General features: G+C 43.4%; 2 protein-coding genes across 3 annotated transcripts; both read left to right on the top strand.

Moving 5' to 3' along the window:
- The first annotated feature begins 73,102 nt into the window (after positions 1-73,102).
- ACTN2 (actinin alpha 2) lies at positions 73,103-144,141 on the top strand. The gene is made up of 21 exons (XM_047760020.1): positions 73,103-73,387; positions 99,411-99,525; positions 100,396-100,515; positions 101,275-101,361; positions 106,242-106,329; positions 108,121-108,199; positions 111,425-111,506; positions 115,614-115,699; positions 117,205-117,297; positions 118,901-119,131; positions 122,031-122,178; positions 123,708-123,858; positions 127,563-127,671; positions 129,480-129,620; positions 131,452-131,634; positions 134,732-134,866; positions 135,776-135,955; positions 136,588-136,734; positions 139,813-139,878; positions 140,793-140,951; positions 142,659-144,141. Exons 1-21 carry the CDS (start codon positions 73,262-73,264, stop codon positions 142,815-142,817), a joined length of 2,685 nt encoding a protein of 894 aa, XP_047615976.1. The 5' UTR covers positions 73,103-73,261; the 3' UTR covers positions 142,818-144,141.
- An 18,603-nt stretch (positions 144,142-162,744) lies between these two features.
- MTR (5-methyltetrahydrofolate-homocysteine methyltransferase) lies at positions 162,745-268,279 on the top strand. Of its 2 annotated transcripts, none has more exons than XM_047759699.1 (33): positions 162,745-163,209; positions 171,028-171,239; positions 177,213-177,302; positions 179,886-179,955; positions 182,498-182,590; positions 184,660-184,766; positions 186,547-186,606; positions 187,335-187,429; positions 191,554-191,654; positions 193,748-193,809; positions 194,970-195,037; positions 195,862-195,941; positions 199,538-199,650; positions 203,045-203,185; positions 204,307-204,492; positions 218,758-218,937; positions 221,466-221,582; positions 221,890-222,030; positions 227,573-227,662; positions 228,914-229,066; positions 232,167-232,274; positions 233,357-233,457; positions 244,134-244,201; positions 244,781-244,901; positions 250,838-250,919; positions 252,405-252,503; positions 253,532-253,607; positions 256,417-256,572; positions 257,906-258,102; positions 261,028-261,228; positions 261,867-262,059; positions 263,122-263,234; positions 263,655-268,279. In XM_047759699.1, exons 1-33 carry the CDS (start codon positions 163,176-163,178, stop codon positions 263,739-263,741), a joined length of 3,795 nt encoding a protein of 1,264 aa, XP_047615655.1. In that variant the 5' UTR covers positions 162,745-163,175; the 3' UTR covers positions 263,742-268,279. The 2 variants fall into 2 exon arrangements, with proteins under 2 accessions (XP_047615655.1, XP_047615654.1); XM_047759698.1 differs by having other exon boundaries at positions 171,025-171,239.
- Positions 268,280-270,351: the final 2,072 nt, after the last annotated feature.

Below are 270,351 nucleotides of genomic sequence, written 5' to 3'. Positions count from 1 at the left end.
TCAAAAATATTAAAAAGTAAAAATAAAATTTAGCTACATTCAAAGTATATACAATTTGAATATATTTTCAGGAAAATATATATTAGGTAAAAATCAATACATTATATTATTTTTTCATTTGTTTACAATGTTTTCAAAAGAATTATCTTCAAGAAGGAAAAATACAGATTACAATGACAACATTTTAAATACAATTAAATAAGGTTTTTTATTTCTCGAAAAATATTACCTTATTTTATTTTATTTTATTGTCATTTGTCTATTTAGGGCCATACCCAGGGCATATGGAGTTTCCCAGGCTGGGGGTCAAGTTGTAGCTGTAGCTGCTGGCCTACACCACAGCCATAGCTACTCTGGATCTGAGCCACATCTGCGAACTACACCACAGGTCATGGCAAGGCCAGATCTTTAACCCACTGATAGAGGCCAGGGATCCAGCCCGCGTGATCATGGATGCTAGTCAGGTTTGTTAACCATTGAGCCATGATGGAAACTCCCAATATTACCTTATTTTAATAAAATATCTCCATAAGCAATTATTCACAGTTTATTGCTAGTTGCCAATGTAAAGAGTCAGTATCACCCTTCATTCATGTTTTATCTGTATCTACCTATTTTCAAATTTAAGAATCATATGAATTGGTTAATAGCCAGCACATCCAATTTTTGAGAATATGTAATAGAGTAATTCATGAGTACTTCCAGAACCATAAATTGGAAAACAAAAGGAAATGAGGGAGTTCCCATCATGGCACAGAGGAGATGAATCCAACTAGTACCCATGAGGTTGCAGGTTCAATCCCTGACCTTGCTCTGTGGGTCAGGGATCTGGCGTTGCCATGAGCTGTGGTGTAGGTCAAAGACATGGTTTGGATTCTGCATTGATGTGGCTGTGGCTGTGGCTAGGCCAGCAGCTGCAGCTCTAATTCAACCCCTAGCCTGGGAACTTACACATGCCATGGGTGTGGCCCTAAAAAAGCAAAAAACAAAACAAAACAAAAAACAAAAGGAAACAAAAAATTACATTTGGAACTACTTAGAAATAATATTTTCCTATGCAAAAATCTAGTATGTACATGCAACCTAAAAGGAAGAGTGTGACAAGTTCCTCAATTTGTCTTTTCTCTAAGCACTTCCAAATTCAAACCACCCCTCCACTGTGAGGCAGTGTCTGTAAACAGTACAATCCACAAATCTTCAGAACATTCTAACAGTTATCCTGTACTTGAGGACACAGGGCAAGAGACCTGTTTCCCTGAAGTTTAAACACGTAAATCAAAGACTTGAGATTCTGAGTTACAGGGTACACTATAGCAGTAATAAATAGCTCTTTTTGTTTTTGTTTTGCCTTTTCTAGGGGTGCTCCCTTGGCATATGGAGGTTCCCAGGCTAGGGGTTGAATCGGAGCTGTAGCTGCTGGCTTATGCCACAGCCACAACAACGCCAGATCCAAGCCACGTCTGCAACCTACACCACAGCTCACAGCAATGCCAGATCCTTAACCCACTGAGTGAGGCCAGGGACTGAACCTGCAACCTCATGGTTCCTAGTTGGATTTGTTAACCACTGAGCCACGACCGGAACTCCCCTAAATGGCTCTTTTTGAGGGACAGTCTTCTTCTTTTTTTTAATGGCAGCACCAGCGGCATATGGAATTTGCTGGGCCAGGGATTGAATCTGAACCACATCTGCAACCTACGCCACAATTGCAGCAGTGCCAGATCCTTTAACCTACTGTGCCGGGCACTGAACCCGCATGTCTGCAGTGACCAAATCCGCTGCAGTCAGATATTTAACCCAAGGTGTCATAGTGGGAACTTCCAGGCTTCCCTATTTTAAAACAAATTCATTTTTTATGTATTTGTGATATCCATGTGCAAACCTTACCCTGGTCCAAGGGTGGTGTTGAAAACAGGGCTTTCTCACATTTATTGATGAGTCTCTGCTACAAAGTAAAGTGCCTGGGATAAAGTTGACAATAAATATTTACTAGCTGAACAAAGGAATGAATGAGTGTAAATGTGTGTAAGCTCCATCTGTATCTCCTTCTTGTTCAAGAAATGTGAATCAGAATGCAAGTGAATGAGTAGCGTTGTTTCAGGAATAACTTAGAATTTTCCAACTATAATAAAAGCAAATTATTCAGAAAATTCAGAATTGCTTTATTAGCAGATTATTTGCATCATATATTACAACCAATCACATACTGTCTCCTTGAAGACATATATATGGGTGAGAAATAGGTACATAATTAGCACTATAAATGCAGCATGCGAAATCTACATTTTAGTCAAGTGCCAACAAATCCTTAGCTGGTTGAATGACTGAGAAGTTAAGAATTTGTTTCTTTATGTTGTGTCCCAAACAAAGTCATCTATGTTATTTTGAGTTTGGGCATTTGTGGTCTTGTTACCCAAAATTGCAATTATTTTTCTGGTTATCTTGAGATGCACTGGTAGAGAGCTGGGTATTGCAGGAAAAAAAAAATGGAAATCAACCAGAGCAGTGCCTGGTATATCTTTAGAACCCAGCAGATGGCACAGCAGCATTTTCCTGACCCCAGAGTGCACCTTAGCTGAGGCCGCAATTTTCAAACATTTTAAATTCGAAAATTATGTTCAATCATATAAAATTTGGTTATTTAAATTTTGCATGTATTATAAAATGCAATAAAAATAATGTTTTTAAACCTTATTTAGAGAACCATAGGACTTAAAAATGTTTAGCTTTGTATAGCCCAGGGAACTATATTCAATCTCTTGGGATAGAACATGATGGAAGATAATATGAGAAGAAGAAAAATATGACTGGGTCACTTTGCTGAACAGCAGAAGTTGCCACAACATTGTAAATCAACGATACTTTAATAAAAAATTTATTTAAAATAAAATAGGGGAGGAGGGGGGATTAAGATGGCAGAATAGAAGGACTGGAGCTCAACTTCTCTCCTAAAAATAACAAAATACACAACTAAAGACTGAGCACTCTTCACCCAAATGGACCGGAAACCTTAAAAAAGATACCCTACTCCAGAAGAAAAAGAGGAGGCCACATCAAGAGGTAGGAGGGGCAATTTCACGATATAAACAACCCCATACCTCCTGGGTGGGATGCTCCACAGAATGGAAACTAAGTGGTTCACAGAGACTCACCTACAGGAGTGAGAGTTCTTAGTCACACATCAAACTCTCATGTGTGCAGATCTGGCACAGGGAGAAAGAGCCCTTGGAGCATCTGGCATTGAAGGCCAGTGGGGCTTGTGTGAAGGAGCTCCACAGGACTGGGGGAATTGGAGACCCCATTCTTAAAAGCCGCACACAGACTTTCATGTGCACTGAGTCCCAGGGCAAAGCAAAGTCTCCAAGGATATCTGGGTCAAATGTTACCACAGTTCTTGGAGGACCTCCTGGGAAAACAGGGGTGAATGTGGCTTGTTGTGAGGGAAGGACATTGAAAGCAAAGTGCTCGGGAATATTCAGCAGCAGTGCCTTTCTTGGGAAGTGGCCATTTTGGGAAAATCTGGCCCCACCTGTCAGTCAGCTGCTGAGAAGCCCCAGGGCAAACAACAACCCAGGTGGGATCACAGCCCTGTCCCTCAGTAAACAGGCTACATAAAGACCCCTCAGGCACACAGCTGCCTCTAATCCCATCCAGAAACTAAGCCCCACCCACCAGAGGGATTAGAATCGGCTCCTCCTACCAGGGGGCAGGCATCCCATACTGACCTCAGCCACAGGGGGGCAGACATCAGGAGTAAGAGAGGCTACAACTCAATTATCTGTAAGAAGGTCACCACACCAAAAACCTATAAAAATGAAAAGACAGAGGACTATAACTCAGATGAGGGACAAAGAAAAAACCCCAGAAAAACAGCTAAGCCATGAGGAGATTCTCAGCCTCCAGGAAAAAGATTTTAGACTGTTGATGCTGAAGATGATGAAAGACATTGGAAATAAACTGGAGGCAAAGATGGATAACTTACAGGAAACACCAAGCAAAAAGATACAAGATATAAAACTTAAACAAGAAGAGATGCAAAATACAATAACTGAAATAAAAAATTCACTAGAAGCAGCTAATAGCAGAATATAGGAGGCAGAAGAACGAATAAGTGAGGTGGAAGACAGATAAGTAGAAATTACGGATACAGAACAGAAAAGAGAAAAAAGATTGAAAACAAATGAAGAGAGTCTCAGAGAACTCTGGGACAACGTGAAACGCACCAACATCCATATTATAGGGGTGCCAGAAGGAGAAGAGAGAGAGAAGGAGACAGAAAAAATATTCCAAGAGATAATAGCCGAAAACTTCCCTAACATGGGGAAGGAATCAGTCACTCAAATCCAGGAAGCACAATGAGTACCATATAAAATAAACCCAAGGAGGATCACCCTGAGACACATACTAATCAAACTGACCAAAATTAAAGACAAAGAGAAAATCTTGAAAGCAGCTAGGGAAAATAAACAAATAACATACAAGGGAACCCCGATAAGGCTATCGGCAGATTTTTCAACAGAAACTCTGCGGGTAAGAAGGGAGTGGCATGATATACTTAACGTGATGAAAGGAAAAAACCTCCAACCAAGATTACTCTACCAAGCAAGGCTCTCGTTCAGATTTGAAGGAGAAATCAAAACCTTCACAGATAAGCAAAAGCTGAGAGAATTCAGCAACACTAAACCAGCCTTACAACACATACTAAAGGAACTTCTATAGGCAGAAAAGAACAAGAGAAGAAGGAAAGGAAAAAGAGTAGCAAAAACGAATCCAAAGTAATTAATAAAATGGCAATAAGAACATACATATCAATAATTACCTTAAATGTGAATGGACTAAACACCCCAGCCAAAAGACATAGACTGGCTGAATGGATACAAAAACAAGACCCATATATATGCTGTCTTCAAGAGACCCACTTCACTTCTAGGAATGCATACAAATTGAAAGTGGGAGGATGGAAGAAAATATTTCATGCAAACGGGGATCAAAAGAAAGCTGGAGTAGCAACACTCATATCAGACAAAGTAGACTTTAAAATGAAGAATATTTTCAGGGACAAAGAAGGACATTACATAATGATCAAAGGATCAATCCAAGAAGATGATACAACAGTTTTAAATATCTACGCACCCAACACAGGTTCACCACAATATATAAGGCAACTGCTAACAACCTTAAAAGGAGAAATCAACAATAACACAATCATAGTGGGGGACTTTAACACCCCACTTACAGCAATGGACAGATCATCCAGACAGAAAATCAATACGGAAACACAGGCCCTGAATGCAGCATTAAACCAGATGGACTTAATAGATATTTATAGGACATTCCATCCAAAAGCAACAGAGTACACATTCTTCTCAAGTGCACATGGAACATTCTCTAAGATTGATCACATCCTGGGCTACAAATCCAACCTCAGTAACTTTAAGAAAATTAAAATCATATCAAGCATCTTTTCCGACCACAATGCTGTACGACTGGAAATCAACAACAAGAAAAAAAACCTCAAAAAACACAAACACGTGGAGACTCAACAACCTGCTGCTAAATTACCAATGGATCACTGAAGAAATCAAAGAGGAAATTAAAAAATACCTGGCAGCAAATGACAACGAAGATACGACACTCCAAAACCTATGGGATGCAGCAAAAGCCGTTCTAAGAGGAAAGTTTATAGCAATACAAGCCCACCTCAGGAAACAAGAAAAAGCCCAAATAAACAAGCTAACGTTACATCTAAAGCAGCTTGAGAGAGAAGAACAGACAAGACCTAAAGTTAGTAGAAGGAAAGAAATCATAAAGATCAGAGCAGAAATCAATGAAATAGAAACAAAGAAAACCATAGAAAAGATCAATGAAATGAAAAGCTGGTTCTTTGAAAAAATAAACAAAATTGATAAACCCCTAGCCAGACTTATCAAGAAAAAAGGAGAGAGGACTCAAATCAATCAAATTAGAAATGAAAAAGGAGAAGTAACAACGGACATCACAGAAATACAAAGGATCATAAGAGACTACTATATGCAACTATATGCCAATAAAACGGAAAACCTAGAAGAAATGGACAAATTCTTAGAAAAGTACAATCTTCCAAGACTAAACCAAGATGAAATAGAAAAGATGAATGGACCCATCACAAGAACTGAAATTGAAACTCTGATTTAAAAACTTCCAACAAACAAAAGTCCAGGACCAGATGGCTTCACAGGCGAATTCTATCAAACATTTAGAGAAGAGCTAACACCTATCCTTCTGAAACTATTTCAAAAAATTGCAGAGGAAGGGATACTCCCAAACTCATTCTATGAGGCCACCGTCACCCTGGTACCAAAACCAGACAAAGACTCCACAAAAAAAGAAAACTACAGGCCAATTTCACTGATGAACATTGGTGCAAAAATCCTCAACAAAATACTAGCAAACCGCATCCAACAATTCATTAAAAGGATTGTACATCATGATCAAGTGAAATTTATCCCAGGGATGCAAGGATTCTTCAATATCCGCAAATCCATCAGTGTGATACACCACATTAACAAACTGAAGAATAAAAACCATATGATCCTCTCAATAGATGCAGAAAAATCCTTTGACAAAATCCAACATCCATTTCTGATAAAAACTCTTCAGGGAACCTACCTCAACATGATAAAGGCCATATATGACAAAACCACAGCAAACATCATTCTCAGTGGTGAAAAGCTGAAAGAATTCCCGCTGACATCAGGAACAAGACAAGGATGTCCACTCTCACGACTCTTCAACATAGTTCTGGAAGTCCTAGCCACAGCAATCAGAGAAGTAAAAGAAATAAAAGGAATCCAAATTGGAAAGGAAGAAGTAAAACTATCGCTATTTGCAGATGACATGACACTAGACCTAGAGAATCCTAAAGACTCTACCAGAAAACTGTTAGAGCTCATCCACAAATTTGGCAAAGTCGCAGGATACAAAATCAATACACAGAAATCAACGGCATTTCTATACACTAACAACGAAAGAGCAGAAAAGGAAATTAGAGAAGCAATCTCGTTTACCATCACATCCAAAAGAATAAAATACCTAGGAATAAACCTACCTAAAGAGACAAAAGACCTGTACTCTGAAAACTACAAGCTGCTGATAAAAGAAATCAAAGATGACACAAATAGATGGAAAGATATACCATGCTCATGGATTGGAAGAGTTAATATTATCAAAATGACTATACTACCTAAGGCAATCTACAGATTCAATGCAATCCCTATCAAACTACCAAGGACATTTTTCACAGAACTCGAACAAAATATTTCAAAGTTTGTTTGGAAGCACAAAAGACCCAGAATAGCCAAAGACATCCTGAAAAAGAAAAATGGAGCTGGAGGAATCAGACTCCTGGACTTTAGACTATACTACAAAGCAACAGTCATCAAAACTGCATGGTACTGGCACAAAGACAGACATATAGATCAGTGGAACAGGATAGAAAACCCAGAATTAAACCCACGCACCTACAGCTAAGTAATCTATGACAAAGGAGGCAAGAATATACAATGGAGAAAGGACAGCTTGTTCAACAAGTGGTGCTGGGAAAACCGGACAGCCACATGGAAAAGAATGAAATTAGAACACTCCCTAACACCATACACAAAAAGAAACTCCAAATGGATTAAAGGCCTGGATATAAAACCAGACACTATCAAACTGTTAGAGGAAAACATAGGCCAAACACTCTCTGACATAAACGACAGCAACATCTTCTCAGATCCACCTATCAGAGTATTGACAATAAAAAGAAAAATAAACAAATGGGACCTAATCAAACTTCAAAGTTTCTGTACAGCAAAGGAAACCCTAAACAACACAAAAAGACAACCCACAGAATGGGAGAAAATATTTGCAAATGAAGCAACTGACAAGGGATTAATCTGCAAAATTTATAAACAACTTCTGCAGCTCCATACCAAAAAAACAAACAAGCCTATCAAAAAATGGGCAGAAGATCTAAACAGACAGTTCTCCAAAGAAGACAGACAGATGGCCAAGAAACACATGAAAAGATGTTCAACATCACTCATTATTAGAGAGATGCAAATCAAAACCACTCTGAGGTACCACCTTACACCAGCCAGAATGGCCATCATCCAAAAGTCTACAAACAATAAGTGCTGGAGAGGGTGTGGAGAAAAAGGAACCCTAGTACACTGTTGGTAGGAATGTACATTGGCACAACCACTGTGGGAAGCAGTATTTAGATTTGTCAGAAAACTAAACATAAAACTACCATTTAATCTAGCAATCCCACTCCTGGGCATCTATCCAGGGAAAACCACGACTCACAAAGATACATGTACTCCAATGTTCACTGCAACACTATTTACAATAGCCAAGACATGGAAACAACCTAAATGTCCATCGACAGAAGAATGGATCAAGAAGAGGTGGTACACATACACAATGGATTATTACTCAGCCATTAAAAAGAACGAAATACCAGCATTTTTTGCAACATGGATGGACCTAGAAACTATCATGCTAAGTGAAGTCAGCCATACAATGAGACACAAACATCAAATGCTTTCACTGACATGTGGAATCTGAAAAAAGGACAGACTGAACTTCTTTGCAGAATAGATGCTGACTCACAGACTTTGAAAAACTTATGGTCTCCGGAGGAGACAGTTTGGGGGGTGGGGGGATGTGCCTGGGCTGTGGGATGGAAATCCTGTGAAATTGGATTGTGCTGATCATTGTACAACTACAGATGTGATAAATTCATTTGAGTAAAAAAAAAAATAAATGGAAAAAAAATAAAAAATAAAATAAAATAAAATAGGGGGTTCCCTGGTGATTTAGTTCTTAGCACTTGGCACTTTCACTGCTGTGGCCAGGGTTCAATTCCTGGTCTGGGGACTGAGATTGTACATCAAGTTGCTTCCTGCTGTGGCCAAAAAATAAAATAAAGTTAAATTGCAAAACAGGAAAAAAAAATTCACATTCTTAGCTAACGAGAAGCAAAGTCACCTATTCAATAAGTACACTAAATGGTGGGTGTGGAATTTCCTCCCCCTACCCCATCCTAAGTTAATTTCCATTGAATGTTTGCCACTGGAGAGATTTTTCATTGAATAATGGTGCAGTAGAGAACTGAGAAAGCCACAAAGTAAAGTCAATAGAGTTATCAAAAAATCCAGGAAACTTTGGGTGAAGGACTTAGGACTTTGTGAGTTGGATTTGAAGATGAACTTAGGGCAGACAGAGGAGTTTTGAGGATAAATGGAAGAGAAGATCAGTTGCCTGTGTGAGATGATTAATTGGATAGGTAAGAGGTATATAGCAAACACAATTTGTTTGCTTTGTGTTACATTTGGATTCTCCTTTTGGTATTTTAAAAGGCTTCTGGGAAGATTTCAGTTTATTTTTAGTTCTATTTGGGATCCAGACTAATATTTCTTTAGCGTAACTCTATGCTGTAGCTAGTTTTAAGAGCCAGTGAGTCAGTCTACTTTTATGAGAATTATTTAAGTATTGTAAATAAAGTGACAAGAACACCATTATTTCCTAGTGACATGCTTATGTACCTAGAAAAGCCAAGGGTTCAGTTCTATAAACAACTGGATAGTGTGGAATATAGGAAACTATATTAGTGCAAGTATATTCACACAGACACACATATATTCATGTGGTGTCGAAAACATTTTATCTGTAACTGTAGGAAAACTAATTGACAAAATAAGGGCCAATTTCCTGAGTTCCTGTCATGGCACAGCGGAAATGAATCCAACTAGGAACCATGATGTTACAGGTTCAATCCCTGACCTTGCTCAGTGGGTTAAAGATCCGGCATTGCCATGAGCTGTGGTGTAGGTTCCAGACATGGCTCGGATCCTACGTTGCTGTGGCTGTGGTGTAGGCCAACGGTTACAGTTCTGATTAGACCCCTAGGCTGGGAACCTCCATATGCTGCAGGTGCTGTCCTGAAAAGACCAAAAAAAAAAAAAAAGGCCAATTTCCAATAGCAAGACACGTGTGTGCTCACACACACACACAAACATGCACATATACACTCACAAGTAGCTGAGAGAAAAAAATTTTTAAGATCTTTGTGAAGAGACTATAAAAACTTTCAGAAAATTAAAATGAAAGATTTGAATGAGTGGAGAAGATTGATAGTTATAGTATGTTCCTGGAGAGGAAGACAAATATTATAGAAAATGTCTTTGTGTCTTCCCCAAGTTAATTTACGTATTTAATTCAGTCTTCAGAAAAATCCCAGAACAGTTTTTTAAACTTGACAAAATGTTTCTTAAATGGATATAAAGGAATAAGTAAAACAGAATACATTTAGAAAATTCTCAGAGGAACACTTAATGGAAAAATATAATAGGAGAGATTAGCATTATCAGATATTAAAATTATATGACAAAGCAGCTGCAGGTAAAAGAGTAGCGCTCTGGGGCAAAAATAGACAAATAGATCATCAGTACTAAAAAGCTAATCCTGAAATAGACCCCAATTTAAGTGAATATTTAAAATAGTATGATGTAAATATCAAAAATAAATCAGGAAGAAAAATTTGCACTCTTTGATGTTGGGGTGATTAATTTAGGTGGAGTTAAAACAATCAAAATAGATATTCATTTCAATCCATATGCAAGAAAGGATTTCAGATAGTTTTAAACCAAAACAAAACACATGAAACAATGGTTTTCAAGACACTGTACATCAGGCAACAAAGTGATCCTAGAAGTACATGAAATAAATGAGTCTTATGGTTTACTGACTTTGCAGAGTCTCCTGGCTGCAGCCCAAGGAGAGGAAACCCAGGCAGAACACAAGAGAATCCTGAGTTGAAGAAGTGAAACTAAGACTCCAGGGAGGGGAAGGCAGCTGGAGTTTGCGGGACAGAGCACTGAAGAAGAGAGGAACTCAGAGAGGGCTATGGGGATCTGCAGAGGGTCCCCCTAGAGTACTGGTCAGTGCTTGCTTGTGAGGAACTTAACTCAAGCTGAGGAAAGAACCCCTTGAAAGTATTAGAGGGAACAATATCTGCATTCACACACAGCCAGGAATGAAATTCTATCCTAGCATGAGACTTTGTCCCACTTCTTTCACCAGTGAGAGGAAAGCCTCATGGCTGGCTAGAATTCACAGAAAGGTCTTGCCTTGGAAGTGGGGCAGAATTGCCCCTGACTGAGCACTGCTGCAGTCCCCTCTAACATCTCAGTAGCAAGACATGGAAGATAAAGCTAGTTCCTAGCAACCAAATCCAACTCCAGAAAAAAACTCCAGAACATCTGATGGAATACAAAAACAGCCATTACCCAATAAGGTAAATTTTACAATGTTTGGCATGCAATAAAAACACACACACACACACACACACACACACATATATGAGGATGCAAAAGAGGAAGAAAATCCAAAATATAGTGAAGAGAAGCATTGAAACAGACCCAGATCTAACACAGGTGTTAGAATTAGCATTATCTGCTAACAATAAGCAATTTTTATAACTACAAGCAATTTTTATAACTATATTCCAAATGTTCAATAAGTTAAAAAAGACATGGGATATTTTTAAAAAGACCTGCATTGAACTACAAGAGAAGAAAAGCAAAATGAGTGACATGAAAAATATACTACATGGAAATAATGGCAAAGTAGATACCATAGAAGAGAAGATTAGTTAACTTGAAAGCAAAGCAATAGAAACTATTCAAAATGAAACACCCAGAGAAAAGATAATTTTTTCTTAATGAACAAAACATTTCTAAACTATGAGACTCCCTTCACAACTTTCCTGCATGATTTACCATCCAGCAGCGTTAGCCGTAGTCCTCCTGCTGCACATTACATCCCAGTACTTAGCTCATAACCGGAAGTTTGTACCTTTTGACTTGGATTATGCTATTTTAAAGGCTTTTCCTCAGACTAGGAATAAGGAGCAGGCTTTGAAGAAGACCTTCAGTTCTGGAATCAGTTTTCTATAACAGAAGGATTAATGGAATGAATTCACTCCACTTAAAACATTTACAAGGACACTGGGCAATTTCTCAGTATGTATCTCAGAGGACCATTCTGCGAAAGCCATTATAAAGACTTTTAAGCTATAAGCATAATTGCAGACACTAAGGAATTTAGAGCCTAAGAGTACTGGTGTTATACTTAGTTATAGGCAATTATTATTTTGGACTGTCAGGTAAAAAGGGAATCCACTCCATTAAAATCGCCAAAATTGTTCATGTCAAAATTTTTTGAACATTTTCAAGGTGGAAAGGATGATGGTATACCCTTAGGAAATTAACTGGGTGAATAGTAGCAAAGAGAGTTCTATTTTACTTCATACATGTTATTAGTCTTGTGTTTTCATTAAATCAGCTTTCAAACATTTCAGAAGAATCTGTAGGGAATCATGGCTATTGTACAAGAAGTACATCAAAGATGTCTATAAAAATAACAGAATGAAATCTTTCTCATACCTCCTTCTTCTAATAATAAGGAGTTTGGGATCACTATGCCAGAGATGTGATTTTTTTTTCCTGTAATTTGCATGATCTGTAAGGGTAGTATATCAGACAATGATTTCTAGGAACTTATGCCAAGATCACCAAAAAAATGAGTTTCTAAGTACACTCAGATTTGCCACTATGTCATTCAATTTAAGTCAATTCAATGAACATTAACTACATCTCGACAGTATGCCTGGCACTTTGATAAATGATGGAAAGATAACTGATACGCAGAGCCTATATTTACCCAGAAAGAGACATTAGCAGAATCTAGTACAGAAAGCGGCCAGTTAAAATAACCTCTGCCATCTGTCTAACAGGCACAGAACCAGAGATTGAGGGTACAAAAGGGGTCAGCTTTCCCTGGAAGCTCATCTTCCCAGAAAAGGTGACACTGGAGTGGCGTCTTGAAATGTTGAATAGAAACAAACAAGGGGGAGTTCCCTGGTGGTTCAGTGGGTAAAGGATCTGACAGTTGTCACTCAGGTTCGATTCCTGGCCAGGAACTTCTACCAGCTGCAGGAATGCTCCCACCTGAGAGAGAGAGAGAGAGAGAGAAAGAGAGAGAGAGAGAGAACAAGGGGGTGACATGCTGGTGGACAAGCCATTGTGGGCTGTGGGTCCACCTGTGAAAAGGCACAAAGATTCAGAGCAGAGGGTTTGTCGAACTGTCAGGCTGATAGGACTGGAACGCGGGGTGTGTTGGTAGGAAAGAGTGAGGGAGGAGATGAGATCAGGAGATGGAAGTCAGATGTAGAAGATGCTCTAACCCAAATCTTCTATAAGGCAGGAAAATTGTAGGTCAAAAGCATGAAGGCAGCCAGCTGGTGGAGAGAACAGGAGGTGAATGTAAAATTCAGTCCTGGGGTTATGTTAACATCTTAATAGATTTCCTTACAGGTGCCATTTAGAAATTATTACCTCCATTTTTATAGTATGATTGATTGAAAATTAAAGAGCCAAAGGTTTTAAAGAGCCAAATCCTGCACAAGGATTTTATGAAATAAAAAGAGCTCCCAGAAAAGGAGGCATCAAACAAAAGCTAACAGAAATGAGGACGTAAGACTTTTACTTCCATTTGGAGCTGGGGGACACACACACACACACACACACACACACACACACACACACACACACACACACACACACTGCGTTATATCTAGGCCATGGCTTCCAAACTGCTACTTAAAAGACACAGAAACTCTTAATGGAACAACTAATCGCTACAGCCAGAAGGGCACATCAATCAAAGTAATTTTCCCCGGTAGATTTTTCCATTGCTCTGTCATAGCCTTTTTTTTCACCCGAGGACTAACTGAAAGTTTTATTAGCATTAGCATAATATCTGAATACCTGAAATTTAGCTGGAAAGACATTAACTGAGACAGTTTCGTCAGCATGATGATTACCAGTGTTTATGGAGTCAAACACTAGATCTTAAACACTGAACTTTTGTCCTTGGTTACAATACATTCAGTACCGTAGGAAAAGATGATATAGTTGTGGCTATTTTTGTTCTTTTTTGAGGGTACTATTTTCTCCCTTTCAGTTAACAGTTGTTGAAAATAGCAATGTTTGTCTTCCTTCACTTCAGATGAAGGGTCCATATCTCTAATTGGATGCCCGGCCTCCTCTGGAACCCTCAGCAGAAACTCTCAGGACCATGCACTGAAGGGTTTTGTTTTGTTTTGTTTTGTTTTGTTTTTCTTTTTAGGGCTGTGTGTGCAGCATATGGAGGTTCCCAGGCTAGGGGTTGAATCAGAGCTTAGCCACTGTTCTAGACCACAGCCACAGCAACACCAGTTCCAAGCTACATCTGCAACCTACACCACAGCTCATGGCAAGGCTGGATCCTTAACACACTGAGCAAGGCCAGGGACAGAACCTGCGTCCTCATCGATATTAGTTGGGTTCGTTTCCTCTGAGCCACAACAGAACTCCCAAGGCTCCCAACCATGCATTGTAGTTTTGTGGACGGATCAGAAAGTGCCCAGAAGAGTCCATTATGATGCCAGACATTTATGTCTTTAGGGAAAGCAGTTGTATTTTCCATGTAATTCCACGTGTAGCACTTTAGAGCCAAGATGTCCTGAGGGATCATGCATTCCAACTCTTCATTTTGTAGATTAAGAACATTTCAATAAGGAGTTCTTGTTGTGGCTCAGCTGGTTATGAACCCAACTAATATCCATGAGGATGCGGGTTTGATCCCTGCCCTCGCTCGGTGGGTTAAGGATCTGGCCTTGCTAGGAGCTGTGGTGTAGGTTGCAGACATGGCTTGGATACCTTGTTGCTGTGGGTGTGGCAGCTGCCGCTCCCGTTGGACCCCAAGCCTGGGAACTTCTTTGGCACTAAAAAGAAAAAAAAAATGTTTCAGTTAGATTCCATTTTCTCTGATCAGCCTGGCAGAATATAAGAAGATATATGATATTCGATGTTGGTTAAGGGGTGCAGGAGAATCAGTCTCATACTTGATTAGGGGAAACATTAAATGGTGTGTTTTTGGAGCAGTTTGGCACTACATATACAAATTGAAAATTTACATAACTTTTTGGCTTATTTTTTAAAAGATAGCCTAAAGGAACTTAGTACACACACTTGAAAATACATGTACCAATGTGCTGGTTCTCGGATTTTTTTTTTTTTTTTGTCTTTTTAGGGCTACACCCACAGCATATGAAAGTTCCTAGGCCAAGGGCTGAATCAGAGCTACAGTTGCTGGCCTACATCACAGCCATGGTGATGCTGGATCCAAGCTGTGTGTTCAACCAAACCACAGCTCATTGGAAGGCCAGATCCTCAACCCAAGAGTGAGACCAGGAATCGAACCTGCATCTCATGGATATAGGTCAGATTTGTTATTGCTGAGCCACAACAGGAACTCCTGGTTTCAGGATTTTTAGATGGTGAAAAGTTGGAGTCCATATAAATGTCTGTCAATAATAGATATTGCTTCATTAATTAAGGTATTTCTGTACCACAGAATATAAGACTGCATTTGGAAAGAATGTTCACAACACAGCGTTAAGAGGAAAATGAAAATTATAAGATAATATACAGAGTTGTTCCCATTTTTATTTAAAATATGTATTTAACTGTTTTAAAAAAATAAAATATATATTTAACTGTTTATAGAAAAAATTATAGGAGTTCCCTGGTAGCTCAGCGAGTTAAGGTGCCAGCATTGTCATTGCAGCGGTTGGTGGGGGTTGAGGGGGTGCCATGTCATAGGTTTGATCTCTGGCTTGGGAACTTCTGCATGCTGCAGGTGTGGCCGAAAATTTTTAAAAACAAAAATGTATAGAGTGAGGTACACCAAATTTTTTTAACAGTGGTTATACCATGGAGTAGCTTCAGAAAGTGAGACAAAGTATATTTTTACTTTATGTATGTAAATATTGCTTAAAAGTTTTATGATAAGCATATATTACTTTTGTTCTTTTTTTTTTTTTTGAAAGAAAAGTCTGAGCCTCACATAAGTGAATAACTTGTTCAAATCACTCAAATAGTTAGCAGAAATGATAGGACGAGAACCTAGATTTTCTTATCCCAATGTGATGCTTTTTCTCCCACAGCAAGGCCTTGAGAGTCTTTTACCTGAACATCCAGTTTCCTGAGGATCTAGTCAGGTCTTCTATTTCCTTAAGAAAATAAGTAAAATGTATGGTTTCTTGCTTTTATGAAGACAAATGCACTTCTGAGCTTCTGTATCAATAATACAGCCTTCTCAAAAAATGTTTCCTTATGTACTCTTGTAATCACAAAAATATTCATTTATAGTTACTATGTTTTATTTTTGTAACTAGTTCTGACCATTACCCTAACCACTAGCCCACAAAGACAGAACTGAAATTCACTTGGATATTAATTCAGAGTTGAATAGAAGATCCAGACTTTCCAACAGAGCACACAAGTCTATTCGCAAACTACAGAGGAATTTGCTATCATGTTTCCTCATCTGTTCTTAGAATATCTTCTGCAGTCTTACTCAACGATAGTTGTTATTTTTAGCTGCATTTTGGTATTCATGGTGGACAGCACCACTGCTGTCCATTAAATAAAATAAAATATATGAATTTTTTTGCCTTAAAATCTATGGCCATAGTAGTGTTTCCCATATGTTTAATTTTTAAGTTTAATTTTAGGGATTAAAAATCCCAGTGTAGAGTTAGAATTTTCAAACTTTAGGAATGGCTATAATTATGGGGTTAATCTTTTTTCCCAATTAATAAATGAAGGAAAACAACTGAAAGTAATTCGAGGGTAATTGTATGTTTAGAATATTTAATTACGTTGGAAAATGTCACTATGCCAAATAAAAAGAGATACCAAAAAATGTGTATTTCAAATTATCCCTATAAAGTAAGCATATATTTATATGCAAGCAGATATGCATAGAATAAAATCTTGAAAGAAATGTATGCCAGCATTATCATTAACTCTGGCTGATGAGACAGAAATTAGAATTTCTTTCTTCTCTGTATTTTCTCATTTTGTTAAAAGAATGTTTTCTTTTCTTTTCTTTTTGCTTTTTAGGGCCACAAATGCAGCATATGGAAGTTCCCAAGCCAGGGGTTGAATCAGAGATTCAGCTGCCAGCCACAGCCACAGTCGCAGCTACAGCCATTTCAGGTACAAGCCACATCTGTGACCTACTCCACAGCTCGTGACAATGCTGGATCCTTAACCCACTGAGTGAGGCCTGGGATCAAACCCATATCATCATGGATACTAGTTGGGTTAATTTCTGCTGAGCCACAGGGGGAACTCTGAAAGAATGCTTACTTTTGACATCAGAAAAAAATATTTTTCGAGATCTGGAAGCCAATATAACGTAAAACAGTACTTCCCAGATGTCATTTTCTGAGAACAATGTCAACTTCATGTACCATTAGAGAAGAGTGACGTAAGCTCATGACAATTTGTGAATATTCTTGCTGATGGAGAAGTCTAATTGAAGTTTAACCTTTTTAAAGAAAACATGGACCTCGGTAAAGAGAGAAAAGGAGACCAAAAGGCAAGAGAGAGAAAAGAGGTGAGTTGACTGACTGCTGATTTGCCTGAGTGGAGCTTAGATTGCAGACATACAGTGTACAAAGCCAGGGGACCTCCTAGCAGGGTGTTGATGGGAGAGAGTAGAGAAAGGAAGTGTGTTATAGAGTGAAAGGGAAATGAAAACATTCCTCTGGGCACAGGAGAACTGGAGCCCTAAATGGGTTGCCTCTACTCACTTTTGCTTTTCTCATGTCCATTGTCCAGCCAGGGCTTAACTCTGTGTCCAGCACATGGCAGGTGGCAGGCGGCAGGCTTTTTTTTCAGGTTGATAAATGAGGAAAGTGCAGCAGCTGTTAGAGCCTGGATGGGAATGAGGCTGAAGCTACAATTATGGGGAAAACCCAACACGATGCAATGCACCAGCGCATTTTTGCTGGGATCATGACATTGGTGGACAGCTTTGCTTCTTAGCTGAGGCCAAAAAAGTCTGTAACTGAAAGAACTGTCTTGCATTCTGACATATGTGTTAGGCAAAGAGTAGACTAAAAAGGGAAAACTGAGGGAGTTCCCTTCACAGCTCAGCTGTTAATGAACCCAAATAGGATCCATGAGGATATGTGTTAGATCCCTGGCCCTGCTCAGTGGGTTGGGGACCCAGTGTTGCTGTGACTGTGGCTGTGGCTGGCAGCTGTAACTCCGATTCGACCCCTAGCCTGGGGACTTCCATGTGTAGTGGGTGCGGCTGTAAAAAGCAAAAAATAAGGGGGGGAGGTGGGGAACTGAGCTGATCATCATAAATATTAGACTTGTAGAAGGAGAAAGAAAAGCCCAATGACCTAATTAGCTATTTGTTTTATTAGGAATGAAGAAAATGTTGAGTAGGAAGTGAAAAGGTCTTAGTCACACAAAGATGGATCGATCAATGATATGATAAGCTATATTTTGATGGGCTGCTGATTTTCAAAGTAAAAATACTAATATCTATTATTTGATAGGCCACTGACTTTTCCATCTTGTAAAATTTCTTTAGCCTCTTTCTGTGTTTCAATATTGCCCTCTGTAAAATAGGATTCAAATTATACTTGCCCATATTCATTAAGATAGGGTAAGCATTAAAATGCAGTCCTGAAATAACCACTTATAATCACATTGTGATAGTTACTCTCTAGTATTCTTGGGGGAAAAAATCTCTAAACCCCTCCTGGTGAGTAATAGTTAGTTTGGGGTGAAGGAAGAAATAGCAAGGAATTATTTATAATAAATTCCCAGTAGTACAAGGATTATTTACTTAGTTCCTTATTTTTCCTCCTCATTCCTCCTAAAGTTCAAAATCAATTGAATACTCATTATCAACTCCTAGAGTGGTGGTCCAAAATAGGAAATGAAATGACCGTTCCTTAAATTTTTCTTCTTACCAGTACGCATTTCAACCATCATATCAAGCATGACAGTTGAAACTCAGATTAAAAGAAGAAATACTAGATTAGCTGTGAATTTCACTTGTCTAAACCATCCTAAACCGAAACTATGCCATTTGCCACCTTTACCTCCTCAAACAGTTGACAACATTTTGGCAGGTGGGGTGCGGTTGGTTCCTTAGAAGAAGTAAAGTGCAAGTTTGAGTGATTTTGGTTTGGTTTTGTTTGTAATCATCCATCTAAATTAGTATTTTTGCATACCTATGCAGAATATCTGGCTATTCATTTTAAATTTTCTGAAACCCGTATGTTGGTTGAAAAACATTTATTCAGAGCCTCATATGTCCAAGGGAGTTATGCTAGGGAGCAAGAAATTCAGAGAAAAACAACACAGTCTTCAGTCTCAAATAGATTACACTCTCAAGTTAAAATGAGCAAAAACTTCTAAAGCCTGGACATTTAATACAAAAGGAACAAACTTCACTATATCTTCACTATATTTTTGATATAGCTAAGCTAACCAAAGAAATATAAAATCACCTATTAGCCTTAGAGATAGCCATGTTTAACATTTAAACACACATACACACATATATTTATTTATTTTAATTATTTTGGCTGCACTAGTGGCATGCAGAAGTTCCTGGGCCAGGGATCAAACCCACAGCCACAGCAGTGATCCGCACCAAAACAGTTGCAATGCTGGATCCTTAACCAGCTGAGCCACAAGGGAACTCCCATACATGTATTTAAAAGGAATCACATTTGGAACATCCACTGTTTTTCAAACTGCTCACCTTTCTCCAAAAACATTTCTTCATGCTACAATCTCTGTTAATAGTTGTATAATTTGAGGGTACTATAATTTATGGGTGTCAGAATTTATTTAAATATTTTCCCAAAAATTTAGGCTGTGGAAAATACTGCATGTTATAAAAATATATATTCAAGAAGGGTTTCTGGGTATGCAGCACCAAAATGAAGCTTGCTTGTAACTTTACTTTCTGTGCTTCATCTGGACCAGAGAGCAGCTTTTCTGTGTGTGAGGTTGAGCTGCTCCCTAGGTGCCAGTGAAGATCATGGAGGCTTATACCATCAGAAAACTCTTGCATGAAGACCATAAAAGAGAGGTTCACAGGTAGAACATGTACTGCTAAAATCTAGGCTCCTTCCTATGGTAGGTTGACTCTGAATGCATGAGTGTGTCTTGTCTTCCTGGCCCAAAGATGCCAAAAAGAAACTCATGGTAGGGAGTTCCCATTGTGGCTCAGCAGTAACGAACCTGACTAGTATCCATAAGGATGTGTGTTTGATCCCTGGCCTCCATCAGTGGGTTAAGGGTCCAATGCTGCTGTGAGCTGTAATGTAGGTCACAGACACAGCTCAGATCTGGTGTTACTGTGCCTGTGATGTACGCTGGCGGCTGCAGCTCCAATTTGACCCCAAGCCTGGGAAATTCCATATGCTGTGGGTGTGGCCCTAAAAAAGGAAGAAAGGGAGAAACTGGTTGCAGACAGATCTTAAAGTGGTCACCACAGCCCCTATACTGGTCTTCTTGCCTTTATAATATTCTTCCTTCGAGTGAAGATGGGACCTGTGACTTGCTTCTAACCAAGAGAATATGGCAATGGTGACTAGATATGTGTGATGACATTGCCTACCATTGTAACAGTCATCTTGCCAGGACACGCCCTTCCTTGTCGGCTTTGAGGAGACAAGGGACTGTTGGAAAGACCCACGTGGCAAGGAACTTAGGACGGCCTCCAGCTGACAGCCAGAGAGAAATGGAGGCCTCCAGTCCAACAGCCCACAAAGAACCGAATGCTGCCAACAACCATGTGAGCATGGATGCAGATCCTTCCCTGCTGGAGCCTTAGATGAGCCCACAGCCCCTGCTGATAGTTTAACTGCAGTTTTGTGAGATGTGGAAGCAGATAACCCAGCTGCCTGTGCCTAGATTCCTGACCCACAGAAAGTATGAGATAACAGACGTGGTGTTTCAATCACTATAGCAGTGATTACTAATCAAAACATGATAATGTCCTGAGTTGTCACTGATCCTGAGGCTAGGAAAATAAGAAACTTAGAGCAGAAAGACTTCGTCTGTTCCTCAGAGGATTGTTTGCCTTCCTGCTTCTACTTTGTCAAGCCATAGGAGGAGAGACAGCTTCTATTACATGAAGGGAGCTCTCAATGTGGGCAATCCAATATCAGACCAGCGCCCAATGAGCCAACAAAGGAAAATATATCTTATTTCAGAAGACCCACTAGCCAAAAAGAGGAGTGTAAGTCAGAACTAACAAAACACATGCTGTGGAAGATGACAGCCAACGTCTTGAATTTAAAAAAATAATAGTGGTGAGTTCCTCCAGTGGCACAATGGATTAAGAATCCAACTGCAGTAGCTTGGGTCACTGCAGAGGTGCAGGTTCAATCCCTGGTCTGGCCCAGTGGGTTGAAAGATCTGGTCTTGCCTCCGTTGTGGCAGAGGTCGCAGCTGCAGCTCGGATCAAATCCCTGGTCCGAGAACTTCCACATCCCGGATGTGTGGGCAAAATAAATAAATAAAAATAGAAAACAATAAAAGCAGTCTCACTTCTAGTACTGATATAATAGCTAAGATGCACTGATTTTCTTGCAGATAAAAATCATTAAATCATCACAAAAATTTTTTCTTTATACAGCTGCACCTGTGGCATATGGATGTTCTCAGGTTAGGGGTCAAATAGACCAGATCCAAACTGCATCTGCAACCTATGCCGCAGCTCGTGGCAACGCCAGATTCTTAACCCACTGAGTGAGGCCAGGGAGCGAACCTGAAGCCTCATGGAGACTATGTTGGATTCATAACCCACTGAGCCACCATGGGAACTCCCACAAAATATTTTTTAAAAACCCGATATCTTAGAGAATGGCTCATAGAAGCAGAGAATTTGATGCTTGAATAGTGAGCTGTGTACCAGTAAGCTCTCTTAATGTGATCTCAACCCTTTTTCTCATTTATTAATGCTCTTCAAGAAGCCGGCCGAACTTTTTGGAACCTCTGTTTCTGGGGCTTGTTAACCCCCTCCTACCATCCTGGTGTTTCCTTGAATCTTCTTGTCTCTGTGGACTCAGGGTGGCAGGGTTCTGCACTTACTACCAGCCACACTTCTGATTCAGCGGCATGGCCTCTGGCCCTTCCTTTTTCACAGATGTTTTCCTTTTCTTCTCAGGGCTGCAGCATGCTTTTCCTAATAACTCCCACATTACAACCATTCTGCTTATCTACACACAAGGCGAAGTTGGCCTCTGAGGTTAAGGATCTGGTGTTGCCAGTGAGCTGTGTTATAGGTCGCAGATGCAGCTCAGATACCAGCTACTGCTCTGATTCAACTTCTAGCCTGGGAACCTCCATGAGCCGTGGGTGTAGCCCTGAAAAAAAAAAAACAAACTACAATTCCAAAAGATACATGTATCTCTATGTTCATAGCAGCACTATTCACAATAGCTAAGACCTGGAAGCAACCTGAATGTCCATTGACAGATGGATGGATTAAGAAGACGTGGTACATATACACTGTAAAATGAACAAAATAAGGCCATTTGCAGCAACATGGATGGAACTAGAGCATCTCATACTAAGTGAAGTAAATCAGAAAGAAAAACACAAGTACCATATGATATACTTATATGTGGAATCTTAAAAAAAAATCCTTTTTTAAAAATCCTAAACAAACTTATTTTGCAGAACAGAAACAGACTTTGAAAAACTTAATGGTTAGCAAAGGGGACAGGTGGTGGTGAAGGGTGGACAGAGAATTTGGGATGGAAATGTTCTAAACTTAGATTGTGATGATGGTTGTACAACTATAAATATAATAAAGTTCACTGAATCATTACCAAATAAAACAAAAATAAAATAAAATATGGCACAAATGAACCTATCTAAAACACAGAAACAGACCCACAGACATAGAGAACAGATTTGTGGTTGCCAAGCCGGAAGGGGAGGGAGAAAGATGCACGGGGAGTTTGAGGTTAATAGACGAAAACTATTACATTTAGAATGGATAAGCAATGAGGTCCTACTGCATAGCACAGGGAACGATATCTAATCTCTTGGGATAGAACATGATTAAAGATAATATAAAAATATATATATGTATAGGTATGACTTGGTCACTTTGCTGCTGTACAGCAGAATTTTGGCACAACATTGTAAATCAAATGTACTTTAAAAAAAGAAAAACAAAACAAATATGTTAGATGTCTTATTTAGCTTATTTGCTACCTATCGCTTTGTCTAAAATGTAAGTGCTGTGTATTCACGTATTGGTGTCTGCTACTTTTTTCTTTTGTTACTTCTGTGGTGTTTGGAACCATAATTGCCACATGTCAATCATTATCTGTTGAATAGCTCGACTTGGCTTGAAAGTTTAATTTTTTTAAAAATTTATTTTGCTGAAGTAGAGCTGATTTACAATGTGGTGTTAATTTCTACTGTACAAAAAGTGATTCAGTAATATACATATATATTATTTTTTACATTATTTCCCACTCATTTCATAGGATAATTTCTCCTATAGATTGGTAGGCTGGTGCTAACTGGCAGAGGTGTTTTGATGATCCACAAGTATGGCTTTACTGTTTCAGTTCCTTTTGGCTAGAAGTAATCAATCCTCAGTGATGGAAATAGAATAAAATAGAACAGCTAGGACTTCCCCAGTGGGCAAAGGGTTCCAAAGTTCATCCATAAAGTCAATTGTTTGGATATCCTGAACTTATTTTCAGAACATGGTTGAGCACAACTAGTTAGCTGCAGGGAGTGTGAAAAGACTGGAAAATGCCAGAACTCGGAACCAGATCTGCCCACTGGGATGGGGTAAGCCCTGAAAGGACAGGAACAGGTGTATCGAACTCCAAGGGTGTTTAACGCAGCCAGCAGGAGACATTGTCCTGAAGGCCGGGGCATAGGCAGCAGTTCACATTAGAGACGGCCCAGAGTAATGGGGTGAGCACATTGGCAAGTAGAGTTTAGTAACTGGCTATCTAGGAGCAGTGATGCTTAAAAGACAGGTTTATCGAAAACACCACCTAAGTCAGTGCAAAGACAAGCCAAAGAATAAGAGAGATGGATCATATTGAGAATATTTAGGGAAGTTCTTCAAATCAAAAAGAAAAACTAGAAAAACCTAATAGAAAAATGGGCAAAAGTATATAACTGTCATTTCAAAAAAAGACAATATCTGGAGTTCCCTGGTGGCTCAGCAGTTTACGGATCCAGCAATGTTACTGCTGTGTCTCAGGTTGCTGCTGTGGTGCAAGTTTGATCTCTGGCCCAGGAAATTTTCGCATGATGCAGGTGTGGCAAACAAACAAACAAACAAAACTACATGTCTAGTAAACTTAGGTATCTGTTCTCAGAATCAATTATAAGCAAACTAAAGCCACAATGAGATTTTACTGCACACCCACTAGAATGGCTAATACTGGGAAGAGTAGAAATAGAAAGCTATTGGCATAAAAACAGACATATTAGTGAAACCCAATTGAAAGCTCAGAAATAAATCTATACATATATGGTCAGTTAACTTACGGCAAAAGAGCCAAGAATATGCAGTGGAAAGGCACGGTCTCTTCAACAAACAGCACTGAGAAAACTGGAGAGCCGCATGCAAAAGAATGAAATTGGACGACTCATTTACACATACATGAAAATAACTCGAAATGGTTTAAAGACTTGGACATACAACCTGAAACTATAAAATTCCTAGAAGAGCACATAGTCAGTAAGCTTCTTGACATCCGTCTTGCCAATGACTTTTTGGATTTGATACCAAAAGCAAAGGCAGCAAAAGCAAAAATAAGCAAGTGGGACTACATCAAACTAAAAACCTTCTGCACAGCAAAGGAAACAGCAAAATGAAAAACCAACCTACTGAATGGGAGAGAATATTTGCAAATTGTATATTTGATAAGGGGTTGATATCCAAAATATATAAAACTCACACAACTTAATAGCAAAGAAAAAACAGTCCAATTTAAAAATGGGCAGGGGATCTGAACAGACATTTCCCAAATAAGACATACAAATGGCCAACAGGTACACGAAAAGGTGCTCAGCATCACTGGCCATCAGGAAAATGAAAATTGAAACCACAATCTCCTCACATCTGTTAGAATTGGCTATTATCAAAAAGATAAGAGATAGCAAGTGGAGTACCCATTGTGGCTGAGCAGAAACAAATCCAACTAGTATCCATGAGGATGCTGCTTTGATCCCTGGCCTCACTCAGTGGGCTGGGGGTCTGGTGTTGTTGCTGTGAGCTGCAGTGTAGGTTGCAGACATGGCTCGGAAATCTGGCATTTCTAAAGCTGTGGTGTTGGCCAGCAGATGTAGCTCTGATTCGACCCCTAGCCTGGCAACTTCCATATGCTGCAGGTGAAGCCCTAAAGAGGAAAAAAAAAAAAAAAGGAAAAAAGCAATATCAAGTGATGATGAGGATGTGGAGAAAAGAACACCCTTGTGTACTGTTGGTGGGAATGTAAATTGGTAGAGCCACTATGGAAAACGCTATGGAGGTTCCTCAAAAAATTAAAAATACAACTCACATGATCTAGCAAATCCACTTTCGGGTAATCAATCAAAGAAAACAAAAACATTAACTTGAAAAGATATACGCACCCCCACGTTCATTGCAGCATAGTTGATAATAGGTAAGATATGGAAACAAACTAAATGTCCAATAATGGATGAATGGATAAAGAAAATGTGATGTATTTTATGATATAAAGTATATTTTATATATTTGTGTTTTATTATTCATAATAATATTATGGAATATTCATCCACGAAAAGAAGGACATCTTACCTTTTGTAACAACATGGATGAAACTTGAGGGTGTTTTGCTAAGTGAAATAAGTCAGACAAAGGCAAATGCTGTATGATCTCACATGTGAAATAAAAAAAAACAAAGCAAAACAAAACTCACTTTTATACAGAGAACAGAATGGAGATTGCCAGAGGTGGGAGCAGGCTGGGGTAATGGGCAAAATGGGTGCAGGGAATCAAACTGGAGTTCCCATTGCAGCTCAGTGGGTTAAGGACCCAACATCAGCTCTGTGAAGATGCAGGTTTGATCTCTGGCTTTGCTCAAGTGGTTAAGGATCCGGTGTTGCTGTGAGCTGCAGTGTATGTCACAGATGTGGCTCGGATCTGGTGTTGCTGTGGCTGTGGCGTAGGCCAGTAGCTGCAACTCTAATTTGCCCCCTAGCCTGCTAACTCCCATATGCCACAAGTGCAGCCCTGAAAAAACACAAGAAACAAAAACAAAACACCCCCAAAGGTACAAACCTTCAGTCATAAAATAAACAAGTCCCTGGGATGTAATGTACAGCAGGGTGATTGTAGTTAATGATACACTATTGTGTGTTTAGTTTTTATTTTTTTTCTTTTTTGGATGCCCCTCAGCATATGGAGTTCCCAGGCCAGGGATCAGATCTGGGCCACAGTTGTGGCCCAAGAAGCCGCTGCAGCAATGCCAGATCCTTAACCTGCTGTGTCAGGCCAGGGATCAAACCTGCATCCCAGCATTCCAAAGGCAACACCATTGCGCCATGGGCGGGGGGAGGGGAGGATCTCCTATTGCATGTTTAAAAGTTGCCAAGAGAATAGAACTTAAAAGTTTTCATCATAAGAAAAAAAATTTGTAACTAGATGTTAACTTGACTTATTGTGGGGAACATTTCATAATGTATACAAGTATGAAATAATTATGTTGTACATATGAAACTAATATAAAGTTATGTCAATTATACCTCCATCAAATAAAATTAAAAATAAATAAGTAAAAAGACTGGCAAATGCCTTTGTTGGTAAGGACTGGAACATCTAAAATTCTCTTACACTGATAGTGGAAGTGAAAATTGGTAAAAATTCTTTGTCAGATTGGTGTTTCACAATTGTTCAACCTGCCAGGTATGAAATCAACAGAAATGTGGAGTTCCCATCCTGGCTCAGTGGTGAATGAACCCGACTACTATCCACAAGGTTTCGGGTTCAATCCCTGGCCTCGATCATTGGGTTAAGGATCTGGCGTTGCTGTGAGCTGTGGTGTAGGTGGCAGCTGTAGGTCTAATTCAACCCCTAGCCTGGGAACCTCCATACTCTGTGGGTGCAGCCCTGAAAAGACAAAAGACAAATAAAATAAAATAAACAGAAATGTCTGCATCTATGAACCCAAAGTTATGTCCAAGGTTGTCCATTGCAGAATAAGAGAAGAACCCCCTGGGGATTTGTGATTTCGAAGATGCCTTTTCCAGCTACTGTTGCTAGAAACAAATCATTAAGAACAAATGAACTGATTAAGAAGATGTGGTACATATACACAGTGGAATACTACTCAGCCACAAAAAGGACAAAATAATGCCATTTGCAGCACCATGGATGGAACTAGGAGATTCTTGTACTAAGTGAAATAAGTCAGAAAGAGAAAGAAAAATACCATATGATATCACTTATATCTGAAATCTAAAAATATGGCACAGATGAACCTATATATAGAATAGAAACAGACTCATGGACATGGAGAATAGACTTGTGGTTGCCAAGAGGGAGGGGGAGGGCGTGGGATGGACAAGGAGTTTGGGATTAGTAGATGCAAACTATTGCATTTGGAGTGGATAGGCAATGAGGTTCTGCTGTATAGTATAGCACAGGGAACTATATCTGGTCACTTGTGATAAAACATGATGGACGATAATATAAGAAAAATAATGTGTATATATATACACATATATATGTATAACTGGGTCATTTTGCTGTATGGCAGAAATTGACAGAACATTATAAATCAACTAAAATCAAATTTTAAAAAAAAAAAAGTTCTCTGAAGGGATTGTATTTGTTTATTTGTTTGCCCATCCCCCCACCCTGTGATGTCCACAAGGTCAGGCACCTTACCTGTCACTTTTACAGCTATATCTCTGATGTCTGGGATAGTTTCCAGCATGTGATAGGGGTAAGTTTTTTAAAAAATGACTAATCTGCACTACATCTACATTGCAGACCTATTAATGAATGTATCGTACACTTGACACCATTCATCAAACACACTTGTTTTTCACACACTAGTTCATTGGGAGCATAAGATGGATCAGGTATGTTCCTTGACCTTCCAAACACTACCCTGGATGCGGGGGGGGGGGGGTGGAGGGTACAGAACATCAACAAAAACTTTAACACAGAGTGATAAACAGGCCAAGTGAAGCATGAAAAGAAGGATGGGAATCCAGGTTAGGGAGCAAAGACTTCTGCCTGTAGGAGCAGGTCCTGGAGAACAACAGACAGGACATTTTGGTTACTTCTTGGAGAAGGGGTTGCAAATGGTAAGGAGGCCAAGGGCAACCATTCCATACAAAAGATAGAGCCTGAAGGGAAGTAAAAGTGTTGTGGTGGCTTGATGTGGGGAGGGGGAAGGAAGCAGGGAGGGTACCAGGTGAGGCTGGAGCAAAGGGAGAAACTAGGTTAAAAAAGGCCAGGGTATCACAGTAAAATCTTTATTTTGTCCTATAGGCATCGGGGAGGTTTGAGGAAACTCCACTTTGACAGAGTCCTCATTCTGAATTTCAGAATTTCCAACATCGCTGCTGCAGTCCTAGAAATGTATTAAGAGCCTCCCAGGTCTACACCACTAGCAAGGATTCTGTGGCTCAAGGTGGAGTTTACTGAGACTTGGAGGCTGCAGAGAAGCGGGGAACAAGGATCAGAGATCCTAAAGAGGAAGGGATTTTGGCAGGAGATTTTGAGGGTGGAGAAGGGCTGGGGACAGACAGGGCAGGGGTGGTGGGTGGAGGCCTCCCTGGGTGGTGAGTGACAGTGTGGTCTGGGGGTCAGGAGCAGCGAGGGGCAGCATCGGACCCCAATCTCTCTGGGTCAATCGTTTCCCTTCTTCCTCTCATGCTTCTCACCATGGAAATATGGAGGGAGGGAGGGAGGCAGGAGGGCCGGATGCAGGTGATGAGATGTAAGTCTTTCCTTTCCATATTTAATACCAGGGACTAGTGTTGGGGAGGGGGGAACAGAGGGGACAGGGTGAGAAGGAGGAGGTGGAAAGGGAATCTCCCGTCAACCCCTATCTCCTCCACCGAAGGTCCTATTTGCAACAGATACTCATACTAGAACCAGGAGAGGAAGTAGGAGGGGGGATGTCATGTGGTAGACAGGACTGGCTGAACTTGGATGTGGTAGGATGCAGCGATGATTCTCCAGTGGCAAAGAACAGGGCAAAGAGAGGCAAAATGTGTGTGTGGGTGGGTGGGTGTGCACGTGGGTGTGTGGGTGTGTGTACACTCCAGTGTTATGAAGTGAGAGAAAGGGAATCTGGAATTGCCCAGTTGGGGGTGAGGGTGGGGCAGGTGCAAGTGGCCCATGTAGATCTATGCACTGCCGTCAGGACAGGCAGCCCAGGACATGAACCTCCTAGCAAACAGGAAGGCAGATGGCCTGGCTTTGTGGTTCCACTGCTGAGGTTTTTGCCAAGAATGGCGTGATGGACTCCCACGGGAGCGGTATCGGCCTTCAGTGGAAAGAATGGCTCCCTTAGGGCAGGAACAAGAGGGTGTAAATTAGAGAAAAGAATCCTAGTCATTTGCTGTTAAGATTTTTTTTTTTTTAATTAAGAAGCTTAGAGGACGTATTTCAAATTTGCTTTTAAGTCTTTTCACTAAACTTCTGGAATACTGCTTCTATGCACTGTTTTTCTAAAAACTAGAGATTTTTGGATTGCAAAACTTCCCTTCTCTACCAAAACCTCATTCCATTACTATTAGAAGTAACCGTTGGACTTATTGTGGCTCATCAGAAACAAACCCGGCTAATACCAATGAGGATGGCATGTTCGATCCATAGCCTTGCTCAGTGGGTTAAGGATCTGGCATTGCCACAAGCTGTGGTGTAGGTTGCAGACAAAGCTTGGATCTGGCGTTGCTGTGGCTGTGGCATAGGCCCCATGGCACATGGAAGTTCCCAGGCTAGGGGTTGAATCAGAGCTGCAGCTGCTGGCCTACACCACAGCCACAGCAATGCCAGATCCTTAACCCACTGAAAGAGACCAGGGATTGAACCCATATCCTCTTGGATACTAGTCAGGATCAGGCTCCTAACCCCTGAACCACAAAGGGAACTCCAGAAGTAATTGTTTAAATTTAAATTTTAATGGAGTCAGTTTAATCATTGAAACCTTACAAATGAATATTATTTAGATAAAAATACTACTTGTGTATATTTTTAAAAGTTCAAAATATAAGAACTTTGGTTCTAGAACATCAGTTCTTCTTGGAATTGAAACATGAAAGCACTGCTTTGGAGAAACCTTGGCCATGTTCTCATCATAATCCAAATGTTCTTGTTCTCACTTGATTGACAGAGTCTGCAGCAAAGAAAATCCCTTCATGTTTCCTTGACTCAGTGAATTTTACATTATATCCTCCTTCCTCAGGCCCAGGATGAGTTGCAGGGGAAGGTGTGGAAAACTAACCTTTAGGTGACAGAGAGCTCCAGATAGCTAGGCAGCGAACTGCAGCTTCCTCCCCTATGCCATCCAGTGAATTGACTGTGGAATAAGAGGGGATTGCGCGCTTAACTTACAAAACCATCTGACGAAGATATCATTCATTCAAACAAATTTATGGTTACCAAAGAGGAGAGTGGGGGCCAGGGGGAGAGATAAATTAGGAGGTTGAGATTAACATGTAGACACAATTATACATAAAAGAGATAAACAACAAGGACCTACTGTGTAGCCCTGGGAACTCTAGTTAATATCTTATAATAATCTATAAGGGAAAAAAAAATCTGAAAAAGAACATATATATATGTATAACTGAATCACTGTGCTGTACACTTGAAACTAACACAACATTGTAAATCAACTATACCTCGATTTTTAAAAAATGGTTAAAAAAATGAGAAAAGAGAAAAAACCCATAAAAAGATACCATTCATTCAATTATGATAGGAATACACATAAACTTATAAACAGAATTATTAATTTTTTGAGCATTATATTTCACTGTTAGTTTTGTTAGACCAGCCACTAATAGCTATTAAAAGGAAGGTTCTGGAATCTTTCCCTGGCTTCCAAACGTGGGGGAAAATTTTTCTAGAAGCGTATTTCTATGCATCCTCCATTACATGGCCCTGCCCATATGTACATAATTCATCCCTTTGTGTAAAACCTACATGGTGGGAGGAACTGCAGCCACCATGCTGAGACATCAACTGTATAATATACATTTATAGGTGTTCATGTAGAATAATGCTTTATGCCTGTGTCCTCTCCTGCTAGCTTGTGGTCCTTTTTAGGGCAAGTTCCATGTCTGTTTTATCTTTGTATATTTGTGTAATTTTAGCCCAGTGTCTTCACCATAGGAAGGACTAATTAGATATTTGCTGCCCGCTCTACAGCCTGCTGGGCAAAAATGACCACAGAAGAGATAGGTTTGGAGCAGTCTGGCTAAAACGTCTCCTTTGACGTGCATAACCTCACTCCTCTTCCAGAGGACATTTCCCATATCACACCAATGGAGTCGACAAGCTTTATTTTATTTTCTCCTTAACAAGTAGGCTCACTAGATGGGACGCTTCATGTGATGTTATTACATTCTCTGTCCATGATGTCATAAAAGGCACTTAGCTCCGGTCCCTTCAGCTTCTACAGCACTGGCTGTGAATGTCCTCTGAGGTCACGATACCATTCAGGTGCCTGCGTCATCCCTTTCCACTACCTCCGGCATCCGGAATCTCATTTTAGCTGTGGGGATCACGAGGCGTGTCCATGACGTCACTGGTAGAGATACTCGGACTGTTTTGCCTCTACTGTCCAGTGTCCCCACCCTAGTGTCCCCTCCGTGCGTGTGATTTAGAAAAGGGGGTCTAAGCAGCAGGCTTTGCCAGCAGTAAATGTTTGACAAAGAAAATGTGAGCAGAGCAATTTCTCCGTATTTGAAGACAAGGTCCTAGGTAGCTGAAACCGGCATCACCTTTTCCCTAGATTAAGTGATTAAGTGACAATAGAATAAAAATCCCCCCTCTGAATCGCAAGGGCTCCAATGGTCCCTCCCATCTGTGGCCGAAGAGAGTCACCCGTTTTCCCATCCAGGGATTATCTCTGTAGGACAGTCACTTTTATTCCATTGCTATTCAGTTCCAGACCCAGAAACCGTAAAGGGGGAAATCCAGAAATAGAAGCCGAGGGACAAAGAAGGTAAGCAGTGGAAACAAAATACTTTCTGAGAGTTACATGGACTTTATGGAATTTCCTTTCTTCGTAATCCTCAGGATCATCAGAAATAGGTCTGTCCTAGGTCCTGGAGAGGTCTCATCGGTGTAGCCCTCCTGACTTGAACACCAGGGTTGGCAGGTGGGAGCTCAGGGCTCAGGGCAGGGGTCCCTTACGCAGCAGCAGCAGCTGCACGTAAGCCGTGTGAGCTCAGGTTTAGAGGCCCTCCTGCAGCCAGTTGCCAGGTTTCTGGAGTGTTAGAATAGTAAACAGTTGTTTCTCAGAAACAGAGATAGGGTTATCCACAGCCTCACAGGCTAAATTTAAATTTAATGAAGCTCTTTCCTAACAACCCAGATCAGTGATTTTCAACGGTGTTGGGGGGGCCAGGAGTGGTGAGGAGAGAGTTCTAGGGGGATGAGGAAAGCACCCACATATGCAGCTTGAAAAGTTCCCCTGGGGATTCTGCGGCCCCCGCTGCAAACTCCAATGCCTCTTTGGAAGACCATGGGCACAGATCTTGGATACTGACAGGGGAGCCTCGATAACTTTTTCTGCAGTTTGCTCACAGTGCTCCTGACATTTCAGAATGAACTTCTGAGGCACTCAGGGAAAATGACGTAGGCCTGCCTCCTTAGTGCCACCCTGTAAACTTTCTCATACTTAGAGGAATGCAGGGGAGTTTCCTGGTGGCTCAGTGGGTTAAGGATCTGGTGGTGTCACTGAAGCAGCTTAGGTCATTACTATGTGGGTTTGATCCCTGCCAGGGAAATTCCACATGCTGTGGGCATGGCCAAAAAAAAAAAAAAAAAGTAGACAGAAGGTAAGGAGGCTGAGTAGGGTAACAAGAAGAAAATAGGGATAATTAAATGCTGATGACAGTTGACTGTCTTAGGTTTGATCCTTGGAGTTGCCAAAGATTTCAGGTGTAAATTTGGATGTCATCCATCACATCTTTCATAATCCCTGTAGAACAAGGACGGTTGCACAGCTTGGAGCAAGCGGGTGGCAACAAGCGGAAGTAGATGCATCCTTGCCCTGCCCAGCCTCAGATGCATCTTTCTTCATCTTTCTGCTCCACATCCTACTTCCCTGCCTTGAACTTGAGAGGGAAGCTTTCTTCCTGCAGAGCTGCCTGTGAAGATGAGAAGCTCAGAAATCATTTATTTGAGCCATGACTGAAAAGACCTTCTGCCTTTTGAAATGCAATTGCATATCTGGAAACCAAAATGAGCCTGTGTTTTCAAAACTGTGGGGCGTTTTTCTGTTTGGAGAATTGCACAGCATTGTGGGGAAGACTGTTTCTTGCTTCTAAGACTAACCCTTGATTTGGCCACTTAGTTATACAAATAAAAGACAAAGCCCAAAAATGGGAAAATGAGACCATGGCAGACACTCCTTGATGGTTAATTCAGGGTTTCCCAACTAATGGTCCCATTTCTGCTGCATTGATTCTCAAAGTGGTCCTGAGATCTTTTTCAGGAGGTCCTGGAGGTCAGAACATAGGGGCCTGTAAGGTTGGAACTATTTTTCCAACACTAAGACAGTACCTGCCTTTGCCACCCTCATCCTCCCTCAAGTGTACAGTCAAGGTTTTCTGATGCCATTCAACATGTGATAATGAAACAGAGTGCAAGAGCAGATATGAGAACCCAACCAGCTCCTTGTAAGATACATCCTAAGGAGATATGCAAAAAACAAACAAACAAACAAACAAACAAACAAAACCAATGCTACTGTACCCACTAATTTTGTTTGGAAAAGATAGTTGTATTTCATAAAAATATATTCTTTGTATGAAACCTATATTTGCATGTCATGGGTTTGTTACTGTCATTCTAAAATGAATTAATAGTCTTAAAATTTCTCAGGAGTTCTCTGGTAGCTCATCAGGTAAAGGATCCAGCGTTGTTCAGAGTTCCCCTGTTGTGGTGAAGTGAAAACAAATCCGACTAGCAACCATGAGGATGCGGGTTCGATCCCTGGCCTTGCTCAGTGGGTTAAGGATCCGGTGTGGCAGTGAGCTGTGGTGTAGGTCTCGGACACAGCTCGTATCCCATGTTGCTATGGTTGTGGTGTAGGCCAGCAGCTGTAGCTCTGATTCTACCCCTAGCCTGGGAACTTCCATATGCTATGAGTGCAGCCACTGCTGTGGCTTGGGTTCAATCCCTGGCCCAGGAACTTCCATATGCCATGGGTACGACCAAAAAAATTTTCTTGGTTTTCATATCTACTATGGTAAATATTGAGAGATATAAGCCAGATAAATAAAAGCTCCTGATGGTTCCACTTTAGAAACAGGGGAAACAAACAAACAGGAAACACATATTTGCTTTCCTGGCCTTACTTGCAGACAGCACAGCCAAGTGTCTGTGTTCTCTCCAGTGAGACCTAAAAGGAAGCAGGTGGGAGTGGTTTCTGAGAAATCTTCCGCATCCTCACAAAAGGTCCAGGTAGGAGACCAGAACATGCTCCCAGGACCCCATCCTCTCTCTCTTGCCTGAAATGCCTGGGCTGAGGCAGCCGTGCTACAGCTGTGAGGAGCCACACAAGGTGATGGTGTGGGGAAACTAGCCTAGACGGCATCCTTATGCAGCCTCCTTATTCCTTCTGTTACATCAGAAAAAGAAAATTTGTTTAAGCTCCTGTTAGTATGATTGTCTGTTCTGCATCCAAAGTGTGGCTAATGGCCACAGTTGCCTAAGAAGCTGGAAACATTCTGTGGCAGGTGGTGCTGCTGAATTTGGTTGCCTTGAAAAAATGTTTTATTCATCTTTTCCCTTACATATACTTAGAGGTTACCCTGTTTCTAAAATAAAACCCAAAGAACAACACACAGAGAGAAAACATGGGCTATGACAGGAGTGTGCCTGTGTTTTGAGAGGCACTGACAGATCAGTAGCTGGGTGGACATTGGAGGAGCTGTTCCCTGTTTCTGGCAAGGGCAGAGCTGCTTGAGTTCCAGAGACAGCCTGCCAGGGGAGGCAGGGCAAAGGCTCTAGGGCTGTCCTCCCCTGCCCCAGCACCCAGCAAAGCCCAGCACCTGGAATGGTGCTCTTCCCACATATGGCTCCCCAGAGACCCTTGGCTGGAGGCAATTGCGCAGCCCAGCTGCTCCCTGGTGAGCCTTAGCTGCTTTTTTAGGGCTCTGGTCCCCACACTGAACCCTCTGTCTCTGATTCTGGCTTCTCACGTGTGGAATTCAGGTCCTTCTACCACTCCTTCCACCCCTCCATCCGCTGCATTTCCCATCAGTCTAGGTGAAAGCCTCCTGCTGTGATCCTGGCCCTGAGACCCTAATAACCCCCACCCCTACCCCACCCGCAGCAAGATCTACTCAGTGGGGGTCTGGCCAAACCAGCTGAGGAGGAGGAGGAAGACAAGAAAAAGAGTAAGAAGAACAAGGAGAAGAAAAGGGTAAGAGGAAGCAACAATCAGAGGCAGAAATGATGCATCTAATGTGTAGGAAAATTATATTTAAAATAAAAAAAAGAGAAGGAGTCCCTGTTGTGGCTCAGTGGTAATGAACCCGACTAGTATCCATGAGGACGCAGGTTCGATTCCTGGCCTCATTGAGTGGGTTAAGGATAGGCATTGCTGTGAGCTGTGGTGTAGGTTGGCAGCTGCAGCTCCAATTTGACCCCTAGCACGGGAACCTCCATATGCCATGGGTGCAGCCCTAAAAAGAAAAATACTAATAAATAAAATATGACTAGTGATATATGGTAATATGCTATATATACATTCACAATCAGTATGTAATTATAATTTCCTAGATCATTTAGTGTCTAGGTTTAACTTGAAACTATTTATATAATTGTATATTAATGTGCATAAAATTAATAATAGCTTTTCTGTGTTCATGGAATTAGTAATAATCCTACTATACAGAGATATCACTTTAGCATACTATTGGAATATATTCAAATGTGTGATGAAGCAAATGGAATATTTTCTCTTTCCAACCTGCTCTTCATCATGTGATTCAATAAGGTGATGTAAGCAGAGCACTACTGCTTTGTGTTGGTACGTAATATCTGCTTCATCAACATGAGCTATTTATGTTCTAGTCTTGGGATTACCAATCAATATGCTTTCTCCTAAACAGCTCCACTATTTTTTTTTTTTTGTCTTTTTGCCATTTCTTGGGCCGCTCTCGCGGCACATGGAGGTTCCCAGGCTAGGGGTCTAATCGGAGCTGTAGCCGCTGGCCTATGCCAGAGCCACTGCAACATGGGATCCGAGCCGCGTCTGCAACCCACACCACAGCTCACGGCAACGCCAGATCCTTAACCCACTGAGCAAGGCCAGGGATCGAACCCACATCCTCATGGTTCCTAGTCAGATTTGTTAACCACTGCGCCACGACTGGAACTCCAGAGCTCGACTATTATATCTAGTTCCTATTTGGAGGACAAAAAGGCCCAATTCCTAATCTACGAGCTTATTTACAATCTACCTTCTGCATTTAGAATCAATCTCTTTATCTTCAGTGTTCTAACATTTCGCTTATACATCTAGTGTGGTTTTTCCTTCTTATTTGTGCTATGGGGTTTCTTTGCATGTGTATCTCCTCAATTTGACTCTAAGTACTTGAAGTCAGGCCTACAGAACCATTACCTATGGAACATAGAAATTACTCATTTTTTTTTTAATGGCCACACCTGTGGCATATAGAAGTTCCTACGCCAGGGGTGGAATTGGAGCTGCACCTGGAGCCTATGCCACAGCCACAGCAACACCAGATCTAAGCCACATCTGCGACCTGCAACAACAGATCCTTAACCCACTGAGCAAGGCCAGGGATCAAATTCACATCCTCTCAGAGACAATACCAGGTCCGTAACCCAGTGATCCACAATAGGAATGCCCTCAATACATTTTTTGTTGTGTCTTTTTAGGGCTTTTTAGAGCTTCCCACAGCATATGGAGGTTCCCAAGCTAGGGGTCGAATCAGAGCTATGGCCACTGGCCAATGCCACAGCCACAGCAATGCCAGATGGAAGCTGAGTCCATGACCTACACCACAGCTCACTGTAATGCCGGATCCTTAACCAACTGAGCAAGGCCAGGGATCAAACCTGTGTCCTCATGGATGCTAGTCAGATTTGTTTCCACTGAGCCACAACCAGAACTCCACAATAAATGTTTTTTGAAGATACAAATTTGATTTACTGAGTCAAATTTTATAGATGCCTTTTGATTGCTTATTTTTATGCTAAATATACAGTGTTCTAAAAAAATGTAGTTACCAAATTACATGTTTTCTTCTGATATTTATTTTATAAAGTGAGGATGCATAAGTACAAGATTTTCATTTAGAGTTGAAAGTGTAAAGCTTGACAAAAGGGTGAGATCAAGATTGAATTAAGTTAAAAAAAAATCTTAGAGCAGGAAAGGATAAATTAGGAGTTTGAGATTAACAGATACACACTATTATATGTAAAATAAACAACAAGGACCTACTGTATAACACAGGGAACTATACTCAATCTCTTGTAATAACCTATAAAGGAAAAAATCTGAAAAAGAATACATATATTCGAATATATAATGTACATATTATATTTCTGAATTGCTGTGCTATATAGCTAAAACTAACATTGTAAATCAACTATACTTCAAATAAAAAAAAAAACACTTTGGGAGTTGTCGTTGTGGTGCAGTGGGTAAAGGATCCATTGTTGTCTCTGCAGCAGGTCAAGTGTGGGGTTTGATCCCCAGCCTGGCACAGAGGGTTAAGTGTCTGGCATTGCTGCATCTGTGGCATAGAGTACAGCTGCAGCTTGCATTTGATCCCTGGCCAGGAACTTCCATATGCTTTGGATGCAGCTGATAAAGGAATACACATGCACACACACACACACACACACACACACACACACACACACACACACACACAATTTTGGTACATTTATTTTATGGAATACAATGCAGCAATGAAAAAAGAATGCAGGCTATCTATATGTCCTGGTGAAAAAGACCTTTAAGAACTCTCCTTCTATATGTCCCTATTTAACTGTTGTCCATCTTCTAGTGACACAGGCTCACCTCTCCTTGTCTCTTTACATCAAGTGAGTCTTGTAACCCTTTCTTCAATATATGCCATCTTTTTTTTTTATGTTTGGCCACACCTGCAGCATCCAGTAGCTCCTGGGCCAGAGCTAGAACCTGCACCACAGCAGCAACCTGAGCTGCTGCAGTGACAACACTAGATCCTTAACCTGCTGTGCTGCCAGAGACAATCACAGCATTCATGTTGAAGTACTGCTGTCTGTCTGTTGGTTTCTTGTGTCTTCTTGCCCTGCTAGCCCATGGTGGATCTTCCTAAGATATGACTTTATATCCCTCACCTCCTTGGCCCACCCACATTTTGCAGGAGCCTGAATTTAACAGTTTTAGCTAGCAGTCAAGACTACATAATCTCACCCCTACCTAAACTGGGGTTTTAATATTATCTTCCACTATCTACTTGTTTTCTAGCCAAATTCAATTAGGTTTTGTTCCCCATTGTCTACTCTTGTTCTCAGAATTCTGGGGGCCTCATTGCCCTCCCCCATGCTGAGTGCTGTGATAGAGGGCCCTGGGCCCCAACTCAGAGCAGCTTGTCTCTGTTCCCCACTTTGCCCTTTCCGGGCAGGAATGCTGGCTGGCAAGTCCATCTCCTTGGAGTCAACTGCTTCACCCGTAAAATAGATGGTTTTCACCTGGCTAACTTCTCCAGGTCGAGCTGTGTCTGCAGGGATTTTTAAAAATATAAAAAAATATATAATTGCCTTGGAGGCCTAGTGGTTAAGGATCTGGCATTGTCATTGCTGTGGCTTGGGTTTGATCCCTGGCCTGGGAAGTCCCACATGCCTCGGGCACAGCCAAAAAAAAATTTTTTTTTTAATTTTTAAAAAGTGTAAAAGAAAATATAATCATAAGTTTTTTGGTTTTTTTTTGTTTTTGTTTTTTGCCTTTTTCTAGGGCCGCTCCCACAGCATATGGAGTTCCCAGGCTAGGGGTTGAATCGGAGCTGTAGCCACCGGCCTATGCCAGAGCCACTGCAATGCAGGATCCGAGCCGTGTCTGCAACCTACACCACAGCTCATGGCAACGCCGAATCCTTAACCCACTGAGCGAGGGCAGGGAACGAACCCACAACCTCATGGTTCCTAGTCGGATTCGTTAACCACTGCGCCACAACAGGAACTCCAAGATTTAATACCTAATAAAAATGTCTTCAAAAAAAAAATCTTTCTCAGGAGCTCCCATTGCAGCTCAGTAGGTTACGAACCCGACTAGTATCCATGAGGATGCGGGTTCAATCCCTGGCCTTGTTCAGTGGGTTAAGGATCCGGCATTGCTGTGAGCTGTGGTATAGTCGCAGATGCAGCTTGGATCCAGCATTGCTGTGGCTGTGGCATAGGCCAGCAGCTACAGCTTTGATTTGACCTCTAGCCTGGGAAATTCCAAATGCCACAGGTGCAGCCCTAAAAGAAAAAAAAAATCCTTCCTCAGCTTTGAATAATCACCTTCTTATGGTCAATGCACTTGATTTAGCTGCCTCATGATGTGATTCATTTTTTGTAAATATCTTCTCTCCCCAACTACATTTTAGCCTTGTATGGAAGAAATTACAATATTGGCCTCTTTGTCATCCTAACCTGTAACACAATCCCTATGTGCAAGGAACACTCAAGCAACAGGGTAGTTGTCCCCAACACAGCTAGTAACAGCCTCCTGTTTCACTTCCAGATGTACCCCAGTTTGGACAACACATTTTCTGTTTGCCACGTGAATAAATGACTGTGGATGCTGGTTACGGTGGGAAAGCATCCTTCAGGCTGAATTTTATCTGCCTTTCCCCCATTCTCCTTTCCTTTCTCTGTGTTACAGCCAGATTTTTGATGTCTACATCTGAAAACAAAACCAAACCATTCGTTAGCAGTTCTTTCACCTGGAAATACTGAATTGTAATTTTCATTTCATGTCCAGCAGTATGTTAGGATAAGCTCCTCATCTCTTGAAAAGAAAGTTGTGTGCAAAATATTGTTCTCCTCCTTTTTGGCTGAGCTGATAGAAACAGAGGCAGAAGGGGGTTGGCACAGAGGTGATGTGAAACAAACTTGATATTCTTCAAGTAGCCCGAGCTAACCCTTTGGGTCCAAAAGTCAGCGGCATACAAAATCAACAGGTGACACAATGAGACAGCAGTTTAGTTCCCTGATATCTTAAAACAACATTATCATGAGTGGCATCAGGAAGACGTGTTTTTGGATGTCAGTTAGCATTGGTATCAAAGGGATTAAGAAATTAAAATTTTATTTCGTCCCTAAAAAGTCAATTAAGATGTGATCCACCAAAGCAGTGTGATTTGAAGTTTAGATTCTGGTTTCAATTCCTCTGAAAATAGCAGATATCACCTCGATCTGAATTTAGCACGGCCTTTTTGGTAATAGGCACAATTTGGGAGCATTCGCTATTTGGCAGAGGCAGAGACCAGGTCATCCTCTCTGTGAAAGGGCTGCCTTTGAGTTGGGCACCTGTTTGAGCATAAGAACCCTTAATGGGAGAAATGCACCCAGTTCAGACTTGGAGGAAACAAAACTTTATAGGACAGGAGGATTCAGGATTTCCCCTTCTAGAGTACGTGGATTTTTGGTACAGGCAATGTTATGTGTTCAGTATATGTAGACACTTTTTTCCCTCTTTTTTTTTTTTTTGCCACACCTGGATGTTCCCAGGCCAGTTATTGCACTAGCGCCACAGTAGAGACCAGAGCTGCCACAGTGACAATGTTGGATCCTTAACCCACTGAGCCACCAGGGAACTCCTGCTTAGACATTTTTGAAAAACACAAAGTTTCAGAGGTGAGTGGAATGCTCAGTTAACCCTGCACTGCAGAATAAAAGCCAACTCTTTGGTAGACACTAAGTAATATCTTATTGGGTTGGGTGATACATCTTATCCCTGGTGATACAAATCTTAATGACTCAGTTTGATTGAATCTTGATGCTAGCTTCTATTTTTGGTCACCTTCTTCTGGAAAAATGTCTTATGTTCCCCAAGAAACATCATGTAGGACCCTCATTCTAACCATTATGCAATCATGGCATGCCATTTCTGAGACAGCCGTACCCACATTCTGAGGTGGACCTTAATCTATGCTCCTGCAAAAACTCTGCTGCTCCAAAGCCGAACTCAAGTGATCTGCTGGTAACTTCAAAGAGATGTACCTTTCTTAACTTTCAGCAAGAAAATGATCATTTAACGGATAGGATTTTCTCAACTTCAAATTATTCTTTCCACACATTTCTTTCCCTTAAGAACTTGGGTCGTCCAAAGACAAAAATGAATAAAAATTTAGCAAGTAAATAAGAACTCGTGCATTGATAGGTTTCCTGTTTTCCTTTTTTCCTTTTGGTATTGATCGTTGCAATGTTCTATGCATCTACTAAATAGAGTCATCCTTTATTTTAGTCAAATTATCTTGGTTTTGATGAGGGATTTGAGTAGGCATCAGAGCCTCGCAGAGTGCAGGCACACTCCATAAAGGGATGTTGACGGTCTGATTATTAGACGAATACAACATGGTCTTCCAGGAGGGCAACATGGGATCCTGCAAAGAGTATCCTGTCTCCAGAAGAAGTTGGCGAATCACCGACCAACCCAAGGCAAGACACTATTCTAGACCCCCTGGGAAGACAAAGAAGAGCTAGAGAGTTTCCACCCTTCAGAGCTGATACTCTTTGGCAAAGCATAATTGGTATAATATGGGAAGAACACAGATGTCTGCACTCCCAAATAAAGAAAGATGGGTGTCTTGGATGGAACTAGAGATTATTGTACTAAGTACATCAGACAGAGAAAGACAAAGACCATGTGACATTACTTATATGATATCACTTATCATGATACATGGTATCTAAAATAGGACACAACTGAACTTATCTATGAAAAAGAAACAGACTCATGACCACAGAGAACAGACTTGTAGTTGCCAAGAGGGAGGGAGTTTGGGCTTAGCAGATGCAAACTATTATATATAGGATGGATAAGCAGCAGGGTCCTATTATAGAATACAGGGAACTAAATTCAATATTCTATGAGAAGCCATAATGGAAAATAATAGGAACAAAAAGATTTGTTTGTAAACCATAAAATGGAATCTAAAAAGGATATTTAAATGTTACTATGCATATGTCTGGTCTGTAAAAATTTCTTAACTGTGGAAAATTATGGTATTTCTCCTTCAAAATGAAAAACAAACAAACAAAAAAGTGTCAGAAGAGAGGAATTTCTCAATGACAGGATGAATAATAAGTCTTATTTGAGGTGATCAATTTCATGGTGGTTCTAGTACTAAATCTGGGCCCTGAAGGACAAACTGGATACTACTGAGTGCACTTAGGATGTTTGGGATGGGAGTTCTCTGGTGGGTTAAGGATCCAGCATTGTCACTGCTGTGGCTCTGGTTATAGCTGTGGCACAGGCTCAGTCCTTGGCCTGGGAACTTCCACATGCGATAGGTGAGGGCCCCCCAAAAATAAAATAAAATAAATAATTTTAAAAAGATGTGTGGGATGAAGTGTAGGGGCAAAAGCAAAAAGTGAGGAAGCATCAGGGCAGAACCAGCAAAGCTGGAGTTTGTGTGTGTGTGTGTGTGTGTGTGTGTTAAAATGAATAGGGCCCATCTGTGTGGAAAGTCCCATAGGCCCAGGGAAGGGTTATGGTTAATTAGGTGGTTGGTGGAAACCACAGGAAGGTTTTGAATGGGGAAGGTGACATGACCAGAGCTGTTCTTTTGGAAGGTCTGTGGGTATGGGACAGATTATTTCCCCCCAGGAAGTGGGTCAGATCCTACAACCATTCAGGGAAGAACTGATGGATAACAGTAGGGCTATGTTCCTTTGCATCCTGATTGCATCGCCGTACTGAGGTCAGTATGCAATAATTACTAATTCTTGGCAATGACCTGTACTGTTACCCCCAAGGACGTAATAGCTAATATCCCATGACCTTGGATCCTTAGAGAGGGCATTTTATTTATTTACTTTCTTTTTAGAGCTGCATCTGTGGCATATGGAAATTCCCAGGCTAGGGGTTGAACAGAAGTGGCAGTTGCTGGCCTACGCCACAGCCACAGTAACTAGGGACCTGAGCCACATCTGTGAACTATGTTGCAGCTTGCGGCAATTCCAGATCCTTAACCTATTGAGTGAGGCCATGGATCGAACCTGCATCCTCATGGATACTAGTTGGGTTTTTAATGCTGAGCCGCAACAGGAACTCCCTGTCTAAAGGCTGGTTAAGTTGTGTTTGCCCCATTGAAAGGAGTGCAGTCACCTCAGAGTTCAGTGGTAACCAACCCAACTAGTACCCATGAGGACATGGGTTCGATCCCTGGCCTTGCTCAGTGGGTTAAGGATCCTGTGTTGCTGTGAGCTGTGGTGTAAGCCAGCAGCTGTAACTCCGATTTGACCCCTTGCCTGGGAATTTACATATGCCACAGGTGTGGCCCTAAAAAGGCAAAAAAAAAAAAAAAGAATCTCTCTCCCCTTAGGGGTAAGAGCATATGGCAGCCCAATCTAAGAGACCAGCTGGGTAGACAGTGCTTGTATGTTACAATTCAAAAGATGAAGTCCTCCACTCTCAAAAAAGATGCATATTTATATAATAATATTGCTTTCCTCTGTAAATACAGGTGACCTTAAACAGGTAGTTAGGGGCACCCATCCTACAGTTGAAAATCTGATATGGTCCCCAGCTCTTAATCAGTGAAAAGTGATGAGGCCAGACAGGGGTAGAGGGTGAGCTGGTTCCTTATATGGGGCAAGGGTAAGAGTGGGTCCAGGGGTCTGGCCAGAGGGGGTGACTTAAGTGGTCCGCCCACCCCTTAGGGGTGTGGTGTGCAGGGGGCATGTGAAATATCCTGCTTTTCCTCCTGATACCCTGCTTTTGCTCTAGGCTCTTCAGAAGGGGCAGTTGGGTTTTTAGGTTTTTTGTATCTTCTTGCCCATAATTTGCCCCAACCACACATGTCCACAGTTATTTTTAGTCCTTTATAGTTTCTTTGTATTTTGTTGCTCAAGCTGTTTCTCCAGGTGCAAGCCCTACAGCCACTGCAGCAACAAGTCCCAGGCCTTCCCTATCTCAAATCCATGTATAATACATAGCTGGCCCTCCATATAGGCAGTCCCTCTGTATCCCTGGTACCTCTGTATCATTGGTTCTGCATCCTTGGATTTAGCCAACTGTGGATCTGGGCCATGTAACACGTAGTATTTACTACCGAAAACAATCCATGTGTGAGCGACCCACACACTTCAAACCCATGCTGTTCACCAATTGTGTTCACCTTCTGAAATGCAGTCACTCCTGCTGCATCTTGTTAAGTCTTTTTTGCCTGGGGCAGTGAGGAAAGCCCAGCCCACCTGGCTGCTGAGGAAAGGAAGCGGCAAAAGAAGGGGGAGGATGAGGCTGGACCTCACCCCGCCCCATTTTGGCCAAGGGCTGGACCACCTACTCACATTAGCCTCTGCTGGATAGATGAGCAGACTGGAAAATGCCTGTAGCTAAAAGAACAATTTCTAAATCAGCCTGTTTCTTGGGGTATAGAAGCAACTGAAAGGTTCTTAGTGGTTTTTAAGGTGCCTTTCCCAAATGGCATTTTGTTTGTTAACCAAAGTTTATTCGTAAAAATCAAAACTATGAAGAGGGCTGGCTACATAATTTATGGGGCTCAACGCAAAATGAACATGCAAAGCCTCTTGTTCAAAAATTTAAAATTCCCAGTGGTTGGTGACAGCAAAACATTAAAGGAAGCACAGGAGCCTTCTGACGGGAGGTAGGGAGCCCTACACAGGTGTCGTGCCCACAAAGAGCCTTTATTTACCAACTCTCCTTGGACCAGTTTTCTCACAAGCTAGTGTTCTCAGGGGTGAGGTCCCTAGAAAGCGACATCTGGGGACTTGTCGGAAATGCCCATTGCGGGCTCCTGTCTGTTTTCACTAGCCTTCCAGGTGATTCTGACTCATGCTAAAGTTTGAGAACCACCTTTCTAGGATGGATTTCCATGACAAGGATGATGGATTTCGGAATGGAAGTGATCTCAGAGACCATGTGGCCTGTCTTGTATGGGGGAAAATTCAGGGCAGGGTGAGACCTAGAGGTCACAGTTAACTCTTTACTCATCCACCAGGTATTTTTTAGAGCACCAAAAGGTCTGCGGTTAGTTACCCATAGTCACTTTCCCAGTTAGGCCAGCTCATATTCCAATTCTATTTATTTATTTTTATTTTTTTAAGGGCCACACCTGAAGCATATGGAAATTCCCAGGCTAGGGGTAGAATCTGGAGCTGCAGCTGCCAGCCTATGCCACAGCCACAGCAACACCAGGTCCATTACCCACTGAGCAAGGCCAGGGATCAAACCCACAGCCTCATGGATACTAGCCAGGTTCTTCACCCACTAAGCCACAATGGGAACTCTGTCTTATCATAATTTTAAAGATGAGGAAATCAAAATACCAGAAGTGCTCACTGAGTCCAGGAATAAAGTTGGGATTAAGCCCAGAGCTCCTCAATTCCCTGCCCTCTTCTCGTCTTCAGGTAAGGTCATACAGCTGACAGGTGAGCTAAGTGGCTAGCCATATTCCACCAGCATCAAGACCCAGCACAGGCACACAGAGTCCCATCACCCCAAGAAATACGCAGCTCAAGGTGGTGCCTAAATCTGATGTCATGACAAAGACTGATGGGAGACCTTGGCTGTACGTGAAGCTAGAATTTGAGATTCAAGCTCTACAGACTGGCGCATCCCAGCACCACCATGGAAGTGAGTGCTGCCATTTACTATCCCAGGAGGGCAGCCAGCCTGAGAGGGATTCAGACTAAACCCTCTGCACTTGAAGGTTCTTTGGGATGCCTGTAATACTCTCTTCTGTATCCTTGGGTCTGCCCATTGCATTCCTGTCATTAAGTCACTTTGAAAGCCTTGGCCCTGGCTTATCATTTTTTCCATTCTTAGGCCAAGGCTATTTGTAGTTTCTCCACCTGTCACCATATGTGTTAGGCTGCAAAGGACGAGCATGGCCTCATTAATAGCATGATCCAAGCTCAAGCTTGCTTAGAACACCACACTTTCTTTGAATGTTCCATCTGAGGGGCCCTTAATGAATCTTCACAGCTTTTCAGCTGTGCTGTTTTAATTGGGCTGGGTGATACATATTGTTATATATATGAAGTTGGTTTCATTTAGGGTCTGAATTATTTCTCAGTGGTCAATGAGGAATGTTTGACAACTGACTTTTTGCATAGTATGCTCATGACTAAAGTTTTTGCCTGAGTCCAAATCATACAGATGTTAAAAAAAGGATTATTATAGAAGAAATACCAGCGGAAAGGAAGGAGGAAAATACAGTAGAATAGCAAGAGGAAAGCTTGGAGTTTCTGGTGTGGCTCAGCAGATTAAGAACCTGACTGATATCCATGAGGATGCAAGTTCAATCCCTGGCCTCACTCAGTGGGTTAGGCATCTGGAATTGCCGAAAGCTGCAGTGCTGGTTGTGGCCGATGGCTCCAATTTGACGCCTACCCTGGGAAGAACTTTTATTTTCTGCAGGTGTGGCCCTAAAAAGACAAAAAAAAAAAAAAAAAGAAAAGAAAAGAAAAAAGAAAGAAAGGAAAACTTACAATTTACAGTGAAACTGGAGAATAGTCACCAATGCAATAATTAAAATGGAAAACTGTGGAGAACGTTACTCAATAAAGAAAATAGAATGTATCATAGGCCTAAATATAAAACTCCTGGAAGATAACAGAGAAAACCGAGGTGACCTTGGGTTTGATAATGAGTTTTTACATACAACACCAAAAGTACTGATCATGAAAGAAATAAATGATAAATTGGACTTCATTAAAAATTTTTTTAAAAAAAGTAACTTCTGCTCTGTGGAAGTTATTATTAAAAGAATGAAAAGACAAGCCATACCAACATTGGGAGAAAATATTTGCAGAAGACATCTGTGATAAAGGGCCATTATTCAAAATATACAAAGAACTCTTCAAACTCAACAAAAAGGCCTGAGCAGATACCTTAAGAGAGAAGATACACAGATGGCAAATAGACATAAGAAAAGATCATACGTCATTAGGGAATTGCAAATTAAAACAGCAATGAGATACCAGAACACATGTGTTAATATAGTTAACATCCAAAGCACTGACAACACCAATTACGGGTGAGGATATTAGAGCAGGAGGAACTCTCAATCCTTGCTGGTAGGAATGCAAAATGGTGCAGCCACTTTGGAAGCCACTTGGATTTTCTTACAAAACGAACATATTTTTCTGATCCAGCACCAGTGTTTACTATTTATCCAAATAACTTAAGAACTTATGTCTATGCGAAGACCTGCGTGTGAGTTTTATTCATAATTGCCCAGATTTGGAAGCAACCGAGATATGCCTCAGTAGGTCAATGAATACACAAATTACGGTACATTCAGACGGTGGAATATTATTCGAAGAAATGAGCTATCAAGACATAAAAAGGCATCAAGAAAGCGTAAATGCATGTTACTAAGTGAAAAGCCAGTCTGAAAAGACTCCATACTGTATGACTCTGTATGCCATTTTGGAAAAGGCAGAACTACTGAGACAGTAAAAAGATCAGTGGTTGATGGGGGTTGTTGGGGGAGGAGGCAATGAACAGGTGGAGTTCAGGGCATTTTTAGGTCAATCAAACTATTCCGTATGACACTGGAACAATGCACTCACGTCATTAAACATGTTGGTCAAAATCCAAAGACTGTGCAGTACCAAGTGTGAACACTAATGTAAACGGGTAGGCATTAGTCACTAATTACGGATTAATGTTGATGCATCAACTGTAACAACTCTACTGCACCAATGGCAAGATGTTAGTAATAGGAAAACATTCTTTTTGCTTTTTAGGGCTGCACCTAGGGCATATGGAAGTTCCCAGGCTTGCGGTTGAATCAGAGCTGCAGCTGGAGGCCTGAGCCACAGGCATAGTAACGTGAGATCCAAGCTGCATCTTCCACCTATGTCAAAACCCTGATCCTTAACCCAGAGCAAGGACAGGGATCCAGGGATTGATCCTGCATCCTCATGAATTCTAGTCGGGCTTGTAACCTATTGAGCCACAAGGGGAACTCCTTTCCCGAGAACTCCTGAGAAACTATTTTTAGTAGGTGAAATTGGTGAGGAAGTAGATGAGAACCCTCTGAACTTTCAGCTCAATTTTCTTGTAAACTTAAAGCTTCTTTAAAAATCTATTAATTAAATGATTATATAAACTTACAGGAGAATAAAGGATTAATCTAGCCTGAATCGCCTACCTCTGGATTTCTTGCTATGTAGGGCTACACATATTCCTTGTTTAATGGACTTCTAGTCAAATTTTTTATTACTTGTAGCCTAAAGTGGCACAATATAAAGTTTTTCTGTATGTTTTTGTGGTGTTTTTAGAATTATGTCTTTTATGTTATTCTGTATTTCTTTACCACATGCATTCTCAGCAAAGAGGTGAAAAAACTTACTTGTTTTATGTATCAAGCACAGATACACATACAATATCTAAACAGATTTCAGATTCTCTCTGTATTTCAATTTCATGGGGGAGGGGCAGGTTTATGGGGGGGAAAGATTAAAAAAGACTCCTGGGAGTGGAATAATGAAAAACACATGGTTGAGAAACGCTGCTTTCACACACATATACACACACACACACAAATCCTTGAAATTTAGATATCAGCATGATACACTGAAAAAAAACATTTAATTTGGGGTCAAGAGACTAGCTATGTGACCTTCGCAAAGTCACCTAGATCACGTGGTCGCATTTTCTCTGTCTATAAAACATGGGGATTGCACTGGTGATCTCTAAGGGTGTATTCAAGTTCTGATGGTCTATAATTTTGTTTTCTATTTTTACAAATTTGACGCTTTCACATTTTTCCAGCAATAGAATACAGTGTTATTGAAAGCAATCACATTGTCAAGAGCATCATGTAACCTTGCAGGGAAGGAAAACAATAGAAAAATAAAATCATGTTGTTCATCTTGGAATTGCTGTTTAGCTTTCTGTGTACCAGAAGCACTTCAAGAACATGGGCTAGAAAACTTAACTTTATGTTACTGATGGAGATAGGATTCTAAGAGCTAAATGCAACTGGGCCAAGGGTGATGGATGTGCAATAGGGCTGTTGCCAAGGTCTGTGACAACGTGCCTCTCTCCCCACTTCCATCCTCCCCTCACACCAAACACACACACACAGCACATCCAGTTGCCTCAACTGATACACAATTAGAGAGTGTGCTTGTAACGAAGGTAGAATCAAGAGGTTGTGGTTGGAGAGGGAGCATGAATCACAAAGAGGACCCGCTGCTGTTTATGTACTCAAGCCTATGATGGAGGTTGGAGGCGCTCTGGATGGGAGAAGGAAGCCTGGAAGTGGAAAGAACCCTTCCTGAACAGAGGCCCTGGATTCAAGTAGGGTGACTTGGTGTTCTGGATGACAAGGATGGAATGAAAGTCCATCTCCTGGCCTTTGCACAGAAGCCAACAGTACTCTGACATTCAATCTGGGAAGCACTGGAGCTCAGAGATTGGTGCTCTACTGACAGGCAGTCACTGAAAGTGGCTTTCAGGGCCATCCTACCAGACAAGTGGCCGAGCAAAGGCAGGCCTGGCCCTGGGAGGAAGTGAAGCCAACAAATTGCTATGTGAACACTTGATATTCATCCTTTAAATTCTCCAAAAACAACTGGGGGATGCACTGGGGGGGAGGGGGGCTTCGACCCCATTGATATGCATATGAATGCTGTTGAGTCAGTCTGTGTGTGGGTCAGGAATGAGATCCCTGGAAGTCCTTGGAGGCTTGGTGGTTTAAGGATCAGGTGTTGTCACTACTGTAACTCAGGTTCGATTCCTGGCCTGGGAACTTCCACCTGCCCAGGGTGTGTTGCAAGGAAAGGGGGAAGGGGGAAGAGGAAAAGGGGGGAAAGGAAGGGAAAAGGAAAGAGGAAAAGGAAGAAAAGAAAGATATCCTGTTTAATCCTATTTAATGGGTCCAGAGCTTTGATTTGGGAAGATGAAAAGCTTCTGGAGCTGGTTAGTGGTGATGGGTACACAACACAAGTGAATGTACCTGGTGCCACTGAGAAGTACACTAAAAATAGTTCAAAGAGCAGAGTTTAAGTTTTAATACCACCTTTAAAATCCCACAGAAATGCTAACTGCCAATCATCTTATATTAGCAGAGTCTTTTTTTCTGATTTTAATTTATTTTTGGCCACACCTGCAGCATGTAGAAGTTCCCAGGCTAGGATCTAACCCTCGCACTGGAGCCATTGCAGTGACAAGGCCGGATCCTTAACCTACTGCACCACAAGGGAACCCCCAGAACCTTCCTTTTAAATAAGATTAATAAAACATGTATAACTGAATCAGTCTTCTTTATACCTGAAACACAGTAAATCATCTGTAATTCAATAAAAAAATTAATAAAACAGAGGTCTGGGAGAGGAAAATTGGATTAGGATTTCTGGGACTATCTCGTCTGTAAAAAAGACCTCCAATTTCCCCCAAGCTCTAAGAAACCAAGTTTCATAATTCTGTGACTTAATTTGACAGAGATATTTGCAAAATGGGAAGGTTGGACGGATAATGAAGCCAAAATGAAATGAGAGGTTTCATTTTCCATTTTATCATTTCAAGTTGGGTTCCGCTACAGTTCTACATGTCTCTACCATCTACAAGCCATCTTCCAGGAGAGCCGGCACAGCTGTGAAGGCGTGCATTTATGTGCCTTTCTGTTTGTGGTACTTTCTGCCTTTTCTGGGCAGAATTCAAGTCTCTCATACCCCTAGCTCCTTCACCATCACTTTCAGCAGAGGTCCTTGCTGACTACACTGCATTCATAACTCTAAAAGCCATCAGACAGGGGTGCCTCGTCTTCCTGGGACCAAGCTCACAGCCACCCTGCCCCTGTGCACATCTTTACTCCATCCTTCCTCCTTAGTGGAGGCTTTTCCCCTCCTCATAGATTCTAATCCCATTTCCTTCCTTTCTACAGAGACCTTGCTCCATATTTCCCACTTCTCCCTTGATCCATCACTCTCCAGCTCTCTGCTGTATTCTTTCCCTCAAGATTCACATTAGCTCTAGTATGTTCTGCGTTTCTGTGTACCTTTCTTTTTTTTTTTGGCCTTTTTGTGAATAGTTTTTTCTTTTTTCTCAGTCCAGTTTTTCCCTTTTATTACCTTCAAAGTTATACACTGGACTTCTCTTCCATTAGTACTTAGATGACAATTACAACAAGATATGTAAGTCAACTTCTCAAGTTATATAACATCTTTATCTGCCTCTTGGATGGTGCAAGGACCTTAGACCACTGTAATGCTAAGCACCTGTTCTTGATTTATACACTATTGCTGTCATGCCTTTAAACATACATGACATAAAGTTTACCATTTTAACCTCTTTATACGGTTTAGTGGCATTAAGTACATTCACATTGTTGTGCAACCATCATCACCAGCATCTACATCCAGAAACTTTTCATCTTGTAAAAAGGCAACTCTGCTCCCATTAAATAATACCTCCCCATTCCTCCCCCCAGCCTCTAACAACCATCGTTCTACTTTCTATCTCTATGAATTTGACACCTCAAGGGACCTCATAAGTGAATCATATTTGCTACAGTATTTGCCCTTTTGTGTCTAGCTTGCTTCACTTTGCATAACGTCTCAAGGTCATCTGTGTTATAGCCTATGTCAGAATTTCCTTCCTTTCCAAGGATGAGCTATATATTTCACATTTTGCTTATTCATTCATCTGTCAATAGATGTTTGAGTTGCTTCCACCTCTTGGCTGTTGTGAATAATGCTGATATAAACATGGGTGTGCACAGACCTCTTTGTATCCCTGAGTTCAAATTTTGGGGGGGGGGGCAAATATTGGGTCAAAGGTAATTCTGTATTGCTGGATCAGATGGTAATGCTAGATTTACCTTTTTTTTTTTTTTTTTGGTCTTTTTAGGGCTGCAACCTCGGCATATGGAGGTTCCCAGGCTAGGGGTCAAATTGGAGCTGTAGTCACCGGCATACACCACAGCCACAGCAACACAGGATCTAAGCCTCGTCTGCAACCTACACCATAGCTCAGAGCAGTTCCAGATCCTTATCCCACTGAGCAAGGTCAGGGATGGAACCTGCATCCTCGTGGATACTGGTCAGATTTGTTACTGCTGAGCCACAGTGGGAATTCCCTAGATTTACTTTTTTTGAGGAGCCTTCATACTGTTTGGCACAGAGGCTGCACCCCTTTACCTTCCCATGAACAATGCACAAAGGTTCCAATTTCTCCACATTCTCACCAATACTTGTTACTTTCTGGGTGTGGGGTGGCAGATTTGGTTTCCTTTTAAGCAGTATGATGCCTCCATATTCAAATTTTGTAAAATGTTCATGATAGGAAAACCTGGTAGATGATGAAGTCCTTATTTCTGGGTTTATTTGAATTCCTCCAGAACACGCCTCTGTGATGATGCATGTAGTCCTGAGTGCTCTGACACTGGTTTCCTTCATGACGTCGGGGCTTTGTGAGGTCAAGTGACCTTTGGACTAAAAAAGGAAAAATTGTGTTCCAGTTACCTTGACGTTTTTTAGGACAGGAGTTGGCTAACTTTGTAAAGAGCTGGATAGTAAATATTTTAGGCTTTGTTGGCTACATATGGTCCCCATTGCAACCATTCAACTTCGTGTACTTATAGTAATTATTTCACTTACACTTTGTGCTTAGAATAATATTCCATGGTATAGATATTCTATCTCAATTTTTCAACCATTAGGACATTACTATTTTTGTTTCATACAGTTATTTTTAAAGATTAGCTATGCAGGAGTTCCTGTCGTGGAGCAGTGGTTAACGAATCCGACTAGGAACCATGAGGTTGCGGGTTCGGTCCCTGCCCTTGCTCAGTGGGTTAACAATCTGGCGTTGCCGTGAGCTGTGGTGTAGGTTGCAGACGCGGCTCGGATCCTGCGTTGCTGTGGCTCTGGCATAGGCCAGTGGCTACAGCTCGGATTAGACCCCTAGCCTGGGAACCTCCATATGCCGTGGGAGCGGCCCAAAGAAATAGCAAAAAGACAAAAAAAAAAAAAAAAAAGATTAGCTATGCATTTGCCACTTTTTGTGTGTGTGCTTTCTTACTTAGATTTTCTGATTGGGTTACATTCCTTTATTCTGCAGTACATTCTTTAGAATTTCCTTTAGTGAATGCTTAGTGACACAGATTCTCTTAGATTTTGCTTTTTCCTGAAAATGACTTTAATTTACTCTCACTCTTGAAAGTGTCATAGGTTTACCATACTTTTCTACTGGCTTCTGGCTTCCATTGTTGATCTGGAGTAGCTGTGAATCTAGTTGTTGTTTCTTTGTGGTCAACTATCTGAGTTTTGTCATTGACTAAGAGCTCTTTCTCTTTGGTGCTCTGTGGTTTCACTTTGATGTGTCTAGGGATGGATTTCTTTTCATTTATCCTGCCTGAAATCCAATACATTTCCAGAATCCGAGGATTAGATCAGTTGGGACAATCTTATGTTATTACTTCTTTGAATATTGCCTTCTCTCGTTCCCTATTTTATCCTCTTGCAACTCCTACTGATAATACATTAGACTGCCTCACACTCTCCAAATTTTTAAAACTGTCTTCCTTACTTCATTTTCCCTATGGTGCATTCTGTTTTTCCCCCCTCTCTGCATCCATCTCTAGGGTATTTATTTTCTCTTCTGAATATTTGTTTTCTATGCTGCCATAACAAACTACTATACACTTAGTGGCTCTAAGCAACACAATTTTATCATCTCACCAATCAGGAGGTCAGAAATCCATTGACCTTGGCTGGTTTGTCTCTGCCCAGCTCTCACAAGACTGAAATCAGGGCCTTGGCAGGACTGGCTTCCTATCTCGAGGCTCTAGAGCAGAATCTGTTTCCAGCTCGTTCAGATTGTTGGTAGGACTGAGTTCCACGTGCCTGCAGGCCTGAAGTCCCTGTTCTCGGACTGGCTGGCACTCAGGGATTTTTCTCAGCTTCCAGAGGCTGCTCTCTGCCCTTGGCTCATAGCCCCCTTCTGTCCTCCAAGCCCACAACAATAAGCTGAGTCTTTCTGACACTTCTGATCGCTCTCTAACCTCAGCTGGGAAATGTTCTCCACTACAAATGGCTTGTTAACATAAAAAAGAATGAAATTCACCACTTGCAGCATATGGTTGGATCTAGAGATTATCCTACTAAGTCAGAGAAAGACAAGTATTATACGATGTCACTTACGTGTAGAATCTAACAAATGAATCTATTTACAAAACAGAAACAAACTCACAGACATAGAAAATAAACTTAGGTTACCAAGGGGAAAAGAGAGGTGGGAAAGGATAAATTAGGAGTATGGGAGCGACAGATACTAACTATTACATACACTTTGCTGTACACTGAAACTAACACAATATTGTAAATTGATCACACTTCGATTTAATATAAATAAGTTAAATAAAATAAATGGCTTGTTATGAAGCTAAATTTACTTACCCAGTGCACAGCAAGGCAAACGCTGAGATGCCAAGGTTTGCAGCACCAAAAAGGTTTATTCGTGAGGCAGGTAAGGGAGGAGTGAAGTGACCGAAGAGCTAACCTCAAACCCACCTCCCCAAGTTGCCAGGCTGGGGATATTTATGGGATAAGGAAGAGGATGGCTTGAGTCGTGGGTTGGGGGTGGGGTGGTTAAAGGTGATTGTAACTAAGAAAAAGCTGCACTACTCACGGTTTTGCACAGGTGCAACTAAGCTGCAGGCCTCTTGGTAGGACTCGTTCAGTGATCTCGTCATTAGAGTGATTTGAGCATGGATTTTTTTGCCCTTTGCCCTTGAAAGGTCACTGAGTGGCCATTCTCCTACACCTGGTTGGAGGGTTGTGGTTCTAATCAGTATTACTCTCTGGAGCTCCAGCTGGACACAGCTGACCCCAAGGTCATGATAATCAACTTGGGCAAGCATTGTCTGGGCCACATGATGCTTGGAGGACATAACATCTTTTTTTTTTCCTAAGGGCCTCACCTGCAGCATATGGAAGTTCCCAGGATAGGAGTGGAAGCACTGAATTGGAGCCACAGCCATTGGCCTATGCCACAGTTAGAGCAACGCTGGATCCAAGCCACATCTGTGACCTACAGTACAGCTTGTGACAATGCTGGATCCTTAACTTACAGAGTAAGGCCAGGGATTGAACCCACATCCTCATGGATACCATCTCAGAACATTTTGCTCTGGAATCCATCTTGGCCAAAAGATGCACATGCAGATTGGGGAAGACCCTGGCTCTGGTCAGCTGTGAAAGATAAAATAACTGGCCAAAGGAAAAAAAGACCCAGAAGAACTGTCCTGCATAAGTGATTTAATTCACCTCTCTGGTGCTCTCCTCATTCAGTAGGACGCCCACACCCACACTCCTCTTTTGGGTGTGTATTCTTACCTTGCTTCTGTCCTAAATAAACTACTTCTCTGCGTGCCCTCCCACATGTTCTATTGTGTTTCTAACAATAAACTTTATACCTGTTTTCACAGTCTTTGCCTCCATGAAACATTCTTGCTTTCAACAGGGCGCACGAATCAGGGCAATGCTTATTTTTTGTTTTTTTTTCTAGGGCTGCACCTCAGCATATGAAGTTTCCCAGGCTCGGGGTCAAATTGGAGCTGTAGTTGCCAGCCTACGCCAAAGTCACAGCAGTGCCAGATCCAAGCTGTGTCTGCAACCTACACCACAGCTCATGGCAATGCCGGATCCTTAACCAGGGCAAGGTCAGGGACTGAATCTGTGTCCTCATGGATGCTGGTCAGATTCGTTTCTGCTGAGCCATCCAAGAATCAGGGCAATTCTGATTTTAGCCTCTAGTTGGTCTAGTGGCTAGGATTCCTGGATTTCACCTAGGCTGCCCTGAGCAGGGAGTTAAGATCTCTGTAAAGCTCTAAAGACTCACTGCTGTCTTTCTGAGATCAAGTGGAGGCAGGTCACACTGGATTTAATTGATGATTGCCTTCAGTTTCAGGCTCCCCTTTTACCTTGGGCTCATCCAGATAATCCAGAACCTCCTCTTCTCAAGATCCGTAACCTTAATTACATCTGCAAGATCCCCTTTGCCATGTAACATACATATTCACAGGTTCTAAGGATTGAGGCATAGACACTGAGGGGAAAGGATACTATTTGGCTTATCACAGAATATTTTCAGTTGTATCTAATAACCTGCTGTTGAATTCTTCTGGGTTTTAATTTTCAATTATTGCAGGCTTATTTTTTTAAGGGTTTATTTCATTATTTTAAAATATCTTCTTTTTAATTCTCTTTCATTTCTTTAAATATATGTAGCATATTTTATTTGATATTTGGATTCTGATATTCTTATATCTGAAAGGCGAGTCTGATTACGATATATATTTTTTTCCTGCAAGCTCTTTTTTCTGCCTAACTTCCTTCTGTGTTTTTTGTGAGTTTTGAACATGAGCTCACATTCTTTTGAAGTTGATTGATGGGAATTTTGCAACCCCAGTGTTTAAGGTGTCTGATCCCCCAGACAGCATTTAGATTTGCTTCTACCAGGTGGTTGTGAGGACCAGCAATCGATGGCCCTTTTGTTTTGTTTAAAACTGTATTAAGGTATCTTTAACATATAATAACGTACACACATTTAAAATGTGTAATTTGATAAAGTTGACCTATGCATACACCTGGAAAACCATCACCACCGTCAAGATAATGAACATATCTTGAACCCCAAAAGTTTTCTCTAGCCCTTTGGTTTTTTTTTTTTTAAGTTTTTTTTTTTTAATTCTTAAAATATTTTAATTTTTTAAAAATTATAGTTGATTTATAATGTGCCAGTTTCTGCTGTTCAGCGAAGTGACCCAGTCTCTCTCACAAACACACACACACACATATATACACACATTCCCTTATATTATCTTTCATCATGGTCTCAAGCCCTTCGTAATATCTGATGTCTGCGCTTCCCCACCCCAGGCAAACATGGATCTGCTTTGTCTCAATACTTTGCATTTTCTAGAGTTTCCTCCAAGAGGAAGAATCATGCAATATGGTTTTTTTTTTTTTTTTTTTTGGTCTGGCTTGTTTCACTTGGCATAGCTATTTTGAGATTTAGTCATGTTGTTATTATGTGGATGAGTGTTCTTTTCATTTTATTCCTGAGCTATATTTTCTTGTGCATATATTAGTTTCCTGGGGCTTCTGCAACAAATGACCATAAACTGAATGGCTTAAAACAACAGAAATTTATTCTGTCCACAATTCTGGAGGCTAAACGTCTGAGATCCAGGAAGACTGCCCTTGTTCCTGGGGCTGTAGAAGAGAAGCTATTCCTGGCCTTTTCCAGCTCCTGGGGAAAGACTGCATTCCTTTCCTTGTGACTGCATCACAGTCCCTACCTCTGTGGTCACAGTGACGCCTTTCCTTCCATATGTCACGCTTATCAGACTACTTTCAGAAGTATTTTAGGCTCATCTTGGATGAAGCAGGCTTAACTTTCTTCGCTAGATCTTTCACTGAATCTTTTTTTTTTTTTAATTTTACAGAACTTTTTATGTTTTTCACGACAGTTGATTTACAATGTTTCTTCAATTTCTGTTGTACAGCAAAGTGATGCAATCACACACAGTTCCCTGTGCTGTAGGGTAGGACCCCATTGCCTATCCATTCCAAATGCTGCAGTTTGCATCCACTAAGCCCAAACTCTCCACCCATCCCACAAAGACACTTTTCCCAGATAAAGCCACATTCAGAAGTTTCAGGCATTTGACTTGGATGTTTTAGGGGGGCAATTTTTCAGCCTGCCACTGAATGGATATAACCACAATTTTTTATCCATTCACCTGTTGATGGACATTTAGTTTATTGTCAGTTTTTGCCTGCTACAAATAAGGGCACTCATGTAAAAGTCTTTGTATGTGCATATAGTTTCATATATTTTAGGTAGATATCTGGGAGTGGATTGGTTGGAGCACATGGTAGGCATATATTTAACTTAATTTTTCCCCCTTTTTTCCTTTATTTTATTTTTATTATTATTATTATTATTATTTTTGAGGTGAGGATGCCTCATGTGGAAGTTCTGGAACCAGGTATCAAATTCAAGCCAAAGCAGAAACAACACTGGATCTTTAACCACTGGGCCTCAGGGAACTCCAACTCTTAAAAGAAATTGTCAAACCATTTTTTCATCAGCAGTGTATGAGGGTTCGATTTCTTCTACATCCTGGCAAATATTTAATGTCTTTTTAATTTTAGCCTTTCTAACATGCGTGTGTTCTTTCATTATGCTTTTAGTGTGTATTTCCACAATAACAATTGATGTGCATCTTTTATGATGCTTATTTGCCATCCCTATATTTTTATTGATGAAGTGTCTGTTTAAATATTTTGCCCATTTTTAAAATTGAATTGGTGGTTTTCTCATTATTGAGTTTTAAAACATCTCTACACATTCTAAATATGGGTATTTTACAAGATGGGATATGTAAATATCTTTTCTCCTTTGTTATTGATCTTTTCTTTCTCTTACCAGTGTCTTCTGAAAAACAGAATTTTCTAATTTTGATGAAGCCCAGTTTATCAATGCTTTTCCTTCCATGGATAATGCTTTTGGTGTCATATTTAATAGAATGTCTAAAATAATAATATTTGTCTAACCAAAGGGCAAACAGATTTTCTCCAAGGTTTTCTTCCAGGAATTTCATAGTTTTATATTTAATGTTTAGGTCTGTGAGCCATTATGAGTTATTTTTTGTGTATTGTACAAGGTATAAATCGAAGTTTATTTTTTCATATAGCTATTCAGTTCTAGCATTTGTTGAAAAGACTAGCCATTCTCCAATAAATACCTTTTCAGCTTTGTCAAAATTCAGTTGTTCTGAATTTCCCTGCTAACCTAGAGAATAAAGATCCAGCATTGTCACTGCTGTAGAGCAGGTTTGATCCCTGGCCTAGGAACTTCTAAATGCTGTGGAGGTGATTAAAAAAAAAATCAGGAGTTCCCATCGTGGCACAGCAGAAGCAAATCTGACTAGGAACCATGAGGTTTTGGGTTCAATCCCTGGCCTTGCTCAGTGGGTTAAGGATCTGGCATTGCCATGAGCTCTGGTGTAGGTTGCAGGCATGGCTCAGATGTGATGTTGCTGTGGCTGTGGTGTTGGCCAGCAGCTATAGCTCCAACTGGACCCCTAGACTGGGAACCTCCATATACTTCGGGTGCAGCCCTAAAAAGCAAAATAGGTGAGTAAATAAATAAATAAATAAATAAAACAACTGATCTATTTTGGGGTTTTCTACTCTCTCCCATTGATCTATTTGTCTATCATTATGCCAATACTATATTGTTTTATTTACCTTAGTTTTATAAAAATTCTGGTAATTAGATTAGTGTTGACTCTTTAAATTGTCATTCTTTTTCAAATTCGTTTTGGCTACTGTAGATCTTTTGCATTTCCATATGCCTTTTGGAATTCTGTTTTTCAGTTTTTACAAAAAACCTGCTAGGATTTTGATTAGGATCATATTCAATCCATAGAGTAATATGACTAGAAAGTACATCTTAACAATATTGAGTTTTCTTACACATGAGCATGACATATCATTCCTTTTATTTAGGTCTTCCTTGATAAACTTTTGTAGTTTTCAGTGTGTAGGTTTTGCCCATCTTTTGTTAGATTTACCCCCAAGTAGTTCATATTTTTGATGCTATTAGTAAATGCCATTATTTTAAAATAACCTTTTCTGATTGTTCGTTGATAGAATAGGGAACTGCAATATATATATATATATATATATATGTATTTTTTTTTTTTCTTTTTACAGCCGTACCTTCAGCATATGGAAGTTCCTGGGCTAGGGTCAAATTGGAGCTGCAGCTGGGGTCTATACCATAGCCACAGTGCTACCAGATCCTTAACTCACTGAGCAAGGCCAGGGATCAAACTCGAATCCTCACAGAGAAGACTTTAGGTCCTTAACTCGCCAAGCCACAATGGAAATTCCTAGAAATACAGTTGAATTTCTTTCTCTTTTTTTTTTAGGGCTTAAAGGTGTGGCATAAGTGTCGAGCTAAGGGTTGAACCAGAGCTGTAACTGCCAGCCTACACCACAGCCATAGCAATGCCAGATCTGAGCCACATCTGCAGCTTGCGGCAATTTTGGATCCTTAACCCTCTGAGTGGGGCCAGGGATCGAACCCATATCCTCATGGAGAATAGTTGGTTTTATTTCTGCTGAGTCATGATGGGAATTCCTACAGTTGATTTTAGTACATCAGTTTTGCATCCTGCAACCTTATAAATCTCATTAGTTAAGCTATCTGGGGGTGGAGTTTTCTTTATGGAAACATTTTTATCTATAATTTCAACTTCCTCAGTCAGACTGTTGAGGCACCTTTTTTTTTTTTTTTTTTGAGTGAGATTTAGGAAGTTATGTCTCTCAAGGAATCTATCCATTTTATCTAAGTTATTGTGGGGTTTTTTTTGGCATATAGTTGTTCATAACTTTGCTTTATTATTGTGAGATAATGGAAAAAATATATACTGGTCTCTGCCCTCAGTTCCTGGTACAGAGTTCCTAAACCCTTATAATTTCTTAAGTAGTAAGAGCACTAGGAACATCTCTTGTTCTAATATTTGTCTTTAATTTGACCCCATCTCTGGCACAGAGCTCTTAAAACACATGTAAGTTCCTAAGTGATAAAAGCACTAGGTCTTTTGGGAGTTCCTGTCGTGGCGCAGTGGTTAACGAATCTGACTAGGAACCATGAGGTTGCGGGTTCGGTCCCTGCCCTTGCTCAGTGGGTTAACAATCCAGCATTGCCGTGAGCTGTGGTGTAGGTTGCAGACGCGGCTCGGATCCTGCGTTACTGTGGCTCTGGCGTAGGCCAGTGGCTACAGCTCCGATTCAATCCCTATCCTGGGAACCTCCATATGCCGTGGGAGCAGCCCAAAGAAATAGCAAAAAGACAAAAAAAAAAAAAAAAGCACTAGGTCTTTTGTCCTAATAAGGTGACTCTGGGTGGGTTTCTGGGAAGGGGTTGGTCACCAGCAAGACCAAGCCAGGATTAGAAGCTAGGAATTTTCAGCCCCACCCTCCATCCTCTAGATAGGTGAGAGGGGCTAAAAATGGAGTTGATTATGCCCAAGTGAGGAAGAGCCCCTACAATCCCAATAGCAGGGGTGGGAAAACTTCCAGGATGGGGAACATATCCACACTGGGAGGGTGACATCCCCCAACTTCCAAGGAACAGAAGCTCCTGAGCTCAGGACCCTCCCAAATCTTACTCCACGTATCTCTTCATCTAGCTCTTCATCTGTGCCCTTTATCATATCCTTAAATAAAATGGTAAAAGTACTTGTTTCTCTGAGTTCTGTGAGTTGCTAGCAAACTCAAGGAGGTGGGGTTATTGGAAACTGATTCAAGTCAGCTGATCAGAAGCACAGGTGACAGCCTGGGCTTGTGATTGGCATCTGAAGTGGGGTGGGGATGGGGCACAGTCTTATGGGATCACTGTGGGATTTAACTCTCTCTCCTGGTAGATGGCATCAGAATTGAGTCTGATTGAAGGACGTCCAGCTGGTATTGAAGACTTGTTGTTGTGCTGGAAAACCCCATGCACTGGTGACCAGAAGTGTCAGAAGTGAAATGTTTTATGTGAGTACCAATGAAACACACAGGGAAGAAAGACACAGTAGGGAGAATTGGGTTTTACCCTATACAGAAGGAGGAAAACTAGGTTTTATCCTTTCTTTTTGGTCTTTTTGTCTTTTTAGGGATGCACCTGTGGTATATGGAGGTTCCCAGGCTAGGGGTCCAATTTGGAGCTGTAGCCACCAGCCTAGGCCAGAGCCACAGCAATGCAGGTTCAGAGCTGCGTCTGTGACCTACACCACAGCTCATGGCAACGCCAGATCTTTAACCCCCTGATCGAGGCCAAGGATTGAACCCGAATCCTCAAGGATGCTAGTCAGGTTTGCTAACCGCTGAGCCATGATGGGAACTCTGGTTTTTATCCTTTTAAGTGATCTTCTAATATTTGTAAAATCTGATATTTTAGGCTCAGGAAACTTGTGTCAGTGCTGGAGCTTGTTAAAGGGCAGATTCTGTTTAACAAGGTCTAGTCTAGGGTTTGGCCTCCATGCTCTACTGAATAATTAACCCCCTAGGTGTAGCTGCAGGTCCACAGACTGACTGCTCTTTGAGTAGCAAGAATTCCACAGTTGTTGCAAATGAGGAAGAATTTATTATGTGAGAGGCAGTAAAGGGTGGTTAAAACGTCCTGGACTAGGGACCAGGCAATGTTGGCTATGAACTTCAAAAAGCCACCTGGGGAGTTCCTGTCGTGGCGCAGTGGTTAACGAATCCGACTAGGAACCATGAGGTTGCGGGTTCGGTCCCTGCCCTTGCTCAGTGGGTTAAGGTTCCGGCGTTGCCGTGAGCTGTGGTGTAGGTTGCAGATGCGGCTCAGATCCTGCGTTGCTGTGGCTCTGGCGTAGGCCGGTGGCTACAGCTCCGATTCGACCCCTAGCCTGGGAACCTCCATATGTCACGGGAGCGGCCCAAGAAATAGCAAAAAAAAGACAAAAAAAAAAAGCCACCTGGCTGTTCTCCACAAGTGGCCCCCATCCCAGTGTGTCCTGCCCCAGCCAGAGACCTTGTTGGCTAAGGGATCCAGGCAGTGGCTCCCAACAAATCCACATGGTGGTGCAGCAGCCGAGCATGAAAACACAATTAAAACAAGTAAGCAACAACAAAAAGCCCAGCCAGCCAGCCAAACAACCAACCAACAAACCCACCCACCCAATCAACAAAGCACTGGCAGGATGCCATCACTTGAAGTGACAGTGGAGACTTTATAGCTCAGGTTTTTCATTTTTACGTGTACGGTAATCCAGCTCAGAGATGTAACTAAAGCTGCCTGAGGTCTCACAGCAGGACCAGAAATTGGGGTCAGTCTGGCCCCAGCACCAGTTCCTTTCTGCCACTGCATACTGACTTTCCAGATATTAGTGATGATTAGTGCCTGGGCAGATCCCGTAATCCCTCGGCCTCAGCAAGCGTCTCATCTGTAAGATGATCGCCGAGGTTCCACCATCTCCAACACTCTCTGGAAGTTGTATCTCCTTAATTTCTCATTTGGGGAAAGAATAGGACAAAGATGGGTCCCTCTCCTTCTGCAGAACTCTAGACCCAAGGCAGTTAACCCAAACACAAAGTGTTGCTTAAAGCAAAATTGCAAGTATGGATGTCCTCTTTCCACTGTTAGAAGAAAGTTCTCTGATTCTCAGTTTCTGTCAAGTGAGAACATTGTTTTGCCTTTTACCTCACAGCATTTGATTTATTTTCAGCTGAGTTGCCTTAAGGACTAAATTATAGGGGGGACCAGGAACTTGGCTGACTTTCTATGACTAAGAGATAACAAGAAAACCTCATCTTCCTCTCCTTTTATCATTGCCAAAGCTCCCAGGAGGGACCTTTAATAGCCCTTGAGTTGTGGCCTTCCTACACTGCCTCACTGCTTGAGCTTTTAGTTTGTGTAGAGTGTCTGGGTCCATTACCAGGGGTTGGAAAAGAGACCCTCAGAGTGAAATTGGTCTTTAGAAGATGTAGTTGAAGTTTTCTCTTTGATAAAGGAAATCGAAACTCCTAAGGATTTTTATAATTTCTTCTAGAAAACAAGCATATTTATGTGAACATTCAGAAAGAAGAAACCCTATGACTCAATCCCACATACAAAATAGAGAAAAACAGACTAAAATAGAATAGAAAATGTCCTGGCTTGCTGCCAAAGAAAAACAACTAGCCTTTTGGTCTATTCAGTAGATCCATAGATCCTGATTAAATTCAAACTAACTATAGCTCTTTTGAATCTCTACTAATGAAAGGAGTAGGCTTTTAAAAAAAACCCTGATTTTTGGAGTTCCCGTCGTGGCTCAGTGGTTAACAAATCCGACTAGGAACCATGAGGTTGTGGGTTCAATCCCTGGCGTTGCTCAGTGGGTTAAGGATCCAGTGTTGCCGTGAGCTGTGGTGTAGGTTGCAGATGAGGCTCGGATCCCTCGTTGCTGTGGCCCTAGTGTAGGCTGGTGGCTACAGCTCCAATTAGACCCCTAGCCTGGGAACCTCCATATGCCGCAGAAGCAGCCCTAGAAATGGCAAAGAGACAAAAAAAAAAAAAATCAATTTTCAAATCAATGAGCAAACCCACCCAGGACTAGTAAATGCTGCAGTCAGGATTCAAACACGGATCTGATTTAAAGCTCCTTAGCTGCTCTGTTAGATTGCTTTTCTCAAAGGCAGTAATATCCATCTATCTCAGTTTAACTTCTGTCCCAAGCTAGTCTAATATCCTCCAATGCAATTTTTTTTTGTCTTTTTGCCTTTTTGCCATTTCTTGGGCCGCTCCTGCGGCATATGGAGGTTCCCAGGCTAGGGGTCAAATCGGAGCTGTAGCCACCCGCCTACGCCAGAGCCACAGTAACGCAGAATCCGAGCCGCGTCTGCGACCTACACCACAGCTCACGGCAACGCCGGAACCTTAACCCACTGAGCAAGGCCAGGGATCGAACCCGCAACCTCCTGGTTCCTAGTCGGGTTTATTAACCACTGACCAAGCCGGGAACTCCCCAATGCAATTTTGAATTTAGTCCAGTGATTCTCCCAAGAGGGCAGAAGGCAACGCAAGGCAAAAGTATCTGCCAAACATGTGCTTGGGGATACAGTAGGTTCGACTCTTATTCTTGAATGACCTACATCCCTGGGCCATTCCAGTTTAGGATACTCCCATAAAACAAGAGAGGAACATCCAGACATTGCTCTGAATCAGCCCGCCTCAGCCAAACAATTTGGACGAGGCAGGTCTAAGAGGTCTCTTCTTCATTAAGCCAGTATTTTTGGACCAAGTTCTAAGTACCAAGGACTAAGGTAGGTGTGCTGGTACCAAGAAAGCAAATTGCTCTCACCTTCAAAGAGCTCATGGACTGAAGGGGAGAGAATCACACAAATGAAGGGATAAACAATAGATCATTTAGTAGCGCTAATGGAAGCATGCATGAATGAGTGGATATATAGGAAGACAGGACCCAGGTCTGATTAGATGAGACAAGGCAAAGTTTACAGAAGAAGTGGGGGTGGAGCTGAAATGTGAAAGATGAGCAGGAACTTTCCAGGTACATAATCTGGAGCTGGTTTTCAGGAAGAGGGAAAAGCATATGCAAAGGCTTGGATATCTGTTTTCCTTTTTTTTTTTTTTTTTTTGGTCTTTTTAGGGCCACACTCGTGGCATATGGAAGTTCCCAGGCTAGGGGTCAAATCGGAGCTGCAGCTGCCAGCCTATGCCGCAGCCACAGCAATGCTGATCCAAGCCATGTCTACAACCTACATCACAGCTCATGGCAATGCCAGATCTTTAAGCCACTGAGCGTAGCCAGGGATCGAACTCAAGTCTTCATGGATACTAGTTGGGTTTGTAACAACTGAATGACAATGGGAACTCCTCAGATGCCTGTTAAGCCTTGAGGGCAAGAATCTAATGTAAGGCGACAGGGTGGAACACAGCAGGAAATAGGAGCAGACGTGGGAGCTGGTGCAGAACATAAGGAGCAGCCTCTTGGACCATGCTGGGCAGTGCATATTTGTCCTCTAAGACACAGGAAGCTCCTGGAGAATTTACAAAGGGCTCATGGTTGCATTATCATGTTAGAGCCAAAATCCAGGCATGACACATTACAGAAACCAAAATATGCCAATGGCTTTAAAGAGCACTTAATGAATTATTCCAGCCACTACCCAAGCCTATCAAAATCACCAAGCATGTAAAAGTCTTCGCCTGTGTTTCTCACTTTCTCCTGCTTCTCTTCCAGCTAAATGTGTTCTGTCCTTTACCATCTAACCCACCCAAACGTTCCTGTGTTTCAGAAGTCCAAATGAAGCCTCACTACCTAGAACCTCAACTCAAATTCACAAGACCATCTCAGATATCACCTGAATAAAACAGTTGGCACAAATGAACATATATGAATAGGTAGGCTTAACACTGTGTCCTCCAGCTGTCCAGCCCCCACATAGGTAGGAGAATGCTCTCCTGGAATGAACTGGGCTTGAATGAATCCAGAAGGGCAATTCTGGCCAAGTGAAGGTCTCATTCCTGTAGGTTCAAGTTTGCAGAAATAGGCAATAGGGTAAGTAGAGACATATGGAAGGGACAGAATCCATAGGCATTCTCTGAGCAAGAGCAAAGGACTGAGGCAGTTGCTAAAAGATGGAATGCAAAGCTGGGGCATGGAGGAGCCAGGGACATGAGACCAGAACCTGGGTGGGATGAGCACCTGGGATGTGAACTCCAGGAGTGCCTGAGATGGTGCTGCCACCACCAAGGTGTTCGCTGGGCTGTGGTGCAAAAGGAACCTGCAAAAACATCTATATCCTAAACGAGTTCTCTATCCATCTTGCTGGCTCACCAGTTAGTGGACCATACACAGTTTTTCAGCAGATAGTCTTCTGATATTCCTTGCTTTCTGAAATTTCAAAAATTTATAAAATTGCTACCCTGTCTTTGGCCCTTTCTCCCCAGCTCCTCCCACCTACATGTAAAGATTGATAGTCAGCAACAGATAAATGGATAAAGAAGATGTGATAATGGAATACTAGTCAGTTATAAAAAAGAATGAAATAATACCATTCGATAATATCACACTAAGTGAATTAAATCACAGAGAAAGACAAATATCATATATCACTTATGTGGGCTCTAAAATATGACACAAATGAACTTATTTATAAAACAGACTTATGATTACCAAAGGGGGAAGTGGGGAGGGACAAATTAGGAGTTTGGGATTAATATATACATACTACTATATATAAAATAGGTAAACAATAAGGACCTGCTACATAGCATGGGGAACTATATTCAATATTTTGTAATAACTGTAATGGAAAAGAATCTGAAAAAGTGAATATATGTGTGTGTATGTATAAATCTAATTACTTTGCTGTACACCAGAAGCTAACATAGCATTGAAAACCAACTATGCTTCACTTTTTAAAAATCAAGAAGTTAAATCAACATTACCGAGACAATGCTTCCTGTAGGAAGAATGATCAGCATGCAGTGATATAAAAGGTATCCAAGATACAGTGTTACATTTAAAAAAAGAAGTTTTGGCGTTCCCGTCATGGTGCAGTGGAAATGAATCCAACTAGAAACCATGAGGTTGCAGGTTCCTCCCTGGCCTTGCTCAGTGGGTTAAGGATCTAGTGTTGCTGTGGCTGTGGTGTAGGCCGGCAGCTGAAGCTCTGATTCGACACCTAGCCTGGGAACCTGCATATGCCGTGGGTGTGGCCCTAAAAAAAAAGCAAAAATAAAATAAAAAATAAAAAAATTTCACAAGAGTTCATCTAGTTCAATCTTATTTAAATTAAAAATGCTTATAGAAAAGCATTCCATTTATGAATGTACACTTTAAAAAGACAAATTGAAATACTCCCGAGTAGTGTTTTTTCTTTTTTAAATTTTGCATTACCCAAGTACTATTGAATAGCCCTATCTGCACACACCACCCACCTGTCCTTTTCACTCTCTTAAGGGATTCTGAACCTTGTGGTAACTCAAGAAAACTGTAAACATCATCAATAGGAAAGAGAATGTGGGTTGCTGCATGAATAAATGTTGAAAAGGCCAAGGATTTCATGTTGTTTCAAGTCTGTTCTTAACAATAAATAACAATCATTAGATTGAATTTTATCTCTTGTTATTTTACCCACTCTGCTTTCTGGTTTTATGAAAAAGACCTAGGTGTCTTAACTGACAGTAAGTTCAATAGAAGCCAACTGTAGGCGGACCAAAAAATCTAACGCAAAGTTAAACTGGATTAATAGATGTGATGTTCGGTTCTAGATGATATATTGTTCTCTGAGCTGGCGAGAACACAGCTGGAGTAATAAAGGCTATCATTTATTATAAATGTGACATGTTCGCCTTGTAAAAAACAAATAGCACAAAACTGTATGAAATAAATTGTTGAAATCCCTGCATCTTTCCACCCCCTACCCATTCACCATGGTTTGCTGATTTGAACAGTTCGCAATGTTTTCTTCTAAATACAAACATTTTATAGACATATATAATTTTCTTCCACCAAAGAAATCACTTTGGCAACTTGCTTTTCATTCCAAAATCACCGACATCAAATATACAAATATAGAGATGTTCCATAATTTCCTTAATCAACCCCTACACACAGACATTTGTCTGTATCTGCAGGGTAGGTTCATAAAAATGGAATTTCTGGGTCAAAGGGTACATTCACAATTTTTGACAGGTAGTAACAAATCCTTTCCAAAAAGGTTGCATGGAAATCACATTTGAGAAACAGCATATGTATACACATGCACACACACACACACACACACACACACACACACACAGGAGTGTGTCCAGAAAAAAAATAATTAAGGTAGTAATATGACATGAATGTTGGATGTATGGGTTTTTAATAATTCACTTCATATTTGAATTGTATGACCTTGGACATGTTATATAACCTCTTCAAGTGTCAGTTTCCTCATTTGTAAAATGGGAATCATAGCTCCTCCCTCCTCTGTGGTTGGGTCGCTTTAATGAGATAATCTGTGGAAGATGATTACCATGGTGTTTATCACACACGAAGCATTAAGAGATGCTGTTAGGGTGAAGAATCTGGAAAGCAAGGGTCAGGAGACAATGGAAAGGAATTTTCTGTGTGCTGCTGATTGTCTCAAAGGGTTTGAAAGGCAATCATGGGGTCCTTTCCCTCCCTCCCCCACTTTTTAGGGCCACACTCACAGCGTATGGAAGTTCCCAGGCTAGGGGTCAAATTGGAGCTACGGCTGCTGGCCAGAGCCACAGCAATGTGGGGTCTGAGCTGTGCCTGCAACCTACAACACAGCTCATGGCAACGCCAGATCCTTAAGCCACTGAGGAGAGCCAGGGATTGAACCTGCATCCTCTTGGATCCTAGTCAGGTTCGTTAACCACTGAGCCACTAAGGGAACTCCCGAGATTGCTGTTCTTGAGCAGAGGAATTTTTCATTAGCTTGAGGGGAGACAATGGCTGGATGAGAGTATACCCTGTTGACCCAAACGAAGACCTGAGGTGGAGCCAGTGGAAAGGGAGATAGGACCTCTAAGTGTGGCTCTGTCACTAATTAGTTCCTCTCAGCCAGGCCTCCTAATCCCCTGGCAGTGGTTAACAACCATCCTGGATTCAAGTTCTGGTTTTACCAACTATTAGTCATAGGATCCTGGGCAAATCACTTAATGTCTCTAAGCCAAGGTTTCCTCCTGTGTGAATAGAGATGACTGTACTTTTTAGGCATAAGATTTTGTGAGATTAAATTAGGTAGCCTTCAAAACACTCTGTGTAGCACCTGGCCATATGCTCAATTAGTTACATTTATTAGCTTTTTAAAAATTATGGATACCTACCAGATACTGTGTCACAGGTGTAGTGACTATTCCAAACTGTACAAGATTCTTGCCTTCCAGGGGTGTGTAATCAGTAAGTGAAATGATATAAAATTATTTCGGATTCAAGGCAGTATTTCCTAGCCACATATAAGTGCTATGCAGATCAACTATAACTATAATAATCAGGAAAAAGTTTGAAATATTGAGAGAATTACCAAAATGTGACACAAAGACACAAATGAGCAAATGCTGCTGGAAAAAATGGCCCTAATAGACTTACTCAATGCAGCATCGCCACAAACCTTCAATTTGTGGGAAAAAAAATGCGAACTCTGCAAGGAATAATCATATGCAGTAAGATGAGGTAGGTATAATGCTGTGCCAATTTCTGCTATAGAGCAAAGTGATCCAGTCATACGTATATATACATTCCTTTTGTTGTATTATCTTCTATCGCATCCCAGAAGATTGACTACAGTTCCCTGTGCTACACAGTAGGACCTCTTCAGTGTCTCTACATACCACGTTCAATCTTTCCTCTAGCTTCTTGAATACATGGAATACGGTAATAATTACTTTTACTTATTTTATTTTTTGTTTTTTAGTGCCGTGTCAGCAGCATATGGAGTTACCCAGGCTAGGGGTCAAATCAGAGCCATAGCTGCCGACCTACACCACAGCTCACTGAAATGCCAGATCCTTAACCCACTGAGCCAGGCCAGGGATCGAACCTGTGTCCTCATGGATACCAGTCAGATTTGTTTCCGCTGAGCCACAACAGGAACTCTGGTAATAGTTACTTTTAATGTTCTTTTCTACTAACTCTACCATGTGTCAACTTTGGATCAGTGTGATTAATTTTTCTGCTGATTACGGATCATACTTTCCTTTGCACACCTGGTAATATTTGACAGGAGCCAGAAACTGCCAATTTTACCTTGTTAAATGTTGAATGTTTTTGTTTTCCTATGAGTTTTTTTAAGCTTTGTTCTGGGACATGTTTATGTGACTTGGAAACAGTTTGATCCTTTCAGGTCTTGCTTTTGAGCCTTTTTAGGTAGGACTAGTGCACCATTAGTTTAGGGCTAACCCCTCTTCCTCACTTCTGACTATTTATCTGGTCCTCTGTGAATTATGAGATTTTCCATTCTGCTTCTTTGCAGCTCTCCCCTCTTCTGCAATTGGCCTTGCAAACTCTAGCCACCTTGGTCTCTCGGAACTCACGGTTTTAGGAAACCATTGAGCTATGCCTGGGTTCCCCTAATGCCCTTGCATCTTGGAAACATTCTCCAGGAAATAAGCTGGGGCAATCATACTGCTCATGTCACTTGTTTCCTGCCTCTCAGGGATCATCATCCTTCTTTGCCTGATGGTCAATGTCTTTAAAAGCTGTTCCACAGATTTTGGTTATTTCAGGAAGGATTGTAAATCTGATGTCTTTTAATACATCTCATCTGGAACTTGAAGTCCCCACAATTTTTGAAGCCTAACATTAACAGTCTTTGTAATTGTGGGTCTCATGTCTAATAGTTAAAATGTACTCATAAACTTGCTCAGAGATTATGATTTTTAAATTTTTTATTTATTTATTTTTTGCTTTTCAGGGCCGCAGGTGTGGCATATGGAAGTTTCCAGGCTAGGGGTTTAATCAGAGCTGCAGCTGCTGGCCTATACTATTGCCACAGCAACACCAAATCTGAGCCACGTCTGCAACCTATACCACAGCCCATGGCAACACTAGATCCTTAATCCACTGAGTGAGGCCAGGGATCCACCCCACATCCTCATGGATTCTAGTCGGGTTCGTAACCTGCTGAACCACAACAGGAACTCCTCGGAGATTATGATTTTAACTTTAAAATTTTAATTTACATCTAAGCAAGTTAGCTCAGTCACTGTTTCTAAGGATAATTATTTCATCAGCAAATATTTGAGCACCCAGTAGGCTCATTTCTAGTTGTTGGGGATTATAGCTGTGAATAAGACAAAACCTTGGCCTCATGGAATTCATATTCTAGTAGGCATATTTTTGTTCCTGTTTCTTTTTTTTTCTTTTTCTTTTTATGGCTGCACCTGCAGCATATGGAAGTTCCTCAGCTAGGGGTCCAATCTGAGCTGCAGCTGCAGGCCTAGGCCACAGCTACAGCAATGCCAGATCTGAGCCTCATCTGTGACCCACGCCACAGATTGTGGCAACACCAGATCCTTAATCCACTGAGCAAGGCCAGGGATCGAACCCACATCCTCATGGACACTCTGTTGGGTTTTTAACCCATTGAGCCACAACGGAAAGTCCATGGGCATTTTTTTTTTTTTTTAAGAAGCTAGTGTGATGTTTGCTAATTGGTTAAATTCTTTCTGCAGGAAACTCAAAATAAAACTAAGTGACATAAAAATTCTAAGGACCAATGATAAAGTCAGGCATACTTTCAGCTTGAAACGTCTGCAAATTAGTAGCCCTGAACCACAGTTGTGTAGCATCTGTGGGCAAATTTTACTGTTTGAACATAAGCTGCAGGATTCAATGCCCTGCCTGTCAGCTAGCCTCTGGATTCCCAGCGCGGAACACAGTGTCTAATTCAGAGTGGGTGCTTGATAAATATGCGGTGAAACCATTTCAATCTCGTCTTCACGGGACTGCATCTGGGTTCCTACAGCGACATAACTGACAGGAAACAGCTAGCAGCACCATGGGGATGAAAATGCTTAAGTGCAACAGTGGGAGATGGACATGTAACATGAAGCTGCCTGCTTGTCCTCTATTGACAGTTCTTTTAAATTTATAACTGGCAGGTGAGAGCTGACACTTCCTGCCTTTCGTTTGGTTCCATAGCTTTTTCATATGGCTGGTCTAAACCCCTTGCCTTGATTCCCCCAGGTGAGGGAGAGGAGAGGAAGAAGAAAGGGGATTCTGTAGCTTCTAAACTTTACTTTCCAGTGTTGTATGTGTGTGGTATCTATGAATACCTGTGGACATATACGGAAAACGTGAATACGGGGAACAACTTGAACTGGCTGGGGGTGGTCAGGGACCCAGGCCATGTGTGTCCTTCCTCTGACCCGTGTACACCTGGCCGCCCAGGTAACCCAGTCAGTCCAGCGGCGCCGCAAGCCAGACCGTGGGTAGGAAGCGTGGGCGTGGGCTGATGCTGGCCTCCGCACACAGCGCTGGAGGTTCGGAGGCTGCGTTGGGAACCTTCGCGGGAGCTGGGGTGCCCCCACTGCCTTCCCGCACCTGCTCACGGTGGCCAGGGTGGGGGCGGGCGCGGGCGGAGGCCCGGGCGGGGCGGGGCGGGGCGGGGCGGGGTCAGACACCCACGTGACGGGCGGCGCGGGTATTAAGCGGCTCGGCTGCTTCCTGCAGCCCGAGCTGGTGTTTCGCCCGCGACCCAGCGCCCAGTCGACCCGCCCCGAGAGGACCGCGTGAAGGTCGCCCCGCGCCCGCCCGTCCGCCCGTCCGCCTCCCGCGCCCCGCCGCGTCTCCGCCCGTCTGCCTGTCCGCCGCAGCCCAGGCCACCGAGCGCCATGAACCAAGTCGAGCCCGGCGTGCAGTACAACTATGTCTACGAAGACGATGAGTATATGATCCAGGAAGAGGAGTGGGACCGCGACCTGCTCCTGGACCCGGCCTGGGAGAAGCAGCAGAGGAAGGTCAGCTAGGGACTCGTGCCCGTGTGTCCCCCTCCCCGAGCGTCGCCGACGGGGGAGCGCCGCCGACCGTGCGGACTAGCGGGTGGGAGCTGGCTGGAGGGGTCGTGTCGTCCCGTGACCTTGTGACCCGGGTGCCCCCGTAGAAAAGGGAAAACGTGCAGGGAACGGCTAGGCAACCGGCGTCGTGGGTGAGCGCGCGAGTGCGTGGGTGCGCGCGCGGGTGTCACATCAGAGTTCCAAAACGAAAAATGTTACAGGGATAACAGTGCTGGGGGCAGGGGAGGTTCCGGTTTAACTTGCGATAGAACAGAATCTGAGGCTCAGGTCTGCTTCCGACCCCTAGAGTCTGTGACCTTGTCCCCAAAGTTGTGTCTCCTGGTCCCTTTGTGTCCTTTTCCCCCTAACTGATGACTTCCCAAATAAAAGAGGTCAGAGGAACATCTTGTCCATCCCAGTTTTCATGGGGCTGCCCCCAAGAGTAATTGAAAATCGTTTATTCAGTGTCTTAGGGCTCCTTGGAGAGGGGCGCTGTATGAACAGTAGACATTCACCCATAAAGTAATAGTTATTTCACACTCTATTTTTGGTTCATTGAAGTAAGCACACAGGGATGAGGGAGTCAGCCAGCTCGAAAAGTTTCCTGCCCATGTTGGTTGGCGCTCTCTGGGGGCCCAATGGAACATTCCACTATTTCAAGGTTTCTTCTTGATCCCCTTGGCTGGAACAAGTGGGACATGCTCACCAGGAGGCTAAATGCTGCCTCCTGTTTGACCAGGCACAGAGTCTGGCCGAGTCAGGCGTGCCAGCCCAGACCTGCTCATCCAACCTTATGATGACAGTGTCCTGGCAAAAGCAAGGTGCCCTATGCTTTTTCCCCCTGATATTTCCGGGGGTGGGGCATCGTGGCTTTCCCTTCTAAGGGCCTACTTTGAAGTGGATAACCTCTGTTGACCATATGTGTGCATGAGAATGCTCTGTGTAGCTGCCTGCATGGGTAACTATTATCTAATAGAAGCCAGTGAATAAATATATGGCTGGAAAACACATACACTCCATACTCCCAACAGTGCTAGCTGAAGGCGAGAGGTCTAGTATTTGGATAGTTATTAAATAACCATTTTGGGGTTTTGTGGTTGTTATTTGTAAAATAACCATATATTATCAAATTGGGATTTCTCTTTCCTTGTCTTTTTTTCTCTCTTAAAAAAAAAAAAAAAAAAAAAACCCTGACCTACTGTTAGTATTTTAAAGCTCTAATTTAGCTACATTTCATTCCCCACCTTAGTTTCCTAAGACTTCCATCATCCCTAGCATCTTGGAAACAACAGAATAGGAGTAATAAGGAGAAGTTGAGTCTATAAAAGGGAATAAAATTTCAAAACATCCACATGTTTTAAATGAGTTATTAAAACTCATGAGGGAAACGTCCACATGTTTTAAATGAGTTATTAAAACTCGTGAGGGAAACGCATGGCCTAGGGATTATTAGTGTGTCATCTGGGCAAGTTGACGCATCATCAGAAAGAAGTTTAAAAGCTGCTTTCGTTTTTAGCATGTTCCTTATTAAAAAATTTTTCCCACAATTTTGATGATTACATTTTTTTCATGGTTTTTTTTTTTTTTTTAAGTCTTAAGTCTTTGTTTACATGATTGCTTTTTTTCCCCCCATGAGAAAGAGCAAAGTAGCTGAGCAATTGGACAGGTAGTCTGCCCATCATTTTTGAAAGTAATAGTCTAGTCACAATTGTGTCTGTTGACTTTGTTAGAGTACAGTACAGGATAGAGTTAATTTTAGCTTCCAAAGGCCACACTGACATATGCTTTTTGTCATATATATATGCTATATATTCACAATATTTTTGGATATAATTTCATTGTAATATTTTAAAATTTGAGGTTCTTGTGTGCATGTATTATTATAATTGTATAGCACTTGAAGTACATAACTAAAAAAACAGAACACTCCTAATCCCAGTACAAAACAATGTTAAAAAGTTTAAAGTGAGAATTCATTTGTTTTTATCCCCTTAGATAAAGAGGTTAGGTTTGTAGATGTTGGAGAAAAACAAAACAGAACAAAACATGACATTAAGACACAGAGCTGAACAGATCCAGAAGATTCTCGATTTCTACTTTTGGTATAGAACCCACTCAAGTCAATAGAATAATACTGAGCTGTGAGCTCAGGGCAGCCAGAGCAGGGGCCTCTATTTATGTCCTATGAGCCAAACTGCTGGAACAGGATGAGGATAAAATGCCATTGTTTCTATTGTGGGTACCTGCTCTACACTTGCCATTTCAGTGATATGCTGGGTATGAGATCTGTCAACAGATGCTGGTAACACATGATGACGTCTATGGCGTTATAATGGATGTGGGGGCTAATTATATCCACAGTTCACAGAGTCTCAGGGGCTGTGGTAATCCTTGCTCTCTGGTGTGGAATTCCTGGCCACAGAAGGACTTAGGAAAAGCATAGTGTGCTCTGTGTGTGTGTATGTGTGTGTGTGTGTGTGTGTGTGCGCGTGTGTGAGTGAGAGAGAGAAATACCAGAGAATTCGTCACATAAAATTTACCACCTTAACCGTTTTAAAGCCTTCAGTTCATGCATATAAGTACATTCACATTGTTCTGTAACCATTTTCCAGAACTCTTTTCATCTTGGCCAAACTAAACTCTGTATCCATTCAACAGTAAGTTTCTATTCCTCTCACCCCGCCCCCTGCCCCAGCCTCTGGCAACCTTCTGATTTCTATCTCTATATGAATTTGACTATCCTAGGGACCTCGTATAAGTGGAGTTGTGCACTGTTTGTCCTTTTGTGATCTCTTAGTTCACTTCGCATAATGTCCTCAAGGTTCATCCCTGTTTTGTCATGTGTCAGAACTTGCTTCCTTTTAAAGGCTGAGTAATATTCCACTGCATATTTATCCATTCATCCATTGACCCCACATGGGTTGCTTCTACCTTTTGGTTGTGAATAATGCTGCTGGGAACATGAGTGTACAGATATCTTCATGACCCCATTTTCAGTTTTTTTGTTCGTTTGTTTGTTACATCCCCAGAAGTGGAACTTCTGAATCTTGAAGCAATAATTGGTTTTCAGTTTTGGGAGGACCTGTGGTTCTTTTTCCAAAAGGAGGCAATTTAGAAGATGTTGAATCGAGCATGAGTAGGTATCAGCATTTCAAATTGCCTCCGCCTTTTCTTTTGGGGGCGTTTAAGAATACTTATATTCCCAGAAATTTGGTTCTCTTTAGTGGACTTGTGAAACTTCTAGAGCTTTGGTGTTTAGAAGCAAGCTTCTCCTGGAACCAAGAAGCTCGATCAGCTTTTAGCTCAACTGCGGCCTAATCGGGAGGTTACTGGTCGGGGCAGCAATGCTGAATATGTGTGCTATCTCCGTGGGCGCAGGCGCTGTCTGTCACCACACTCTGGGAGGCTAGCACAGACCTTTTAAGGAAATGACTTGTGTGTTTCCATACATAAAGGGTCCTCCCATCCTTAGTCTCTATCAGTTGTCAAGAGCATAGATAGCCAAATAGAATCCTTTATTCCACCCTCAGAATTCTGAGTAGTTTTCCTTGCTCCTCAAGAAAGCTCAGTTCTTCTGCACACTCCCAGTTGAGCTGGACCGACTCACCATTCACCTGGGGGCACCGGCTGTTGGTCCTGTCACGCTAAAATGTTGTCACACGGGGTCAGGCTGCGTGGAAGGACACTTGTGTGGGAGCAGCTGCCTGTAGGTCCGGAATAAACAGGGAGCCCAGAACCTCCAGTTGTCTCCTTCGGTGTTCTGAGGAGCAGCTGCTGGTGAAAGGCCAGTGGGGAGGGCTTTTTTCCCCTGCATGGTGGGGCACGCTCTGGCAGGAATTTTTTTCATGGGAGTAAAAAAGGCCCTGATTGTTCCAACGAGGTGAGCGATTAACGAAAAGCCGGTAAAATGTCTCAGATTCATGATGCACAGCTGAATCTCAGCTCTTCCCAGTACTCTGTTTGGCTGAAGTCTAGTTGCTGAACCTTTTGAGCTCCATCTCTTCATCTAGAAAATAAAGGGATACCTGTCTCTCTTGCCTCATAGAGTTCTTCAGAAGCAAATGGTTAAACTGGTCTATGTGGAGGGGGTTCTCTGCTGTGCAGTGATCTGTAAATGGGCCAACATTATTCCTGCGCTTGTGCAGCCAGCACTTGTTAATTTCATCGGGGGGGTGCGGTGCTGTTGTAATTAATCAGGGCTGTGACTGGACTTGTGCTGGGAGGTGAAGCCCGTGATATTTGTTCCTAGAGACTTGAATGTACTTTTTATTGTGATGAAATATACGTAACATAAAATTTACCATTTTAACTATTTTCAGGCGTGTGGTTCAGTGACATTATTAGGTTCACATCATTGTGCAGCCATCACTACCACCCACCTCCTGGATGTATCCATCATCCCCAAGTTAAACTCTATGTCTGCTAAACAGTACCTTTTCACTACCCACCTCCCCTGGTGTACCTTTAAAGATAGGACTTAGACACTTGAACACTTAGAAGATAAGAAACTGTTTACTGTTAAAAGCCAGGTGTTTGTTGTAAAATGAGCAAAAAGTATAGGAGGTCAAATAAGGAAAACCATTGTGGATAAGAATAATGGGGAAACAGTTTTATGAGAGAGTAGAACTTGGGGTGGGCCTTAATTTGAGTAATAAATGCTAGCTGAGTAGAGAGGAGAGAGAAACGGCATTTCTGGCTGGAGAAAGAGAGTGAATAGTCTACTATGGGGTTTTTGGAGGGTGGGGAGGTGATAAGTGTGATGTCATCATAATAATGTGTTTGTGCGACCTTTTGACACCATCAAAGTATCCTCACACCCATTTCAAGCGACCCTCTTACCCACCATCTGATAAAGAGATGGGGGGAGGCTCCGAGAGGTTAAGGGTGGAGGAGAAAATAACCAAGGTGGCCAGACCAGCATTTGGGTCTTCCTCCTGCAATCCAGCTCCGTATTCTTGGAGGAGGCTGCTGTTTATGATGTGTTTGAGGACGTGTGTGAAGAAGAGAGAGAGGGGCTTCAATGAAGCTGAATATGCAGGTGCACATTTAGGGAGAAAATGGCACAGGGAGACCAGGGCCAGGTAATAGAGGGCCTGGGATACCAGCATGAGCATGGACTTGGTGTGCCAAGCATGCAGAGCTCTGGGCATGTTTGAGCCAGCCAGAGCCACGCTAAAAGTCATACATTGCTTACAGAATAAACTGGAGTGGAGAAGGGCCTGGTGGGGGCGCCCAGGCAGAAGCGCCATTACAGGACTATACATTTAAAGTCGTGAGGATTAGGAGTTCCTGTTGTGGCTCGGTGGTTAACGAATCCGACTAGGAACCACGGGGTTGTGGGTTCGATCCCTGGTCTTGCTTAGTGGGTTAAGGATCCAGCATTGCCACATTGCCGTGAGCTGTAGTGTGGGTTACAGATGCGGCTCGGATCCTGCATTGCTGTGGCTCTGGCATAAGCCAGCGGCTACAGCTCCCGATTCAACCCCTAGCCTGGGAACCTCCATGTGCCGCTCAAGAAATGGCCAAAAAGACAAATAAATAAATAAATAATAAAGTCGTGAGGATTAGAAGCAGTGGTGAGGAAGGCATCAATGCTAGAGGGATTTTAAAAAGCATTAAATAACCCCATGTTGTTCCACGGCAGGCCAATGTATAAATGCAGTTAGGCAGGCAGGATCACACCATTAGTGCTCCTGGGCCTAAAACTCAAGAGAGTGATTATCCACAGGTAACACAGGGATGGGGAAGGGCTGCTTCTCCACCTGGAGATGTGTCTGGCTGGAAAGCCAAACATTGACAGAATGGGGCCTTCAGTGCAGGGGGCTGGGTTCTCGGGGCGAGTTGTGTGTCCAGGTAGCCATGGCTTAGGGGGAGGGCTGGAGTTCCTGGCAGCGTTGGCTGTCCAGAGAGAGTTGCTTATGGGCAGGCTGGTAAAGGCAGAATCTTCTAGCAGCCCTAAGAAACTTCTGCCCCCAGAGGGACCATTGTTCTTGAGATGCCCTTGGCTTGCTGTGGACAACCGCAGGTGCGGGTGTGGTAAGATGCAGGAATCACCCTCTGTCTCTGCCCCCTCTCTTAGGCACTGTGATGTGTCCTGGGGCCTGACCCAGCCCTTCAGCCAAATTCACCGAGGAAGCAACTTGAACCCCAAGTAAGATCTTCCCAGAGCGTGGGAGGAGGAAGAGAGCACTCTTAGCTGGGAAACTTAATTAACGCAGCTTCAGAAAACTGTCAGAAAGCTCTGCGGTCGGCTGCTGCTGCAGCTGGGAGACACCTACAGAAAAGGCGCTGCTCTGGGGTGGGCGGGGGCCCAGCCATGACGAGCAGAGGAGTTGATACGGAATACGTTGGAGGACAGTCAGAATTGTGCTGTGGTTTCCCTGGGAACGGTACTCGTTCTTCCAGAAAGAACAGAAAGCAAAGATGAGGGGGAATGCTTGCTAACTGCTGTGCTAGACAAATTTCAGAGGAAGGAAAACCTTGAGGGCAAGAAATGGGTCTTTCTAAAGGAGTCCGAGGAACCCGGTTTCTACAGACATCTCCCTGCTGTGCACACACAGCACCCCTCCCACAGTTCTCTGGCTCAGAAACTAGAAGTTGTTTGAGTTCCCATCGTGGCTCAATGGGTTAAGAATCCGACTTATCCATGAGAGTGTGGGTTTGATCCCTGGCCTTGCCCAGTGGGTTAAGAATCTGGAGTTGCTGTGAGCTGTGGTTTAGGTTGCAGACATGGCTTGGATCTGGTGTTGCTGAGGCTGTGGTGTAGGCTGGCAGCTGCAGCTCTGATTTGACCCCGAGCCTGGGAACTTCCATATGCCACAGGTGTGGCCCAAAAAAGAAGAAAACAAACAAAAACCTCCTAGAAGATGTTTTCTGCTGTCACTCACATGGCAGAGCAGAATAGAAGTGGAGCACAAGTGTGGCTGTTAATTCATTCATTCATTCTGTTATGGTTAGATCATGGAGTTGACACCACCCTAGGCCTTCAGGAGCTTCCAGCTTAGTTCAGAGGAAAGAAAGGGGAGGGAGAAGCACAAAGGAGGGGCCCCCAGTTACCCCAGGCCAGTGGAAGGTGGTGGAGAGGATTTCCAAAGCCCCTTCTGCACAGTTCCCTGCAGCAGTGCATGGGAGTATCTTCCTCCCTGGGACCCTGGGACCCAGGGTTACCATCAGTGCCTCCCTCTCTCCCAGCTCTGCTGGAGCCCCCTGGCCCTTCCTGCAGTCCGGGCTCTAAGGTCTTGAGGGTCTCTGTGTTTCCTGCCTGAGGGGGTGGTGGCCCCTGCTTCATCAGCCTCCCATGAAAGCTTTTCTCCCTGATGCTACAGGAATGATCTTTAAAGAACACAAGGCTGGGTCCTGGTGTTTTCACTTCAAGCCCCTCTGCACTGCTTTTCTTATCTTCAGGATAGCATTCGGGCCTCCCACAGGGGTTTGGGGGGGCAGGGCCGAGCAAGCCTGTCTGCTGCCTCTCTGCCCTCGGGGTTCCTGAAGAGTCACCATGTTAGACTTACCCCTTTGCTTTGTACCTGAGTCCTGCCTCCTCCACCCATCCTGAGACTTGTTTCTCCTCTGGGTCACTTGGTGCTGTCTCTCTCTCTCTCTTTTTTTTTTTTTTTTTTTTTTATGGCTGCACCTTCAGTGTGTGGAAGTTTCCGGGCCAGGGGTTGAATCAGAGCTGCAGCTGCTGGCCTGTACCACAGCCACAGCAACACTGGATCCTTAGCCCATTGAGCGAGGCCAGGGTTCGAACCTGTATCCTCAAGGAGACAATGTTGGGTCCTTAACCTGCTGAGCCACAATGGGAACTCCAATTGGTGCTGTCTTGGTCTCCCCTATAAGCAGATGCTCCTCTTCGGCCCCCTGACCCTGCACCAGGTCTGCTCAGAGTCAGCACTCACATTTGTGAAATGCAGGAATTAGAAGTCCTATTTCAGAAAAGAATTTAGCACAATTAAACTTTTTTTTTTTTGCAATCTTTAAAACTCCTTGAGCTACAAATGTGTTAACTCCAACTCATACTTGTTTAGTGCTTCTTCAAAGATGTTTCCTCAAAGCGTTTTCTCAAGTTCTCCAAATGATGGATTTCTCTTAGTTCTTATTCTAAGACTGAACCCACAAAGATAAGCTGCTTAATTTAAAAAACATTTTTTTTTTGCAATTTAGAGATTTGGGGAATTAAAAAAAATCATTCACGTAGATTTATTTAAATGATAATAAAATGTGTCACCATATTAATGGATAGATTTCAGGTAGCCTGAATTTGATTTGAAATGACTATTTTGTCCAGATTGAAAACCCTTTACCCACCTAATAAAGAAAATTACAAATTTCTTTATGATTCATAGAAGTATAAATTTAAACGTGTGCTTCTGTAGGTAAAGCGTGGTAAATGCCAGATCCAAGCCGTTTCTATGACCTACACTGAAGCTTGCAGCAACACCTGATTCTTAACCCACTGAGCAAGGCCAGGGATCTAACCTGCATCCTTACCAACACTATTTCAAGTTCTTAACCTTCTGAGCCTAAGTGGGAACTCCCCATATGAAATTTTTGATATGGACTATTTTGATCTGCAAAACTTGCAGTTTCTTATGGTTCAACCCAGTAAAAGCACTTTACTCTGTCTCACTATATTCAAGGTTCTTGACCAAGGTGTCACAGTAGCCAAGTCATGAAACTGAATTCATATCATTTCTAGTCTTATCTCTAATGCCTTTGGTATCGTTTGGGGAAATAAAGAGATTGTTACGCTTTTGTAGTAGTTAAAAAGGTGCAGCTTGGATTGGGGACTTGACAGCAAGCCAATGGAAATACTGAAGCGGAGGGTCAACCTAGAGATTCAAGTGTAGAGATAAACTCCCAAGTTAATCTGTTCAGAGGCAGTGAGTGGTTGAAGCTGTGAGGTGGGGAAGTGGAAGATCTACCTGTAAGGCACGGAGGTGAGCTAGGCAGTGATTACCTGAATGAGCCAACATTGCTTCTCTGGATGAAAACATACACTTATTGGATGCCTTGGAACCACTTGAACTGTTGAAATGTCTGATTTTCTTCCTGGAGAAATCTCCCCTTGGCATCTCGTTAGAACTTCCCCAGTCAGTGTGAATCTGGCATTTGAATTGGTTTAATCGCTAGAACAGGAACCCAGGGACTTGGCACCACAGCATGGGATACCTTGTAGCGCATGAGCTAGGTTCTGCTTTCAAAGGAAGTGAAACATTCTTCAGAAACTATTTATGGTGGTGTGCTCAAGTCTGTGACACCAAATCCTCCTGCCATTGGAATGGCCAAGGAGGGCCATTTTACTGAGGAAGACTTGATTGCACGTTGTTAAGGATTACTGAGCAAAGTGGTTTTATTACCGAAAAAGAAAATTGTTTCATCCTAACATACCAAATGTAGAATTTGGACTGCTGGTCTGTCTGACGCAGTTGCACAAGAAGCCAGAGGTGGGATGCTGAAGTATTTGAGTCGGCTTCCTTTCAGGATTAGAAAGGAGCCTTCGAGAGGCAGGAGTGTAGGTTAGAGCCATTCTGCAGACTTGACGTCTAGGTGGACAGGAGCGCTCTCCAACATGCAGGCTCTGCAGAGATTTGGCCAGTGGACCAAGTCAAGGACCCCCTTCCCTTTGCATTGAAAACAATATCACCTTTCTTTTATTTATTTAACTTATTATTGTGGAAGATTTCAAGCCTACATAAAAGTAAAGAGAATCCAAACTCTAGTGAATCCTTCTCAACCCACTGGCCAGGGAAAACCCAGGTTTGACAAATAGGGGCTATCCAGTTCTTTTTTTCCTCAGCTTTATTGAGATGTCATTGACAAAAAAATTGTGTATGCTTAAAGGATGCTACATTTGGAAAAATTTTATTGGCATGTAGTGGACTTACAATTGTATTCATTTCAAGTGTACAGCCAAGTGGCTCAGATATATATATATATATATATATATATATATATATATATATTCTTTTGCAGATTCTTTTCCCACATAGGTTATTAAGAATATTGAGTAGGAGTTCCCATTGAGGCTCAGCGGAAGTGAACCCAACTAGCATCCATGAGGATGTGGGTTCAATCCCTGGCTTTGCTCAGGATCCAGCCTTGCCATGAGCTGTGGTATAGGTCACAGACATGGCTTGGATCTGGTGTTGCTGTGGCTGTAGTAGTGGCCAGCAGCTGCAGTTCTGATTTGACTCCTAGCCTGGGAACTGCTATATGCCACAGGTGCAACCTAAAAAACAATAACAACAACAAAAAACTGAGTAGATTTCCCGGTGCTATATTAGGTCCTTGTTAGTTATCTTTTTTTTTTTTTTTTTTGGTCTTTCTTTTTTAGGGCCGCACCTGCAGCATATGGAGGTTCCCAGGCTAGGGGTCAAATCGGAGCTGCAGTTGCCAGCCTACACCACAGCTCACAGCAACCCCAGATCCCTAACCCACTGAGCAAGGCCGGGTATCCAACCCACAACCTCATGGTTCCCAGTCAGATTCATTTTGCTGCACCATGATGGGAACTCCTATTTATCTAATTTTTTTTTTGTCTTTTTGCTATTTCTTGGGCCGCTCCCACGGCATATGGAGGTTCCCAGGCTAGGGGTCGAATCGGAGCTGTAGCCACCGGCCTACGCCAGAGCCACAGCAATGCGGGATCCGAGCCGCATCTGCAACCTACACCACAGCTCACGGCAACGCCGGATCGTTAACCCACTGAGCAAGGGCAGGGACCGAACCCGCAACCTCATGGTTCCTAGTCGGATTCGTTAACCACTGCGCCACGACGGGAACTCCCTATTTATCTAATTTTTATATAGCAGTGTGTATCTGCTAATCCCAAACTTCTAATTTACCCTCCCCCCACGTTCCCCCTTTGATAACCATAAGTTTGATAAATATACACATTGTAAAATAATTACTAGGCATGTCTTAATTCTAAAAGGAAAAGAAATTTATGTTCAGCAGTTTATTTTCTAAACAAAATTTGGAAGCAAAACTGCCAAGTAGGCTGATAGACCCCTTTCCTGCTTGGGAATTCCCATCTCCTCTCCTCAGACCTGCCCTTCCCGCCACCCAGGTTTGGCTGTCCAGGCCTCCTCCCTGTTAGACACCTCTCCCGACCCCCAGTCTCCTAGTAATTTCTCCTGCCGTTAGTGTTATAACTGTGCCTAAAAACTAAAGACCACCAAGACCTGCCTTTCCATGAGAATTCCCTTGTGGCTTAGTGGGTTAAGGACCTAGTATTTTCACACTGCAGCAGCCCTGGCCTGGGAACTTCCACATCCCATGGGCACAGCCAAAAAAAAAAAAAAAAAAAAATTAAGACCTGCCTTTCTAGAGGTCACCAGTATTTTAAAGGTGACCTTTTGTCTGCTGATGGAGGTGACGCCTTTTAACAGCCTGTAGGTGACATGGATGGCGAAGCGCTGTTTGTGGCTGGGCGCAAAGGCAGGACTGAGGCTGCATGTTGTGGGTAAGGAGGATCTCTCCTGCTGCAGGCGGACCTGATGCACTGACCCTTCAGCCTCCTTCAGGTGTATGGTCCAGTCCTCTCAGCATCTGCTGCCATGGCTTTTACTGCCCTGAGTGATGAGCTCGAATTTGAGACAAGAGGTGGGAGCCATGTCTGAAGATGCTGCATTTGATACTTCTGCTTCTATCTCCGCCACCCCCAGAGTACAGCCGGAGGAAGGAGCAGAACAGACATCCTGAAGGGTTCTTGGAGAAAGGTTATTTTTAGGGGTAGCCTTGCCAAGGCTGTTTCCGGAGCTTTTATTTAGACACAGATCAAGCCCTCACCTGCTTAAGTAGGTGAATTTCTAGGGGATGGGGGCTGCCTGTAGGCTACAGTTCTTGAACCTCCTTACAAAAATTGCTTTTATTTGTTTCCCAGCTTTATAATTGATGTGTCACATTGTGTGAGTTTAAGGGGTACATCTCTCAGGGCCTCTGTTCTTTAGGAAAGGAAATGAGAGAGGGGGTGGGTTGATTACAGAGCTAGGGCAACCCTACATCCAGGTTTGCCCAGGACAGTCCCATGTGTGACTGTTCTCCCAGGGTAACTATAAATAGCATCATCTTTGACTCTGAAAAGTAGTCCAGTTTAGACTCCAGACTCTAGGGCCCCCTGGTTTGGAGGGCAGCACCATATCCTTAACCCACTAAGTGAGGCCGGGGATCAAACCCATGTTCTCATGGATACTAGTTGGGTTTGTTACCTCTGAGCCACGAGAGGAACTCCCCTGTATGACTTTCTAAATAGTACACATGCTCATACTTCAGACAGTTTGATATTAATATGTGCCAGGCTTTAAGGATGCTTATTTTGCTGAAAAACTAAGGGTATATACCTTATTGAAATACCTGAACCAGTTACCAAGATCAGATTTCTCGCTTTGTTCTTAGGACAGCTTAAGTCTTTCCCTAAAAAAATTATATATATATATATATATATCTTTAGACACTTGAAAGTCTGGGAGAGAAGTGGTGATGAATATATTTACTGTGTGAAAGAAATCATGTTTAATGTAAAATTTTCCATTCTACACTGAGACGCAGGTGGAACTGTCACCATTAGGGTCCTTTAAGGACTTGGGGAAGCAGGGAGAATGCTGTCAGAAATACCGGGGGTGGGGGTGTGTGTGGGGGGGTGAGGGTTCCATTTCTGTCACTGGGACCTGGGAAATGGGATATCCAGGACTCCAAAGCATCTCTATCCTGCAGCCCTCGGACTCAGACTTGGACAGTGTGTACCTTCTCCATGAGCATTTTAAAATGCGATGTTGGAATAGGGATTTCAGTGTTGAACTTAACGAAAATCTCAAAGCAGCACATCATTGAGAGATTAACTTTACAAATGGAGTATGGACATACTTGCTGGCATATGTCCAATGGAAGTAGTTTTTCAGATAGGACTGTGGAGGCAGAGTGAAGTAAAGCTTGCTAACATAATTCCAGATAACCAGGGAAGGGTGAAGTAGCAAGCCTAAGAAATAGTATAAACTTTCCCGAACTACCTTTTTTTTTTTGCTGCACCCCCAGCATGTGGAAGTTCCTGGGCCACAGATCAAACCCACGCCATAGAAGTGACCTGAGCCGCTACAGTGACAATACCGGATCCTTAACCCCCTGCGCCACAAGAGATCTCCCCAAACGACTTTTTAAAGATACACTTTAAAATAAATGTCTAAAGCATATGTCATCACTACAGAAAATATGGACACAAAATCTTAAAAAGTCGCAATGTGGAGAAGTTCCCAGTGTGGCTCAGTGGGTTAAGAACCCGATGTAGTATCCATGAGGATGTGGGTTCCAACCCTGGCTTTGCTCAGTGGGTGAAGGATCTGGTGTGGCTGCAAGCTATAACGTAGGTTGCAAATGTGGCTTGGATCTGGCGTTACTCTGGCTGTGATGAAGTCTGGCAGCTGCAGCTCCAACTTGACCCCTAGCCTGGGAACTTCCATATGCCACAGGTTTGGTCCTAAAAAGAGGAAGAAAAAGAGAAAAAAAAAAGTGCTGAAAAAATCACAACATGGAGAAAACCAGTATTAACATTTTGCTGTATTGCCTGCTAGAGGACCTGATGCTATAGTAGAGAAGTATCTTTTATACTATAATATAAAATTGTCTGAAATGGCTCAGAATACAAAGACCTTAGTATCTACTATTATTTTTGCTGCACCTGCAGCATACGGAAGTTCCCGGGCCAGGGCTCAAATCCACACCACAGAAGTGACCCAAGCCACAGCAGTGACAGCTGCCATAGGCTTTAACTGCTAGGCCACCAGGGAACTCCAGACTTAATATTTATCTTTATGCAGTTTCCACACAGCATGAGTCCTAGGGAAGGGTGTGATGATGGAGGAAATCCCAGACCGTTCCCCCTAGTGTGGAGTGGGCAGAAACTTTGAAAATACCCAACTTCCCTGCTTTTAGCCGTTCTGTTTTCTGGAGCTTTTCCTGTACATAGAACAGACCTGCTAATGTACCTGCTGGGGGCTGTTGCCTGCTTAGAACTGGGCTGTGGTCCAAAACACCAGTGTAGGAATATGGCGTGTTTCAGAGAGCTGTTCCATTCGGAATGAACTCTTTATTTTCTCTGTGTAGGCAGCCATTTATTTTGGTCCCTGAAAATAGCAACAGTATGGTGAACTTGAATTAAAGAATATTTATTTTGCTGTCTGTATAGTACAAGCTGCTCCCCCAGTTGCCGGGATGGGCTGAGGGGTTGGGGGGCAGGGGGAGGCACATCAGTGTGCTTTTCTTTAAGCTCAGATTCGTCCTCAGGAAGAGTGGAGTTTCAATACGTGTTGCTCTTGCCTAAAACCAAGCGCCAGTTGGGTCTGCCCTGTCCCAGAGTCACGTCTGGTACAGAATCACTAAAGGAACAAGTTATTTTGGGAAGCACAGCTCAGGATCAATCATATATAAGGCTGTTTGTTGGGAGTCTTACATGCTTGCTTACCAGAAAGTCCTCAAAGGAATTCTCCACATGGGCTGTGCCAGCCTGGGGGAGGCAGGTGTGACCCCACAGAACTCCCAGCCGTGGCTAAGTCGGGCTCTTGGCCTCGGGAAATCTTTAAGCTCAGATAACCAGGCACCAATAGCTTTCATGTGGTTCTTTGAGCTTGCCATTTTTTTTTTTAATACTTTAGAGCAAAAAATGACTTAAACTTTGATTCTGTAAGTACTTGATTTGGTTAGTTTAACATATGCTTTCAGTCCTAAAATACTTTGGGAAGTATCTGCATATTTCTCATCTTCATTCTTTTTTTCCATTTAACCAAAAAAACAGGGAGTTTCATCAAGATCATGTGTTAACTGTCCTTTAGAAGACAGAAGACTCTAACTTTTAATAATTAATTTTTTTTCAGAGTTCCCTCTGTGGTGCAGTGGGATTGGTGGCATCTTGGGAGCACTGGGACACAGGTTTGCTCCCCAGCCCCGTACAATGGGTTAAGCATCCCGCGGGGCTGCAGCTGTGGCTTAGGTTGCAACTGTGGCTTGAATCTGATCCCTGGCCTGAGAATTCTATATGCCTTGGTGCAGTAAAAAAAAAATTATTAAAAAAAAAGAATTTTGCTTCAAGAATTTTAAAACATCCCTTGGAATTAAAGTAGAGGTAGCTTGGCTTGCAGACTAGTACCAGGAGTCATTGGCTCAGACAAATGTCTGATGTCTTTGCTGTGTTGCTCACCTCTGCCTTGAGGGGTATAGAGATATAGTGATGAGTAATTGCAGCTGACAACTAAGAGTTAGGAGAATGAGTAATAAAGACTCCTGGAGGTGGTAATAAAATGTAGGAAATTTTCTTGATTTTTCTTGATCTGGGAGGAAATTAACAGATGGAAATCCTTGAGCTTCTAGATAAACAGAAAAGTGCTAAATAATTCTACCAAAATCCAACATTATTTATGGTGATATGTAGAAGAGGGAACATGGGGACACACATTGGATTTTAAATGGAGAGTTTGACATGGAAAAGGAATGCAGTAAGCTGAGACGTCAGACAGTTGTCATTTTCACAGGGCATGGGAAACAAGTGTCCTGTCATTGAACATAGCAGGTGACAGACTTCAGTTAGTCTGTGCATCATTTTTTTTTTTTTTTTGCTCATGTTCTTTTTTATTTTCATTTATTATGTTTTGGCCATGCTGTGGCATGTGAATGTTCCTTAGCCAAGGATCGAACCCCTGCCACAGCAGCAACCAGAGTTACATTAGTGACAGTGCCAGATCCTTAACCTGCTGGGCCAGCAAGGAACCGCATAGTTTTAATTTTGAATTGAAGTATAGTTGATGTACAATGTTGTATCTCTGGTGTACAGCAAAGTGATACTCTTTTTCATATTATTTTCATTATGGTTTATTACAGGATATTGAATATAGTTCCCTGTGGTATAAAGTATGGTTGTTGTGTATCTATTTGTATATATATTAGTTTGTATCTATTAATCCTAAACTCCTAATTTATACATCCCCAACCCCTTTTTCCCTTTGGTAACCATAAGTTTGTTTTCTGTGTGTATCATTCTTGTGCATTAGTTGCTGTTTGTCTCCATCAAAATCAGTAAAATTTAGATCCAAAGAGTGAATGTTTTACCACATTTGAATGTTGACCTCTTTTTAGAAGAAAGACTCTAGGAGCTCCTGTGGTGGCACAGCAGAAACAAATCCGACTAGGAACCATGGGGTTGTGGGTTTGACCCCTGGCCTTTCTCAGTGGGTTAAGGATCTGGTGTTGCCATGAGCTGTGGCGTAGGTCGAAGATGTGACTTGTATCTGGCGTTGCTGTGGCTGTGGCGTAGACTGGTAGCTACAGCTCCGATTAGACCCCTAGCCTGGGAACCTCCATATGCCGTGGGTGTGGCCCTAAAAAGACAAAAAAAAAAAGAAAAAAAGACTCTAAAACTATGAAAAGACAGTTCTTAAGTAGAGGTAAAAATCACAGCTCTCATACCACTAAAAAAATAAACACATGTTAAAAATGTTCTTTGAGAAAACTGAACAGGTGTGACAACTAACTAGTTCAAAGGGGAATCTGAGGCACAGTCACATTCATGAATCAGGAGTACTGAAATCAATGCAGCACTTTTCTGTGGGAGGGAGGAGGGTTGTCCCTGAACTGAGCTGAATGTCAGTCCCTTGTGTGCAGACAAGAGTGAGTTTGCTCCAATGGCTGAGATGGACGAGTGGTAGAGAAGAGTAGAATGGGCGCTGTAGACAAGGCACAACCTTCCGCTCCAAGCTCAGGTGTTTCCTGACATCACGTACCTCCTTATTTAGCTGTTTCCTCTTTCCAAATCTCATCACTTTAATCTGTCCCGTCCTTTCCAGAAGCAACGGAGGAGACACCATGTATCAGATCATTTCATTAAACCAAAATTCATCTGGGCTAGACTAGGTTTTAGGAAAAAAAGTGAAAAGGCATTTTTCCCCCCATTAGGCAGCTTCAAGAGTTTTTAGCACATTTGTTTCTTTTTTAAATGGCTGCACACTGGACATGTGGAAGTTCCCGGGCTGTGGATTGAATCAGAGCCGCAGCTTACCGGACTACACTTGAGCCAGGGAAACACTGGATCTGAGCAGCATCAGTGACCTACGCTGCAGCTTTTGGCAATGCCTGATCCTTAACCCAGTGAGCAAGGCCAGGAATCGAACCTGCATCCTCATGGATACTAGTCAGGTTCTTAACTCGCTGAGCTGCAACAGGAACCCCTTAGCTTGGTTCTTTATTCTGAACATCCGGGGACTAAATGGAAGTCTGTCTTAATGAGCCTGCTGATTGAATCCTAAAATTCATGATTAAAACTAGACCCAATTATTAAGGCTCTTTCAAATGCTGGGAAAGGACCACCCTCCCCCCCCCCCCACCAATCCCTGCTTCTAATGTCAACCATTACCTGATTCTATTTTCAGGTACCCTCAGCAATGAGGTTGCCTTTTATTTTTTATAAGGTATTTTTGGGGGAGGCAAGATTACAGTCTTTTTTTTTTTTTTTTAACATTTTAGGATTCTCTAGTTGAGTTTGACATGATAATTATAATTTTCAAAAGCCTGGAACTTGAGCAGATTCAGATTTTTAGCTCCATAGTGGTTTTTAAAAAATTTGTTTCAACTTTAAAAATCTGATTGCTATTATCATCTTTGCTCTGTCCCAGAAAGTCTGTCACATAAAATGTTATTCCAACAAATAGTTCCTGAGTGCCAGCCACTGTCTAGAACACAAAACGAAGATCCCTGCTTCTCTATGTGTCACTTTCCTAAGTTTTTTTTAGAATGTTCCATGTGGTGGTGTCATCCACCAGGTATTTCTGAGAGGATTTTTTCCTGCTTCCCTACCAAGTCCTTAAAAGGTTCTAAAGGACACAGCCCCGCTTGAGTTGCTTGTAAGCTCTGATAACCCTTGATTAGAGATTGTTAGGTAATCTAACATTGATTGACTAGAAAGAGATCTGGAAGCCTGCTTGTGGGAAGTATTTGTTGAAGTTGAATCAGTGGGAAAAGTTTGCCTCTTTTTTTTTTTTTCTCTCTGTCTTTCAGTAATTCAGTTTGTGTTTATGAGCATTCTTGGTACTCAGTTGAAAAGCAGTGTTTTGGTACTCTTGAAGTTCCAATTTAGTTATGAACGAAATGGTCGCAGTTGAAGCTTGAAGTACTAAAAATTTGAATGGCTGCTAGCTCTGTCTGTGAATATGGTCACCTGCTAGGTGCTGCGTTCCTTAGGTGATACAAAGGTGACAGAACCAGGACTAGAGGCTACTGTGTTTATTTTTCGTTTCTTTGATTCGTAATGTAATGCTTGCAGGCATGTAAAAACCTGAGAAACCAGTTGTGAGCCTTCCATTTGCAATGGTATGAAGTGGAATTTGCCTCCACCACACCCACCCCCCCACCCCCCACCCCCCCGCCTTTTTTTTTCTTTTTTTGCTGCACCCATGGCATACAAAAGTTCCTGGGCTAGGGATCGAATTTGAGCCATAGCAGTGACACCACCAGATCCTTAACCCACTACACTACCAGGGGATTCCTGGAATTTGCCTTTTTATATGAATTAATTTTAAAGCTCTTTGCATCTGGTCTATTATGAACCAAGTCCTGGTTCCTAGCTCTTTATATTAACTCTCCCTTAGGAATAAGTGGTGTTTTTTTGTTTGTTGTTTTTTTTTTTTTTTTTTAAATGCGTGGACCAAATATTTTTACCCCCATCAGCAAAAAACTAGTGTTCTGAGCATCTTGTACCTTGAGGAACTTAAGCTATGCCAGGGGTGTCCTTTGCTCTCTGAACGGTGGGGTGAGCCCTGTGGTAAGCTAGGAGAAGATGGAGTGGCTCTGAGTTCTTGGATCAGAGACCTTCTTGCATCCTTTCCTGTTTGTGTCCGAGATGTGCAGAGTGACAGTATGTGTGTGGTGCTCAGTTACTGGAGCTGGACTATCACCTATGCTCCAGTCAATGGAAATCGTGACCGTGGGCTGTCTTTAGTTTTCTCGGCAATGACTTACTTCCCTTTCCATCAGAATCCCAGAGCACCTCAGGCTTCTTTGAATTGCCACCACAGACTGCTGTTCTTTTGTGTTCCTATAACCTTTATACTTGCAGAAGATTCTCCAGTCCCTAAAGTCATCCTGCTTCCCCCGCTAGCTCGTCAAATTAGGCTCATGACGCGTTGCTTGGAGGAAGAAATGAGCCCCAGGAAGGATGAGCATTCTTACCCACATCTGACCCTGAGCTGGTGACAGAGCCAGGCTTCAGATTTTAGGGCCAGTGTCTTTCAGGGCCTCCCAAACTGAGCTGTCACATGTCACGTGATATAGTGGGATTTCGGAGATGAAGCAGAGATTTGTGGGTGGAAAATAAAAGGACTGCCTGCTGTGTCATTGGCTGCCTGGTTGTGCAAGTTATGAGAACATTAGGGCCCTAAATGGACTTGCAAGACATCTGGCCTTGGATGGTAGCACATGCGGCCTCCTTGGAATGAACACACTCTTCAACTTCTGTGCTTCTCACTTGGATTCAGTTTTTTTTTTTTTTAAATGTGGTATGTAGTTGAAAAGTGCCCTTGGGTGCTTGGCAACCTTGAAAGTCTGGAATCTTTTCGAGATCAGTTGATTATTCAACGTTCACTGTGCCAAACAGAGCCAGTCATGGTTGTGAGTGCTGGGTCCAGAGAACTGGCCCGATGTTAGCACAGACTCCAGCAGAAGCACTCTAAATGCTTCTAAAGATGACGGCTGAGTGTCTGAATCTTTACATTTAAGGTCACTCTGCTGATTTTGGATGTGATTCTTGAATGGCCTGTTTTTCTGGGCACTGTGGCCTTTGCAAGGCTCACCCTGTGTAGCTCTCCCTGTGAGGTCCCAGTGTCAGGGGCTGTGGGGCTGAGGGATGGGCAAACTTTGTGGTGAACCAGCACATCCGCTTCCACCAGCCACAGGGATTGCAGGCATCTCTGCCTTCTCAGAGCAGCGGCTCCCTGCCCTTAGGGAGGCAGTGTCTTCTTTCTTAAATGCTGGAGCCACCCCTCTTCTCCCCTCCTTAACTGGAGATTTTATAAAATGTGTGCATCTTTCTAGATATCCCCCCCCCACAACTTTTCAAATATTTAAAAAGAACTGGGAAGGCAATTAGAAGGAATCCTGGCAGATTGAGAATTTGTGAAGTGGAAAAGAAAATGCTGTTATAATTATGATTGTAAGTAGAAAAAAAAATGGAGCATATTTAGAAGAACAACTTAAAGGAGTTGTGTTTTTCAGTAGTTGTTGGTGGGAGGCTGTTCGGAACCTTTGTGGTAATAGGCTGTGTTGGCCAGCTGGCCTTTAAATTTCTTCTCCCTCTGATAACCTTTTGAATTGTTTCATAAAGTCAATCGTGACAATTTTCTTTTCTTTTTTGGTGGCAGGGAAAGTGTCAGGACATAAAGGACAAATAAGTGCGTGGTGTCAGAGTCAGAAATAGAATCTGAGTTCTGAGCCATGGCTGTGGGCTGGGCTGGTCTCCGCCTGCCCTCCCTGCTCCCTCTTGGGGACCCTGCCCTTGCTTACCTAGGGCTCAGTTGTCCCGCCATAGGATGCAGGCCAGAAGCCTCGTGCTCAGCCTTTAATGTCTTTACTCACCGAGGACAGTAAATGATAAGAAAACTCAAAATCGTAGAGCCCTCTAACAGTGCCCCCAAACTGGTTTCAACCTGATAGACAATGCTACTTTATAATTAGTGGATTTAAAAACTAAAAGTTGGGAGTTCCCTAATGGCTTAGTGGTTAAGGATCTGGTGTTGTCATTGCTGTGCCTTGGATTACTGCTGTGGCAGGTGTTCAGTCCCTGGCCCAGGGACTTCCACATGCCTCGAATGTGGCCAAGAAAAGAAATAAATAAAATAAAAGCTAAAAGGTATTCAAGCTTCTCTACCCCAAGCTTCATGCTGCAGGCTCTGCACGAATGGCACGAATGGCCCAGTGCAGCCCTCAGTAGACCTTGTTCTGTTTCATTCAGAAACACTCTGTGGCTGGAGTTCCCGTCGTGGCTCAGTGGTTAACGAACCCGACTAAGAACCATGAGGTTGCGGGTTAGATCCCTGGCCTTGCTCAGTGGGTTAAGGATCTGGCATTGCCGTGATCTGTGGTGTAGGTTGCAGACACGGTTCAGATCCCGAGTTGCTGTGGCTCTGGTGTAGGCCAGTGGCTACAGCTCCAATTCGACCTCTAGCCTGGGAACCTCCATATGGCAAAAAGACAAAAAAAAAAAAAAAACACCCCGTGGCTGTAATGAATCCTCATGTTAGGAAATGTGATCTCAGATCAGAACTTGCTATAGTTATTATGAAAGTAAAAGCTGATTAATGAAGCATGAATGAAATTGACAGTTGTCAATGTTGTCACATTTTTATTTGGAGAAAATGGAACAGTAAATTGAACAGGGTAGTCTTTAAAGGAGCCAGCCCGGCCCTAGATCCTTCTACTGCCAGAAGAATTAATACTTAAGGCATGAAATGAACGTGTACTCAGAGAACCGTGTCAGATTCAAGATTTTTTTTCATCTTTATTTGTGTTTCCAAGTGATCATCCCTTCTGGGTAGAGATGCAAACTTGCGTTATTTGAACAATATAAATAACACAGATGTTGCTCATTTTGATTAAAAGACCTTGTGCTCCTTTCTCTCTTTGGAATGGACTACCACGTACGTTCTTATGTCTTAGGTTTACTTAACTTAAAAAGAAACCAAATGCATAGTGTTCAGTAACATAAGCCTCAAGTACCCCAACGTCTCACAAGGACATCAGTGCTTCTTTGCCATTGAGCGTGCAATGTTGTGTAATTTGGCTTTAAGAAAGGCAGTTGTCTTATATTTCCTGTGGATCTGGGACTTTGCTAGTAAGTTCTTCAGGGAACAGAGAATGAGGCGAACAGATATTCCTGGGAAAGTCCTCCCACTGACAGTTCTCCCAAGCACCATGCTTCGGGGTTAAGGACCCTTTTCTGGATCTCTAGATGAAGTCCAGGAATGTCCCAGGCAGCAACTGGCAATCCTTTGGGAAGCCTTCAGACTTTTCCACACAAAGACATAATACGCCAAGGCACGGACACATGACCTTAACCCCAAGGCCTTCTTCCTTCCTCTGCTCCCTGTGGTGGAGAGTTTCAGTACCATGGCCAGGGAAAGCCCCGTATCTATGGGCAGGGGCACCAGTCTGCACCCACAGTACTGTCCACGCCACCCATGACTCACGAGTTGTGATTCTGTGTATTTCAGGAAGAAATTCTCAGATTTTCTCCCACTGCCTAAGAAATACATGTAGTGAGGCAGTGACTCCCAGACCTTTCTATCTTCTTCCCTCTGTGACTTGAATGTTTGTGCCCTTAGCTTTGGAGGGTGGTAAGGGCTAGAAACATCAGCCCTTCTTGTCTGCAGGTAGTGGTTCTGTGCTTCCCCATCGTGGCTGTCTGTGTGTGGTTCTGAAAGGTCTTTTTAGGTGCTTAGCTTCAGGATGCAAAAAGGGTATGTAGTGGGGTTCCTGTTGTGGCTCAGTGGTAACGAACCCCGACTAGTATCCATGAGATCATGGGTTCAATCCCTGGCCTTGCTCAGTGGGTTAAGGATCCAGCGTTGCTGTGAGCTATGGTATAGGTCAAAGACGTGGCTCAGACCCTGTGTTGCTGTGACTATGGTGTAGGCCAGCAGTGGTAGCTCCAATTTGACCCCTAGTCTGAGAACTTCCATATGCCACAGGTGCGGCCCTAAAAAGAAAAAAAAAAAAAAAAAAAAGGGGACAGCTGCCTTGCTAAGCTTATTGGAACCAAAGAGTCTCCCTCCAGAGCCTTATGGACCTTCTTTGGTCCCATTCTGCTTCTCCCAGATTTAGTTCCCAGGGGCCTTAAGGATGCGTGTTGCCATCCAACTGCAAGAAGATCCACCAAGAAGCCTTTAGGTAAAATGTGTGGGATTTCGTTGCTGCAGTTGCGTCTTTTGTTTTTATTCCCTCCATGGTGAGCAGGCTTTTCATAGAAGCAGAGGGCAATGGGGAATGCACAAGAACAGTCTCTGTAGGCCAGGGTATTTAAAACTGTAAATAGAAGGAAAATTAAACATTCTAATAAAGCTTAAAACTCCTTTTTGGAATGCACCGGCCTCTTTGCAAACTATTATCACAGAGCTGTTGGGGTCCCTTTTCGAGTTTCAGTTGGTTAGTCACCACCTTTATTGGCTCTTTGGAATGCTCATTAAAGAGCAGGAAACTTCATTAGGCTTAACTGAGTAAATTGACCTTGTAGATTAAGTTCATTCTTTGGATTTGTACAACTGAATAATTACCTATGGTAGGTTACCTTCATTGTATGTGTGCCTATAAAAAGGCGGTATCCAGCAGACTTTCACAATGTTCCATCGTGGGGGTCAGGAAACCTGGATTGATTTCATGAACCGCTTTGGGGTTCAATCCAAAAGTGCTTCTGATATTTATATTTGAAGGGACTCCAATAACAGGGTAACAAGGTAAGGTAATTTACACCAGCATTATTTTGCCCATTTTCAAATATAATCTAAAGACAACTCTACAAATATTTTATGTCATTATATTTTAACTCTGTCAGTTCTGTGTTTAAAAATCACAACCTACTATTCTCTTGTGCCTTTCCCCAAAGGTTGGATGTATGATTAGTCTCTGTATTGTCAGAAAAACAAACGAACCTTTAAGGTAGTTTTGCTTGCTAAGAATGGGGCCTGGGATGTTTTTTGTGGTATGAATTCAGTTGTCTGGAAACAACCTAAATGCCCATCCATAAGAAGCTAGATACATAAAGCATGGTATATTCATGACAGTGGAATACTATACAGCCATAAAAGAGATGGTCTTTGCTATATTGAATGATCCCTAGGTTATCTTTTTCTTAAAAAATATTTTAAAAAGCCAGGTGCAGAACATTGTGTAAAATGGGATTTGTCTTCAAGTGATAGGGAAAAGATGTATGTATCTGTGTGTTTATATACTTGTAGAATATCATTGAAGAGAAACACAAGAAATGGAAACTATTTGTTGTTCCTTCTGGGGAAGGGAGCTGGGTGGCTGGGAACAAGAGTGCCAGGGAGGCTTTTCACTTTTATACCTTTTTGTGCCACTTGAATTTTGAATCGAGGTAATAATAGACTCATTAATAATCTTATTTTCATAAAACAAAATTGGGTTATCCAGAGAAGCACTATCCAATAGCACTTTCTATGATCCCTGCAGTGTTTCCTATCTGTGCCATCTAAAGTAGCCGCTAGACAGATGTGGCTTTTGAGCCCTTGAAAGGTGCCTTGTACAGCTGGGGAACTAAAATTTTAATTTCCTTTCATTTCAATTAATTACATTTAAATAGTCATGTATGGTTAGCGGCTACCATATTGAGTGGGTGCAGACCTGGAATGTGACTTAAAGTGTCTGTTCTGTTTAGACCTGACTAAAGTTTAGATGTGTTTTAGGAGAAAATATTGTTAGTTGAGGCACTCACGGTAATATTTATTAGCAAATCCAAGAAAATGCCTACACTTTCTTTTTGCCCTAGAATTTAGTGCCACTGCATATTTCTTGAAATGAGTGATGATTCGTCAGATCTGAAAGTCTTTATTACCCAGGAAAATCATTTTTATGGCAACTGTGTCTTTTTGGAGTCTTACTTGGAAGAAGTCCGTGTTTCAGAAGTGCATTTTCGCATCTCTAGCTCAAGCCCTCTTTGTGTGTCTCCCCGCTCCCCTGTATAATGTGCTGGGCACTTTGTTGTTGAGCCCAGCAGTTGTTGTGAGACAAGGGGACAGTGTGCATTCTTAGCCAGCAGCTGCCAGGAGCATTTCTAATCTGGTTTTGGCAGGAAATAGAGCACAAGTGGAAGCCAAGCTAAAAGAAGCTTGAAAAATAAATGACTTTGGATGCCACTTCGTATATAGTTCAGTTTTCTGCTTAGTATTGCCCTGGTAATTTGTTAACATGATAGATGGTGAGCCCTTCCAGGGCAGGCCTGTGTCTAATTGTCATTGAAATCCAGGGTCTAGCCCAGGGCCTGGAATGTGCCTGTGGAAGGTCATTACTACTATTACTGTTGTTGTTATTATTTAATGAGTGACTATACTGCAAATTTGTTGAATTGATTTAGTTATTAGCTTCAAACTATTGTTCACCCAGGATAAACAAGTTGAGATAATTAGTGGTTCTGCCCCCCGCCCCACTTCCCCTTTCTACCAGACAATGCCGCCCACCCTCTGTTCTAAAGGATGAAATCTTGAACATTCTTTAAGCATTATTTATTCATCCATTCTGCAGGCAAGCTGATTTTTGTTGTGGGCAGGGAATAAGCACATCAGAATTTTGTCTTTCCTACAAGTAAGAGGTCTTCAGAAGGCAAAGGCCTAGCTAGGTGTAATTATAACACCTTTATTTTTAAAATTTTTATTGAAGTATAGTTGATTTATAATGTTGTGTTAGTTTCAGATATACAGCAAAGTGATTCAGTTTTATACACACACACACACACATCCATTTTTTTTTTCAGATTCTTCTCCCTTATAGGTTATTGCAAAATATTGAGCACAGTTCCCAGTGCTGTACAGTAGGTCCTTGTTGGTAATCTATTATATATATATAGTAGGGTATATACGTTAATCCCAAACATGGTGCCTTTTCAAATGATTTTTTGGTGTCCAAAGAGGAAAAATTGAGAGTTCTCCAGTGGCTCAGCTAGTTAAGGATCAAGCATTTGTCACTGTTGCGGTGTAGGGTTGATTCCTGCCCTGAGAGCTTCCACATGCCAGAGGCCCAGGCAAAAATAAAGAGGAAATTTTACTGCAGCCTTACCTTTGGGCCCCCAGTCACTCTTTGCACCCAGTTCCACCTGCTTTCTCCAGGAGGTCAGAGAAGCCGCTGCCTCCCAGCCTCCCCAGAACGTGTAAGATGTTGGGTGTGGTGCGTGTGGAGGGGCCCGTGGGCTGGTGGGGCCACGCTCAGCAGTGTTGGCTTCTTGTTGCAGACCTTCACCGCCTGGTGTAACTCCCACCTCAGGAAAGCTGGCACTCAGATCGAGAACATTGAGGAAGACTTCCGAAATGGCCTTAAGCTCATGCTGCTTTTGGAAGTCATCTCAGGTGAGTCTTGTGTAGGTGTTGTACCAACCTTATGCATCCTTCTATGTGTGAGCAGTAGATACACATCTGTTTAAAAAAAGAAGCAGCTCCCTTTGAACCTTGCTGGGCAAGAACATAGCCTTACTGGCAAAGAAAAACCTTTCCAAAGAACAATCTGCCTGGAGTGATTTTTCTGTTATAAAAAAGTGGTGAATTCTGTTTCAAACTGATTTATTAAAATAATGTTTCTGCCGCCCACCTCAAAACAGACTAAGAGAAGAGCAAATGACATTTCTGTGACCACCCACCATGATGCCCTTTCCACTGGGTCCAGCTAGCGTGTATTCCAGAAATTATCTTTCACTCCAGGAGTCAGTGTCCCTGTTGGCTTAGCTTTGAACACAGGAGTTCAAGTCCCTGAGGGGTTATACTTGGCCCTGAATTTCAGCTGGCTGGTTTGGAATTTGGGCCAGAGAATGGGTCAGCCTTGATGAGGTGTGAATGGGAAGGATGATGCAGGCCTGCCCTGATCCAGTACCATCCTGATTCGGTGTCTGAGATGAGCCCTGACAGCCCCTTCTGTGATTTGAACTTGGCTCCCTGTCACAGCCAGACTACAGCTCTGAGTGCTGCACAGGCACCAGCCAGCTTCCTCTCTTACTGGTTTGTACTTTGGCTTATAGGTCAAATCAGACTCTCTGGGCAGATCTGAAAAGCACCTCTGGTCCCTTTGATCTTGAAAATGTTTTGATTTACAGAGAGGGCATATAAGGGACAGTCAGATACCAATTTCCGGTGAAGGAGAGCATAGACTCTGAGTTTTGGCATCTTGACTCTGCATCCAAGGGACCGCTTTCTCTGTGTCTGCATGGTTCTCTCTTTATCCGACAGGGGAAAGGTTGCCCAAACCCGACCGAGGGAAAATGCGATTCCACAAAATCGCTAACGTCAACAAAGCCTTGGACTACATAGCCAGCAAAGGCGTGAAACTGGTGTCCATCGGGGCTGAAGGTAACGGAGGCAGGAGGTGGGAAGGGAATGTCCCCACCTCTCCGTGGGCCAGGGGGCTGGCAGCTGGATGCTTCCTTCCCCACCCCCACCCCCAATCTCCTGTGTCAGCCTTTCCGCCAGGCTCTGGGTACCAAGAACAGGAGCCCACGTTCTAGGAGCCTTTGTAAAGATCCGAGGCAAATAGGATGTGGTGTCCTTGAAACCTATTATCCGAGCGAGAAAGAACTTGCAAGTCCCAGTGACTCTCAGTAGGAACTCACTGTCTGGAGGGGTCTCCCGTGCTGTGTGTGAGGTTGGGAGGCCTGGGAATCAGGCGGGAGCTGACACTACCCTGCCTCTCCTTTGTCCACCTGAGCCTGAGAACTGCCACCTGGGGTGCCCAGGAAGAAGGGTCGAGGTAAAGACAGCCTGCATTCCCTCATTTGTTCTCTATGTCTGATTTTTTAGACCGTTAGCTCATCTGGTCTTTAAACCTTGGAGGCCCTGGGTTGTTTTCAGTAACTTTGCATATGCAAGATTTGTGCTGTTATCAACTCAGAATTCATTTACACTGGAGATGTTTGGTTATGAATACTGCAGATATAACTAGACCCACCACAACACTTTAAAAAAACAGAAACTGGTCTTTCCATATGTGTATTTATTTTTCTGAAGCTCTGAAGTCAGAACTTGTGGCGAACTTGCAACTTCCAGGAAAGGTTTATACTGAGTGTGTTGTCTTTACCCTCATTTGTTATTGTTGTTGTTTTTTACCTAAAGAGATTGTTGATGGCAACGTGAAAATGACGCTGGGCATGATCTGGACCATTATCCTGCGCTTTGCTATTCAAGACATTTCAGTCGAAGGTAAAAGATGTGGTTAAAAACCTGATTGCGTTAAGATCCAGAGAGTAATTTGAGTAAATTGAGCTGATAAAGGGTTTTGTCAAATTGAACATTTACATGATTGAAAGGTATGTGAGTTGGGTTTTCACGGGTTTTCTATTTGTGTGAAAAAGGACCCCAGCAATTCTGTTTCATTCTTGGGGGTGGAATCATTTTGGAAAAGATGAGCACATGTTCAGAACAGAAGTCCCTTTTTAAAATGAGCATTTTTTGAGCTTCTTTATTGCTTCTTATACTATAATAGTTCTTTAGACTTCACAGCTTAAAAGTCTTTTTTTTTTCAAAGTGCAAAAAGTAATCAATCGAAGCCTATGTTTGTTCATGTGTTAGTTCTTTTTCTTCTCCCCCCACCACCTCTTCTCTCCCTCCCTCCCTCTCTCTCTCTTTTTTTAAACAAAATCTCTGTTGTCATCCTATCTTTTGGCCCAGCAACTGTTCCATCACTGTAATATAATTCTAATCCTTGGCACTGCTGCTGAAGACGAAAATCTTTAGTTCTTTATGTCCACCGCACTCCAGAAAATTTTTTATGAATTCAGCACTGTCGAAAAGTGTCAAATTGGAGTTCCTGTCTTGGCTCAATGGTTAATTAGCCCAACTAGCATCCATGAGGACGTGGGTTCGATTCCTGGCCTCGCTCAGTTGGTTAAGGATCCGGTGTTGCTGTGAGCTGTGGTGTAGGTCACAGACGCAGCTCGGATCTGCCATTGCTATGGCTGTGGCGTAGGCCAGTGGCTACAGCTCTGATTCCACCCCTAGCCTGGGAACCTCCGTATGCTGCGAGTGTGGCCCTAAAGAGACAAAAAGACCCCTCCCCCCCCAAAAAAAAGTGTCAAATTGACACTCTTAAAATTAAAAAAATAAAACTTTGCCTATTTAGTACTCGAATAATAAATTGTATAGGCGTAGAACAGATTCAGGGGCCGTCTGACTTGTCCAACTGGTCAACTTCCTCTAACTTGGTCACCTGAGAAGTAACCAGGCACCTGAATGGTACGTGCTGGGAATGTGGTTGACACTTCTGCCCAGGATGGGTACCCTCGGTCAGTGGTCTCTAGAAGTGATTTTATATAAGTGGGGCTTTGGTGCTAGAAGGGAATAATCTAAGTGGGTCAGAAAGTCTTTAAGAAGTAGGCCTCATGTCATTCAGTACAGACAGGAGGTTTTGATGCTGTTGATTAGTGACTAAAATCACTTGGATCCTGCACTGCTGTGGCTGTGGTATAGGCTGGCAGCTGTAGCTCTGATTTGACCCCCTAGCCCGGGAACTTCCATATGCAGTGGGTGTGGCCCTAAAAAGCAAAAAAAAAAGTAGCTATAAACAGTATTATCCGTTAGAGATTCTACCCAATTAATATTAATGGCCCCAAGTAAGATAAACGAATTGTAGTACTTTATAAAACATCATGATAGAAAGATACACTAACCTGCTTTTCAAAAGACTGAGAAATTAAACATTTAAAAGTGTGATTTCAGAGTTCCCATTGTGGCTCAGTAGGTTAAGAATGCGACTAGTATCTATGAGGTCGTGGGTTCAATCCCTGGCCTCTTTCAGTGGGTTAAGAATCCAACATTGCCATGAGCTGTGGCCCAAGTCATGGATGTGGCTCAGATCTGGCCTTTCTATGGCTGGCAGCTATAGCTCTGACTTGACCCCTAGTCTGGGAACTTCCATATGCCACTGGTGTGGCCCTAAAAAGCCAAAAAACAAAAAACAAAACAAAAAACCCCAAAACTGTGATTCTATTGGCAATGTGTTTAAATCTCTGGGTTCTACGCAGTAGATGAGGTTAGATTGCTAACTTATATTTTTGTTTCACTTCCATGGAATCATTTCTTTATGATATCACTTAATTTCTATAAGTCCACAGGAAATTTGTCTTAATTTTTAAATGATGTATAATTATGGAGAAAATACATTGTTATTAAACTGAATTATTTGAGGAGTTCAGTCTCCTTTAAGAGCAGGATGAGCCTCTTCTAAGAAGACATGAGGAGTTTCCTTGTGGCACAGCAGGTTAAGGACCCAGTGTTGTTACTGCTCTAGCTCTGGTCATGGCTGTGGCATGGGTTTGATCCCTGTCCTGGGAACTTTCAGAATAATAAAAAAAAAAAGAAAAAGAAGAAGGAAAATGAGAGGTTGACATCTCTATTCATGAGAGCAGTGCAGAGATGCCCGAGGAGCTGGACTTTCTCCGTGTGTCCTATGGTTTTTCATGGCGGAATAACGGATGATGCTATCTATTTTTTTTTTTAATTTTTTTGTCTTTTTGCCTTTTCTAAGGTCACTTCCCAAGGCATATGGAGGTTCCCAGGCTAGGGGTCGAATCAGAGCTGTAGCCGCTGACCTACCCCAGAGCCACAGCAATACCAGATCCTTAACCCACTGAGCAAGGCCAGGGATCGAACCTGCAACCTCATGGTTCCTAGTTGGATTCGTTAACCGCTGAGCCGCAACGGGAACTCTGATGCTATCTGTTTATAATGTACTTTTTATACCCACCATCTGGGCTTTGTGTGTAGACTTTTCAGATTTAACCCCGAACCGTCAAGGGTAGGGTGTACCACGTAGGGTGTACCGCACTTGTGTAGCTAATTGGCACAAGCTTGTTAACCTTTCCCCAAATGCCTCAAAATGGACTTGGGGTGAGAGAGTCAGCTTTGTTAAAGAGTAGCCAATTCAGTAAGGGAAAGACTTTGTTCGACATTCATAGTCTGTGTGCAGAAACATTCAGACAGAAATTAGGTGAAACTCAATGACTTATAAATGGAAACTTGAGTGGCAGTTATAAGATTGTATTGATCTACTTTACCTCTGTTTACTTTTCTAAATTAAGTTTCCTTTAAACTTTATAAAGTTTGGGTTATTTCCCCCTGATGTACATTACATTGGCCAGAACCCCAAAGGCAGGCAGTTCTGTGTAAAGCAGAACAAGTAGGTATGGAGTTGCATATTGCAATATCTATACCAGTTAATATTTTAGTAACATCTTAGAACTTGCCATCTTTCTCCTTAATAGGAATGTGCTAGGTAAGAGACATGATCAGGAATCATTTAAATTATTCTCATCACATATGGAATGTGGGGATTGTGTTTATTTCATCTGGCTTATGGGTCAAAGAAATGGACCAATTTAGATAAACAATTACAGGACACTTATTTTGACTTGAAAAAACCCACTTTAATTTCTTACTGAGATGGAAGGCCACGGCCCTATTTTGGTTAGGAGTCCACATGTTTACAGGGGCTTTCTAATTTTTTTTTTTTTGTCTTTTTAAGACTGCACATGCAGCATATGGAGGTTCCCAGGCTAGGGGCCCAATTGGAGCTACAGCTGCCGGCCTACACCACAGCCACAGCAACTCAGGATCTGGGCCGCCTCTTCAACCTACACCACAGCTCACAGCAGTGCTTGGATCCTTAACCCTCTGAGCGAGGCCAGAGATTGAACCTGCATCCTCATGGATGCTAGTCAAATTCATGTCCACTGAACCACAACGGGAACTCCAGGGGCTATCAATCAGAATCCCAGGTTATGTAAGTGACTTTGAGGAAATGTTAGGGTGTATGAAACTTTGGATCCCCTAAGAAGCAAGTGCCAAGGTGGTGTTAGAAGTTGTCCCAGTCAGCTCAGGTCACCATTCACAATACCATAAACTGGGGGGCTTCAACAATAGAAATGTATCTTCTTACAGTTCTGGAGACTGGAAGTCCAAGATCAGGATGCCAATGTAGTTAGTGTCTGGTGAGGGCTCTCAGCTTGTAGATGGCCACCTTTGGTCTGTGTCCTTAGAGGGCAGAGAAGGGTAGTAGGGGGGAGAGAGAGACAGATAGGGAGAGAGGAGAGACTGAGCAAGCAGTGTCTGCTGTGTCTCGTCATGAGGGCACAAATCCCATCACGAGGGCCCCATGATCATGACCTCATTTAACCCTAGTTACCTCCCCAAAGCTCCATCTCCAAATACTATCATATAGGGAGTTAGGGTTTCAACCCATGAATTTGAGGGGGCCACAAACATTCAGTCCAGAGCAAAAATTCAGGAGGTTTGTTGGGGAAAAGGCTCGGGAGCAGAAGGCCAGGAGCTGGCCACAGTGTCCAGCTGACCCCCGAGCTGGAGAAGGGGAGGGAGGGGCTTGGGGAAGAGGAATCTCTTCTGCCATGCAGGCAGGCTGATGAGGCGTCCCTCCCACCCCCACCCCACTGCTCTTTGAAGAGGTCCCACAAGGGGCAGGGCTGGCCCAGCCCTGGGGCCCATCTCACTCAGGCTGGAGTTGCCCTGAAGAAGTGTGGCTTCTGGGGTCTGCAAGGGCGGATTCAGAGTGTGGCAGCTGGGAACTCAGTTCTGTCCCGTGCTCCCAGCAGCAGAACATCTGAGCAGCATGTCTTCCTGGCTGTCACAGGGGGTAGGGGCAGGAGTTGGTTTTGTTAACTTGGTCAGAACCCCAGGGACCAAACTTGGAATTTGCCAGCACAAGCTTTGGGGAGGAAATTCTATTTAACCTAAGAATATCAATTATGAATGAGATGATGAATCATGGGTTAACGAAGTCATAAATTATACACGTTTAAAAATTTTTTCACCAGAAAGGTAAGTTGCCAGTAACCCTGAAATCTGGTTTTCTAGTCATTATGTCATAACTTGCCGTTGCTCCCGCATGGGTCTTTTTAAAGTCCCTTCAAGTGGCGCCAAAGGCCAGTCCCTGGGGGCAGAGACTTGCGAGGTCTCAAGAAGAGGGGTTAGCCCCCCAGGAGGTCTGTTGAGCAGATGACTCGAGGTTGGGTGAGTGACGATGTGCTAAGGACTCCCCCGTGGACCCTCATTCTGGGCTGTCATTACAGAAACCTCTGCCAAAGAAGGTCTGCTGCTTTGGTGTCAAAGGAAAACGGCTCCTTATAGAAATGTGAACATTCAGAACTTCCACACCAGGTGAGCAGCCAGGGCCCTGGGGGCCTTCTCCTCCCTCCAGAATCTGGGTCCGGGGGGAGAACAGGTTTCCTCCTCCTGCCTGTGCGAAGCAGAGCTAAGGCCCCAGAATGATGCTTAGCGTCTCCTCCAGGGGAAGGTTGGATTAAGGTTTGGGAGGTTGGCACTGATTGTAAGTGAGTGTCGCGCAGGGATGGCCTCTCAGTGACAGGCAGGGTCTGCATGTTCCCATGTTGGAGCTCCACCTTGATGCCCCCACGCCCCCTGCCCTGTAGTGCCCGAAAGGTGCTCATCAGTCATCTTACACTGTGATTGGAGAGAAGGAGGGAAAATCATGTTTGAAAAATTATACAGGGAGTTCCCATTGTGGCTCAGTGGGTTAAGAACTGGAGTTCTCATAGTGTCCAGGAGGCTGTGGGTTTGATCCCTGGCCTCACTCAGTGGGTTAGGGATCTGGCATTGCCATGAGCTATGGTGTAGGTTGCAGGTGCGGCTTGGATCTGGCTTGGCTGTGGCTGTGGTGTAGGCCAGCAGCTGCAGCTCTGATTTGACCTCTGGCCTGGGAACTTCCAAATGCTGCAGGTGCAGCCCTAAAAAGAAAAGAAAAGAAAAGAAAAAAAACTGTAGGGAACTGGATGAAGGAAACTCAGAGTGCATAATTTTGTCACTTGTTTCAGTCTTTTTCTTCTTGAGGATCTTTTGTCAGGTGTTTTTGTTTTGTGTGGTGTGTTACCCAAGACTATAAATGGGTCCCCAGCCCCCTCAGGTGATCAGAGAAATGAAGGGTACAGATGAGCACAGCCCAGATTGGGGGGAGGGGTTGTCTAGTGGGTAAACAGGATTGAGCACTGAGCCAGGCCCTGGGTGTAGGGAGGTGAGAGGAGCTGGAAGAGACCTGCCAGGTGGACCTCAGGAGCCCAGGCTTGCCTCCCACTCACCTTCTTGCTTTGCTTCCTCTGGCCCAAGATGGGTCCGAACACATTAGCCGTGTAGCTCCTGGGGTTTCCTTCTTCCTCCAGCCTCTGAGGCACAGAACCCCCCCTCCTGGTTCCTAACCCGCTGCTCATCACTGGGGGCATTGGCCCCTGGGCAGGGTGGGGGGGGGGGTGGAGGGGGTGGGGGGTGGGCTGGGTACGGTCATTGCTGATGTCTCTGAAGCAGATGGGAAAGCCAGGTCCCCCTGCTGAGTCCCTCAGGTGCTGTATGTCTTTGCTTCTTAAAACAACCACAACAACCCCACAAAGAATCTTAAGAAGAAAGTCAGATGAGTTGGGAGCCAAGAGTGGCTTTTTAATTGTACTTGGGGGTGGACCCTTGGAGGAAAATGGGCATTTCAGGGTGGACGTCCTCCTGTCTGTCAGGCAGACTGTGGGATGACATCCAGATTGCATATTTGGAGGCGAGGGAGCAGGGAAGCTGGGCCTGCAGGGCCTGAGGGAGGAGGGGCAGTGGCGGGGGTGGGGGGGGGCTCCCTCCTCCAATCACCTGGGTCCTCCCAGCACAGAGCTGATGGGTCAGGATGCGGCAGGTATCCCAGGCAAGGCTGGGCCCAAAGCTTCAGATGGAAAGGAGGCTAGGAAGGGGGCAGCGGCCCTTGGTGGACCCTGCGAGGTAGATGAGTGTTGGGGAAGGGGCCACAGTGGCACTGGGTGGGGTGGGGAGGGACGGACCTGAGGCAGGGAGTCTCAGATGTCAGGCCATCCCCTCGCTGTCTGACCAAGGGCAGTCCCTTGCTGCCGCTTCCTCCTCTCTTTTAACCCGTGTTCCTGTTTTTCTGCCTGGGACCCGGTGCAGCTGGAAAGATGGCCTTGGACTCTGTGCGCTCATCCACAGACACCGGCCCGACCTCATTGACTACTCAAAGCTCAACAAGGTCACTGCCGGCGTGGCATGCGTGCCTCCTGCCCCCCAAGCATGTCGTCCTGAAAGTCAGCGCATGGGCCCTGAGCTCACACCAACACCCAGGCTGCCACCAGCCTGCCCCCCTGGAAGCTGGCCTGGCATCAGGGAGACAGGGAGGAGACCGGGGAACACCCATCTGTTGTAATGAGGGCAGGATGAGGCTCAAAGCTAAGTCAGCTTGTGACCCAAAGGAAGATATGTCGATTTGGCTTGATTGACCTCGAAAGCTTTATATAGGTTTCTTTAGAGCTTTTTTACATTCCCAGGTTGTAAATATGAAAAGTGAAGTATCTGGTTTGGAGGGGGGACACAAAAAGTTCAAATACCCCAAACCTTAAAAAATTCCTTTTACCTCTTCTGAAGGATTTAGTTGCTGACGTATTTACTCAGAGTTGAGTTAAAACCCAAGGGACATTTGCTTCCTAACTATCTTGCTATTGATACATTAGTTGCACCCTCAGAAAAGAAGTTTGGGGGATTTTTTTTTCCTCTTTTCAGAATATTCAATTTAGGAAACTTCATTTTTTCTAACTTAGGAAAATTTCCTTCTCCCTTTAGGCTTAAGCTTTATTGTGCTTAAGTTTCAAAGAGTCTTCAACTTCTATCTTTAAAAGCAGTTGAAGAGTTCCCTGATGGCATAGTGGGTTAAGGATCTGGTGGTGTCACTGCTGTGGCACGGGTGCCATCCCTGGCCCTGGGAACTTCCACATGCCATGGTTGTGGCCAGAAAAAAGAGCAGTCGACACATGTAATCGCTGATGGAAAAAAGAAATCCTTGCCCCTTCTAAATTTTGTGTTGGACAGTCCACCTGCCCTAGAAATAATACTGAGTACAGACATAAAGCGGAAAGCACTGCCTGCCCCGTGGCCATTCTTGCCAGTGGGGGTTGGGCGCACGTCCTCTGGTTGCTGGTGTGCTTTGCTGGCCACGCACCTTGTGTCGCTGTGTTTGGTATGGAGTCAGTCCTGCTGCATGCTGCCCTCACCCTGTGGCACTGGGGGTGGCTGGAAATGTCCTGGCTTTGGCCACCTCTGCAGTTGTCACGTGCTCACCACCCTTCCGAGGCCTGTCTCTACGACTACAGGGCAGCACATGAAAAATGTTCTCAGAGTGTAAAGAGGAGTAGGTTGAGAGAATGGGGATGCCAGCGTTTCTCAACTTCCCCAAGCAGAGAGCTTATCCCTGAGTTATTTTGAAATGTTTCAGACATAGAGATAGTGGAAATTTTTTTCAATTGCCCTTTATCTCATTTGCAGAATGAGGAGATTGTACTAGGTAGACCTGATTTCATTAGCTGTTTATAATGGTCAGCTGTTATTACAAAAAGTCAGTAGACCTTTGGTAATTGGCCACCTATGATGGGTGAAGAAATGATAAAAATTAAAGATAGCGGTTAATACTTCTATAGCTTTAGATTAGGCACTGTTAATAAATAAGTATGTTATATATATTTATTAGGTATTGCATAAACATGGATATTACATATATTAATGTTTTATATACATAGATGTAAATATTAATAAATTGTTAATATCTAACATGTATATTATACATGCACAGTCACCACATCTTTATAATGCATAGTAAACTGTATAATATAAAGCATCTAGAAAGTAGGTACTGTTATTTTCCCAGTTATACAGATGAATAAAGTGAATTCTGCAATCTGCCCAGTAGCTGAGCCAGGAAAATACTTAGTTGCAGGAGTTCCCGTTGTGGCGTAGCAGAAATGAATCCGACTAGTATCCATGAGGATGCAGGTTTAATCCCTGGTTTGGCTCAGTGGGTTAAGGATCCAGTGTTGCTGTGGCTGTGGTGTAGGCTGGCAGCTGTAGCTCTGATTCGACCCCTAGCCTGAGAACTTCCATATGCTGCAGGTATGGCCATAAAAAGCAGAAAACAAAAACAAACCGAAAATACTTAGTTGCCACATTTTATCTCTTTACCTTACAGTCTAAATGAGGTAGCTTTCCCAGAGTCTCAGAATCATTACTCTGTTTTCATGCTGAAATTTTTCTTTCGTATTAAGAAGAAAACGAAAGAAACCTTTGCTCAGCTATTGGGCTTTGTAAACATTTGCGTAAAATATGCCGGTAAGACTCGCTCTGGGATATGGCTGCTTTTAATGCAGTGATGATAGGCTTTGTTAAAAGAACACGGAGTTGGAAAAATGTTTTGCCTGAAATGACTGTGTGCTCTGAGAGGCCAGGAGGCTTGCTTTGGTTTCTTCATTGAGCACTGAATATTTTTGAAGCCTGCATGTGTTAAATGTTTCACTGTATTAAAATACTTGTGCTCATTGCAAAGCAGTTTCTGAAATGTTTAAGTGGCTTTGATATTAAAATTCACTCTGGTGGTCTTCAGACTAATACTACTTTTCATTTTGATTTTTCTACCTTACATTAACACCCATCCTATTTCAGATGCACAATACTTAAGTCTCTTTAGTGGATGGGAGGAAAAAAATGTTAAAGACATCTTTTAGTTTTTCAGTATTTCAGTTATATACCACTGGTTAAATTTATTTGGTTATGTTGCATATATATTTAACCAATTTTATTGTGGAAGATAAATGCAATCATAAGAACAAAAATTTCTTCCCAATTTTCATTTACAATGTTAAGCTTCTGTCATTTCTTCTAGTCTGTAACATCCTAGAAACCTAACTTTTGCTCTTTGTAGCCATCTTGTAACACTTTTTTGGGGATCTAAAAGTTTAACCTAAACATGCTAAAAGCAGCATGCTTTCTTATATTTAAAACAAGGGTGTTGTGCCAAATATTCCCTGTGATCACCTTCCAGATCTGGGGAAATGTATGTTTCATGTTTCCTTTTGGAATCATTTAAATTTTGTCATGAAGAGTTCCAAATAAGCTCTGAGGTATCCCGGCTGTTCTTTCCTCTCCATGAGAAAATATCTGTCAACTTTCCTCCTGTCTGTGGTGTCTGTTCTCTCAAACCTCTTGCTCACATTTTATGAATTGGAGTGTGCATGAATTTGGTGCTTTTCCTGTCATTTCTGATGTTTCTCTAAATGTTTGAGGTGTTTGGGGAAAGATAAGAAGAAAACTCTAAACCGTTATGGTTTTGTGTGAATGAGAAAAGTTCCTCCCCAAAATGAGGTAAATAAAAAAATACTCGTTAAGTCCTATTCAGAACTATTTTAAAAAACTGGTTTTGCTATTTTTCATGCAGGATGACCCAATAGGTAATATCAACCTGGCCATGGAAATTGCAGAGAAGCACCTGGATATTCCCAAAATGTTGGATGCTGAAGGTGAGATGAAAATTACCGAGTTACAGAAAAAATCTGTGGGCTACTGGTGTTATAGCCACATGTGGGGATTTGTAAACTTTATAGCCAAGTTACCTCTGAAGCACTTAGAATTCCTAAGAAGTTTCTGTCATTGGCCTCATGAATGTTAGAGAATTTCATGTGTAGCTTGTTCAGAATTACTTTTTAGAATCCTGTTCAAACCAAGGCCAGCAAAACTATAGTGAAAGGATTTGGCAAAGAGTTGGAATGCTTTGGTTTGTGATTTTCAATGAAAACCTTTTTTTTTTTTTTTTTTTTTAACTAGTCCACCTGCAGCATATGGAACTTCCCAGGCTAGGGGTCAAGTTGGAGGTGCAGCTGGGGCCTGCACCACAGCCATAGCAACGCCAGTCCTGAACCACATCTGTGACCTACACCAAAGCTTGGCAGCAACACCGGATCATTAATCCACTGAGGGAGGCCATGGATTGAACCTGCAACCTCATGGACATTGTGTTGGGTTCTTAACCCAATGAGCCACAATGGGAACTCCAAGGGCTTTTTTCTTTTTCTTTTTTTCTTTCCTTTTTTTTCTCATCTTTTTTCTTTTTCTTTTTCCCACCTAGAGAGAAATTAAACCAATCTTATGAGGTGCCTAAGACTCCACAAGGAGAAAAAAAAAAAAATCCATCCTCCCAACTGGAAGTTATAGAATCGGCATCTAGAATGTGCCTCTCAAATGTTCACATTTCATTTTTAATAAGCTCAAGTTCAATTTAATTTGGTTCGATAGGAAAGAACCTCTCAGGATTTTGCATTCCTCCAATTCACTTGTGTGTGAGTCACTTCTCCCTCACCAGACAGCGCTGTGAATAAGACCCTGTGCTGTGTGCTGTAGGAGATGATGAGGTGTGTGGGGCCAGACCCTGCCCTCCGGGAACATGTACCATAGTGCATGGCTGGGGAAAAAGGAAGAACTCGATTCTGGTCAGGTGTCAGGCTTTTGTTCCTCCGTATGTTTGCCGCCTGCATCACAGCTGCCTTAGCAAATGACCACAGAGTAAGAGGCGTGAAGCGACAGAAACGTATCCTCTTAGGGCTGCAGAAATGAGGACTCTGAACTCTGGGGGCTGGCATAGCTGTGCTCTCTCTCGAGTCTGTGGGGCAGGACCTCTCCTTGCTGCTCCCAGCTTCTAGGAGCCACAGGTGTTCTTTGGCCTGGGGTGGCATCCCTCAAGTCCCCGAAGCTATCTTTACCTGGCCATCTTCCTTCTATGTTGGTCTCTGTGTCTTTTTCCCTCTTCTTAAAGGACATGGGTCATAGTGGATTAAGGGCCCACCTCATCTGAACTTGACCTTCTTGCAGATAAGCTCGCCTTCCCAAGTACCAGGAGGTAGGACTCCACCTATCTCTTTTGGGGACACAACGCAACCCATCGCAGTGATCTTTCAGTGCAAATTCTAATTTGAATTAGCCAGTTGAGCCATTTTTGGCTGTCCTCCTGGGTGTGAACACTTGAATGTGCTCTTGAGACTCTCCTTCCAGTTTTTCCAAAACTCTTCGGAGGGAGAAAGGCAAGGAAACCGTGAAGTCGCAACGTAGAAAAAGTCCCTGTTCCTTCTTGTCCATCTGTTGTCACTAAGGTCCATTTATGTGCATGTGTGCTCTGTCCTTTGACCTCTCCAAATGATAAATAACTACCCAGAGTTGACCACTCGAATTAACAGCCAGGATACTGAAGGGGGGAGAGAACAGGCAGCTTTTAGTAAATTCATCTTCCCGTTCGTTAACGCCTCCTTGACTCCCCACAGTTGAGGGTGAGCTGTGGACCACCGTCTCTGTGGCTCCGACAGGCTGATGACCTTGGACTTTTCTGGGCTTCCTTTAGATTCGAGCCCTGGTCTGGGCGTGTGTCCATTCTGCTTCTCCTCTGAGTGGACAGGCGGCCTTAGCACGCTGTTCATTTCCTGCTCTCCTGTGACACATCCCGGTCTCCTTCACCGTTGTTTTTCTTTCCTTTTGACTAGTTCAGGAAAATGCCTACATACCACATTATTTTCTTTAGAGTAATTTCTGTAAGAGGCGTCTGGTGAGGCATTATGAACTGGACTGACTCGGGTGTAGGGCACACCAGCTTTAACCAACTGCCCAATAAGTTTGCCCCCATGGGTTAATTATCCTTCGCATCTCTGCCACCTGGATCCAGATGTGCCACCTGTACCCAGATCTTCCCACAGCTTCCCATTAGCATGTTCCTTCTGCTGGCCTTTTGCTGTAGTGTCTTCCACTGGGCTCCTCCTCTCTGCTCACTAGCCCCTTTGGCAAACTCCTTGCTTTCCCCCGTCTGCTGTTGATCTTACTTCCCATCATTTGTGGTGATCTCTGCATCCTCGGGAGGGATTTTTCCAGTGGCCAGTTGGGCTACTCCTCCATGAACTTGTAGTCAAAACAGGCGAAATGCCTCCTCATCTGAACTGCCTTCTCTGCTTTTAAATCGGTATGAAAGTTGTTCCTCTCTTTTCCTCCACAATACTTTCTTGAGGTGAGCACCGGTGTGGGTTTGCGGGTGCCTGTGTTTTGAGTGGACTTGCAGAAGGAGCCTCTGTTGACCCCTGGGCCCTCCCTGTGTCCAGAGAGAGAGTCTGGGACCATGTAGTCATGTGCAGTCTGGGAGTTCTGGGGGTCCAGCTTTGCCACGCACGTGACCTGATTGCTGGTTTGGGGCTCTTCCAGGCTGGCCGGGCGGTTCTCAGAAGTGCACACAGAGGAGTGACGTTGCAGGTGTGACTTCTTTGATTGGAGGCAAAGTTGGAACAACACAAGGGTGTGGGGCTGAGGGGAAGTTCGACATCTTGATCTCTCTGCGGCAGCCCTTAGTGAAGCCTGCTGCTCTTCGGATGTCTGAGCAGTTAACCTTTTTTCCACACAGGTTTAGTGTACACTGCCAGACCCGATGAGAGAGCCATAATGACTTAGTTTCCTGTTACTATCATGCTTTTGCTGGTGCCCAGAAGGTGAGGATGTAAAACATGACTCACCACTCACCCTCCACCTTCTGTGTCTCGATTTTTTTTTTTCAATTGTTTTTCTCTTTCTTCCCCCCTCTCCTCTGAGTAAGGAGACCCATCTGGTTCCGAGGAGGCGGTCGTTTGTCTTTTTCAGTCTTTCTAGTTTTCTTTGAAACTTACTTTCTGTCCATGCAGTAGTATGCCGTTTGTGTGTGTGTTCCAGAAGATTCCATGCTGTTCCACATCCTTTCTATTAATAGCCCCGGAAAACCCGATGACTAGGTTTCACCTTAGGGAATTACAAGGCGCCTTTTCAACTGCCTTCTGTCCAGTGACTGAACTAAGGTTAAAAGGGAACGCAGCCCAAACTGGTGTGGCCAAGGTGCGGAGGAAAGGGGGTGTCCCCATGGCTCTGCTTTCTTTCTTCCTGGGGTTATCTCGGCAGCTCAGGTCACTGGTGGCAAGAGTCACAGCAGTAAGTGCAAGGAGACTCTTTTCTTTGGATGTTTTATTACTCTGGGTGATTTCTGGAAATGGCAAGGTAAGTATGTATAGAAGGATTAAGAGACCTGCTGTCTCCAGTAGACTTCATGCCCTGCACAAGCCCGGGTGGTGCACAGAGTAGAAAGCCAGAGATCTTGAGGGAAAGGGAGGGGGGAGTGGCAGCAGCGAGGGGGCAGGAGAGCCCTGCGTGCGTGCCCTCGTCCTGCAAAGGGACAGGCGGGGCTCATGACCAAAGTGGCAGGTGACCTGAAGAAGGTGAAGAAGATGGGAGGCGGGGCCTCCTGAGCCCTTTTAGGGCGTGATCACCAACGCCGATGGGCAGCACTCAGGTTCCCATAGGAATGCCTCACCTGCCCTTTAAAAACCCATCCATGGGTGGCGGAGGGAGGCCCTCGGTTTGGTTACATGAGAAAAACGTGCTGGTAGAGAGATTTCCAGTCTTGGTCGTGAACACGTGGGTTCTCTGCAGCCTTCCTGAGGGTCAGGATCATGGGCCCCCAGGGAACATGTCGAGTCGATGAATGGAAACCAGCTCTTTCTTCCCTTTGTTCACCCTGGTTTCTGCTCTCTGTCTGTGCGTGCGTTTGTTCTCTGTGTTATTTTTCCCTCCCTCAGACATTGTGAACACCCCCAAACCTGATGAAAGAGCTATCATGACGTACGTTTCCTGCTTCTACCATGCTTTCGCGGGAGCGGAGCAGGTACACCACCCTCGTCCATTAGTCCAGTTGCCTGGCTGCTCTTCTGCATGGGCTCTGTGTGTGTGTGTGTGTGTGTGTGTGTGTGTGTGTGCGCGCGAGCGTGCGTGCATGCACACCTTACATCTTAGCTTGCCACTCAGAGTTCCATAATGACCTAATAGGGCGAGTTCCAAACCGTGAGTGCTTTTTTCCTTCAGCAGCTTTACCTTTGGACAATTCCTGGAGTGTTCCTACCTCTCTCTCCTTCTAAGATGTTGCTCTTATTTCCTCAGTCAGTTGTGGGAAACCTCGGTGCTTTATAGGCAAACACAAGGGCCATGAACATGAGCTTCCCTCGTTGAGCGGTAAAGAGGGGAATGTGACAAGGAGATGTGAACACCTTTCCAGGGCCCCTTTCCCGTTTCTTGCAAGATTAATCTTACTTTAGCTGAAGTAGTAAAAGGGTAATGGTGTTAAAACCTCAAAAAACAAACAAACAAAAAAACAACCAAAAAACCCAACACATTCCTTAAGACAGACAGTCTGAGGGACACTGAGAGTGGGTGTCCCTCTGCCTTCTCCATGTTCACCTGTTCCTGGCTTCCACCCCTTTCTGAGTCTGTGCTCCAAGAGTCTGATAGACTGGGATAGACCAAAGTATGCAGTATTTCTGTGATCTTCTTAAGACCATTCCCAGAAAATGGTGCTGCCTGGAAATCAGCCCCTATTAGGATCTTGGAGGCAAGGCTTGGGGCCAGGCTGCAGGCCTGGATGCCAGACGGGCAAGTTGCACTTTATCTCAGTTCTCAGACTAGGGATTGAACCTGGGCCACAGCGGTAACAGCACCGAGTCCGAACTCCCAGGTTGCTCTTTATGACTTGTCCCGTGGTCATGGTTTAAGGCACTTGGTCCCTCCTGCCCCAAGCCTCCCCCCAACCAAGCAAAGATAGGGCATTATTGATAGCCCACAGCTACCTGTGTGGGTTAAACAGTCTCAGAGGAGGTGCCACTCTGGGCAGGATCCCATGTGGCGTGTTCTGCGTGTTCATTTTAGGAGGAGAGGCCTTCAGTAAAGTCAGGGCCGTGACAGATAAAATGTTTAGGATCCGGTCCTTTTTGCTTCGATTTCCAAAGGCTGCTGGGATTCAGAGAGTTCCCGCCCATAGTCGTGAGGCCGGGAGAGGGCGCAGGTGGAGGTCCAGGGACCACAGACTTGTTTTCTCTACCCATTGATTTCTGTTCCTAACTTGCTTGATGTCTCACAAAGCTCGTGTTTTCGACTAACGGTATCTCCCCGTTATTCCCCACAGTAGATTCAGCCTGCCGTGTGAGTCTGTGTGAAAACTTTGCCAAAGGCATGAAATGACTTCTGTGTGAACAGCCATGCCCTCCGTCTCATCCCGCCCCACCCAGAGCCTGCACCCCATTACAGCCCGCCACCTCCCTCGCCACCCTGGGCCTCCTGCCCCGTGTGTCTGCACGTCCCTGTCACAGAGCCGTCCCATTGACCTATTGTGTTTTACAGGCCGAGACAGCGGCTAACAGAATATGTAAGGTTCTTGCTGTGAATCAAGAGAATGAGAGGCTGATGGAAGAATATGAGAGGCTAGCAAGTGAGGTAAAGGAAACGGGTCCCTGCAGTCCTGCCCATTCCCACCCTGAGGGTGAGGCACAGGGGTGAACACGGATTGTCGGTGTTTCTTTCCGCTTGGCGTTTTTCATCTCAGAACAAAAGTAGGAAAACACACTGAGGTTGCTAGTCTTGCAGCAACCTAATTAATGGCGCAAAGGTTTTGCTGGCTGTCTTTCCAACCATGGCCAGGCACAGAGGTCCATGGCACCTTTCCAGAAGTAGAATGTGAAGCCACCCTCAGCCTTGCACCTCCGGGGTCGGGGGCCCCCCTAGATGACACCGCGTTCTTTGTTTTTTTTTTTTTTTTCCTGCTTCATGGGCTGTCGACATCACAGAAGCTGTGCTATATATTCAGGATCCCAGCTCCACACGGTCATCCAGCATCTCAGGAATGTATTTAAATATCTAGCTTGGAGGGAGCCAGCCCTCTGGCCAAGATATTTGAGCATGAGTTTCCAGGACGCCTTTCTCCAGCTCTGCAGCCAGATTCTCGGTTAGAATAGCACTTTCCACATTTCCCTTCTTTCTGTTCTTATCATAGCATAAATGTTAAGCTGGACCTGCGTGCGGTCCACAGCCTCATCCTGTCTGCATTGACCTCCATCACAGTGATGGTATCAGAGACCAAATCATGTTTGCTCTGACTTAATGTAGCTGATATTTGGTCTGTACCGAAAAAAGTAACAGGGCCCTTGGAATCCATGTTCCCCTGGAGTGGAGTGTGATAGTCCAGGCTGAGGCTACTGTTTGTATTTTCTGCTACCATGGGAAAATGCCATTTGGCAGCGTTGTTTCATGCCAGGGATCCACTTCAGGGCTGAAGTATAACCAGGACGGAAGGGCAGATGCTTCAGTCCTTATAAGTCTTCCTTGTCTTGGTCCTTTGTGTATCCTCCTCAAACCCTGTGACACTGTGGGGCCTTTGTAGTAATTTAGAAGAAGGGGGTGCACTTCCTTCTGAGGATTGACGGCCACTTTCACTTTCATCTTGAGGATTTCGTTGCACACTAGCTACTAAATTAAACACACTTCGGCCTTGAGGCCGTCCCAGATTTACAAGACATTTGTCTAGTAAGTAGAGTCATTAGACTTGAGCTTATTTAAACTAGAATTACATTTTAAGTTAAACCCCCTTCTTTCCTGATTTTATTCCACCGTGTTCCTACCTTAGGAGCTTTTTTTTTTTTTCTTTTCTTTTCTTTTTTCCATTTGAAAGCTCCATCCAGCATCTGTCTGCTAATGTCCGGTCCCCCAGTTCCCTGTAAACTCCCATTGTTTGTAAAACATGACTCGTGCTGACTCTAAGTTTTTGACCTGTGTGTGGTGTCTTGGGGCAAGTGTGGGTGGCTCTGGGGGGACACAGACATTCCTGCTAGTGCTGCAGTGCATGGAGGCATCTGCCCACTCCTTTCCATCAGGTGTAGTCATGCTTCTGTAATCTTGGGAACCTTCAGTCAGGTGTTTCCCAGTTGTTAGGGATCTCTGTCCTTTTTATTTTTTTTCTTTCTTTTAACTGGGGGCATTTTGCTGTTTTCAGCAGATTTTGCTTTGTTTTGTGCGTGTGTGTTTGTGTGTGTTTTGGGAGCAGCTTTTGGAATGGATTCGCCGCACCATCCCCTGGCTGGAGAACCGGACCCCCGAGAAGACCATGCAGGCCATGCAGAAGAAGCTGGAGGACTTCCGAGATTACCGCCGGAAGCACAAGCCCCCCAAGGTGCAGGAGAAGTGCCAGCTGGAGATCAACTTCAACACCTTGCAGACCAAGCTGCGGATCAGCAACCGGCCGGCCTTCATGCCCTCCGAGGGCAAGATGGTGTCGGTAAGTGGTTCGCCTCCTGGTCCCTGGATCTTTCTTCCATCAAGCCCCCCCATCTGATGGGCCACTGGAGAGGGGGCATGGACTACCGTTGTGGCCCTGGGACTGCTTGGTTCTGCATATTTTCCTCCTGTTATCACACAGTACTGATTCCTCAGTGCTGTTGTCGTGGCCTCTGAGCAATGCCATGAATGGCCCCTTCCTCTCCTCCTGCCTCACCACCCGGCCTCCTCCTCCAGGCAGACCACCATCTAGATCACCCTCTGGGTCCTCTTGTTTCCCCCTCCCCATTTTTTTTTCTTTTAAGTGAGGCAAATTAGTGTTTATTTAAAGAGAGAAGAGAGAGAAGATAGGTGTGGAGAGAGCACAAGCATGGGCAGGCTCTTGGGCAGGGGGCGGGTGTGTGGAGAGGGAGAGAGAAATAGAGAGACCTCCTTTCCCCATTTCACCTTCTCCAAGGGCTCAGGCCTACATTTACCTCTCTCTGCACCATAGGTTTCTCCTGATACTGAATCTTTTGCAGCCACATGGGAAGTTCCCTAGAACCTGCCAACAAAAATGAAAACCCTAAGTTTCTATTGGGGCTCAGTGGTAACAAACCCAACTAGTATCCATGAGGATGCAGGTTTGATCCCTGGCCTTGCTCTCTGGGTTAAGGATCTGGCGTTGCCGTGAGATGCAGTGTAAGTTGCAGCTGCAGCTCAGATCCTGCACTGCCGTGGCTGTGGCAGAGGCCAGCAGCTACAGCTCCCATTTGCCCCCTAGCCTGGGATCTTCCATGTGCCACAGGTGTGGCCCTAAAAAGAAGAAAAGAATGAAACCTTGAGACATCACATCACCTTGAGTGACCGTCCTATTTCTCAGCTTCTCTCTGCTGCCAAATATCTAGAAAGAGTCCTTTATGGTACCGGTTTTTGCTTCTTTTACTTCTTTTCCTCTCCAACTGGCAGTAATCTGGCTTCCATCCCTGCCTCTGCCAAGACTGTTGTCAGAGTCAGCAGCTGACAGCCTGTATTCTCTGAACTGCAGCCATTGCCCCTGCCTGGAAACTCCTTCCACTTTGAATTGAGCAGAGCTCCTCCTGCCTGACCAACAAACCCTTCCAGTCGCTGCTCAAAGCTTTGCCTCTTCCCCAAGCTGAGGACGCATGGTTCCTGGGTCGAGAACACAGACCCTTTCCTGTCTTGACATCTGCAGGCAATCTCAATCTCATTTAGGCCCGTGGCTCTGATTGCCCACCATAGTATCAGCACCTCCCAGGTTTTATATCTTCAGCTCCTCCTCTTGAGTTCCAGGTTCAGACATTCCCTGGGTGTCCCAAAAGCAGTTCACACCTCACACATCTCATCCTCCTGCAGGTCTTTCATTCTTGGTAAATAGCATCACCACCCCCTCCCTTACTAAAGCCCCAAGCCCAGGTGTCACTGCTTATTCCCCCTTGCTGTCACTTTCTTGCATCCAGTGCCATTGGCCCTGTGTCCAGACTGTATCTTAAATCTGAGCCCTTCTCTCCATCTCCCCTGCTGTCGCCTGTGCTAAGCCACCCCCTCTCCCCTTAGGCCCTGCGGTAACCCTCTTGTTTGCTCTTCTTGTTCTTTCCCCCCAAAATGCATTCTCTACAGCGCAGCTGCTATCATCTTTTTTTTGGCCACACCCACAGCATGTGGAAGTTCCCGGGCCAGGGATTGAACCCGTGCCTCCAGAGTGACCTGAGCTGCTGCAGTCATATTTTTTAAAATATAAATCAGAAGTTCCCATTGTGTTTCAGTGTCCAGAGTGTCTATGGATGGGAATGCAGGTTCCATCCCTGGCTTCACTCAGTAGGTTAAGGATCCCGTGTTGCCGCAAGCCAGGGCATAGATGGCAGATGTGGCTCGGATCCTGCGTTGCCATGGCTGTGGCATAGGCCAGCAGCTGCAGCTACAATTTGATTCCTACACCAGGAACTTCCATATGCACAGGTGTGGCTTTAAAAGAAAAGAAAAAAAAAGTCCTTTAAATCAGACCATGCTTCTTTCCTTCTCAGAACCCTCCAGTGACTTCTGAAAGTATTTAGAATAAGATCCAGACTCACAATCCAGGATCTGACATGGTCTCACCCTATCTCACCTTGTGGACTGCATCCTGGCTGCCCTGCCCCTCACCCCTTTGTGGGCCACACCATCTGCTGTGGCCCACTCCCTCCTCAGGCCTTTAGCATCTAGGTTGTTCAGTGTTGTTCATCATGCACCTGGCTCTCTGCATCCCCGAGGTCTGGGCTCAAATGCTACCTCCTCCAAGGCGTCGCTGTCAGTAACCTGCTTAATAGGACCACCCCCACTGGGCTGTCCGGGTCACCCAGTTGTGAGTCGTTTTTTCCTTTACAGTGTGTAACTGTAGAAATAGTAATTGCACTCATTTAATTCTTTATTTATGGTCTTTCTCCCCCAACAATCATGAAAGCTTCACAGGGGCGCGGGGAACTTTCCACGTGTTGTTCACCTCATGCCAAAGGTGCCTGGCACATGCGTGATGCCTGGAAAACAACTGCCAGCAGCCAGCTTGCTGGTTGAGCCCAGTTGCTCAATAAGAGTCGTTCTGAACTGAGTTACTTTGAGGCTTCATCTTGTCATGGCCAGAAAATCAAAGCCCCGTTAGCCTTTGCCCCCATGTGGGGAAGCATCGGGTTATCTGTTGACTGATGAGAATGGTGATGTTAGTTTTCCAAGGGCCCAGTAAGAATGAAGACTTTCAGAAGCCAAAACATTCGAATGGTTATTTGGAGGGTGGAGGGAGCAGGGGGCGAGGGAAGGACAAGAAAACACAAAGGAAAATGCCATCAGTCCTCCTGGAGGCGATTTGTGGGGAAGCCCAGGAGGCCAAGGCGTAAGGGATGTGCCTGTGCTTGTCCCCAACCTCCCAGGACATTGCAGGCGCCTGGCAGCGGCTGGAGCAGGCGGAGAAGGGCTACGAGGAGTGGCTACTCAATGAGATTCGGAGGCTGGAGCGCGTGGAGCACCTGGCGGAAAAGTTTAGGCAGAAGGCGTCTACACACGAGACCTGGGCATACGGTGAGTCCATGTGCAGGGCATGGTGGGGCTCCTGGGAAACCAGAGCTGCACCACAAACAGGCCACCAGTGTAGTGACACTGTCCCCGGTGCCCGTGACCCTGCAGGCAGCTGTCCCTGGCTCTCTGGGCTCTGCTGTCCCGGTACCTCGAGTCTTCAGGGGTGGGTGTGAGGACAGTGTTTTACAAAGCAGCCCTGGGAGTGTCTTCTTCCCTCCCTTGCTGTCTAAGGCCTGGCCTCCTCCTGACTCCCCCACTTTCTTCTGATTCCACAGTAAGCATCTGTTTACTTTCCAACTGTGGGTCAGACAGCCCTGATCCAGACACCCACAGCTGCCAATAGACTCTTTATTAAATGCTACAGAGCAACATAATTTCCCACTTAGAAAATCTTCTTGGGGTGCCTGTTGTGGCTCAGTGGGTTAAGAGCTCAACATAGTGTCTGTGAGGATGCAGGTTTGATCCCTGGCCTCGCTCAGTGAGTTAAGGATCCAGTGTTGCTGCAGCCTTGTGGCGTAGGTCCCAGATGCAGCTTGGACCCGAACTGCTGTGCTGTGTGCTAGGCCTCAGCTGTGATTCAGTCATTAGCCCTGGCACTTCCATATGCTGCAGGTGCAGCACCGCCCCCATCCCACCCCCCCCAAAAAAAGAAAAGAAAATCTGCTTGGAAAGGAAGAATTAGAGGTGTGATTTTTCTAGTCTCAACTCCTTTATTTCCCTCAGATTCATCTCCTTCTTTCAGGCCTTACAGACGTACCTGTTGCCATGGCCATGTCTTTTTGGCTGTCTCCCGTTGGCTGAGGTAGAAGAACAAAACTTTCCCCTCCTCACATGATAATCTATTTTGGGCAAGAGCAAGGAGGTTCCCCCTTATCCCCTGGGGTAATAGGTGGAGTTTCAGAGAGAAATTTTTCTGATGTCATTAGGGGAAAAAAAAAAATCACAGGCCTTGTTTAACCACATTAAAAAAAATAAAGCTTTGGGGGTTCCCCGGTGGCCTTGTGGTTAAAGGATCCAGTGCTGTCACTGCTGTGGCAAGGGTTCGCTATCTGGCCGGGAATCTTCCATGTGCCCTGGGCGAGGCCAAAACCAAAACGAAACAAAACAAATAAAAAATTGTAAAGCTTTCAAACAAAAAGGGTTGGAGTAAAGGTTGAACCCACATACAGATGGAGTACGAGTGTTTTATCCGCTAATCCCAGGTAGTTCTTGTGAGCTAGTAATTAGTAGCTTCACATCACACAGGAAAGTTGGATACTTGTTTTTAGGATTCTGACTAATAGAGACCTGCTGTTTAGAATGCGCTCTGTGTGCTTTCCACCCTGAATTTGTGGACATGGGCTTTCAGAACTCTGAGGGATTCTGGCCTCCTTAGCAGAGCTGCAGCCTGACCTGCAGTCCGAGTACTGCCTCTGCCTCTCAGGGCTGCCTGGCTTTCGCCTCTCGGTTCTGCGGAATCTTGAGACCACCCAGGACTTTGCAAAGAGGCTGGAGTGTGACACACTCACACGGCCCCACCACAACCTTTGCAGGCAAAGAGCAGATCTTGCTGCAGAAGGATTACGAGTCGGCGTCTCTGACAGAAGTCCGGGCCCTGCTGCGGAAGCACGAGGCCTTTGAAAGCGACCTGGCAGCCCACCAGGACCGCGTGGAGCAGATCGCGGCCATTGCACAGGAGCTCAAGTACGTGAGTCCCTGGATGCATTTCCAGGGAGGTCGGGGGGTGGGGGGTGGGGGACTGCCCTTCCTTTCTCGTCCTAAATTTAGAACCAAGCTATAGGATGCTATGATGGAACTATTATTTTGTTTGTTGGTTGGTTGGTGGTTTGTTTGTTTTTTTTAAGAGCTATGTTGTCTTTGCTTTGGTCCTTTGTGGTTGAATCCCTGTGACCTCCCATGCGGCAACACCCCCAACCCCAGCACAGGCAGCTCGGCTTCCACAGGAATGAGAATTAAGTCTGCAGGACAGGATCAGGGGTCAGAAAGAAAGGCAGCCTCCCACAGGCCTGGGTGTACGGACCATGTTGCCCACCCAGAAACCAAAAACAAGATTCCTCTGAAGGAGGAGACTTTCAGGCCTGACTTTTCTTGGTCATCAAATGACTGCTGTTTCATTTTCATGCCTTTTATTTTAGGGGAGGAGCTAGTACGAGGTCGAGTCCAGGCTGGTTTAAGCCCCAGTGGGAGTTGTAGGCCCTACAGGTCCAGGCTACTGCCTCTGGCTGTGGGCCACCCTTTGGGAGAGGGGCCTCCATGCAGTGTTTCTAAGTTGTTTTTTAAAGTCCTTTGCTTTCCTTTTTTTTTTCTTTTTTGGCCACCCATTGGCATATAGAGTTCCCATGCCAGGGATCAGATCTCAGCCACAGTTGCAACCTACTCCAGCTGCAGCAATGCTGGATCCTTTAACCTACTGTGTAGAGCTGGGGATGGATCCTGTGTCCTGGTGCTGCAGAGACACCCCCCATACCATTGTGCCACCTCAGGAACTCCCCTTGCTTTCTTTTGATAAATATAGAATTTCATTCTCTACTCATTTATTCTCCATTATAACCAGATATACCTGCACAATTTTTAGAGCCCGTCATATCATAATAACTTTAAGAAATCAATAATGGAGTTCTCATCGTGGCTCAGCAGTTAACAAACCTGACTAGCATCCATGGGGTCACAGGTTCAATCCCTGGCCTCACTGTGGGTTAAGGATCTGGTGTTGCCATGAGCTGTGGTGTAGGTCTCAGATGCCACACAGATCCCACATTGCTTGGCTGTGATGTAGGTCAGTGGCTACAGCTCTGATTGAACCCCGAGCCTGGGAACCTCCATATGCCGCAGGTTCGCCCTAAAAAGACAAAAAGACCAAAAAAAAAAAAAGAAAGAAAAGAAAAATCAATAGTAAGTTTATTTTCATATGTTACATTTTAAAACACACTTTTGACTGGTGCAAACTTATTAATTAGCATAGAGGGCATCTTTTGAGAGTATCTTTTCATTCATCCTTGCCCAAATCGATTCTTTACTATTTGTGGCCTTCATAGCCAGTTTGTTCACTGACCCTGTGGCTTTTCTGTTATCTAATTTCCCACATTCTTGAATGTTGGATGTTTGGCTGCCTGTTAACAATTCCTGACAAATAAAATAAGGGGTTCAAGAGAAACTCAAGCAGTTTTACTATCATAGCTCCCATGAATGATTCGGAATGGTTTTAAGTGTTGCCCATAACATGTAAATAATGATTTTCTATTATATATTACTATTCCTGCATCCCCAGAGCTATTTCCTCACACAGTCAGGAGAGGAACCACGTGCAGAGTGTAAATCTGTGCTCATCCTCCCGTTATTCATCTCCCTTTGCTTTCTACCTTTTCTAACGTGTAACGAATCAGTGTTGGTACAGTTCTTAAAGTCCAAAAAAAAAAAGGATGCACAGTTAGGCAAACCCTGACTCTTTGAAAAGCAGGTGTGTGTGGAAGTGGGAGGTGTGAATTAAAGAGAAAAGAGGGAGAAATTGTGTCCTAAAGTTGATCTCGGAGAGATGTGCTTTGCTATCTCCACCGGGGATCAGTAGATGGATCCCTAGGTGTGGGTTTCTGAAATCTTTCTGCTCTTTAATATTTGCATTTTGAAGAGCCACAGCCTTTCCACTTTGTTTTTGTTGTTTGGTGTTTTTTTTTTTTCTTTTTTTCGGCTTTGCTTGTTTGTTTGTTTTGCTTTTTAGGGCCATACCCACAGCATATGGAAGGTCCCAGGCTAGGGGTTGAATCAGAGCTACAGCTGCCAGCCTATACCACAGCCACAGCAAATTGGATCCGAGCTGCATCTATGACCTACACCACAGTTGACAGCAACACCGGATCCCTGACCCACTGAGGGAGGTCAGGGATCAAACGCACATCTTCATGGATACTAATCAGATTCATTTCCACTTCACCACAATGAGAACGCCAGTGTTTCCACTTTGTATTCAAGGCTGTGCACATGTTGCAGGTGTGTTTTGGTTGGCTGTGGTGTTTGGGTTATAATAAGGAATCATAGTCCCCTTCATTTAGCGAGGGGGGTGTGTGTGTGCATGTGTGTCCCTGTCTGTGTGTAAATGTGTGTGTAGGAAGCTGCTCTTAAGAACTGGATAGGCTTTCATTAGGTGATTGGGCTTCTTACTCACTGAAAGGACACTCGGAGCACAGCCATAATGCATCTCTTTTATTCAGAAACAGTAATAGTCAATAAGGACAGATTAATGTCATTTAAGCGCAAAAAAAAACAAAACAAACAAAAAAAAGTAATTAACACCCATTGCCTTAATTTAGGGTCAAAAGAAATAAACTTGAGCTTCAGGAAAGTGGAGTTGGTAGGACAGGAGGGAATTTCTCGAACAGGGCCTCACCTTGGCCTGTTTTTGAAGATGTCTCCTAAAAGTGTCTATAAACCTCGCTGAGTCTTGCCTTTATCTTATCTAAAAGGGGTGATTAAAGTTTGTCCAGGATTCAAGCTTTCTCTCCCCAGAGATACTAGGTTTGAATGGCAGAATTGGCCTGAATGGCAAGTTCACATTCTTTCAGCTCACAAAGTTCTCCTTAGGATGTTACAGACAAGGGCTGGTGAGGAAGAGTCACCGGTGAGTGAGAAATCATGTTTCTGCTCTCGCACCAAAGGCATGAGCTGAGTCAGGACCTCTTTATCCAGAGGGCGAAGGGCTCTCTCTGTCCTGCCCGGCTTCAGAGTCCCTCAGGTGCTGGACGGAGTCCCAGGGTCCCTCCTGGACAGCGTGCTCCGTGCAGCCATTGCCTTCTGAGGGGAGCCAAGGACACAATGGGCTGCAAGCTGATCCCTCCACCCCCCACCCCCATGACTCATTGGATGTTCCTGTCACTGCGGTCTCAGCACGGCCCCTAGGACTGTCCTCCAGGTCAGATGCTTGGCTTCACTTACAGGTCCATCACCACTTAAAAATAATGCACTCCGGGGACCTGGCCAAGAAAACGAAGGGAGAATAAAGTTAGCCCGAGGCGTTGAGAAGACAGAATTTCTCTCTGTTAAGAAATCTGTTGACTAGCAAGAGTTTTACAAATTCTTCTCTTGATCTGTCAGAGGATGGTGAACATGTGTGTGATAGTGACGATGAACAAAACCCTGAAATGCCCTCTGCCAGTTCTCCATCAGATCTTTTTTTTTTTTTTTTAAATCATTATCTATTTGGAGTTTCCTGGTGGTTCAACAGGTTAAGGACCTAGTGTTGTCACTGCTGTGGTGAGGGTTGGTTTGCTCCCTGGCCCCACAGTGTCCACATGCCATGGGCATGGCCAACAAAAAATTACCTGTTTAATTTGAGCCCATGTCCATGTTTCTTCATGCCGTCTGGGAAAGTTAATCTTTGTTTTCCCTTCTGATAGTGAACTGGACTATCACGACGCCGTGAATGTCAACGACCGGTGCCAGAAAATCTGTGACCAGTGGGACAGGCTGGGGACGCTTACTCAGAAGAGAAGAGAGGCCCTGGAGGTGGGTCCCCCACCTCTACCCTGCCGCCCCTGCTAGCGTGAAATCTTTTTGAGGCTCTTCCGTGAAGTCAGTGTTACTGACTTTCTGTTTTTCTGGGGCATGGGGTGTATAAAACAAAACAGGTGGTCTAGTGAAAGGCACGTCTACAGAGAATAGGAAACGTGAGAGAAAGAGGGAACCAGAGAGTTGGTAGTTTTGTCCTGTAATTTATCCATGCAGCAGTGATGGCTAAATTAAAAAGTTTTGAGTTAAAAAGCCAACATCCAGGAGTGATAAGATTACAATGTAAACCTATTTGGTATTCGGTGGTAATCACAGGGCTTTTCTCAAAGTCCTTCTATGAGACGTATCTGAGTCAGGAAACTAGGAGGAACTGAAGTTGAGATGTATGTAGGGAAAAGGGTAGCACAGGTTGAAGTAAGGAAAAATGAATCTGAGGCAGAAGCAGGAGGCATTTGGTCTTATTCAAGTATATGACTTGGATAAACAGCAGTAAGTGTTGGGTTTTTAGCTGAACCTGATTCTCTCTCACTGCAGAAGACTCAGACGGCGCAAAGCAAAGAAGCAGTTACCAGTCTTCTGAGTCTTCTCATGACAATGAAAAATGTTAATATATGTGATATCAGGCTTCCTAGAGGCCAACCAGCTGTTGACATACTCACCCAAACAAAAACATTGAGGATTTCCCACTGTGGCGCAGTGAATTAAGAATCCAACTGCATCGAGTTCCCGTTGTGGCTCAGCAGTAATGAACCCAACTAGTTACCATGAGGTTGCAGGTTTGATCCCTGGCCTCGCTCAGTGGGTTAAGGAGCCAGAGTTGCTATGGCTGTGGTGTAGGTCAGCAGCTCCAGCTCTAGTTCAACCCCTAGTCTGGGAACTTCATATGTTGTGGGTGCAGCCCTAAAAAGAAAAAAAGAAAAGAAAAAAAGAATTCAATTCCAATAGCTTGGGTCTCTGCAGAGGCGTGGGTTTGATCCCCAGCCCAGCACAGTGAGTTATAGGCTGGAGCATTGCTGCTCCTGTGGTAGAGGTCACAGCTGTGGCCAGGATTCGGTCCCTGGCCTGGGAACTTCCATTTGCCAGGTGCAGCCAGGGAATTAGAGAAAGGAAGAAAGGAAGAGAAAGAAAGAAAGAAAGAAAAAGAAAGAGACAAAAGAAAAACATTGAGGGTACAGGAGAGAAAAAAAATTGAATCTAATTATGGAGGACTTGTAGATACCTGATGCTGCCTGCTCCCTGCCTTCTTTGCTCTTGCAGCCACGTGCTCTCACATGCCCAGAAAGGCAAAGAGAGTCTCTGAATAAAATCCTAAATGAGGATTTGAAAACAGGAAGCTGTAGTTCCTTCTGTCTTCTCTAGGTGGGTGACTTTTGGTTAAGTTTGTAAAAAGGAGGAGGATAGCCTGCATTTTCTGCAGAGTCAGCATGGTTAGGGAATCAGGTCCTCTAACTGGGAAAGCATGGCTCTAGCTGAAAGCGTTACTAGACACCCTACGTGAATGCTCAATTTTCAGAAAGTAGCATGGAGCATAGAGTATTTTAAGTACTTTAAGGACAGTGTTACTCTGGATGTTATGAAATCCACCACGTCTAATTCAGAAGGCATTTCAGAGCCCTCAGGGCTTAGCTGAATCATTTGAACATCAGTTAATCTTCTGGACGCACACGCTAATGACGAGAGGGTCGTGATGAACAAAGCGTCCGGATAATAATAGTTTGTTGCCCTGGAATGCGTATTTGCATCTTCAGGGAATTTTTTATTATTTAGTCGATGATAATGCTCATGTCTCTTGAACGCCTCTTCAGAGAACTGAGAAATTGCTAGAAACCATCGACCAGCTTCACCTGGAGTTTGCCAAGAGAGCTGCTCCTTTCAACAACTGGATGGAGGGGGCCATGGAGGACCTGCAAGACATGTTCATCGTCCACAGCATTGAGGAGATCCAGGTACCTGGGCCCCAGCTCTGTGCCCCTGCTGCGCTAGAATCAAATTGTCATTTTAAAAGCTTACTTCTCTTTTTATTGTTGTTGCTGGTGTTTTGTTTCATTTTTTTAACGAAGAGCCCAAATTAGCCTTTGACCTTTAGCTTAAAAAAATGTGTATACTATTCTTTGCTGCAGCTAAATTAACCTCACTCAGATAATGGGGACTGCATCTAAAAGAGTCTGTTCTTGAAAATAGATCATGGAATCTTACGAGCAAAATAGACATATATGCTCTTGAAGTTATCCACAGAAAGTCATGAGTGTATTGGCCCGCTGAGGTAACTACTTTGCAGATATCCTTTGCATATGACTGTTCATTAAGATCTATAGAATTTTCCCAGACCATAAAGCGTAACAAATCACAAATTGGCACCTTTTGCCTCCCACAGCCCAACATGTTCTGCTTTTAATTTCTTCTGGAGCTTCTGAGTTGTTGATAAGACTTCTGAGTGATCATGTTTGGGAGAAGAGTTCCTCGGGACCATCCAGAACTTGACTTATTTAGAGACCACTGTACAGTGAATTTGATGTATTATGGAATATAAGGAGTAAAGCTTTTAGATTTTGTTTTTTGTTTTTTGTTTTTTGTTTTTCCCCTGCGAGATAGGTCATCAAAAACCGTCCAAGTATAAAGGAGATAGTAAAGGTTGGGATTGGAACCCCCATGTGCCTGGAAAGGAACCTTCTAGAAGGGTTTATACCTGGGTGAAAGGGGAAAGAAATGACTTTGTCGAATGTTGCCTTTGTCTTCTGAAAGAGGCTGTGATGGTGTTCCTTGCCATGCATTCTTAAGCAGAGGCTGGCAACCTAAAATCATATATTTTTAGAATAAGTGAGGTGACTAAGTGTGCCTTAGAAGCCTTACTGAATGCAGGAAGTTGTTTCTTTGTTCAGTGAAAGGAGTGCTGGCGGCCAGTCTGGTGCAGCAACTAAAGCCGAGTGCTAGATTTTTCCTAGAAGGTGGTCCATGTAGGTTCAGCTGAACTGAAGGGGCTGCTGTCGCACATATTAGGGCCAAAGGATAGGGTTGTCAAGTGGAGGTTTTATAAAGCCTGAGGGGAAGCAGCTGGCTTCTGTGGGCTTTTCTTTTAGAGGAATAGAGATATGCTTCTTAGGGAGTCTTTAAGGTATAAAGGCAGCAAATGTTAGGTTCTTTTACTCTACTACAGAGGTAAAACCAGTCATTAGAAAGGGCAGCTGATGGAGATCCAGTTGAGGCTCAGTGGGTTAAGAACCCGACATAGTGTCCTTGAGGATTCAGGTTCTATCCCTGGCCTCACTCGTTGGGTTAAGGATCCAGCATTCCCACAAGCTGTGGCGTAGGTTACAGATGTGGCTCAGATCTGGCATTGCTGTAGCTGTGGCTTAGGCCTGCAACTGCAGCTCTGATTCACCCCCTAGCCCAGGAACTTCCATATGCCGTGGATGTGGCCTGAAAAAGAAAAGGCACCTGAGTTAAGTTATGTGCATCAGTGGTGAGTCAGACCTAAACAGTAGCTGAGGATCCACTGTAATGAAAGCAAACATGATTTTTTTGAAAAAGAAAATAATTCATTTTTTGGAAGACATTGGATTAATAGCCACCAATGTATCTTTTTCCTGTTTACCAAGGAACTTGACTTTTGTGTGCCAGACTGCTTTTTTCAGACATCCAGAAGTTGTCTTCCAGCAGAGATTCCTGTGGTTACAAAGCCCTTTTTGTGTGTGCCGGAGGGAACAGCAAGCCTAACTGTGCAAACCCAATTGCACCCTGAAGTTAAGTCGGGTTTTCTCTGCTCTGTCTTCGGGTTAGAGCCTGATCACGGCCCATGAGCAGTTCAAGGCCACGCTGCCCGAGGCAGATGGCGAGCGGCAGTCCATCCTGGCCATCCAGAATGAAGTGGAGAAGGTGATTCAGAGCTACAACATCAGAATCAGCTCGAGCAACCCCTACAGCACTGTCACTGTGGATGATATCCGGGCCAAGTGGGACAAGGTGGGTGCCTGAGGGTCAGATGTGTGTGTTGGGGGAGGCGGGGCGGGCATCCTTGAAGCCTGGGGGAGGGAGGAGGGAAGGGCCTGGGCAGTTAGAGTGACTGCCTGACCTCGCATTGTGATCAGGGTTTTTCATCCACCCCAAGTTTCTCAGATGGGCTAAAAATAACACTGAGGGAGTTTACCGGTGTGGCTCAGTGTTAACAAAGCTGACACTGGTTGGATCCCTGGCCTCACTCAGTGGGTTAAGGATCTGGCATTGCCATGAGCTGTGGTGTAGGCTGGCAGCAGCAGTTCCAATTTGACCTCTAGCTTGGGAACTTCCATAATTTACCGTCCTAGAAAGACAACAAAAACAAAAAACACTGAGGCATATTAAAATGTTTATTATGTGTTTACATGAGCAAAACTCAATTCAGATCAGGCAGCAGCCAATCTAGCAGACAGACAGGAGCTCTTAAGAGCTGGACAAAATGAAAGACTTTTATAGGCAGAAGGGACGCAAGGAAGTTCTCTGGCCAAACCAAGCAGGTTGGCTCTTGCAGAGTTCCTTTCGTTTCGGGGAAAGCAGGGGTCTATGGGGCAAAGGACCTCACTAATGCTCATCAGGTGCCTCCTGACTGACTGGTTGAAGATGCCATTTCTGGGAAAGGAGAAACTATAATTTAAGTCTCAGTCTGGTGGAGTGGGGCTTGGCATAAATGACTCTGTTTTGGGCATCTTCTGTTGTTTTTAACAGCTGAAATACATGACACAGTTATATACCATTCGGGGAGTTCCCGTCGTGGCGCAGTGGTTAACGAATCTGATTAAGAACCATGAGGTTTCAGGTTCGATCCCTGGCCTTGCTCAGTGGGTTAAGGATCTGGCGTTGCCGTGAGCTGTGGTGTGGGTTGCAGATGCGACTCGGATCCTGCATTGCTATGGCTGTGGCGTAGGCTGGCTACAGCTCCGATTAGACCCCTAGCCTGGGAACCTCCATATGCCACGGGTGCAGCCCTAGAAAAGACAAAATAATAATAATAAATAAGTAAATACCATTGGGCAGCTTCTGTGATTTGTAAGGAAAGAAAGTAGAAATGATTTTCCTTAAGGAAAATCTTATCAGTGTTGGTAAACTCACAGGTTATGATACTCACACCATAAGGAAAACTTTTTTTTTGGTCTTTTTGTCTTTTTAGGGCCACACCTGAGGCATATGGAGGTTCCCAGGCTAGGGGTCCAATTGGAGTTGTAGCTACCAGCCTGGGCCTCAAGCTCATGGCAACACTGGATCCTTAACCCACTGAGCAAGGCCAGAGATCCATGAGCAAGGCTCATGTATACTAGTCGGGTTTGTTAACCACTGACCAAGCCGGGAACTCCCCAGGGAAGCCTTTTTTAAACCCCCAACTGAAAATTTGGTGGAACCAGTTTGCCACTAGTACTTCATTAAAGAATTTTTAGACCATGGAGTAGATGTGTCTCAAGTGCATGTGAATTTAAATGTGGGGAAAAGTGCTTAGAAAACTACGTATCTGGGGGAACCAAAGGACTTCCTGCTGACTTGCTGCCTCTTAGGATCTGGGAAACTGTACAGATTTAATTATAGTCCAGTGGGATCATTCGAGCCTTTTTTGCCTCATTCTGAAGAAAAAAAAAATTTTTATTTTCATGGTTGAAACTGTAGCATGGTCATCTTAGCATGCTACTGCGTCCTCTTTAAGCAGTAAGTCCACCACATGCTATAAAAACACCCATGTGACAATAGTTATAAACAATGCAAAAGAGCACACCCCCGCCCCCAAGAAAACAGGCATGGGAAAGAGAGTGTTCCTCTGAGAGATGGTCGTTAGTTATTGTTTTTGGCCTTAAAATGAGCTCTAGTCTTCTGCCAGCCAGAATGAAAAGAGAAACATGTTGAGCTAAGTAGTTTCCTTAGGAAAAAAAAAAGGAAATCTTATTTAAAGGAGACAAACTTTCTTCCAGTCACCAAGTGATAAAGGGACATTGAATAACAAAGTCTTTAGCAGCAGTTTTGCAGAAGACACAAAAAAGGTTTCTGAAGCAGCTCTTTTGTCTGCAGATTCAAAGAGAACTGATGAACATGTAAAAATCCAGGTACCAGTGGAACTGGAAAGATGTAGGCCAGGTAGATAGTTTCCTGTATTCCAGCATTCTGTAGAATCGAGTTCACAAACCTGGCAGAGGTTCCTAACTTTTTTGTGTCTCGGATCCCCTGGGCAGTCTGGGGAAGCCCATGGATCCTTTCTGATAATCATGTGTGTAAATTTGTCAGAATATTTAGGGTTATAAAGGAAATAAATTATACCATAAGTCGTTAAAAAGTATTTTTTTAAAGTTGGGATATAGTAATGTATGTACTTCCTTACTAACACATTTTAAACCAAGATCTAACAGCAGGTCTAATAATTTTTTTTCTTTTGGCCAAGCCTGTTGCATGCAGAATTGCTGGGTCAGGGTTTGAACCTGATCCATATTGATGACAACACCAGACCCTTTAAATGCTAGGCCACCAGGGAACTCCTGGGTGTAATACTCCTGAGTAGTGATGCACATCTAGGATGTTTTGAGAGGCAGGGAATAACTAATGTAATCTGAGGATGTCACTTATTTCTATTGTGATAAAGACCTGGTGGATTTGGTGCTTACATTCATAATTGAGGGAAATGCTAACTTTTCATTAGAGATGGTACAAATAAAGATGTCAGGAGTTCCCCAGTGGCTCTGTGGGTAAGGACCTGGAGTTGTCACTGCTGTGGCGTGGGTTTAATTCCTGGCCTGAGAACTTCCTCATGTCATGGGTGCAACCAGGAAAAAAAAAAAAAGATGTCAGTTTTCACTTAAGTTCATAAATTCTCTGCACTGTGGACCCGGCCCCCACCATGGGGTTAGTGCTGCAGGCCCAGAGCCCCTGGCTGGAGGAAGGGTCAGTGTCCCTCGTGCAGACTTACCCAGTCTCTCCACCCTGGAACACTGGGCAACAGTCAAGGCCAGACTCCCCTTTCTCCCCCTCCTCCTCCCCTTGCCCCATGGCTTGGTCACTCCTCCTGGGCCGCAGCTGGCCCCTAACCCCTGCTGCCTTTGAACCCTGACAGGTGAAGCAGCTTGTGCCCATCCGGGACCAGTCGCTGCAGGAGGAGCTGGCCCGCCAGCATGCCAATGAGCGTCTGCGGCGCCAGTTCGCCGCACAGGCCAACGCCATTGGACCCTGGATCCAGAACAAGATGGAGGTAGGTTGGTACCCTTCAGAGAGAGCTTGTCACAGCCTCCAGATGCACTGACACAGCGGCCCCTCCCAGGCGGTGGCTTTTGACCACCTCACTCAGTACCAGGTCACACTGGGCCTTACTCTGGGTGGCCCTGGGCTTGTGCAGCCTGTGCCTCTGAGCATCAGGGTAGGGGGAACGTGCACTAAAATCAGCCTGGACTATTCTCCCTGCCATCCATTCTTTTATCATTAAAAATGATAAGGGGGCTCTTTTTCAGGTTTTAGCCTCTGCAAGACCTAGATTTTTAAACCATCCATCCTTAAGGAAGATGTATGAAGAGTCATAAATACTTTGCATTTTCAGAACATTTAAGGGACAGTCTTTGAATGACACTGATTTCTGGGTCTATTTTATCACCAAGAGCAGCCAAGAGACATTTATTGGCCTACTTAGTTTTCTCCCAACTGCCCTTTTGGTGGTAAAATGTTAACTTTTGTCTTAAAGAGGGGAGCACCTAAAAATATAGGATGCTTTTGGCCCGTAATGAACCATCCAGTGGCTTCAAATCTCTCTGGCAGCTGCCTTCATGCAGAGCATTCCCCAGCCGCCTCCGGGAGAGGCAGCTCCGGCGAGGGAAGGCTTCTGGCTTCATTGGAACAAGGTCAAAACTGCTCCTTTTTCATCCCTCTTGCTTTGCTTTTATGGATCTTGGTTGGTTTTTGTGCCCCTGTTCTCTGGATGGACTAGAACCAGAGCTTGTTTCATGCCGTGGTGCAGCCCTGTTTCCCACTTTATCTGAAAAATCCAGTGGCTCTGGCTGCTGCCTGATGCCGGCGTAGGAGGGGGAGCAGAGCCAGGAAGGACACCTCCCATGCAGTGACCCAAGCAGCTGCTCACCTTGTTGCCTGCCCCTGTTCTTGCCTCCACCAGGAGATCGCCCGCAGCTCCATCCAGATCACGGGCGCCCTGGAGGACCAGATGAATCAGCTGAAGCAGTACGAGCACAACATCATCAACTACAAGAACAACATCGACAAGCTGGAGGGTGACCATCAGCTCATCCAGGAGGCGCTGGTCTTCGACAACAAGCACACTAATTACACCATGGAGGTACGGCTGCCACAGGGGCCCGTGTCACCCTCCTTTCTGACCGTGACCGGTTCACCGTCTCAGTACTTTCTTCCCACGTTTGTCTCCTTCTCTTCCTGATTTGTTCTACAAGCGTCAACTGGCAGGATCGTTCAGCCTTTCCTGCCGCTGTCTGGGAAAAGGCTCTGTGGACGGGTATGAAGTGCACAGAGGGGTCAGCTGTCCACCACCCTCAGAACCACCCCATCCTCACTATTAGCTCAACAGTGAAGTCGTTGCGCTGCTTCAGAGAGACTAACCTAAATTGGATGGTTACATTTGGGCCCGTTTGGCCCAGTTTCATCTTTCTGGGAGCCAGTGGGTATAATCCAGGGCCCATCCTGCTACCGGGTAAATGGAAAGGTGTTCCTAGGGACAAATATAGACTGTACAATGGATATTTTATTTGCAGAGTGCTAGATGTTGCTGTTAGATCCCTGGTCTCCCTTCTGAGTGTTCCCTGCTAGAGAATCTCGTGGAAAAGTAGAATAAAAGAAACTATAGGGATGTCCTGCTTACCTCCCTTTGGGTCAAGTCTCCTGTTAGGAAAATGACAGGTGAGACTGACGTGCTAGACAAAACAGAAGCTAATGTTTTCATGTTTCCCTTGGTAGCACATCCGCGTGGGGTGGGAGCTGCTGCTGACAACCATCGCCAGGACCATCAACGAAGTGGAGACTCAGATCCTGACGAGAGACGCAAAGGGCATCACCCAGGAGCAGATGAACGAGTTCAGAGCCTCCTTCAACCACTTTGACAGGGTACCTCGCTCCCTCTGGGTTTTGTTTTTTTCTTTTTTTCTTTTTTGGCTGTCCTGTTGGCACATGGAGTTACAGGGCCAGGGATCAGATCTGAGTCGCATTGCGACCTACACCACAGCTGCGGCAACACCAGATCCTTCACCCACTGCATCAGGCTGGGGATCGAACCCTGGGGGGATGCTGCTGATCCCGTTGTGCCACAGTGGGAACTCCTCTCTGGTTATTTGAAAGGCAATAGGGGGGGCTCAAAAGATGTATTTGAAATAATATTCATGCTGTTATCTTAAGGTTTAATGTCTATAGAGTTTACAGGGAAATAGGAATGACTAATGCCAAAGGAAAATAGCCACTGAGATGAAGCGTGCTAAGTTCTGATGCCGCTTAAGGAGACACAGACTCTAGGCTTGCGGGCTGTTTTATACAGATCACTTGCTGATTGCCTTTGTAGCTGGGAGCAAAGTTTGATGTGTTCAGAGTGAACGTGTATCCCTAACAAAATGTGGATTGGGGATTTAGGTCATTTTCTAAGTACTTAAATACCAGGCTCTAGTGGACTTCTAATAATTAACTATTTAGGTGAAGCACCCACTGAAAATGAACCTACTCTTTCGACACATCAAACTTCATGTCCTTTCTGTTAATGAACAGACTCAACTCATGAAATAGGTGAAGGCACAGAACCACCAAAATGGCGAATAGATAAAAAGTACCACCCTTAAGATATGATCTAGTATGTTTGATTTGAATCGATTGAGTAGAGCCAGTTCTTCACAAGGCTGGGATTAACGGAGATGGAAACCTGACAGGACTTAACCCCAGGCTCCAGGGGCCAAGAGAGAGGGAAGGATGTGAAGTGACATGGAGACCACGAGCACTGAGAACCCAGGGGAAAGAGGCTCCTGAACTGGGTGAGCGGCTGCAACCAGGAGGTACCCCCGCAGTTAGGAATTGGTTCTGGGCTTTCGGCAGGAACCCAAGGGAGTAACCATGTCATGGTCCTTTCTGGCAAGAGAGAGCTTGGTGAGGAGAGTGAAAGACCTGTGCCTTAGGGAACTGATTGCATTTAAAGGAGGTGAGAGGCCGGGAGAAGGAACCCCAGGGAGGTCAGAGGACAAGGAGGGAAGCGCTGCTGCAGAGACCTTGCCAGAGGATATGGACTGAGGGCCAAGCACAGGTGTGGGTACAGACCCAGAAAGTTCCCATTCCTGAAAAACAACTTCTGAAGTTCGCTTTAGGGACTGGCCACGTGAAAACACCAGGAACTAATCTATTTAATAATTGGCATGACCAATAATGAAAGGATTTCCTCATCTTTAAATTTATACTGATGCTCTCACCTTAGCCATCCCCTGAAAATCTTCAGCCCAGCCATACACTTCGCATCACAGCTGGGGCTGTGCTGTTACAGTAGAAGCAGGGTCGCCGTTTGTCCTGGGCTGTGACAGACATGGTACCTTCCCTCTCTCATCCTGCTCTGTGGAGACCCTCACAGAGCTCGTGGGGGAAGCCGAGTTTGGTGCACGGAGGAACCCCACCCTCTTGGCTCATGGGCCTGAGAGTGGTTTAGGGGTAACTTCCCAGTTGGAGTCCTAGCAGTGTGGGCATCTTTGGGGGGTATCCACTTTAAAAAAAATGCACAGCTTGAAAGTTGAGAGTTAAGTTTTATTTGGGGCAAAATGAGGACTTAAGCCTGGCAGACAGCATCTCCAGTAATCCTGAGAAACCACTCAGAGGAGGCGGGGAGCTAGGATATATGGGAGTTTTTGCAACAAAGGGCAGGAAGCAGGAACAAAAGGGTCTGGGCTCGCTGAAATCGTTCCTTTGATACGCACCTGAGCTATCCGGGCCAGTATCCTGGCATCTCTAGGCCTGAGTTTCCTCCAGGCTCACTGTTGGGGTGGCTGCAGTCTGATGGCTGCTAGATGAAAGGTATTCTTTGTTTCCTCCCTGAGTTCCTTTAGGGCTCACTGGCTCCCCTTTGGAGGTGGCCCCACTCGAAGGTGACTGTGATATCCTTCGCTTTGTCCGCTTCAGACTGAAACAGACCCCCAAAGAGGCAGGGGGAAATCATGTCCCTGTGTATGATAAAGGTGACGGGGAGGTGTGTGCAGCTATGCACACATTTTACAGAACTTTGTGGCTGGTCTCGTGAAGGTTGCTACTAGTCACAAGGAGCAGACATCACCAGGAAGGATTTCCGTGTTTTGCTAGACATGAGGAAATAAGAATTTGGGCACATCAAATCTTCTCCTAAAAATATCTATGTGAAGACCTACCTGTTCCTCCAGTTTTCCCAGAGCACAGAGTGGCCTCACTCCTGATCTCCACCCTGAGCTCCCGTTGGGTGCTGCAGGTCAGCAGCCGCAGTGGCTCATGACTTCATCCATGTAGAGGCAGATGGCATGTGCGGACTCCAGTTCACATGGGAGATTGACAAGTGAGGGCTGCCTGGGGGCTGCTGGCGCATGAGGAGTTCTCAGAACACTCAGTGTGTTGTCATCAGTGGGTGTCAGTAGGCAGCTCCCAAGAGGTCGTTTTCAGTGGCCCTGGGTTGTCCCTCCTACTCTGAGTGTACGGTCTCCTTTCATTTTAAAAATATATATGTATATTTTTGCTTTTCATTTCTGACTGTTGTTTATCCTCCTCTCCCCCTTTTCCTTTTAAAGGTTTTTATTTTTTTCTTTTTGGGGCTGCACCCACAGCATATGGATGTTCCCAGGCTAGCGGTCAAATCAGAGCTGCAGGTCTACACCACAGCCAAAGCAGCACCAGATCCAAGCACCACAGCTCACGGCAATGCCCGATCCTTAACCCACTGAACAGGGCCAGGGATTGAACCCACATCCTCATGGATGTTAGTTGGGTTCTTAACCCACTGAGCCACAGAGGGAACTTCCAGGAAATTATTTTTTGATATTCCTGTGTTGGGTCTGTCCTTTCTGTAAGTCATTGGTGACCTTTGCTTCTTTGGCAACGCCCAGTGTCCCTTCTCCTACTAGATTTTGGTTCCCTAGTCAAGTAGAGTTGTTCATCCTGCCTCTGATTCTCAGCTCCTTTGTTCTGTGTGTTTTTCGGCAGAGGAAGAATGGCCTGATGGACCACGAGGACTTCAGAGCCTGCCTCATCTCCATGGGTTATGACTTGGTAAGACAGCCGTGGAAATCTTTCCATCTGTGATACTCTGAGCTTAGATTGGTGTGGCAGGAGATGATGCCTTAAGGAATGACAGCCTGTCTGGGAACAAATCATTTACACTGTCTAGGATGATACCTTTTAAGGTTTGTCAGCTACTATGTAAAAACAATTTCACAGAGCCAGAATGTACATTTTCATGCAGTCATTTTTTTTTCCCTAGTTAAGAAACAGAATGTAAACTTTGCTGATGATTTGTAAACAGCTTTATTGGGATGTTATTCATATACTATATACAACTAGCCCATTTATAGTGTACACTTAAGTGGCTTTTACTATCATGCTGTTTTTTTTTCCTTTATCCTGCTGGTTTTTTAAGTGCTTTTTCCTCCAGTATCTTGAGGATAAAAGGTGTGTAGTAATAAATCAGCTAAGAAAAGTTGACATCCCCCCTGTGAGCTGGGAGAAGCTGCACTCCCTCCCTCCTCTGTCACCTGCTAACGTGCACTGTGAACCTGAGGGTCTTTGACTCCTCTCAGAACTTTCGATCTCGCATCCTGAGAGCCCTCTTGTCACCTCCCTTCTCTTGAGCAGTCTTACTCTTCTCCACTGTAGGGAGAACAGGCCCCCTTCTGTGAGTTCCTCTACCATAATTATGTTACATCCCAAAGGTGACAAGGGCCACCAGGAGGAGGGGATTCAGGAGCTTTGCTGGGTTGATGCTCCTGCAACATTTAAAATCACTTGATGGCAGTAAACTTCAGTCACCTGCAAGAGGACTGTGTTCTCAGAATGGAAAGGAAATGCAGGGAATGTCTAAGTGTTCAAACAAAAAGGAACTTGACTGCCAACAAGTAAAAAGCAGAAGGGCTCTGTTAGGAGTTGCGTGCTGTTGAGGTAAATGTTTCTTGGCAACCTGGCCTCAGGGTGAAGCTGAGTTTGCCCGCATCATGACCCTGGTGGACCCCAACGGGCAGGGCACGGTCACCTTCCAGTCCTTCATCGACTTCATGACCAGGGAGACGGCTGACACCGACACTGCCGAGCAGGTCATCGCCTCCTTCCGAATCCTGGCTTCTGATAAGGTCTGCACGGACACCTTTTCTTCTGTTTTTGTAACAGTCCATTGCCTTATACTAATAAAAAAGGAAACAGAGAGTTCCTGTTGTGTCTCAGTGGGTTAAGAACCCAACTGGTATCCACAAGGATGTGGGTTTGATCCCTGGCCCCTCTTAGTGGGTTTGGGATCTGGCGTTACTGTGAGTTGCAATGTAGGTCATAGATGCAGCTCGGATCTCGACTTGCTGTGGCTGTGGTGTAGGCCAGCTGCTGCAGCTCCTATTCGACTGCTAGCCTGGGAACTTCTATATGCTGCAGGTTCAGCCCCAAACCAAAAATTTTAAAAAGGAAAAGACATTGCAAATAGTAACCATTTTATACTAGTGCATTTTGTATGATGTCAGAAAGCTCATAGACATAACAGCGGTGAACCCAGAACAGGTTAAACACAGCTGTCTGTCAGTGGCATTTGTGTTTGTGCCTCACGGGAAGTTTTATAAAAGGAACCGAGAATATATGTTTTGTAGAGTTTTGTTTTGTTTTTCTGGTTCAACCCCACTTAATCTTCTGGGCTGGTAGATATATGATTCCGAAAGAAGAAACTACAGCATTCAGATGTTTGTAAAACTGAGAACCTTCTCCTAAGAATCAATGACCTTGACTTTGTGCCCAGCCCCTGGAGCAAAGTTAAATACAGCCATTCAGTCATTTTCAGAATTGGCAAGCTGTTCATTACACGTAGCCTAGATATTAAGTAGGAGTTGAATGGCAAGTTCAGAGTTTTCAGATCTCATTCCCCAAACAATAAAAACATCTCTATATGTAAAAACGCACTTTGGGATATGATTCCTTATCCTTTGTTCCACCTGAGAGGGAAGGGAAGATAGAATTCTTCAACACAGCAGCATGGCCATGTTTATTACTTTTTAAAAAAAAAAAAAAACCTTATCAGACATAAGATAAATTGTCTTTAAAATAATTGTTGTAAAAATGAATCCTTGATCATGGGGAGATGGGTGGAGGGAAAAGTCCAGCTGATATAGGAGATAATTAATCATGGCTTATCTAATCCCCCCAAAACCCTACTATAAATTACAAAATGATATTTGTTCTTAATTTATTTTCACCTATAGCCTGTTTTACCAAAATTATCCTATTTCCTCTTGGACATTTAGCATTAATAAGAAAAATAAGACTCCATCATTCAATGTCAGTTTCATTTTGTTTTAAAAAGAGGCTTTCTCCAGGGGCAACGTGCTTCTAGTTTTTTAATAAACTGTGTTAGGAAAATGACTCCATTTCCTAAAAGTACATATCACATACCTATTTTTTAAATGTTGATAATTTAAAATTAAATATGCTTGTGTTTTCATTAGTTTCCGGTATGATATTTATGTCATGGTATTTTTCATTTGCATTATGGCTCAGTTTGAGAAGCATTGATGGTAATGCTCCCTTTGCCTTTAAAAAGCGATTTAAATTTCCTGCTGGCCAAAAGATAGTTACAACTCAGCCTTTTGTCAACTGTCCTGTACTATGCCCATTAGACTCCCTGCCTTTGGTTTTTTTGAGCCACAGCAGTGACACCAGATCCTTAACCCATGGAGCCACCAGGGAACTCTTGGTCGTTTTTTAAAAATTAAGCAAATACAAGCAGTGCATAAATACCTAAGCCATTTGTGTCCCAGTGCTCTCTGCGGTTGATTTTGCTAACGTGTGTGTGTTTCTTCCAGCCCTACATCCTGGCAGAGGAGCTGCGTCGAGAGCTACCCCCAGACCAGGCGCAGTACTGCATCAAGAGGATGCCTGCCTACTCAGGCCCAGGCAGCGTGCCTGGTGCCCTGGATTACACCGCCTTCTCCTCCGCCCTCTACGGGGAGAGCGATCTGTGAGGCCGGGTTCTGTAATCACTGGTCCCATCAGAACGCAATAAAGGCTGAAGTCACAGTTTGTTTCTTGGAGACTTTGACAAGCTTTATTAAGAGAGAGAAAACTTGTTTTGCAAGCTCAGTTATTGCCAGCAGTTGGGAGATGGCTGAAGTTAGGTTTTTCTAGTATATGACATAGTGTGCCTCACAGACAGGTTTCTTTTGTTTCTGAATTTTTAGCTAGATGCAGTGAAATAGCAGGGTTTGGGTTGGTTTCTTTGACAAAACACAGCAAATTACTTGAGTAGTCTGAAATTAGCAAGACCTAGGGACAGAAGAAAGGCACAAAATGGGAAAATTCCAAAATACCCAAGATTCAAGACCAGGAAAATAATGGTAAATGGTTGACATTTTAAAATATTCTTCATATGTAATATACTTACGTGATTATCTTTAGGGGACTATATTTGGGATATTGACGTTATACTTTCTTGCTTATCCAAAGATTAGCTACGTTTAAGATAAATGGTACTGTTGCCTCTGTGGCTGAATTTAATATTGTGAGATGGAAGCTCCAGGGAATAGAAACAGACTACCCAAAGCATTGTTAGTACTTAAAAAAATGTTCGAGAGCGATTATGGTCACCTCTTCAATTTTTAGGACTGTGTAGTCTGATTAGTGAGTTTCGATGCCTTATTTATCCTCCAAAGTAGGGACCTCAGGAAATAGGGAAGTCGGTTTAATTGCCAGAGAGGAAAATGGAATCACTAGGTGGAGCGAGTTTTTTTAGGATTATTTATTGATTCCAGGTTTCTGGGCTTTTTCTAGAGCGTGTTAGTATGTGAGTATGTTATGACCATATATAAGTGTTTTGGTTTTAAGCAAGTGTCTATAGTGATACTTGATGACAGGGGACAAGTCCAAAATCAGTGCCCTTAGAGCTCCCCAGGCAGAACTCCTCCTTTATGCCTTTAGTTTTATGATTTGGTAAAGAGAAGGAGTCAGTAGGAAAAGACTGATGCTCAACAGCAGTAGAGGTAAGTTCTTCCATTGTAGAACCTTGACGTATTTCAGGTGAATTCATTCCGTGCGGTAGGAGTTCCTAGGTGTTTTTGCCAGCACTTGGGGTTCCTGCCGTGATGGGGTGGTGCGTCCTAACTCGTCCTGAGTCTGGCTGTGTCCCCATCAAAGCCCCATCGGGGAGGACCCCAGTGGCTCCCGCCACCACCTTGCTCCGTCAGCCTTCCTTCCTTTTTTCCCCGCTTGTTCTGTCAAATGCTGTACCTCCCCTCTCCGTTTTTCCATCTTGTTAACAGCTTGTGGAGAATAAAGCAGGAGTTCTTTTTATATCCGAGTCCTTAATGATCAGGAAACGAGTCATAAACAAACAAAAACAGTTGTAAACAGCAATTAGAGTGTTACTAGAAAGGCAGCAATGTGCCTGTTCCCTACATACGGTCTGTTTCCCTCAGATTTTTATAGATTTCCACCAAGAGCTGGAAATGTGATATTTTCCATTCATAACTGTTGGGTAACTCAGTACTTTCACTACACTGGCCCATTGGCAACCTTCAACCTTTATACGTTTCATTTAGTTTGCTTCTTATTATTAAGTGGTTGGTAGTTTACCAATTTCTGAAATATCCGAGTCTTTGAGTTCAATGCTGGTGACTTCTGGGGTGGTGTTTAGATGAACTCTGACTCTTCATTTTACTTCAAGCAGGTGCTATATTCCAGCCGTAAACATTAAGGCGGAAAATGCGGTGTTGCTCTGCTTTCGAGGCTAGTAGGGAATGTGTGGTGTTTTAGATAGGCATAGGTTCTTCATCTACCTAAGATTTTAATTTCTTTATGTTCAGGCAAGAGAGTGGATCAGTACTATCTGCTAATAAATGAAAAAAGGAAATCAACTCTGAAAACAATGTTTATACTCTTACTTTAGAAGTTACTTTTATTTCTGAAGCTGAATTATTGATTAAACTCAATTTGTAAAAGAAAAGGAATCCTGTTTTTTTTTTTTAATTATTATTATTTCAAAAAATAACCAGTGTCCTTTGGTTAACCACAGCCTTTCCTCACTTAAACTTTCCATCATCATTAAAAACTCTTATTTGGGTATTTACCTCCCAAGAGTTAGAGACTGGCTTGTTGGGTAAAGCGTGAATTTTTTTTTTTCTTTTTGGCCACACCTACAGCATGTGGAGGTTCCCAGGCCAGGAATCCAACCTGAGCTGCAGCAGTGACAATGCTGGATCCTTAACCCACTGAGCCATAGAGGAACTCCCAGTAGAGGGAAAAATTTGAGATGAAGAATTGTTTGACCTAGTTAGAGGTAAGTGGTGAATGGGTTAGGAAACTAAATGGATTAGGAAGAAATTTTTACCTGGGCGATCACTTCAGAGTCCCCTATAGGTACTTTGAAAATGTGTGCAGACCCTGCCCTAACCCTGACTTTCGAGCTGTGAGGATCTCGCTTGGACCTGGACATCTGCATGTTTTGAAAGCTCCATGGAGGATTCTAATAGCCCTCAGTTGAAAACCACTGGGAGACAGTTCCTGCCATGGCTCAGCAGAAACGAATCTGACTAGCATCCATGAGGACACAGGTTCAATCCCTGGCCTTGCTCAGTGGGTTAAGGATCCAGTGTTGTCATGAACTGTGGTGTAGGTCTCAGACGCAGCTCCGATCTGGCACTGCTGTGGCTGTAGTATAGGCTGGCAGCTACAGCTCCAATTTGACCCCTAGCCTGGGAACCTCTATATCCTGCACCCCTTAAAAAAACAAAAAACAAAAAACAAAAATGAAAACCACTGGGAGAGGTCCCATCATGGCTCATTGTAAACGAATCTGACTAGTATCCATGAGGACACAGGTTCCATCCCTGGCCTTGCTTAGTGGGTTAAGGATCGCGTGTTGCTGTGGCTGTGGCGTAGGCCAGTGGCTACAGCTCAAATTTGACCCCTAGCCTGGGAACCTCCATATGCCACAGGTGTGGCCCTAAAAAGACAAAAAGAAAAAAGGAAAGAAAGAAAAGAAAACCACTGGGTTAGAGGTGATGGAAAGGGTCTATAGGAATCAGAAAGTCCAAGACCATTAGAGAAGCTTTTACTAGAAAGGTTAAGAGAAGGACCAGATGAATGGCCAAGCAAATGCCTGTACCATTTGGATGATAATATAGAAATGCTTGGCAATGGCTGAATTTTATTGTATTTTAATTTATTTTAATTTGTCTTTTGCTTTTTAGGACCCCATCCCTGGTACATGGAAGTTTCCAGGCTAGTAGTTGAATTTGAGCTGTAGCCGCTGGCCTATACCACAGTTACAGAAACTCAGTATCCAAGCCACATCTACAATCTGCACCATAGCTCATAGCAATGCCAGATCCTTAACCCACTGAGCAAGGCCAAGGATCGAACCTGTGTCCTCATGGATATTAGTTGGGTTCATTAACCACTGAGCCATGATGGGAACTCCTGGCAACGGCAGAATTTTAGATAGGTACAATTGATCTCGTATTCTTTCTTGCTGTGTACCTGATTAATGTATGTTCATGAAATAAGCTGGAGTTGAGCTCTCCACGGCCTTCTTTTTTTTTTTTTTTTTCTTCCCCACAGCCACACTCAGAAGTTCCCAGGCCAGGGGTTGAATCAGAGCTGCAACTACCGGCCTACATCATAGCCATGGCAACACTGGATCAGAGCCGCATCTGCAACCTATGCCAGATCCTTAACCCACTGAGTGAGGCAGGGATCCAACCCATATCCTCATGGATACCATGTCCAGTTCTTAACCTGCTGAGCCACAACAGGAACTCTTCTCTATAGCCTTTAAGTGAAAAGAAACAAATCTAAATGACAGAGTCAGAAACTTACATTTGAAGTAGTAGTAGCTAATTTTACCAAGCTTACCAAGATCCACTCACAGTTGCCTTGAATTATTTGACAGGAGGGCAATGAGTGTGTCCAGCTGTGTCCATGCACTTTCTCAAATACCCAGGGGTCTACGCAGTGATTGTACTGTCCTGAGGTGTTTTTATATTTTAGATGGAATCAGCAGAGAAGGGGACAGGCTTTTGTTTTTTTCCCTTTTGGATTCATTAATTAATAACTCAATACCTAAGCAACTGACAGGCTATCATACTTTTTAAGCTGGGAGAGGAAGGTGGTTGTGATTTGTCACTAAGAATCCCTAGCCAAGGCTTCTCCAGGGTCTTAAAGTCTTTGTGAACTTATCTCCATAGCCTTGCAGATGTCCCATTGCAAAAACAGATGGACAGAGAAATGCTTGGGTACCCAACAAGGCACACTTGCAAATCCATCTGCATAACTGGGAACTTCCAGGAAGCCACAGTGGCAGATAAACAGATAACCAGTCACATTGTGTCTTTCTAAGACAAGCTCCCAAAGATGGAAAAAGATCAGCCATGTAAAGGGAAGTTATAGAGGGGAAAAGAACTTTTAATACACAATATGAACAATAACATGGATTTATGGACATTTCTTTGTATAATTTCAAAACGACCTAGGTGACCAATGGCCAGGACCAGGAACGGCAGACTTCATGAAAATTTTCTTCCCCTTCAGTTGCACATGTTCCATCCCAAGCCCCATTCCCGATGCACCTCAGATTCTCAAAGGATGCTTTTTAAAATTACTGATGCCTGGACCCACCCTTGACCACTCAAAATGAGAATATGTGGTAGTGGTAGAAGGGTGGGGGGCAGTCAGCTGTACATTCAGTTCTTCCCCAGATCAATCTACTGTAGAACCACTGTTCTAGGCAATGAAAACAATCTTTCTCTGCCTCATGATGCTGCTCTGTTGTTCATGACATAGGCAAGCAAGTACAAGAAATTGGTGCACAATGTCAGTGAGTGCCAGGAGGAATAAGCCTCCTCTCTCTGACCCCAGCTCCTACAGGCACCTCATACCCGCCCTTCCCTGAGTAGGGTTTTTTCTAAAAGTCCTTTCTTCCCATGATTGCAAGGCTTTTAGATGCCAGAGAGGTTCCTTGCCCTCCTTCAGGCTAAGGGTGTGGAAGGGGGCGAATCCAGCCATCTTGCAGGTCTGTCTGCTCCTTGGGGAGGCTTTCCCCACCCTCCTCCAGCCTTCACCGGTGTACTTGCCTCTGCTTCTAGGGCTCATTCTGCTCCTCCCCCAGGTATCTAATGCACCGCCCTGCTCTGTGTGGGTGCCCCACTGAGCAGGTCTCTCCTGCCAGGCTGAGGTCACTCAGGGCGGTGGCTTGATAGGACCTGTCACATGGCAAGTAGTAAGCACTGAATGCAGAGTTGTGCCTGTTTGTGGGGGTGAATATTATTGAGTAGTACCCACAAGAATGAGAAAAGGTGGAAATGATCAGGCCTGTGGCTGGCAGGAGAGGGAGGGGAAGAATTCAGATTGATGAATGACTTGAAGTAGTGGTCTCCCAGCAGGAGGACACAGGCATGTGAAGACACCCAAGTGCTTCGTGGAAATGGATGCTTTCAGTGTCTTTCCAGATCTTCAACTCCTTCCTGATGCCACAGGGTCTCCTTTGTAACTTTTGCTCATAAAAGCACTCTTCTCCCACTTTTCAAAAGAAAAGCACACCCCTCACCTCAAGGTGCATCAACCCAGGGTGTAAAACTCCTTAGGGCTCTAAACAGAGGGTAAAGTGTTATTTGGGGGATCCCTTATTGGAGTTCTAAATAAAGGCACCATACTCCCACCCTAAAACTTTCTACCTTCTCCTATCCCATTCATTGTCCTGCTAAAGGTGAATTGTGGCAAAAGGAATGGGACATTCTTTTTGCTTGGTTTTGTTTGGGGGGTGGGGGTTTTGGCCACGCCTGCATCATGTGGAAGTTCCGAGGCGAGTGATCAAACCCACACCACAGAAGTGACCCCCACTGCTGCAGTGACAACACTGGATCCTTAACCTGCTGCACCACCAGGGAACTCCAGGAGGGGGACATTCTGAAATCAGATACATGTATTATAAAGTACAAGTACTAGCAGTGAAGCCAGTTTTCACTTACCTCATCTTCATTTCTCAATTACTGCCAAAAGAAAGATTGCTCATGAGAGAGGTTAGTGACGGAAAATCAGAGCATCAATAAGAAGTAAATGGTTTGGGGAATCCTGTATTTAAACATAAATAATTCTTTTTTAGCTACTTTCAAAAATAATCCTTAGAATGAGTTAGCCAGTTAGAAAAGCACCATTTGCAGGCACTATGAAGAACAGTATGGAGGCTCCTTAAAAAACTAAAAATAGAATGATCATATGGTCCAGCAATCCCTCTCCTGGGCATATATATATCTGGACAAAACTATAATATGAAGAGATACATGCACTTCTATGTTCATAGCAGCACTAATTCAGAATAGCCAAGACATGGAAACAATCTAAATGTCCATAGACAGAGGAATGGATAAAGAAGAGTGGTACATATATCCAATGGAATATTACTCAGCCATAAAAAAGAACAAAATAATGCCATTTGCAGCAACATGGATGGACTTTGAGATTATCATGCTAAGTGAAGTAAGCCAGACAGAGAAAGACAAATATCATATGATATCATTTATACGTGGAATCTAAAATATGTCATGAGGCTAATTTATGGAGAGAGTAAAAAGATCAGAGGTTGTGAGCAACTGGGGGAAAAGGAGCAATAGGGGAAAATGGAACTCTTAAGGTAGTGAAAATACTTGTATGATATTATGATGGATACATTTGTTCAAATTACATAATGTTACAACATCAGTATTAAGCCCTACATTAATTACTATGGGCTTTGGGTGACTATGATGTGTCAATGTATGTTTATCAGTTGTAACAAATGTACTACTGTTACAGGTAACACCGATAACGAGGGAGGCTGTGCATGTGTGGGGGCAGGGGGTATACGGAAAATCTCTGTACCATCTATGCAGTTTTGCTGTGAACCTAAAATAGTTCTAAAATAAATGTAATGCAAAAGATCAAAATAAAATATGACATGAACTTATTTACAAAATAGAAGCAGACTCACAGACATAAAGAATGGACTTGTGGTTGCCAAGGGGAGGAAGGGGGAGGGACTTTGGGATGAGCAGATGCAAACTAGTATATATAGAATAGATAAACAACAAGGTCCTATCATATTGCACAGGGAACCATATTCAATATCCCGTGATGAACCATAATGGAAAAGAATATGAAAAAGGAAAAAAGAAAAAGAAAAGCACCACTGAATAACCAAAGCAGGCCAGGCTGGTAACAGGAATGCTTTCTCAGACAACCATAATTTTCAAGTTTCACTAGATAAAACCTGTGGTAATGGGTTACACGTTTTCATGTAGATGTGATGTGTATCATACAAGAAGGTATTTACAACATATCTATGCAAGCATATAAAATATTCCCGTTACAATCTTGAACTTGCTTCATCTTGTAAAATATTTTGTATGTTCTCTTCCATGTTAGAGGAAACATAAAATGGATGCTAGATACCAGATCAGTTAATTTTTGGCAGTTTATACTTTCCCCTTTCATTAAATACTTTGAAAAAGTTCAATCATAATGTCTAAGAAAATTAATGGAGGGAGTTCCCACTGTGGTGCAGCAGAAACAAATCCGACTAGTATCTATGAGGATGCAGGTTCGATCCCTGGCCTCACTCGGTGGGTTGGTGATCTGGTGTTGCCATGAGTTGTGTAGGTCACAGATGCAGCTTGGATCCTGCGTTGCCATGGCTGTGGTATGGACTGGCAGCTGTAGCTCCAGTTCAACACCTAGCCTGGGAACTTCCTTACGCTGTGGATGCAGCCCTAAAAAGCAAAAAATAAAAAAAGAAAGAAAAAGAAAATGGAATTATTTCCTAGTTTTAGACATGATTTGCTGCACTATTCCCAAACATGAGCTCAGTACACATAAACACACACACTTACCAAAGGGCTGAGGCTCCTTTTGCATCTCCTTTGCTTCAGGAATAATATAAAAGTGTAGCTACAGATTTTCTTGCATAAATAAATGAGAAAAATTTACATAATGAAAATTTTAATTACATTAGCACAATAGCATTTTAATCTTGACCTGTCTGTACAAGATTTGTTAACACTGTTTCTCAGTGGTTTTTACACTATTCCTCAATATGTGTTTGAGAGTTCATTTGAATTGAAAATGAAGTCAGATTTTTTTTTAACAGCAGAAAGTAAGGTTGATTTAGTTAATCACTTAGCCTGACGTGGGTAATTAAGCTACATGGGGGACATATTGTTTTGTCAGTTATCTAAATCTGCAGCTCCGATGTTTTGAGGAAAGTATAATTAAAGCACATGGTAACATATACGCATTTTATTAAAAAAAAGGAATTGGCCATAGTGTGTTGAAATTAACAATTTCCTCTAACTCTTCCTGAGTATGTTGTACTAAATGAGGAGTATTTAAGAGGGAAGTAGCAGGCATCATTCATAGTCAGTTGGTCATTCCTAGGGATGGCGCAGCTACAGCTTAGAAGAACCTGGGTTCCTGGTTGACAGATCGCCCCAGTGACATGAACTGCTCCCTCAAAACTGCCATGTGGGAGGAGTTCCCTTGTAGCTCAGTGGGTTAAGGATCTGGCATTGTCACTGCTGGTTACAGCTGTGGTGCAGGTTTGACCCCTGGCCTGGGAACTTTCCCATGCTGTAGATGCAGCCAACAAAACACAAAAAAACTGCCACGTGGAAAGAGAAACTTGTATATATTTGAAGCCACTGTATTTATTACTTAGTTTGTTTTGCCATGCCTGCAGCATGGGGAAGTTCCTAGGCCAGGGGCTGAACCCATATCACAGCAGTGACCCAAGCTGCTGCAGTGACAACACCAGATCCTTAACCCATTGTGCCACCAGGGAACTCCAAAGCAACTGTATTTAGAATCCGTTACAACAGCTTTGTTTTACCGTAAATAATACCATATTAACCTTGACAAAACACTGACCTGACTGGATAGCTGCATTTATGATATTTTAGATTGTACTACATATTTTCGCATTGCCTTTTTTAATCTCTCAATTTATTTTTATATACATTTGATAAGGTGAGAGAATGACATTTTGTGCCAAATTCAACATATTCATTCATTCAATTTTATAAACACTGCCTATAATTTCCCTTGAAACTTTTGCAGACACTCTGCCTTCTCCTCACAAGATTTGCTCCTTTCTTTCGTAGATGACTCTACCTGTCCACGCCCGCTGACTTTTCCCCATTGGAGTAAGTGTGAGCAGCTTTGCTGTCACTGAGCCCTTTTACCTCTGGGGCTAAGATTCTTTGTCAGTGCCCTTTCCCCACCTATCCACCATCCTCTTAAAATAATAATTTGTTTTCTCTTTTGAAATGATTGTGAACATCTGACTTTTGCTTTTTATATTAAACAAAAGAGACTGTGATGCAGACCTTGAAGGATGAGTGTGCCAAATGTCATGGGACTTCCATTATGACATCACTTTCTTAGGAGAACATTTCCAGGTGGTGTCAATGGAGAAGGCACCTGGCCAGCCTTGCCTCCCTCCTTTTCCTGGTCATTTTATTATTTCGTTCCCTAACCACCTGATGTGTTACGTCCCATGTACTTCAGCCTGCTACTCTTGCTTCTTCACGGCCTCTGAGGCCACGAAATTGGCCACAAAGGTTAAGTCTGCAGCCTGTTCCTTCCTTATCTTGCACAACATGGCTGTACCCAGCCCAGCTAGTTCCCTTGGCTGAGAGATCTAATTTAGAATTCCTTGGGCCACTTAGAGCGTTAACCCAACTAGTATCCATGAGGATACGGGTTCCATACCTGGCCTCACTCAGTGGTTTTAGGAGCCAACATTGCCACCAGCTGCGGCATAAGTTGCAGATGCGGCTCAGACCTGGTGTTGCTGTGTCTGTGGTGCAGGCCAGCAGCTGCAGCTCCAATTGGAGCCCTGGCCTGGGAACCATATGCCATAGGTGTGACCCTAGGAAAAAAAGAAAGAAAAAAAAAATAGAATTCCTCTGGAATCTCACCTGCTTCATGAGTCTTCATGGCTGAATCTCTGTGGGGAGCCATGTGGACACCGAATTATTGCTATGGAATAACAATTAAACTTTATTGCCTCTTCTTTCTACATCTGGCAGCCCCCAAATTGTTATCATACATAAAACTAACTGTTCATTGCCCCACTTGCTCTTTTTTTGGGGGGGAGGGGCGAGCCTGCAGCATGTAGAATTTCCAGGGCCAGGGACTTACGCCACAACAGTGACCCGAGCTGCTGCAGTAACACCACCAGGTCCTTAACCTGCTGTACTACAAGGGAACTCCCCACCCCACTTATTCAATAATTATGGGAAGATGTGGGATAGAGTCTTGACAGACAGCTGGGGTTTGTGAGGTCATGCAAATTTGACTGAGCAGTGCTGGGACCTCTTGTAAATTCTGCCTTGTCTGCCGTAACTATTAAAAGAAGGAATGGACTTGTCCATCGTGGCTCTGCGGTTAACCAACCCAACTAATATCCGTGAGGATGCAGGTTTGATCCCTGTCTTCGCTCAGTGGGTTAAGGATCCCACCTTGCTGTGTCTGTGGTGTAGGCTGGCAGCTGCAGCTCCAGTTCAGCCCCTAGCCTGGGAACTTCCATATGCCTCAGGAGCAGCCCTAAAAAGACAAAAAAAAAAAAAAAAAAAAGCAAAACACCAAAAAACAAAAAACCGTTATCTTGGCCAGAAATGGGATGGGTGTGGGGACTGGTTGGTGAAGGAAGGAAATGAAAGTGGTGGACAGGAGGACAGGTCAGAGAGTGAGCGGTGTGCAGATGGAGTGACCAGGAGAGTCAGGGAAATATCAGCACCGACCTTCCACCTCCATAGCCTGCTAAGTCGGTTTTAAGACAAAACATTCTTTTCTGCATGGGAATAGCAATCATTCCAAGACCCATGGAAATAAAATGAGGACATACTTTTGTAGAGGCTCTTACAATAGTCCAAATGGGAGATAAGACCTGTCCTAAGGCACAAGCAGAGGAACAGACACTGCACATGAGTCTTCTAATCCTAACGTGAAGCCACTTAGTTTAGCATCCCTGCCTAGTTTTTTAGTTTGTCTGTCTTTTCTTTCTTTCTTTCTTTCTTTCTTTCTTTCTTTCTTTCTTTCTTTCTTTCTTTCTTTCTTTCTTTCTTTCTTTCTTTCTTTCTTTCCTTCCTTCTTTCCTTCCTTCCTTCCTTCCTTCCTTCCTTCCTTCCTTCCTTCCTTCCCTCCTTCCTTCCTTTCCGCTGTACCCGTGGCATATGGAAGTTCCTGGGCCAGAGATGGAACATGTGCCATAGCAGCAACTCAAGCCTCTTCAGTGGCAATGCAGGATCCTTAACCCACTGCACCACTAGGGAACTCCATCCCTGCCCAGTTTTATCTTCTTTGCCTAAAGTGAACTTGCCTGACACAGACTCCTTTTGAAAGCTGATATTCACTACAGGGGGTGTCCCTCTTATCTACGGAAATTCTCTTATCTTGCACCTTTGAGTCACCAAAAGGCTATTTCCTTTTTTAGCCTTGCAAGTGTGTAATTAGAATGCTTCATATCTATCTGCTCTCCAATAAACCCAAGTGAATCTTGGAGCTGTTCAACAAACAATACCTTTTGCTTTTTCCTGAAGTACCTGAATTGGTTACACAGAGAAACTGGGGTAAATGAAAAGGAGACACCCTGAACTCTGATGTTAGGCTTGAATTGAATAACACAAGAGTGAGTTTTTAGTAGTGCCTACTGTCATTTGCTGGGAGTCAAGTATAGGGGACCACTGTTTATGCTCGGCAGGCACGGCGAGGGCTGATGCATACCACCTCCAATTGGAATCCTGCTGAGGTCACTCTACTAAGTGGGAGCATTGCCTACTGGATTCCACCCTCCCTATCTCTCTGACTCTCTCTGTCTAAGTCATTCTGCATGCACATGATAGGTTAATTAGACTCAAGACCACACTCTCTTGAAGGGTATTTTGAGACCCAGAGAGAGAGAGAGCCAGAGCATGCAGAAGACTCCTGATGTTACAGAGGGGTAGAATTATTAAGTTACTCATCTTTTTAATGTGTAGACTTGATCCAAAATAAACCACATGGTCACATCTACCATTTAATATGCCTACATTATATTTTTCTGTCTGCTGATCTCAGCTAATGCCTAACATGATGCTTCCCAAAAGGTAAAGATATATCCTTCTTCTATTCAAACACGCCCTTAATTTTGTTGTTTTATGTTTATATTTCTATCTATCTGTTTCTAAGAGTATTCAAGATACCGTTTATACTTGGATGGCAAGTTGGTATCAAGGGCCTCAATATAAAAGTGCTGATGATGTTGAGGATGGCAGACTTACCCGCATCACTCCCAAAGTATTGGTATAAACTATATGTCAATAGAGCTAGGACCAAGCCAGAAAAAGTCTGTGCTAATATAAGACTTTCTTGGAGTTCCTGTCGTGGCTCAGGGGGTTGAGAACATGACTAGTATCTATGAGGATTTGAGGCGTTACGTGGATTAAAGGGTGTGATGTTACCATGAGCCATAGTATAGGTCACAGACGTGGCTCAGATCTGGCATTGCTGTGGCTGTGGTGTATGCTGGCAGCTGCAGCTCTGATTTGACCCCTAGCCTGGGAACTTCCATATGCCACAGGTGCAGCCCTAAAAGGACAAAAAAATAAATAAGTAAAAAAATAAGACTTTCTTAAGCTGAACGAAAGACTTAAGTAAGCAAGGCCAAAGAGTAGACAAGGTACCTGGTCTACCAGAGCTGAGGAATGTCATATACAAATACTCTGGGAATGATGTTTGGTGACCTTCTTTAAAAGATTAAAGTTTTATCTGTCCCCCAAAGCCAAGTAGGAATATCTCCCATTGCAAGGGTAGCATACTTAAAATTCCAGGTTTTCGAGAAAGTGTAACAGAGGAAGACAGAACTGATACCATGTTGGAACTGCCTCTGTCACCCTTTAGCCTATGGGTGCCCTCTAGCCTTGCACAGAAAGAGCTACATATCAGAGAAATGTGGCTTGTGTTCACATAGTTCCTTAGGTTCCCTGAAGAAATGTTCCATCCCATGGTCCTGAACAAGTTATGGCTACTACTTGTCATAGATAAGTTTGCTTTCAGCCCAGAAACCTTGCTAATAAGCAGAGATAAGAATGGTAGAGTAAAAATAACTGCTAACAATTTGAAGTTTTTGCAGATTTCAGATCCAGCCTATGTGAGCAAGCAGAAGAACAAAGAAATGTTATGTGCCCCCTTGAAAGCCAGGTAGTTCCAAGAGGTCTGCTCTTGAACAGATACTGACTTACAGACTTTGAAAAACTTATGGTTTCCAAATGAGACAGGCGGAGGGGGGGTGAGGGGGGTGGGGGGATGTGCTGGGGGTTTGGGATGGAAATGCTATAAAATCGGGTTGTGATGATCGTTGGACCACTACCAATGTAATAAAATTCATTGAGTAATAATAAAAAAAAAAAGTCTGCACTCTGCTTTCACCCCTTACTCTTGAACTCTCCTGGTTCCCCTTTCCCTTAACATCAAGGAAGCCTGAATTTATTCCAAGTTGAGATGTTTTTTACAAGATGCTAGCTACTTGATCATCTTGGTCTGCTGGCTTTCTGAATAAAGCCACTATTCCTTGCCCCAACAACTCGTTTCTTGACTTATTGGTCTGTCCTACATACAACTGATTTGTTGTGTCCATTTTTCGGGGGAGAGGGCTTTCATTTACTGCTCCAAGGGAAGTACTGGCTTAGTGAGAAAGAGGAGGAATGCTGAAACCAGTTGTCCTAGGTTTGAGGCCCAGCTGCACCATCTATTAGAAATGTGTCCTTGGGCCATGTGTTTAACGTCTCTCTTTTTGTTTTTTCCTTTTTCCTTCTAGGTTAGTTAAATGAAGCAGTGGGGGTGGAGAAGGAACCTGTAACTGGTTGTGATCAATTCATTGTAAACACCATTTCACTTTTGCACTCTGACCAGCCAACTTCTCTTTACTTTGGTTTTCTCATCAGTAAACAAGAATGATAACAGAAACTAGCTTATAGAGATCCTCCTCCTTGGCACTAATCTTGCTTTATCATGTGGTACTTGATTATCATTTGTTCCTTTCCTGTAGGCTGCAGGACTTTGGGTCTGTTTGGTCTCATTATTTTAGTTTCAATGCCTGGTACAGAACAGTGCCAATAAGTACTTGTTGAATAAATAAATGTCCAACAATTAAAAGGATTTCAACAATTGGATCCGTAAAAGCCAGTATACCAAGAACTCTTGTCTTTTAATTTTTATTTTTAATCAATCATTCATTCATTCATTCATTTAAAAATTTTTTTAGGGCTGCACCTGTGGCATATGGAAGTTCCCGGCCTAGGAGTTGACTTGGAGCTGCAGCTGCTGGCCTGCACCACAGCAAGGTAGGATGCAAGACACGTCTGCTGGTAGCAATGCCAGATCCTACTGAGCGAGGCCAGGGATCGAACCTGCATCCTCATGGATATCAGTCAGGTTCTTAACCTTCTGAACCACAACAGGAACCCCTTAATTTTGATTTTTATTAAGTCCCCCAACTATAGAATTTGTAGGTTTCAACTTGATTATCTTAACAGTATTTCTAGGCCGAGCCAGAAAACAATACTGACTAGCTCACTTAATTCTTTTAAATCACATCTATATTGAAATTTTAAAGGAAAACAAAAGCAAAATACCATCTTGGTTTAAGTTGCTGAACTTTATTTTTTAATTTTTTTGTCTTTTTAGGGGCACACCTGCAGCATATGGAGGTTCCCAGGCTAGGGGTCCAATCGGAGCTGCAGCTGCTGGCCTACATCGCAGCCACAGCAATACCAGATCTGACCCTTGTCTGCAACTACCACAGCTCACAGCAACACTGGATCCTCAACCCACTGCCAGGCCAGGGATTGAACCCGCAACCTCATGGTTCCTACTTGGATTCCTTTCCGCTGTGCCACAATGGGAACTCCTAGGATGCTGAACTTTAGGTTAGTTTTTTTTTTTTGTCTTTTCTGGGGCCACTCCCACGGCATATGGAGGTTCCCAGGCTAGGGGTCTAATCGGAGCTGTAGCCGCTGGCCTACACTACAGCCACAGCAACGTGGGATCCAAGCCGTGTCTGCAACCTACACCACAGCTCACGGCAACGCCGGATCCTTAACCCACTGAGCGAGGCCAGGGATCGAACCCACAACCTCATGGTTCCTAGTCGGATTCGTTAACCACTGCGCCATGACGGGAACTCCTAGATTAGTTTACATTGCACTGAACTATAACAGATTTCCTTTTGTGGTTATGAGAAAAGAATTTGCTCTCCATGAGCTCTTTTCAATTTAAAAATTATTTCTGATTTCCCTCCATGTTTAGGATATAAATTTCTGGGATACAAAGACAGAACGTTAAAAAGTGTTTGTCAGATCACTTTTCTCTCCTTATACTTCATTTATATAAAAGTAAGACAGATTAGCAGTTAGCAGTTTTCAAGTTTAGTTCCGTTCAGCGTCTTAAGTTGATAAAGTACCACATTCCTGTTTATCAAACAAAAATATTTGAGTACTCTTAGGCAAAACTGAAAGAGAGAAAGATACCAAAACAAATTCCAAACTAACCCCAATCCCCCCAAAACGTTAACAACAACAACAAACCCAGAAAATAAGAAGTACAAATCAGGAGTTCCTGCTGTGGTGCAGCAGGTTAAGATCGGTGTTGTCTCTGTGGTGGTGCCATGACTTAAGGATCCGGTGTTGCTGCAGCTGTGGCATACGTTGAAGCTGTGGCTTGGATTCAATCCCTGGCCCAGGAACTTCCATATGCCGTGGGTGTGGCCAATAAAAAGTCCAAACCAGAGCAGAAAAAAACACAGAGCAAAACAATAAAGTAAAACCCTCCATACATTTTTTTCTGAAAAAGTTTTAAAATAATTTTTACAGGAGTTCCAGTTGTGGAGCAGTGGGTTAAGAATCCGACTGCAGTGGCTCAGGTGGCTGCAGAGGCACAGATTCAATCCTGGCCCAGCTCACTGGGGTAAAGGAACTTGGATTCAGTCCCTGGCCTGGGGGCTTCCACATGCCACAGGTGTAGACATTTAAAAAAACAATAAACAATAATAATTTTTACAACTAGACAGAGGGGTGAATCCTTCCTTGTCTCTTCTACCTTCTGATGTTTGATTTGTTTTTTTTGTTTTTTGTTTTTGTCTTTTTGCCTTTTCTAGGGCCACATCCACAACATATGGAAGTTCCTAGGCTAGAAGTCAAATTGGAGCTGTAGCTACCAGCCTACTCCAGAGCCACAGCAATGCGGGATCCGAGCCGAGTCTGCAACCTACACCACAGCTCACAGCAACGCCAGATCCTTAACTCACTGAACGAGGCCAGGGATAGAACCCACAACTCATGGTTCCTAGTCAGATTTGTTAACCACTGAGCCACGAATGGGAACTCCTACCTTCTGATGTTGTGGGCAGTTCTTGGCGTTCCTTGGTTTTGTTGACAAAAAATTAATCAGTTGATTTAAGGAAGAAATGGAAAATTTTATTTGAGCTAAACTTGAGGATTATAACACAGGAAGAGTATCTGAGAAAGCTCTGAGAACTGGGAGTTCCCGTCATGGCTCAGTGGTTAACGAATTCGACTAGGAACCATAACGCTGTGGGTTTGATCCCTGGCCTTGCTCAGTGGGTTAAGGATCCAGCATTGCCATGAGCTGTGGTATAGGTCACAGACACAGCTCAGATCCCACATTCCTGTGGCTGTGGCGTAGACTGGTGGCTTCAGCTCCGATTGGACCCCTAGCCTGGGAACCTTCATATGCCGAGGGTGCGGCCCTAGAAAAGCCAAAAAAAAACCCAAAAACAAAACCAAAAAAAACTCGGAGGACTGTTCTACCTGTTAGAAGTTAAGGCACAGTTATGTAAGTTTTTTCAGACAGAGGGCTGCACGTCAAATGACGAATTATTGACAGTTAACATAATCCAGATCTAAGTGTCATTGTGGTGGCCCCTTATAAGATCGTGAAGGAATGTTATCTTTAAGGAGTTGACTTGTTGCCGCTGGGAGAATGCTGCTCTTTTTGGTGGAGCAGGTATTCTTGCCGATGGGGGAGGTCTGGCCGACGCTTAAGGCAGACACAGTGCAGAGTGGGGAGCAAGGAGGCCAAAAGGCAGAGAAGAATTTTTATGTTTCAAATTTTCTTGTCTTGTGGTTGTCAAGGGGGAGGTGGAGGGAAAGGGATGGACAGGGAGTTTGGGGTTAGTAGATGCAAACTATTCCATTTAGAATGGATTAGCAATGAGGTCCTGCTGTACAGCCCAGGGAACTCTATCCAACCTCCTGGGACAGACCATGGAAGATAATATTTAAAAAAGAATGTGTATATATGTATGGCCAAGTCACTTTGCTATAGAACAGAAATTGGCACATTATAAATCAACTAAACTTTAATAAAAAATTAATTTTTCTTGTCTTTCCATAAAGTAGAATTTTACTTCACAGTTTGCATAACACCAATCTCTGTCTTTGCCATCACATGGCTGTTTTCTTCATGTGTATCTCTCTCCTTTTCCTATAAGGACACCAGTTATATTGAACTAAGGGTCTGCTCTACTACTCTACTGTATGACTTTATCTTAACTATTATCAGCAACAAACCCATTTCCAAAAAGCTCACATTCTGAAGTCCTGGGGTTTAGGACTGACCGACATATCTTTTGGGGGAGGGGGACCCAATTCACCCCACAACAGTGTTCTCAGAACTTTTCCTTAAGTTTTGTGAGTTTTTTATCGTAGAAATGCACAGCCCCACTTAGGCAGCATCCCTTTAATTTTGTAACCCTTTTATGACTAAGAAAATACTGGGTTTCATCAGTTTTAGCTGAGAAGCTAAACTTGACTGACTTGCTAAAAACAGAGACTGATATACGAATCTGGTCTTTCTACCAGGATATGGGATAGTAAATGACCAGGTGCCTGAAATTTTTTTTGTTTGTTTGTTTTTAAGGGCCACACCCATGACATATGGACCTTCCCAGGTAGGGGTCTAAGCAGAGCTGCAGCTGCCAGCCTACACCACAGCCACAGCAACACCAGATCTGAGCCTCATCTTCGACCTACACTACAGCTCATGGTGATGGTGGATCCTTAACCCACTGAGCAGAACCAGGGATCAAACCCACGTTATATTGGATACTAGTTGGCTTCATTACCCCTGAGCCACAATGGGAACTTCCTGAAAGACTATTTTGCAAGAGAGACATCAACAGACTTTGAGAGATAGGTGAAAAATTTAAAACTAGCACTTACAATCTTAATAAGATCTCAGCTATTCAGGGATATCCCTTTCCCCACACTTCTACTTTATTTTTTATTTTATTTTTAGAGCCACATTTGTGGCATATGGAAGTTCCCAGGCTAGGGGTCAAATTGGAGCTGGAGATGCAACTGCCACCTACACCATAGCTACAGCAACACTGGATCCAAGCATCTGCAAACCATGCCGTGGCTTAAGGCAACTCCAGATCCTTAACCCACTGAACAAGGCCAGAGATCAAACTCACATCCTCATGGATACTAGTCAGGTTCTTAACCTGTGAGCCACAATGGGAACTCCCTCCTCCCACACTTCTGTTTCATTCTCTCTTCACTCACTCCATTTCCTCCCCTCCAGGTATGTCTTTGATAAAGATGCTATAACCATTATATAATTTTATAGATTTTTAAAAAGAGGTGTAGGTGTTCTCCCGTGGTGTAGCAGGTTAAGGATCCAGTGTTCACTGTAGTGGTTTGGGTCACTGCTGTGGCGTGGGTTGGATTCCTGGCCCAGCAACTTCCACATGCCGTGGGTGCAGCCAAAAAAAAAAAGAAAGTATAATTACATACAGTAAAGTAAAAGGAGAATGGCAAGCAAATTTGTGGGGTTTTTTTTTTTTGAAGCTTCATAAGTATCATAATTTTGTCTCTATTTTCATTTTTTGATTCATTTGCTTTTCCTTCTAGCATGCTCAGCCTTACACAGCGGTCCTCTACTTTCAAATTCTCTTAAGTGTCATGTTCTACCCAGGGAGTTTCTCCCAACTGGAATGGCCTTACCTGGCACACACTTTTCCTTCAGAACCCAGCCTCTTCTTTGAAATGTCCCCTAACTCCCTTGGAGAACTGAGCTCCTTTGGCACACTGCATGTGGTTCTTTTTTTTTTCCTGTTCAATTATTAGCCTTAGCCAGACTGTGAGCTCCTCCTCTTAAAAAAGAGGTGGGGGTGTGATGTAGCATGCCCCTCTTTTCATTCCTAGTGAGTAGTCCACAGCCTGCCACATAATAATGTTTACTGCCAATAAATGACAATTAAAATGCATATCTGGGAGTTTGCTCTGGCTCAACAGGTTAGTGGCTCCAGTTACTGCGGTGAGGCAGGTTTTCTGCCCTGGAAGTTCCATAGGCAGCAGGTGCTGCCAAAAAGGAACAAAAAAAGAGGCATGCATGTACATAAGAGTTTTCACAGGGGTTCATACTATCTTATTTAATCCCCACTCAACCTTAGGAAAAAGTAATTTTCACCGCCCTATCATTTTCTGTTTTGTAAAGTGTAGAATGGCGACCAAGAGATTTAAGTACCTTGCCCAGTGCCAGTAAACAGTAAATGCTTGACCAGTACCTGGCCTTCTAGATTCCCAGTACCAGGCTCTTGACGTCATACGACACACTGGGGTCACGTCAAGTTTGCCCCACGATTTAAACTTGGAGAGACCCCCTATGGCTGCACTTCCTGAGGCTGGGCTGAGAAGCTCAAATCCTCAGCAGAGCACCTGAGACGCCAGCACTACGTCTCCCAGAGAGCCCTGGGGCGAGGCCTCAGGTGATTGGTTGAGATCGATTGGCCAATACAGAGGCGAGGAGCTCCTACAGACCAATCACAGTTCTGAGGGGGCGGGACCTACCATGCGGAGACGGGATCTCCCATGCTGAGGCTGGATGGAGCGCAGAAGCTAACAGTCCTCCGAGTTGCCCCAAAGCCTAGGGGGCTGTGAGTCCTGGTCGTACGCCTCGCCGGCCACGTAATCCTCCTATTCGGTCCACTCGCCTCCCTCCCGGCGACCCGGCCTCTGGCGGTCAGACCCTTGCATACGACCGGCCGGCTGGCGAGGAAGCGCGTGCTGGGGTAGTGGTTTGGGTCGGGGTCTGCTGTTATTGCCACGCCGCGCTCAGGCCAGACGGAGGCCCCGCGGCGGGCGGCAGATGCGGTGAGGCCCCTCAATGTGCCCCGCAGCCCGGACCGCCCGTGAACCGCTCGCCCCGCACTAGCTGGCGTGGCTCTGGGCCGCTTCGTTTGGAGAGCGCGTCTTCGCCGCCGCGTCCCCTGCCCAACTGGGAGCAGACTCGGCAGCATGTCCCCCGCGCTCCAGGACCTGCCACAGGCCGGTGAGTGAGACCCGCGCTCCGCTCTCTGTGCCTCGCTCCACCGTAGTCTCCTGCTCCCTGGGGGTGATTCTAGACTCTGTCTGGAGATACCTGGTTGGGTTTCCCCGTGGCGGGCGGTGCCTTTGAACTTGCGCAGGATCCTGGAGGTCCAGGTTTTTGTTGCTGCGTAGGTTCTTTCCTTCCCCCACCAACCCGCCTTCAAACCATCAATCCCCGAAGCACATTCTGAACGTTAACTAAACTTTGCAGTTTGGTATGGCATATTCCAGCAGGGCGCTAGCGAAGTTTTGCATGATTGAACGTGTTTACTCAACATGTATTTATTGAGCACCTAAGCCAAAGGAAGTTCAAATGCTGAGAGAGAAGAGAACTATTTAAAACTGCGTTAAACGTTTATTTTCCGCTTCGGGGTTAGAGCAGGCGTTCTGTAAACTCAGGTGTGCTAGAATCACTGTTTTAAAATAGATGAGCAGGTACTCGGTGGGTTTGAGGAGTTAACTGTCCCAGGTGATTCTAATGTTGGTGACTCTGGCATCAACAAGAAGGAAAAAAACCAAAAAACAAAAAAACGAGTTTAGCACAGGAGCTAAATGTATTTTCAGCTTTAAAGTGAGCCCTGGGTCTTTAATGTCGTCCCTCCTTATAATTTGTGGACAAATACACCCATAAAAACATCTGGGGCATGAAGTAGGAAATGAAGAAACAAGAGAATCAGTAATACGGACAGAACAACAGCGATGACAGGTGAGGTTTTTCAGCTCAGGGAGGAGGGTGAAGACTGAATTCATAACTCAGAGGGAAATTTTTCACAGGTCAGCTAGTGGCTCCACTGATTCTAGAGAACTGATAGATGGGACCCTTAACATGGTTCATGAAACAAGTGGGACTGTGACTGACATTTTAATACTGTTGCTGTAAAGTAAGACTATACCTCTCCTAGGGGCATCCTATATTTATTTGAATAATATCCCTTACTCATGATTTCTGGCCCTCCCAGAAATCAGAAAAAAAAGAATCCCCCCCCCCAAAAAAAAGAAAAGCAAAAGAAAGTATTTCCCTTTCATCTGACTGTATCAGCAGCAAAATGTCTCTAAAGATTTAGCATAGTTTGAATAGTGAGTGATCTTTTTACAGCAAATGAAAAGAAAATTTTTGAGTGTTTGGATCTAGCCCAGTTTCCTGACCCCAAGGCTCGCCTCCACAGCTGAACATCAAGTCCGTCAAGTTTAACAAGTCTTGGGCCCCTGAATGAGCTCCTAGCCAGGCCAGTGGGCCTAGAAAAGACTTCAGGTTTATTCCCGCATCTCTCTGTATGGGCATCCTTATGTTGGAATGAGAATCAGGTTCTGTGGAGTTCCCTTCGTGGCTCAGTGATTAACAAACCTGACTAGGGTCCATGGGGTTTCGGGTTCAATCCCTGTCCTCACTTAGTGGGTTAACGATCTGGCATTGCTGTGAGCTGTGGTGTGGGTGAACTTCCATATGCTGCGAGTACGGCCCTACCCCCCCTCCCCCAAAAAAGGAATCAGGTTTTAACTTCCTAAAAATCCTTTGATACTTATTGGTGTGCAGTCTTAGTGAAAGCTCTTTAATAAAGAGCTGGGGGTCATTGATTCTCAAGATTGGGCCCTAAGGCTAAATGTCCATGACCTCAGACCATGGTTGAACCCCCTTAGGAAAGAGATTGTACCCCCTTAGGGAAGAGGTTGGCTAGCAAATACCTGTGAGAAATTTTAGATGATATTTTCTAAAGATTGCTTAGTTTCATCCTTGCTTCATGGTACTATGTTATCTGGAACTCAGTTGATAAAAGATTAATGAAAGAATGAGTAAATGAGCCATTGCATTGATATCAACAGGTTACATGTTTCTAATCCTTCCCTGTCTTATTAAAATCAAAGGGGAAATAATATATTTCAGAAATGGAATGTTGCACAAGCAAAGAAATGTCCATAAAGTGTAACAAGTTGGTGCAAACTAAAAATTAGAGATTCAAAAGTTAAGTATATTGTAAGGGACTTGTAGGGCAGCAGTAAGATATCTTTAATACAGTAAAGTTAGGAAACTGTTGAGAAAGTGTTGGGATCATTTGTTTATAATACAGAAAATAAAAATTCCTTGCTCTTTGTGGTAGATATGGGAGTCCTAAATAAATCAGACCTGTATGGAATCATTCTGTTGTTCCTGACACTATTTACTACATAAATCCATGTATTAGGGATTTATTGGTTTATACCTTCATTTTGTCATTCTTTTTTTGGTGTGTGTCGGGGGTGTGGCGTATGGAAGTTCCTAGGGGCCAGGGATTGAATCTGAGCCATAGTTGCAACCTGTTGTGCTGCAGGTGCAGCAATGCTGGTTATCATTTAACCCACTGTGTCTGGCCAGGTTTGAACCCTCACCTAGGCAGCGACCTGAGCCATGCAGTCAGATTTTTAACCCACTGCACTACAGCAGGAACTCCCGTTTTGTCATTCTTTAGGATGGTTCTTAAAGGAGGTACTACCTGACTTACCCACCTCAACAGCTAATTGGTGCTTTACTCAGTTAATCCTATGTTTGAATCAGTTAGTATGAATCAAAATATCATCAGCTAAGCAATAAAAAAATCCCCTGAATAAACAAAATTTGAGGTCCTCTCAAACTGGGAAAAATACTGTGATCTCTTAGGCTCCCTGGACGAGGACATTCCTTGGGACTCTCTCTTATGGACTGCATTACCTATATATACATCTATATGTTAAACATAAAAATATTTCTGTGTTGTAACCAGTCAGCCACATGAAGGACCTGCAAAACTCGTATTCCTGTATTCACTGTGAAAGATGTTGGAGAGAATCTTCTTTGTTTAGAACCTGACCAGTCAGGAGTAGAATGTACAGAATGTTCTAGACCTAATCGACTGAATACAAATAGATACTGAATACAAATAGATTTTCTGTTTGTTGGCGTTGTTTTTTTTTTTTTTTTGGTTGTGTCTGCGGCACGTGGAAGTTCCTAAACCAGGGATGGAACCTCTGCCATAGCAGTCACCTGAACCACAGTAGTGACAATGCTGAGTCCTTAACCTCTAGGCTGCCAGGGAACTCCAGTACCACATTTGTTGTTATTTATTGAAGAGCAGCATTTCACTGAATGCGCACCCTGCCAAGGAAAAGGAGAATTGTTAAGGTGACTTACTGTTATGAGAAGATTCTGGAGGAGCAATGGTGATTAGAAGTCTGTGAAAGATAATCCCTTACTTTACATAAAGTGGGAGTACATAAAGATTAGAACAGGGAAAACTTACACCAATCAACAAATATAGGAGGTGAACCTTTGAGTCTCTTTTACCTTAAATCTTACATTATCCCCTAAAGGATAAATAAGCATGGTGAAAATGTTAAGAGCATTGGATTTTTAAGGACCTCAGTTGCAGAGGAGTTTTGTATTCGGTACTTGGAATTCCCACTGACATTTGTTTTATTATGTGTTCCCTTTTACCTCTGTTTTCTTTTCACAATTTTCTTGCTCCCATAGATAGGCTGTTTCACTTATTTCCCTGTATTTGTACATTTCCCCTTAGACTCTTCTGTGTATGTATTTTCAATTTATTTATTTTTTGGTTTTTTGTGCACGTGTAAGTTCCCAGGCCAGGGGTCAAATCATAGCTGCAGCTGCCAGCCTACACCGCAGCTCACAGCAACACTGGATCCTTAACCCACTGAGCAAGGCCAGGGATCAAACCCTCATGGATACTAGCAGGGTTTGTTACCGCTGAGCCAAGACAGGAACTCCTGTATTTTTAATTTATATGAAGGAGTTCCCATTGTGGCTCAGTGGTTAACAAACCTGAATAGTATCCATGTGGACACAGGTTCGATCCCTGCCCTTGCTCAGTGGGTTAAGGATCTGGCTTTGGTGTGAGCTGTGGTGTAGGTTGCCGACATGTTTTGGATCCAGCATTGTGCCTGTGGCGTAGGCCAGAAGCTATAGCTCTGATTTGACCCCTAGCCTGGGAACCTCCATATGCCACAAGTGTGACCCTAGAAAGACAAGGAAAAAAAATTATATAAGTAGAGTCCTGGTAGTCAGCCATTCCTAACTTTCTCACTCAGTATCCTGTCCTTAAAATAGAGCAATACAGTGATAGATCTGGTTACTACCCCGTAATATCCTACATGAGCATCCTCCACGTTTTATTTTGCTATTTCCCAAGAATGTCTCTAACTTACCACTTCAGCGCACATCCACTTGCTCTCTATGGATCAATGGAGACTTTGGGAAATAAACCCTGGAGTGAGATTGTTGGGTTTTCCACATGCTTAATTTCCTGCTGGGCTGCTCTCCACAATGGCTGTATCTGTGTACGTTCCAGCTGGCATGCTCGAGGACTTAGATTTTCTTTGACATTATCCAAATTCCCAAAATATTGCCCACCCATTAGTGTATATATTGGCTTTGTCTTGTTTTAATTCTTCTCTCTCTGATAGCTAATGAGTTTGAGCACCTCTTCATTTACTTGTTGATTATTCAGGTTTTCCCTCTCTTGATTTGACTCTATACATCTCCCGCCCCCCCGCCCCCCGCCCCCACAGCATACAGGGACTTGAAGTGGGATTTCAGTTCCCAGCCCAGGGATTGAACCCAGGCTGCAGCTGTGAACACATCAAATCCTAGCCACTGTTTCCTCCTGCCCCCATTTTTTCTATTTCATTTCTTACTGATTTGTAGGAGCTCCTGGTACATTATAGATGTTAGTCCTTTTCAGTTTTATACGTCACAGACTCTTTCTCCAATTCATAATCTATTTATTACTTTTGTCTGTGGTGACTCAATTAAAAGAAACTCTTCGTTTTTATGTAATCAAAATCACCTTTTTTTTTTTTAAAAAAAATTACAGGGTGAGCTTTTTAAGTCTTTAGCGGTCTTTCACTATACTTGGTAACAAAGATATTCTATATTTTATTTACCTTATTTTATGATATTGTTTTGCAGCATATCGATAATATTTGGTAGGCCAAGTAATGTCTTTCTACTTTTTAAAAGTTCAATTGAGCTCTTTCTGGACTTTGAGTCTTCTACATAAATTCCAGAATAAATGTGTCAAGTTTTTCTCACATATTTTGTTTAGAGTTTAAAAAAACCCTTTGATCTCTTGGATATATGATGGCTCTTAAGATGTCAGAATTTGTATGTGTGGGGATGGGGTTGTTTTATGGCAAACAATGAACTATCTTAAAGACTGAAAACAGATTATATTTCTGATTTGAAAAGTGAATACAGTAGAGGCCTCATGGTAACACGCGTAGACTTTTTATGAAAATGGGAGGAGTGGAGGCACTCTCCATTGTCAGATTTGCCGTGAGTAGAGAAATGTCAAACAAACTGGTGAGGTGGACCAGGGTGGGAGGAGGTACAGCACTTCCTGTTGTGTTAATTTCTCCTTCCTTCTTCCTGCCCCCTTAAACGTGAGTGTACTTGGTTAGCGGAGGAGATGGAAGGACAAGGACATAAAATAATAGCATACCCATCAACCATTTTGCTGATGCCAAAAGACATATTTCATTGCAGAAAAGACTGCTGTTGTGTTTGGTTTTTTGTTCTTGGAAGGTCTGAATACTTTTTGAATTAAATTTCAGATGTATGACCTGCTCCCCCCCAAGTCCACACCCTGTGCTTCTCTTGGACACAACACCCATGGCCATCCTGTGACTGAGTCACATCATCTACTTCAGGGTGGAGTGCAGCTACATTCTTATAAGAAGGAAGGAATTCAGTTGGGCATATGGGTTAAGGTTTTTAATCTCTCTTCCCATTCTGCATTTGAAACCATCTCCATTTAATTGTCTTCATCGAGCATTGTCTCCCTTCTGTTCCCTTCCTCTTGTTCATTTCCAAACCTGCAAACAAGCCATTCCTTCCAGGAGGCCAACACACCTCCCGCCCCAGCAGGAACAGAGGTGAGAGCTTTAGGCTGATGTGATGTTTTTTTCATGGCCTGCTGGACTTTGTAGTGTATAGGACACAACCTTCAGGGTTTCGATCTTAGCTCCACTTTGTATTAGCTTTGTGACAATCATGATAAACTAGGAGCCGTTCACATTTATGGTGTGTTTATGTCATGGATGTCTCATTTCACAGCTTATGAGATTTGAGAGTCCCAGCTGTTAACATCTGAGATTTGCCTTCAGACATATTGTCTCATTCTATTATCACAGTTCCTATGATAATGGAAGGACAGCTATTTCCCCATTTTTCAGAAACATAAAGTCTTGTCCAAAGCTCTATAGGTGTTTATGGGAGCTGGGACTAAAACTCAGATTTCTTGGCTTTTGGTTCTGCCACCATTAGCTTAATCTTCTCAAATTCTGGGTGCTTATTAGCTGATAGGGTAGCAACATTGTGGGGTGTCCAAGTTAATGTCACATTTGAATTTCCTTTGTTGACTTGAGCTTGAAATGACTGGACCACTGCCTAATTGCCCCCCACCCCCACCTATCATACATGCCTGAGTAGATGTTGGTTATCACGGAGAGTGAGGAGTCAGGTAACATTCAAGTTTTCAGGTCAGGCTGCTGGGAAGAGTGATGCCTGTCAGAGAAATAGGGTCAGACAGGGATGTGGCAGGTTTGGTTCTGGAGAGTAGCCTGAGGGCCAGTGAGGTGTTGTAGGTGATGGTCTCAGGTAGACAGTTTGAAATCTGGGTCTAATATTTGATCCAGGTGCTTTTGCTAATTAGAAGGTCATTGGTGACTTTAGAAAATAATTTCAGTGCGTGGTGGAGGAAGAAGCCACGTCAAGAAGGAAACTGGGGGAATTCCTGCTGGGGGTGGGATGGACTGTGGGAGGTGGTGGAGGTTATCACGTGCCCTTCCTTAGGTGCGAGGGGAGGAAGATAGCGGGAACTGAGCTGCCAGAGGATGTGGAGGTGGAGGGGGGTGAATTCGAGGAGCTCCCAAAAGAAGACACTTCTGAAGGGGCCGAGGTGAAGTCACCTGGGAGAGAGGAGAAGAAGGACTGGGTGCTAGAAAGAAGGAGGGATTTGGGTCAGCAGGTGTAGGAAGCCCTGAGGGAGCTGAGAAAGAGGGGCCAAAGTGGAGGCACCATGTCATAGGTTTCAGCCACCCCAGTCAGCACAGTGTTGTGGCTTTCCTGTAATTCTTGGAAATAGAAAATAGGATTGGAAGGAGTGGGCACTGGGGGCTTTTCAGGGCCAGGAAGTGGAGGTGGAGGACATGGGGAGGGTTGAGAAAGAAGCTCCAGGGTGTTGGGGTGGTATCGTTTCAGAGATGGAGCAGAGATGAGGAAAACCCTTATGTGTAGGCTGTTCCTAGTTCTGGCAGCGCATGGGTCAAAGCTAACAGTTTAAAGGGCAGTTTGGAACTAACTGATGGCTAGTTCCAAACCGAGCCATGGGAAAGCCATCATTGGAACTCATTGATGGCTTTCCATTACCCAGATAAGTCGCCCTGTCGCAGGTACGCTTGCACAGAACCCAGAAGGCCTTCTCCCCTGCTGGCCTGGCCTGTAGCACGTGGCCCTTTGCTGCCCGTTTTGCTCACTTCTGAAACAGGAATGATGCCAGCCTGCTTTAACCTTGGTTTGGTGCTTGACCAGTGATTTTGTGCTATGTACAATCTTTTATTTCATTAAGTGTTGTGATGACTTTAATGAAGAGATTTCAGGCCAGCATTTTTGAAATGCTCCATGGTTATCAGTACCTGTTTCATGAGCCCCATTTACTCCCTGTTGTCAACTCTTCTAATTTAGTCTAAACTCCCTCGTCACACGTTTTTCCCCTTTCACTTTGTAAAGTCAAATTTCTCTTGAAAGCAGGGATGAAGAAGACCCTGCAGGACGATATCGAAGCCATCCTCCAGGAGAGGATCATGGTGCTCGATGGAGGCATGGGGACCATGATCCAGCGGCACAAGCTGAGTGAAGACGACTTCCGAGGACAAGAATTTCAAGATCATGCCCGGCCTCTGAAAGGCAACAATGACATTTTAAGTATAACCCAGCCTGATATAATTTACCAAATCCATAAGGTAAAGCAGCCCTGGTTCTTATATTTTCATCATATCAACTGCAAGCCCTTTCATGTCCTGAGGGCAGAGCACTGTGCCACGTGCTCAGAGGATCCAGAAGAAGGGGGCGATTTGTTCAGAAAGCAGGTGTTGGGTACCAAGTGAAAGTCATGCACTGTGTTGAACATTCGAGATGGGGAGATAAGGAAGGTTTTCTGCCTTTGAGGCATTTCACCTTGTGTGAAAAACCATAAAATCCTAGACAAAGTAGGGTTTTCATATACACTACCTTACTTAAGTCACTACAACATCCCTGATGAAGTGAAACCAAAAGGTAGCGTTACTCTTATTGCATAGATTTGGGATCTGAGTATCTCAGAGGTTATATAACTTGCCTGATGTTACAGAGGTTTACAGACTTGAAATCCCATGTTCTTTCATTTCGTTTTTCTGTTTTTAATGAAAGTGGCTAGCCAACATAAGAGATCAGAAGCAAGTGACTGGGTATTACTATACTTTTAAAATTTAAAGATAAACATAGAACTACATTGTTTAATAGGTTATGGTAGGAAATTCATAGAAGTATGACTGGAAGAGATAATAAGGTGATCTAATCTGTTTTCCTTGTCCGGATTCAGTTTGAAGGACAAAGCGTATTTACCAGTTAAATGAGAAAGTTTTATCTTTCAGAGAAGGGTACTGTTACAGTGTTTTAGACTTTTTTTCTAAATTGAGATATAGTTGACAAATAACGTTCGTTTCAGGTGTCAACATAATGATTTGATACTTGAGTATATTGTGAAATGACCACCACAGTGAGTCTAGCTAACATCCATTAGCATACATAGTTGGAATATTTTTTTCCTTGTGATGAGGATTTTTCAGATCTACTTTCTTGGCAACTTTCAGATTTACAGTACAGTAGTATTAACTGTAGTCACCATGCTATACATTGCATCTTCATAACCTCTTTATTTTATGACTGGAAGTCTTCTGCCTTTTGACCCCCCTTCACCCATTTTTCCTGCCCTCCACCCCCCACTTGAGGCAATCACCGATCTATCTTTCAGTTCCATATATGAGCGTCTTTTATTTTGTTTGTTTTTAGACTCTGTTTTTCTCTACTTCCACTTAGCATAATGCCCTCAAAGGCCATCTGTGCTGTCGCAAATGACAAGATTTCCATCTTTTTTATAGTTTAGTATCTCCCATTGCAGATGTATTTCTTTATCCAGTCATAAATCTAAGCAGTGGACCCTTAGATTGTCTCCATATGTTGGCAACTCTAAATCATGCTGCAGTGAACATGGGGGTGCATGTATCTTTTTGAATTAGTGTTTTCATTTCCTTTGGATATATACTCAGACGTGGGATTCCTTGACCATGTGGGAGCTGTGTTTTTAATTTTTTGAGGAACCTCCATTCCATCTGACCTAGTGGTTGCACAGAATTACATTGCTCCTAACGGTTCATAAGCGTTCCCTTTTCTTCACCTCCTCACCGATACTTGTTATTTCATGTCTTTTTGATAATAACCATTCTAATAGGTGTGAGGTGATATCTCCTTGTGCTTTTGATTTGCATTTCCCTGATGATTGAAAATGAGCAACTTTTCATTTGCTTGTTGGCCATCTGTGTGTCGTCTTTGGAAAAGTGTCTATTCAGATCTTCTGCCAGTTTTTATGATTTTTTTTTTCCTTTTTTTTTTTTTCTGCCCTGCAGTATGTGTAGTTCCTGGGCCAGGGATCACCAGGTGGCAGTTGCAACCTATGCTGCAGCTGTGGCAATGCCGAATCTTTTAACACAATGCATGTGTCCTGGTGCTGCAGAGACACCACTGATCCAATTGTGCCACAGTGGGAACTCCTTTAGCCCATTTTTAATTTGGACTTGTTTGGGTTTTTTTTTTGCCATTGAGTTGAATGAGTTCTTTATCTGGTTTGGATATCTATCAGATATGTAATTTGCAGATATTTTCTCCCATTCCCTAGGTTGCCTTTTCATTTTTTGTTTTTCTTTCTTTCTTTTTTTTTTTGAAGGGCTGCACCTGTGGCATATGGAAGTTCCCAGGCTAGGGGTCCAATCAGAGCCAGAGCTGCTGGCCTATGCCACAGCCACAGTCACATGGGATTCAAGCCACTTCTGTGACCTCTATACCAGAGCTCACAGCAATGCCAGATCGCCAACCTACTGAGCAAGGCCAGGGATCTAACCTACGTCCTCATGGATGCTGGTCAGGTTCATTAACCACTGAGCCACAATGGGAACTCCTATTTTTGTTGATGGTTTCCTTTGCTGTGAGATGCTTTTTAGTTTGATGTAGTCCCACTTGTTTATTTTTGCTTTTGTTGCCTTTCAGACTCTTCTTAATGAAAAAAAATTATTTAAATCACTTTGTGATTAAAAGGTTCATTGATTGTGGAAAGGATCCTTCTCCTGGGTGGTTAAGACTGTTCTCGCTAAGATACAGAATGCTCTTCATTTGAAGAAAAACTAGGAATGACTTTCCTTTGGTCGTAATGGGAATTGTAGGTATTGGAAGATTTAAAATTGGTCCTTCGAGAGGTTTGGTTCTGCAAGTTTTTCCCCGTGGCCTGAGAATATATAGTCAGATGGCATTATAAAATCCCAGCATGTTTTAGATTAGGAATGCCATCATGGTCATGAATTGCTTGGTATGGTTACACCCATCAGTTCTCTTGATGTAGTTGGTGCAATCACCTCAGGCCACCACCTCGCTCCCAAGCCCCAGCCCATGCCCTATGGCTTTGTCATTATCAGTAGAGTATCAGTCTCCTGAGGGCAGGAATTTAGGCTCCTTTTTCACTTTTGAATCTCTACTGCCTAGAACAGTAGCTCGCACCTAGTAAGTACTCTGTAGATGTTTTTTGATGGAATGAATCTTTGTCCTGTGTATTAGACAGGCATCTAGATAAGACAAGTTCCCCAGGATGGGGACACGAAGCAAAAATGGCTATAATACAATAATAAATTAGTTATTTCTAGTGGAGTTACTGACCTTAGATCTGGGCCCTTGATATTTAATTTTAAAGGAATGTCCATGTTCTATTTGTAGTGTAAGTGCTTGGCACTAAGCTTTTTTGATTGTAATGTAAGTCCCTGACGTTTGACTGCGGAGACATCCATTTCAGAGGCATCCATCTCAGCGAACATCCTGCCAGTTGTGTGACACAGCTGCTGGCTGAACCCCAGGACCAGGAACCACGCCTCCCCCGAGGTTCCCTTTTAGAAAACTCTGGGTAACCTAGATAAGCACCCCTGCTTTTTCCTTCCTGAATCCTAATTCCTGCTCTTGTGTTTTTAGTTCTCCAATAAAGAGTGAACCCACAAAACCCTAGGCACCTTCTTTCACCCCAATAAAGGCAGAACCCCAGGTTCTCTCTGTTATTCCCCCTAATTCCCACCTCCCCCCAGCTGCCTCACTGTGTGGCCCAGGCATGCCTGTACCCTCCAGGACCTGTGAGTAATAAACCTTTTTTTTTTTTTTTAAGTTCCCTTATGGCTGTTGCTGAGGTGAGTCTTGTGATCATAATAGGAACCACTAGGGCCAGTCCAGCTATCCTTTGGCTCAGTCTTGGCTCACCATAGGTAGTAAGCACCCAGGTGAGTGCCTTGGGCATCCTAGCCCATCTCTATGGATAGGCTGAGATCAGTAGGAACTGATATTTGAAACGCCTGTTGTTTAGTCACAGCCTTGGCCGATGCTGTGATTACCCACTCCTTTAGTCTTGACAGCTTTCTCAAATGAGGAGAAATGAAGTAGCTTGCCCATCATACAGGTTTTTTAAAATGGGGAGAATAGGATTGGGAACCAGGGACATCATAGCCAGAACCCGTGAGTGGGGTGCTATTCTAGGAAAGAAGGTAGAGAGAAAGGGTAAAGAGCTAGAAGAAACACCTTTCAGCTTTGCAGTATGGAGTTTCATATCTACACAAAATTGCAGAAAATAACTAGGAATTTAGAATTATTTTTCCCCAATCATAAAGACAGTATCCATTCATTGTTACAAAAGTAAAATGTCTAAGTAGCTATGCTGTAGAAAATTATAAGAGAAAATAAAAACACTTGTAATATCCATACCAAGATATAATTGCCACTCAGTGTATTTTAATTTATATTTCAATCTAGTTTTCTGTTTTTGAATTTTTAAAATTAAATTGGGATTATTATGTCATAGTATTTTATAACATGCATTTTTAACTTAATACCATGAGTATTAAATATTCTGAGACATGGTTCTAGAACTTCATAATAATTTATTCTATGTATATATCATGATTTACTAACCTTATTCCTAGGCATTAAGATTGTTTCTAGTTTTTCTTTTCTTTTTTTAAGCTAAATTTTGGTTAATTTGTTCTTATAAAACAAAACCCGTAGATGAGAATAACTTCCCTTTTAACTACTAGTACAAATTTCTATTTTTTTTCTCTAAAGAGAATCACTTATATTAGTTGGTGTATGTCTTTCCAGATCTTTAATGTATATGTGTATATGTAAGTGTATACATAGATATCTGCAGAAAACTCATAGCACTATTTGTATGTTTTAAACTTAATGATGTCATAGTTTACAATTCATGGATATCATTCAATTTTATGTATTTATTTTTCTTTTTAGGGCCATACCTGCGGCACATGGAAGTTCCTAGGCTAGGGGTGTAATTGGAGTGGCAGCTGCCAGCCTACACCACAGCCACAGCCACGCCATATCTGAGCCACATCTGTGACCTACACCACAGCTCACAGTAATGCCAGATCCTTAACCCACTGAGTGAGGCCAGGGATTGAACCCACATCTTCATGGATACTAGTTGGATTCTTAAGTCACTGAGCCACAACAGGTACTCCAATCAATTTTATTTTATTTTATTTTTTGCTTTTTAGGGCTGCACCCATGACATATGGAGGTTCCCAGGCTAGGGGTCGAATCGGAGCTGTAGCTGTTGGCCTGTGCCACGGCCACACTCAATCAAAGCCACGTCTGTGACCTACACCACAGCTTATGGCAACGCTGGATCCTTAACCCATTGAACGAGACCAGGGGTCGAACCTGCCACCTCATGGGTCCTAGTCGGATTCATTTCTGCTGTGCCATGACGGGAACGCCTTAATTTTATTTTTCTATTCAACAATACTTTCAGAGATTTTTTTCCATGTTAGTATATGTAGATATATATCGCAATGTTATATAGTGTGTAATAGAATGAACATATTATAGTGTGTTTTGCCATTTCCCTAGTGATGCACATTTAGGATGTTTGTGACTTATTTGAAATGTGAAAATCTTGATTTTCGTTTCCCAGCTCTTGTGCACATAATGTCTGTCAGCTTCAGTGGACTTGGATTTACTGACTGTTGTAAGATCGAGAGATTCTTGAGTGTTCCTCAGACTGATGAGATGGGGTCCAAAGAGTGAAACAAGGAAGCCAGTTTTCAAAGATGGAGAACAGGAGGGCACCAGCTCTTCCAGGCTGAGAGAGGGTGTAGATCTGGCTCAGTGGGACTAGGAGACAAGGACAGAGACAGTCGAGGGCAGCCTTGAGATAACAGGGATCTAGCCCTTCTTGCTGGGGTTAGATTGTGCTCAAGTGGGGACACGGCAGAGGAACAGGACAGGTGTTCGTTGAGGCCCATCATGTGCCAGGCACTAGGTGTGTCACTGTACAGCCACCTGGTGGGTAGGGTTATAATGCTTCACATGTGGAGATCAAAACTCAGAGAGTTGAAGGAACTTGACCCAACTCACAGCTGGTGAACTTTGAATTCAAGTTTGGTGATTATTTATTTACACCACTTGCCTTTTGACAGACTCCTTAGACTTTTTGCATCTCTGGCCTCTATTCACTGTCAGTGCCTTGTACTTAGTAAGTGGTCGGAAGGTGTTTGGTGCCGTGGTGGTGAAGACAAGTGTATTGTCGAGGGCCAGGGATTCTCAGACTCAGAGCACTGACATTACTTTCTCTGTTGCAGGATTACTTGCTGGCTGGGGCAGATATCATTGAAACCAATACTTTTAGCAGCACTAATATTGCCCAAGCTGACTATGGCCTTGAACACTTGGTAAGGATTTCATTTTTCCTCGGATCTAAATTATCCATGAGCATTTGCTGCATTGGTAGATGCTACTGAGAAAACCAGCTGAAGCTGCAGAGTCAAGTTGATGCCTAGTAATCTATTGTTTGTGGTCAGACAGGGAAAATGGCTAGAGTCTCTTCTGCTTCTTAACATAATAGCCCATTCATTTTCCTGTTGGCTGCTTTTATAGGCAAACAATAATCAAATAAAAATGATACTTATTCAGTGACTGTGAATAAAAGCATATGATTGGCCATGTATGCAATTTTGTGAAGCCTCTTTAAGTTGGGTGGCAGGTTTGGTTTCCTTTTTTAAAAAAATTGTGACAAAAAAACATGTTATATGAAATTTACCATTTTAACCGTTTTTGCTTTTTAGGGCCGCATCCGAGGCATATGGAAGCTCCCAGGCTGGGGCTTGAATCAGAGTTGCAGTTGCCGGCCTATGCCACAACCACAGCAACATGGGATCCAAGCCAAGTCTGTGACCTACACCACAGCTCATGGCAACACCAGATCCCCAACCTACTGAGGGAAGCCAGGGATTAAACCCACATCCTCATGGATGCTAGTTGGATTAATTTCCATTGTGGTTATTCCACGACGGGAACTCTCTTAACCATTTTCAAGTGTGCAGTTCAGTAGCATTAAGTACGTTGACATTGTCGTACAGCCACCACTGCCATCTGTCTGCAGAACTCTTTTCACCTCGTAAAACTTAAACTCTATCTATACCCATAAAACAATAATTCTCAATTTTCTCTTCCCTCTAACGCTTAGAAACCACAATTCTACTTTCTGTCTCTATGAATTTAACTACCCTAGGTACCTTGTATAAGTGGGTCATATGGTATTTGTCCTTCTGTGACTGGCTTGTTTCACTTGGTTTAATGTCCCTAAGGTTCACTCATGTTGTAGTCAGAATAGCCTTCCTTTTTTGGGGTTGAATAAAATATTTCATGGTATAGGGAGTTCCTGTCATGGCTCAGCAGTAACATACCCGACTAGGATCCATGGGGACACGGGTTCCATCCCTGGCCTCACTCAGTGGGTTAAGGAGCCGGTGTTGCCATGAGCTGTGGTGTAGGATGCAGACGTGACTCAGATCCCAAGTTGCTGTGGCTGTGGTATAGGCTGACAGCTATAGCTCCAATTCAACCCCTAGCCTGGGAACTTACATATGCTGCGGATGCGGCCCTAAAAAAAAGATTAAAAAAAAATTTCATGGTCTAGATACACCACATTTCACATTTTGTTTGTTCATTCATCCACTGATGGTCATGGGTTGATTCTACCTTTTGGCTCTTTTGAACATATTACTGTGAGTGCAGGTAATTTTTTCTGCATCCCTGCTTTCATTTCCTTTGCAAATATACCCAGAAGTGGAGTTGCTGAATGGTAAGTCAATTCTGTATTTAATTTTTTATGAAAACACCATACTATTTTCCACAGTGGATGAATCATTTTATATACCCACCAATGCTGTACAAGAGTTCAAGTTTTTCCACATCTTTGCCAGCATTTGTTCTGTTTTTGTTCTTTTTTCCTGATAGGAGGCATCCTACTGGGTGTCATGTAAAAGATTTAGTTTCTTTTTAATCAACATAATGCTTCTATATTCAGATTGTGTAAACTGTTAATGATGAGAATATATGGTAGTTGCAGAGATCGCCTTTTCTGGGTGGGATTTTTCCAGAACATGCCTCTGTGTTCGCACGTGTAGTCCTGAGTGTTCTGACACTGGTTTCCCGCATGATGTTGGGGCTTTCTAAAATCAAGTGACCTTTGGGCTATCAAGGGAAGATGAAATTGCATTGCATTTACTTTTGCGTTGTTTGAGGGCAGAGGTTGGCAAGCTTTCTCTGTAAAGGGCCAGACAGTAAATATTTTAAGCTTTGTTGGCTACGTATAGTCTCTCTTGCAACTCCTCAATGCTGTCATCATAGCACGAAAGCAACAATAGACAATACATAATGAATGGGCTTGACTGCATTTCTTTTTTTTTTTCAATAAAACTTGTGGGCACTGCTTTGTGTGTTTGTGCAGACTTGCTTTTCATTTTCTAGTGAGGGGATTCACAGCCCTTTTACAAATTCTCAAGAGGTTAATGATCTACAAAAGTTCAGATCCACTAGTTCCAAACATTGTACAGTGAAGGAAGTCAGGTCTTGGAGAGGAGGCTGGGCTAGCTAGCTGACAGAGCTGATCCTGGTCCCACGTCTCCTGTTCCTGAAGGCTGTGCTCTTCCATGACTGTGCTTTCTTATAATTCTCAGCATAATTGACCACATCAACTTGTTTTGACACGCCAGATGTCCAGAGATTGCCCTTCCTGCCAGCTTGCTTGTGGGTTTGGGGAAGAATGTAACCAGTCCCAAAGGTTTGCTTTTCCTGTTGCTGTCAAGGCTGGGGCAGCTGATAGCCTTTCTGGCCAAGATTTCATTCAAACCTCAGATTAATTCACTCTGCATTTCCTTGCTGAATAAAGCCGGGTTTTAGAAGGTCAGGAATTCCTGCTTCTTTTATGGAGGAAAAGGAGGAAAAACTAAGGCTTGCATTTGGTGTGTTAGGCCTACCGGATGAACAAGTGCTCTGCGGGAGTGGCCAGAAAAGCAGCTGAGGAAATCTCTCTCCAGACGGGTAAGGAACGGTTCTCTTTTTTCACAAAGATGTTTCCTTTGACATTCTCAGCTGTAATATACTATCCTATTGCCCCTTTTCCTTCTGTGATGGCTCTTAGCGACACTGCAAACGGTTGTGTATTGGTTGAGAGGTTACTTCTCTGCAGCTTCATCATCAAGCATTCAACGTCTGTCTGAATTGACTCCATCTTCGTGGGCCTTGGGCTCAGGGTTTACTCAGTTTAGTCTGCTGGGTGTTATAACTTTGTAGTTAAGACCATGATTTCCCCGTATATTCACAGCAAAGATGATTTTTCTCTGTTCAGAAGTACATCTTTAGATTATTAAGGCATAGCTGTTATGGTTATTTTAGTTATCATGAAGATATTTGCTCTTGGCAGTATTCCCTATATTCATGAGGATATAGATTCCCCGACTAGTATCCATGAGGATATAGATTCGATCCCTGGCCTCGCTCAGTGGGTTAAGGATATGAAGTTGCCGTGAGCTGTGGTGTAGGTCACAGGCAAGGCATGGATCCTGTGTTGCTGTGGCTGTGGTGTAGGCCAGCAGCTGCAGCTCCAAGTCACCCTCTAGCCTGGGAACTTCTGTATGCAGCAGGTGTGTCCCTAAAAGGAAAGCAAAAAAAAAAAAAAAAAAAGAAATTTCATCTTCTCCCTTTAAAACTACCCTCATCCCTGTGACTTTGGCTTCTTTAGGTAGAGAAAAGTTGTCTTTTGAAGGTTTTCCGTTTCATACCACTGATGTCTTTGAAGGCACTGTGTAGCACACAAAAGAGGGTGGCATTCAATTCAGTCTTGGTGGGATTTGGAAAATGGCTCCCCGAAATAACTATCCTCCTGGCTGGCTGCCACAGGAACACTTGGGCACCAGCTGGAGGAGAGGCTGTGATGGAGGGAGAGGAATAGAAAAGATATATGGAGGCCCTTAAGATCTGGAAATGTGAAATTATTGCCAACAGGAAAGCTGTAAACCAAAGTTGTTAGGAAGTTAGACACAGCATACTAATGAAGGCTGAAGCAATTTATAGGAACTCTGTTTCTGAGAGATAATGTTTAAATCTGGAAAGGCATAGACTCTTGCCCCAGCACAGTCACAGGTCAGAGGATGTTAAATCAGCTAGAGCAGGGAAAGATAAGGACATTTTTCTTACACCCAATGTATTATTCAGCTTTGGGGAAGATAAAGAATATTCAGGCTTGTAACTTGTTCAAAGGCTGGGTTATCAACTAGTTGGTAATCTTCTCCAGCTAAATGGTAAAGCCTAACCCAGATTAGTCCATGGTTAAAAATCACCAAAGGTAATGAGCAGTGTGACCCCGGCATCTGTTACGATATGTACATGAACACAACTTTTCAGGCTCTTTCGGAAGCACCTAGACTCTAGCCTAAGGGGAAAAATTATTAAAGAATTCTTTTTTTTTTTTTTTTTTGTCTTTTTGCCATCTCTTGGGCTGCTCCCGCGGCATATGGAGGTTCCCAGGCGAGGGGTCCAATTGGAGCCATAGCCGCTGGCCTATCCCAGAGCCACAGCAACTCGGGATCTGAGCGGTGTCTGCAACCTACACCACAGCTCACGGCAAGGCCAGAGATTGAACCCCCACCTCATGGTTCCTAGTCAGATTCGTTAACCACTGTGCCACGACAGGAACTCCTATTAAAGAATTCTTGAGGGAGTTTCCATCATGGCACAGTGCAAACGAATCTGACTAGCAACCATGAGGTTGAGGGTTAGATCCCTGGCCCCACTCAGTGGGTTAAGGATTTCGCGTTGCTGTGAGCCATGGTGTAGGTCGCAGACGCCACTTGGATCCTGCGTTGCTGTGGCTGTGGTGTAGGCCGGCAGCAACAGCTCCGATTAGACCCCTAGCCTGGGAACCTCCATATTGCTGTGGGTGTGGCCCTGAAAGGACAAAAAGACAAAAAAAAAAAAAGCTTGAAAGAGTTATTAAAGTATGATTTGATCTGTTTCATACTTTAATTTCAGACTTTATAATTGTTAATCATGATTTAATATCCCCCCCCAGCAAAGGCCCGGCAATACAACAGTGGAGAGTGTTTTAAGGCCAGTCTGCTGTGAGGAACTTTTGCAGAACCTATGTTAAGTTAATAGGAGAGGGAAAATTTGTCCAAGCATAGCTTTGGTGATAGAAAAGGATCACTAACTGAAATGCTTTGAATTCAGTTGTGTGAGAATCCAGAATTTTGGGGTTGGCTTAGCAATTTCATCATTTTCCCCAGTGGGATCCAGGACAACCCTCACCTCATAATCAAACATCTATTTACTATTCATGGTAAAATTACTATGAATCATCCACTAAGTGCAGTAAAGACTATCAATAGCCTCTTATAGTTCAGGAGAGGTCAAGTGTTGTTGTCTAATGGATTAAGAAAAAAACTGCTTTTGTGCCCTTTGGATATCAGAGTGTTGGACAAAGGATTGTATACCGGTGTTCTGGGGAAAAGCTGATAGCCTGTTGATTCACAATAGAAAGGTCCAGCTATTTAGGAATTTCACAGTTGTTTTTCTTTTCCCAAAGGAATTAAGAGGTTTGTGGCAGGAGCTCTGGGTCCAACTAACAAGACCCTGTCTGTGTCCCCATCTGTGGAAAAACCAGATTACAGGAACATCAGTGAGTATCAGATACAGTCACTGACCTTGGGCAAGTACCTCTTTGTTTCAGCAGTGTGTGCATCTGTAAAATGCAGGCCAACACTAGCATCTACTTCAGGGTTATTGTGACTTCCGAGCTTACAATAGTCCCTGAGATACGGTCGACACCTAAATAAAAAGTGAACTATTATTAGTCGAAGTATCAGTATCAGTATGTTTCGTGCCTGCTTTCAAAGGTGTGTGTTGTTGTGTTTGTGCTTTTTTATCAGCTCTGGAAATAAAACCAATCAAAGTAAAACTTTAAACTGAGAAAGTGAGCAAATGTAGATACCAGGCCTTGGTCTATTATAGAATAATCCACTAGACCCCTATTTTATTTACCAGAAGGCAGTCTAAACTGTATAAACACACTAGCATTATAAATATTATAAACTAGCATCTATACATGTACTTTCATTGAAATTTTACAAAAAATTTAGAAATTTTGGTCAATTTCTTAAGCATCAGACTACAAAAACCCCCAAAGAATTAAATGTTCAGAGCTGAATAGTAATGATATTATGAATTTTATGTGGGTGACAAATTCAGGCAGGTGTGGTTTGTAGGTCTGGGTTACATGGTACCACACTTTCCCACCAGGGTTGCTCATTCTGTGCTTATGTGTGGTGGGTGCTCCCTTTGGTCTAGTTAGGACAGCAAGGAGCTGATGTTTCCTTTCTCTTGTGCTGTGTAAGATGAAGTAGCATCTCTTCATTTTACATAGATGAAGCATCTTTGAATAGATGAGCATCTTTCTTGGGTGAGAAGTAAAACAGGGAGAGGGCTGACCTCTCAGATGAAAATAGACAACTCAAGACATGTCTAACAAAAATGTTACCTAGGGAGAAGTTTCCGCTGTGGCACAGTGGGTTAAGAATCCGACTGCTGTGGCTTGGGTTGCTGTGGGGGCTCGGATTTGATTCCTGGCCTGGCCCAGAGGGTTAAAAGGATCTGGCGTTACTGCAGCTGTGGTGTGTGGTGTGTGTTACAGCTGCAGCTCAGATTCTGTCCCTGGCCTGGGAATTTCCATATGCTGTGGGTGCAGCCTTTAAAAAAAAAATGTAATCTAGGAGTGATTGAACACTTGTTTCAGACTGAAACTGCCCACCAGGCAGGTTTTTCTCTGGCAGTAGTTGGTGTCAGAGGCGGGAGCACAGTCTGCAGATAGCCGACCTTTAACAGAGGCTGAGAGAGAATCCTGCTCAAATGGGGCTCTTTCCAGCTCAAAGTACATATTTCTTTAGGTATTCCAGCCACTCATCCCTGAAGTGACTAATGAAGACAATCCCTGGAAAGAAAGATCTGGTTTTTTGTGTTTTTTTTTTTGGCTGCACATGCTGCTTGTGGAAATTCCTGGGCCAAGGATCTAATCTCTGCCGTGGTTTCAAATTGCGCCACAGCTGTGGCCATGCCGGCTCCTTAACCCACTGCGTCACATGGGAACTTCCAGAAAGACCTATTTTAAAGATCTCGAAGGAAAGAGACAGAGCTTCAAGAAATGCACCTTCGGAGTTCCCGTAGTGGCGCAGTGGTTAACGAATCCAACTAGGAACCATGAGGTTGCGGGTTCGGTCCCTGCCCTTGCTCAGTGGGTTAATGATCCGGCGTTGCCGTGAGCTGTGGTGTAGGTTGCAGACGCGGCTCGGATCCTGCGTTACTGTGGCTCTGGCGTAGGCCGGTGGCTACAGCTCTGATTCGACCCCTAGCCTGGGAATCTCCATATGCCGCAGGAGCGGCCCAAGAAATAGCAAAAAAAGACAAAAAAAAAAAAAAAGAAATGCACTTTTACACCCAGCCACTCGTTCTCAGCTCATACATGGGCAGTGAGCTTGGGTGCCAGGTGTTTAGGAGCAACTGAATGCAGTTTGCTGGCTTAATGACCATCACTGCTATGTTTCTTTTTTTTCTTACACAAGGTGGTGTAACCCTTAAATTATGAGTTCTAAACCAGCGGTAGACCCCCTGGTGCCAGACCTGAATTCGACATGTCTTGGCCATTCAGAGGATGTTGATGACTGATGTCTTGGATGTGGTTTATTTTTTTTGCAGCGTTTGATGAGCTCGTTGAAGCATACAAAGAGCAAGCCAAGGGGCTTTTGGATGGTGGGGTTGACATCTTACTCATTGAAACTATTTTTGACACTGCCAATGCCAAGGTGAGTTAAAGGGGAAAAAAGGGACTGCTGGAGTGGGGGCTGGGGTACACCCCCTAATGGAGTAAGGAGACTAGAATGGCCATTATTAAAGCTAAAGAAAATGCCTTGATTCCTTTTTGTTTGTTTGTTTGTTTTTTAGGACTGCACCTAAGGCATGTGGAAGTTCCCAGGCTAGGGGTTGAATCAGAGCTATAGCTGCCAGCCTAAGCCACGGCCACACCAACACAGGATCCAAGCCACATCTGAGACCTACACCACAGCTCACAGCAACGCCAGATCCTTAACCTACTGAATGAGGCCAGGGACCAAACCTGCATCATTATGTGTCCTAGTTGGGTTCATTATCCACTGAGCCACAGAGGAAACTCCCCATTTTTATTCTTGAAGATTTTAAACTGAGTCCAATAGAATGAAGGAAACTTCAAAAGGTTATTTTTCTTTCACAAAATGTTTTTTAAAAAATTATGGAAGTGAATATTTTTATATAGTTACTTTATGTACATAGGTAATAATTATATGTGCATGGTTCTAAAATTCAAATTTACATAAACATATAGAGTGAAAAGTAAATATGCTTCCATGTCCTATTCCCGGGAATCCAGCCGTCTTCCTCAGGGACAGTGAGCGGTCCTGGAAGAGGTTGCATGCAGATAAAAATGTGCGTATATGTATGCGTTTGTGCTTATATTCCTTATATTTGTACAAAAGTATGTAAGTGTGTGGAATATAAAGCAGATATCCTCATGTATATGTTTTTGCACAGTGTATCTGAGGGTAAGTTTCTACAAGTGAAATTTCTGGGTCAAAGGGTATGGGCAATGCTTATTTTGATCTTTAGTGTCCAAGATTGAACTCATTTATACTGTAGTCAGCAAGCAGTGCGCAGTAGTGCTGCCTTCACCACACCCTCTGTCTTGAACTTCTTGCTCTTTTTCAATCCAAAAGGTGAAAAGCGCTACCTCACTGTAGTTTTAATTTGTATGCTTGTTCCCTCCACGTGTGCGGATTGCCATATGGAAGGGCCCTGAGCATTGGAGGGTCTCGGTGTCTGTGGGTGGGTCCTGGAACTTAACAAAACATGGACAGGACAGATTGACATGAGATTGTGCCTTTACAGCCCGTTCTAGCCATTTTAGCTATTCTAGTTTGTACTCTTTTCTGCAGGGAGGCACACTGTGGGTTCCTATCCCTGCTGTGTGTATGTGAGGCTGTGGAAAGGAGAGGCTTCTTCATTATGTATTTTTATTTATTTTTTTGTCTTTTCTAGGGCCACTCCTGCGGCATATGGAGGTTCCCAGGCTAGGGGTCGAATCGGAGCTGTAGCCACCGGCCTACGCCAGAGCCACAGCAAGGCAGGATCCGAGCCGCATCTGCAACCTACACAACAGCTCACGGCAATGACAGATCCTTAACCCACTGAGCAAGGCCAGGGATTGAACCCGCAACCTCATGGTTCCTTGTCGGATTCATTAACCACTGTGCCACAACAGGAACTCCCTTCATTATGTATTTTTAATTTTGACGGAGAGGAAGAAGAGTTGTTCTTCAGCTCTCCTCAGAGGACCCCTGGTTGGGTGAACTTGCCATCAGCATGGGTTTGTTGTGACATGTGCCTCAGGAAAGGCTGCCGGGAGCATGAGTTTCTTTTCCCCGGAGAACGAGAACGTGACTGTATCTTATCTGAAGAGGTCTTGGTAGCAGGAGTGTTCTGATCCGCCACCTAGACTGACCTTTGACACAGTCTCTCAGAGTTGAAAATGTCCTTTTTTCCCCCTGACAGGCAGCTTTGTTCGCAGTCCAGAAACTTTTTGAAGAGGAGTATGCTCCCCGACCTGTCTTTGTAAGTTCTAAAATATTTGCATGGTGAACTTTGTTCTTTGCTAATATTGTCATTTTGAGGGTGGGGTTTTTGTTTTCCTGGCATGGACCTATTCTATTGACAGTACCTTTTAGGAAGCACCTGTCTTAATCTCCTCAGACCACCACCTCTAGACCAGTCACAGCCTTATCTGTAGAATGTGGAGAGTGGGTGGGTCCAGAGGTGGTTGTGAAGGCAGGCTGTTCCATAGAAGCCTGGCTGAACTGGTCCTCGAAGCCAAAGCTCCCTCTTGTTAGGGCCCGAGGAGGGACAGGCTTGGTGCTGATGGTGAGGCCACCAACAGAGGCTGCAGAGCGCCAGCTTATGAAAGCAATGGGCAGCCACCTGGCCGGGTGAGAGTAGACTAAAATCAAACAAGGGGTGTTAGACACACCAGATGTTTAACAGCAAGAGCAGGATAACCTGAGTTATCTGTGGGTGAGTCTTCTCCCATAGGCCCAGAGGTCTGAACCCTGGAGCTTTTCTGGGCTCTGCTTTTGCCTCCATGACTTTCCCTTTCTTTGCTTCTGTGGCTTTCCAAGTCCTCCCCTGGGCCCTTGGCATTCATCTGTTCTGACTGCCTTGGGGTCGGAGTGCCACAGTTCTCTTTTTTGTATGGGAACAGAGAAAATCACCTTACTCACTTTGTTCTGTTTCTGTGACTGTGTCTTAAGTCTGTGTTGTTGACTGGATTTACTGTGTCAATTCAGATTTCAGGGACAATTGTTGATAAAAGTGGGCGGACTCTATCTGGCCAGACCGGAGAGGCATTTGTCATCAGTGTGTCTCATGCAGACCCCCTCTGGTGAGTACGCATTCCTGACCCCACTCCTTTGGGGAGGTCTCTTTTGCTGGCTTCCAGACATTGACCCGAGAGGGGGTGTCTTTCTGCATGTTTCCACGGTTCCACTTGCATGAGGTATTGACCTTCCTTGAGGTACAGTCCAGCTGCCCTTAGGACTTCAGAAGACCACTGCCTAAATGGGTCAGTTTGAGGGAATGGGGGAGTTCTCCTGCCTCCTGGGCCAGCCAGATAGTTGCCTTTTTGTATGTAAGTGTTCCCCTTTGAGTTTAAGTTTGGCTGGGCCCAGTGAAAACACTTTAAATCTGTTATCAGCTCTTAGATTTTGGGAGCAGTGCTCTGCAAGGTTTTTACACTCTCTGCTTGCAGAGCAACCAGAAGCAGTCTGGCCTGGAATAAGGTGGGAATTCTAAAGCTCACACTTTATCTTACCATAGCCGGATTTCCTCTGTGGTGCAGCAGGTTAAGGACCTGGCATTGTTACCACTGTGGCTCAGGTCTCTATTGTGGAGCAGATTCAGTCCCTGGCCCCAGAACTTCCATATGCCATGGGTGTGCCCCCCCCCCCAAAATTAACATGACTTTTATAGTGTATATATATACATATATATATATATATATATATATTTTTTTTTTTTTTTGTCTTTTTGCCATTTCTTGGGCTGCTACCGCGGCATATGGAGATTCCCAGGCTAGGGGTCTAACCAGAGCTGCAGCTGCCAGCCTACACCAGAGCCACAGCAACGCAGGATCCGAACCGCATCTGCAACCTACACCACAGCTAACGGCAACACCGGATCATTAACCCACTGAGCAAGGCCAGGGACCAAACCCGCAACCTCATGGTTCCTACTCGGATTCATTAACCACTGCGCCACGATGGGAACTCCTACAGTATATTTTAAAGTAGAGCATCTCCCTATTTTTCTCATCAAATGGGTTCACTTACGTACTGTGAGTGAGATGGAAGCTCTGAGAGTATATGCGACTTCCGCCTCCACCTTCTCCTGCACTTCTGCTGGAGGCCGTGCCTGCCCCCTATCCTCACCCCACACGTGAGCCTTTCAGACTCATCTCTGGAGTCCACTCCTGGGTACCTTCTTCTCTTACCAGCCCAGACTGATGTTCTTCTCAGAGCACTCTGTTTACTTTTATTATAGCCTTGGCCACAAAAATAAAAGTCATAGATCTTTGTTGAGAATTTGCTGTGTGCCAGCCTTCATTCTAAGTTTGTTTTGAGAGTTCTCTTTTAATTCTGGCAACAACACCTCCAGGTAGCTGTTGATGTTCAGATCTTATGCTTATTTTTTTAGTTGGGTTGTTTTCTTGTTTGTTTGTCCATTTTGACTGCCCCATGGCATATGGAGTTCCCAGGCCAGGGATCAGATCCGAGCCGTAGTTGTGAACTACGCCACAGCTGCAGCAACAGTTGGATCCTTTAACCAACTCACCGTGCCAGCCTGGAGATTGAGCCCATGTCCTGCTGCCAATCCATTGTGTCACAGTGAATTAAAAAAAGAATATTTTGGATACCAGATGTGTGTTTTGTAAATATTTCCTCCCTGTCTGTGGTTTGTTTTTTCATGCCCTTAACCATATCTTTCGCTGAGCAGACCTTTTTAATTTCAGTGACATATAGCTTATCAATTTTTTTTTCATAGAGTCTACTTTTGGTGCTGTACCTAAAAACTCATTGCCAAACTCATGGTCACCTAGATTTTTCTATGATGTTACTTTATATATATCTTTATATCTTTAATAGTTTTGCAATTTACATTTAGATCTATGATCTATTTTGAGTTAATTTTTATAAAAGTTGTTAAGATCAGTGTCTAGATTAAATTTTTTTAATGTGAATGTCCCATTGTTCTAGCACCATTTGTTGAAAAGGCAGCCCTTTTTCCATTGAATCGCCTTTGCCCCTTTGTCAAAGATCAGCTGACTGTATTTGTGTGGTTCTATTCCTGGACTCTGTTCTGTTCCATTGATCTATTTTTGCTCAAATACCAGAGATTCTCTCAACTTTTCAATGAATCTTGAAGTCTAGTAGTGTCACTCCTTCAACTCTGTCGTTATCCTTCAAGAATTGTATTAGCTATTCTGGGTTGTTTACTTCTCCGTGTAAACTTTAGAATCTTGCTAGAATTTTGATTGACCATTGCATGAATGTATATAAAGTTGGGAAGAACTGACGTCTTAACAATGTTGAGTCTTCCTGTTCATGAGCATAAAATCTCTATTTAGTTCTACCTTGAGTTCTCACATAAGTTTTGTAGTTTTCCTCTTATAGATCTTGTACATATTTTGTTAGTTATACACACATATTTCATTTTTTGATGCCAATGTAAATAGTGTTGTGTTTTTTATTTCAAATTTTAATTGCTCATTGCTAGTATGTAGGTAAACAATCGACTTTTTTATATTACTTTGTACCCTGCAAATCTTGGTATAATTGCTTATGATTCCAAGAGTTTTTTTGGTTGATGCTTTAGAATTTTCTACAGACAAGTCTTATCATCTTTGAACAAAGTTTGTTTTTTTTTTCTGTTCCAACTCATATACCTTTTATTTTCTGTTGCCTCACTAAGGACTTCCAGCATGATGTTTAGTCAGAGATGAGGGTGGGCATTCTTACCTTGTTCCTGATCTTATGGGGAAAGCATGTAGTTTTACATCATTAAGTATGATGTTAACTGTAGGTTTTGGTAGATGTTCTTTATCAAGTTGAGAAAGTTCCCTCCCCTCTGTTCCTAGTTTACTGAGAGATTTTATCACAAGTGGGAGTTGGGTGTTTGTTAAATAAACTTTTTGTTTTGGAATAATTTCAGATTTACAGAAATGTTGCAAAGATAGTACAGAGAATACCCATATGCTCTCCATCTAGTTTATTCTAATGTGACAACTTACATTAACTATGGTACTTTTGTCAAAACTGAAAGTGTATTACTATTAACTAAACTTCAGACTTTCTTCAGGTTTCAGGTTTTTCCACTAGTGTCCTATTTCTGTTCTAGAATCTACTCTAGTATCACCTTGCACTTAGAAATCATAGTAAAAGAAAAAAAGTAAATATGAAAAAATAAAAGATGACATAGTCCAGTAGCTTCATAATTAATTCTTGAATTCCTAAAGGCCTCAGTGGCTCCCACTGAGACTGATTTTGGAGGGATTTTTAGTGGCTCTGCTTTGATCTGTTTTATTTGTGTCCCAGTAAGTTTCATTTGCAAAACAGAGAGCTCCTTCGTTTACAAATAAAGCCTACTTAATGTGTAAGGGGACAAATTCTAAGTCTGAGGTCACCTTACAAGTCAGTTGGAGCAAGAACTAAGTCTTCTAGACTCCCAAAGTAGCTCATACTCTTTTTTTTTCTTTTTTTCTTTTTAGGGCCACACCTGTAGCATATGAAGGTAGGTTCCCAGGCTAGAGGTCCAGTTGGAGCTACAGCCACTGGCCTGTGCCATAGCCACAGCAATGCAGGATCTGAGCCGAATCTGCGACCTACACCACAGCTCATGGCAACACTAGACCCTTAACACACTGAGCGAGGCCATGGATTGATCCCACAACCTCATGGTTCCTAGTTGGATTTGTTTCCGCTGTGTCATGATGGGAACTCCAGCTTCTATATACTCTTAATATTCCTTTTACCTCCAAGATTTTCCTTTCTCTTTCCAGTTAAATGTTTATTAGCAATGGTAGTTTGTCAGTATTTCTTTTTATTTATTTATTTATTTGGTCGCACCTGCAGCATGCAGAAGTTCCTGGACCAGGAACTTATGCCACAGCAGGGACCCAAGTGCTACAGTGACACCACCAGATCCTTAACCCACTACCGTGCAAGGGAACTCCTACAGACATTTCTATTTCATGGTATACCATTAACTAAACTGTGAACTTATTTAAGGAGTCATATCTAAGGTTGTCTAATGTTGGAGACATGAGCAGAAATATTGGTGCTGCAGGGGACTTCAGTGAGATGACTGACTGCAGCTGAATAGATGTGCTTTGAATCAGGAGATTTATTATCTGCTTGGTTTTAAATATCCTCCATTCTTTATCATAACTTTTTATATATTATAAATGTCTAGAATAAAAAATGTATTTCTAATATCTTTCTGTTTTTCCAGCATTGGATTAAATTGTGCTCTGGGTGCAGCCGAAATGAGACCTTTTATTGAAACAATTGGAAAATGTACAACGGCCTATGTCCTCTGTTATCCCAATGCAGGTGTGTGTTTCAAGGGAGTCACACATAGGAAAATCCAAATACAAAAGACCTGGGCAAATAGGGTAACAGATTTGATTAAAAAAATTTGTTTTGCAGATTTTAGTATTTGGTTGACTTTGAATAGGAATTTTCTAAGTGAAGAATACTTGGATCTAGACCACTGTTTCCCTTTAAACTTGAAGGAACAGTTTGGCTCAGCCTGAAAGTGACAGAAGTGGACATAATTTGGGGGAATGAAGTCTACTTGCAAACTGACCAGCGCATTGTCTTTGGTGACAGTGCTGGCCATACGGACTTGGCCACAGAAATAAATGCAAAGAACATGAGAGAGAGAGAGCCCTCTTCTCTGTTGCACTGTATCAGCAAATGAGCAGACAAAGAGCCATGAGTGTTGTTACTCTAACATTTTAAGTTAGGACTTTGAATTTACTGTGTATAAAAATTCCAAAGATACGTGTAGACAATTCAAACTATCCATTTAATACTGGTAATCCATTCTGGGTTAATCATACGCCCTGGTGAATGTTTTTTTGGCACTGCTTAGTTACTTGGGGCTAAAAATCATTTTCTAGCCTTCTTTCTCCAATATATATGTTTTCATATGCAATAAATTTTATTTCCCACCAGGTGTAAGATAATCGGAAGAGGATAACGAATAAAACAGGAAATACAGATGCTAAAGCCTTACTTGTGTTTTGCTTGTTTGTTTGAGCTTTTTAAATTAAAGTGTAGTTGATTTATAACATTGTGCCAGTTTATGCTGTACAGCAAAGTGACCTAGTCACACATATCCAATACGTTGCCTTTCTTATCTTCCCATCATGGTCTATCCAAGGAGGTTGGATGTAGCTCCCTGTGCTGTACAGCAGGACCTCATTGCTTATTCATTCAAAATGTAATAGTTTGCATCTACTAACCCCGAACTCCCAGTCCATCCCACTCACTCCACCCTCCCCCTTGACAACCACAAGTCTGTTCTCCATGTCTCTGAATCTGTTTCTATTCTACAGTTAGGTTCATTTGTGCCATATTTTAGATTCCACTTATAAGTGATATAATATGGTATTTGTCCTTCTCTTTCTGACTTCACTTAGTATGAGAATGTCTAGTTGCATCTATGCTACTGCAGATGGCATTATTTCATTCTTTTTATTTTTATTTTATTTTTTAATTTTAGGGCCACACCTGAGTCACATGGAGGTTCCCAGGCTAGGGGTCCAATTGGAGCTGTAGCTGCTGGCCTGCACCACAGCCACAGCCATGCCAGATCTGAGCCCTGTCTGCGACCTACACCACAGCTCACAGCAATGCTGGATCCTCAACCCACTGAGCGAGGCCAGGGATGGAACCTATGTCCTCATGGGTGCTAGTCAGATTTGTTTCTGCTGAGCCACGACAGGAACTCCTCCCATTCTTTTTATATGGCTGAGTAGTATTCGATTGTATGTATGTACCACATCTTCTTAATCCATTCATCCACTGATGGACATTTAGGTTGCTTCCATGGCTTGGCTATTGTGAATAGTGCTGCTGTGAACATACAGATGCATGTATCTTTTTGAATTGTAGTTTTGTCTAGATATATGCCCTGGAGTGGGATTGCTGAATCATACGATAGTCTGTATTTAGTTTTCTGAGGCATCTGTACTGTTTCCATGGTGATTGTAACAGTGAACTCCCCTTTATTTTTCTTTATGGTCTTTGTTTTAATGTCTGTTGTGTCTGATATGAGGATTGTGACTCCCACTTTCCTGTCATTTCCATTTGCATGAAATGCCATTGTCTATCCCATTTTCAGTTTATATGTGTCCTTTTCCTGCTGGTTTGCTTTTAATTGCATGTCAGGTGCTCATTATTTCAAAGGGATGTGGTCATCCCTGAACCCCATACCCCACCCCCAGCAGCTAGGTAATAATGCATTTCCTTTACAGGAAGGGGAAGGGAGAGGGTGGGAGAAATTCTGTCCCATAGAGTAGCGGTGCTTTTCCTTCAAATGGATAAGAAATAATCGATGTTTATTTTCCTCTGTCATTTTTGTTGCTGTTGTTTTTGTATTGCTAGTTCCCATTAATGATTGAAATATGCTTTCTTAGGTCTTCCCAATACCTTCGGTGACTATGATGAAACTCCGCACATGATGGCAATGCACTTAAAGGTCAAGAATCTGCTTTCATTTGGTTTTTAAGAGATAGAGCAGTGGAATTTTTGATTTAGAATATTAAGAAGTAGACTTCTTCCCTAAAGATATCCCAGTGTATATATAGCAAATAAAAGTTTAAGATGAATTATGATGATGGAGGCAGTGGAGGGAGGCTTGCTATCAGCACCCTTCTCCACAGTGGGCACCAGTGGCTGTTGGGAAATTCCCAGGGAGGTCCAACTCAAACTAACGGAAACTGAGCCCTCCTCTGCAGCCCTCCCAGGTGGTACCCTGTACCCAGCAACCTGCCAGGTGGTTTGGCACCTCCCCTGTCATCCTCCTCTCCTGTACATCATGAAACCATGCTACCCCTCATTGTTAGTAACCCTGGGTCTCTTTCCCTCATTCTTTGAATTTATAGCTTCTGTCTTAGTGACATTCTCTCCAAAGTTATTTCTCATTTAAATCTTATGATATCAGTATCTTATGTAGCTGCTTTTTCCAGTGCTCTGACTTCTTCATTCCTGACTTCCTTTCTCAATTATCTTGTCCTTCAAACTAGCTGTGGTTAAACTCCAGATCCACACTGTCCAGTAAGTGTCCTCTGCCACATACATGTGTTATTGGAGCACTTGAAATGTGGCTGTTGTGACTGAGGAACTAAATTTTTAATTTTTTTCTTGCTTTTAAGGGCTGTATCCATGACATATGGAAGTTCCCAGGCTAGGGATCGAATTAGAGCTTCAGGGGCCAGCCTACGCCACAGCCATAGCAACGCAGGATCCAAGCTGCATCTGCTGAGCCATGAAGGGAACTCCCTAAATTTTTAATTCTTCAAACATTTTAAATTAAATTTAAATTTAAAAACTTACTTTATGTTATTTGAAAATGCATTATTCAGCTTACATTCTCTGCTCAGCATATAGGTTGAACAATCTTCATTATGATCGGATAGGCAAGTAAGTATCTCACTGCATTTCATAGTGTGTGAGCTGTTCTCTGCTTTTAATCAAGGCTTGTGAAAGCTTTAGATCTAGAGTTAAGTATGTTTGGCTCTCTTTTAAATGTAAAAGCAGTTATTCAGGAAATGTAGATCTTTTTTTTCTGCTGAATTGGTAGTGAGGAGCTTAAAATTCAGATGAACTCTGTAAAACGTTCGCTTTTCCTAAACATAGGATTTTGCCACGGATGGCTTGGTCAATATCGTTGGAGGATGCTGTGGTACGACACCAGCTCATATCAGGTGATGATCACTTCTAAATATTTAAGCTTTGGTTATGGGATGAATTGTTCTCCTTCCCCCCAAATTCATAGGATGACCTACTAGTCTTAAGTTCCTCTGAATGTGACTGTGTAGAGATAGGACCTTTAAAGAGGTAGTTGAGGTAAAATGAGGTCATATGAGTGGATCCGGATCCATTATGACTGGTGTGGACACAGATACAGAGGATGGGACTGTGTGAAGACACAGGGAAAAGGCAGCCGCCAGAAGCCAAGCAGAGAGGAAACCAGGCCTCCTGGCACCTTGACCTGAGACTTCCAGCCTCCAGAACTTTGACAGATGAACCCTGTGCCCTCCCTTCTATGTGTGCGTGCTTAAAAAAAAAAATAGACCCAAAGGATTTAATTTCCTTCACTACTGGCACCTACTCTCCTGTTTGCTTTTCCTTCTCAATGATGAAGCCTGTTTTTCTTTTAAAATATTGACTGAGAAGCAAGGGCATGTTTCATGTGTGGGTTTGATGGAATAAAGAACATCTTCGGGTTTGAGAAAGGGTGGAGGAGATTTGCCGTTTGCATTTGTGCAAACCATCATGTGTTCAGGTTCATGTCTCTGAGCATAGAACCCAGTATAGTCAGTACACAGCAGACAGGGTGGGTACAGAAACATTCCAGATTATAGATTCATTGTGTGCGATACTGAGGAAACTAAAAAGCGTAATTGTTTCTGCACATTTGGAACTAGGTATATAATTATGTTAAACAGACTTAATTTCATAGCTGGAAATTGGTTTAATTAAACTTATTTTATCCTGAACTCATAGAGTGTTTTCTCTTTTAACTCAGAGAAATTGCTGAAGCTGTGAAAAACTATAAGCCCAGAGTTCCACCTGCCACCGTTTTTGAAGGGCATATGCTGCTGTCTGGTAAGTTGTGAAAACATGGTTTTTATGATTTCAGAAATCATTTCTAGATTAAGTTAGTATGTTTTTTTTTCCTGGTAGTGATGTTCGTGCCAAGGACCTTGTTTATTAGGTCAAAGACGAGTTTGTATTTTTCTTGGCATTTAAAGGAGTTCTAGCAAAGAACCCTTTGTTTTTTCAGGGGAGAGAGTGGGAAAACATTGACTTTGGGGAAATGTGAGCGAAGGCACAGCTGGTGCCCTTGGTTAGAATTATTGTTCACTGCTACGAAAATGTACACAGGCCAGAGACTCAGTTTTAATCATCAGATTTGCTGCTAGTTGCTAAAAAAATCCAAGCTGCCCAGACTCAAGTTTTTGTAATGATGGCAGCCTCTTCCTAGCAAATTGTATTTGCTTCTAAAATATTGTTCTGCTCTTATGTTTACAAAGAGTTGTGATATTTATTGTTCTGTTTTGTTCCCAACAGTCCTGTGGGAAATTTTTTTTTTTTTTATTAAAAAAAATTTTTTTAAAGCCACTCCTGTGGCATTGGAGGTTCCCAGGCTAGGGGTCAAATAGGAGCCACAGCTGCCGGCCTACGCCAGAGCCACAGCAACGCCAGATCCGAGCCGGGTCTGTGACCTCTGCAGCTCACGGCAATACCGGATCCTTAACCCACTGAACAGGGACAGAGATTGAACCTAAAACCTCATGGACCGTAGTTGGGCTTGTTATCACTGAGCCACGAAAGGAACTCCAGCAGCTTTCCTTTTTCAGAATGAGTTTTGACATTCAAAAAAGGAACATTAGTAAAACAGGTTATCATGCTGACTTATTAGAAAAATAACTTTAAATTTTCTATATTTTCCACAATACTTGAGTGACATATTCTTAGTATCTTTAAACCAAAAAAGTTTGTAAACAAATTCTTAGAGAACCTGCAAATAGCACACACTTAGGGAATTATGTACCCTAAGACTTGAGAATTTAATATTCCTCTAAATTGATATATTTTTGTTCCATATGTTCCCCTAAAAAAAGGGAAATAAAATACAAGTGACAGTAAAAGTAACACCCACTTTTCTCACTCAGGACATATTTCATAGAATTAATCTCAGTGAGTGAAAATGAAGTTGGATTAGAAATACTCCTGTTCGGGCCACCCCAGAAGACAGGATGAGAATAGAGGGAGAGGGATTTATGATTTATGACATATCCCCTACCCTGAAAAGTGGCTCTTGTCAGAGGGAGGTGCGGTGGGATAGTTTACTTCTTCCTTAGATCTTTTTTTTTTTTTTTTAATTTTATTTTTTTATTTTTTGTCTTTTTTTTTTTGTTGTTGTTGTTGTTGTTGTTGCTATTTCTTGGGCCGCTCCCGCGGCATATGGAGGTTCCCAGGCTAGGGGTTGAATCGGAGCTGTAGCCACCGGCCTACGCCAGAGCCACAGCAACGCGGGATCCGAGCCGCGTCTGCAACCTACACCACAGCTCAAGGCAACGCCGGATCGTTAACCCACTGAGCAAGGGCAGGGACCGAACCCGCAACCTCATGGTTCCTAGTCGGATTCGTTAACCACTGCGCCACGATGGGAACTCCCTTCCTTAGATCTTGAAGCTTTTAATTGACTTCAGGTAAAAGACTAAGTTAAAATTGTTAACCTTTGCTAAAATCGAAATAGGAAAGAACCAACTAGTTATGATTTTTGAAAAGAATTTATGTGTAAGAATGAAAGAATCCTTTCTTTTGATTTGAACTTCAAATTCAAATGTGCTATTTCTAGCTCGTTTTTGAAATCACCTTCAGATTTTAAAAGACTGACCTCAAACACCCTCTTTTTAATTGTTCTTTTATAAATTGCGGACTTGAGAAAAATGCAGATTTTACAACAGATACTTCACATTTCTAATATATCAGAAGTGCTTTGTGTGAACTGCTTTCAGGGCAGTGGCACAGGACCTCTTCGGCACTTAGACATGGGCACCCCTCCTCGTCTGCCCTGGGAACCCAGGGTCTGACTAAGGATCAGGGATGTGCTGAGGCCGGCGCTGAGGGGCGAGGGAGATCTGAAAGGGAGATCACAAGCCCAAACTGAGAAGTGACAATCTTCCTGGTCAGGAACAAAAAACCTGGGATAGTCTTATAATTACCTGCCTTCGTTATTTCCTTCTCCCACTTATGTTTCTTCCTCAACGAGTGCTTTGGCCAAGGACTCAAAAGCCATTTTCTTTTACTAATGAGAACAGCCATGATTATTGGTGCTAACTGTATGCTTATCAGTGTTACCTACTCCTTTCTATGACAGCATGGTGAGGCAGATACTACTATGGTCTCTTTTCTAAGCTCAGAGGCTCTGAGAGAAGTCTCCTGGGTGTTCACTGAGGTGGCTGCACAGGGCTCGGACCTGAGGCTGGGCGTCCCCAGAGCCTGCCCATAACCGTCTAGCAAGACTCCTGCTCCTAATACTGTAAATATATCCAGTAGAACAAAAGCAGTTAAAGACCTTTTCCTGTCGTGGCGCTTCAGGCTGTGTATTGCTAGTTACCTCAGTGTGATGTGTCCAAATTAATTATCTGAGATGTGCCCCTAAATTGGCCTGTAACAGGGGAGGTGTTACTATCCCCTGGTAAAGGAGGAAGGAGGAACAGAAAGAATAATGGACTGGCCCAGCATCTGCTGTCTCCCAAACTCAGCCCAGGCCCTTCATGGTGATCATGTTTGGCTCTGGTGGTTATTGGCTCTTGGCCTCGGACCTGGACCAGAGAGGTAAGATAAGGCTCGAAACACACTGTTGGTGAGATTTAGAATGCTTGCTCCTTCTGGATTCAAGCTGATGTCTGAATGGATAGCTGTGGAGCAGCTCTTTTCTTTTCTTTTCCTTTCTTTTCTTTTCTTTTCTCCATGCTCATAGTATATGGAAGTTCCCAGGCCAAGGCTTGAACCTGAGCCACAGCAGGGACAATGCCAAATTCTTAACGGCTAGGCCCCCAGGGAGCTCTTGGAGCAGTTCTTTTGGTTCTAACTTTATGGCTTTTGCCCCAGGCTCTTGGTTAAATAAGAATCTGATGATAATTTTCCTTGTTTCTTAGAGCTGGTATGATTCAGCTCTTCAGAGAAATTTGCAATTTAAAACCCTGAAATATTTCTTCGTTTGAGAGTTCTGGTTATAAACATACAGACTTCTGTTGTGTTTAAATATCCCTAGGGCATGGAGTTCCCATTGTGTCTCAGCAGTAACCAACCCAACTAGCATTCTTGAGGACTCAGGTTCCATACCTGGCTCCGCTCAGTGGGTTAAGGACGGCTTTGCTGTGAGCTGTGGTCTAGGTTGCAGATGTGGTTTGGATCCCATGTTGCTGTGGCTGTGGAGTAGGCCAGCAGCTACAGCTCCAATTGGACCCCTAGCCTGGGAATCTCCATATGCTGCAGGTGCGGCCCTAAAAAAAAAAAAAAAAGTCCCTAGGGCAGAAGGCCATGGTCCTGTCTCCACATTGGGGGTTTCTTAGCTAGTCAGACAGGCTGTGGCACAGAAGCTTTCTTTCTCATGGAAACAGTTGTTTTCTATGTATCTCATGTCATATGCCTTTTCAGAATATTTTCGAAATGCTTCTCCTTTTAAGGTCTAGAACCTTTCAGGATTGGACCATACACCAACTTCGTTAACATCGGAGAGCGCTGTAATGTTGCAGGATCCAAGAAGTTTGCTAAACTCATCATGGAAGGAAAGTATGAAGTGAGCATCCTAATAAGACCCTTGAGGCATCTGCTGTGTTCATGGCCAAGACAGCCAGTGAAACAGCTCTGCCTCTGGTAGTGTTACTAGCAGAGCTGCTGGGAAGGGTGAGAAGAACGGTAACGTGTGTTTGCAGCCAGTTGGGCCAGTGGGAGGATGAGGCTTCGGAAAATCAAAGCTGGTGGTGTCAGTATTTGTCAAAAAGGACTGCATTCAGGGCATGAAGTGGGATGAGATGGGAGCGACCCAGGTTCTAGCTGTTTCTGTTAATTGTGAAATAAATTTAAAAATTTGAAGACGGTCCTCATTTTGGCTTCTTACAAATCCTTCCAAGGGAAGGGAAAGCCAAGTAAATTCCTGTTCATTTCCTCTAACATGGTATTATTGCGTCTGTTAACTATAAACTAAAATTAAGGAGCAGTCACAAAAGAGAGTAGGCCCTGCCTTGGAAAGTTTGCAGGGTAGTTTAGCCATAGTATTTTTAGGCTTGGGCCTTCTATGAATGAACAAAATTGAATCCAAATTAAAAGCCTACTCTAAACCAAATGTTTGAGCCTACTCTAAACATCTGGATATATATATACACACACACACACATATATATATGTGTATATATATATATTTAATGTAAATTCAGAGTTAAAAATGGAGGAATCTGATCTGGGCTTTAATGATTTTATTTTTTTCATCAATCTCTCATTTTAAGGTTTTGCAGCCTTTAGGAATAGATCTTCCAGTAACCAGCCTCAAAGCAGCCTGGTTGGAATCAGAGGGCACATTTGTTATCCTTTATGGGCTTGTTATGGTGGCCTCCCTCAGGGCCTCCCTCAGTGGGCACGTTAACCAGGGCCAGTTACCCGGTTACCCTCCCCAAGTTGAGAAACCTTCACGGGGTGGCATTTTGGGGCACAAAATAAAACCCAGACTCCTCAGGCCATCACCCAGTCCCCTCCATTTAGACTCTAAATTGCCTTCCATCCTGACATTCCAGGAGGTCTACTTATGCCTCCAGTATTTGTTCATGTTTGTTCCCTTCCAGAATCCTATGCCCTTTCCTGGTTCTATACAGTTGTTGGATTGGCAGTGTTTCTATTTATGTTTTGACTTTTAGGACCATTCTGTGGTATTCCTTTCAGCTCTCATATTTGGTAGATTTGGTACTGAGAGCGGATGGCATTTTAAGAAGAAGCAAATGAGTGGGAGTGAACTCTGTCATTTTGTAAGGTCTTGCTATAGTGAGTTGCTGTGCCAGGTGCTTTATAGCATTACTTGTTTAATCTTTACAGCCCCGTGAGATAGGTACAGCTGTTATCCTCATTTTACAGATGCGCACTTGGAGGCTTCGGGGGCGATTAAACCCCTAGCCTGTTGTTTCACAGCAAGTGAATGATAGACCCTAAGTCCCCCAAGCACAAACCTTCATGCTCTGCTCTCTCTGCCTCGTCATGGGGAGGAGAATGGTAGGAGTGACTCCTCATTGGATGTGAGCTCCCCATGAGTCAGTGACCCCTCAAGATTCTGTGGTTAATGGAATGGACCTGAGAGAAAGTCTAGTCCCGTCTTCTTGCTCAAGATGTACAATTTTCTTTTTTTTTTTTTTGGCTTTTGTCTTTTTTGGGCCGCACCCACTGTATATGGAGATTCCCAGGCTAGGGGTCTAATAGGAGCTACTGCTGCCGGCCTACACCAGAGCCACAGCAACACCAGATCCGAGCTGTGTCTGCAACCTATACCACAGCTCACGGCAACACTCGGTCCTTAACCCACTGAGCCAGGCCAGGGATTGAACCTGCAACCTCATGATTCCTAGTCAGATTCGTTTCCATTGCGCCATGACAGGAACTCCTCAAGTTGTACATCTTTAAACAAATCACTCCATCACTCCCATATGGAAGGTTGGAGCCAAGCTGTAATTCTGTGGCTCTAATGATGTGGAAAGGTCAAGGCATTGGCATCTCTGTTTTGCATCTTTCAACCTCTGGTCAGACCAGGTTGCTTGCTGTGTCCTCTGTTCCTTTGGGTTCATTTCCCAGGGTCCCGCTAAAGATGCCACCTCTCAGGTAGTTTTGTCCGCTTCAGTCCTCAGGGGCCACACCGTTCCTGGGGCTTAGGCTGTCCTGGCCTTGGACGCACATGTTTTGTAGCAGAGCTTGTAGCTTTTCTACCCCCAACTAGAAGTGAGCCCTTCAAGAGCAAGGACTGTGACTTATACTTCTTCTCTTCTTTACAGTATTTAACATACTGCTGATACCAAAAGCATGTTTCGATTTGCTGAATTTTATTGTGGTCCTTTTTCTCTGTATAACCTTGGATTATTACTGGTAGTCTTTCTTTGAGGCCTGTGCCGAAGGGTCTCATGCCTATTCTTTCACAGTGATTGCTAAAAATTGCTGCTTGGTTTTCTTGGGCTAAGAAAAAAGTAGGACAGCATAGAAATCTACTATTAGTTTTATCCCTGCTGATTTTATTGTGCAGTGAAATATGCAATGAAGACTTAAAGTCTCTGCTGTACTAGCCAGTTAGAAAGCTTTATCAAACACGTCTGTTTTGCCCAGCATTGTTCAAAGGAGAGTGGAGATACCCAAGATCTTTCTAAATTTCCAAACACTTAAAATTCGGTTTCAGTGAAATCATGAGGAAATGATTATGCAATATATCACATGATAATATTTGTAACTGTTACAGACGTTTAGAGGCAGCAGGTTATTGTGGAATAAGCTATGTTTCCCAAAGCATGTTCTCTGCAACCCTGATCCTACCAGATGAGCATATATGAGAAATACTGCATATTGTATTTTGTATTTGGAGGTTTATAGTGTGTTAATTCTATATTAAAAAGATTTGAAAATCCTTTTAGCATAGAAAGTTTATTTAACTCATATTTCACATAACTTCTGTCCACAGCCTGCAGTAAATGCTTTGCTTATCTAACACTGCAGCGTTAGATACATTTGATATGGTCTTTCTGAGGACTTTTCTTGGAGGAGATGGGACTCAAGCTGGGTCTTAAACAGTATGGGATGGAAGGAGATTGTATTCCAAGCAGAGGGAACAATGTGGTCTGTGACACAGAAGTAGAAGTGGACTCGGCTGGGTACAGGGCGTTTGGTGGGGAGGGAGTGGAACAGGGGAGGGGAAAATGCAGTCAGGTAAGAAGAGAAGGCCAGTCCCAGAGGGCCTGGAAGAGCAGGGTGAGGAATCAGCCTCGGTGGATTCTGAGCATGATGTACTATGATGGAATGGATGATTGAGAAAGGTCCTCTGTGATGATGGGGAGCAGGTCAGAGCCTAGTGTAGTCTAAAAGGACTGCTGGGGGTGGTGAAGGACCACTCTTGTCCCCTTCTCTTGAGTTTCCCTCTCCTAATGCTGGTCCCTCTTAAATTTCTTCTTCAGGAAGCTCTGAGTGTTGCCAAAATGCAGGTGGAAATGGGAGCCCAGGTGCTGGATATCAATATGGATGATGGCATGCTAGACGGTCCCAGTGCAATGGCCAGGTTTTGCAACTTCATCGCCTCTGAGCCTGACATTGCCAAGGTTGTACAAATTTTTATTCCTCAAGGGAACCCACATGTGATGTTCTGTCACTCATTTACCTTTGTCACTTGTCTCTCCCTCTGTCATCTCATGCACTGGTTTCCTGTTTTTCTGTGTAGAAAGCCTAATGGGTTTCTGATTGTCAGTGTTCTCACTTAATGGTAGCCCTTTGAAATAAACCAGAATTCAGAGAGAGAGAGAGAGATGTGACTTCAGTGTGGCTGTCTCCAGGTCTTCTGGAATTGGTCACAAGAACTGATTGAGTTTCCTGTGATGTCTGGATAGACTAAGAATCAACTTTTCAAGTCTCTGAAGGGTATACTTACCTGTTCCTACCAATTCATTAGGTCTGTTCCTACCATAGACAAAGGAACTCAGTTAATCCTTCCTTATTGCAGGAAGAAGAGACTTATCAGAGTAAGACAAAAGTATAAAATGGGATTAAATCAAGGTAGTATATTATGTCAGCTTTTACATTGTTTTTTAAGATGAAAGTTAATTTTTGTGGCAGTATTTTCAAAAATTTTAGATGGATTCTGAAAACTTTAAAAAATCTCACTGCTTTCCTCTACCATCGAATTTGTGATGAGGATTGATTTTTGAAGCTTTTTAATTTTTTTTTTTTTTAGAAATTTCCTAGTGCTTTGAGAGGTAGTGCTGTCGTTTTTAAAAATTAGCCTTCAGCAAATGTGTAAGTTAGAAATCTTGTGGTAAGCAGTGAATAACATTAACCCGTCCTTTATTCACTTACTGACAAGCCTCATCACCTCTCTGGGAGTAAATATTTTGAGAATTTAAGGTACAGAGAAGGTAAGTGACTTGTTCAAAGTCAGAATCAGAGGGGGAGCCAGTAAAATGACGTAGGCGATTTCTGCTTTTTAGCTATGATCTTTTGAGTGATCAGTTTCTGGCCCATGATGGGTCTCTTGTAAGACTGGATTTATTCCAGGTATTTTGGGCTCTAAGAACAAGGGCTTAGGAAGAAGATTAAAACCCTGTCTCTTGTCACACTACTGTTACTCAATTATTGTTTCTCTAAAGAAGAGGGAGTATTTGCGAGTCCTCGGGAGGGAGTCTGTGGTGACCTGCAATCTTTCTGACTCTCTCCTTTCTGGTCTCAGGTGCCCTTGTGCATCGACTCTTCCAACTTTGCTGTGATTGAAGCTGGATTGAAGTGCTGCCAAGGGAAGTGCATCGTGAACAGCATCAGTCTGAAGGAGGGCGAGGATGACTTCCTAGAGAAGGCCAGAAGGGTTAAGAAGTTTGGAGCTGCTGTGGTGGTCATGGCTTTTGACGAGGAAGGACAGGTGAGTGATTTCTTTTGCTCTTGCTCATTGTGTTATGCAGGCTTAGCACGGCGGAAGAGAGCCGAGTCCAAAGCAGATGTGTGCACCATCTGTATGTACACACACACAGAGGCACACCTTGGAGATACTGTGGGTTCCATTCCAGGCAACTGTAATGAAGGAAATATTGCAGTAAAGTGAATTGTATTTTTTTTTCTGTTTCCCAGTGCATATAAAAATTACATTTATGCTATATCGTAGTCTAAGTGTGCAGATGCATTATGGCTAGAAAAACAATGTGCATACCTTAATTAACAGTACTTTATTGTTAAAAAATGCTATTATCTGAGCCTTCAGTGAGTCATAGTAGTCACATCAAAGATCACTGGTCACAGGAGTTCTCGTTGTGGCTCAGTGGTTAACGAATCCGACTAGGAACCATGAGGTTGCAGGTTTGATCCCAGCCCTTGCTCCGTGGGTTAAGGATCCGGTGTTGCCATGAGCTGTGGTGTAGGTTGCAGACATGGCCTGGATCCCACGTTGCTATGGCTGTGGTGTAGGCCGGCAGCTACAGCTCTGATTAGACCCCTATCCTGGGAACCTCCATATGCCACAGGAGTGGCCCTAGAAAAGGCAAAAAAAAAATACAAAAAAAAAAAAGACAAAGATCACTGGTCACAGATCACCATAACGAGTAGAATAATAATGAAAAAGTTGGAAATAGTGTGAGAATTACCAAAATGTGGCATAGACATGAAGTGAGCAAATGCTGTTGAAAAATGTTGTCGATAGATTTGCTCAATGCAGTGTTGTCTCAAACCTTCAATTTGTAAAAATGCAGTGTCTGTGAAGTATAGTAAAGGGAAGCTCAGTAAATCTAGGTCTGCCTTTATATATACATATGTACACACTTATGTACACATAAGTACATACACATGTGCACCCATACTTACATCTATATATATGTATGTATGAAAATTTGATTATATAATAAAACCTTCACATTAATTGAAAAAGGAATTATTCAATAAATGCTATTGGAAGAAAATAGAGCCCCATTTCCTACCATACATGAAAATAAAATATACATCAATTAAAGATCTAAGTGTTAAGAAAAAAAATCTAAAGAATATATGGGAAAATATTCATCTAAACTTGGGAAGCCAGAGTAGATCTCTTTACATAAAAAAGTAAAGCTTTGTATGAAGGATATGGTACTGTTTGCAGCATGTGTAATAGCAATGGATTAATAGCCTTAATATGCAAAGAGTTTATATAAATCAAAAAGTAATATATCCCAGTCACTTCAGTAGAAGAATGAACAAAGGAAATAAGTAAACAATTTGTAGAAAAAGAAATACAAATAGCCAATCAACCTATGGGAAGATACTATACTTAGTAATAACTAAAGAAATTAAAAATGAAGCAATAACAAGATATTAGTTTCTTTTATCAAAGACAGAAAAAAAATGAAAAGATAGATATATGGCAGCTCTCATGTTTCTGCCATTGAAGCTGAGCGTGGCAATGGGAAGCTTCAAACACTGATAGTTTAACCTGGGTGATGGGTGTGCAGTGATTACTGTGTTGTTTTATATCTGACATGATTTTTTAAAATACTTTTATATCTATTTAATAGTTAATTTAAAGCAGTTTAAAAAAATCCACGCCTTATAATTCAGCCCCCTCTGGACATCTCATAGGTTGAGTATGTAAGAGTCTGTGTAGCATTGTGGTAGTAAAACATTGAGAACTCCTTCTGGCTACAGTGCACGTAGGTACTGTGTAGCACTTAAAAAGAAGGAGGTGGCAGAACCATGTCTAAAGTATACTGGTCAGTAGAAAAAAAAAACAAAAGCAAGTGGCATGATCTTGGTTTTCTTTAATAAAAAAAGATTTATATGAATACAAGAGAAAAAAATTGGTAGCTGCTAACTGGAGGATAGGGATGAATTGACTCTTTTATTTTTTTAATTTTTTTAATTTTAGGGCTGCACTCGAGACATATGGAGGTTCCCAGGCTAGGGGTCGGAGCTGTAGCCGCCAGCCTACACCACAGCCACAACAATGCCAAATCCGAGATGCGTCTTCGACCTATACCACAGCTCAAGGCAACACTGGATCCTTAACCCGCTGAGCAGGGCCAGGGATCAAACCCACAACCTCATGGTTACTAGTTAGATTCGTTTCTGCTGGGCCACAATGGGAACTCCTGAATTAACTTCTTATTTATGTAATTGACAAGTGGTGGCATCATATGTTCTTTCTCTTTTCTCTCTCCCTCCTTTTTATTTTTTCTTGCTTTTTAAAGCTGCACCCACAGCATGTGGAAGTTCCTAGGCTAGGGGCTGAAATTAGAGCCCATGCCATTGCCACAGCCACAACCATAGCAATGCTGGGTCTGAGCTGCGTCTGTGACCTATGCCAGAGCTCATGGCAATGATGGATTCTTAACCCACTGAGCGAGGCCAGGGATCCAACCTGCGGTCATGGATACTAGCCAGCTTCGTTACCACTGAGACATGGGAACAACTGCTTTTTGCATTTTCTTTTCTGTTCTTTACTTTTCTTTTCTTTTCTTTTTTCTTTTAGGGCTGCACCCGTGGCATATGGAGGTTCCCAGGCTAGGGGTCTAATGGGAGCTAGAGCTGCTGGCCTATGCCAGAACCACAGCAATGCCAGATCCAAGCCGAGTCTGCGACCTACGCCATAGCTCACGGCAACGCCAGATCCTTAACCCACTGAGTGAGGCCAGGAATTGAACCTACAACCTCATGATTCCTGGTCGGACTCATTTCTGCTGCACCACAACGGGAACTCCTTTTTGCATTTTTAAAGTGAGATCATTTTTCACAAAAGTATTCTCGTTTTTGTACAAAAGATATATTTTCATCATGAGAAAAAAAAATCCATATAATCCAATAGAGTACAAAAGAGAGATAATTTTGGTAACAAATATGCATGGAACCTTTATTTATACCAAGCTCACTCACAGGGTAAATCAGTTTTTCCTCTCAACATGTAAATGTCAGCTGTATGTTATGACTTTTTTACTCCATGTGAGGAAACCAAGCAGAAGGACTTAACCTGCCTGTTGTCTCACAGGTAGCCCCCAGTCGTGCTGGGATTCAAACCTAGGAGGTCTGGGCCTGTGCGCAGTGGCTGATGGAAGGATCCAGGGTGAGGCTGTCAGGGAAGAGTTGACTGTTTTAGAAAAGGTGCTCTGAAAAAGCCCCTCTGAGGAGGAAATGTTTGAAAACCTGAATAAGATGAGAAAGCCATGTGGCCATTTAGGAAAAGAGAATCCAGAAAGTTGAAAATTATGTATAAACTGATCTTTTATAACTCTTCCCCCCCCCTGCAATGAAATGTTGGCATCTTCCCATCTTGGCAAATATGGATTCTAACTCCATCTTTTATGATTATGCTATATTTCATCATGTACGTTTTACTTAATCCATTATCGCATAAAATTGTGTTTGTTCCTAATTTTTTAGCAGAATGAACAGTGGTGAATATCCTAATTCATGCTTATATGTTTCCTGCTATAAAATGATTTTCTTGGTTCATAGAGGTGGGATGGCCAGGTCAAAGTGTGTGCCCATTTAACATTTTGATACACACTTGCTAAATTGTCTTTCTGAAAAGTTGTATCTAGTTCTACTACTAATTTAGTGTGGTAAGGTCTTGCGACAGAATTTTTATTTTTACCACAGGTATATATGCAGACAGATAAAGAGACAGATATTTCTTTTATGAAAAACAGAAGCCTTAAGCCCTTTAGCTCCCCAGAAGCAACAACATACAACTTAGCTCCTTAACTTCAAATTTCAGTTTTTGTTATTATTTATTGCTTTTCTACAGTGGTTAAGGGTTTGGCTTTTTCACCATCCACCACTACCACTTCACACATCTTTGCTTTTATCCCTGCCATCTTTCCAATACATTTTAGTTGTAACTATTTTCAGCACTTATATTTATATTAACTAGTGTAGAAGCAGAGCTGTGTAGCATGCCAGAATTCCTTTTCCTTTCCTGTGCCCTGTTTGTTTTCCAAGAATCTTTTTGTTTGCTTTGTTTCTTATATGTTTTCAAACTATTCCCTGGTTGTGTGAATTCTAGTATCCAGTGCATCCAAACACAGTGAGTAGACTCTCCTTTTCATTTCTTGAAAAATTCTCTCTCCAATTCATCATCGTTGTCTTCTTCTTTTCTTCTTCTTCTTCTTTTTTTTTTTTTTTTTTGCTACACCCACAGCATGTGGAAGTTCCCAGGCTAGGGATCCAACCTGTGCCACAGCAGCTACTCAAGCCACTGCATTGACAACACTGGCTCCTTAACCAGCTGTACCACAAGAGAACTCCCTCTCCAAGTCTTCTGACACAATCTGGAAAGGTTGCTCAGTAGGCCGACTGCACGGCTGTCACTTTGAGTTGTTCTTACCTCTCTCTGAGGTGCTTAGATACCATAATTTCTTCATTGTTGGTTTACTCTCTCATTTCGCTAAGCATATCCTCTGGTAGCTTCTCATGAAAGGAAACATGGCAGTAAATAGCTTTGAAACCTTTCATGTCTGAAAATGACTTTATTGTATCTACTTTTATACTTCCTTAACAATTGTATGGGTGTAATAGTGCAAGCTTGAAATTATTTTCTCTGTGTTTGGAACACAGTGATCCACTGTATTCTAGTTTCCATTGGTACTGGTAGGAAATCCAGTGCTATTCTAACCCTTGATTCTTTTGGAAAAACCTATATATTATCCCATTTTCTGGATGCTTCTTGGATCTTCTATGTCCATGGTATCTGAAATCTTGTGATTATGAGGCCGCCTTTATGCTGGGCACTCAGTAGGCTCTGTCAGTCAGGAAGCTTATGGGCAGAGCTGCCGAAAGTTTCCTTGAATTGCATTATCCTCTCTTGGCATGTGTTTTATTCAGACACTTGGATGTTTTGGAAAGATTGCCTAATTTTCTTATCTTTTCAGTCCTATTTTTCACTTCTGACATTTTGCTCTGCTCTATGCGAGATTTCTACATCTACATTTATCTTCTCTTGAGTTTTATGTCTTCTTTTTTCAGGAGCTCTTTTTTGTTATCTAAATGTTCTTTTTCAAATTTATATAGCAACCTGTTATTGTTTAATTGCTGCAGATGTCTTCTCAAACTTCTTCAGATATATCTCGAGCACCTAGTATGTGCCAGGCCCTGAGGAGATGGCAGGGAACAAAACCTAGTGTTTGTCCTTGTGTAATTTTATGTTATTAGAGCACAGAGGGACTAACAGATAAAAAAACCTAAAGATACACCACACATACACATACACACATGGAGAGTGTTACATTCAGTGGCGGAATATGGAGAGGATAAGGGTGACAGGAATAGTAGGCTGAGGGTGGGAATGCTACTTTATATAGGATGGTTTGGGATGGCCTCGTGGATAATGACAATTTAGCGGAAACTTGAAGGAGATGAGGGAGTGAACTGTGTGAAAATATAGAGAAGGATGTTTTGGGCAGAGGGAGCCTTGTATGAAAACCAGGAGGGAGACTGTACAGCTAGAGCAGAGGGGGTTAGGGGATTTGAGGTTAGAAAGGTAGCTGTCAAATCGTGTAGGGCCTTGGATACCACAGTTGACACTTTGGCTTTTATGCTGAGTGAGCTGGGAAGCCACTGAAGGGTTTAGAGCAGAGGAGCAAATGTGATCTGATTTACGTTTCAACCCTCCATCTGGTTCTTTGTGGAAAAGGGTCTGTGGGGACCAAGCAGAACCGCTGGAGGTTAATGCTGTGTCCAGATGAGAGGTGGTGGCCGGGGCAAGTGGGAGCAGTAGAGGATGTGAGAAGTCATCTGTTTCTAGATTTTTAAGGACAGGCCAGTGGGATTTGCTTCATACTGGTTGTGAGCCAGGAAAGAAAGAGGAGTTAGAGATGATTTTTGGGTTTGGGGGCCTGGGCCATTGAGATAAAGTGGACTTTGAGCATCCGATTTGGGATGGAGTGAAGAGAAGTTTGGGTTTGGACATATGTTTACAGTGGTGTGTGGAGTGTGGTTGTGTAGATGAATCTGGGTTTCATGGGCAAAGCCTGGCTTGAAGATAGGATTCCCTTACCTGGGAATGATTTGCCCATCGATGATATTAAAGCAGTGAGACTGAGTCCACCAGAGGACTGATGGTAGAAAAGAAGTCCTAGTACCAAGCGAGTGGTGGAGTCGCAGTGCTTCATGGTCGGGGAGGAGATGCCGTCAAAAGACTTGAAAGGAGCTGCCCGTTTGGTAGGAGAGTGAACACAGCCTTCAAGAAGGACATGGTGAGCTATGTTAAAGAGCTGTGGATAGATCAAGTAGGAGGAGACCAAGAATTTACCCTTGGACTTGGAAAGGGGATGGCTCATTATCTTACTATACTGTTTCTAAAGAGATGAAAGCCTAACTGGAGTGGGTTCAAGAGAGAAAAGAGGATTGGAGGCAGCAGGTGTAAACCATTTTTTGGGAGTTTTGCCTTAAAGGGGAACAGAAATGGGTGAAAACCAGAGATGGGTAGGAAGTAAGAAAGGGTGTGTGTGTGTGTGTATGTGTGCACGCACGCACGTCTGTGTGACGATGTGTGTGACAATGTGTTTTGTAAGCTGATGGGAAGAGCCTGGTAGAGAGCAGATGGAGAATTGATGCACAGGAGAAAGGGGGCACTCGCTTGGTCCATGACCTTGTGGGTTGAGAGTGTTGGCCCTCCGTGTGCAAGCAGAGGGGGAGGCAGCATGCTCATCACACAGAAGAGAAGGCAGAACGTGAATGCAGATCTGCAGGGCACTGTTCTGTGTGCTGGGGGAGTCTGAGTGCTCCGTCTGTTTTCTCAGTGAAGGAGGAGGCAAGGTCAGCTCTGAGAATGAGAACAGAATGTTGTGTGCTTTGTGCATGTGGTGCTTCACCAGGAATGTAAAGCAGAAACACTCCTGCAGGGAAGGGTCGTCACTGCTGGTACTTTTAAAAAACACACACTCCTGGGCTGTACCCCTTGAGTTTCTGACGCATTCGGTCTGGGGTAAGACCTGACTTAGGAACTGTTAGAGCCTTAGAGGTGACTATCATGCATACTCTGGCTGAAAACCACCTGAGCAGCCACATGGGGTAGCTGTCACTCCATTTTGCGGTGAGCCAGTGTCACTGGCAAGGACTTCGTGCAGGACGGAGCCAAGTTTTGATCCCTTGTCTGTCTCATTTGAAGACTGATGGGTGTTTCCGAATCCTGTGTTATCTCCACTTCAGAGCGCTTGCTCTTGTCAGAGAACAAGCTTTTCCAATTTAGATGTGAACGTGACCACAAATAAAAAGCACAGGTAGGAGAAATTTTTTTAACTTGTGAGTTATAAAAGACGTGCAAATTAGAGCAATATTAAGGTAATGTTTAATTGATGCTAAGTTAGTAAAAGTAAACCTAAAAATGATCAAGATCTGTGCTGTATGTACAGTAGTGGTAAATAGACTTGGAGAGGTTCATTGCAGAGTATAGTATAAACACAGACAGTCCTTTTGAAAGACGTAATACCTATCAAGAGACATAAAAATGTTCATACCCTTTGAAGTGATGATCTCATTTCTGGGAAATTATCCCAATGAAAGCATTCACTATATATGCAAAGGGTTTTCACCAGCTTTTTATTGACTATATAACAACCTAAATGCCTAACTGGAGAGAAATTGATAACTTAGATTACATCATTCTATTGGACTCTTATCCAGAGTATTAAGTAATAATTATGAAGATTATGGAACAGCATGACAGTGCTTACAAGATATAAGTAAAAATTATGAAACCAATAGTTATGTAGACCCTGTCTCTATACATCTGTGTAAAAACTACGTTTGATAAAGATTGGAGGAAAATACTGTAAAGCAGAATAATTGAGAGTAAGGTAGTGAAATTAAAGGTGACTTTTTAGAAACCGCTTTTCCTAATTAAAAAATAACTTTTCTCTAAGATTATGGGCTTGTAAATGCTCATGGAAGAATTGTATTAAACATTCTAAAGAGCAAAGAGAAAAATTCATACACTTGGAAATTCAAATACCAACAATACACATATTTTGGTGCAAATGCATTTTTTTTTACATCATTTGAGTTCATAACACTATTGGATGTAACAGTTAAGAACCAAGATTTACTTTGCTTGGATGATGCGATTGTTTGTTTATCAGGAGAAGACAGCTCTCTGCAGTGGAAAACCACCACTGCAAGTAAATAAAGATGAGATACTCACATGTGCTTTTGTTCCAGTGCATGGCAGCTGCTTTTGGTTTATGCTTGTGATCTATATTGAAATGAAAACCACAAGGTCGAGCAGTGTCAAGTCCCAAATATGACAGGACTGGCCCTGAGACTTCTGGATTAGAAGGCAAAAAAAGAAAGCATTTCTGTGTTTTTTGTTGACATTAGTAGTTTTGATTAGCTGTTATTTTAACTCTAAATAACTATATATGTGTAATAATATATAAAAATATAACAAAGAACCACTTTCATTATTGAAATTTGTATGGGAAAAATAACTGTCACTACTTACTTTCTAGATTTAATTCTCCTTTTCTAACTGAAATGAATAATTTCATGTGACAATTTTTGATAATGTAAGGTTTCTTAGAAGTACAGTCATCACATAGTGGAATATATATTTTTTTTGTTTGCACGTGTGTAAACTTATAGTTAAAATAATAATATTATCCTTTAAAATATCCATTGTATTAACACATTTTCCTATGTTAAAATGATTTAAAAATAATTTTCTAATTTATGGAGAAATAAAGCCCCACTGGGATATTGATTAAGGTTTAATTAATCCACATAGAAAATAAAGAGGAGTTGGTATCTTGGAGTCATTCAGGAACATGATAGGTTTTTTTAGTTACTATTCAATCAAGTTTTATAGTTTTTCTTAAAGAGGAAATCTCAAGAACATTCCTAGGTATTTTGTGTCATTTTGTTGTGATTTTGGCTTATTTTTCCTTTTATAAATATTTTTCCTTTGGTAGTAATTTTTTAGATTTTTATTTCATAACCAACCTCTTAAGAAATTGGTATTATTTTTCCTTTGAAAAATAATCTTATATATCTTACTATATTCTCCGGTAGGGTGTGCACTGTAGCATTGTTAAATGCATAGTTCTGGGAAATCAGAGCCAATAGTTGTTAGTGTTCCCTTTATTTTTACCTTGCCACAGGTAGTTGACTCAAGCCTAGGAGTCAATTCTCAGATTTTCTGCTCTGACCCTCACGGGGCTTTGTTAAATCTGACATATTTCTGCTTTTCAGTGGCCCTAGAGAGGCCGTCCCTCTCTGGTGAGGATAATGTGACCTGAGTATTTCCCTCCTTGGGCCTTTCCTTATAAGATGGAGCAGATTTTAAATTCTTTGTAAGTAGACTTCTCCAGCTCACCCTCAGAGGTGGATGTTCGTGGTAGGCACGTGAGGACCACGCTTGGTCACAGGACCTTCAGGTCACACAGGAATAACAGCACAGCTTACACTTGGCATCCCAGCCACACCAAGGGTCCCAGCTCCCTGGCATGTGCCTGGCACCCCTCTTCGTGAGGGAGAAGATGCAAATGGGTTCATTTGCCCCTGTTATGACCCAGCATTGCTTCTTCCAGGTCTTGGCAGGGTAGGGTTTTCCCACAAGCAGCCTCTCTCTTTAGTTTCTAGAGAAAAGCCACAAGCAGGCATTGGCTCATGACAATGACCCTGCAGATGAGTCTGGTTTCTGATCACCTCATCTGCCATGTCACCAGTAAACCAATAGTTCTCAAATAGATGTGATTTTGCCACCCCAGGAAATTTTTGGCAACATCTAGACAGATTTATTGTCATGCTGGGTTGTCGGGAGGGTGTGTGTCTTGAGAGCTAGAGGGAGAGGCCAGGGGTGCTGCTAAAAGCCTACAGTGCACGACAGAGAATCATCTAGTGTAAATTGCTATTGAGTAGCCCAGTTTTTAACCCAGGACAGCTGCTTTTCTGCAACCCATTTTTTTTCTCTCTGATGTCTTCTGGCTGATGGAGAAAGGACAGATAAGGTTTTGGTATTTTAATCCTCTTCTCTGTGCCAAGTCCTGGGCTCTGGGCACTTGAGATAAATAAAGGCTAGTAGAAGGCCCAGCTCCTATGAGATTCAGTCCTTTTCAGAGGTTTTGTTGGAAAGAAGACTCGAGGCAGGGGAGATCTAGGACAGTGGGATTGCAGAAAGATCTGATCATTTTCAGGGCTCAGTTGTTAAAAGGAAGACAAAACTATATAGGTTATGGGTTGGATTGAAATATTTTCGGATATTGGTCTCTGTATAGTAGATCAGGTTTTTGCTCTTCCTATGAGCTGTTTCTTTCTGCTCTGCCCACTTTGTAGCTCTGCCCTTAAAAGTACTAAAGTGAATCCCATCCTCTGCTCTACCCAGAGATTAATAAATGGATTAAAAATTTCCTTCTCAGAGTTCCCTGGTAGAAATGCGTTAAGGATCCAGTGTTGCCACACGTATGGCATGGGTCACAGATGTAGCTGAGATCCAGTGTTGTTGTGGCTGTGGCACAGGCCTGCAGCTGCAGCTCCAGTTCTTCCCCTGGTCCAGGAACTTCCATATGCCATAGGTGCAGCTGAAGAAAAAAAAAAAGGAATCTCCTTTTTGGAGTTCCCTATTGGCACAGTGGGTTAAGGCTCTGGCATTATCACTGCTGTGGCTTGTGTTCAGTACCTGGCCCAGGAACTTCTGCATGCTGAGGGCATGGCCAAAAACAAAAATTCCCTTCTCTTCCCTCCTTTTCACACCCCACAGAATTTGCATCTTTTCCTAGAGGGTGACATTAAAAAAAAAACTTGACTTTAAAAGTTCAGAAGTTTTCAGTGATAGCACCTGCAGTTTCCACATTGCAACTGAGACCCCTTTTTCCTCACCAGGTTTGCCTCTCAGTGTCAGTTGCACATCTGCAGTCCTGTCTATTGCCTCCTTAATCCCAAGCTCCTGGCATCCACATTCTGCCTTGAGTATGAGTTTTGCCGGGAGCACTGCCTCCATTCTTTCAGGTGAAGAGGGATCCAGGAGGCACCATGCTGGCCTTTGAGCCCGCCCCCGTTAAGTGCTCTCCCTGTGCTTCATCTCACTCAGGCCTGCAGTCTTTGCCTGGGCTCTGGGTGTCCTAGCACTTGCTTTCAGCCACTTGGAATAGAGAATGCACTGCCAGGATTTGTACACTAAGCCCATGCCCTCAGGGACTCTATAAGGCCCAGGGGTCTCTTGTCCTGTGCTTTTCCCTGGGAAACTTCCCTTCAGCTGTTTTCTTTGTGACTTGTCAGCATCCTTATGGTGGCACACAAGTCCCTTTCCTTCACTTCTCTTTGCAACTCTGTGTGCCCCCCCCCGCCCCCCCACCATTAAGCTGGTTCTGCCCCCTGCTGTGTCCTCCCCCATGTTAAGCTGGTTCAGTCAAGTCTGATACCTTCAGCCCGCCTCTCAAGTGGGCCCTATTTCTTCTCTGCTCATTGTCAGACTGCACTGTCACAGAATCTGGGTATCTTCCATCTTTCTCTTTCTCACATTATCGGCCTTGGTGACTAAATCAAAAATCGTTTTATGTATATCTCCTTTCTCCCTAAGTGTCTAATTACCTAGCAAAGCCTGAACAGAGGATTGCTTAACTTGAAGCCTTCCACCTGCTGATGGCTGTCTAGCTTTTCTGCAGCTTAAGAGTAAACCTGGTAAATCATAAACTCATAAAAGATATTTATTATTTCCTTCTTGGCCCTTAGGTTTGCCGTATTGTCCCTGAGGTTTCCTCCAGCTAAGCCTGTGCAGGTGCCTCCTCACCCATCAGTGGCTCCCACTGTGGCTAGATGGGAAGATCACTAGGGTCTCTTAAAATACTGTTGCTCAGGTCTCATCATGGGATTCTGATTTAACTGGTCTCAGGTGAGGCTCAGGTATGAATATTAGAAAACAGTATGCTTGGTCTGCACACACTGTTTCTAAGGAGGGCCAGTGGCACAATGAATAGCACATCTGATGATGGATCAGAAGATTCTAGAAAACAAAAATCCTTCCATATTATCAACACGTGCCACTAGAGTTGAGAATCTTCTGGATCTGTGAAATCCTCAAGCCCCGAGGCTTATTAGCATGTTTATCTCACAACCCCGCTAAAGAACAGGACAGAGAACTTTGGAGAATCTAACATGATATGCTCCTGGCAAAGGCCTGTCCATCGAGACTCTGTGCATCCTAGACTGTTGTCTACTCAACACACACCAGCTGTGTTTCTGTTAGTGTAGCAGGTACTGTACAGGTGCTGGCCGGACAGTTTGACAGGGGCCTCTTCCTTGCGCAGCTGGTAGTTGGTGATTCTGTTCTGGCCTAGAAGTGAATTCCTGTCCAGTGAGATGTCGTTCATGGCTCAGAGAAAGAAATGACCAGGCCCTACTGGTAGGGTAGTAACTGGTAGTAACCTATGAGGTTACTTGCAAATACTAACACTGGTGCCCCCAAACTCCTGTGCCTTCTCTCTTAGTGAGCTTAGCTGGGACATGAACCTAGAACCTGGAACTGTCTTTGGCTCTCTGTGAGGGGGTAGCTTAAGTCCAAGACTGAGGGCAGCGCCTGGTGGCCTGCTTCTCACCACTTTCTTTTGGGCCCACATCTTGGTCTTAACCTTATTTTCATCACTAATAGAAGAAAGAGTTGTTGAAGACACTCAGCCAAGAAAGACCAGGACCTGCTGCCTTCCCTAAAGCCTGGGGCAGTGGGGCTGCAGAGGCCTCTCCTTGGTGTCCCTCCCTTCGCCTCTTGGTCAGGGAGGCCAAGTCCCCCCCACACCTCCCAGCTGAAGAAAACAGGGAGTGATCAAGGCCAAGGAGAACTGTTGACTAGGAATACCAAAGTGGGCAGGCAACCAAAAGCTTAGATGGAAGACTGAGTTCTTTTCTTAATTCCCCCCCTGCCCCTTTCTCTGGAGGATGGGACCTCCTTGAAGCCCCTGAATAAGGGCAATGTCCTCACCCTCATCCCTGCAGCCGCCCAGAGAGCTCCCTTTTTTGTCGGAGCTGATTCTTTACCGCACTTGGTGCTCACATCTGGTCCGGGGTGTCCTCCCTCCAAGTAATGTTGTCAGCCTAGGAGACTCAACATTTCATTCAGTGGTGCTGGCCATGTTTCAAGAACATTTTGTACATTCATTCAGAATGCTATGAGACTTATTTTTTGGAACCACTGTAGTAATAGCAAGTATTCATTTTTTTCTTCAGAGCAGATTTGTTTTTCTTATACAACCAGAAATCATTCAGAATATAATTTGTTGAATAAGCCTTGTTGAGGTTGTAAATGTGACCTGCAGACAGATTGCACGACACAGTCAGAGAGGCTTTGAGTCAAAGCCGATTTCGTTTATTCCTTGAGCAGTAGCCCCTGGGCATGTCCTCAGCTGGGTCCTGCTCTAGGCCCTGTGGGGACAGCAAGGCTGGTTCTGGCTCGGGTGGACTCATGATAAATAATAAACAAGTGGCCAAATAAATATAATGTCTAGAAGGACAGATGCCTTGAGGACAAGTGGAAAGGGCAGAAAGGGTGGCCGTGGGGCTACCTGGAGGATGGTGGCTAAGGAAGGCTTCTCTGAGAAAGGACCTTTGGACAGAGACCCGAAGCACAGGGCTACGTCTTGGTGTGTTCTGGGTGGTGGCAGCAGTGAACAGAAGGGCCCTGACGGAGGACAAGCTTGGGTTTCAGGAACATCAAAGGAACAGTGGGGAGAGCAGAGCCAATGAGGGGGCAAATGAGAGAAAATGGGGTGAGGCCTTAAAGCACATGTTGGGTAGCTGATGTGATGGAGGGTGGGGGTGGAGGTGGAAAATAAATTCCTTTCTTTGACTCTATGTAAAATGTTACTTCAGGAAGACCCAAGGAGGCGGCAGAAGCATTGGGACTGCAGGCAGGTGAAGAAGGGCACTTGTCTTTTAATTTATTCTTTAGTAATATTTGCATTTTTATTGCATATTATAAGAAGCCTATTTATTAATATACCATATGTGTAAGGTTTGATTCCTACAGAAGCAGTGTAGCTGTGGTGCTGATGAAAACGCAAAAGAACTTTAAACCAGTTCCCCTCTGAGATAATGCGATAAATATTTAGAGGCTGCTTGGCATTTGGTTCTGTCAAAGCCAAACGTTGATACTTCAGTGCTTTCGACAAGTGAAATGTCCTTCTGGTTTTCATAGATAACACTTCATTTTTCGATTTAAAATTATGTCTTTTGCTCCCTTCCCCAGGCAACAGAAACAGACACCAAAATCAGAGTGTGCACCCGGGCCTACCATCTACTTGTGAATAAACTGAGCTTCAATCCAAATGACATCATCTTTGACCCTAATATCCTCACCATTGGCACTGGGATGGAGGAACACAGCTTGTATGCTGTTAATTTTATCTATGCGACAAAAGTCATCAAAGTAAGTATGAGTATTTTCTCTACCCATTACATTTCTCTGGTTTATCATATGGCTCCAGTGAATAGTTTGAGCTAACATACATATTTATTGGCAGGGAATGCTGACATTCTTATTCTTAGGCAGTAAATTGGCTTTCTGAAATTTAGGGGTCATTATTATTTTTCTTTTATATACGCTTTTACATTGTGAAGTAAAACACACTAGGGATTATATAAAAAATAGAGATTATAATAAATAATCAATTGCAAAATATATAATAGCTTTCATTTAGGTCCCGAGATAGAACATGCTGGTGCCTTCATGTCTCTCCCTCCCCTCCTTCCTTCCTACCTTCCTTTCTTTTTTAGTTTCGCCACACCCTCGGCATGTAGAAGTTCCTGGGCTAGGGGTCAAATTGTAGCTGCAGCTGCCATACTATGCAACAGGCATAGCAACACCATGTCCGAGCCACATCTGTGACTTACACCACAGCTGTGGCAACATCAAATCCTTTACCCACTGAATGTGGCCAGGGATCAAGCTCACATCCTCACGACACTATGTCAGGTTCTTAACCTCCTGAGCCACAATGGGAACTCCTTTCCCTTTCTGTTTACACTCTTATTCTGAATTTTATAAGGGAAACATCATCCTGAGTTTTATGATACTACTTGGTTGCTTTTCTTTATAATTTTATCATTTCTGTATACACAGCCAATCTGAATTTTCCATGGGTTTCGTATTCGCAAATTCACCTACTCTCTACAGTTTATTTCTGACACCGAAATCAGTACTGATGATGCTTTTGCAGCCATGCACAGGTGCTCCCATGTGCAGAGTGGTGACAGGTCCTCATGCCTGACCCTCATGTTCCAGATGAGTCAACAAGGGCCACGCCCTGCCCTCTTGGTCCAGTTCTCACTCTATAAATATAAGCCCTTTCCATGGTCTGGTTAGTGCCATGTTTTTCACATTTTTTGAGCTTTTTTTTTTTTTTTTAATAATGGATTTTTCTATTTAAATATGGCCCCCAGGCATTGTGCTGAAGTGTTCTCTAGTGCTCCTGAGCGCAAGAAGGCCATGATGTGACTTATGAGAAGATGTATGTGTGTTAGATGAACTTTTGTTTAGGCCCAAGTTGTGCTGTTGGCTGTGAGCTTGATGTCAAGGAATCAACAGTATATATTAACAAGATATCTTTAAATGGAAACACATGAGAAACAAGGTTAAATATTGACTAGTGATGATAATTTTGTGACCAGAGGTTCACAGACCTAACCCCGTGTTTCCCATGGGATCAGTGGTTTTCAGCACTCCCCAGCTGGCAGTGTTCACAGTGACTTCACAGAACATCACGGCCACAAACTGTATAAACAGTAGAGTTTATTTTACCTATTCGTGAGCTTAATATAAATAGAATCTTAAGGTTCTTATGCTTTTTTCCTTATCCAATCTCATTTTAAAGATTCACCTGTGTTGTTGTAGCTGTCCTTTGTTCATTTTTATTAATGTATAACATCCCATCATTTAGCGCTTCTACTATTGACAGACATTTGGTTTGTTTCCAGTTCTGGTGCATCAGGAGCAGTGCTGCCCTGAGCATCCTTGTACATATCTCTTCCATGCATGTGCATATGCATGGGTTTCCCTGTAGCACGTACCTGAAATGAAATGGCTGGGTCACAGTAGTGGGTAATGGCCAGCTCTTTCCCTAAATGCTTAGCTTTGTACTTTAACCAGTAGTGAACAAGAGTTCCTTGGAGTTCCCATTTTGGCTCAGTGGAAACGAACCCGACTAGGATCCCTGAGGATGCAGGTTCAATCCCTGGCCTCGCTCAGTGGGTTAAGGATCTGGCGTTGCCATGAGCTATGGGGTAGGTCGCAGGTGTGGCTCGGATCCTGAGTTGCTGTGGCTGTGGTGTAGGTGGTAGCTATAGCTCTGATTCAACACCTAGCCTGGGGACTTCCATATGCTAGGGGTGTGCCCCCCACCCCTGCCAAAAAAAAGCAAAAAAAAAAAGAGTTTCTCTTGTTCCACATGCCTACTAATACTTGATACCACCTTTTATTATTAGTCAAGTTTATAGTGAACTAGAGAATTTGTTCGTTTAGGCTGTGGAAGTCTTCTTTCTAGTAGCTTGTCCTTTCAGTGAATGACTGGCTACTTTCTGTTTCTCTGTCCTAGTTCTCTCTCTCTCTCTCTCTGTGTTCTCTGACTCCATTTCTTCTTTCTCTGTTATTTATCCAGCAGATACCTTATGACACCCTCACCGTGCATTGTGACCCTATCATGGTCACTGTAGAAATATACAGAGATAAAGCAGAACTTTTTATTTTCCCTTAGGAAGGTGAGAGTCTATGACTTTTGTGAAGCCCTGATATGCAAGTTTTGATCTCTGTCTAGTTATGAGAAACTCTGAATTATTTTGAATTTCATGTTTTTGTTTTGTTTTGTTTTTTACTTTCCACTCATATATAAAGCTTAAGGGATGTTATTGCTGCTTTTGGCAAACTAAGGAAATCTTTTCACGTTTAACCTTTTTTCCCAGGAAACATTACCTGGAGCCAAAGTGAGTGGAGGTCTTTCCAACTTGTCCTTTTCCTTCCGAGGCATGGAAGCCATTCGAGAAGCAATGCATGGCGTTTTCCTTTACCACGCAATCCAGGTACAGTGCAATAGCCGTTTGCCTTTTGACACCAGTTTTTCCTTAGGGCAGGGATTTGCAAACTTCAGCCCAGAGACTAATTCTGGTCTGCTGCCATTTCTGTGAATAAAGTTTCCTTAAAACAAAGCCATGCCCTCTCAACTTGTCTGTTGTCTATAGCTGCTTTTATGCTACAGCAGCAGAACTGAGTGGCTGCAGCAGAAGCCATAACCTGTGATATTTTCTGTCTGGTCCTTCCCAGAAAGAGTCATTGGCCGCTGATTTAGAGCCTCCCTGGAATCCTCATTTTTCTTTCCTTGGCCCTTAGTTTGGTATGGACATGGGGATAGTGAATGCCGGAAACCTTCCTGTGTATGATGACATCCACAAGGAGCTTCTCCAGCTCTGTGAAGATCTCATCTGGAACAAGGACCCCGAGGCCACTGAGAAGCTCCTGCGCTACGCTCAGGTAGAGAAGTGTTCTGACGGATGGCTTTTCCTGTCTTTGAGCCTGTCATCCACTTAGTGTTTTTAGATCTTCATTGTAGAATATAAGTGTCTGATCATGTCTTTGGATCATTGAAGGTTTCTGCAGAGAGTTTCAGAGAAGATGCTGTAGTAAGGACAAGGAAGGAGAAACAGGCCATACCCAGTCTGCTTCAGTATTCTGGATTTATATTTCTTTAAATTTCTTTCAAAATATAAAATCAATTTTTCTCATACCAAACTTATATATATTAATTCTAGAAAATTTATAAGATAACAAGCAAAAGAAGAACATAAAAATCACTCATAATCCTGCCTCCCATTGTTAACCACTGTTGAGATTTTGTTATAACCTTCCAGTCAGAGCTTTGTTTGTGTGTTTTTTCCAAAATGACTATGTGCTTATAGGTGTACACACACACACACACACACACACACACACTTTTATAAAAATAGAACTATACTCTAGATGCTTTTGTGATGACCTGCTTGTTGAGCAATATACTGGGAACATCTTTCCATTTTATTAGCTGTTTTTTTTTACCTCATAATGTAAATGGGCTATTTTGGATTTTCTTGGGTGGCTGTGCTATTCCCTGGTTCCCATGTTACATGTTTATCTTTGTATAGTTGTTATATTAGGATCTGGTCCAGTTGTGGCAAAGTTCTGCAGTTCGAGACTTGAAGTCTGTACACATTTGAACTATAGACATGAGAATAATTATACTTAATCCAAAAAATCAGTTCCTTGTTTCCATTCTGTGTGTTGGGCAGTCCTAGGTTTATTAAGTATCTCATGGGTACTGCTTCCTAGAATTCACTTTAAGGAAAGATGAGATACTCCTCAAAAAAACTTACTTTTTAATTTGTTTCAGAAAGCAATGGCAAAAAGGAAGACATTTTTCTCACAAAGCATGTTGGGAACATGGTAGAAATGCTTTCCTGTGTGTTGCCACCTGTGTGAATGTTTTTCATGTTAACGTCTGACTTTAACTCTGGCAGAACTGCTAATTTTTCCTCTTCCCTCAAAGAGTAATAAAATGTTGTGGAAGAAAGATAGGACAGTTTAAGTTTAACTGAATCCTTGATTTATCAACCACTTGGGTGGCAAGATTTAGACTTCTGAAACTGTTTGTGTTAGCCACAGGCAGAGCTGGTCAGGGTACAGACCCGGTGCCAGTGAGCACATGACCCTTCTCTCAGTTCCTTGAAAACACTTCCAATTCTCATGTGGACCCAGGACAGACTGTCTCAGGTCTTGAGTGCAGATGTGGCCAAGTTCTGCTTCTCCACAGACGTAAGAGACAGTCCCTAGATTTCCTTCCTGTTCTCAGGATTGTTTCTACTCATGTAGACAAAGTGCTTAGCCCTTTAATATTCTTTGGGTATGAAGACACGGGTGTGAAACGCTGTTCCGTTTTTATCTTAACCTGTCTTCCACTTTGTGGAGCGCCTTTCATTAATTGCTCACAAAGACAGGGTTCTGCTGTAGGCCAAAGAGCACCATAGCTTCTCTGGTCAGGAAGTTATACTAGAATGTTCTTAGTTAACCCAGTGCTATACTTAATGCTGTTTCATCTCCTCCATGGTCCAGATGAGACAGCTCTTACTTAGGACAGGTGGGGCAACCTGAAAGGTTATCCCCTTTTAAGGTTTAGTTCTGTATTTAATATCAGTCATGTTTTTTGGTCTATGTTCACTTTCAGTATTTACAAGGTTTTTGTTTCTTTATATCTTTCTGAACAGTCAAGAGGTTTGCCCCTGGGGCATAGCTGAAGATTAAGAGGGAAATCTTAGTAGCAATTGCAAGGGTTTAACAATCCATCATATAAAAAGTTACCTCCTTCATAATGTAACCATAAGGAGTTATTACAGGCCATTGACCCCTCTGTCAAGTAGGCTCTCTCCATTCAAGGGTATTTCTGTTACCATTAAGGAATTAATAACCAAAACATGTATGCTTTAATAACTCCCAGAAGTTGCCAGCTCCTCAGGATAATGCGAGTGCAGGGGGAGCGTGGAAAGCAGGAATATTATGAGGCAAATAAGGTTTGAGAAATATTTTTTGGTCTTCATAAGAGAGTGCTTATCTTTCTATTACTAAATGTTGAAGTCTGCATCCAACTTTCATCTGATACAGTTTTCAATATTATTATTAAAATGGATGGCAAGAGTCCTGTCTCTGATCTTCTTAAACTCTCTAATGGGGTTTTATTGAAAAATAATTCCCCCAATTTGGTGCAGACTGACCTGTGATGAGTAAGTTATCTGGGGTGAAAAAATGTTCCCAGTGTCACGGTGTCACATAGCTCACGGGCAGCTGGTTACGAGGGGGTGCTCTTTGGACATGAGCAGGGAGGGTCTCTGCTCTGGGTAGGATGGCTCTTGAATTACCTTGGGTTGTGAGAATGCAGACGTCCTCAGCTTACAGGGGTGTGGAAGCAGTAAGTACACTTTCTGTAGAAAGTGTACTTTGAATTTTGAATTTTGATCTGTTCCCAGGGGAGCATATGCAGGATGGTTCTCTCCTGATGCTGGGCAGCCCCACGCCAGGAGGAGAAATGACCCCTGCACTTAATGGCTGGTCCATCCCTGGTGCGTCCTACACAGCCAATCTCTTCCCACTCAGCACAGCACGCAGTAAGTTATAGGAGACAGTCCAGGCAAAGCAGGCTTTGTGTTGGATGGTTTGGGCCAAAGGTAGGCTAATGTGAGTGTTCTGAGCATGTTTAGGTGGGTGAGGCTAAGCTGTAAGCTTCAAGGTTAGGTGTGTCCATTATTTTCGACTTATTGGTATTTCAACTTACAGTGGATTTATTGGATGAAATATTCTTAATACTTTTCTGGAAAAAAGGTCTCCTGTTCCTTGACCTGGCCTTGATGCCTCTCGTTGCCAGTGGACACTCACGATGCTCTTTGGCTTTCTCTTGACTGGTTTACTCCTTGGATGCTGCTGGTCCAGACTGATATGGGAAACAACACAGGTCCCCATGGGCCCTGGCGAAGCGGGAGCTGCTCTGGAGCCGTGGGTGCAGGTGGAAGGAGTGAAGGAGCAGCCTGATAGGTGTGGCCACTCTGCTTGGAAGCTTTCGGTTTTGGCGAGCTTTCTTGGTTTGTCTGGTGTCTGGACCAACTTAGTGTGTAAAACACAGCAACCTATATTTGGATCGTGGAAAATGTCCTACTCGTGATTAGTTGGAAAGCATGCCGTGTTGTACTTCTGAAATAGCTGCTCTTCAACAGTCCAATTAAAAATGCTGGTTTTCTGAGGCATGTTTATTATTTATCAGATGGGGCAGTTTTCTTCATTCATTCATTGTAGCCTCTCATCACTGGTAAAACCTGCACTGGTCTTTGGCGCATCCTCACATCCCACTGTTCCTGATCATGTATGTGTTGACCTCTCCTGGGCCCTGTGTGTGGCACACTAGTATTTTTCTATGAATACAGCAATGCTGGATCCCTAACCTAGTGTGCCTGGCAGGGGATCGAACCTGTGTCCTGGAGCTGCAGAGATACGGCCAATCCCATCGAGGCACAGCAGGAACTCCTGAAAAATATTACTTTGAATGTTACTCCACAGGTTCAGATTTTTGAATTGTGCAGGCCACCCAGCCTCCAGAACCCACCACAGCTGTCTGAAAGGTTAAATCCACCCTCCATAGCATGGATTTCTGGTACCCTATGACTTGGTCTCTACTGTCCTACACAAACATTGCTCTGGAAGATGCATTCCTGTTCAGCACTAAATCATTCAGCTAATATTTACTGAACTCTTGTTTTGCGCTTTGCGCTGAATATCTAACGAGCAAGAGAGGTACTCCCGCCGAGCCTACGCTTTGGTGAGATGTACAGAACCGTGTGGAGGCAGCTGTCATCGAGTGTGGCAGGTAGGCAGGTGCTCTAATAGGGCGAGTACAGGATGCAGGAGTCTGGACATTGCATCGCTTCCTTGGGTAGAAGGCCACTGAGTCCAAAGGTAGATGAGGTCAGGGAAAGCCTCCCAGAAGCTGTGGGTCTGGAGACGTGAAAGCTGAGCAGGTGAGTGCTAGGTCGAGCCGCAGGGCTGGCCTTCCTGCCAGAGGAGGCGGATTTGCATCTAGCTGGGGCCTGATGTGCCCCAGCCACTGAGCAAATGGTGGTCAGTGAGCGGATGTGCAGGGCCAGAGGTGAAGGGATGGTAGGGAGTGTAAGGAACTGCAGTGTTGAAGGTGGCCGAGAACAGCAAAAGATGAAGCTGGGAGTGAGATCAGGGTGAGGATGGCATGGCAAGGAGTCGGGACTCTCTCCCGAGGCCGTGGGAGCTTACAGGGAAGTTTTTCACATGGGGCAGTTTGACCAGGTTTGCATTTTGTTCTGTGGAGAAGTTACACTGGAGACCAGGGTGAGCCTGGGCTGTGAGGACCAGCTAGTCACTTGGACTATGAAAGTAGAAGCAGGTAGAGAGAAATACTGGGGTGGTGTGATCATTAGGACTAGGTGATTGATTGAATGTGCAGAATGGATCAAGAGTCAAGAATGCTGCTTAGATTTCTGATTTGGGCCACTAGTGCCATCAGTCAAGATGCAGGAAACAGATAATGCAGTTCACCTTGGGTACCATGACCATCTCACTTTTGTCCTCCTGCTGAATCTGTCCACTTCTTCAAAGTCTCTCTTCCCCACTCCAGCTTGTGATGATCACTGTGTCCTCAAAATTCCTAGCCTCGTCTGTGTCACCGCCTCACTCAGCCCTTGGCACGTGCTTCCTCTCGTAGCCTACCTCTGGGTATTTCCACCTCCCTTGTGATGCGGCAGCATGAGGTGTGCCCACCTCCGGGTGATTTCGGGCTCAGCTTCGTCACAACCTCTCTGCACGTACCTGTGGGAGGTGGTGATTCTCATTCAGAATTTTAAAAGCTCATCGGTTAGGAGGTTCAGTTTCTCTTAGTGTCCTGGAAATCTTTGGTCTTAAGATGGTCTCTTTAAGGAAAGACAAAAAACAGCTCAGATTTGTAATTACTAGAGGCAGAGGGTGTTGGGACGGGGAATGGGATGAAAGTGGTGCAAAGGTTCAGTCTTCCTCATAAGGTGAAGAAGCACTAGGGATGTACTGTACATCGTAGTAAAACTCACAGTGCTGATTATCACCTACAAAGGTTATTAGGAGAGTAAATCCTAAGAGCTCTTGTCCTAAGAAAATATTTTTTTCTTTCTCTTTTATTTTGTCTGTGTAGGAGATGACGTATGTAACTCAAATCAATATGCTGCCCACCTTAAATTTATGAGGTGCTTTAAGTCAAGATACATTTTAATAAAACTGGAAGGAAAAAATTTAAAAAACAGAAGTTCAAACCCAAAAGGATTTTTTTTCTCTCTCTCTCCCTCTCCTTACCTCAAACATTTACTGAGCTCTTAATTCACACTGGATGCGCTACTAGGGCCTTGAAAATATAAGAGAATAAGATACAGTTTTTTTTTTTGGCTGCTAATTAGTTGGGTAAGTGACCTCTTGTACCCACCTCTCTGTCCTAATTTCAATCCAGACTCAGGGCAAAGGAGGGAAGAAGGTCATCCAGACTGACGAGTGGAGGAACGGCCCCATCGAGGAACGCCTTGAGTATGCCCTTGTGAAGGTGAGTGTGGACGGGGCAGCTGAGGTTGTTGCCGGACGGGAGGGGCTGACAGCCGCTGACAAAGGAGATCCCCTAGGTCGCCCTGGGTGATTTTACCTCTACCCCACCCCTGGCTCCAGAACATTTTGGTAGTATCTAGAGATATTTTTGGTTGTCCCAGCTGGGGGTGCGAGGTTTCACTGGCATCCAGTGGCCGGGGATGCTGCTAAACCTCCAGCGATGCACAGCACAGGCCCTCCCCACAGAGTCACTCAGTCCAGAGTGTCAGCAGTGCCAAGGCCAAGAAGTGCGGTCCTCGACCAGGTGCTGTCTGTCATTTGGTCAACAAGCAAGTCCTGGCTCTTCTGCTCTAACTTGGATTTTAGGCACAATGAATAATCTTTCTTGTGATAAACTACAATGGGAAAGAATATGAAAAAGGATATATATATGTATGACTGAGTCACTTTGCTGTACAGCAGAAATAAACACAACACTGCAAATCCACTATACTTCAATAAGTTAAAAAAAAAAAATGAATCCGAAGTGAAGAAAAATCAATAATCTCTTGGCTTCAGTTTCCTCATTTGTGAGTATAGAAAATTTCAGAGTTCTTTTTTTGCCTCTAGAATTTAATTTTTACTTTCTTGGACCTTTTAAGAGTTACCTACTTCAGATGGTGGAACTAGTCAGCCACCTCCAAGGACCCTTGAACTGGGGATGCTGGAGGGTCAGGGCCTGACTGGTGAAGGCTGAATAAGTGGAGGCCTCCTCATGGGTTTGAACTTCCTCTAAGGGTCCTACCCATTCTCATTGCTCTCACCGCATCAGCCCTGCAATATTACATTGAAATAACACACTGATTTCATAGGAGCTATCTACTGTGTAATCTGTTAAAGCACTAGGATAAAAAATATATTTTATTATGGATTTGAACTTATTAGTACACCTCTCAGTAATTTTTCACTTTTACTAAGGACTCAACTTTATATCAATAAAGCCACCTAAGCACTTTACATGGGTTATCTCATTTAATCTTCAGAATAACCTTACAAGGTTGGTACTCTGTGATATATTAATCAAGGAAACGGAAGCACAATAAATTGCCTAAATTAGTGATAGGAGCCAGAGTTTGAACCCATGCAGTCTGATTCCAAAACCCACCCTCTTATGTCTTACCATGATTTATTCTTTGTTGGCTGTTTGAACTTAGGCCAGGTTTTTGTATGTGTGTGTGTGATTTTTCCTAATTTTTTTTTTTTTTTTTTGCAGGGCATTGAAAAATATATTATTGAGGATACTGAGGAAGCCAGGTTAAACCAGGAAAAATATCCCCGACCACTGAATATAATCGAAGGGCCTCTGATGAATGGCATGAAAATTGTTGGTGATCTTTTTGGAGCTGGAAAAATGTTTCTACCTCAGGTTAGTAAATGACAGTGGGACGTTTTCACAGTGGAAGGAAAAGTCTTTTTATCTTTTAATAATAAGTTTGGGTATATTCCCAGGTTTTAATTTCAACAAGAGCTCAGGGACACTGAGATCTGGTTCTGGTTGTTCTTTCTCTAAATGTGTCTTAGGAGCAGTCTGGAAAATCCTCTGGGGTGGTGTGGAGGTTAGAGGTCACCTGGACATTCCAAGCATTCCAATCAGTCAAACACCCCCCCTCCCCCACCCCCAAATTAAAATAAAACCCGAGATTAATGTAAAGTTAATCTCACTGAGATTTGATTTGACCAGCCAGTGTTCATCCTTAGTATGAATATTTTGAAAAGATCATTACCATTTTTTTTTCTTTTTATGGCCGCACCTGTGGCATATGGACGTTCTTGGGCTAGGTGTCCAATCAGAGCTGCAGCTGCAGGCCTACACCACAGCCACAGCAACACCAGATCCAAGCTGCATCTTCAACCTATGCCGCAGCTTGCGGCAACATCAGATCCTTAACCCACTGATCGAGGTCAGGGATTGGACCTGCATCCTTGTAGATACTAGTCAGATTCTTAACCCATTGAACCACAAGGGGAACTCCAAGATCATTACCATTTTAAATAGTGATATTACATTTAATGCATGCTTCAAGTAAAACCAGTACGCTTACATTGATTTACAGCAACTGCCAACCACATCAATTAACAAATACTTGTTGAACCTTTTTTTTTTTTTTCTAATAGTTATTTCCCCAATCCAGTTTTTTTCTGCTGTACAGCATGGTGACCCAGTTACACATACATGTACACATTCTATTTTCTCACATTATCATGCTCCATGACTTGTTGAACCTTTTCGAGTTAACTTTAAGCTTGCAGACAAACTGCAGATATAGTTTCAGTGTCCCTAGATCCCTGCCTCAGCCTCTTCCCCTAATGTTAACAGTTGTACTTGCTTATCATACGGTTATCAGAACCAGGAAATTACTATCGGTGTTAATACTGCTAATTAAAGACCTGATTCCAGTGTCCCCAGTGTTTCCACTACTATTCTTTTTGTTCCAGAATCCCACATTGCTTTTATCCCCACCTTCTCTAATAGTTCCTGAGTCTTTCTTTATGACCTTGACTTTCGAAGAGTACAGTACATTTTGATACTGGTAGACGTCCCTCTGTTTGAATTTGTCTGATGTTTTTTCATTTTTGGCAAGAATAACAGAGTAATACTGTGTCCTTCTCAGTGCATCCTGTCAGGAGGCCCATCTTGTCGCTGTCTTGTTACTGGTGAAGTTAACTTTGATCGTTTGGTTAATGGTGTTGGCTAGGTTTCTCTGCTGTAAATTTACTTCTAGGGAGAAACTCTGAGACTGTGCACATACCCTATTTCTCATCTACTCATGAATTTTAGCTTACACTGATGAGTTTTATAAAAGGCTTTGTTCTTTTTTTTCTATTTAACAAATTTGACATGTTACATTTTGTAAATTTAAGGTGTGCAATGGTACATTATATATATATTGTAACATGATTGCCATTGAAGCAGATTTCCCATACTACACCATTCTAATACAATATTATTGTGTATATTCATTGTATTGTGTGCTAGAGCTCTATGGCTTATTTACTTATTTACAAGTTTGCATCCTTAAATGCCATCAGTCTTATCCTCCCACCCCCCATTCCTTGGTAATCATCTTTTTACTGGGTTTTTTGTTTGTTTTTACAGGTTCGACTTTTTTTAGATTCCACACCTAAATGGTGTCATACAGTACTTATCTTACTCTCTCTGATTTATCTTGGTTAGCATAATGTGCTCAAAGGTCTATCAGTGTTTTCTGAACGTAGCAGGTTACCCTCCTTTATCATGGCTAAGTAATATTCCTGTGTGTGTGTGTGTGTGTGTGTGTGTGTGTGTGTGTACCGCATCTTTTTTTATCCATTCATATGTTGATGAGTATTTGGCTTGTTTCCATATCTTGGCTATTATAAATAATGCTGTGATAAACATGGGTGTGCATATATATATATATATATATATATATTTTTTTTTTTTTTTTTTTAATGATTACACCTGCAACATATGGAAGTTCCTGGACTGAATCTGAGCCCAGCTGCAATCTACCCACAGCTGTGGCAATGCTGGATCCTTTATACCACTGCAATGGGCTTGGGATTGAACCCACACCTCCACAGTGACCCAAGCCCTTCAGTCAGATTCTTAACCCAGTGTGCCACAGCGGGAATCCATCATGGGTGTGCACATCTTATTGAAACCATGTTTTCATTTCCTTTGGTTTATACCCAGAAGTGGAAAAATAGGTATGGTAGACCTATTTTTAACTTTTTGAAGAATTTCCAGATTGTTTTCCATGTGGTTGGACTAATTTACATTCCCACTAGTGTATAAGAGTTCCCTTTTCTACACATCCTTGTCTTCTTCTTGATGGCCATTCTAACAGGTGTGACGTGATTTCATCGTGGTTTTGATTTGCATTTCCCCAATGATTAGGGATGTTGGGCATCTTTTCATGTGCCCATTGGCCATTTTGATGTCCTCTTTGGAAAAAATGTCTTTTTAGTTCCTCTGCCCATTTTTAAAATTGGAATATTTGGTTTTTTTTGTTATTGTGTTCTTTACGTATTTTACGTATTTTTAATTACACATTAATCCCTTAGGCAGTATATTTTCTCCCATTTGTAGGCTTTAAAAGGCCTTTTTTGCCTAAGCTTTAATTACAAGTGAATTGTAATGCTGGGGATTGAGAAGAGAAGTCTGGGAAAGGGCTTGTGGAGAAGTCTGATATTAGAGAAGTGATGGAGGATTTTCTAGGCAGAGAAAAATGTGCAGAAGTTCCGAGGAGAGAAACTGACATTTGATTTCTGGCCTTGTTTTCCTTTTGCTGTACCTCATTCATTGGCTCTCCTTACAGGGAACTCATTCCTTACCCTACCCACTGTTAAAAGTGGACTCCAGGGTGGCTGACCTGAGGTCAACGCATACATCATAATTTGTGCTAAAATTTCACCAGTGACCAATAGCATCCCGCCAGGTGCTTTGGTAAAGGTACCTGACTCTGTCTGTGTGTTTTCCCCAGGTTATAAAGTCAGCTCGTGTCATGAAGAAGGCCGTTGGTCACCTTATTCCCTTCATGGAAAAGGAGAGAGAAGAAAACCAAATGCTTACCGGCATAGTAGAAGATGAGGCAAGTCATATTGTCTGGGCTTGTGGGCCTGTGAGGAATTGGCCCTGGACACTGTTACTAAGTGGGGCTAGGGACCTAAGCCAGCAGGCTAGGCTGTGTTTGTCATTGAAGATGAAATGAGAGATGATCTAGCTCTTTTACCAAATATCAGAGTACCCTAGGATTTTCCTTGAATGTGGCTCCATGAAATTTTTAATAGGAACATTATTTTTCAAACAAAGCCCATGATTTTGAGACAAAACCAGTTGGTTCATTCATCCACTGACTATTTACAAAGCTCCTACTGTGTGCCTGGTACCATGCTTGACACTGTAGCTAGCAAAGATTGGTTCCTGCCCTTAAGGATAATGTTTGGTTTGGGGAAAACCTCTTAACTGAATCTTCTCTGTGTGCTAGTAATGTTCTTGGTGCCACTTCTGGATTCATTTTAATTCTTGGCTACAGCACCCTAGAGAATCATTAAGCTGACCTTGCTGAACTCCCTATGAAGCTCAGTCAGCTTTGGTCCCTAGGATTCTGAACTGGTAAATTGATCTGAGTTTGTGAATGGCTCTGACATTGTGTTTATAAAAATCCCACTTGGCTTGCATGCCTTTTCTTTGCCTTTTTTTTTTTTTTTTTTTTTTTTGAGGGAGGGATGCTGACAGAAAAGCAGTATTGAAAAAGATAACCCAAGCCCCCCCTGCACTGGTCATGCCCATCCTGATGGGACAGGTGCAGTTCTCTAGCTCTCCTCTCTCCCTTTACTGCCAACAGTAAACATTTATCAGATATGGTTGGAAGGCTTAAGGATGTGGTCTTCAGCGATGGGACCATTTTGTATTGAACTTAAACTGTGCTTTGCGGTGATGTAATGCATGATCTTGGTTGAAGCCCTCTGAGCTAACCAGCTAGGTGGGTCTCTTTGAACTGCTTGGGCTTACAGCCTTCTGTTCACAAAGCACGGGTTCTGGGTCTGTCCTTGAGGCTGTCTTGCTTGTATTGAATCATTCTCTGTGCCAACACCTACCTGGCTCTAGAGAACTGCGTGATCTGCTCTGAAATGACCACAGCAGTGCTTAGCTGCTTGGCTTCCTCTCCAGGACCCTTACCAAGGCACCATCGTCTTGGCTACCGTTAAAGGTGATGTGCACGACATAGGCAAGAACATAGTTGGAGTGGTCCTCGGCTGCAATAATTTCCGGTGAGTTAAGACCCACGCCTTTCAACTGCTTTCTCATTTAAAATAAGAGCATCAACAATAGGATGATTCTTTATTGGGTGGGAAGGGTAGGGTATGGCAGTGAGAGTTAGAGCTTATTATTTCTTTTTCTTCACTGTGTTTGCAGATTGTTTACCTAGAACATACCTTTTCAGAGGAAATAAATTAGTAATTATTTAATGTTATATGTTCAGTAAGGACAAAAAGAATAGTAAAAACGATTCAAGCAGGGTCCGAACCACCAAGAGGCCTTCCTGGGAATTGACCTTGGCCAGAGGCAGGAACTTCGGGGCTCCACTCCATGGCCAGTGGCCTTGAGCGAGTTTGCTTTTTTCTCTCAATGAACTGCCAGATTTTAGAGCCAAGATCTTTTAGGACTTCGGCTAAATGGAGTTTTATAGGAAGGCTTTGGCTGTGCAGGTCTTTTTTCTTTGCTTAGAACAGAACCTTGCATGCCTCTTGGTTTTGAATGTTGTATACAAGTAAAATCCCTTTCTTACTTATATCACTGTAGTTGGATGATTATTCAGCAGAAATTTATTTCCATATGAGAGCTCATGACCTACATATACTAAGTGCATGTTTTGCTCAGATTTCAACATATTCTTATAATGAAAAGCCCAATATAATGAATGTTTTCTCTGGTCTGTGTCCAGCCAACAGCCCTTTTGCGTCATGGCTTCTTTCCAATGTGCTCTTTTCTCTGTAGAGAAGGGACCTGCCTGTAGTTCCAGCTGTGCCCCTTAGAGCCATCCCCTCCCACTGTCAGATAACAATTACCCTTTGGGAAGTTCCCATTGTGACTCAGTGGAAATGAATCTGATTAACATTCATGAGGACACATATTCTATCCCTGGCCTTGCTCAGTTGGTTAAGGATCCGGCATTGCGGTGGGGAAGGTTGCAGATGTGACTCGGATCTAGTGTTTCTTTGGCTATGGTGTAGGCCAATGGCTACACCTCCAAGTTGACCCCTAGCTTGGGAACCTACATATGCTGTAGGTGCAGCCCCAAAAAGACAAAAAAAATTAAAATTTACCCTTTGAGCCCCCTTCCTAAGCTCAGTTGAACATGTTTATCTGGCTCTGCACTCAGGGCTAATTAAGTGCCACTAAGAGCCACTCTGAAAGGCTGGAGGTGGAACCCTTCCCTCCTGACTGTTTTCATGGGCACTTCTGTTGGGCTGCCTGTTCACTGTCAAGACTTGCATTTTCTCCTAGTCATGGAAATGAGAGATGTTGTTCTTGTTCTTGGAATGTATTTATTATTTTTTAAAAGATAAATATACTGAGATATAGTGGAGATTGTTACAATGAGGTCTTACCTACAGAGTGTTTAAATGAGGTGTTTGCTTCCTAATATCTGTGGCATTTCTGCCATAGTCTCACCTTTTCAAACACTGTGTTGTTGATTTCTATTTGTTCATCACGATTAGTTGAAATTCAGCACAGCTAATAAATGTTTGTAGATTGTCTATTGTATAACGTGCATTGTATCAGAGACACCAAAATGATTTAGTTGACCTGTCTCCATTCAAGAACTTTACTGTTTATCAGGCTAAAAAGCCAGGTACATATTCAAGGGGGATAATGGGACAAGAACTGTTGAAAAAGGCAATTTATAGACAAACTCCCTAAAGCAGTTCTTAGGATATCATTGTTATTCGTTTATCATTTTTTATTATGAAAAATGTATACATAGCTGAGAGAATCATACCAGGATTGTTTTTTCCTCCAGTAAAGACATTTTAAGAGGCTAGGGAGAACTGTGGCATTTCTCCAGTGTGCTACTGGAGCCAAATGTTAGCAGTCAAAGTGACTTATTAGACCTGAGGCTTTCCTCCAGCACACCCAGTTCCTCTGGCTTGTGCATTGGAGGTCTGCTTATCTTTGCCAGTAAGTAACTACAGACACACTTATGATGAAATGCTATTCTTTTTGCAAAAAAACAAGTCAATGTGCAGACCTTCCCTATCAGGCCAAACACCCCTATGGGTCTTGGGTCTTGTAACACATGGACTCTTGGCATTGGTGGGTTTAATGTTGTGATGTCAGCTAGCAGACAGTTGCCCCTGAAGTCTGCCTAATGTAGTTAAGTTTATGCTTTTGCTGGGCATCCATGTTCCAGACTGATGCCTGGGTGAATCCCCCAGCTGGTGAGTGAGTAGCAAACCATCCAATGCAGCTTTCTCATCCCTGGCTCTTTGTTGTTGATGTAGTAAATCTTATGAAATGACGGGGATTCTGTGTTTGTGGAGAAAAACGGAGTAAAGAGGTCTAAAGGTAACAGTTCTGTCTAGAAAGAAAACACATATTTTATGGGAGTGATGCAAGAGAGTTTGAAGATTTGAGAATTTGGCTAGATCTGGGGATGTGTCCACTAAGAGTTTACCAATACCTAACATTTGTTTACTGTTTCACAGTTTATATAGTGCTTTTATAGAACTGATTTCTCTCTTCTTTTGAGTATTCTTTTCCTGATTTCTTTCTTGTCTTGTCCTTCATTCTTTCTTTTTATAATATTGATCCTGCTTTGCCTGCCTTAATTTCTGTATTTCTCATTTTACTCAGCTAGCAAGTGGCAGGCCATACTCAGGGCTTCTGAATCCAAAAGCCGGGACTCTGTGTTATGTCAGTTTAGCTTCCAGTATTTATTCCAGTTATAAACAACTTCAGCTGTAATATCTAATATTAATATTCTAGTTAAATTCCTGTTAAGAAATAATTTAGAATATTTAAAAATGTTTTTGATCAGATATTTTATTACATAAAAGTTGATTTTACATATACTCTTCAGTAATAATGGTATAAAAAGACAGATTTAGACTTTTCCCACTTAAAAGATAATGCACACTGTTTAATTGGGTAAGAAAAAGTAGCATATATTAACAGAAATTTAAAAAGTAGATAACATACATCTAGTACTTTAAAAAATATGGCTCTGGTAAAACAAAATGAAGTATGTTTACATTTAAACATTTATTTATTATAGTTGATTTACAATATTCTGTCAATTTCTGCTACTCAGCAAAATGACCCAATTATTTATATTATATATATAGTATATATATAATATAGTTCCCTAGTTCCCTGTGCTATACAGAAGAACCTCATTGCTTATCCACTCCAGATGCGATAGTTTGCATCTGCTCCTAGTCCATCTCACTCCCTTCCTCTCCCCCTTGGCAACCACAGGTTGCTCCATGTTTATAAGTTTGCTCCATATTTATAAGTTTATAAGTTTGCTCCATATTTATAAGTTTATAAGTTTGCTTCTTTTCTGTAGATAGGTTCACTTGTACCATATATTAGATTCCACGTGTAAGTGATATCATATCATATGGTATTTGTCTTTATCTTTCTGACTTACTTCACTTAGTATGAGACTCTCTAGTTCTATCCCATATTTACGTTTTAACCAGTAGTTCTCTCTCTCTCTCTCTTTTTTTTTTTTTTTTTGGTCTCTTTTTCTTTTTAGGGCCACACCCACGGCATATGGGATCCAAGGCTAGGGGTCCAGTTGGAGCTGTAGCCGCCGGCCTAGGCCAGAGCCACAGCAATGTGGGATCCGAGCTGCATCTGTGACCTACACCACAGGTCATGGCAATGCCGGATCCTTAACCCACTGAGGCCAAGGATCGAACCCTTGAACTCATGAATGCTAGTTGGGTTTGCTAGCCACTGAGCCACAGTGGGGACACCTAACTAGCAGCTCTTAATATAACTGTCTAGTCTGGATAAATGAAAAGTAATATAGGGCTAAGAAGGAAACACTTTGAAATTGCATAACATTAGAGTTTTCAGCTGGGTGAGGAAAATGAATGTGTCTAAAGAGATTCTGTTGTGGCGCAGTGGAAATGAATCTGAGTAGTATCCATGAGGATGCAGGTTCGATCCCTGGCCTCGCTCAGTGGGTCAGGGATCCTACTTTGCTGTGAGCTGTGGTGTGCAGCTCAGATCCTGCATTGTTGTGGCTGTGACATAGGCCAACAGCTGTGGCTCTATTTGACCCTAGCCTGTGAACTTCCATATGCCTTGGATGTAGCCCTAAAAAGAAAAAAAAAAAAAAAGAAAGAAAGAAAATGAATGTATTTTAGTCAAGGGCACACGAATCCAGTCTTTCCTAGCACCTCACATGCTCTCTTGATCATTATTCAGAGGCTTTCAGCTGTGTGTGTGTGTGTGTGTGTGTAGTGTTCCAGCTTAATTGAGATATAAATGACGTACAACATTGTATACATTTAAGGTATACATGTTGAGTTGATACACTTATATATTGCTTACTTATAGTATGAGTACCACCACAGTGTTAGCTAACTAACACCTCCATCACATTACATAATTACCATTCCTTTGTTGTGAGAGCATTTAAGACCTCCTCTTAACACTCTCAGGTGTTTAATACAGCATGGTTCACTATATTCACCACGCTGGGTATTAGGTCCCTGAACTTACTCATCTTCCAACTGGAAGTTTGTACCCTTAACCTACATCTCATTTTCCCCACCGTGTAGCCCCTGGTAACCACTCTTAGACTGTTTATTGAGTCAGCTTTTTAAGATTCGCTGTGTAAGCATATCAGACAGTATTTAATATTTGTCTTTCTTCTGACATATCTCACTTAGCATAATGCTCTCAATATCCATCCATGTTGTTGCAATGACAATATTTTCTTCTTTCTTATGGCTTGTTATGGTTTCATTGTATATATATCTTCTCTCTTTTTTTCCCCCTCCATATCTTTAGTTTTCTGTTGACAGCTTCACCATGGATTGGAATCCTTAGTTGGGGCTGCAGACTGGTAGGGTGCTCCCATCTAGTGGTAGTACATGTGAATTGCAGGATCAGAATATCTTTAACTTCACCTGACAGCAGATATGAGGCACCCTACGTGGATGCAGATGCAAGCTTTATTTTCAATTTTAATTCCTTCTGGAGAGTAAAGGGGCTTTATTTATTGCAATGTTTGTTTTACAAATTTTTTTTTTTTTTGTCTTCTAGGGCTGCACCCATGGCATAAGGAGGTTCCCAGGCTAGGGGTCTAATTGGAGCTGTAGCTGCTGGCCTACACCATAGCCACAGCAATGCCAGATCTGAGCTGTATCTGTGACCTACACCACAGTTCATGGCAATGCCGGATCCTTAACCCAGTGAACAAGGCTAGGGATCAAACCTGCAACCTTATGGTTCTAGTTGGATTCATTAACCACTGAGCTACAACGGGCACTCAAATTGTATATATTCTTAAATAGTATTGGATGCCTTTGCTAAAGCATTAAGTGCAGCTCACATTTTTTTCTGAATAAGAAGCCCAAATTAAATGCTTGCATTTACAGCTCTGTTACAAGCTCTTTAGAAAGGTGATTATAAAAGTGTTTCCATAGCATCATTTTTATTTTCTTTACTCCTTTAATCTTGTGGCAAAATATTAAGAATGTATATAAAAAGATGCCTACAGGCATAGGGTGTAGCTCAGAGTGTGGAAAGGAAGCCAAGGGAAAGCCCGGGAGAGGCGGGGAGGCGGGGGGGATGGAGAGGTTTGTGGGGGAAGCAGGAGTTGTAGTAGAGAGGGAAGACATGTGGGAAGGGATGGTGGAAGAATGGGTTTCCTCCACACCTTCCTCTCCAGGGTTCAGATTCTTTGCTTCAGCCAAAGTTCCCCAGGTCTGGTTGTTTGTAATTCTGGGCTTACATAGCGCTAGTCTCTACCTGGATAGCCCTTTTTTTTCCCATCCTCTGACTAATCCCTACTTATTTCTTCAAGATTCAGCTGATATCGCCTTCCTGGAGTGCTTCTAACTGTTCAGGTTAGATGGCCTCCCACAACACACCATAAATGCCTCCTTCACAGCACTTGTCACGCTGTGTTCCAATTCAGAACCCCCCAGCAGCTTCTCAACTCAGATGTGCTCAGAACTGATTGCCTCCTGCCCCGGTCCTAAGTTGGCTGTTCGTGGCGGTGAGCAGCCTCCCTCATGTGTCCCAGTGCCACAAATACGATTTCCTATGTGTGGAAAACATTGGCAATGCTCCTCTGAACGGGGATATATTTGACTGTCTCCCAGCAAAACTTTTTTTTTGCGTCTGCAACCTACACCGCAGCTCATGGCAATGCCGGATCCTTAACCCCCTGAGCGAGGCCAGGGATTGAACCCACATCCTCATGTATACTAGTCGTATTTGTTACTGCTGAGCCACAATGGGAACTCCTCCCAGCAAGACTTCTTAAGGCAGCCTAGTAAGTTGGAAATTGAACTTATACCCCTGACCCTAGCTCACTGTTCCAGACCTCTTGTCTCCTCACTGACTGCTAGTTGTGTCTCTCTTGCCCATTTCTCCTTCTCTGTGCAACTGCTGAACAGGAGAGGCTCCAAGGCTTGGCCCTGAGGCATCTTCTATGTCTGTCCTCTCTGCCAGGTTAGGGCCTCTCTGACTGTAGGGTGACTTCTGATCCCCTGGCGATCGTGATAAAAGTCAGGTCTGATGAAGTAGGTCTGGACTTGGACTTCTGCATTTCTAACAAGCTCCCAGGTAATGTTGGTGCTGCTGGTACAGGTGCAGGGAGCCCAGTTAGGGTAGCAGAGGCCTAGACAGCTTTAGATCATTTCATCCGGTCTCCTGACTCTTTTCTCTTGTTCCTCTCCCCTGCCCATCTGCTCTTCCCCTTTCCCTTCATCCTTCACCCCCCACCCCACCACTTGCTTTTGGCAGTTTATTTTTCTAAATCTTTTACGAGTAGTCTCAGGACTTTTTAAAGCCCTCTAATAGGCCAGCAAGTCTCAGGTTTTATCACCTGCATGGATCTCTCATTTGAACTCCAGACTTACATATCCAGATGACCTCATGAGCCCTTTTAAATATCTAAAAAAATCCCAGACTTTAATTTTTGAACATTGACCTAATCATCACCATTGAGTTACCTCTTCTGCCTCACTCCCTACAGCTTTCTCCTTCCTCCATTTCTGTGTGGCCATGAGGTCTCCTTACTTTTCCTTCAGGCAAGTTAGCATGTACACGATGTTCCTAAAAGACATGTTGCCTGAAACAAGAGAAGGATTGAGAGCAAGAGGATCTTGCCATCATAGCGATGATTTTAATTGAATTTTTAAAATATATATAATGTTGAAAACAGTCAGCTTTGAAATGCATGCCTTTTTGTCTTGATTTAAAAGCAGTGTGCTATTTTGCTTAGTTTTATAGTCTGTATTTAGTCATAGCTTAACAAATCCAGTTAGGACTGTTTTCAGTATGCTTCAAAAAAAAAAAAAACAAAAAACAAAAAAGATATTGCCTCCCTCCTGTTATAACCTGCAGTCCCTCATCATCGCAACCTGCAGTATTTCTTTTCCGCTGGGTTAGTGCTAGCAGATCTGAATAGAGTTACCACTGATTTGAAATTATCTACTTACTGAGGATTTCATATGTGCTAAGGCCTTTTTTTGTTTTTTTTTAAAATAATGGCAACAAGCTAAAAAAAAAACCCAACAAGGTAGATGAGAAGCAAGGCTTGTGCCCTGGTATCCACCACCCGCTGTTAGCAGCTGATGTTATGTCAGGTAGTAGTTTGTTTGTTTGTTTGTTTTGTCTTTTTGCCTTTTCTAGGGCCGCTCCCTCGGCACATGGAGGTTCCCAGGCTAGTGGTCGAATCAGAGCTGCAGCTGCTGGCCTACGCCATAGCCACAGCAATGCCAGATCCGAGCTGTGTCTGCAACCCACACCACACAGCTCACAGCAATGCTGCATCCTCAACCCACTGATCAAGGCCAGGTATCAAATCCGCAACCTCATCGTTCCTAGTCGGATTTGTTAACCACTGAGCTGACGGGAACTCCGGTAGTAGTTCTTAAGCATTGATTTTTAAAGCATTTTTTTCTTTTTCTTTTTTTTTTTTGAAATATCCCCATTTATTTTATTTGAATTAAATTATAGTTGATTTACAATGTTGGGCCAATTTTTGCTGTATAGCAAAGTGACCCCGTCATGCATGTATATACATTCCTTTTCTCAATTATCTTCCATCATGTTCTATCACAAGTGATTGGATATAGTTCTCTGTGCTACACAGCGGGACCTCATTGCTTATCTATTCTCAGTGGAATAGTTTGCATCTACTAACCCCAAACTCCCAGTCCATCCCTCTGCCACCCCCTCCCCCTTGGCAACCACAAGTCTGTTCTATATGTCCATGAATTTATTTCTGTTCTTTAAATAGGTTCATTTGTGCCATATTTTAGATTCCACATATAAGGATATCATATCATTTAGTATTTTTCTTTCTGACTTATTTCACTTAGTATGAGAATCTATATTTCCATCCATGTAGCTGCAAATGGCATTATTTCATTCTTTTTAATGGCTGGGTAGTATTCCATTGTGTGTATATACCACATCTTCTTAATCCATTCATCGGTCACTGGACTTTTAGCTTATTTCCATGTTTTGGCTATTGTGAACAGTGCTATTATGAACATAGGGGTGTATGTATCTTTTTGAATTGTAGTTTTGTACAGATATATGCCCAGGAGTGGGATTGCTGGATCATATGGTAGTTCTCTATTTAGTTTTCTGAGGTACCTCCATACTATTTGCATAGTGATGATACCAACTTACATTTACCAGCAGTGTAGGAGTGTTCCCTTTTCTCCACACCTACTCCAGCATTTGTTCTTTTTAGACTTATTAAATGCTGGCCGTTCTGACTGGCATGAGGTGATACCTCATTATAGTTTTGATTTGCATTTGTCTAATAATTAGTGATGTTGAGCATTTTGTCATATGCCTCTTGGTCATCCCTATGTCTTCTTTGGTGAAGTGTCTACTTAGGTCTTCTGCCCATTTTTCAATTGGGTTATTTGTTTTTTTGCTGTTGAGCTGTATGAGTTGTTTGTATATTTTGGAGATTAAGCTTTTGTTGGCTACATCATTTGCAACTGTTTTCTCCCATTCTGTATGTAGGTTGTCTTTTTTTTTCCTCTATGGTTTCCTTTTGCTGTACAGAATCTTGTAAGTTTGATTAGGTTTGATTTGTTTATTTTTGTTTTTATTTCTATTGCCTTGAGAGACTGACCTAAGAAAACATTTGGGAATTCCAGTTGTGGCTCAGCAGGTTACAAACCCAAGTAGTGTCCATGAAGATACTGGCCTTGCTGAGGGGGTTAAGGATCTGGCACTGCTGTGCACTGTGGTGTAGATCGCAGTCATGGGTCAGATCCTGCGTTGCTGTGGCTGTGGTGCAGGCTGGCAGCTGTAGCTCTGATTCATCCCCTAGCCCAGGAGCTTCCATAAGCCAGAGTGCAGCCCTAAAAAAAAAAAGGAAGGAAAAGAAAACATTTGTACAGTTGATGTCAGAGAATGTTTTGCCTATGTTCTCCTTAGGAGTTTTATGTTGTCTTGTCTTATATTTGAATCTTTAAACCATTTTGAGTTTATTTTTGTGCATGGGTAGTCCCTGACTACCCTTATTCTTTGCTTCTATATAGTGTGTACTGTTCATAGATATTTATTGAGTGAACTTTCCTGGCATCTTTCTTGGTCCATGAGGCTAAGAAGGTGGGTCTTAGGTTTTGGTATCAGATCTTGGTTCAAATCCAAGCTCTACTATTAATTTGTTGCTTGATTGGACAAGATGCTTAACTTCCAGCCCCACACTTCTCTTGGCCTTTCCTCATCAAAATGTAAAAATTGTATTTTTAAGAATTTTTTAAGAAAGAGTTTCAGTTGGTAAAACCTACCTCAAAATCACGTTTAAAATGTGAGTCAAACATCATAAAAATATTTCTACTCTTTAACACAACAGTTCTGTTTATAGTCATCCATCCAAAGCATACATTTGGATAAATGCATGAACACATGAAAACAAACCAAAATAATAGGCCCCATGGTAGTGCTTCCATCATCAAGTTCCTGTGAAGGTGAAACAAGATTGCTTATACAGAAGGCTTAGAATAGTGGAAACAACCCATGTGTCCCCAGATGGATGAGTGAATAAACACCACGTGGCACATTCATACAGTGGAGTATTATTCAGGCTTAAAAAGGGATAAAGTTCTAACATAGGCTAAATGGATGAACTTTGAGAACATTATGCCAAGTGAATAAGCCAGTCACAAAAGGACATGTACTGTATGATTCTGTGTAAATATCCAGACTAGCAAACTGACAGAGACAGGATGTAGAGGTAACCAGGGGCTGGGGAAGGAGGGAGGGGGAGGGAGTCGATTGACAGGGGAACACAAAGCTTCTGTTCTGGGCACTGAAAGAGTTTTGAAAATAAATAGTGGTGATGGTTGCACAATATTGTGACTGACTGTAACTAGTGGTGCTGAATTGTCCTCTTAAAATGGTTAAAATGGCATGTTATGTATTGTATTTATTCTATCAGAGCTTAGAAAATAATAATGTCCTGTGGTAAGAACCATTGATTGTGTACTACTTGCCACAGTGAATGATAAGCTCTGGGATTTATCTCAGCACAGTTCTTGGCACATGGTCTGTCCCTAATAAACAGCAGTCATCCTTGCACTGGTTGTCAGTAGTGAGCTTTTTGATGTGATTCCATGTGATATTAGGGCCATATTTAATGGCTAAATAAAAATGTTACTCTAGCCTTGTCTCTAATGGTTCTCATTAATTTTTCTCCCATCTCATTTCTGCGCTCTAGAGTTATTGATTTAGGAGTCATGACTCCCTGTGATAAGATACTGAAAGCCGCCCTCGACCACAAAGCAGGTACTGTGTAGCCGAGCTCCTGGACACCTCAGTGAACGTGGTCCCCCAGTGTCTGTTGGAGGGCGGTACCGCCCCAGCCCACATGGCTGGGGGACTGCAGACACTTAAGTCCTGCCTGGGGGCTGAGGGATGAGTAGGTAACTAGAAAGCTCCTTTACAGCCTTGAGGAATGGAATGGGGACAGGCTTCTTGTAAGGAAACAGTTTGTATTAGGTTTTTTTTTTTTTTTTTTTTTGCCCTCTCGCATGCTCTCTCTCTGTGTACTTGCTTTTATGTTTCTTCAGACATTGACACATCCGTCTGGGAAATCATAAATGGTATATTATGTTGCATAGTTTCCTGAAACCTTGGCAAGCATATTATTGCAACTTATAAGTCGAAAATCACATTTGCTCCTGAAAGCAAACAATAAATTAAAAACTCCATGTTGGAAAAGAAGTCTCAGAATTAGAAGTTCAGAACTGATATTCTGTCTTGGGGTCTTTATTACAGAGTTTTGAAAATGAGTTTTCATACTTTTCTTCTTTTGCTCTTATCCTCCTTCTCACTGTCCTTTTTTTTTCCTTTTAAAAATAATAGATATAATTGGCCTGTCAGGGCTTATCACTCCCTCCCTGGATGAGATGATTTTTGTTGCCAAGGAAATGGAGAGGTTGGCTATAAAGATCCCGCTGTTGATTGGAGGCGCGACCACTTCCAGGTGAGTTGGGCCAGTGAGCTTTGTGCTTCACTGAAATGTTTGAAAACATTGATACAACCATTTTTTTTTTAATGCCAGTGTTTGAAAACAGTGATACAACCATTTTTTTTTTAAATGGCTCTTTTCCTGTGGTACCTTGGCTCCTTATTATATAAACACCTGAACTTTCCAGTCTTCACATGGACAAAAGCCAGAATCACTGGGGCTCAGGCTGCAGGAGGCTCCTTGGTCATCTCCCACCCCCTGCCTGTTCAGGCTTCCTTGACCTTGCAGTCTTCTTCCTCAATGCTCTCACTTCCCTGTCAGCTCCTGGGATTCTCATGAACACTTAGCCCCAGCCCCACTGAAATCAAACTGAGTGGAAAAGCTGTGGGTTTTGGCACAAAGACATCACTCCATTTATAATGTGAATGTACCATTTTCATGAGTAGTCACAGTGTCCTATGTCACGTATCTGCTAATTGCTTTTCATATTCGAAGGGACTTCAGTAATATGGCTCTGGTTGCTCATGTTAGAAACCTGGGTTTGCTTTTCCATGGAGGACTTACCCACTCGGTATGTGGCAGATTCTTCTCCAGGGATATGACCAGTCATTGATACTTGGGGTTTCAGTGAGCATGGAGTTGGGTAATGGAAGATTGCAGTGTGAATGTTCATTAGCTTAGTAAAGAAAATGGTAAGAGAATCTACAGATGATTGTCGGAGTGAAAGACCTTTTAAAATCATGGTTGTAAAATAGGATAAATAAATATTTCAGTGAGCAGATGTAGTGAATGAAATGCATTATGAATTATATGTGATGCTAGTTTCCAAATAAGAACCATTTTGTATAGACACTTAGAAGGTCAGTATCAGGAAACCACATGTTGCTACTTGTGCAAATTGGAACATTACCAGTAGTTAATTTTGTAACTCTTACCAAGTGAGAGCCACCAGATTAAAGGTGGCTCTTAGAAGTTAATCAGAAGTAACATGACTAGCCTGTCATGATACATCATTGGGAAAATTAGTGATAAATGACTCTTCACAGTTATAACCTGGTATACCAAGTTAAAGGTAATCAGATCAGAAATCACCCCTAGTCTTCATGCTATTGCAGAGTATCTCTTCTTGCCATCTCGGAAACTGGGATTGTGTTCCTCCCCGGAGACAGAAATCTGGGTCCTATGACTTCCCAAGGTTTTTTTTAAACTCTCTGATGTTTTGTTTCTCGATGAGCATTTCCAGTTCTGTTCTCTTCCATGCTTGTTGCAGTTTCTGAAAAATTTCTTGGAAAATAAAAGCCAGTAATGGTGCATCCAGGTGACCATCCCCTGGAGCAGCCCTTGAAAACGGGTTCTCACGAAGCCTTCTCTAACATCAGTGTAAGATTCTGCCTCCCATCGAAAGTAGTGGCCGTGGGTGAGCTCTCAGATCTGGAGCTGGCTTCATCGAGCCCCCTTATTAAAGTGAGCACTTGCTGAAGTGGAACAGTCAGACAGAAAAGTACACAAATGACAGACAGATTGATGGGTTTTTACGGAAATGAAGCCATCTATGTAATTATTCCCAGATGAAGAAATACTAACGTTAATGACCGTCTAGGATTCCCCACCTAGTCATCCTTTTCAGTAAAAGTAACTACCGCTCAGTTTTCTATCACCATAGTTTGGTTTTGCCTGCATTTCAACTCTGTATAAGTGGGATCCTACTGTGTGTATTCTTCTGTGTCTAGCTCAACATTATGTCTTTTAGGCATAAAGACATAATTGCTACAGTAGTTTTTTTTTTTTTTTCAATTTTGGTATATATCGCGTCATATTATGCCCTTTGGCTTATCCATTCATGCTACTGTTGGTGGACATTTGGGTTTTTCCAATTTTGGGGATATCACACCGAATGCTGCTATGTATGTATTTCGTCCCTGAAGAAGACTTGCTGGATCCCAGGATACACCTGTGGTTGTCTGTGTTAGATACTTCAGGGTCATTTTCCAAGGTGATTGGATTAATTCACACTCACCCTGGTAGTTATAAGAGTTTCAGTTATTCCACACCCTTCCCAATTTTACCCACTTTAATGTGCATGTAAAAATACCTTGATATGGTTCTCATTTGTATTTCTCTGCTGCTAATGGTGTTGAGTACCTTTTCATGTATATATTGACTATTTGCATATGCTTTTTAAATCTGGTATTTTAAAATTTGGTTTCTACCTTTTTTCTTCTTAATTAGTATGCATTCTTTATTAATATTGAATACAAACTCTTTGTTGGAAATATATATTACAAATAGATTCTTCCAGTGTGGTCTTCCTTTTGCTATTTTAGTTAGATTTTGAGTAACAAAAGTTCTTAATTTTCATGAAGCCTGATTTATCCATCTCTTCCTTTATGGTTAGTGCCTTTTGCCTTTGTATAAGAAGCCGTCTGTGCTAGGAAAGGCAACTTTGCTAGAAGGCATTCAGTAGTTTGAATGTCTCAGAAGCCCTCTGAGGACCCTTACCGACCTCCTGCGAGACCTAGCAAGGGCTCAGCAGGGGCCTGGCTCTCTCCTCTGCTAACTGTTTTTGAGCAGATGGAGGTGCGGGACCTCTAAACTTTCATGAAAGCAGATCTCTGAGGGGAAGAACAGCATGGCTCTTCCAGACCTCAGGGGCCTGCAGTAGGCGGCATGATAGGATTAGAACTGTACCCCTGAGACACTTGAAATGAGTCTTAAGAATGGATCCTTGTAGAGGCTGAAAGGTTTATACAGACTTGGGATCAAAGATGGGTAGAAATGTCCTTGGAGTGTCCCTTTTTAGCCTGTAGCTGTAGGAGAATAGAGAACTGAATAGCCTCCAGTCTGTAACACGGATAGTTTCATATCAGAAACTAGAAATGACTTTCATGGAAACCTGACCCTGTTAGCTCCATAACTTCTCAGGGGCACAGATCTGGCAGTTAGCGCTCAGTTTTTAACTGGTTTAAAGCCAGTAACTGCAAAATGTCTTTTTCAACTATCTTTTGTGGAATGTAACTTGGAGAATTCAACAGGAAGTCATGTTGCTCAAAGGGAGAGGCAATTTTCAAAGGTTTTTTTTTTTTTTTTTAAATTGCTGTGAAGTAAAGGGTTGAATCACACAACTGATAGTGTTTTCCTCTGTCTAGGATTTCAAGGAAGGAATGTTACATCCTAATCTCACTTACCATTCCATCTTAATTTTCTGTCTTTACTTTTCATCTTTCATCTTTCTCGTCAGATGTTAAGTTTTGGTCATACTTCATTTATGTAAAATACTTTAGTTCTGTGATAGGGTATGACATAAAGTAAGCGCTTGGGGTCCCTGTCCTTTTACAGAGTGTTAATAAAGACCTTCTAGGAGTTAGCACTGTCATGCCCGTTTGGCAAGTATGAGAGGTGACTAATTAAATCCTAAGTGTTGATGGATGGCTCAGCAGAGATGGATTTGGGATTCAGCCTCAGTGCTTAGCCCTTTGCTCTTGATCTGTAGGAAGGGGAGGAGAAGTTCCAATGTTTTTTATCTTTTCAGATTCAGAAAGAGGTCTCCTTCCAGCTGGAAAAGTTCATGTAGATGGAAGCTTAGAAAAAAGTAGAATCAACATCAGCTTACTTCGTAAGGAAACCGGAAGCCCTCTCAGTGGCTATGCAAGCTCACTTTTCATGCCTGTGCTTATCTAGCCTGGATAGTTTTTATGTTGGAAGACAGCACTTTGCTTTTATTGGTTTTATTTATTTTTTTGTCTTTTTGCCTTTTCTAGGGCCATTCCCACAGAATATGGAGGTTCCCAGGCTAGGGGTCTAATTGGAGCTGTAGCCACTGGCCTATGCCAGAGCCACAGCAACGTAGGATCTGAGCTGCGTCTACGACCTACACCACAGCTCACAGCAATGCCAGATCCTTAACCCACTGAGCAAGGCCATGGATTGAACCCACAACCTCATGGTTCCTAGTCAGATTTGTTAACCACTGCACCACAATAGGAGCTCCTGGTTTTATTTTTTTAAATAGTGAAATTTTCCATTTCTTTTCAGTGCCCTTTACCAGAAGATCATCAAAGAAAGAATGGCCAGAATTATACTGAGAACTCTTGGATGCTTAATATTACTTATGTTGAGAGAAAAAAAAATTAATTTTACTAGATCTGTTTTATTTTATTTTATGTTATTATTATTTTTTTATGGCCACACCCATGACATATGAAGTTACTGGGCCAGGGATTAAATCTGAGCCACAGCTGTGACGTGTGCTATAGCTGCGGCAATACCAGATCTTAACCTGCTGTGCCACAGCAGGAACTCCTACTGGCTCTCTTTTTAAGAAAAAAAAAAAAAATGTCATTGAAGTCACATCAGGCTTAAAATACTGTTTCTTGGGGGAACTTTATGCAGAAAAATCCTGAGGTCTGTTTGTTTGTCAAGGAGCTGACTTCTGAGGAAGAGGAGGCACACAGACATAGTCTGACATGTGTTCTGTTTTGAACCTGGAAGCAACTTCTTTATAACTTTTCCTGCTGTTTGAAAATCTTCTCCCCTCATGGAATACCCTAGATATCTTCACATCTTTACTTCCCAAGCACACAGAAGGCACAAACTAGGCCCCGAGGAGGCAGTGAACTTGCTGGCTGTTCCCCCTGCTGGCCTCCACCCCAGCCCCCAGCCCCAAGGGTGTTTCCTGCACTGAAGGGTCTCGGCCTGACTTCCATCTGACAGCTCAGTGCCGGTGCCCTATCGCTTCAGTCCTTTGCTTCCTGGTTATGTACAGAAATACACTTTTTTTTTTTGCCTTTTCTTGGGCCGCTCCCATGGCATATGGAGGTTCCCAGGCTAGGGGTCGAATCAGAGCTGTAGCTGCCAGTCTACGCCAGAGCCACAGCAACGCGGGATCCGAGCCACGTCTGCAACCTACACCACAGCTCATGACAACGCTGGATCCTTAACCCACTGAGCAAGGCCAGGGATCGAACCCGCAACCTCATGGTTCCTCGTCGGATTCGTTAACCACTGCACCATGATGGGAACTCCCAGAAATATGTTTAGAAAAGGGACAGTGAAATATTAGAGGTCTTGTCTGTCTCATTATGAATGAGGTTTTAGAGCCTTCTCTTAAGAGCCTGTTTAATATGCAGACTCACAAATAATGCATCTTTAATATCCTCTTGGATTTAAAAAGTAACCTCAGTAATACACACTTAGTAGGACATGGCAAACAACTCAAAGAAATGAAAGTAAAACCTAGTCTCTCCCTTCCCACCTTCAGCCCATTTCTAATCTCCAGGTAACCTGTGGTGATACTTTGCTGTCTGTCTCTCTGTGTTTTTCTTAAATATACAGATACGCGGATGTTCCTAGGTAAGGGATTGAACCCAAGCCGCAGCAGTGACAATGCCAGATACTCACCCATTGCACCACCAAGAAACTCCCTCTCTATGTTACTTGGTGTTGACTTTATTTAGGGTCCGGGGTTTCTTCCTGCATGTTAAGGTAGTCGCGGGATCAAGGAATGTCAGTATCTCCCAGGGACAGGGGGCAGCAGTTGGGGAGTGGTGTCCTGGGTCCCCTCCCCGTGTCTCGTTCTCCAGGGACCCTGACTGCAAAGTATAGTCACCCCCGCTGCTTGGCTCCTCTTGTTCAGACAGGCTGCCAGGAGTGCAAGGTGGCCCACCTGACCCTATTGTCAGATAGCTGAGGACACTGTCTCTCTTACTTTATCACAGGCTTCTTCGTAGCCTGGGTCAAAAATCCAAGTCTTTTCCTCTTGGCTTCCCTGTCTTAGGGTGGGGAGAAGGTCGTTCTTGTTTTACAAGGGATATTCAAGTGCAATATTTCGTACCTTGAAATCTTTCTCTGGAGAGCATTGTAGAAACACATCATCTCTAATAGTTCTGAACAAGAGTTATGTAGGAACTGTCAGCACTGATGGATTTGTTTTTCTTCCTGACCCTTCTTTGCAGAACCCACACAGCAGTTAAAATAGCTCCAAGATACAGTGCGCCTGTAATCCATGTCCTGGACGCGTCCAAGAGCGTGGTGGTGGTGAGTGTGGGGCTTCACGTCTGTTGTCAAGAGAAAATGAAGACAGCGTTAAAAGTTAGGGTGTTGCCCAGATCTTGTATTAAAAAAAAGTGTTAGAATATCCTGTGAAGGGATCACTGCAAGTGTCTGTGTTGCTGAAAGAAGGGTAGAGGAGTGTGTCCTTTGCTTTCAGAAACCGCACCCCCTCTTCCTGCGACAGTGGAGGTGCTGGGCTGAGTATCAGAGCAGTGGTGCCACGACACTTTGACCTTGACACCAACCTGGAGAGAGATTCCTGCCATTTATAAATATTCACAAAGAGGAACATGCAGTTTCTTAGTTCCATGCCAGAGCTAAAAGGAATGTAGAATTTTTTTTTAAATGACCCATTTCTGGGTAGGAAAATGTTTAACCTGCAATGGGCCAGTTGACCCTACCCATGGACAGAAAAAATATTCACAGACACAGGTTGCAAACACAGTAATAGCTTCTTTTTCTTTGCATGTGGTAAGCAAGTGGGTTTTCCTGCTTTTCTGTCATTGAAGCCTAACATCCTCTCTCATAACGTGTTTCATTATTTTCATTGAATAATAGGGTATAAAAGCTGGTGGGAATCTGAGTGACCACGTGGTCTGGTAGTTTTCCAAGTTTCTTTTGCACAGAAATCTGGTGTGCAGGTGATGTCTTACCTGGAAACTCAGCGTAGTACAAATGAGAGTGGCCCCTCCCCCACCCCATCCCCCTCCAGGTTCTCATCAGAAGAGCAGTTGAACACCATTGCTCTAGACCAGCCTTCACACCTGCAGGTGGGGAAGGTTACTGAGGACTCACAGAACTCAGAAAAGCTGTTAAACTCACAATCACAGTTTGTCACCATGAAAGGATACAGATTAAAATAGAGTAGAATCTAGAAAAGGCCAGGCACCACTTCCAGGTGTTTCTCCCCATGGGGGTTGTACCGACAGTGCTTCATTCTCCCCGTGATGGTCCGAGACAGCATGTGCAGAGCATGGTGACGAGGCAAGCTCGCCTGAGCTCTGGTGTCCTGAGCTTTTGTTGGAAGTCAGTCCTGTAGGCAGGGCGTGCTCACCTGTCTGACCTTTGTTGCTCCTTCTTTGACCCCTCCAGAGGTCATACGGGGCATAAGCCAAGTCTCCCCATCAGTCACGTTGTTAGCATAAGCTCTCTGGGGGGGCCCAAGGCCCCAGGTACACAAAGGTACTCTTTATTCAGCAGGATGTTGTGAAGGCCAGAGCCTCCCTCTCAGGAGCTGTGGGGGGCTGATCCTTTCTTTAGAATGTGCAAGATTGAAACATCCCAGGCCTACTAAGTGAACCCTTGACTGTGTGCCCAGGCAGGAATTAGCAGAGCTGATGGAGGGAGAGGAAATGATGTTAACGAGGGAAAGCTTCCCGAAGGAGGGGACCCCAGGACTGAGCAGTATTACCCATGCTTTATCTTCCTTCATGGCTCTGTGGTTATTGAACTTTGGTCTTGCATTTTCAGTGTTCTCAGCTATTAGATGAGAATCTGAAAGATGAATACTTTGAGGAGATCATGGAAGAATATGAAGATATTAGACAGGACCATTATGAGTCTCTTAAGGTAAGCGACAAAAATGGGTCCCCGCTTGTTTGGGTAATGAAACAATCCTACAGTTTTTAATGTGACTTCTTCACTTAGAGGAGGGTAAAGTTTGGGATTATTTTAGAGAAGTTCTGTTTTTCTAGTTTAGATGCGTGTTCTTCAGTGTCTAAGTTCCCTATAATTTGGGGTTATATTAAATTATATTTATTCCACCAAACATTTATTGAGTAAGCAGTAGGTGTTGGGTGCTCTGGTGGTTACCGGAGGAGTGATGAGGATGAATAAAACATGAGCTCCTACCCAGCAGGGAGACAGGCACGGAGACAGCATCCTGAAATGACTCCCACACATCCTTGTTTTCTGGAGGAAATCATGGAAGAAAATGAAGACATTAGACAAAACCATTGTAAGCCTCTCTCCCCAGCTGCCAAACACTCACTGTGCAGAGTGGTGTTTCAAGAACCGCCCCTCTCTAGAGAGGCTTCAGGGAATCCATGGAGACTAGGCATGATTACTCTGTGGAGGTCACTGAACATTTCTTCCTGGTTCTTGCTTGATGGGCTTTGAAGGGATGGGGAGCATTTCAGAGGTGGCCAGGTAAGGGAGAGGTGTCAACAGACAGTGCGAAGGAGACATGTTTCTGAGGCACTGGTTGGCTTTCCTCTCCTTAGTTTGCCCATAGCTGCCTGTTTGTTGGTTCTGCTCTCTGGTCCTCAGGGTGGTGGGTGGCCCACCAGTTAACCCCAGCCTCAGGTAAGATACAGGCAGCGCCCACTCCATCGCATGCTTATGTCATGGTTAAGGCTGCAGGTCACCTTGCATTTGCGTATCAGCAGTTAATGGATATTTATTGCATCTTTTCTCTCTCTCGGTCTGGTACTGAGGTAAGGCCACATTGGATGTAAAAGAGCTTTTTAGGATGTGATTTTTCATTAATAAAAACTTTTTTTTGCAAAATTTATTTACAGGCTTTCTTAGACATACTTTCATAGTAGCATCTGAAAAGCTAAGAGTGTCTGACTGAAAAACTTCTCTTTTTTTTACAGGAAAGAAGATACTTAACCTTGAAGCAAGCAAGAGAAAAAGGTTTCCATATTGACTGGCTGTCAGAGCCTCACCCAGGTCTGTGTGGCTGTTGGTTAGAGAAAGGTTGCATGGGACAACTGTGAGCTGTGGAGATGCTTGCATTTATGTGGCTGCACAACCAGGCAGCTAGAAACTCTTAATTCTGTTCAGTAGTGATGAATGACAATAATGACTGACTATAATAGTCAATAGGTACCATTTATAGAGAAGCGAACACTTTTCTGAGATTGACCCACAGCAGCTCTGAGTCCTTAACAGAACCTGTAATGAATGTGCTATTACCCCCACTTTAATTTGCAGGTAATAACTTGAAAGGTTACTAACATTCTGTCTATGATCTGCCTTCTAAAGTCATATTCCTGCCTCCATGCTGTGCCTGAGTGGGCCTCCTTCAGCCCGAAGCAAGTTCTAGAGACCTGCCTGGGTGGCACTGTCACATGTTGGCCTGGGCCCCAAGTGGGCCCAAGTGCAGACAGGGAATGTCTCAAATTAAAAATGCCTGTGTGATGCACAGGCTTTAAAACATCGCAGCGAATCAGGACCTCCTATTTGTCCACTCCCTTTCATTCTCTCTCACATGTTTCCCTTTTTTGGTTCCTTCCCCTTCTTATTTCTAGCCAGCTTTCTTGCCTTACAAATGTGTTCACGAAGGAATGGAATGTGTAAGATGTCTTGACAGGCTCAGAGAGGCCTGCGATACGAATGCAAAACTGAGACATGATGAACAGGGCTTAGATTAATTGAATCTGTATTTAAAAGGTACTAACTCAAATCCGCTTTCATAACTCACGACATCCATGTTCTGTGCATGTTCAGCAGAGTGGGGAAGGATTAAATTGTTAAATGTAGGTGTGCTGAGTTCCAGGTTCGGTCCCGTGGAGTTCAGTGGGGTTTAACGGGAAGAATGAAGATGGGAAGTCAGGAGACCCGGCTCAGAATCCCTCAGTGACCTTGAGCATCTCACTTCCATGTTTGACTGTTTCTAGTCTGTAAAAAAGGGGGTACTTTTTGGAAATGTGAGGGTGAGAATCAATAACATATAAAACCCTTTGAGAAATACACATGGCCGTACCAGTCCAAACTTTTATTTTCTCTTTACCTTCCACTATGAAATTGGAAAAAATACCACAAGGGAAAGTCCATTTTAACCAAGTTAGACATCCAAACTACATCTCAGTGGCAATAGTCCCCTGAAGGCCCTCAGCACCTGGCGGCAGTGGTGACACTTTTCACGTGGCTGTTGAACAGCCAGGCAGGGCCCCACAAGGCTCTGGACCTTGAGACACAGCCCACAGGCTTGCTTTTGAGACCAGGTGTGTCTTAGTATAGTTGTAGGTCACCAATAAAGGGAGAAGGAAGGGTTCCTCTCTCTAGGTCTTTGGTGGTGCAAACCTCAAACAATCTCAAACTCTGAAAGACAGGCTTATTCGAGAATAACACCCTTCGGTGGCCCCGAAGCAGAGCATTTCTCCCTGCCTTTCCAGGGGGATATCTGTAGTTTCTTTTCTTTTCTTTCCTCCTCTTTTCTTTTTTTTTTTTTTCTTTTTAGGGGTGCACCTGCAGCATATGGAAGTTCCCAGGTCGAATCAGAGCTGCCGTCCTACACCACAGCCATAGCAACAGCAGATCCTGCAACCTGCACCACAGCTCATGGCAACACTGGATCCTTAACCCACTGAATGAAGACAGGGACTGACTCCACATCCTCATGGATACCAGTCAAGTTCGTTGCCGCTGAGCCACGATGGGAACTCCTGTAGTTTCTTTGTAATTACCAAACACATCAGCAGAGTAGAATATTTACAAAGAAGAGATTGTCCGTATGATAAAAAGATGACCAGGAACACATGGAAAAGGGATACTGTGAACTGTATGAGAAGCTGGAGATTTCCAGGCCGCATTAAGAAGCAGCTCGTACTTTTCTTTTCCTGTCCCTTCGCCTCGCACTTCTACTGCCTAATGAGAGAATAATCTAGAGACTTCTGTGTTCTCCCTGAGCATCCAAGAGGGTGGGTTAGTGTAAGTTCCTGGGTCCCTGTTTGCAGATCAGGAAACTGAGGACCTGAGGGTCGAGAAACAGGCAGAGGAGTGGTCACCTCTGACTCTGGCCTGACCCACTCAGTTTTGGTGGTGCCTGGGGGGCAGTATTCCTGCTTCTGGTGCCCCCAGGAAGCCTATCACCACCTTTTGTCTCTGAAGTCTTCACCATAATTTAACTTAGGACCACGAGGAGGTGTAAAGAAGGGTGTATTGAACAACCAGGCGTCCCCACCAGCCCTTAAGGAATAACCTCCTGCCCACTGAACAAAGACTGTGCATAGGTAGTGCTGACTCCCTGTGAGCCTGTCCCCCTGCAGGACCCTGAACTTGATGCCTCATTTCCATGCATTTCCTTTGACTTTATGTTCCTGTGTCTCAGTAGGCAATATAGATTATTGATTCGTTTTTTTAAACTTTGTGTACATGGCTTATTATATGTGTCTTTCTCCAGTGCTCTTTATTTTGGTACTGTCTTCCTTGGTATAAGTGAATGAGCCCAAGTCTGTCTGTTCTCTCGGATGGGGGTGGAAGTGGGGGCAGGGCTGGAGGAAGGGGGAAGGATGGAGGAAGAGTCTCCAAGGGCAGGCGGTGCAGGCAGTCAGCTGCCTGGGAAGAACAGCATTATTTCAGACGTGCTGCAGGATGACTCCTTCTCCAGGATAATTTCAAGTTCCCCTCTTTGTAAAACAACTCCTACAGGTGACAGGAAGGAGGCCGAGCCTGGGAACCTGCAGAGTGACAAGGAGCAGCCAGGAAGGCCTCTGGGAGGAAGCACCGTGTTGACATCTGTGCTTCTCTCCCGTAGTGAAGCCCACGTTTCTTGGGACTCTGGTCTTTGAAGACTACGACCTGCAGAAGCTGGTGGACTACATTGACTGGAAGCCTTTCTTTGACGTCTGGCAGCTTCGGGGCAAATACCCGAATCGAGGGTTTCCCAAGATATTTAACGACAAAACCATTGGTTAGTTCAGTCGTCCTTCTGTCCTGCTCTGATGCTCCTGACAAGGTCTTGTGCTTGAGAGTAGGTGGTGAGCAGCAGGTCTGGGTGATGCAAGATATAGTTTATTGACGTAGGACGTTGTTTAGCTGCCCAGCTTAGATGCTTTTAAACTGCTGGGTTGGTCCTTGTTTCACTGACTAAATTTGGCATTTCGCTGATCCCTTCTTTAATAAGTGTTTACTGACATCGGCTACATGCTGGGCACTGGCGATAAGCTAAGGCACCGTAATCCTTGCCCCGTGGTACCGCTGGTGGGTGCAGCAGACAGCGGAGGGTGTTTCCCACACAGCAGGCCAAGCTTGTGCCTCAGACCCAAGCCCGGGCTCCTGCAGACACAGGAAGATGGGCTAGACCCTGGACTGGGAGTCAGCGGAGGCTTCCTGGAGGAGGTGGTGTTGGAACTGCTCTTTGCAGATAAAGTGGGAGTTACTGAGGCGAGGACTGGGAACGGGAGGTGGTGATGAAGAAAAGGACATTCCACTCCAAGGGGACCTGTGAGAAGGCGCAGACACGCGTGCTAATTTGGGGAAGGGCAAGGATTCCATTGTGCCTGGTGGGGGAGGGGGATTTGGGATGACAGGCTCCTCCGTAGATAAACAGCCAGCCCCACTTCTCCCTTCCAGCCCTGCCCTCAGAGACATGGGGTGCAAACGCTGAGCCCTTCAGAGCACAGAAGGAGGTGCAGGGTGGACCATAGATGTGTGGGATGAGGCCTGTGGAGAGCCTGAGAAGCCGGCCCTCTGCCGCTCCCTGGAGGGGCCTCTGGGGTTCATGTTAGGATGCTGGCAGGGGTGCAGCCATAGGAAAGGGGTTCTATTGTCACCTGCTCCCAAGTAGGCACAGTGAGCAGGACAGTGGCCCACGTGAAGCCGGCCAAGCCAGGCCTTGACAGAAAGCACTGAAGGCCCGCCTGCCAGGACCCTGGGCTGGGGGCTGCACTTCATTCTCCAGGCTTTCGCATGTCCCAGGGGTCACCGCCAGGTCAGGGAGTTGTCTGTGCATGGAAGGATTGGCCTGCTTTGTCTCATTCTGTCTGACACTGCCATGGGGAGCAGAGATTTGGCTCTCTGCCTCGTGTTAAATGGAAAATGTAAGTGGCTTGAGTTGACAAAGCAGACTGTGAACCCCTCAGCTTCTGCACCTGAGGTTGTGCTAATGACAGACATTGATTTAAAGTGTGTGAGGGGAAAATAGAAAAAATGATTGAGTGCGGAGTAGTGGTTTTAAAAGAAGCATTCTCTACTGATTATTATTGGCATCTCTAAGTGAATTCTTAACAATATTTTCCTAATAGGTGAAGAGGCCAAAAAAGTCTATGATGATGCCCAAAGTATGCTGCAAGAGCTGATCAGTCAGAAGAAGCTCCAGGCCAGGGGTGTGGTTGGGTTCTGGCCGGCTCAAAGCGTCCAGGACGACATTCACCTGTATGCGGAGGGCACAGAACCCCAGGCTGCGGAGCCCATAGCCACCTTTTATGGGCTCAGGCAACAGGTACCCAGGGCGTGTTGACAGCAGACACATTGCTCAACTTTTTGGTTTAAGCAGTGAAAATATGTAAATGAAAATGACCTAAGTCTGAGCCTTGTGTAAGCATAGCTCTGCCCAGTCTTGTCCCAAATCCCTGTCACAGTCCTGAGCTGGAGGCTTTCGTGACAGCAAGAGGGGCCCAGCGGGGCTTTAGAGCTTCTTCTTGGCAGGTTGACAGGTAGAGGAGAAACACTGCTGCTGGAGTTCCCATTGTGGCTCAGTGGGTTGGGAACCTGACTAACACCCATGGGGATACGTGTTTGATCCCTGGCCTCACTCAGTGGGTTAAGGATCCAGCATTGTTGTGAGCTGTGGTGTAGGTCTCAGACATATCTCGGATCCCGTTTGGCTGTGGCTGTGGCTGTGGCTGTCAGCTCTATCTCCGATTCGACCCCTAGCCTGGGAAAAATTTAAAAAAAGAACCACTGCTGCTCCTCGGGAGGTCACCACAGGTGGACATTTGCTGGCTCTAGAACACTGGTTTGTGTGCAGGACTGTTGTTGACATAGGCTGGTAGCTCCCTTTCTGGGGAAGACAGGCAGAAAAGACATTCACTAAGTGGCTCCCAGGGACTAGCTGCTTAGTAGGGCGCTTGATGAACCATCTTGTTTAATTTCCACGTAGCCTTAGTCAGGCGGTTTATGTTTCCCCTCTGCAGAGGAGTCATGAAGGCTGGTGGAGAGGGCGCCACGTTCCACAGCTCCCAGGGGAGGAACCTGTCCACACCCAATGGCTATTCCTTCAGGGCCCTGGCTTCTCCCATGTCATAGAACAGGCTCTTCTCCACGCAGTTCGTTCTTCTGTGCCCGCACTTTTAAAAATGCAAATTCATAAGCATGTCCCTTCAGCTGCTGTTCAGAATGAGCTCTCCTATTCAAGAACTTCGAGAACTCACCAGTCATTATTAAAAGATGGTAGTAAATTCTTGCAAGCTGTTTCTATCATTTCAGTCATTGAAAATTGATAGTATTGCTTTTAATCATAACCACTTTGCAATTCATAATGATATTTTAACTGTAACAACATCTGAGGGAATCCTTAAACTTGGGATATTACACTGGGGCAGCTACAACATTGCTCTGTGCACCCATCCTCATTCTGTGTCCCCAGGCCCTGTATACCTTCACTCCCTGCACCCAGGCCCTGTACACCCTCACTCTGTGCACCCGGGCCCTGTACACCCTCACTCCCTGCACCCGGGCCCTGTACACCCTCACTCCCTGCACCCGGGCCCTGTACACCCTCACTCCCTGCACCCGGGCCCTGTACACCCTCACTCCCTGCACCCGGGCTCTGTACACCCTCACTCTGTGCACTCATATTCAACACAGCATGCTAGGGGATTCTAATGTTAAGTTCTAGGCCCTCCTCACTAGGGAATTGGTGACTTTTCTTTTAGAGAAATAACTAAGGTCAGAAACCTCTGCCCTGGCCTGATTTTCCATCCTTCAAGTCCTTTGTCCTCTTAACACCCAGCACCATTCTTGTCCAGACAGTCTCTGATGAACTGTATTTGGGCATTTACTATGACTCCTCAAGGTACGTGTATTACCTCCCCAGATATTTCTAAGGCTCTCTTCCAGTACACTCTGGAAATTCTGGCTGCAGCAGCTTACTGCTCTGGGAGTTCTATTCTGAGTGGCTCTGAGCACTGTCTCCTTTGCAGTGCTACGGGACTCTGTGACCTATTTCCTTGTGGTGTCTGGAAGCTTTGTGTCTCCCTGTGGTTTTTATTAGCCAAGAACAGCTGATGGACCAAGTACCACTGGAAGGCCATGCCTCCCTGCGTAGCTGGCCCTGAGCTCTGTGACACTTCCACATACCTTGATTAAATACCTTCTCACCTGCAGCCACTTAACCATTTTCTGCCCAGTGTCAATTAGATTGACTTGTTTCCAGAGCTGGCAGTCACATAACCATGAAACTTCTGGGTTGGCCACTCGTGGATTAATTGATCAGTTCCAAGCAGTGCCATGTAGTAGTTAAGAGAATTGCTTATGGATCAGACCCATGGGCCTGCCACTGTCTGACCTTGAACCAGCTCCTCAAGCTCTCACTGTGTTGGGTTTCCTGTTTGTCAGGCAGAGCTGATGGTATCACTTACTTTGCAAGGTTGTTGAGAAGATCGAATTAGTCAATTGGTTACAAAGCACCAATACTAGTGCCTGACGTGGTAAGCACTCAGTAAATATTAATTTTTTACTATTTACTACCTTCTCAGCACATATGTATTGATTGTGAAATGTGTATAAGACCTTATTTTTCAGCTTAGCAGCAGGGAAGAGTCAGTCATCAGCTGAAAATGGCAAGTGGGTGAGGGTAGCCACATGCCCTGAGGAGGGGTCCCTAAGCAGATCGGCTGGATTCTTCGTGTGTCCTTAGCCACCTCCAGACTCACCACCTGGGGCGGGCAGCTCGTGGCCCCGTGTTGCTGACTTTGGCCATTTGTTGAACTGCTTCTGTCAATGCAAAATAGGGGCTCATAAACTTAGCAGACCCCTTTGAACATAACTCTAGGATTTAATGTTGACTTTGAAATGAAAACACTTTTAGAGAAAAAAAAATTGTTATGTGAATATTTATGGTTCCAGTTCCCGTAAGCATTCAGTAAATGGTCATTGTGTGAATGAGCGAGTTAGCTGGTTTCTTGACTGTGTATGTCTCGTCGGATCTTTCTGAAAGTCTCATTCAATGTGTTTATGCAACACGTATTTACCAAACACTTACTGTATATCAAGCACCCATCTAAGTACTGGGGATGTAACAGTGAACAAGAAGATAGCCCCATTTGAAGCTTGTCTTCATTGGAAGATGCTAGATGGCTGTCCCCCCCACATTGGCGCCCTGTCCATGCTAATGGCCTGCTCCACCCACTCCTTGCATTTCAAGGCCGAGAAGGACTCTGCCAGCACAGACCCCTACCTCTGCCTCTCGGACTTCATCGCCCCTCTGCACTCGGGCGTCCCCGACTACCTGGGCCTGTTCGCCGTCGCCTGCTTCGGGGTGGAGGAGCTGAGCAAGGCCTATGAGGCAGAGTGTGACGATTACAGCATCATCATGGTCAAGGCGCTGGGGGACCGGCTGGCCGAGGTAGAGCATGATGCCCTGCAGACAGAGGCCAGGGCTGGGAACCGTGCTGGGTGTGTGTGCGTGTGCGTGTGTGTGTGTGTGTGTGTGAGAGAGAGAGAGAGAGAGAGAGAGACTTACTTTTACAGCACACACTCTTAAATTATGTGTTTTTGAGTCCCTCTCATGCCTCACCTTTGGGCACAGAGCAGCTTCAGTGACACTATGTAGTTGGAATGGCCCATGGAGCCTTGACTTCACTGTCTTGGTTCCAGTGTCCTCCTGAGCTTGCTATGTGACGTTTTCCCAGGAGCTCAAAAAAAGCCACACAGGTTTCAGTTTGTTTCTTGTTCTGGTGCTGGGCTGTCCCATAGACCCCTCACCCTCCTCTGTGGCGTGGGGTGCTGTGGGCCGTGGGGCCACTCCCTTTTCCTGAGCTTAATGGAGGAGCCGGTGCTGCCCTGGGCCTGGTTTAAAAGGACCCTTAGAGCCCAGGCCGAGGCCACCACTGAGCAGCAGCGCAGCTGATGACCCTGCAGACGAGTTGAGGCCCCAGCCCATGGCTGTGGCTGTTCTCCCTGCCCTGGGCCCCGGGGGAGGCCTGTGAGGCTTGGATGAGGGGGGAACTCCTACCTGGCCTGAGCTGTGTGTCTGGGCCCCAGGCCTTCGCTGAGGAGCTGCACGAGAGGGTGCGCAAGGAGCTGTGGGGCTACTGCGGCGGCGAGCAGCTGGCTGTGGCCGACCTGCGGAGGCTGCGCTTTGAGGGCATCCGGCCGGCGCCCGGCTACCCCAGCCAGCCGGACCACACCGAGAAGTTGACCATGTGGAAGCTCGCAGACGTGGAGCGGCTCACAGGTCAGTGTGGGCCAGCGCCCCTTTCCTGGGCAGCGTGATGCCCTGGAGGGTTGATCCCCAGTCCCATCCCCTCTCTGCCGGAAGCCTGTGCTGCTCCTTCACCTCCAGGTTCCTGAATGGTGGTCCCAGGTCCCCATTTTCAGGTTTCTGAGCTTTTGTGATTTTCTCTTCACCTACAGCAGATGGCAGGCAGCTTCTCTGCCTGTCTCCTGCCCCATCGTCCCCTTACAGGTGTGTTCCTGTTTTCAGTCTCCCCACCTGTGACCTTTGTCACTGTTAGTAACACATTTCACATTGCCCTCTGCCTCCACTGCTTCCAGGAGGGTCTCTGGACGCCGTCTCCCAGAAGTCCCACCCGTCTTCACTCTGCCTCCCTTCCCTCTTTCCTTCTGCATGTTAACTGCTTTCAGTGGCGTCCATCAAAAGCATGCTGTCTGCACGGAAGAGATTAGAGGAATGTAGGTTGATGTGAGGAGCTGTGAGGCTGTGTTGGATCTGGGCTGGCAGGAACGGCATGGATTCAGGACTTGGGGGATGTGCACTGAGCCCTGAGCTGACCGGGAGATCGTTGGCAGAGCACTTAAGCTGTATTTTTATGCTGCTGTTCCTCAGCCATAAGATGAATGGTGTAGACATGAAGGCCTGGATGCTCCCTGGAGTTCTGAGCCCCTAGGAAGGATCTGTTCTTCCTCAGTGGGGCCCAGCCGTCGGTCACCCCAGGGGCCTTGGCCCTGCAGGTGGTACTCTCATCTCCAGGCTGGCAGGCGCGCCTTGTCTAAGCAGGCCCAGGTCCAGCCTCCCTGACTGAATGTGGAAGCGGGGGCAGGAGTACAGAGTCTTGTGCAGGCCCCTCCCCTGGCTCAGAGGACAGCTTCACGTCCTCTGCGTGTTCATCCCCTTGGGGGGAATTTGCTGGACTGCTCTGCTCACGCCCTCGATCCTGTGTCCTGTGTCTAGCGAGAAGGCACGCGTTCACTTTCATTCACTGCAAACAAGTCTGCTGAGCGTCGACCTGTCCCAGCACTGAGTGAATAATGGGTGTTCCCTGTGTTGCTCTCCCAGGCATTAGGCTGACAGAGTCACTGGCGATGGCTCCTGCTTCAGCAGTGTCCGGCCTTTACTTCTCCAATGTGAAGTCCAAGTACTTTGCCGTGGGGAAAATTTCCAAGGATCAGGTGAGTTAGCTGTATGATTGCATGTGGCCTCCTAGATGCCTGTCTTTTTTTCAGTGGAACTGTGAAACCTCTCTTATTTTACATGTGAATGAGAATATGATGAGAGGGGAAAGATGAAGAAATTTACCTCAGTTAATGTCTGGGTTTGATTTCAACTCATTACCCCAATTCTAGCCCTCCCATCTGCACACACATGCACAGCCAGGCTCTTAGCCTCAGATAATTTGCTACATGATGTTTTTCTGCCCAGAGAATAAGGCATCTTGGTGAGTAGGTAAATATCTGTCTCCATCTAACTCAGTGGATTACTATTAAAACAAGACATGGAAGGTACTTAATGTTTCTCAGCAAATTCTGTGGAAAATTTACTTCAAAAGTCTTATCATTTTGGTTGAATAAACTGCTTTTAATCTTTTGCAGATTGAGGATTATGCTTTGAGGAAGAACATGACTGTGGCCGAGGTTGAGAAGTGGCTTGGACCCATTTTGGGATATGATACAGACTAACTTCTTTTTTTTCTTTTTTCCAACCTTGTCTGTGCTTGATGCTCCCTGAGGAAATAAGAGTCCAAAGTGCCTTAACAAGAGTGGCGCAGCAGCTGCAGGCTGGTCTGCACCTGATTGACCTTTGCCCCCTGCCTGCTCACGGACGTTTGCCAGAAGCTTGTAGAGGAGCAGAGTCTCTCCACGGTTCTTGGGAAGCAAGCTGCTGTTTTTCAAGGACCTTTAAATGCAGAACAGCGAGCAGGACTCCAGGGGTGTTCCTGGTCCCTCAGGAATGTGATAAAGCCTGAGAGAGATAATTTCGCATTTCAAAGCAGGTCAACTTGCTGTCTTCATTTTTATCCTGGACCTAGGAGGCCACGTATTCCTTTTCTTCTCTCTCTCTCAGAAAATCCTGCAAGTTAGTTGAATAGAGAAATGTGATCCTGTGGCCAAGCGATGCCAGGAGCAATGGGGCATTTTCCTGTGGGTGGTTAGAGCTGTTACTCTGCCTGGGAAGGCAGCCTCACGCTGCTGTCTCCCAAGATCTCATTTTCTGAAGCCTTGGTTAGACGCTTATAGATGTCCCTGTGGCAAAGGGCACGCTCCCCACAGGCCTGTCAGAAGTGCTCAGGCTGCTTGCCCCTGCGGGGTCAAATGCAGTAATGTTCTCCAAGGCTTTTGTCCTCTGATTTCACATTCCTTCGCCCTCAGGGAGGAAGGAGGTGGCAGAGAGAGTGGCCGCGAAGGATAGTTAACATCTCGGGGTTGTTTTCCAGAACTGAGCAGCTCTCGGCGAAGCTGCGTGTCCCGAGTGGACAGGTGAACAGCAACATTCCACTCAGCTCTTTCCTCTCTGTGCTGACCCAGTGCCAGCCTCACATGGCCTAAGAGCAGCACATGGATTCAGTCACGATTGTTGCAGGAAATGGTTAAGAGCATGGGCTTTGAAGTCACTCAGACCCAGGTTCAAGTTCAGCTGTGCCATGACAGAGGCAGTTGCTTAAGCTCTCCAACGCAATTTTCTCATCTATGAAATGGAGGCAGCGATACCAGTTCCTGGCTCGTAGGCCTGAGGTGATGCTCAGAAGGCAGGAAACACGGGGTCTAGGTGCAATGCAGGCGTCATAGACGACAGCATCTGGAGAGCTCAGCACAGAGCAGATGCTCGTGGAAACGGGGCAAAGCCTGATGGAAGTGAAAGATCTGGGGGATGCACATGGGGAGACAGGACTGCGTTTACTAGGCACCCTTTCTGGAAGGAGAGCCCCTCTGAGCAGGGACTGGAGCCTGAAGCTCCCATCAGTGTGATCGGCATCATTAACCCTCATTTTCTGGGAGACAGTCCCCTCACATGGGACATGGGGTGGCTTTGCCCCAGAGCAGTTATAGCAGGTGTACACTCAGGTGCATTGCAGGCAAAAGGGGAAAAATACTTAGGGAATGACGGTCCTGCATAACTGCAGCATATGCATGTTTGCCTGCAGAGCAACACCCCTGCAGGCGTCTCTTGCCCTTAAAGTGAAGCAACTGTATGCCTTTTTTTTTTTTTTTGATGTATTTTATTTTATTTTATTTTATTTTATTTTCCCACTGTACAGCAAGGGGATCAAGTTATCCTTACATGTTGTATGCCTTCTTTAGGTACATTCACTCTGTGCTATTTTGAGAATGGGACTTAGTTTCCTAAGATGCTCACTTGGAGGACTTATTTTCTGTGGGTATGTTATTGTAGGCCTTGGTGCATTCTTCTGTGAGAAAGAATAACCCCTTCCAAACACTTTAACATGTTTTACCTGAATTAGAGTTGCTACGAGCCTCCCAGTCTCATTAAATATTTATCATATCTTTTCTGAACTAGTTATGTGATGGAATGGCTTTCTCAAAAGTACTGTCGATGTAATCATGATGGATGCCGTTTATCTAAAGACAAAAACAACCTGTGTAAGTTCAAGGGCCCATGTGTTCATTAAAGAATATAGACTGTAATTCAAAAACCCCTCCATGGGTTTTGTGTCAGGTTGACCTCAAAGGCAAGAAGGTGAGCGTTCCCCACCCGGGTCGTCCCTGTGCCTCTACTTGCATGACCAGAGCCTCACCTTGTCATCAACATCTGTGGCTGCCCCATCACTCATCATGTCCCTCGGGGAGCTCTTATTTATTTTCTAAAGGAGCTCTTATTTGAAATCATCTGCTTGTTCTGCTATGTGTAGTGAGGAGGCGGGCATGTGGGATGATGGTTGAGATCAGGTTTTGTAACAGCCCGTTTCTCCTTTGATATGTTCTGCCACCAGCCTCCCTCCATCCACAGCTGAGCTCATTTAGAGAATAGTTGACCTTCTTTCTATTTCTCTCAGGCACGTCCTCAGCAAACAACTGAGTTCTGCTCTGTGCTAAACACTATCTCCCATTCTCTCCTTGACTCGGTGAAGTCAGATTTCTTAACCCATCTCTTCTGTCATAAATGACCTCTTAACTTTAGATCCAGTAGCCTTCCCAATGATTTTTCTTCTCTCTGGGTTTGGACAATATTGACCACTTCTTCAAAACTCTCCTAACCCTAACCCTTTGACTTCACTTAGCAGTCTCTGTCTCTTAGAATTTCTTAGCTATATTCATGGTTTTCTCCTCCTTTGCTCGTTTAAATCCCGGTCCTCAAGAGCCTGTCACTAGCTCCCTTCTTAGTTACATAGTTTCCGTGGGCAGTTACATCCAACTGAAACCCCTCTGTCTGAAGCGTATAGCATAGCAAATCCAACAGCCTCTTCTAGGAGGACATACCAGCATCTCAGACCCAGCGTGTCTCAAACCAGCATCATCTTATTCTCAAAGGCTTGATATATTCACTAATGAAGAACTGCGCCACCTCAGACTTGCCCCATATCATCCTTTTCTTGGACTATCGAAGTTATCTTAAAAAATGTGCATAAAGGACACACTTATCCTACTTTAAGTTGGGAAGGTAGCAGAGATGTTTGAAGCAGGCAGTGGTTCGGTTAAGGCCTGATTTGGGACTTGAAGGATGAAGATGAAGAAGGAAGATAGAAGCAAATGAAGAACTGTCTTTTTTCATGAATATCGAAGGTTGTAAGGGCATCAGATCTCCCCAAAATGATCTCTAGATTCAGTGCCATTGCCAGCAGAGGTTCTGTTGAATGTGACAAACAGATATTTAAATGTATATGGAATGGCAGAGGACTAGGAGGGCTGAACGCTTCTAAATATGATGAAGAGGTGAGGGGAGCTTACAAGACAGTGTTGCTGTAGAGTTTGTGGTGTGTGTGGTGCAGAGGTAGGCATTCTGAGGAGTGTAATGAAATAAGAGCCTGGAAAAGAACCCCTGCATGTATGCTGACCTTTGAGATGTGATGAGGTGCCACAGCAGACCAGTGGGAACAGAAAGCGTGACTCTGAGGAGTTCTAGAACAGCCATTATCCGTATGGAAAAAGTGAAATTTGATTTCTGCCTCACAACTAACTTAACAATTGCAAGTACATTAAGATCTTAATTACAAAAAGCAAATATTAAGTGTTTGCATATAAAAATCTTAGAGCAGGAAAGAGTCTTGAGACATAAAGTGCCAATCATAAAGATATTAAATCAAGTATGTTAAAACCAGGACTTAGTTTAAGCTAATAAACAATGTAGTGAAAAGACAAATCAAGACTGATATTACAGTTAACTATCAAAGGTTAGTAGAATTTATGGAAGTCCCTGTTTTTAAAAAGAGAAAAATAGAAAGACCTGAAAAGGCAATTCACAGAAGAGGAAATACATAGGGCTTATAAATAAGTAGAAACGTTGGAGATGAGAATTAAGACCACAATGAGCTTGCATTTTATATCATTAAGATTTGTAAAGTTGAGTTTGGTGCTACCTTGTGCTGATGAAGATCTGTGTAATTGTGTGGGTGTGTGACCAGGCGCCTCTGCTTTAGGAAACAGTCACAAAGGCAAACATTTGCTGTTTAGGATCTGGACCACGGTTCCAATTCCCATTGTGTCTCCAGTAAACTCTTGGGTCATAGTAGCATCTTCATAGTAGTTAATTACTGGAAACACTGAAAGGTCTCTCTGTCTACAGGAGAACGGGTGAGTTAATCAGGTGTATTCAGAGTGAGGGGTTTACTCAGTAGTGAAAATGAGTGAACTGCAGCTACACTCAACAGTAAGAAGGAATCTCTGAAAAATGTTAAAGAAAAAGCAAGTCCCAGGATATAGTTGAGACTATTTTTTTTTTCAGATCAAAACCAAAGGGTATATCATCTCAGCATACATAAATGGTGAAACTTTGCTGTTTTTGTTTGTTTGTTTGTTTTTTTAAAGTAAACCAAAATTTAGCCTGCTAATTACCTCTTAGGGAGATGGAGTGGATAACAGAGGGACACGTAGGTAGATGCAGGTTCTTGGTAGCGGTCTAGTTCTTGTTGGCTTGTAGGGTAGGTTTACGGTTTATTGTATCATGCTTTATAGCTAATATGTACTATAGACTTCTGTATGTATTAAATATGTTGTCCTTAATGTATTAAATATAAAAATAATAAAGGAAAAGTGAAATAGTATGCAAAAATCTGAGATGGTGATTTTGTAGATACTGTTTTGTATGTGTTAAGTATACTCTTTTTTCCCCCCTTTTTAGGGCCACACCTACAGCGTATAGAAGTTCAGGCTGGGGGCCAAATTGGAGCTGCAGCCACCAGCCTACACCACAGCTGCGTGTGCGACCCACACCATAGCTTACAGCAACGCCGGGTCCTCAGCTTACTGATCGAGACCAAGGATTGAACAAACATCCTCATGGATACTTGTTGGGTTCTTAACCTGCAGAACCAAAACCGGAACTCCTCAAGTGTACATTTTAATGAAAGGAAGGACATTTCGGCTAGAGTGCACAGCCACGTGAGATGGGGCAGAGAGCAGGCATCTGGGGTCCTGAGGCCAGAGCCACGCGTGAGTCCAGACACAGGGCTTTGGTGAGTAATGGCTGGTGGCACCCTTGGCCAACGTGGAGAATGTGAAGAGGAGGAGGAGAGAAGAATTCTGGGCAGATTTGATGTGACTGAATAAGACACTTGGATATCAGACTTTGGAATTTGGGAAGATGGCATTAGAACTGGGAGGCCTGAGCGTGGAGGCAGAGGTGCGGACGGCCCACATCTGGAGAATGTGGCGAGGAGAAGGGACTTGATTTCAGGACCAGGGCATGGGGAGGAGGGGCCCTGCAGGCAGTGCCATGTCAGGGGAGGCAAAAGAAGGGGGGTGTCCAGGCCTGACCAAAGGTCTGGGAAGGGGACCCTGTCACGGGTGACGCTCATTAGAGCAGTCTCAGGGGGTTGGGGGACTACAGGCACACTGGTAGGTTGAAGATGATGGGAGGCGAGGAAGGTTACTTGGTTACTTTCAGAAGGTTGGATGGGAAGGTAGAAGTGAGTTTTTAAAAAAGGCCTTTATGCTGAGGGGTAAGTACCAGTTAAGAGGGTTGCAGATAGTGCCAAAAGTAATTTTTCTTCTGTCTTTCTAGGGCCGCACCCAGGGCATATGGAGGTTCCCAGGTTAGGGGTTGAATCGGAGCTGCAGCTGCCAGCCTACGCCAGAGCCACAGCAATGCCAGATCCCAACCATATCTGTGACCTACACCACAGCTCACGGCAACACCAGATCCTTACTTAATCCACCGAGTGAGGCCAGGGATTGAACCTGTGTCCTAATGAATACTAGTCGGGTTTGTAACCATTGATCCACGACATGAAATCCCCCCAATTTTTGTTCAGTGTCTTTTAACCTCACCTCCAGAGAGACTGGACTCCCGTCCACCCATCACCAACATTATAAACCCGGGGAGCCCCAGTTTTCCTCACTCTTCACACCTACTTCGTTCTCACATCCAGACAATTTACACACTAAAAATCCTGGCTGTTTCAGGGTCTTGTCGTTTCTGCTCTGGTCCCCTCCTCTGCCATAGTCTCTGGGTTAGTCCCCTGCCTTCTAAGCTGGAGGAGTGAGGTCCCTGAACCTTTACGCTCACTCCAGTCCTGCCTAAATCAGCACCTAGGATATGCCTGACATCCTTGGAGTCAGACTGTGCAAAGCCTTCCCAGGCTTCCCTGCCTTCCTGGCCTGACCCTGTTCCGCACTTTCCAGAGGCCCTGACCTGCCACTGTTTCCCTGCGTGCCCCAAAGGAAGTGTCTGCTTGCATTGTCCTCTCTACCCTCTGGCTTCAGGAAGGCCTCCCACTCCCCTCCCCCTCCCCACCCCAAAGCTTTGAAGTGGCCCTTTCTTACCTCCTAGGCAGGTCTCACCAAGCTTCCACGGTGACACAGTGATCCATTTCCCCATTAGACTGTGACCCTTGGGGGCAGGTTTGGAATCTCGTTCATCTTGTGGTATTGAAAATAGCTCTTGGTTCATGATAGGTGCTCAGGAATGTTGGCTTGAAGGGGTGGATGAGCAGATCTTTCCGGGAGGACAGTGGTTTGCAGGGAGAGCAGACCAACACTCAGCAGCCCTGGCGCCTGACTCGGCACCTGCCATCTGGTCTGTATGCATCTTTTACATGAGCAGAGGGGGAAGCTGTGATGACTCTCTTGCTTAGAAGGAGATGGGCAGGGAAGCCCTAGCACCCTCCACACCCAT

This window comes from Phacochoerus africanus, chromosome 15 (assembly GCF_016906955.1).
Source record: "Phacochoerus africanus isolate WHEZ1 chromosome 15, ROS_Pafr_v1, whole genome shotgun sequence".
In the NCBI taxonomy this organism is placed as follows: Eukaryota; Metazoa; Chordata; class Mammalia; order Artiodactyla; family Suidae; genus Phacochoerus; species Phacochoerus africanus.
Note: the sequence above shows the minus strand (reverse complement) of the source record. Positions and strands in the feature narration are given on the sequence as shown.

Bases quoted from the DNA above. Each gene is read 5' to 3' on its own strand.
- ACTN2 (XM_047760020.1), top strand. From the start codon at position 73,262: ATGAACCAAGTCGAGCCCGGCGTGCAGTACAACTATGTCTACGAAGAC. The intron at 101,362-106,241 runs GTAAAAGATGTG...CTGTCATTACAG, and splicing joins TCAAGACATTTCAGTCGAAG to AAACCTCTGCCAAAGAAGGT. The intron at 139,879-140,792 runs GTAAGACAGCCG...ACCTGGCCTCAG, and splicing joins TCTCCATGGGTTATGACTTG to GGTGAAGCTGAGTTTGCCCG.
- MTR (XM_047759698.1), top strand. From the start codon at position 163,176: ATGTCCCCCGCGCTCCAGGACCTGCCACAGGCCG. The intron at 204,493-218,757 runs GTGAGTGATTTC...TCCCTTCCCCAG, and splicing joins CTTTTGACGAGGAAGGACAG to GCAACAGAAACAGACACCAA. The intron at 253,608-256,416 runs GTCTGTGTGGCT...TCTCTCCCGTAG, and splicing joins GCTGTCAGAGCCTCACCCAG to TGAAGCCCACGTTTCTTGGG.